The sequence below is a fragment of the Carya illinoinensis genome, chromosome 10 (genome assembly GCF_018687715.1).
Source record: "Carya illinoinensis cultivar Pawnee chromosome 10, C.illinoinensisPawnee_v1, whole genome shotgun sequence".
Taxonomy (NCBI): domain Eukaryota; kingdom Viridiplantae; phylum Streptophyta; class Magnoliopsida; order Fagales; family Juglandaceae; genus Carya; species Carya illinoinensis.
Genome location: NC_056761.1, coordinates 12,745,684 through 13,034,041, shown reverse-complemented (window position 1 = coordinate 13,034,041; position 288,358 = coordinate 12,745,684). Strand labels below are relative to the sequence as shown.

Below are 288,358 nucleotides of genomic sequence, written 5' to 3'. Positions count from 1 at the left end.
AGTCTCTTAATAAAATATCGTGATGGTCCGCCAATATAGTTCGTACCTCATCTGGAGTAGCCCCAGCAGGGTGTCTCTCAATAGGGGCAGCAGAAGTAGAAGCTAGATCAGTAGGCGGAGGCTGATCCTGTAGGACTGCACGAGTCTTCGACAAGTAACCCTTGCTCTTACTGAATGTGATCTTGTTAACAGGCCCTATCTGTGGCGACCTCCGCTCAGTCAAAGTCACTGTAACCCCTTAATGGAGTAAGAGGTTAGATATCAAAAGCGCAAATGGTAGACTACCTCCACCCGAATAGCGTGACTCTGTGCGAATGCGGAGGAAGAAATATAATGCCAGATCAATCGGCTCCCCCTGTGCTAACCGTAACAAAAATCTGGCCCACTCGATCCCGAAATCAGTCTTGTGTTTTTTCAGATCAATATTATACCCAACAATCAAATTAAGCATTATGAAAAATCCTATACAGTTGGCCTGTCGGATCACTTTACTGCCATCATATGGAGGAGCCTCAGGGTCTCGCACTAAGTCACGAACCTGATCGTCTGTGAGACTATCATTAGGTACCTCATCACTGCTCTCGCTATCATCCGAGCTAGCATCCAGCTCTGCGGTCTGTACATCCGGCACTGGCGATGAGGATGTGACTATTGTGTCCTCTCCAGATGGTGCAGTCGCTGCTCTCGCTGCTGCTGCTGCAGGATAGACACCGGGCTCTCGCCGCAAATCTAGAAACTCAGCAATAACGCGGGGAGAGAATATAATACTCACTCCCCGGACTACTAAGTTATAGCATAGAGCATCACCAGACTGCTCACCCATGGCACGGTAAAACTCACCAACCATCTCAGGATATGTTGTGCCCCTCTGTCGACAGATCGGAGTCCATCCACGATCGATGATGATTTCATGTATGCTCCGCCCCTCCCAAGTGAGGTCACGGAAGTCACCTAGAATGATCTCCCGCTCAACTAGTATATGCCTGACGGCCGGCTGAGAAGGAGTTGCTGAGGTACTTTCGACTGTCTGGGGTCTGGAACGTTTTCTTCCGCTGCTGCTTGCCATTAGTATACTGTTGATGTATAAAATATATATGTGATCTAATTAAAGTGAATTAGAGGAATGATGATATTGTGCTGTCATGTTTGACAATTGCTTATTCGAATGGCCTTTAATTCCATTCGAATTAAATTATAATCATTTGAATGAAATTTAAATTCATTCGAATGAACATAAAATTAATTCGAATGACCTCAGATAACTCCATTCGAATTAGCCTAAAATCCATTAGAATAAAATTATATTCCATTCAAATGAACCTAAATTTAATTCGAATGGACTTGACTTTAATTCGAATGGAATTTATATTCATTCGAACGGACCTGAGCCAAACAGACATGGCTGAGTCGACTCAGAACCGAATTGACACATTCATTTTTCACAAGGAATCCAATATTTTAATCGGTAGAAATGATTTAGGAGTAAAACCCTATCATTTCTACCGATTATAGTTGTGTCATTTGGCCCCAAAACAACAAAATGGGGCCGAATTGATTCAAAATCTGACCACCCCCCAAAACTAACCAAAAAACTAATAAAAATAAAGCTCATTTAACCCATACCTCTTGTTCTACGAGATTTGAGGAGTTGGTCGGAGTTAGTGGCGGCGTTGTGGCTGCTAACGGTGGAGGAATCGAAGAGTAAGTTCGAATGAGAGGAGGCACGAAATGAATGGAGAAGAAACTGGTTCACGGCTTAAATAACGTAATTTCGTTCGAACGGAAGTATAATCAGTTCAAACTAAAAGGGTATAAGTTCGAATGAATTATATAATACTTCATAAAAATATATATTTAAGTACAAGAGGTAAAACAATACGTTTTATATTAGTAATACTAGTATATAATACTAGTATTAGTACTAATAAAAAATTTCTCACAAGTATATATAATATATATTAGATAACTATATATCGATAGTATAGAGTTTTATACTAGTTACTTAATATATATTGTAAGTAACTAGTATATATATATGTAATAGTATATATATTATGCATTAGATGAGTATAAAATAGTATTGTCTAAAGCATTGCATTATAAAGTAAATATAGTAAGTATATAGTAAAACATTGCATTAATTATATGTATAAAAAACATATTTCTAATATATTTAGTTTGTATATTAATGATAAACCAAGTACTTGGACTATATTATAAAGTATTACAGTATTATTAGTTTTCATATTTTGATGCTATCTATACTTTAATATCACTTAGTATTATACTATTCGTGATACTTAGTATTATACTTATAGTGATACTAACTTATAAGTATAACACTATTAGTGATTGTAAATAAAATATTATACTATTTTAAATACTTAATATTATAGATTGATAAGAAACTTAGTATTATGATATTAGTGACACTTAGTATTATATAGTGTATATAATTTTTACATATACACATAATAATATTGGGTGTATTATATGTATAGTTATATATTTCTCTAATTATCTGTTCGAACTAATATAATGTCAGTTCGAATAGAGATAATTCATATTCGAACGAATTTTTTTTGTTTGGAGGGAAAATTCGCGTCAAGTTATCGGTATATGCTAGAGAATATTCTTTTTTTCTGTTCAAACTGGAAAAATATTAATTCGAACGGGAAAAAATTGTGGGAAAAATTAGTGGTATTTAGATTTTCTCGTTCGAACTTATAAAAATTTAGTTCGAACTGAAATGCACATATTATTAATCCGATCCTTTCACTTCATTTTCACTCAGATTGAAGATTGAGAAAAGGAGAGAGAGCGTGGCAGAGGCTGTGAGAGAGTGTTGTGGAGAGAGAGAGCTTGAAAGCATTGAGAGAGAAGAGATTCTTGAGAGAGAAAGGAGAAGGACAAGAGGTAAGTTGTTTTTTTTTTGTATTTTTCGTTCCGATTTTCGTTTACAAATATCTTAATATATTTTGCATTTATTTGTTGGGATAGAACAACAGTTTAATGTGTTTTATGTATATATAAGTATTGTGGATTGACTGAAATTTGAATTGCTAGTACAAGAGGTAAGTTTTATTAGTTTTCTAAGTTGTTTAATAATCATATTTAGGGATATTCATATAGTTTTTAATGTGTTGTATTGAAATATGGCATCATGAATGTAAAAATTGTGTTTTGTAGTTCAGTTTTGTGCTCTGTTTTGTGACTGGTTTCTGGGTTGATTTAATTCGAACGCTCTGAATACCGTTCGAATTTATTTTTATTTGTTCGAATAGAATATAACTCGACCAGCGTTCCATTCGAACTTATAGAGTGTTTGTTCGAACAATATCAATTAAATACTTATTATTTGCAATGATAATTAAATAGCAGTTAATACTCCAAATATAATAATAAGATAGTTAATTAAAAAATTATAATGAAATATTTGAACATAAGTAAGTACTCAAGTATTAATTATGATGATTAATACATAATGTATAATTAATTATATCTATGATATAGTTTAATTAAATAGCTTAATACTCCAAATATAATAATAAGATATTTAATTAAAAAATTATAATTAAATATTTGAACATAAGTACTCAAGTATTAAATATTTCAAAATCTTTAATGGCCCATCATGTATACTTGTAATGTAATCTTCCCATGTATTTGTGATGTATGCTTGTTATGTTTACTACTGAGTGTTTGGATTTTGTAGTTATTTTACATGCAGTTAAACCTTAGACTCATTCGAGAGTTGTGGCCAAATATTCTCTTAAAGAATATTTGGGTATAACTCTTGAATTGTCCAAAGTGAACAGTTTGGGATTCTATCATCTATATGGCATATATACTTAGTTATAACTCCTGTGTTAGTCAATTTAAATTTTGGTTTAACATTTTCCTACATTCTTCGAGTATGTAGTTCATAAGTTTCTCGACTCATGAATAGGGTCGACGACTTATCGTGACTAGCATACTCAGAGACTTGTAGGGAAATGCTGCCGAAATTTTTAATAACATACGAGTTTTAGATTGAGTATATATGCGATATAGATGATAGTCTCTCGAATGGGATAAGACCAACTATCTTAAAAGTATATGGTAATTAAACACATGTATTGTAATAGTTGAATGATAGTGTTTATCCCATGATTGTGGTTTTCTTTTATAGATGGATAAAAGTTGGATGTTGTTGGGAGATAGACTTGGTCGAGACTATAAGCAATATGCACAAGGGGTGAAGTCTTTCTTAGAATTTGCTTGTGGGAGTGTTGATAGTCGAGGATTTATTAGATGCTCATGTAAGAAGTGCAAAAACCTTAGTTCTTATAATATGACGGCTGTGGAGGATCATTTATTCGTAAATGGAATTGATTCTAAATACTCACATTGGGTTTTACATGGAGAACCATTTCCCCAAGGAGTTAGATTTGGCAGTCATCTCAACCAGATGGATGAATGTAACGAGATCGACACGAAGGACATAAGTGTTGATATTTCTGATGATGGTTATGATAATGGAGAAGATATGACAGAAATGTTAGGAGATCTTGGCACAGGCATATTTGGTGCCAGGGTTAGAGAAGGAACATCTACCCAGTCATTTGAGGGAAATGAAGACTTTGGATCATTGTGGGAGGATGCACAACGAGAATTGTACGAAGGGTGCACCCGTCATAGCAAGTTGTCATTCACTGTCATGTTGTTCTATATAAAGTCTATTTGTCGTATTTCTGCAAAGGCTATCGATATGCTGTTTGAATTATTTAAAGAGGCTCTGCCAGAGGATAACGTAGTACCTCAAAATTTTTATGAAGCGAAGAAATTGAAGCGAAGGTTAGGATTTGATTATAATATCATCCATGCATGTAAGAATGATTGTGTTCTCTTCTGGAAGCAATATGCAGAATGTGAATCATGTCCGGTGTGTCTTGAGTCAAGATGGACATCAGATAAGCGTAATGTACCCCAGAAAGTGCTAAGACATTTTCTGTTTATTCCTCGACTTCAAAGATTATTTACTTCCCAGATGACTACGAAAGATATGACTTGACATCACACAGAAAGAGTTCAAAATGATCAATTTCTCACTCATCCTGCAGATTCCTTACAATGGAAGAAATTTAATGATGAGTATCCATGGTTTGCTGAAGAACCTCGCAATGTACATCTTAGTTTAGCAACTGATGGCTTTAATCCATTTGGCAACATGAGCACTTCTCATAGCACTTGGCCTGTCATAGTAATGCCTTATAATTTGCCACCATGGAAGTGTATGAAAGATCCTTATTTTATGATGACTCTATTGATTCCAGGGCTAAGGTCACCAGGAAATGAAATAGATATATATTTGCAGCCAATGATGGAAGAGTTGAAAGAGTTGTGGGAACAGGGTGTCAATACATATGATGTGGCCGCTTCGCGTGAATTCAAAATGCATGCTACAGTACTTTGGACAATAAATGATTTTTCGGCATACGGGAACTTGTCTGGGTGGAGTACAAAGGGAAAAATGGCTTGTCCTGTTTGTAACAAAGATACACAATCTCAGTGGTTAGCGAATGGCTGGAAATTATGTTTCATGGGACACCGTCAATATCTACCTCATGATCATAGATGGCGAAACAATAGGGGATGGAACGGTTGATCGTAGGTCATCACCGCCAAAGTATTCTGGCAGTGATATTCTCACTCAATTGGCAGATGTCCCAGACAACAGATTTGGAAAGAATGCAAGATGCCGAAAGAGGAAAAGACAAGCAGTGGAATTGAATTGGACCAAAAAAAGTATTTTTTTTGAGTTGCCATACTGGTCTACTTTAACACTGCATCACAATCTAGACGTAATGCACATTGAAAAAAATATGTGAGAATATTTTGGGTACCCTGATGTCAATACAAGGAAAAACAAAAGATACAGTCAACTCTCGTAAAGATTTGAAAGAGTTGGGAATCAGATCAGAGTTGCATTTGCAAGATACTGGGTCATCAGCTTATATGCTCCTTGGATGGTATACACTTTCAAGTGATGAGAGAAAAAAATTCTATGATTGGTCTATGACAATCAAATTACCCGATAGTTATGCTTCGAACATGTCAAGATGTGTCCGACCTCATGATTGGAAGATAACTGGTCTACAAAGTCACGACTGCCAGTTATTTTTACAGTGATTGTTGCCAGTTAGTGTGCGCGGAAAGCTTACTCCAGATGTTCGTACAGCTATCACAGAATTAGGGCGATTTTTCAGAAATATTTGCAGTAGAACGTTGAAAGTTAATGCCTTATTAAAAATGGAATCTGACATTGCATTGATATTGTGTAAATTAGAGAGTTTGTATCCGCCTTCATTCTTTGATGTAATGGTTCATTTGGCTATGCATCTCCCTCGTGAGGCTTTAGTTGCTGGCCCCGTTCAGTATAGATGGATGTATCCTATTGAACGATTTTTGGGAAAACTTAAGCGATCTGTGGGGAATAAGGCTCGTCCGGAAGGATCGATTGCAGAGTCATATATTCATAATGAGTGGCATACATTTTGTTCAATGTATATTTATATATGATATTGATATAAGTAGAATAAAATTTATTTATGTAGGTTGCATCGAAATATAATGAACATTCAGGTGAAATCTCACCAGAAGTATATGCTTTGGCATGTGGTTCGTCTAAGCGAGCTATCCAGTATTCAGGATGTTTGGTGCATGGATATAGATTTCACACAACAAACAAAGAACAATATAGGAAAACTCAAAATTGTGGGGTTGTTGTCGAAGGAAGCCATGGGGATGAAAATATTGATTTTTACGGAATTGTGGAAGATATCATAGCATTAAAGTATGTGGGGGGATATATGGTCTGGTTATTTACATGTAATTGGTGGGATGTCTCAAATCCTAGGTTGGAAGTGCGTAAGGATGAATATTTTGTAAGTGTCAATACATCTCGCAAATGGTATGAGGACGACCCATTTGTTCTCGCATGCCAAGCAAATCAAGTTTTTTATTTAGATGATCCGAAATTCAGAAATCCATGGAGAATAGTCGAGAAATTTGTGCCAAGAAATGTATATGATTATATTGCAGAGGCAGACAAACCACATGAAGAAGTTGATAGTCCAGACCATGAAGAAGCATATCAAGAAAATGAATCAGGCATCAATTTATTTGTTGATCTAAGCCATTATGACATGGTCTCATTGCACAGAGAAGATGTTCAACCCGAAGTAATTGAAGGTGACATGTCGGAAAAACAAGAATCAACTGAAGTGTCTACTGAGGATGAGAGCGATTGGTCCAGCAATACTGATACCGAATGATTTTTAAACAGATATTTGTATAGGTAAAATTCTTATAAAAATATTTCATGTATTTTGTTCAAATAATAATTTATTATAATTTCAAACAGATATGCCTCCTAAACGCAAAAGAACACATGAGCCATCCCCACCACTTAGCGAATCCCCGTGTGCTTCACCTGCCAACAATGGTGGGCCACCGTCACCAGAACCAGAACAAGGTATTTTTTCAATGTATATCTTTCAAATAAGATTAATTTAATTAAAATATATGCTTTAATTTTTGTATATATAGCTGTTGTAAACCAGCGTCGAGTTAGAGGCATTACGAGAGGTGTCTACATAGAAAAAGTAAGGAAAGTGGGTAAAATTAAAGTTGATATATCTGATGATCACACCGTTGGCTCTGGGGATTCGGCAGCTTGGCTTGCTTCTTATGTTGGTACACTTACTCGCACGTATGCACCGATGGCTCCATCATCCTGGGCTAAACTTCCCCAAGACGTGAAAGACCACATCAAAAATTGTTGTCTGGTAATAAGTTACTTTGTATAACATTTTTATTTAAATGCGAATGTTTGAAATTATACTAATTGTTTATAATTCTTTGAGGGACGAGTTTGAACTAAATTTTGGTCGGCGGGAGGATCGACTAACGATTGAAGAACTCATGTCGAATGCATTCTGGAGGTACAAAGGTCGATGCCATGCACACTATCAGAAGTTCAGTACTACGATAGAGGCGCGTCAAAATCCATTCCAAGCAATGTCACCAAACGAATGGGAGAAAGTTTGTGATCTGTTTGAAGATCCTGCTTATCAGGTAATTTCGCTACTATCTTTTTTTTAATAATATATAATAGATGTATTAAATAAAAATTATAATACTTTTTTTTAAAAATGGAGTACAGTGAACAAAACAAATAGATCAAATTTAACGATACACCATCACGCGGGTTCTCGATCTTTTCATCGCTTGTAAAAAAAAAATGGTTAGTTCTTATTGTCTCCATTAAATCTTAATATATACACTTTTTTCATATAAATTATGATATTAATTTTCATTTTGCAGCAAGAAGAAAATCCTACTGATTATGATCTGACCCAATTGTATGCAAAAGCACATAAAAATCGTGATGGTGTTTGGAGCAATCCTGAGGCAGAGGCAAATTATGTAAGTTTAAGTTTATTTAATTTCATTGTCTATATATATTTTTGTTACATATACTAATTTTAATGATGCTTTTTTCCAGGACAAGATGATATCTCTTGAAGACACTGGTGCGGATCCATCTAATGAATCATCTGTCAACGATGCTCAAATCTCTTCTCAAGTTCTTGGATCACGTTCTGGATATTTGAAGGGTTTAGGACGTTGCGTGAAGCCATCCTCAACATCTTCATCATCTTCTAAAGCCAGATCGAATGACGATAAGACTAAAAAATTAGAGGAAGCTGCACTTGAGATAGAACGATTGAGATCGAAGGAAAAAGAGTTGCTGACCCGATTAGATCAAGCAGCAAATTTAGAAGCAAGATTAGAAGAGAGGCTACAATTAAATAACTAAAAAATGTTTGAACAATTTCAATTAATGATGTCCCAAAACCCTATACCACCACTACCACCACAATCATAATTCATTGGGTTTTTTTTAATTGCCTTTAATATTTATGATGTTTGTAAACATTTGAACAATTGATGTATATAGATTACAATTTGATGTATATAGATTACAATTTGTATTAGTATCAATTTCATTTTATTTGATCAATGCCGTTCGAATGGTAAATTACCATTTATGCATACATTCGAACAAAAACATATCCATACGAACCAAAAAATTCTCATTCGAACAAAAATATACCCATTCGAACTTACCGGGAAATACAATCCATGCGTTCGTTCGAACAACTAAATACTCATTCGAATAAATTCATTTCTAAAAGTCCGTTCGAATAGAAGATTTCTGTAAATAGATTATTTGTTTGAACAGTTAATATTTTTCTTCGAACTAAAGTCGCTTACGAACTTTTTTGTTTGAATGGACTTGGTCAGATATGGTTATTGGTTCGAATTATCATTTCCTGTTATTCGAACAAAAATATTTTCGTTCGAACTTGATTCTGAGATGACATTTTTTTGTCTCAGAAAAAATTTTTCGTTCGAAAGGTTTCGACCGGTTCCGCCCAATTTCGTCCCTAAAAATACTTTTCAGATATGAAAATCAATTTTCATCTCCGAAAACTTTCTGAGACAGCCTTTTTGAGACAAAATAGAGATGAAATTTTTTCATCTCCCAAAACTTTTAGGGACGAAATTTTCATTTTTTGAGACAAAATTTTTTGTCTCAAAAAATCATATCTCTTGTAGTGCCCATTACCAGTTGGGCTGTTCCAAAGCGTTTTCCCCTTTTTTCTCTCTCTCTCTTTTTTTTTTTTTTTGCGGCTTGCAGTTTAGATAATGAGAAGAAATGAAATAAATTCAGATAAAAATTAAAAGTTAAATAAAATATTGTTAAAATATTATTGTTAATATTGAAAAATTTTGAATTGTATATTATATTTTATGTGAGAATTTAAAATAATTATAATAATTAGATGAGATGAGTTAATATCACTCTTTTATCCAAACCGCCATAATGTCTTTTTTTTTTTTTTTTTTTTGTAATGTCTTTTTTTTCCCCTGTTTTCAATATGTTTTTTAAATAGAGGGATACCATGAGTAGACTGCAAACCATAAAATCCTAGTACAACGTAATACTGAAACAAAACATTTTGAAATATTGGTGTCCAAGAGTTAGGTGCAGCAAAGAAGTCATTTTACTTGCTCGCACCCACAAAAGGCTAATAAAGGCCTTCTCGGTAGTTATCAAAATCACCCACATAGTCATCGTTGTCGCTGATAGGGCTGGGCAACCGGGCTAGATTTTTTTCTGGCCCGATCCGGAACCTGGATATCCGAATTCCGGTTACGGGCACCGGCTCGGAAAATACTCGGACCGGTACCCGTTTCTAAAACCCGGGTACACCCGGGTTTACCCGGGCTTTTTAAAAACCCAAACCCACTGCCAAAACGATGCCGTGTTGGTACTGGGTTATATGCCTACAGCATCCCGATTCCCCACCCCCAATCTCTCTCTCTCTCTCTCTCTCTCTCTCTCTCTACAAATTTTCTCGAAACCCTAGCTTCATCCTGTCGTCGCCGTCATCCAGTCATCACCGTCATCCTGTCATCGGTTTCATCTGGTCATCCTCAGAAACACTACAAATCAAGTTAGTTTTTGATAAACTCTTCTTCCATTTCGGTTTCTGATTTTGGGTGTGATTTGTTTAGTGGGTGTGATTTGTTTGGTGTAGTTTCTGATTTTGGGTGTGATTTGTTTTGGGTTTCTGATTTGGGTGTGATTTGTTCTTTCACAGTCGATTTATCTATTAGAGACTTAGAGTTGATATTTGGGCATTCTGTAATTACCGTTAAAAATTGGTTATTCTGTAATTGTCTCTGTCTTTCTTTACATTCTGAATTTTACTTTGGGTCTATTTGTTTCATTTTGTGCTTGAAATAGTGCTAGCACATTGGTTCAATGATAAAACTGAGCCCTGTAATACCAAATATGTTTCTTTTTAATATGGGATATAATCTAACTTATTTGCAATTTTTGCTGCTGTTGAGTCAAAGATCAATGTTTGCTAAGAGAAATTCTGTTATTTGTATTTTTCTTTCTATATGTTTGAGGATATAGAATCGACTTCTGAGTTATGGTTGTGTTTTTCCTTTGTGATCCATCAGTTGCATAATTTTACATTTGGATGGACTTTTATGAAGAATCAGTATTTTTTAAAGAAAAAATATTTTAAAAAAGTATGTGAAGAGTGCAATTCTCCTTAATTAACTTTTGTTTTTTTGATAGGTAAAAGTAAGTTTTATTAATAAAAGAGGCATAGCCTGAGTTTTATTACAATACTTTTCCTTCAATACTAAAGGAATTATTTGCATGGGCCTATCCTCAACCCGCACCGTTTCACCCGACATTGAAGTAGCAAGTTTTGCTAGCATATGAACAATATTGTTTGCCTCTCTATAAATAAAACAAATGCTCCAGTTGTGTCTTTCTGCAAGTATATTGTGCACATCCTCAATCATTATACCATAATTTGCATTGATTTCCTCAAGGCTATTAGTTGTTACTACCACCTTTGAGTCACCTTCTAACACAACATTAGGCCATCTCGGTTCTTGATACAGATTTATTGTGCTTCTAAGTGCACATGCTTAAGCTATTACAGATTTTATTGAGTGATTAATATTTTGACACAGAGAGGCCATAAGCTCACCTTCATTATTTTTTATTACAACCTCAACTCCCTCTTTGTTTTTTGTGTTGTCCGCTGCAGCATCCCAATTTGCCTTGTACAATATCTCGGCTGGTTTTTGCAAGTGGTCTGTTATCTCCCTGATTCTCTTGAGTGGATTTCTTCCTTACTGGTTCTTTGTGCTACGATAAATTCTTCTAGACTTCATTTTGTTCACTGAAACAATTGTCTTGGGTGTTCAAATAAGAGGGAAATCCATCTAAACCACATCCTCCCCATTTTATGAGCTACCAATTCAATATCTTTCTCCATTTAGTATGTCATTTAATCTCATCTATAGCTTCAAGAAATTTACCTCCATATTGGACCATTTTTTAACTGGACACTTTGTTTCAGCTCAGACATCATTTTATACAGGGCAACTCCATAGTGCATGAATTGTATATAATGTCTCCCTCTAGCAGACTAGGCACAAATATGTACAATTTAGGAGTGTACAGGAATTGGTGACTCTCTCTCGTTTCATCCCACTCGAAAGTGACTTTGTTTATCCTAACAAATAAATATTATTTGATTATTAATAGTATGGAGAACTACCTGATGGGGTTGTACTCTATCAAAATCCATATGGTTTGATGATCAGATCCTAATATGGGTATGATCCTGTCTGTCATGATTTCATAGAGAGAGAACACAGTAATTGATGCATGCTCATTCCTGCCCTCCTCCTCATCTAATCATCTCTGTGATATGGGGTATTTTTCTAATAGGAATGCCGAGATTAACGGATGAAAATCGACTGAATTGGTTCACAGAAACCAATGACTAGATGAAAATTAATGATCAAACTATTAGTACCAGTGATCCTATGGCATTACTGATCTTGCCCTTTTCCCCATTACAAATATGTTTATTTTATATTACTACTGGAAAGAGCCAAATTCTTCTATTCATCATGGAGTAGATGATCACAACATTGCATCATTAATTTGCCAATACCACGTCAAGCTGCTCAACAAGATTATCTCAATGATCATAGCACAATCACCATCCGTTAACTTTTATTCATATGCTGATATGTGTGACAAAATGTACACTAGTGAACAGTAGAAGTGGGTCTCTCTCAAAAACAGTGTCTCTACCATAATATTTTTTTCCTGAAAAAATTTTAATAATACAGGCTTAAAGAGAGAAAAAAAAAAAAAAACTGGTAGAGGCCGGAACCCAGATTTCCGGGTTGTAAAAACCAAGATCAATCTAGGTTCCAGCCCGGGTCATAACCCGGGTATATCCGGGCTGGATTTCGGCCCGGATTTGGAATCCGGGTTCCGGGCCGAGTATACCCGGATACCCGATCCGGTACCCGATTGCTCAGCCCTAGTCGCTGGAGAATTTGGTACAATGAAGTTTAGCATTGAATACATAGTCATCGGTGGAATCACAGGGAGATCGCAAATCTTTAATCTGCTGGGCACATCTTTCCAAATTTCCAGTTAGAGTGACATTGAAGCATTTCCGTAGGTCATAAATATTGGTGTCCTGCAGACCAGTTGAGCTTATTTTACTGAGATAACAGCCCACCAATAATACAGTGGCACATAGGCATTTTAACCCAATATTCTTGTGGATGCATTGCATCATATTGGAAATCACTTTCCCATTTTGTGACCCCTCTGGTTTTCCTCTCCCAACCTCTGCACGGAAACCCCCCCATCTCAACCCTCTCACAGCCTCACACCGACTCTTATAGGGAACACCCCCTCGCGCAGCTTCACATTGCTGTCTTCGCACAACTTTATCTCCAGTTAACCCTCTAACGACATAGAGGCTAACGCCCTCTCGTACGACTTCATCTCGAGTTGACCCTCTCGCGACATAGTCAACCACTACATCTCCCAAAAACTCTCTCTGTCTTGTGAACTGACATTTGAAGGCTACAATCTCAGTTTTTCATATAAAAAAAAAAAAAAACAACAGTCATCGATTACCCTTTTACGTGCAGAAATACAAAATAAATTACTGAAAGAAAAAAAAAAAAAAAAAAAAAAAGGCAGAAAGAAGAAAAGAAACCTTAAAGAAAATAGAAGAGTCATTGATTTGCTGCATGTTTTGAAATAAAAAATAATATGAGCATATGAATTTGGACTGTATATGAATTTGGACTGTACTCCAACTTCCTTCGTAAAGTGTTTTGGAGTACTCGAAGCATGAATTTGGTTGTTCTTTCGAGACAAAATGCTTCTAGTTCTGGATTATGGAATAAGTTTGGGTTTGAAGTGGGAGAATGGGATTCAGATTCGGATATGGGGCTCTTAGCTTCAATATGAAAAGGTGAAGGCAGATTTGGATTTTGACGAGTAGAGCAAAAGTGGCAGGGTGGGGGGGGGGGGGGGGATATGAGATTCTGTGTAGTAGTCTATTGAGATTACTGTGTATTTACTGATGTGGCAACAGGTGAAAGGAGGACTGTTATTCTTCAATTAATAGCCGGACCATTTAGAAGCGCTTCTCTTTATTTTAATCTAACATAATAATGATGTACATGGAGAGGGAAGAGTAGCATTGCTCTTTCCATGTGTTGTCGATGTGTTTGAATTAGAGGTTTAGGCTGCTTGATGTTAATCTATTGCAATATAGGGAGAAGGCCAGTCAAGTGCATAGCTAAAGCAATGTTTGCGTTTTGAGAAATACAAAATCTCTTATGCAAAAGTACAAAATTATCAGTTATATGGGATGGAAAATATGGAGTCCTTGAGTTCACCTCCACAAGTAATGTATTAGGTTTCTTTGTTAATTATCATCCTATTGTATCAAATCAGTGATAAATAAGTGGAAAATAACATATTCAATTCTGGCCCTATTTGGTTATCTAGGTGAGATAAAAACTCATCTCAAACATTTTCAGACATAAACAGCAATAAACAGTAAAAAGCACACATCTCAAGTGTTCAAATTCCCAAAACACAATTTCTATCTTTCACATTGGCTAGATCAACAATACCACCAGTTTCTTCATGACTACAAACGCATTGTTGCAATTACTTGTATAGCTAGCACAACAATTTAGCAGCAAGAATGCTCCTATTGTCTTGCTAGGAGAGATAGTCTATATAACATTTCACGTCGCTATTAGATTCCATTTTTCTATTGTCTTGCTAAGAGAGATAGTCTATATAACATTTCACGTCGCTATTAGATTCCGTTTTTCTCTTGTGCTCCTGTTTTGCTGCATTTTTTAAAGTTGCGTTTGAATAATGAGGAGATATATTCTATTAATAGTAACAAAAAAGTAAAGAAAATTCTATATGCCATACCACCATACCATTTTCATCCTATTATATAAGATGTGGTATACTTATCACCATTAGATGATCCTTTATTGAAAGATTCTTTATCATTCAATGATAATAAATGTGTCACATTTTAAATAGTGGAATGAAAATAGGATAGTGGCACGGTGTATAGCATTACTCAAAAAGTAATGATATAATATTGAATAACAGTAAATAGTAATAAAAATAGATAAATAATAATAATAAAATAATAAATAGTAGTGAAATTTTCTCAGTCCATATCTTGTAACCTATGGCTGGCACAGTCTTCCTTCACTTGAACAGTGTATACGCTGGCTAAGATGAGATTAGATGATTCTCATATAATTATTACAACTCTTTCAACAAAAAAAAAAAAAAAATCAACTTTTTTATATGTCAAAATAAAAATTATATTAAAAAATTATATTCTAAAAATATTTTATTTAACTTTCAAATTTTATCTCATCTCATTTGTGTCAAATCCTACATACCAAACTATTAACAGGTCTATCTTTTTTTTTATATATTATTAAAGAGCCAAAAGTCACATGTCCAATTGTGACCCTATTACAATTTTATTGATAAGCCATCACTCGTAGCGGAGGAAAATCGTGGTTACAACCGAAAGCCTGGGGATACAAATATAAAAATAAGACCAAAACCAAATAAACTCAACAACAAGACAAAAACCAATAGGAATACAAGACCAAATCACAAAGAAGCAACCTGCAAGAATACAAACCTGCATGAACATAAAGTCAATAAGAACTTAAACCAAGGCAAGAAAGACATACCTGGAGAGAAGCCCCCTACAAGCTCTACGAACTTTTTGAATATAGGGAAGACCCCCTCTGTCAAGCCTTATGTTACCTCTAAAGGAAGCAGGCAACTCAAATAACGAATTCCAGGAGCCAGTTATACCTCTAGCACCCATTTTAGCAAAACCATCAACAACCAAGTTACTTTCTCTATAGCAGTGAACAAAAGAAACATGAAGACCAGCTAGCTGACTTTGTATTTCTTCCCAATAATCTTCCATATACCATAAGCCACATCTCTAAGTTCTCAACCAATTAAGCACTAGCATGGAATCCAATTCAATCTCCAAAAATAAAAGACCCAACTGATCAATGTGTCGAATCCTATGAAGTAAACCTATCACCTCAGCAAAGTTGTTAGAATTATGACCGGTCGCTTCAGCAAACCTACGAACCAAGTCCCCTTTATAATCCCTAATAATTCCAGCCACACTCGAAGGATCGGGATTACCAAGAGAACAACCATCCACATTCAGCTTAACCCACCCTAGCTTAGGATGCTTCCACGTCACCAGAATGACAAGCTCCTTCCTCAGGGAATTTAAATGCAGGTGAAACAATGTAAAATACCTTCATCACACCAAGTGAGAACATTTACATCCTTAAGTTTTAAAACAATCCAAGACACCCAATATTTGATGGAACACCAAACCTATTAAACCGATTCCCTCAAGCCTTCCATCATAGCCTTGCAGCGATGCCCCCATAACCGCCAAGTAATGATAGCCGGGACAAGACCAAATAATTGACCAGGACGATTAGAATTGCTCGTCCACCTATGCCAACAATCCACCCTTTTTCTCCAAGACTACCTTCCACCAAAGGTACACGAAGAACAACCAAGCAAATTCTCCAAATTTTTTCCACAAAATCCCCTCTCGCTAGAACATGATTAAGGTCCTCATCACCATAATTCAAGCAACAATCACAACGGGAAACTATAAGAATACCAATTTTACGGATGTGGTCATCCACCGGAAGACATTCATGAATGGCCTTCCACATTGTAATCGAAATTTTTTTTGGAAGAGTAGGATTCCAGACCCATTTTTCCCAAGGAAATTTTGGACCCCTCAAACAAATGCAATTCCACTTGCTTTTAGTAGAGAATTCCCATCAGCATTTGGGAGCTAAATCAGCACATCTTGCCCATCTTTAATCCTAACCAGTTGCAGAATAATATCCTCGACTTTTTGTTGACCAACCAGTCAAGTAAATAACTCCAGATTCCAACCCAACTTAGTTTTACATTCTTCCAATTTAAGATTCGGCATATCAAAAATCTAAGTACTCTCACATAAAGGAACAGGATCATGCCAAAAATAAAGATTTCCCTCATGCACTTTCCATTTAGAATGAGATTGCACAAGAGGAATACTCTGCAAAATCATCTTTCAAAACAAGGACCCTTTCTTTGGATCCACCATAGAAATATGTCGATCCCCAAAATATTTAGCATGAAAAAAATTAGACCAAAGAGAATTACCTTTCAATAAATTCCAAGCTAACTTCATGTGAAGAGATGATTGCACTTCTCTAAGATTACGGATACCCATACCACCTTCCAAGAACAGCTTACAAATATCCTCCCAAGAATGCCATTTTTTCTTAGCTTTGCCATATTTTACACCCCAGAAAAAAGTATGAATGATTCTTTTTAGTTTCTCAAGAATGGCTTTAAGCGTCCTTAAGATGGAAAGACTATGCAGAGGGATACTTTTGAGAACATGTTTGATAAGAATCAACCGTGCCCCACTAGATAACAATCTGGCTTGCAAACCCTTCAACTTGGCCTGGACTTTTGCAATCAAATCGTCAAAATGAACAATCTTCTGTCTACTGGAGATAATAGGAACTCCCAAATAATTGAAAGGAAAACAGCATTCCATAAAACAAGTGAAATGGAGGAGAGCCCGAAGTCTAGACAAAGAAATCTATGAAGAAAAAAATATATTGGATTTCTTTTGGCTAATGACTTGCCCTGAACATCGTTCATAAGTCTTCAACACCTCAATAATAGCTCTCAAAGAAGCCTTTCCCCATTGCAAAATAGCACCATATCATTAGTGTAAAGCAGGTGATAAATAATAGGGGATCCCCTAAGATGATAAAACGGAATGATTTTGCCCATCCAAATCCGTCAGGACTCGAGATGCTATCTTCCGGAATAGAATAGAGAGCATCATATAGTTCTTGAGCTGAAGGGACATGGGATAGGAAATTATTCTCATTCAGCAAAATAACCGATTGGACTAAATCCTCTAACAAAGGCTCATCACGATGATTGCCAGCCTCCAAGAACTGAGAAAAATAAGATATAGCCTCATCATGGATCTGCTCAAGAGAGGATAGAATAGTACCATCCTTAAGCTTAATCTCTTTAACCTCTTTTTGTTTACGACGACTGACAGCCAAGAAGAACATAGAGTTAGCTTCACCCTACTGAATCCAGCCTTGTTTAACTTGTTGAGATAAACATTTTTCGTCCCTATCTAGCCATACAGAGAGCTCCATCTGGGAGGCAATTAAATCATCCTCCATGTCTTCTGAAAAAGTACATTGCAAACTAACCTCCAAACCCTTAATACGGTCTTCAAGCACAGCAATGTGAGTATCCATCCTCCCAAAAATATGTTTGTTCCAAGATCTCAGCGCAATCTTTAATCTTCTAAGTTTAGTCACAAGCCTATACAAACGTGAGCCTCCAACAGTTTCACCCTTCCAAGAGACCGAAACACAATAAAAAAATGGAGGATAAGAAACCCACATCTGTTGAAATTTAAAAGAAGAAAAGTCATAGGAAACAAACTAATTATCCAGCGAAACCATCATCAGTGCATGGTCAAAAGAAGTGCGCCAAGTATTCCATAGGCGCATTAGGGAAGACATTCAGGGCCGCCGTATTCTAAAAAAAATGGTCAATGTGCACCCATTGTCGCGATCTACTAGAATGAGCATTATACCAAGAAAGATAATTCCCACTAAAATGCATATCAAGCAAACTGCATGAACCCACCCACTCATTAAATTCCTCCTTAGCCAACGCCAATCTTGACCTTGCCCCTCTGCCCTGACTCATTCCTAATAATATTAAAATCACCTATCACCATCCCCGGCAAGTTGTGAACATTTGCATCCCTCAAAGAATCCCAAAGCCTTCTGCGCTCCAAGTAAGAACATTTGGCATAAATAAAAGTAAAAAGGAAAACTTTTAACTTCTTTTTAATCCAAACTGTCAAAAATTGATCCCCCAGACATTAAACAACAAGATCTAATTCCTGAGACCAAAACATCCATAATTTGCCACTGCCATAAACATTAGAACAACAACAATCAAAATGCAATCTATCACGGCACATATCTAAATGGGAGTTACGTATCATCAACTCCGCAATAACAAGAATTTTAGGATGAGACTTGGAAACCAATTTCTTAATACGCTTTCTCGAAGTTCAAACACCCCGAGCCGTCCAAAACAGGTAAGATGTCTTCATAAATTAAGTTGAGAGGGTTTGCTTACAACCCTGGAAGAGCCCCTGATTTTAATTCATTTCCCATTCAAATTCTTTGCTGAGGGAATATCTGAATCTGAAACCACAAGATTTTCTTTAGCAAGATGTTCGAAGACCCTTCCCGACTCAGAGTCCGAATAGACTTGGCCTTCAATATAATCATTCATGCCTTCTACCCCTTCGAAAATCTGATTCCAAGCTTCCTGGGCGATGAGTTCAGCAATATTACAATGCGCTTGATTAGCACTGTTGGCCTCATCAAAATTCACAGCTGCATTCACGTTAACACACGTTGCACCAGTAGTCAATGCCTCCGTGTTAATAAAACCAGGTTGTAATCCATCTCGGTCCATACCCATCGGCAGATTCTCACCTTCGTTTAAAGACGCAGCAACTACCATCAACCCCTCCCTCGGAATAGCTACGTCATTAAAAGCATAGATATATAAAAAATGCCCTATTTTCCCTGGTCAGCGATGGAAAGCGGTTTTGGAGTAGTCTCAGCCTTCTCTGGTTCGGCACCCTCAGTAGACTAATCCATGTCCGTGATCTCCACTTCCTTTAAGTCTGAAGTAAGTCCTATGGAAAGCAATTCGGAAGGATTCTCATCCTGCTCTGTTTCGGCGCCCTCAAAAACATGGATCGTATCTGTGATCAACTGACTCTCTTCCCTCTTACTCGATTCTCCATGCTGAACCATGTTAACTGCAAGAACCATGTTAACTGGAAGCTCCACCATGTTTTCTTTAATAACCCATACTGGATCCAACTTAGCCTCGTCTTTCAGTTCCTTCAGATTCACCTTCCGACTCTTACTTTCCCATTTGCAGGTCTTAACGTTATGGCCTTGGACCGAGCATCTCATGCAATAGATTGGTAAAAGCTTTGAGGATTCCTGGGAGTACGGATCTATAATGCCTTGATAGGGTCTTTAGTAACATCCATCTCAATACAGACCCGTGCACCATCCGTACGAGTAGCACAATGGGTTGGGTTATCCCGTTTGAGAAATCAACCAAGGGGTGCCGTGATACTATGTAGGAACAATTCATGATAAAAGTTGGGTAGTAAATCGGGCAACGTAATCCAAACCGGCACACGAACAAGTTCATGGTCCTTTTGAAAATCTGTAGTCCAATGAAAGACTCTATATGGAACACCAGCAATCTCACAATTCTCACGAGCAAAGGCCTTAACGAAGTCACCTTCCAAGGATAAACGCACGAACACGTTCCATGGCCTCCTTAACGACAATACGATCAGTTGGTTCGTCAAACCCCATCTCGATCTAATGGAATCCAGAGATATACGTTAACGAAGAAATTTCAAAACAAGAGAATATTGAAATGGAATTGCCCAACGATCCATTTCATCTTGGGAGAAAACCACACATACCTCCCCATCCAAGGTTTTATGAGAGCGAAACAGCACCACCACCGTAGGGAGGGGCTGAGGGGATTCTAGAACCATGTCTCAAAATGATCTGAATCGAGGAGCAGACGCCGTAGTGGCCAAAGGGCCATCGGCGGCAGCCATGCATGAAAGCCCTAATCGCACAAGTCTAGAGAGAAAAAAAGGGCAAAAAAGGAAAACTCTGTCTCTCTCTGTCTCTCTCAAACACAAACGCATGAACAGGTCTATCTAGATCCCCTTTTAACATATTTTCAAGAAAATGTTTTGGGTCCGATTATGGGTCTCGATTGTCTTTTTTTTTTTTAATTTAATGATTAAGTAAATGTTTTTTAATGATGTTGTAATTTTCTTTTTTAATTTTTAAGGAGATTAAAAAAATGCATGAAAAAAAAAGTAAAAAAAATAAACACTCAAATGGCCTTATCAACAAGACCGTTTTGTTGATGCGTGTATGGACAAGAGAAGCGACGAATTATGCCAACATTTTTACAAAGATTGTTTAATGGATGAAATTCTCCTTCGGCGTCAGTTTGAATGGAGATCATTTTAGTGTTAAAAAATCTCTCAGAAAATGAAATGAAATTGGTGAAAATGCTTAGCACATCAAATTTATTTTTTCATAGGAAAAAGCCAAGTAAACCGAGCAAAATGATCCACTATTGATAGATAATATTTAAAACCATTTCTAGAGATAACTGGAGTTGGGCCCCAAACATTAGCCCATATAATATCTAATGGTTTAATAGAACAGGTCGAACCCATTGAAAATGGAAGCTACTTGGCTTTAGCTAAGGGGTAGTCCGAACAAGTAAATGAGTGACTGGGGAAATAAGGCAAACACATTGTGTGCAAGATCTTGGAGATTGTTTCAAGAGATGGATGACTGAATAGTCTGTCCAGCAGAGGAGATGAGCCTTTTCACCAAGATTTGCCGAAGGAGAATGGTGCAAGGAGGAAGAAAATTGATATAGACCATCACGAGTTGGTCCAAAGATGAGGAGCTTCTTGGTCCGAGAATCCTTGATAGAGAAGTGCATGGCATGGAATTCAGAAAAGCAAGCATTGTCAATATAAAATTGCAAAACAGAAACAAGATTTTTTGTTATAGAAGGTACATGAAGGAGATTGTTGAGTTTGAAAGAGTAAGAATTAAGAGAGAAAGAAGATTCACCAATGTGTTGGATCGGAAGTCCAGAGCCGTTGCTAACATGCATTTGATCACATCCATGGTAAGGTTCAAATGAAAGGTTCATTTGGGAAAGGTCATGAGTGATATGATGTGTTGCTGCACTATCTGGGTACTAGGTGGACTCGGGAATGGCTAAAGGAGAGGGGTAGTTTCAAAAAAGGATTTAGGAGGTTTGTACTGGTAAGTGTGATCGAATTGATAGTGGCATTGGAGGGCAACATGTTCGGGTTTTCTACAAACTTGACAAGTAGGTCAGGAGGAATTCGGGTGTTGATTTTGGTAATTTTGGGTGGGATTATTGGAAGACCTTCCTCTGTTAGAAGGGGACCTGCCTCACCCACGACCATTAAGGCCACCGCAATAGGAGCCCCTTCCGTGTTGGTCACACTGGTTGTTAGAACTAAAATTAGTTGAGGGCTCAAAGGGAGATAGAGGGTTTGGGTTGTTAGCCTTATGGGTCATGCAGCTTTCTTGGATCGGGAGTAGATGATACAAATCATGGGAGGTGAGGGGCTATGTGCGAGCTGTAACAGAGGTGATAAATGTCTCATAATTTGCTCCTAACCCATTGAGGAGGTAGGTAACAAATTCCTTGTTAGAAAGAGGACTCCCTGTGGTGGCCAGTGTATCAACAACAAGCTTAACCTTGCTGAAATATTTAAAGATCGATTGGTTGTCGCGACTCAGGTTTGTGACTTAACATCTGATTTGGAATTCTTTGGCTTGAGAATGTGAAGTGAACATAGATTCTAGAGAGACCCAGAGATCATGAGAGGTTTTGGAGGAGATAACATGACCAATTATTGTTTCACTGATGGTAGAGAAAAGGATGCTGAGAATGAATTGATCTGTGTGTTGCCATGAAAGAAAGGCAGGGTTGGTTATCTGGGCATTTTTGGTGGTGAGAAATTTAGGTGGAGGAGATTGAGTTCCATCCACAAAAGAGATAAAATCCTGGTCTTGTAGATCGGTTGAAATCTGCACTTTCCAGAGGATATAATTTTCTGAGGTTAATTTGAGAGTGACTAGTTGAGAAAAAGAAGAGGATAGAGAGTTTTAAGATGAAGATTTGTCGGCCATGGTATAGGTTGATCAAGGAAGAGAAAGAAGTAGAAGAAGAAGGATGAATCAAGAGACTGCTAGTCAAGTAGCTTTGATACCATAATAGAATTAAAGATAAATGCAGCAATCAATACTCTCTGAATATACTTGAATTGAATTGTTTCTCAATGAATAGTACAAAGAGTCTCGGCTGCTTTTTATAGGTATATTTACAATGTAAGTATTAAGGATAAAAATGTAAAATAAAATGGAACTTTGTTACAATGAATTTTATATCAGAGAAAAATGTAGAATCTTTTAGGCTTGCTAAGGTGGATCAGAAGGTTTTGGCAGCTTAACACTTTTGCAGATTTTACCTTACTGAGTAAGGTGGATACGGTGTAAGCATGACTTAGGTTGATCCCTTACAAGTTATATGTTCCTTTTTGAGGTTTCAAATATTCCTATATATTTTTTTAATTTGGATTAAGCCATCATGTAAACATTAATACAGGCGCACGTTGATGTCTGTATTTTGGTGACTAGGGCGGGAAATAAACAATATTATTCGGCAATTACCCAAGAGGTTCCACAATTTTAAATGTACAAGATTTTACTATCATTACGTGGAGACCAAGGACTTTAACCACTACCTTATAACCAATTTAAAATCTCTTTGTTGAGGAAAAAATCCAATATAATTTGTTATTCTCTGATTTGAACTTTGAGTAACCAGATGAATGGACTTAGTGAATTAGGGCTTTTATTACTCAATTCAAATGTCTAATGTGAGATTAATTTCCTAATTAGCCGAATCCAACATAGCCCAACTTTGAAAGCCCATTTGAGGTAAAGACCCTCCTAGCCCTTCCAACTTTGCTTTAGAGTTCAAAGTGATAGAAAAGTTAAGTGTCACCAAATATTAATGATTCGATCACCGCAGGGGTGAACTTGGCGTGGACGTTGGAAAATATTCTGAGAATCATTCTATTGTGAGTAATTTGTCAAGCTATTCTTGTGAAAATTCTAAGAATTATGGTGCAAAAAAGGACATGTAGTTGGGGCCGGGCATGCCTGATATCAGATTTTTTGGGATCAATATCTGTCTTATCTACCGAGAGGGCCTATGGGTAAAACTTGGTTTGCAGTGCTAACATGCATATCATGTTTGGCGTGCACCTTGCAATAGATATAGATCTCTTAAAAGAGGAACGCTACACAACTTTCCAACACTCTACATTCTATTTTTTTTAATTTTTTAATTTTTTTTTGAATTTATTTTTTTAAATTAATTTAATTCTTTTATTCATTATGTATATATTAAATATTTGATAAAAAATAAAATAATAAAAATTAAAAAAAAAATGTGAAGTGTAAAATGTTAGGAGGTTGTAAAAATTTTTCCCTCTTAAAATGCTTGAGTAAACCGTCGGACTTGAATGAGTTTAGTAAATGTTCAAGAATATTGAGCATTTAAGATTGTCAGAGAAGTTTATTCGACGGCTATAAATGCCTTTGGGTCCAATCAAGAATTTTAGAAAAATATTAATTTTTTGTACAATGGTCCATTTACTTGAAAGGATATATTTATTTTTTCTCGCATTTTCTATGTAAAACTAAAAGAAGAGAGATTACAGTTTTAAACTTTTAACCTAAATTATAATATAATGGTATGCAAATTTGTTTAAAAATGGTACAATGCTACACCCATCCAGCGAGGGTGTAGCATGATAAAGGTCAAAGAAAACATCGACACATTATCAAATGGGTCTCACACTCTTAGCACATGCCTCTCTACCTCTTTCTTTTTAGGATAACACTTTTGAAACCGCCACCTATCTTATCAATCTTCTTCCACACCCACATTGCAAAATAAATCTCCATACTTTATGATTTATCACAAACATCTTGATTACAAAAAAAAGTGTTTGGGTGTGAATGTTTCCCTAACCTTCGTCCCTACAATCATCATAAGTTACAATTTTGTTCCACCTCGTCTTTTTCTCAAGTATAGTCCCTCTCATAAGGGGTATAAATGTCTTGATAAAAAAAATAATAGACTTTATATTTCTAGGGACGTTACCTTCAATGAAAATCACTAACCTTACAAACACAATCCTAACCCATCACCCTCTCGGCCCAATCCACAACTTACGCCTCTTCCATTATTTCAACTCTCAATTCTTGGACCACCACCTCTACATAGGCTCACTACATCACAGCCCACAGATACCCCCTTATCTTACCCAACTCCCAAACCTTCTCAGTCCACATCTAACCCAACAAAACAGCCTCACTCGACTCCTCTCTCTCAAATTCCTACCGCTCAGCCCAACTCCAATACATCTTCTTCCTTCCCAATTCTGAAAACCCTAACTCCTCACAATCTCTCCCTCCCGCCAACCCAAATCACCACGAGCCGCTACCCTCTCCCTTTGTTCCACCATGCTCTCCCATCATAACCCGCTCGCATACTAACTCTTCCAGACCACGAATTCCAACTGATGGCACTATTCCCTACCCAAATCACAACTGTTATCTCTCCTTTGCAACTGTTCCCAACAATCCCTCATCATATACCACTGCTTCCAAATATCCCGATTGGCAAACTGCCATGACCAAAGAATTTGAAGCCCTAGTTCGCACTAACACATGGACCCTTGTCCCACCTTCCTCTGTCTCTAATATTGTTGGTTGCATGTGGGTATTTCAAACTAAACTGAGAGCAGATGGCTCCATTGAGGAAAGGAAGGCGAGGCTTGTAGCCAAAGGGTTTCATCAACAGCATGGCATTGACTACATCGTAACATTCAGTCCTGTGGTAAAACCCTCGACCATTAGATAGGTACTTTCTCTTGTTTCTAAAGGCTACTCTTTGAGACAAATTGATATGCAAAACACTTTCCTTCATGGAAAAGCTTATTGAAACTATTTTCATGCAACAACCACAAGTATTTATTGATCCTCTAAGCCCTGATTTTGTCTGTAAATTGAATAAGGCCATTTATGGCCTTAAACAAGCTCCATGAGCTTGGTTCTCATAATTAAGTGCTTGGCTTCTTAATTATGGGTTTGTTGCATCTCAAGGAGACCGCTCTCTATTTATTTTACACAAAAGTGATTTCTTTATCTTTGTTTTTGTGTACGTTGATGGCATGGTCATCACATCATTCTCTTATTCTGCTATTAGTTGTTTTCTTGATTCTCTGAGTAAAGCATTTCCTATCATTGACCTTGGTCAATTGTCCTATTTTCTTGGTTTAGAACTTGACTATCTCAACAATGGTCTTCTTATAACCCAAAGGAAGTACATCTCGGATTTACTCAAAAAAACCAATATGCTTGCTGCCAACCCCATATCCTTTCCAATGTTAGCCTCCACTAAACTTTCTAAATTTGATTCACCATCTGCTGAAGATGTCACTCTATTTAGGATTGTTGTTGGCGGCCTTCAGTACTTAATTTTAATAAGGCCATATGTTTCTTTTGCTGTGAATAGAGTCTGTCAATTTATGCATGAATTGAAAGCATCTTACTGGACAGCAGTCAAAAGAATCCTTAGATATCTAAAGTTCACCATTAATCATGGCTTATTTTTTACAAACAAGTCTTGTTCTATTCTTCATGCCTATTCTGATGGTGATTGGGGAGGCTATCCCGATGATAGACGATCAACTAGAGGATATTGTATATTTTTGGGTAATCACTTAATTTCTTGGAGCTCCAAGAAATAGCACATTGTGGCTCATTCCAGCATTAAAGCAGAGTACAAATCTATGGCCAATACAACTACTGAACTCATTTGGTTACATACTTTATTACAAGAACTTGGTTTCTCATTATTTCATTATTTCAGCCTCCTATTTTATGGTGTGATGATTTAAGTGCTACCTATCTCACAGCTAATCTTGTTTATCATTCTCGGACAAAGCATATGGATCTTGATTTTCACTTTGTTAGAGAAAGAGTGGCAGCTAAGATGCTTCAAGTTAAATTCTGCAGTGGCTAGGATCAACTAGCAGACATTTTTACCAAACATTTAATGTCTAATCGATTTTCTACACTAAGGACGAGTTTGACTGTACACATCGACCAACTCGAGGGGGCGTATCAACCTTACTCAGCAAGATAAAATCTGCACACGTGTCAAGCTGCCAAAACCTCTCGATCCGCCTCAGCAAGCCTAGAAGATTCTACCTTTTTCTCTGATATAAAATCTGTTGTAACAAACTTCCATTTCATTTTACATTTTTATCCTTAATATTTACATTGTAAATATGCCCATAAAAGGCAGCCGAGACTCCTTGTACTATTCATTGAGAAACAATTCAATTCAAGTACATTCAGAGAAAATTGATTGCTGCATTTATCTTTAATTATGTTACACCGAGTTGGAGTTGTTACTAGAAGCTTCAAATTGAGATTGGATTAATTACTTATTAATCTAAGTCATATATAAATTACTTACTAATCTTTCGGAAAAAAGTTACAAACCAATTCAGGACATTAATTCTTCAATGGAAATTGGATTTTTTTTAAAGAAATAATAAAATTATTCCCCATATGCATTTATTGAACAGATAGATAGATAGATAGAGCAATAATAACATATATGGAAGCAAATACATATATCCACCAATCCAACTAACTATCGCACACACTTTATACACACATGTCACTGCATGTATTTATTTATGTATTTTACATATCTTTATGCAATTTAAGGAAGAGACATATATGTATCTAAATTCGAACAAAGCTAATTCATACGTTCAGTCTCGCATTGGGACTACTCGTGGCTCACGAAAGGTGGAAGCTGCAAATGCACAAATATAAATATATAAAATCTGATTAATGTAATAGATCATTCACTAATCAAATTATTCAATTTTAATTCTTTTCATACAAAATAAGAAAACAAAATCAACTAACCTCTTCATCTTCAACGTTTATACAACCAAGTACTTTGAACTCTGGTATGTTGGACCAGTCTTCTAAAGTTGAGCACAATGTTTAATCATCAATTTTCCTAATGTTTTCATATGATTAATTCCCTCCAACACAGATGATTACTCATCGCAATCAATGATCACCAATGTTTGAAGTGATTTCAGAGTTGGCAACCACTCTGGTAAGGCTTTGAGATTTCCACACCACTTGATATATAGCTCCTTTAAAGTGTTTGTAGATCCTAGGAGCCATTCCGGTAAAACCTCCACCTTTGGCAACCCTTCTATCTCCAAGATTTTGAGTCTCAAATTGAAATCCTGTGCATCTTCTCCTCCTCCTGTCAAATCCATCTCTTTACAATAATTAATATACAATGACTCTAAGGAAGTTAGGTGTTTGTTAATAGGTGGCAAGGAGATCAAACTTTCACATCCCGCAAAAACCAATATACGAAGGTTGGTGAGGCACCTATCCATTTGTGGAAACAAGCATTCGAGTCTTGGACAATAGGCCACAACTAAACTCCAAAGAGAATTAAAACAACATACTCCACTCTCGAGCAGGCATGTATCTTGTATTGTTATTGTAAGAAGCCTAAGGTTGATCAAGTTCCGTATATCTTTGGACAGTCGTTCAAGGTTGACACATCCACCAAGCATCAATGTTTGCAAATTGTGTAGCTTGCAAATGGAATTAGGAAGCTTCATTAATGATGTATTAGATAGGTCGAGATATCTCAAATGCTTTTGAGTACCAATGGAACTTGGTAAATTCTTAAAATCTGAATTATGTATGTCAAGCACTCGTAAAGACTTGAATTTTTTTATGCATAATTCAACTGAGAATACATGGGGTTTGGTTCGATACATGATGGTCCGCACACTAGTTAACTTATTCAGAGACTTTAAAACTTGTAGACCATTGTATGAAATTTACAAATGACGAACTGTCGGAGTAATTTCTTTGTTGTTAGAGTCTACCTCCAACCACTCTTCATGGGCAATAGAGAGCACAAGGTCATGGACAAGATCATGCATTTTAAAGCAATACAGGCCCAACTCCTTTTCTTCAAAATCTTGAAAGAAACATCTCGACATTAACCCTTTAATATACAAGTCTCCAACATCTTCCAAGTCTTGTGTTTTGTTAACTGGCATTCGGAGAATTAATCCATGTGCCACCCATTGTCCAATTAAACAGATATTAAAAAATTCATGATCCTTTGGAAAATTAACACAATACACAAGACATCGTTTCAGATGAATTGGCATTTGATTATAACTCAATCGCAATGCAGGTAAGATGCCTCCTTCATTTTCTTCTAATTCCCAAATATCGTTATCTCTAACCAAATTTCACTCCCTTTCATTGACTTTCGAATAAAGTAGACCACCTAAACTCTTCACGGCCAATGGAACCCCTTTACACTTTTCCACTATTTTCATCCGCAATTGATAAAAGGTTTGGATGTCATTTGTCTTCGCCTTCCTTGAATGCACATTTCACAAACAAAGACAAACTTTCTATTTTTGATAGACCATCTAAAGAATGTGTGTAAATAGGGTCTAAAATGGAAGAAATCTTGTGACTACGTGTCGTTACAATAATGACACTTCCATGGGACCCTCCATTAAGCAAATATCAATTCAACCCATTTATTTCTATTTACATTCCAAACATCATCCAAGACCAGTAGAAACTTTTTATCTTTTAAAAGTTCTTTCTAACTAGTCTGCAATGTATCTTCAATACTTGAATTCTTATCAACTCTTTTGCAAGCAGATTTAAGGATTTTTTTCCATCAATTCTGTAACTTTAAAATTTGTAGAGATACAAATCCACATTTTTAATTGAAAATGATTAACTACGATTTCATCATTGTAGACCAACTTGGCAAGTGTGGTCTTCCCCAAACCTCCTATTCCAACTATGGAAATGATATTAACATTTCTATTGGCTTTCATCAGAGGCTCTATGATTTTTTTTTTATCCCCTTGCCTACCGATGACCAATGATTCAACACTGGAATGGGTCATTTCCCTCCATACGGGCATGACATGCACGTCTTCATGACGTTCAGTAAAATTAAATTGATCCTTACCAGCATTAATCGCATCTAACCTCTCTCTAATGTCCTTGATTTTGTGAGAGAGTTTTAAACGGGATGAAAGTGTCATGGAGGAAGAAAAGAAATGTCGTACCTTTGAACTAGTGCTTCTGTACGCTCTAATCGCTTGCTTCCTTAAAACTTTGTACTCAATTTCATCTATCACATCCTCTGCATCAGATAAGACAACTTTGAGCCTCCCAAGCCAGTTCCTCAGCATGGGGTTGCTTGCTTGCTTGTATTCAGCATCCAAGAGCTCGTTGATGTTAATGTCGGAAATCGTGCTCTCAAGCTTTTGCAGGTCGCTCTGGACGCCCCATGCCAAGCAGAACTCTTGATAAACTAGAGAGCCAAATTTCTGCAAGAGACTGGCAGCGAGGCTAGAGACAATATCAACCATGTTTTTCTTCAAGAAGGAAGTGGAAAAAGTGAAACCGTATTTCTGGCCTGTTGGTTGATATAGTTGACTCCCAGTAAGCCTATTGGAACATCACGATCGAAGACAGGTTGTATGTCCTACTCGTTTTGCATTGTAGAATGGTACAGACAAGACAAATGACTTGCACCAAAAAAAAAAAAAAAAAAAAGAGTTTATCACTGCTTCAAAATTCATTATAGCCTCTATTACAAAATTATTTTTATGATTTTTTTAAACCTAAAATCGGAAATATGTCCAATTAATAATTCAGTCATGAAGTAAGGAGTTTATTGGTAAATGTGAGAACGGGCATTCAATAAATTTTTAATTATTTGTTTCCTAGAGATGGCCGATATTGGGATCGAGCAGGATAGGTGAAGGGTTTTGGACACGGCTGTAGTTCGCACGTTAGCTTTTAAAATAGGAAAATATTTGCAAAGGTTATTACAAATTGGCTGAAACTGGTTTTATCTCATATTATTGGGGAATGTCAAAGTGCATTTATGCCCGGGCGTCTTATTACTAATAATGTCCTTATCGCTTATGAAGTGATTCAATTTGAGGTTTAAACGAACAGGGAAGAAGGGTTTTATGTCTTTGAAATTGGACATGAGCAAAGCATATGATAGGGTGGAGTGAGGCTTTTTGAAATCTGTTATGGAGGCATTGGGTTTTAGTGAGGGATTTGTGAGGCTGATTATGCAGTGTGTGAGCTCGGTCTATTTCTCGGTGCTTATTAATGGAGAACCTAAGGGTCCTATTTTTCCTTTTAGAGGGTTTCGACAAGGAGATCCTTTGTCCCCTTATCTTTTTCTCTTATGTTTTGAAGGTTTAATGATTGAGCTGAAATATTGTATATTTTAGCTAGTTAAAACCAATGTATTTTAAATTCATCATGACATTATTATTGGTTTTAAATGAAAAAAAATGATTAATAAGGATAAATCAAAGTTGTGATTTTAATTGATTAAAAGCATGAATTTCTGCTTGAATTCTACCAACTATTGATTACTGTGCATTCTAGTCCATAATTTTTCTTACTTTCCATTATCATTTGCGTTTATACCATTGTTTTTCTTGTTCTTCATGTTCATAAAGTTTCTTGAGCTATCTTTCCATCTTTTGGGTTCAATCCATGAACCTCAAAAGATAGAAGCACTTCTTGCCATCTTTGAATGGAAGTTGCTCAAGCTAATTTTTCATTTATGTTATTTTGTTGTTGAGTGTTTTCTTTTTAATCTCTATCTCCATTTTTCGTGCATACCATGGTTCATTATGTTCATGCCTTGTTCATACTTTGTCTTGAGCTTTCCCACCATTCAAACACTCCCAACTCCATCTAACCTCATACACGGCCACACCAATCACCCCACATCATGCTCACTTAAACCATGACCCACCATTTCCCTCCAACAAGCCACCAAACTTCCAAAGCCTAGCCCCCACTTGCCGTCCAACCCATTCCTCATTTTCCTCAAAACTCACGGATCCCCTTTTCACACTCAAATAAATCCACCAACTCATTTCCAACCCACCTAAATTATACATTAATTGGAAGGCTGCTTGTTTGACTTAACTTACATCGGTTGGTGCAGCTAAATTAAGGTGAGGAACATGTGATGGATTGGAAGAAGAAGGCTGCTGCTGTCCACCAACTGCTGTCCACCGAAATGAAGGAAGAAGAAGGCTGCTGCTCTCCACCAAATTTAACATTGAAAAAGTCAGCCTTTGTCCACCGAAATGAAGGAAGATAGAAAGAGAACATGTGATGAATTGAAGATGGATTTCGGCTGAAATGAAATTGATTGGAGGAAGGGTAGCAGCCATCTAAAGATATATATATATATATATATATATATATATATATATATATATATATATATGTGAGAGTGGCTGGACGGCAGAATTGAAAAAAACAAATTGAAGAAAGTGCATGCATTGCCATGTTTGATTTGGTTTGAGTAAGGTTTGAGTGAGAAGTCTAAATAGGTGAGTCGGTGTTGGCTAAAATGTGTAGTCGGTGGTCATGTATTACGTAAAGGGGGATGGAATTAAGGAGTGAATTGGTCATTTGTCAAAAGGCAATCGGTGGGCAATTTCCAGAAATAGAGAGGGAGATGTGTAGGGAGTTGTGTTGTGCTGGAAGGGATTGTGTCGGTGCAGATTATTTAAGTGTGAGTTGAGAGAGAGATGTTGTGCTGAGATGTTGTGCTGGACGTGTAGAGAGAAGCAGTAGGTGGGTGAGTGATGTGTGCTGAAATTGAAAAAAACAGATTGAAGAGAAGAGATAGGAGAAGTCGGCTGGTTAATTTGATTTTGAGGCAAAGAAGAACCGTGTATGAATTTTCAACAAGTTAGGCATGAAGAACCGTGTTGGACTTGGTTGCTTGGTTTAAATTAAGGAAAAGATTGAATGCAATTGAGGTGTGAATGCAATTAAGTGTGAATGAAAGATTGAAGTGTGAAACCAATTGAATGTGAGATGCAACTAGCCAAGATGTTTGGCTATAAAAGGATGCAGTCCGAACTCAACAAGGCAACAACTCAAACTTAGACATCTACAACTTACAACACACAACTACAATTTTCTGCTTTTGTTATTTCTTTGTTATGTACTTGAAAGAATTAGCTCCTTTTTGTTTTCAGCAATTTTGTTTCTCCTTTTAGCTTCAATGTTTTGTTGTTTTATAGTTTTTAAGTGTATTAAGAATTGTTCTAGAATTTTATTTCATTAAGTGTAATACCTTAATTTCAATTAAGTGTGCTAGTTTGTTTCATGCAACGAAAAGAAATTATTTTAGAAGTTTTAATCAAGTGTGCTATTTTGTTTCATGCAATAAAAGAAATTGTTTTAGAAGTTTTAATTAATTGTGTTACCTTAATTTATTGCAAGAAAGGTTTGGTTTTAAGCTTTTGTTTTTGTTTTTGATTTTTCTGAAACATCATACGTGGGAAGTAGAGGAATTGTTCTAGAGTTTTCATTAAAGGTTTAGAGATTAATTTTCAAGAGTGATACGTGAGAAGTTGTTTCCTTTTTGTTTTGAATTTCAATTGAATAGTGAAAGGAAGTTTTCGTTTAGACTTTTCGTTCCCTATTTTATTTAACTTCAGTTTAAAATTTATGGAATACTTTTGAGATTTGTTTAGATTAGAAGTTAGGGTAATTTATTTTCTGTTTACTTATTTCGTGTTATTTATTTTTCTCACTTCCTTAAGTTTTCATTTAATAGTGATTACAATTGTTATGTGTTATTTTGAGAATTTGTGATTTAATTACAAAGATGAATTCTAGAATCTTGGTTTTGGGCATTTTCAATTTTCAGTTCATGTTTTGTCAATTACTTTCTAATTTAGTTTAATTCTTAATTTGGTTTTATTAATTTCTGAGTTTAATTTATTAGTTCTTTATATTCCAATCCAACAATCAAAATCTAAAACATGAATCTAGTCCATGACTAGTAACCTTTTCCATCCATTGCACATACCATCATTTTATTTTCTCTTTGTGAAGTTTTTCACCTTTTTCAACGAGTTTGATTTCTAAGTAACTTTCCCTGAGGAGACGATCTAGGAATTTATTCCTAATTATTACACGACATCCTCCTGCACTTGGGATAGCTTTAGTGCTACTCATTTTTGAGTGAGTCATTTAACATCTTTATTGAAAGAAGCGGGAATGAGGATACAACTTTCAGGCATTAAAATATGTAGAGGGGCCCCAAACATTACTCATTTATTATTTGCTGATGATAGCTTGATTTTTTGTAAGGCTGATTTAGAAGAAAACAGACGGATTCAAGCTATTTTGACAAAGTATGAGGAGGTCTCTGGTCAGCGGATAAACAGAGAAAAAACAACAATGGTTTTAAGTAGAAATGTGTCCAGGAGCACCCAAGAAGATATTAAAAATTTATGGGGTACTTCTGACATTCAGCAGTATGAGCGGTATCCCGGGTTGCCACCTTTAGTCGGAAGATCTAGAGGCCGAGCATTTCAGTCAATTAAACAGAGGGTGTGGCAGAAGCTGCAAATTTGGAAGGAAAAATTGCTTTCTCAAGGGGGTAAGGAAATCTTGATCAAAGCAGTAGCTCTTTCAATTCCATCCTATTCTATGAGCTGTTTTCTTCTTCCTTCTACTTTATGTGATGAATTGGAGGCTATGATGGCTTGTTTTTTGTGGGGTCATAAGGATAATGAAAGGAAAATACATTGGTTAAGCTTGAATAAAATGTGTTCTTCGAAAGCATGGGGCGGTTTGGGTTTTAAAAAGCTGAAATTTCATAACTTAGCTATGTTAGCTAAACAAGGGTGGCGTTTGCTCCAAGACGAGGGTTCTTTACTTCATAGACTTCTAAAGGCTAAATATTTTCCATCTTCAAATTTTTTGACAGCAGGATTGGGTCGCTGTCCTTCTTACTCTTGGAGAGGGATTTGGGAGGCTTTAAAGTGGGTTGTGGATGGGAGTAGATGGCGGATAGGTGATGGCACTAGTGTTAATATTTGGAGTGATAAGTGGATCCCAAGCCATGCCTCTTTGGAGAAGGAGGGTATTGAGATAAGAAGGGGAACTGAACAGGATTGTGTTAATAGTCTTCTCTCTGAAGATTCTGTTTCTTGGGATATAGACAAACTTAGAGCTCTCTTTAATCCAAGTTTAGTTATGGAAATTCTGAAAATGCCATGTGGTGCTGCGAATCAAGGAGATAAAAGGGTGTGGGAGTTTGAAAGAAATGGTGTTTTTAGTGTCAGGAGTTGCTACCGATTCATTATGGATAAACAAGGTTTTCAAGCCACTGAATCTTCTCATGCTACATCTCACAGAATGCTCTGGAAACATTTATGGAAATTGCCGGTTCCAAACAAGATAAAAAATTTTGCATGGCGTGCTTGCAAAGATGGGTTACCAACAAAGTCTAATCTTTTGCTAAAACATGTTCCTATAAATGGGCTTTGCAGTTTCTGTATGGAGCAAGAAGAGGGTGTTTATCATGCATTGGTGGGCTGTAAATTACTGGAAAGAACTTGGCTGAAAGTCCTTCCTTCTATGCATGCATCATCTCATTCAAATATTTTTGATCTTGCTTTCCAGTTTTGTTTGGATAGGAGATGGGAGAGTTTATCTATTTTCTTTACAGTGGCTTGGGGTTTTTGGTATAGACGCAATAAGTTTTATCATGATCAAATTGTTGTTTCTCCATATCATGCTGCTGATCATGCTTTATCTGTGTTGAGAAGTTATAAGTCTGTACAAAAACATAACCGAAGCCAAGTGCAAGCTCTTTACCACTGGCAGGTGCCTCAAGCAGATTTTATGAAGCTTAACGTTGATGGTTCTTTGCATATAGAAGCTGGAACAGCTGGTATTGGAGCTATATTACGAGATCTTAAGGGCAGCACTCTGTTGGCAGCAGCAATACCGGAAGTATGTGTTGATGAAGCGGAGCATATTGAACTTTTAGCTATTTTCCATGGGCTACAGCTTTGTACAGGTATGGGTATTTCTAATGTCCAAGTGGAAAGTTATTGTCTTTTCGTAATTGAAGCTTTAAACAGTGATAGTATGCTCAACTCACAGTATGGAGGGCTGTATTTGGAGATTCAGAAGTTGTCTTCTTTGTTCCGAAATTGCTTGTTTACCCATGTATATAGGGAAGCCAACAAGGCAGCCCATTCTTTAGCTCACAACATGGTAGACATCTTGATAGTATTGTAACTTGGTGGGATTGTATTCCGGCCTTTTTATCTCAAACCTTATGGTTTGATTTATGTCTGTAATCTTCTCTTTGATTTAATGAAGTTGAAAGTTTGAGTATAAAAAAAAAAATAAAGTTATAAATTGATTAGATTTGATATGTTACGTTATATTATAAAATTATTTTTATTATAAAATAAATCTAATGAAAATTTAAAGAATTTCATGAAATTACACTAATTTATAAATTTATTTTTATGTAATTATTTTTGTATACGTATCAATTCTCTATCAAATATGGTTAAATACATTAATCTGACTCTCTGCGTTTTCACTCGGACTTTTTATTCTATATCTCATTGAATGTTTACATGCTGGAGCGGACCCATGTATTGGGTTGAGCCTACCAAAATACCACCGGGCACAGATACATTTTCTTCGAAGAAACAAACCGTGGATTCCATTACTGGATTATATGGTGGCCTGAGTCCATGCATTCTCATTGCGTCTTGTTCATGAAAATCCTAGAGAACATTAAGTTCATTGATAGAGTTGACTCCCGGTCAAAATGTTACAATTGAATGGGTTTTAGACGCATAGAATGCTTGATCACAATGATCGGACTTTTTACGCTAATAATACAGTGCCAATAGGGAAACTAATTATAACTATTTAACTTATTGGTAACTACCTCGTCCCTTTTCCAAAAGTTTTTATCTTATCTCATCTTATCATATCTAATCATTATAATTTTTTCAAATTTTTATATAAAATAAAATAAATAATTCAACCTTTTTACATCTCAATACAATTTTTTCAAAAATCCAATATAAAAATAATATCAAAATAATATATTCTAATAATATTTTATTCAACTTTCAACTGTAATCTCAACTCATCTCTTCTCTAAAAACAGATCAGTTATTAGTTATGGCAATTAAGCTTTTTTCTTGAGACTAAAGAATACTTCAAATATAAATAATAATCATAAAATAATTTATAAATAATAGTAAAATAATAATAAATAATTTATATATAATAATAAAGTAATATAAGAATATTTGAAAATAATTATGTTCTAAAATAGATCCTTAAAGTTGTATTTTATTGCTGAATCAAAATAAACTCATCTCAAATCAATCATTGATAGTATCTAATACTTTTTCAACTTTTTATAAAAGAATTAAATTCATTACAACCTATTTGATACATTTTAACCTAAAAATTTAAATTTATTTCAACTTAAAAAAATTAAATCGATCTCAATAAAATCAACAAAATATTAATATTTATTACTCAACTTAACATATAAACGCAGCCCTTTGTACCTTTTCTCTATTAAAGTTAGGGCTTTAAAACGGTCGGTTTGGATCAAAAAAACCGACAGGACCGATTGGTTTGGTCCGGTCTAGACCGGACTAAGAAACGTGGGGTTCGGTTTTGATCCATGATTCCTAGGACCGAACTAGTTCGGTCCAGTCCACAGTCCATGATTCCTCGGACCGAAGTGGACCGGACCAACCTAATTAAAAAGATATATATTTTTATTTTATATATATTATTTTATATAATAATTATGTAATTTTCATCTAACCTATTCCCATTTATAATATAAAATTTTAAATATGTAATTACAAAATAATATTCTATTAATTAAGTAGTGTATATTGTCAATTAACTTATAACCAATTCATCACTAATTACTAACATCTACATCTATATTTAATTAAAGTTATTAGATAAATTTTTTGTAAAATACCTAAGTTGCAAGTAAATATAAAGCAATTGGTAAATTATAAATTAACTAACCTAATACCAATTCCCCATTATGTATATATGTATATAGTGTATATATATATTATAATTTTTATATAAATATAATTTATAATATGTAATATGTATGTATATATAATTTATAATATGTATCATTGACCATATAAATATTTTTTTTAATGAGTTAGTTATATAATCTACATTAATAATTTACTTAATTTTAATTTAGTAATTTAAATAAAATATTTAATTGATTTATTTAGAATAAAAAAATGTGATCAGACCAAATGGATCGACCGAACGAGACCGAACCGAACGGACCGACTACATGTTCGATCCGGTCCAGTCTGAAAAAAATAATAGACTGAATTGGACCGGACCAAACTGGACTGTTTTCATCCCTAGTTAAAGTTTAATGTTGGAGGGCCAAGTTTGCCAATAATTTCATGATATTAGGCAATGCGTGAAAATGGTTGTTTTTTTAAAATGAGTAATATTATATATAATTGTCAAATTAATAAATTTGCTTTAAAAGATAGTAAAATTTAATATTAAAAAATTAAATTTTTTCTATAAATTTTATATTTATTTATTTATTTATTTTTAGATAATTATGTTACGCTTCTACAATCACATATCATTTCCCTTTGTAAAATTTGTAAAATTTGTAAAATTTGGAGGAGAACGTCCAGTTTAACCTTGATGGCTCATGTCTTGTCTTGGGAAAAAATGGTTGTACGTAAAAGTCAATACTTTGGTTCTTGATATATATTTTTGAGAGCTGGTACCGGTACGCAGCAAAAACGTGCTATGTCATTATTATATAAAATAAAATAAAATAAAAATAAAACGAAAACGATGAGAGAGAGCCCCTTTTCAATAGCCGGCTCTTTATTTCCCGGCCAAAACCCTAGTGCAAAGAGAAAAGATTGGATTTCACCCAAATCCTTTTATTTGCTCTGAGCATCATTTTCTGGTGTTACTTTTTGAAAAACAAGGGTTGCTTACTTTTTCTTGAAATAATCAGTGCTATCGTCTTCCTTTTTCTTGAAGTAATCGGTGCTTTCTTTTCTTTTTCTTGAAGTAATTGGTGCTTTCCATGACTCCATATTTTTGGTGCTCTCTATTTCAGGTGAACCATTTGTTTCATTACTCTATGTATTTCTTTTTTCTATGTTATCAATGAAAAATAATCTAATTTTTTTCAACTATGAACATAAAAAACAATCTAATATTCATGAAAAGATAATATGTAATATTAATTAAGACCATAACCATATTCATGTACATAATACTTTGTAAAATATAATTATCCCCACGAATTTACAGACCATTCCCACAAGCTAGCTCCATTAACAATGATAAAAACCTAGATTAGAAGTAATTAACAGTGACAATATTAAAATCTAACTATTTTCTGTGCTTCCTAATGAAAAAAGCTCAAAATCTATGTTGATGGTATGAATATTTTATATATTTAAAATAGTAAAAGCTGAAATCATTTATAACATATATATATATATATTCTAAGCATTGTTCTTGCCATTGCTAGTCTAGGTGTGCTAAGTTGCTAACAGTTGGGTCAATTGCTAGTTCAATTTTAAATTTGTTGGCATGGAGGCTTCAATTTTTTTTATTTATGCATATTTGATGATTATGTATAGTGAGGCATATGGTATTTATAATATTTTGTTGATTCAAATGATCCCTGCACTGATGATGAGAATCGTGGTGTTAATGTTGGGACGCAAGAAGTGGTTGAAAAACCAAAGGTCGGAATGACCTTAGCCTCGGAAGATGAGGTTAGAGCATATTATATAAAAATATGCAAAAACTCAGGGGTTTGGGGCGTCAAAAAGAAGTTCTAGACTTGGAAATGATGGAAAATTAAGGTACTTCACTCTCGCATGTGTACATCAAGGCAAGGCTAAATCAACCGCTTCTAATGTTCTTAGGGCAAGACCAATTGAGAGATTCAGATATAAGGCAAAGATCAATGCAACTCTTTCTCCCGATGGAAGGTATACACTTTCTACCGTTATACTTGAACACACACATGCATTCAGCTCAAAATTATTGCAAAGAATGCACCGAGTTAAACGGACCCCAAAATCATGCACTGGAGGGATCCAGTTTTCAACAATAAACTCAAGAACACAAAATTGAAGTTATACTTCTCACTTGGAAATCAACTATATACCATAACATTAAATGATTTAAGCTTTAACATTCTCAAAGTACACGATTTAAGCTTTACCAACTTACATTACCAATAAAACCAAGATCATTATCTGTTAGTGATGTGTTACTAAGTGGACAACGGTACAAGTTTTTCTCAACTGCAGCACACTTAAGCTATCACCCTGCAGCACACTTCAGCTATCACCCTGTACAGCAATTTGATCCTCGCATTCATTGCCATGATGGAGCACTATATGATCGTCACTCTCACCAAAGTCATCCCACACATTATCTTGAAGCTCACACAAGTACAAGTCTAACATTCCTCCTGATCTTCTATCCACCACCCTAGAAAGATGCAGTTGATTTACATGTGCTTGAGAACATGCACCCACATACATGCACATCAATGAAAATTAAACCACAAGGTAAAAAGGATGACAAGAAGTACAAGAAAAAATTTATTAGAGAAGAGCTTTCCCACTATTGATTAAAGAACAATAACATATCTCATTTCCCACTATTGATTAAAGAAGAGCTTTCCCACTATTGACAAGAAGTAATTTTGAAATCACATAGATCAAATTTTTCAAAAATCCAAACTTTTGAAATCACACAAAAAATAAAACACAGATCGATCTAGGGTTTTCAGAAAATTTTGAAACTACATAGATCCATCTAAAGTGTTTCAAGAACCCAAAATTTTTTGTAAGGATAAAGAAGAAAAAACATTACCAAGTTCTAGCCGCCACCACGTCCAACTTCTTCACGGGAAAAAAACAAAAAAAAAACAAAAGATGGGAGAAGACTCACTCATGGAAAAAGTTAGAAAAAACTAGAAAGGGGCAGAATGAGAGAGGCCTAGGAAAAGTTAGAAAATACTAAAAATAAATTACCTTTCTCAAGAGGGTGAACTCGCTTGGGAGAGAGGGCCAGAGGAGAGGGGGGCAAAATGGAGTCTGGAGAGAGGCTTTTTTCATTAAGGGGATGTAGAATGAGACAGGGAAGGACAAGAGGGAACTTTTTCAAAGTGATGTTACACTTTTACCCTTAGTAAGAGTTCAAAAACAAAGCTGACAAAGCACTTGTCATGTCAGTACGTAAGCATCTATACATTTTTCATTCGTATATTTAGTATTTCTCAATATAATTTTACGAGTAATTCATAAAAGTCAATACTTTGTTCTTAATATATATTTTTACGAGTAATTCATGTCTTGTCTTGGGAAAAAATGGTTGTAAGTAAAAGTCAATACTTTGGTTCTTGATATATATTTTTATTAATAATTCTACGTATAATTATGAAGTATATAAATATCACGTAATTATTTTAAAAAAGAGTAAAATTTACTATTAAAAATTTAAATTTTTTTATTTAAATTCATATTTTATTCACTTTTTTTCATTATGATTATACGGCGATTGCATAATTTATTTGTACAAATATATTTTCTCTATTTTTATTTTTATTTTTATTCTTATTTTTATTTTTATTTTTATTTTTATTTTTTATTTTTCTTTTTTATTTTTGAAATTTTCTGTACTTTTTGTCTTTATCGTGCATGCTGTGTTGGGAGGTGTCAGTGGTGGCAATATTCATATTAGCAAATGATTTCCAGGGCACACATGACCCTGTACATTTGCATAATTGAGGTGCACTATTGCTAGGTAGGTCAAATACAGGCTGTATGTACTATCGTTTATGCATTGGTGAATGGTGCAGGCAAGACAATCACTCTTGCAGCTTTTTTAAGTCCTTCTACAGTCATCGCTCAAGAAAATGCCATTTACAGTCACTTTAGGAAGCGACGGCGTGGTCGTGGTCCAACATGGCATTAATGAAATGACCCTTTCATGAAATGAAAACGAACCTAGGCATGGCTTAGTCGATTAATGAAACGATGTGTATTTGAAGTGGTATATTCCCACGATTATGAAGAGAAATGCTCACAACCGATACTTCTGCCCAAACACTTCACCCTTTTGTCTCCCCTCATCTTCTCCATCTACCCTTCCCTCTCATCTCTCCTCTGATACTCACAAAGAGCCCTAACCCTAACCCTAACCTTTCGATCCCCATGAAGATTTACTTGATTCCTTACTCTGGGTTGGAATGGTGCTTCCTTCTTGTTTTTTTTTTTTTTTTTTTTCTCATTTCTTTCATAGATCCAAGATTTCAGTTCCTCGGTTTCATTTTGCAAGTCTGGGTTCTCCTTTGGATTTCTTGATTTTTATCTTTCGTAAGTCTAGGTTCTCCTTTAGTTTTGTAGATTTTGCAAGTCTGGATTCCCCTCAATGTGGGTTCTCCCTAGTGTTTTCGATTTCACAAGTTTTGTTAGATTTTTTCCCTTTTCCCTCCTCAGTTTTTGTCTGCAAAAGTATGTTCTCCTTCCTCAAGGAGAAGAGACATTGTTTCATCTATAGATCAGGTTCCTCTTCAAAATCGTTGATCTCGAAACCCTAACTCTGACCCTAACTCGAAGAAACCCTAACCCTAACTCCCGAAACCTTAACCTACACCTAACTCTTGAAACCCAAACCCTAACCCTAAAACCCCAACTTTTAGACTTCAGATTTGGGCACTGGGCAATTGGCCAGAGAACCCACTCAAGCTACGTAAGCTCCCCCTTTGATATGTGGGGAAAGATCTTATTTATTTATTTGCATGATATTAGTGATATTTATTTTGGTGAATTAATATGATTCTTCCGTTGTTTCGTCTGTAGGTTTTTGATTATGCAGCATTGAGAATGAATGCAGTTCAAAGTGTCCAACCGACATTGAGTTTTATTTTTTCTTCTCCTTGGTTCATAAATTTCTTTGTTCTGTTTATAAGCTTACTTGGATAGATTTGAATATGTTTAAATGAGATTGAAGTGATATTATTTCCATGATATTCTCTTTGGTTCATAAATTTATTTGTTCTATTTATAAGCTCACTTGGATAGATTTAAATATGTTTAAATGAGATTGAAGTGATATTATTTGCATGATATTCTCTTTGGTTCATAAATTACTTTGTTCTGTTTATAAGCTCACTTGGATATATTTGAATATGTTTAAATAAGATTGAAGTGATATTATTTGCATGATATTCTCTTTGGTTCATAAATTTTTTTGTTCTGGTTCATGTTAGAATGTCGTCATCACCTTCGTCTTCTTCATCCATTGGTAAACGTATTTCGAGTCAACCATTTTGCTTCTGTGAGGTTGAGGTCACATTGAGATACTCAAATACTTCCAGAAATCCAGGATGGCCCTTCTTAGGCTGTCCAAAGTACAACAATGAGGTAAAACGTTTCAATACCTGTAATCATAGTCCCACATTTATTTGTAAGTAAATCTAACATTTTTTTAAATGTGTAAAATGAGCAGGGTTTACCATATTGCAAGTTCTTCAAGTGGGCGGATGGTACTTTGGACATAGAGCAAGAAATTCAAGAAATAAAAAATGAACTATTAAGGAAGGAGGAAGAGCTGAAAATGGATAAGATTGAGTTCTAAAAGCGAGCGGATCCGATCAAGCAGATGTTAAGCAATATACTCGAGGAGGTTTGGAAACAAGATGCTGAAAATAGGCAGAAATGCACACTACTCAATTTGTATTGGGTTGTTGCCATTGTTGTCTCATGTTACTTTCTGTTGTCTAAGCGATTTCATACTAGTGTCTTAAGTTATTTTGTGTTTGTATTTTAAGTTACTCTAAACTGGGAAGCTATATTTTGTGTGTTTTTGAATTGTTATTTCATGTGTTTTGATGGTGGATATGCTCTAAGTTAGGAAGCTATGTTTGAGACTCATAAATTTCTTTTTATTTTGTGTGTTTTGATGGTGGATGTACTCTGAAATAGAAGTTGTTTCTTTGTTTCATTGTAAATAAATGAGAAATGGTTTTTCATGTTTTGATTACTGATGTAATCTGAGTTGAAGGGCTGAGCCCGTTTTCACTTTGCATTGACCCAAGCTTTTGGATTACAAGATGGGAATCCCATACCCAACCATTATCCCAGAATTATTTGCACAGGAATTATTTGCATTATAGGAATTGGTCACACAACTATCCCATTGTAATCCAAGCTTTCGAATTACAGGAACCAACTCATAAATTTGTGTGCATAGACTGAATGAGTTTCTTCAAAAAAGGATAAGTCTTGTGAACAATTCTAGTATCTTGGTTATCCAAAAATTAGATGATAAATCATACTCTCGCTGAAGAAATAATACTAGATTATTACAAGGCAAGCAAATGTTTGACTATGATAGTGATGTCGTGAACTTAGTGATCTGATTCCAACGCAGCGACAAAGTATTAACTTAGCAACAAAGTATATGACTATGAACTCATTCGGTCTGAGCAAAGCTGGGTAACAGTATATGACTATGACACTAACAACAATAATCAACTTGTAGAGTCTCAAAATTCCAATAGCACATAATCCCAGCTATAACCCATTAATAGATAAATAACATTGTCCTTTACAATTTCAACCTGGAAATTTCCCAAAATTCATGAATATACACAAAATATCTTAGAAAATCATTACAACCCTTCACAACAATTCTAATTTCGTGGAAACCAATCACAGACTTGCAAAACATTCAAAAGAATCTGGAATCTGTCCAATTACATTCAATACACCAAATATTCTACAATTTCTCCAGGAATTACAGCTACTACACAAAAAATATCAGTGTTTAAAAATCAAACAATCTCATTGTTCGATCTGGTTGTGTCCCATCCATACACTCCGGTTGTGATCCATCCCACTCAAATTGCATCTGTAATGAATATGGAACAAATATTAAAAGAAAATGTAGAATCCTATTAAAAGTTGAAAATAGCAACAAATCTTACTGTTTCTTGACTCCCAAATACTGTATCTTAGAACTGGGTTCCACTAATGTCAATAGCTGAGCTATCTGCCACAATCTAGTGAGCATTAAAAAATTAACATTAAGATTAGTCTTTGCTTTCAGTGCCCAAAATAACGTAACATATAAATTCAGGCCACTTTCTTCTCAAATAAAATTTTAATGTAATATACTTGAACATTTCCAACATTGGAGATGGGGGTCTCTGATGGGGTAAATAAATTCCTGCGCGTGCCCATTGCTGCTGTATCTCCTTCATCTAGCTAATAATAAAGTAAAAGGTAAAAATACTCATTTTTCTAAGTGAAACTTTATAAATATTAAAATAATCTTAATTTAGCCAATGTTAAAACATACACCTGTTTGCGCTTTCCTCCCACTTGTGCTTTCTGCTGTTTGCCTTTAACCTTTCTCATGTCTGTCTCCATCCTGGATGCTCTCCTCAAAGACAGGGGTCTTCCTTTCCCTCTGACAACAATTGGACTCTTGACTTGTTGTGAACTACCAATAGAAGTTGTATCCAGTGTTGTAAAACCACCTTCCAAACTTGTTTGGGGCAAAGACAATTATATAGGAAATTATATAATTATAGAAATTGTAATTTCTCTTTCATAGTTATAAAGAACTAATTAAAGAAATATATCAAACAAGTCGTCGCCTTCGAACGAACCTGTTTCGATCAAAGATATGGGGTGTTAGTTCTGATGAAATAATTCAATCATCTCATGTATCCTCTTATTTGAATCTTCAAATTGCTCATTACAATCCACCGCATAATCTATAATCGCATAACACATTCAAAAGAATTGAATACCTATTACCATTTGACCTCAGATCCCCTGCGTCGTAGCTACTTCTGAAAATTGTGTATCTCCTCTTGATGTCCTTTCTCCATCTGTCTAAAATGTAACGGTCTGGCAATGATTTTATGTTGTTAGATTTGAATACCACCAAAATACGCCTACGCAATTTGAAATAACCCACATGAACACTTTGCATTGCAATCATCCACATTAAAATCCAATGAATATGTAACCAATTTTGTGAACTCCTAAATACGAACTTCATCTTCTACCAAATAATTCTTCATTACACCATCAGACGTCAGTAGAGATGGATCCAGATCAAGCACACCAATTACTTGTTGATAAACTTCCTTAAATTTAGCGTTGGTGTATAACTCTTAAAATTTCTTTTCAATTGGAAATCTAGATATGCAAGGAATGGTGATGCTAAATGACTGGAATTCTTCCTGATTTTTATTCTCAATTTTCTTCTTCAGCACACTGTCAAACTGGTTGACAAACTCTTTCAAGTTTGTCTTTGAATGGACATAACCGTAAAAAAAAAGCATTCATACTCTCGCTGTGCTAGGTTGTACTCATTCTAGTCCAAAAGTGCTCTTTTAGGAAAACCGTTACCCAATGATCACACTCTACATATAAACTTTTCAACCACGCATTCTCATGTAAGTTGTATGTGTTAATAAACTCGGCCCAACACTTTTCAAAGTCCTCAATAGTTTGTGTGTCGTACACACATTCATCAGCCCATTTTTCAGCCCACTTTTGTACGCAGCATATGACCTAAGCTTCTCAGAGACTTTCTTCAGTATATGACATAGGCAAAATCCTTGTCGTGTTTCCAAAAAGATAATGATAATTGCATTTTTTATTGCTCTGTCTTGATCAGTAATAATGGCCTTTGGAGCTATACCGTCTATATACTACAACCAAGTTTGGAATAACCATGTAAAAGTTTATGTGTCCTCATTAGAAATCAACCCATCTCCCAAAAGAATCAATTGCCCATGGTGATTTACACCAAAAAATGGTGCAAAGGGCATCCCATATCTATATTCGACACCACATCACCAAAATACTGGTAGGCTGCCCGACTACGTGAATCTGTCCAAAAAACATTCTTTAACTTACCTTTATCATCTAAACCCATCGACGCAAAAACCCGTAATTCTTGAACTGCATCCTCATAAAATAATCTCGAAGTGCTCCAGCACCCCCTGCACCAAATCGTAGATGTCCGTGATTATGTGTATTATAGACTGTTGTCAACCGTATCTTTCCCTCGACTCTTAAGGTATTAATCCTTGCTTTACAGTCCGTCTTTTCCATTGGACGAGAGTTGGCTACATTGGAACTCCTATTCCAGGCCTTTCCTCCCTGTGCACACCCAAGGGTGACATATCTGACACATTGATCTTCTAACCTCTCACTCATTTGGGTCGTCACCCCAAACCCGTATTTTTTAGCATAATACTTATAATAGCTCAATAAATCTTCAAACGAATTAAACTCTATCCCCGACTTGGGCTCCTCAATGATATCATCACCATCCAATGATGGACCTACATGTGGTGTACCAGTAGTGCCATCATCGGTTTCCTGTTCATCTGGTCTATCCAATAGAATTTCTTCATCAACTCTAGATGAACCATATCTTCAGTTTCCATACAATTGGGTCTATCTCCTTTACCAACTTTTGCACTCGTTGCGGAGTTTGTAGTAATAATTGGCCTCGGAAGTCCCATCCCATATTGAAATGGGTAACCAACGTTATGCTTAAAAGTAAAAATGAAAATGTTTAAACTACTTCAAAAATTATGAAATAACTAAACATCCATAACGTAAAGGTTGAAAAACCACCTGAATGTTGCTTGGAATTTGGTTGCCAGCTGGATATGGCAAAAAAGTTGGTGACCATGCAGGCACTGGTCCAAAATAACCATGCATGTAATTTGTAAACTTTACTAAACGAGTTTCAGGGATGTCCTAATATAAAAATAATAATGATAATTAGGATGCTAAACTATGATAGCAATAAGTTTTTTAATTCTGAAATAACATACTGAGGTGAGGAGATTTGAGCTAGATGGTGTTAGCGAATACGGGTGTTCTTTCCCTTTTCTCATGCCATGTAAAAGTTGTTCAATATCCAAGGTTAGTCTTTGATAAGGTTTCAAGAAAATTATTTCTATTGACCAAGAGAGAGAGTGAAGAATAATCTTGTATACACTACTTCTTCTATGAAAAAAAATAAAACAATACTAAATGAGATTTTATTATATACTTTTAAAGAGCATAGAATACAAGATTACTATACTTTTAAAGTGCACCGAATAATAGCACATCAATAAAAATCCAACTTCATTTAAGAGGCAATATTTTCTTTGATATTTCTAAACATTTCATAGCCTACTCTTGGAACAAAAAAACAAGTTTACATCTACTTTAAAAAAAAAAAAAACAACCACAATATTTAACAACAACTAAACCACAATAATTAAACCACTATATGGATCCTAGAAAATTAATATTTTCAGCCAAAAAATTTTTACATATTTTACTATATGCAATGCAAAATTGTTATATTGTTAAGAAAATCAATACATGATTGTTTATCAGTGACCGGTATTTATTTAAGCAGTGACCAAAATCATCATAAACATGTAAATTAGACTCAACAGCTTCACATGTATCCTCTTCATGAGCAACCAAGGCAGCAGCGATTAGTAAACCAACTACAAACATGTCATCCTCTGTTCATCCAACTAGAAACATATATTTAACAACAACTAAACCACAATAATCAAACCACAATCTTTAACTTGAAAATTAATATTTTTAGCCAACAAATTTCTACATATCTAACTGTATGCAATGCAAAATTTTTATATTGTTAAGTAAATCAATACATGCTTGATTGTTTATCAGTGACTGGTATTTATTTAAGCAAATGTAACTATTATTGCAGATTAAAGAATGAGTTGCGTTTCTACGGATTAAACTCACGAAGAAGACCCACGGAGCTGACCCACCCATGGAGCTGACCCACGAAATGGCTAACCCGAAATCTTGGCCCACGAACCTGGCCCAAACCAAGCCCATGACGCTGACCCAAACCAAGCCCACCACACTAACCCAAACCAAGCCCACCACACTGACCCAACCCAATTCATAGGCTTAACCCACACCAACGAACACCCCACCCAGTCCATTTCTGCACCCCACACCAATGAAAGCCCCACTTAGTGATGCCGTGAGCTGGAGCTGCTTGGATCTGCAATAGTCTTGCACCAATGGCTGAAAGCATAACAGAAATGGGAAATATGAAAAGTGAAATGGCTTTCTACGCATTTTGGCCTTTTTTAAAAAAAAAAATAAATAGTAGCTGACATGGCCTGACACCACGTCAGCTGACTGCACCCCGCTTATAGTTGACGACTGTCTATAGAAGTATTACACTACTCGTCCCTCCTCTCGCCCATCTCAATTGAGGTGTCATGACTGTGTTATGCCACATGTTATTATATCAAAATATTAAAAAAATAAGAACAAAAAGTTCAGTCAGCATCTTCGTTTCTTCACTTCTTTTTCCTTTTACCATTACCGGTGGACTGCAACTCCCCTCATCTTCATTCTTGCTCTTCTTTTTCTTCTTTTTATCTGTTTCATTTTGAAGAGCGTTCTGGTCCTCCTGTTGCTCCAGCTCCTAATCCATTCTGCCCTTCTCCTTTTTCTTCTTCTTTTCTGATTTAGAATCCTCTAGAGCTTCACCATTTGAAACAGCAGTTAAATTATCTTTAGCCATAGGCTCACCTTTCTCTGCAGCTGCAGCTTTTGATTTCTTTTTCTTACTTTTCTTTCTTGATGCTTATGTAGGAACTTCTTCAATTTCCATCTCTGCACCTGGAAAAAGTAATCCTATTTAGTCACAAGTAGGGGTGTCAAATCGTGTTAACGAGTCGTGTTCGTGTCGTATCAAAGTATGTATATTATACTATATAGGTCAATCCTAACCCGACTTGTTAAGTTTATCATGTCAAAATCTCAAACCTTAACACAACCCATTAACATAACGTGTCGTACCGTGCAACCCGTTTTGACCCATTAGCGAATATTACTAAATAGGTTAGTGTTGAACCCAAGGTTTGAAGTTTTGTGTAATTATATATCTACACATAGATTTTGATGATAACAAATGAATTCAAAGAATAAAGGAGTCTCAAGCTCAAGTTGTCTATACAATGGAGTTAAGCACATCAAAGAAACAAGTATGAGCAAGAAGGGAACAAGTTCACATTAAAGTGATAGAGTAATGTTGTAAATCTCTTAAAAATTTGAAATTAGGATTAAGACTCAAAATTAATATTTTATCATAAAGCATTAAAATACATTTTCTACATGTGCATGAATATTTTAAAAATTAAATTTGAAAATTTTGAAAGATGATTGATTGTCATCTTTCACATGTGCATACCTTGATTAAAGGGTTGAACTTTGAAAATATTAAAAATGATTGATTGTCATCTTTCACATGTACATGTTTTATTTGAATATTTTCAAAAATGATTGATGCTTTTTTAGACTTATACAAAAGGTAGATGATTTTGTTTGAAAAATTTGAAAAGTAAAGTATGCTCCTTTTGTCATATACAAAAAGTAAAAGATTAGGTTTGAATTTTTTTTTTTTTTTAAAGGAAAGTGTGCTCCTTTTGTCATATGTCAAAAGTAAAAGATTAGATTTAAATTTTTTGAAAAAGTGAATGATGTTGTCTTTGACATGTGAATCGTTTTAAATTTGAATATGAAGCCTCATATGCCTATAAATAGATCATCTGAGAGTTTCACATTTACAACACTAAGAGCATACAACATTCATTCAAAACTTTCATTCTCTCTTCTCTAAGCATTGAGCCTTAATCCTTGTTCATTTTGAGAAATATAGTTTGCGCTGTATTGTTCTTATTTCACTCATTGAGGAGTGTTTTCTGATAACCTATCCACTATCAGCTCTTGTATCAGAAAAAGGGTGTGTATAACCCTTGTGCGTGTAGAAAGTGTTCTACACGGGGAATAGTTGAATCACCATGTGTAAGGTGATTGCAAGTGTAGAGAGTGTTCTACACGGATCTTTTGTAGCGGTGTTGTTCAAAGGTGTAATAGGTTTCTATCTCAACCTGAAAGAGGTTGAATAGTGAATTTGGAGATCCTCAAGGGGTAACTTGAGGCGAGGACGTAGGCGGTAGGGCTGAACCTCGTTAACATACTGAGTTTGCTTCTCTCTTACCCTTACTTTTTATACTTATTACTGTTTCGTATTTTATTTATATTTTATATTGTATATTTGATTTATAATTATTATTTTTTTTAAATCTAACTCAATTCAGCTCCCTCTTGTGTTAGTCATCTGGGCAACAATTGGTGTCAGAACTAAGAGCTCTATTATAAGATTAACTATCTTTTGAGTTAAGACCTTATGACTAACATTGCAGTTTTATTTGGTGAAGGTCAATCTAGCAGTCGGCCTCCACTCTTTTGTAGAGATAATTACTCATTCTGGAAAGTTAAAATGAGAATGTTCCTTCAAGCTCAAGGTCGAGAAATCTGGAAATGTATTATAAATGGACCTTATATTCCAATAAAAGTGGTTGATGGAGTAAAGGTCAAAAAGGAAGAAGAGTTTGATCGTGAAAACGGTAGACTTGATACTTTGAATTTAACTGTTATGAATTTATTATTTAATGCTCTCAATGAAAATGAGTTTAATAGAATAATGACTTGTACTAAGGCAAAAGAAATTTGGGATAATTTGAAAGTTACTTATTAAGAAACTTCGCAAGTCAAGAAATTAAAAATTTATATTCTTACTCATGAATATGAAATGTTTAAGATGAATGATGATGAATCTATTTCTAGTATGCACACTCATTTTACTAACATCATAAACAGCTTGACAGCTCTTAGAAAAGTTTATTCCAAGGTGGAGATAGTAAGAAAAATTCTTAACTCTCTACCAAAACGCGGGGAATCAAAAGTGATAGCAATTCTTGAAGCTAGAGACCTCAAGAAGCTCGAAGTGAATGAACTCATCGGGTCATTTATCACCCATGAGTACACATTAAAAGGAGGAGAAGAAGAAGGAAAGTCAAAGAATAGCTTGGCACTTAAAGCTGTTCCTCATGAAAATGAAAGTGATGAAAATGAGGAAAATGAAGACAAAGATAAAGAAGTTGCGATAATAACAAGAAGAATTCAGAGGTTCTTAAAGAAAAATAAAACTCCTCCAAGGAAATCTTTCAAAAAGTTTTCCAAGAAAGATTCAGGTAAAAATGACACTTTAATTTGTTATAAATACAATAAGCCTGGTCATATCAAACCAAATTGTCCTCTACTAAAGAAAGATCGAAACAAGGGCAAGAAAGCAATGAAAGGTACATGGGATGATGATTCAAGTATTTTAGATAGTGAAGCAAGCAATGGAGAATCGGCAAATCTTTGTCTTATGGCTAAAAATGACATTGAGGTAACAAATCTTGATAATATTGAAAATCATTCATATTAAGAATTGCAAAATGTTTTACAAGAGGTATATGAGGAATTTGAAAAATTGGGTATCAAGTATACTGCTTTGAAAAAGAAAAATTCTTTTTAACAAACGAAATTGATATTTTAAAAAAAGAAAGTATCATTTTGAAAGATGAAAATCTTGAATTGAATAAGAAGAAAACTGATTTAGAAAATATTGTTGAAAACTTTACGAATGGAAAAAGAAATTTTGAACAACTTCTTGGTAGTCAAAAATGTATTTTTGACAAGGCAGGTTTGGAATATATGCCAAAACAAAAATACAAACCTTATAAAAATTTCTTTGATAATCCTTCTACATCAAAGACTAATATTCAAAATTCACATGCTATTTGTAATTTTTGTAATAGAAATGGTCATAATTATTATACTTGTCCTATTAGAAGAAATCATACAATGACTATTAGGACCATATGAGTACCTAAAAATCTTATTTCTTCTAATACTAATAAATAAAGAACCCAAAGAACTTAGGTATCAAGAAAAATCATTTTAATTATTTTTATAGGTATGCATGAAGTCATCCACAAGCAAAAACAAGTGGTTTTTAGATAGTGGATGTTCAAGACACATGACGGGAGACAAGACTAAGTTATTTGATCTTAAATCTAAAGAAGAAGGACACGTGATATTTGGAGACAACTCGAAAGGGAAGATCGTGGGAATAGGTAAAATTGAAACAGGAGGTATAAATAACACGGAAAGTCTCAATCTCAACAAAGAGAATACAATAGAAGAAGTTCAACATGGAACCATCAGGAAAGATCATCAAAATTTACTACAAGATGCAACCAAACAGTGAAAATTTGTGAAAGATCATCCATTGGAACAAATTTTGGGAGAACCTTCACGAAGTGTAAGTACTCGATCATCTCTTAGAAATATTTGCAATTATACTGCTTTTCTATCTCAGATTGAACCCAAAAAAATTGATGACGCACTTCTCGATGAATTTTGGATTCTAGCTATGCAAGAAGAATTGAATCAATTTGAAAGAAATGATATTTGGACACTTGTTCCTAGACCCAAAAATCATACTATTATTGGAACAAAATGGGTTTTTAGAAATAAGAAAGATGAGTCCAGAGTCATTACTAGAAATAAGGCTCGACTTGTAGCCCAAGGTTTTAATCAAGAAGAATGAATCGATTATGATGAGACATATGCACCAGTCGCAAGATTAGAAGCTATTCGAATGCTACTTGCATATGCTTGTTATAAAGATTTCAAACTTTTTCAAATAAATGTTCAAACTTTTTCAAATAAATGTTAAAAGTGCTTTTTTAAATGGTTTTATAAATGAAGAGGTATATGTTGAGCAGCCTCCAGGTTTTGAAAATCATATTTCCCCAAATCATGTTTTCAAACTCACAAAAGCACTATATAGACTCAAACAAGCTCCTAGAGCTTGGTACGAGAGATTCAGTGGTTTCTTGATTGAAAAAGGTTTTTCAAGAGGAAAAATCGAAACAACTATTTTCATTAAATATGAAAATAATGATATTCTTTTAATTCAGATTTATGTTAATGATATGTTAATGATATAATATTCGGTGCTACTAATGAAAATATGTGTCAAGTTTTTGCTAAAACTATGCAGGAAGAATTTGAGATGAGCATGATGGGAGAACTTACATTCTTTCTCAGATTGCAAATTAAGCAAGGAAAAAGTGCGACATTCATCAATCAATCAAAATATATTAAGGAATTACTGAAGAAGTTTGGGATGGAAAGTGCTAAGGAAATTGGAACACCAATGAGCCCATCAACTAAACTTAATAAAGATGAATCCGATAAGCCAGTTGACTCGAAAATATATCGAGGTATGATTGGTAGCTTATTATATTTAACAGCCAGTAGACCAGATATTATGTTTAGTGTGTGCTTATGTGCACGCTTTCAATCATCTCCAAAAGAATCACATTTAATTGCAGTTAAGCGCATTCTTAGATATCTTAGTGATACAATTAACCTAGGGTTATGGTACCCTAAGCACACATCTTTCGATCTAATCAGCTACACAGATGCAGATTATGCTGGCTGTAAAATAGATCAAAAAAGTACTAGTGGAGCATGCCATTTCTTAGGTCATGTACTAGTTTTCTGGTTTAGTAAAAAATAAAATTCTGTTATACTATCTACTGCTGAGGCAGAATATGTTGTTGCGGGTAGTTATTGTGCTCAAGTTCTCTACATGAAACAACAACTTGAAGATTTTAAACTCACTTATAATCACATTCCAATCAAATGTGATAATACAAGTGTTATAAATCTTTCAAAGAACCCAATACAACATTCTAGAACTAAGCATATTGAAATAAGATATCATTTTCTTCGAGATCATGTGCAAAAAGACGATATAGTACTAGGGTTCACAAACACATGATCAATTAGCAGATATTTTCACAAAGTCTTTACCAAAAGATAGATTATGTATGATCAGAAGAGAAATAGGTATGATGCATGCTATGAATATCTCTGAAAAGATAGACCAGAGTCAATAAAAATAGAGATAAATTTTTTAAATACTTTTACATAAACTTGAGATTTTTAGCCTCATGTTTGAGACGCTCATTCTTTTCATACAATATCATGTTATTCTTATCCATTGGAGCCGGCAAGCGGAATGAAGAATCTAATAAAGATTTCAACTGTTTATTCTTCTGCCGAATGATTCATTCCCTTGTGTGAGACTCTTGAACAATTATTTGAAGTATAACAATTTGTTCTTTGAACTTTTCAACTTCATGATTTCTAGCTTGTAGCCTCTGGAAAAAAGCAACAATAGAGGAAGAGTAGCGAGTCCCAAGACTCATCAAGTCATAGATAGCATCAGAATCTGACTTATTAGTTAGATTATTATTTTCTTGCTGCAACATGGCACCAATAGCAGCTGCAGAAATGACAGGAGGTTGAGGTGCAGAATGCCTCATGGATTAATCTAGAGAAATGTTAGAAGAATGAGCCATTGAGAATAGAATAGAAGGCTTAAAACAAGAATGTTGAAAGAATGCAGATGAGTTATAGAGATGAGAATAAAACTTGATGCGGATTGGATGAACTTTAAGACTGATTTTATAGAGATAGCATAAAGAACCAGAAAAGCTATCATCCAAGTCAAAGAGCAATGTGATTTTTTTTCCCGATCGGTGAAAATGACATTTTTTAGAAACTCGGAGTCTTCAATCTCATTTGTGAACAACATCAGGCGATTTTTTCAAATCTCTAGCCACACTTGTCGGGTCACGGACGGATCCAATTTTATTTTTTCAACTATCAACAGTGTCTACTAACAAACTGTTTTCTTCAGTCCATTTACTTGTAGCGAATCATTTTTAATGATGCCAAAAGGGAGAGAAGTGTTAGACTAGAACATTAACATTGTTTGAATTGCTAAACTTGTTATATATACTTGAAATTATATTTATACTTTTGCTTGAAAAACTAACGCACATTCTCAGGGGGAGCTTAAGTATTAATACAGGTTTCAGGTTCTATCAAATATTTGTCATCATCAAAAAGGAGGAGATTGTTGAACCCAAGGTTTCAAGTTTTGTGTAATTATATATCTATACATGGATTTTGATGATAATAAATAAATTCAAAAAATAAAAGAGTCTCAAACTCAAGTTGTCTACATAATGGAGTCAAACACATTAAGGAAACAAGTATGAGCAAAAAGGGAATAAGTTCACATTAAAGTAATAGAGTAATGTTGTAAATCTCTTAAAAATTTGAAATTAGGATTAAGGCTCAAAATTAATATTTTATCATAAAGTATTAAAATACATTTTCCACATGTGTATGAATATTTTAAAAATTTTGAAAGATGATTGATTGTCATCTTTCACATGTGCATACCTTGATTAAAGGGTTGAACTTTGAAAATATTAAAGATGATTGATTGTCATCTTTCACATGTGCATGTTTTATTTGAATATTTTCAAAAGTGATTGATGCTTTTTTAGACTTATACAAAAGGTAGATGATTTTGTTTGAAAAATATGAAAAGTAAAGTGTGCTCCTTTTATCATATACAAAAAGTAAAAGATTAGGTTTGAATTTTTTGAAAAGGAAAGTGTGCTCCTTTTGTCATATGTAAAAAGTAAAAGATTAGGTTTAAATTTTTTTGAAAAGGAAAATGTGCTCCTTTTGTCATATGTCAAAAGTAAAAGATTAGGTTTGAATTTTTTGAAAAAGTGAATGATGTTGTCTTTGACATGTGAATCTTTTTAAATTTGAATATGAAGTTTCATATGCCTATAAATAGATCATTTGAAAGCTTCACATTTACAACACCAAGAGCATACAACATTCATTCAAAACTTTCATTCTCTTTTCTTTAAGCATTGAGCGTTAATCCTTATTCATTTTGAGAAATATAGTTTACGCTGTATTGTTCTTATTTCACTCATTGATGAGTGTTTTCTGATAACCTACCCACTATCAGCTCTTGTATCAGAAAAAGGGTGTGTATAACCCTTGTGCATGTAGAAAGTGTTCTACATGTGGAATAGTTGAATCACCACGTATAAGGTGATTGCAAGTGTAGAGGGTGTTCTACACAGATCCTTTGTAGCGGTGTTGTTCAAAGGTGTAATAGGTTTCTATCTCCACCTGAAGGAGGTTGAATAGTGAATTTGGAGATCCTCAAGGGGTAGCTTGAGGTGAGGACGTAGGCAGTGGGGCCGAACCTCGTTAACATATTAAGTTTGCTTCTCTCTTACCCTTACATTTTATATTTATTACTGTTTCGTATTTTGTTTATATTTTATATTGTATATTTGATTTATAATTGTAATTTTTTTTAAATATAACTCAATTCACCCCCCCTCTTATGTTAGTCATCTGAGCAACACTTAGCACGATAAAATACAACCCGTTTCAAACTGTTTATGTAAATGGGTTGAATAGACCTAAAATTAACCTATTTGACCTGATTAAATTTAGCATAATTTTTTATAAATGTTAAAATCACAATATCTATAAAAATTATAAAACTAACTACAAATCTAAAATTACAATCTAAACAATAAAAATATCGAAATTAAAATTCTAACAATTTTACTTTTGAGTAGAAATGTATAATTGTAACTTTAACTTTCTTAACGTGTCATAACGGGTCAAAACAGATTAACCCGTTATAAACCCGTTAAGTAATTGTATCTTAACGAATCAACCCATTTTGACCTGAACCCGTTAAGACTAAACCCTAATCCACGATTATCGTGTCGTGTTCATATTCGTGTTAGGTTAACAGGTCGTATAACATATTGTCACCCTTAATGTACAATATGTCTTTAATATTTTATTTTTTTAAAATTATTGTCTAGTTTCTACTTTTTTATATAAGTAGTGCTACATCTCGAACCCGAGCGATGTAGCCTGAGAACCCACCGAATAAGTCAAATGAAGTGTTTTATTTTTTATTTTTTTAATTTAATTTTTTATATTCTTAAATATTTATTATAAAAAAAAATTCATAATATCATTAAAAAAATATTTTCTTAATTGCTAAATAAAATAAATAAATAATAAAAAAATCGAGACGCAGCTTCGGGACCCAAATTGGGGTCCCAAATCATTTATGTTTTCGTATTGGCCAAGGCATGCACAGTATGCACTGATACTTCTAAATTTTTATCTTGCGGAGGAATACGTTTGTGGAGAATTGAATAAAGTGGGTGCAAGCTGCTGAAGCTCAATACGGGTCGAAACAAAAGTGGGGAAGGAGGTTTTTGGCTTCTTTTGAAAATGGAGAGACATCAAGAACTTTTTATTCTATATGGCCGTAAGATTCACTTCAAGTTTGACCTCGGCCGTCTAATCGTTCAACCATTTTTAAATGGCATTTGGTGGACCATTCTTCACGTAGGAGTGTTATCACATGGCTAGCTAACTGAAAAATGTATCCGACAACAAATCGAAACATTGAAAATAAAAGAATATAAAAAAGCCAGACGATGAAACTTTAGAGAAAAGGATCCTAAGCCTATAAACTACCATTCATTGGATACCATTTACTTCATAAGAGCACACACCACTTAGCCTGGCATGCATTTACTCCGAAACGAAACAAAAGGAAAACAGAACACAGCTCCGTTTATCCCAAGAATTTTAAAGTAAACATTTATATGAAGAAATTGTTATCATGATATATAGATAGCTATGCTATACGGACCAATGGCTTCATTCCCTATTCCACCTCCAAAGCATAAATTTCAAAAGTACATTTAAGTGATCAATTTTCCGTGTATTACAAATAGATCCCAGCGATTTTCTCTCTCAACGCCAAAAGTTTTAATACACATTCAATGAATTTTCAAAATCTCATTAAATGACTTATCTCTCTTTTTTTTTCTATTCGTGTGAGATTTATCCAGAAAAAGATATTTTTTTATTAAAAAAATTATGCGAATTATACACAAATAAAATTCGTAAATATGCTCTTCTGAAAACTCTTCAAAGTATGTACAGATCCCCTTAAATAATTAGAAATATCTTCTATCTGCGCGCAGAGAGAGAGAGAGAGAGAGAGAGAGAGAGAGAGAGAGAGCTGGTTTCTTGATTCTTGTTTATTAATTCTTATTTGTTTCTTTATTTGGTTTCTTGATATATAGAAAGCTATGCTATACGGACCAATGGTAAAAAAAAAAAAAAAAAAAAAATCAATTTAGTTTAGTTATTAATTTACTGTTTCGCAATAGTCTTTTACTTTTTTTTGTAATTCTCAAAAATTTAAAAATATAAATATGATTTATAACTAGTGATACTTTTATTTCCATAACACTCTTTTATTCATTACACATATCATTATTTATATTTTTTCTTTATGTATAATTTGACTATTTTCTACAAGTTTGATTTTAAATAATTTTTTTTGAGAAGATAATCTATAAATTTTATTTTTAATTTTAATGTGACACCCTCTATCGCTTGAGATAGTTTTTGTATTGCTCATTTTTTATTGAGTCAGTAGCACTACCCATATGTCTATATTTGTATTTGTTAATGTACATATGACCAACATTAAGACATGCTTCTTCATATCCATGAATATGGGTGTATGTAACCAAAATCATGCAGCAAAAAATCCAATATTGGGATACCAATGCATCAATGGGTCGGTCAAAAAACAGTTTTTTTAAAGCCACCATCCACCTTATCCCTAACCCGGGATAACCCAAAACAAATACTCTTAAAAAAGAAAAAAAATAGAAAAAAGAAAAAAAAGGAACCAACCTGATTTAGTTTAGTTTAGTTTAGTTTTTATTCAAACACGATGTGAGCTCAAGTACTTTTTTTCGAATTGAATTTTATGCTTCTGAACATGCAGCTTAAAATTTAATATTCTAGCAAGCTCAAACTTGTTCACCGATCACTTTAATTATTTAGATAAGATAGATAGATAGATAGATAGAGCAATAATAACATATATAGGTATGGAAGCAACATACATATATCCACCAATCCAACTAACTACCGCACACACTTTATACACACACAAGTCACTGCATGTCTTTATTTCTGTATTTTACATATCGTAAATGCAATTTAAGGAAGAGACATATATGTATCTAAATTCGAACCAAGCTACTTCGTACGTTCAGTCTGGCATTGGCTTGGACTTCTCCTTGCTCGTGGAATTAGGCGGAAGCTACAAAATGCACAAATATATAAATATATAAAATCTAATTAATTTATTAGATCATTCACTACTCAGATCATTCAATTTTAATTCATTTCATACCAAATAGGAAGACAAAATCAACGTACTTGTTCTTCAATCTTCTTCATCATCTTTAGCATTTTCAGAAACAAGTACTTCAAGCCCTGGTATGTTAGACCAGTCTTCTGAACGAGTAACAAGTTGAGGACAATCTTCAATCTTCAATTTTCTTAATGCTTTTATATGATGAATTCCCTCCGGTAAAGATGATAGCTCTTTGCAATCAATGATCTCCAATGTCTGAAGTGATTTCAAAGTTGACAACCACTCTGGCAAGGCCTTGAGATTTTCACATGCCTCGATATCTAGGTGCTTTAAAGTGTTTGCAGATCCTAGAAGCCTTTCAGGTAAAACCTCCAACTTTGGCAACCATTTTATACCCAAGATTTGGAGCCTCAAATCGAGATCCTGTGCATCTCCTTCTCCTCCTTCTGTCAAATCTATCTCTTTACAATAAGCAATGTATAATGACTCTAATGCAGTTAGGTGCTTGATAATAGGTGGCAAAGAGGTCAAACTTTCACATTTCAAGAAAACCAACATACGAAGGTTGGTGAGGCACCTGTCCATCTGTGGAAACAAGCATTCGAGATTTGGACAATTGTAAACAATTAAAGTCCGAAGAGAATTAAAGCAATATACTCCATTCTCCAGCAAGCATGTATCTTTTGTTGTTATTGCAAGAAACCTAAGGTTGATCAAGTTACATATATCTTTGGGCAGTCATTCAAGATTATCACATCCAAAAAGCACCAAGGTTTGCAAATTGTGTAGCTTGCAAACAGAATTAGGAAGCTTCTCGATTGATTCATTATTACATAAGTCGAGATATCTCAAATGCTTTTGAGTACCAATAGAACGTGGCAAATTCTCAAATTTTGAATCACTTAAATCTAACAATCGCAAAGACTTGAATCTCGAGATGCATGCTTCAACTGAGGATACGTGCGGTTTGGTTCGGTATATGATGGTCCGCACACTAGTTAGCTTATTCAGAGACTTTGAAACTTGTTGGCCATTGTCTGAAACTGACAAATGACGAACTGTCGGAGCAATTTCTTTGTTGTCAGCATCTATTTCCGACCATTCTTCATGGATAATAGAGAGCACAAGGTCATGGACAAGATCATGCATTTTGAAGGAATAGCAACTAAACATAATTTCTTCAAAATCTTGAAAGAAACATCTCGACATTAACTCCTTAATATACAAGTCTCCAACATCTTCTAACTCTTGTTTTTTGTTAGCAGGCGATTGGAGGATTAATCCAAGTACCGCCCATTGTTGAATTAAAAAGATATTAAAAAATTCATGATCCTTTGGGAAATTAATACAATAGGCAAGGCATCGCTTCAGATGAATTGGCAATTGATTATAACTCAATCACAATGCAAGTAAGATGTCTCCCTCCTTTTCTTCTAATTCCCAAATCTCATTATCTCTAACCAAATTCCACTCCCTTTCATCGACTTTCAAATAAAGCATACCACCTAAACTCTTCACAGCCAATGGAACCCCTTTACACTTTTCCACTATTTCCTCTGCAATTGATAACAAGTTTGGATGTCGTTTTTCTTCTCCTTCCTTGAATGCACATTTCACAAATAAATTTACCACATTTCACAGATATATTTTCTTTCAAGAAACAAATTGTGGATTACAAATATATGTTGCCCTGAGTCCATGCATTCTCACTTGCTGCTTTGATGTTCCTGAAAATCCTCGAGAGCATTCAGTTGGCTCCATCCTGCAATTTCATTGCAATAGGTTGTTCGTTTCTCAGCATACCATGTCACCATAACCATCACATACGCCTTCATCGGTCAGCTATTTTTTTAACCCACTTTACTCTATATTGTAAAGTCTCGGCTGAGCATATGTCAACTCACTACAATGAAGGAGCTGCCATTGTGATTAAATAATGCTTTTTTATTCTTGATTTCTTGGAAAAAATGGCATCTTGTAGGCTATTTTTCATCTAAAGTGTGGTTCACAACAAATAGAAACATTAAAAATTAAAAAAAAAAAAAAGATAATTCTACCAATTAAATGTTAATAATAATTATATTCTAATTAAAATAATATTATAAAGGTATTATTAAATGTTAATAATAATAATTATATTATATTAAATTAATATTATTATATTATAATTAAATTAATATTAAAAAATTTTTATTAAATGTTAATAATAATTATATTCTAATTAAATTAATATTAAAAAAAGTATTATTAAATTTTAATAATAATTATATTATATTATATTAATATTAAAAAAGTATTATTAAATGTTAATAGTAATTATATTCTAATTAAATTAACATTAAAAAAGTATTATTAAATGTTTATAATAATAATTATGTTATATTAAATTAATATTAGAAAAAAGTATTATTAAATGTTAATAGTAATTATATTCTCATTAAATTAACATTAAAAAAAGTATTGTTAAATGTTAATAATAATTATATTATATTCAATTAATATTAAAAAATATTATTAAATGTTAATAATAATTATATTCTAAATGTTATATGTTAATTATATTCTAATTAATTTAATTTATTTGTTTGGAATGATAAATTAATATTTTAATGTTTGATAAATGAATAGTGGTCTTCCATCTTTAGCCAACCACTATAGCAAAAGTTTAAATTATTTTAGATTTGTCCAATCCAATGCGAATGATTTTTAAGTCAAATTATGTAAAATTTGACCCAACATCTCATTTGGCCAAGCCAACAAAAATGCTCTAACTAGTAGCATATATGATTTGGAGACTAACTTATTCCTCGGCCCCTAATTCACACCGTGTTTATTGTTTATCTAGATCCCTTTTTAACATATTTTTAAGGAAAATGCTTTGGATCTGGATCTCGATTGTCTTTTTTTTTTTTTAATTTATTGATTAAGTAAGTGTTTTTTAATGATGTGGTAAATTTTTTTAATGTTTAAGGAGGTTAAAAAAATACATGGAAAAAAAAAATACTCAAATGGCCTTATCGGTAACTTTTCTCGGACTACATCCGCAGTGTACTATTTTCGAACAAATTTGCATACCATTTATATTCAAACTCAAGTTAGAAGTTTAAAACTGTAATCTCTCTTCTTTTAATTTTGCATAGAAAATGCGAGATTTTTTTTTTTTAAAAGAACAAACCCTTTCAAGTAAATTGGCCATTGTACATAAAAATTTATATTTTTCTAAAATTCTTGATTGGACCCAAAGGCATTTATAGCTGTCGAATAAACTTCTCTGACAATATTAAATACTCAATAATCTTGAACATTTATTAAACTCATTTAAGTCCTAAGGTTCACTCAAGCATTTTAAGAGATCTAATTCGCTAAGCCTGTTCATCTTTATCTTGTTACTCAAAGTTCAAATCAGATAATAACAAATTATACCGGATTTTGCCGAATAATATTGTTTATTTCCCGCCCTAGTCACCAATATATAGACATCAACGTGCGCCTGTATTAAAGTTTACATGCTTGCACGTAATTGGAGTTGTTAATCTAAGTCATCTATAAATTACTTATTAATCTTTCTGAAAAAACTTACAAACCAATTCAGGACATTTTAATTCTTCATTGGAAATTGGATTGCTTTTTTAAATAAATAATAAAATTATTCCTCACGTACATTTACCGAACAGATAAATAGATAGATAGAGCAATAATAACATATATAGGTATGGAAGCAAATATATATATCCATCAATCCAACTAACTATCGCACGCACTTTATACACACACATGTCACTGCATGTATTTATTTATGTATTTTACATATCTTAATGCAATTTAAGGAAGAGACATATATGTATCTAAATTCGAACCAAGCTACTTCGTACATTCTGTGATGACCCGCTTTTACGTGTATTTTCACTGAAGGGTTGTTTTTAATTTAATTAATATATTGGTTTATTTATTTTAAATTATTGTGTTTTAAATTGGTTTTTAATTTATTTGATGTTGTGTTTTATTTCTTTTAGTTGTTTTGTAGTTTTAATCTCTTTTCGGCGTGTTTTCCGGAGTGAGGATTGGACCTCATTTCTTTTCACATCTTTTTCCTTTTTCTCTATTTCCTTTTCCTTTTTTCTCTTTTCTTTTTTTCTTCTTCTTTCTTTTTTCCTTTTCTTTTTCTTTCTTTTCTCTTTCTTCTTCCTTTCCTTCCGTCCCGTGCGTCTTCTCTCTTTTTCTCATTCCCGTTGCCGCCACTTTGACCGGCCAGTTCTCCGCCGTCCGGCCACCGTTTGATGCACTGTCACCACCATTCTCTTCCCCTTCCACCATAGATCATCCCCACCAATTTTCAGAGCCATCGGACCAGCCGTTAGCTTTCGAGAGCCGCCGGAAGTCGCTGCACCTGCTCTGTTTTTGCCCCTGTCGCCGGAATCTTCTTCAGCCCAGACCGCCGCCGTCCGGCCACCGTTTGGCTCGCCGCCAGTCTCGTTCGAACCCCCTCCCTCTGGCGCATGACCCCACCAAATATCTCCCCCATCCGGCCAGCCGTTAGCCACCTAGAGACATTTCTTTCCACACGATTTTTCGCTCGATCCGCCGCCGTCGCTCCACCTCCGGCCACCACCTCTTTACCACTTCATCACCGACTCCTTGCCGTCCTAACCCACCCATTTCCGGTCTCCAACGACCACTGGAACAGCTCCTACGAGCTTAGTTTCCGATTTACGTTTTCCGGCGATTTCGCCGCCACCCACGGCCAACCACCACTTCCAATAGCTTCACAATCATCCCTAGACCATTCCCTATCAATTTCGTGTCCTAGTTTGTCCCCGTTCAAAAGTGGGTTTTTCACAACCCACGGCCACAGTGAATTTTCACTGTGACGTTGCTTTTTTTTCCGCCGTTTGCAACGCCGAGTGTTTTCTAAAATTACCGTATAGCGCTGTAAGTATTTTCCAAACCCTATTTTCAGATTTAAATATATATCGCTCATTCTATTTATTTATTGTTGTTGGTTGTTGATTCCGGACTAAGTCCGAGGAGTTTCGGGGGTCGGATGGATGGAGGTCGGAGTTGCCTGTTTATTTGGTTATTGTTGTTGGATTATTTGTTATGGCATTGCATGGTGCATGCACGTGTATTTGTGATTTTGTGTGAAAAGCCTGTGTATTGGCGTAAGTGTATTACGGGTGCGTGTGTATCACGAGCCCAAGCCGGAATGGGTTATTATCTCGGTGGAGCTCCTCTGATCACTCGGGAGCGGAATAAACTGAGTGATGTCCCCTGAGTTGTCGCTAGACGACGGGAGCGGGGGCTAGGGGTTGCTTGGCTACGAACGCGTCGGGCGCGGAACCGGGCATCGCCCTACGCACGACTCCGTGGCCCTTCGCTGGTGAGGGCTAGAGGATGCTTGGCTACGCACGCGCGGGGCGCGGAACTGGGCATCGCTTGTTAGGTGTCACACGTGTGGTGGTACTCTACGGTGTGGCACTGGAGCCAAGGTGTGCGGATGACCCCTAGGGGAGGTCATGGTGCATGCGGTTAAAATTGGATAATGGTTTGAGAGGCCAAATGGGACTTTTGGCGTGGTATTGGGCCAAATGGACTTTTGGCGAGATATTGGGCCAAATGTGACTTTTGGCGTGTTTTTCGGAAAGGATATGTTTTTGGGCCAAATGGGATTTTTGGCGTGCGTGGAAAATTATGTTTTATGGGCTTTGTGCATTGGGCATGTTTCATGCATATTGTTTGAGTTCTATGTGTTTTTATCTGGTAGTGTTTGGGTTTTACTTACCTGCGGAACCATTTTGGTTCCGTAGCTTTTGGTGCAGGTTTGGAGGATGAGAAGGAGGAGGCTGAGCCCGAGGATGCGGCTCTGCCGGGTTGCTGATGTTATGCTTTTCTTTATGGTTTTAAAACTGTATTTGTGTTTTGTAATATTTTATTTAAGTATGTTTTAAACAGCTTATATTATGTTAAGAAAAATTCTGGTACTTAGTTATGACTTTCGTTATCCGCTGCGTGTTTTTTGTGCACATTTGTTGCCTTTGTACACACTTGGCATCCGTCGATGGGATGGTGACCCGAGTTGTCACCATCCGGACGTCTCGATTTTCCCGTGTTCGGGCGTGGGGATTTGGGGGCGTCACAGGTGGTATCAGAGCGGTTTGGCTCTGGGTAAAACCACATGTCCCGTAGGTAGTACCAGAATGTTTTTAAAGTTATGTTTTAAAATTTATTTTAAGTATAGTTTCTATTTGACATGTTTTATTTGTTTTATTGATTTGAGCTTGTTTGCTTGTTTTTATTTATTTAGTTATGTTATTGCATGCTGGTTTCTTTTGTTTCTGGCTATATGGTGTTGGTTTTGGTTTTTGGTTTTATCTGTTTTTGTTTTCTTAAAGGGGGTCAAAGGTGGTGTTGTGGCTGGAAGGTGGTATAATCAAGGATACTATTATTAGGCAGGAACTTTTAGTGTTGTAGGTTTGAATTTTTTGCGATGTGGTTTGCTTGTATGATGTTGAGGTCTGAAGGGAATGTCATAGTTTAGGCAATCTTTGTAAGGTGGGAACTCACGTAGCAATGAGGAGAGGAATTAGCTTTAAGTTGCTTAAGATGATTGAGGTCAAGGTTTTGTAGAATTTATGTAGCGAGGCTATAGGGTAGGAGAGTGTAGGTTCAACGAACTTTAAGGATATGTTTAAGGGAATTTTATTTAAGGTTTGCGACCAGATATATGCAAAATGGTGGTCAGCCACCGGATATTCACCTTTTAGGATTTAGTGGATGTGGCCACTCTTGTGGAGCGAGAGAATAATTTGAGTATGGGCTCCCCTCCAGGACATAAGAGGCGGAGTTTTTCTGGTGAAGGAAGTAGCTCGGGTTCACTTTAGAAGTTTGTTCAGCGGACTGGAACTCGACCGCAAGCGTCCTCAAGTGTTCGTATGGAAGGACGAGTGCCAATTTGCGGAGTTTGTAATAGAGCCCATGTGGGTGAGTGCCCCATTAGAGTTCAAGGAAGCCGTGGAGCTCGTCGCAGTGATAGAACTAACTAGAGGCTTTTAGGTTGGGCTCGAATGTACGTAGTGACTCCTGGTACCGTTGGAGGCGAGGTTACGGAGACTCAGAATGTTGGAGTCATGGCAGGTAGGGGTCTAATCTAATCTTTAGTGATGAACGCCTTGTGTGGTTTGTTTTATTATCGAGGCTTGGAGAGAATGGCATGATCTGGGTGATCTTTTAGGGAAGTAGAATAATTGAGTTCTTTGGTTCCGTGGAGTTTATGAAGTGGTCTATAACGTAGTAGGTTGTAAGTTCAACAAATTTCGATGTTAGATTTTATGAAATTTCAGCAAAGTTTTAAAGTTTGGGGCCTTATAGATTTTAGGAATATAAGTTTATGGTAATTAAGGTGTTAAGTTCGACAAGCTTTGGGGGGGGGAATAATTAAATTTCGAGTGGTAAATTTCGTGATTCGGATGAGTAATTTAGTGGCAATTGGGGCTTTAGATTTTACAAGCTTTTAAGGTGAATGATTTGGATTAAAACCACCAATCTTGAGAATTTCAGAAAATGATTTATTATCTATTAATGTTTTAGAATTTGAAAGATTTGGGAGTCGATTGTTCTATTATGGGATGTAAGTTCCTTGATCTTAGAAGTTCCGGAAGATGATTCTTATTTGATTAAAGGTTTTAGAATTGCAGAGTCGAAGGACTGATTTATAATGAGAATTGAGTTCTTAGTTTTACAGACTTAGTGCTGTAGCTTGATCTACTCTAGTGAGTGATTAGTTTGTAATCATTAAAAATGAGGTTCATTCGAGTTGAGTTGTTGATATGAAAGTTTTTCTAGAGTGGATTCCTTTGAGGATTGGAAGTAATGATCCAATTAGTGTTTTTCTTTGAGGATTGAAGATATCGAGCTAGTTTAGAAAATGATTATTGTTAACTCGAGGTTGTAATAGTAGATTTTAGGAAATGATTTTTATCGGTTCGGAAGAAATAGATCCATCGAGGTTTTGGAAACAATAGTTTAATTGTTGGTATTGAATTTGACTGAAGTTGAGACCTCATGTTCTGGAGACTTTTAGGAACGGATTATTAGTAGGTTTAAGGTCATTTTCAGTATAAAGTTTTAAGCGGTAGCTATTTGCTAATGTTAAGGGTATAAGTTAAGCAAATATAGGAATGATTCATGTTGATTTGCGGATATAAGTCGAGATGATGGAAATAGTGGTAATAGACTATTTGTGTGTTGGAATGACTATTAGTTTCGGCTAAGGACGTATGAGATCGACACGTGATAGTGGTGAATAGATTGGAGTGTTCAGTCGAAACGTGTTACTGAATGGTATGTTGGTTGGCAATAATTGTTATAGCTCGAGGTTATAGTGATAGGTTTTAGGATTGACTCATACCGAGTGAGGATAATAGATGATGCAGGTTTTAGAAAATAAATTTTTGTTTATTTTGAGGATAAGGTACGGATGTTGGAAATGGAAGTGATGGATCACTTATACGTTAGAATGATTATTGATCTTAGCTAAGGGTACATGAGATCCATTTATAGTGGTGGTGAGGGTGTATGGATTTCGGAGAGTATAAATCCTAGTCTCTTTTTGGCTTTGAGTTGTTTGGTAAGTTGAATGGAATGTACAATTGAAGTGGGTTACCAATTGGAGTGATGGTTGGCATTAATGGTTGAGTCTATCTTCAAGAATTAATTGTGACTTGAGGTCACACAGGAATTTAAATTGGTGAGGCTATACTTTTCTTTAGAGATCAAGTATCTAGTTGGGAGAATTGGGGATATGGTTATATAGCTTGAAAGGAGATCGTTAGGTCACCATGTGTGGAGTATGAAGTAATGAATCTTGGAAGATGAAACCTATGCATCAAAGGTGGGTAGCATGATCATATGTATGAAGTAATAAAACATTAGGATTCATGAGTGTTGTTTAATAGTTTTGATGGATTGAAGATTTAAACAGTATGGCCTGTCTTGAGATTTATTTGTGAAGTGCTATTGAAGGAATTAGTTGTGCTAAAACTAAAGTTTTTGAGGGTATAAGTAGGTGGGTGAGTTACCAAGAGCATTTTGATTATGTCTATGTGAAGTCAATGGGAGTTTATAGTGAGTTAGTTATTGCAAGATTAGATGTTATTCAAAATATAGGTTATGAGCTTGAAGTGTGGGATATCGGATAGAGGTTATAGGCGCTCTTGTTGGTTGGTGGGGAAGGACTTGGGCCTTTTGGAGATGTTCCTTATCTTTAGAAGAGACAGGTGTATTTTGGGGATGATGTTATATGTTTTCAAATTGGGGCCTGGAGGTTGATTAGTACTGGTTTTGTCATCAATCAATGGATGTATTTTGCGGAATGTTGGTTTTCGAATTGGGGCAGCAATGGCCAACTGAGGAATGAGTGGAGATTTGAGGTTTTTGGAGGTATATGATTTTCTATGGAAAAGTGATAAAGGTTTTATTATGATTAGGTGTGGCTTGAGCTTATACTTCATGATATTAATTTTGAGGATATAGCCTTTATGTATTTTGGTGAGTTATCAGAGTGTGCGCGAAAGCATGATTTTTGGAGATTCTTAGGAGTTCAAATTTTGTGTTGATTTTGAGGATTTAGTAGTGATTCGAAGTTTTAATGGGAGATTAATCTTTTGGTCGTGCAATTTGGTTTATTGATGGTTAATTTTGGAAGTGGCTATTAGGTTACCAATGTTGGAATAGGATGAAAATTCGGAAGGTAAAGCAGAGGCGTCGTCGATATTAGCAATTTATGGTGTGAAGTTAATAACCATTAGATTTGTTGGGAGTTGTCGATGATATGTATCTCTCAAATATGTTCGGAGTTGTATGTTGTATCTGTTTGGCGATGATGGTTGATCTTGCAAATTTCGAGGACGAAATTTGTTTTAAGGGGGGAAGGATGTGATGACCCGCTTTTACGTGTATTTTCACTGAAGGGTTGTTTTTAATTTAATTAATATATTGGTTTATTTATTTTAAATTATTGTGTTTTAAATTGGTTTTTAATTTATTTGATGTTGTGTTTTATTTCTTTTAATTGTTTTGTGGTTTTAATCTCTTTTCGGCGTGTTTTCCGGAGTGAGGATTGGACCTCATTTCTTTTCACATCTTTTTACTTTTTCTCTATTTCCTTTTCCTTTTTTCTCTTTTCTTTTTTTCTTCTTCTTTCTTTTTTCCTTTTCTTTTTCTTTCTTTTCTCTTTCTTCTTCCTTTCCTTCCGTCCCGTGCGTCTTCTCTCTTTTTCTCATTCCCGTTGCCGCCACTTTGACCGGCCAGTTCACCGCCGTCCGGCCACCGTTTGATGCACCGTCACCACCATTCTCTTCCCCTTTCACCATAGATCATCCCCACCAATTTTCAGAGCCATCGGACCAGCCGTTAGCTTTCGAGAGCCGCCGGAAGTCGCTGCACCTGCTCTGTTTTTGCCCCTATCGCCGGAATCTTCTTCAGCCCAGACCGCCACCGTCCGGCCACCGTTTGGCTCGCCGCCAGTCTCGTTCGAACCCCCTCCCTCTGGCGCACCACCCCACCAAATATCTCCCCCATCCGGCCAGCCGTTAGCCACTTAGAGCCATTTCTTTCCACACGGTTTTTAGCTCGATCCGCCGCCGTCGCTCCACCTCCGGCCACCACCTCTTTACCACTTCATCACCAACTCCTTGCCGTCCTAACCCACCCATTTCCGGCCTCCAACGACCACCGGAACAGCTCCTACGAGCTTAGTTTCCGATTTGCGTTTTCCGGCCATTTCCGGCGATTTCGCCACCACCCACGGCCAACCACCACTTCCAATAGCTTCACAATCATCCCTAGATCATTCCCTATCAATTTCGTGTCCTAGTTTGTCCCCGTTCAAAAGTGAGTTTTTCACAACCCACGGCCACAATGAATTTTCACTGTGACGTTGCTGTTTTTCCGCCGTTTGCAACGCCGGGTGTTTTTTAAAATTACCGTATAGCGCTGTAAGTATTTTCCAAACCCTATTTTCAGATTTAAATATATATCGCTCATTCTATTTATTTATTGTTGTTGGTTGTTGATTCCGGACTAAGTCCGAGGAGTTTCGGGGGTCGGATGGATGGAGGTTGGAGTTGCCTGTTTATTTGGTTATTGTTGTTGGATTATTTGTTATGGCATTGCATGGTGCATGCACGTGTATTTGTGATTTTGTGTGAAAAGCCTGTGTATTGGCGTAAGTGTATTACGGGTGCGTGTGTATCACGAGCCCAAGCCGGGATGGGTTATTATCTCGGTAGAGCTCCTCTGGTCACTCGGGAGCGGAATAAACTGAGTGATGTCCCCTGAGTTGTCGCTAGACGACGGGAGCGGGGGCTAGGGGTTGCTTGGCTACGAACGCGCCGGGCGCGGAACCGGGCATCGCCCTACGCACCGACTCCGTGGCCCTTCGCTGGTGAGGGCTAGAGGATGCTTGGCTACGCACGCGCGGGGCGCGGAACTGGGCATCGCTTGTTAGGTGTCACACGTGTGGTGGTACTCTACGGTGTGGCACTGGAGCCAGGGTGTGCGGATGACCCCTAGGGGAGGTCATGGTGCATGCGGTTAAAATTGGATAATGGTTTGAGAGGCCAAATGGGACTTTTGGCGTGGTATTGGGCCAAATGGACTTTTGGCGAGATATTGGGCCAAATGTGACTTTTGGCGTGTTTTTCGGAAAGGATATGTTTTTGGGCCAAATGGGATTTTTGGCGTGCGTGGAAAATTATGTTTTATGGGCTTTGTGCATTGGGCATGTTTCATGCATATTGTTTGAGTTCTATGTGTTTTTATCTGGTAGTGTTTGGGTTTTACTTACCTGCGGAACCATTTTGGTTCCGTAGCTTTTGGTGCAGGTTTGGAGGATGAGAAGGAGGAGGCTGAGCCCGAGGATGCGGCTCTGCCGGGTTGCTGATGTTATGCTTTTCTTTATGGTTTTAAAACTGTATTTGTGTTTTGTAATATTTTATTTAAGTATGTTTTAAACAGCTTATATTATGTTAAGAAAAATTCTGGTACTTAGTTATGACTTTCGTTATCCGCTGCGTGTTTCTTGTGCACATTTGTTGCCTTTGTACACACTTGGCATCCGTCGATGGGATGGTGACCCGGGTTGTCACCATCCGGACGTCTCGATTTCCCCGTGTTCGGGCGTGGGGATTTGGGGGCGTCACACATTCAGTCTGGCATTGGCTTGGACTACTCCTCGCTCGTGGAATTAGGCAAAAGCTGCAAATGCACAAATATAAATATATAAAATATGATTAATTTATTAGATCATTCACTAATCAAATCATTCCATTTTAATTCCTTTCATACCAAATAAGAAGACAAAAGCAACTTACCTGTTCTTCTTCTTCATCATCTTTAGCATTTTTAGAAATAAGTACTTTGAGCCCTGGTATATTGGACCAGTCTTCTAAACGAGTAACGAGTTTATGACATTTTTCAATCTTCAAATATCTTAATGTTTTCATATGATAAATTCCCTCTTGTAAAGATGATAGCTCTTTGCAATGAATGATCACCAATGTCTGAAGTAATTTTAGAGTCGGCAACCACTCCGGCAAGGCCTTGAGATTTCCACACTTCTCGATATGTAGACTCCTTAAAGTGTTTGCAGATCCTAAGAGCCATCCGGGTAAAACCTCCAACTTTGGCAGCTGAACTATATACAAGATCTGGAGTCTCAAATTGAGATATTGTACATCTCCTCCTCCTCCTCCCATCAAATCCATCTTTTCACAGTTAATAATATACAATGACTTTAATGCAGTTAGGTGTTTGATAATAAGTAGCAAAGAGGTCAAATTTTTACATTCCACAAAAACCAACATACGAAGGTTGGTGAGGCACCTGTTCATCTGCAGAAACAAGCATTCGAGTCTTGGACAATCAACAACCATTAAAATCCGAAGTGAATTAAAGCAACATACTCCATTCTTGAGCAAGCATGTATCTTTTGTTGTTATTGCAAGAAACCTAAGGTTGATCAAGTTCCGTATATCCTTGGGCAATCGTTCAAGATTACAATCATCAGCTATCAAGGTTTGCAAATTGTATAACTTGCAAATTGAATTAGGAAGCTTCTTGATTGATTCATTATTAGATAAGTCGAGATATCTCAAATGCTTTTAAGTACCTATGGAACTTGGCAAATTCTCTAATTTTGAATCATTTAAATCAAGCACCCGCAAAGACTTGAATCTTGATATGCATGCTTCAACTGAGGATACATGGGGTTCGGTCCGGTAAATGATGGTCCGCACACTAGTTAACTTATTTGGAAACTTTGAATCTTGTAGGGCGCCATTGTATGAAATTGACAAATGACGAACTGTCGGAGCAATTTATTTGTTCTCAGAGTCCACTTCCAACCACTCTCCTTGTGCAATAGAGAGCACAAGATCATGAACAAGATCGTGCATTATGAAGAAATACCCATCATGCGAATATATTTCAAAATCTTGAAAGAAACATATGGACGTTAACTCCTTAATATACAAGTTTCCAACATCTTTCCAATCTTGTTTTTTGTTAGCAGGCATTCAGAGGATCATTCCATGTGCCACCCATTGTTCAATTAAAAATAGATTACTGAATTCATGATCCTTTGGGAAATTAACGCAATAGGCAAAGCATCGCTTCAAATGAATTGGCATTTGATTATAACTCAATCGCAATGCAGGTAAGATGCTTCCCTCATTTTCTTCAAATTCCCAGATCTCGTTATCTCTAATTGAATTCGACTCACTTTCATCAACTTTTGAATAAAGTAGACCACCTAAACTCTTCACGGCCAATGGAACCCCTTTACACTTTTCCACTATTTCATTTGCAATTGGTAACAAGTTTGGATGTCGTTTGTCTTCACCTTCCTTGAATGCACATTTCACAAACAAAGACAAACATTCTTCTTTTGATAGACCATTTAAAGAATGTGCGTAAATAGGATCTAAAATGGAAGAAACCTTGTGACTACGTGTCGTTACAACAACGACACTTCCATGAGACCCTCCATTAAGCAAATCTATCAATTCAACCCATTTATTTCTATTTTCATTCCAAACATCATCCAAGATCAATAAAAACCTTTTATCCTTTAAAAGCTCTCTCAAACTAGTCTGCAATGTATCTTCAGTACTTGATTTCTTATCAACTTTACGGCCAGCAGATTTAAGAATTTTTTCCATCAATTTTGTAACTCTAAAATCTGTAGAGACGCAAACCCACATTTTCAATTGAAAACAATTAATTACAGTTTCATCATTAATGTAAACTGACTTGGCAAGTGTGGTCTTCCCCAAACCTCCTAATCCAACTATGGAAATTACATTAACATTTCTGTTGGCATTCATAAGAGGCTCTATGATTTTTCTTTGTCCCAATGCCTACCGATGATTGATGATTCAACATCGGAATGGGTCATTTCTCTCCGCAGGGGCATGACATGTACCTCTTCACGCCGTTCAGTGAGATTAAATTGATCCTTACCGGCATTAATCTTATCTAACCTCTCTCTAATATCCTTGATTTTGTGAGCCAGTTTTAAACGGGATGAAAGTGCCATGGAGGAAGAAAAGAAATGTCGTACCTTTGAACTAGTGGTTCCGTATGCTCTAATCGCTTGCTTCCTTGAAGCTTTATACTGAATTTCATCTATCACATCCTCTGCATCAGATAAGATAACTTTGAGCTTCCCAAGCCAGTTCCTCTGCATGGGGTTGCTTGCTTGCTTTGTATTCAGCATCCAAGAGCTCGTTGATGTTAATGTCGGAAATCGTGCTCTCAAGCTTTTGCAGGTCGCTCTGGACGCCCCATGCCAAGAAGAGCTCTTCATAAACTAGAGAGCCTAATTTCTGCAAGAGACTAGCAGCGAGGCCAGAGGCAAGATCAGCCATGACGTTCTTCTTCAGGAAGGAAGTGGATAAACTGAGACCGTATTTCTGGCCTCAACCTAAAGAGAAACTCGCAGGGAACATTGTATATATATAGTTGACTCCCGGTAAGGCAGAGTAGGTAGGAATTATTTTAAGCGGAAAATGATAAAAAAAAAAAAAATTGACAACTATGCTACAGTTTAATTGCAACTGGGCCACACGTACGGGTCCTCCAAATATATTGAATCAACTAAGTTTACTGTAGCGAAAAAGCTTGGATGAATTTATCTGCCTAATCCTTATTCATTTTAGATTGATCTATTTGGTTGTTGAATTATGTTTAATTTATTTTAAATTAATTATTGATAGTATCTACAATATTTTGAACTTTTTATAAAAAAATATAAATTTATTTCAACCTATTTGATATATTTTAAGCTAAAAAATTAGACTTATTTTAATTTAAAAAATTTAAATTTATTTTAATAAAATTAATAAAATATTACTATTTACAACTCAACTATAAACATAGTCCGTATACTTTTTCTCTATTAAAGTCTAATGTTGGCGGGCCAAGTTTGCCAATAATTTCTCGATATTAGGCAATTCGTGAAAATGATTATTTTTTATAACGATAAAGTATGAAAATAGAGAATAACTTCTCATCGGATTATCCTATAAGGCCTTTTTATCGGAAACTAATAGATGAAAGCCACGTAAGGGCTACATATGCAAACATCCCTCCTACGCTACACTGGATCCACTTTGTCGAGATTCCCCCCTCTCTCTCTCTCTCTCTCTCTCTCTCTCTCTCTCTCTCACGCAACACAAAAAACACCCCTGATGTTGCTCTCTGTCTTTCCTTCGAAGTTCATCCAAGCAAAACAGATCCTTCTCTTGCATTTGATTCTCTGCACAGAGAGGTGCTTCTTCTGTTCGATTCTCTGCATGCAGTCTCTCTCCTCGCTATCTCCCTCCCAAGCAACTCCATGAAACCGAAACTTCCAAAGTGAAGCATAAGATTTCTTTAATAAAAAGATATTACCCAATCCATAAACATAGACATCAGTAAAGCGTAAACATTTTCTTCACAATTTGCAATAAACCATCTATCTGCGTAACTAAACTTATTTTTATTCTTTTTTTTACTATTTTCCATAAGTCATTTTCAAACCAAAGATATAGATAATAGAGAGAAGAAAAAACTCCCAAGAAAGAAATTCACGTTTTACCAATATAAATCCAATCACAGAATCACACATATAGATAAAAACTTCATCATAATTTTCGCCGTTTGGTTCCTGAGAAGATGCCCATAAATCACGACAAAGGCTTCAAACTTCAACCCCCGCCCCCCCACCCCAAAACAACAAAAAGGAAAAAAAATGCTTGGAAGATCAAAACACCCATAAAACAAAAGGTTAAAAAACTTACGGTGATTTTCCAATTTAGATTTTGCTGGTCACGCCAGGATTCATGAAGGAGAGGGAAGGAGAGAAAGGTTTTCGGTTCGATCGAGAGAGAGAGAGAGAGAGAGAGAGAGAGAGAGAGAGAGAGAGAGAGAGAGGGGTGGCTTGGGGGGTCTTGACTTGGTTCCCCTGTAGCGCGGCGCACTGGTTTCAAAGAGGTATCCCTTACGTGGCAGCACTCCATTGGTCTCCGTTGTTCATACTTATAAGATAAATCGGTCTGAAGCGTTTATCATGAAAATAATATGCAATTATTTAAATAAAATATAAAATAAAATCTATTATTAAAAAATTTATTTATTTTATAGAAATTTTATATATATTTTTTTAATATTATTTACGCTGGTACTATCACAACTATAGATATAATTTCCGCCGTAATATTTGGAGGAGAACGTCCAGTTTAACCTCGATGGTCCATGCCTTGTCGAGGGAAAAAATGGTTGTACGTAAAAGTCAATTACTTTGGTTCTTGTGATATATTTTTAGGTTGGAAAACACTGAGGTCATCGTTGATAGTTTCTACTGAGACCATCGTTGGCCTAATTTTTTTTTTTTAATTTTTCTCTTTTCTTTAATGATTAAAATTTTTTTTTTAATATTATTATAAATTTTTTATATTTTTTTAAAATATTTAAAATTATTAAAAAATAATTTGAAAAAAAAATAAAAAAACAAAATTTTTTTTTTTTTTACCTAACGGTGCCTGTAGCACCATCCAGTCAGTTTTTGATTTTCTATACTTTTTGTCTTTATCGTGTTCGCTGCGTTGGGAGGTGTCGGTGGTTGCAATATTCATATTCATATCCGCAAATGATTTCCAGGGCAGACATGACCCGGTACGTTTGGATAATTGAGGTGCACTATTGCTGGGTAGGTCAAATACAGGCTGTATGTCCTATTGTTTAGGCATCGGTGGATGGTACAGACATGACTATCACTCTTGCAGCTTTTACAACTAATTACCTTCAATGGTCCCTGTGCAAATATGTAGACACTAGAGTAATCACTTTATTGGGTTCGAGCATGATAGGTGGAGGGCTTTTGGCAGGGCAGGGCAGACTGTAGTTCACAGTTAGTGCTGCCTGATCACGTGAAATTCTTATTTTAAATATAAAATTATTATTTTATAATTATAATTTTTTTAAATTTATATATACAATATAATAAATAATTTAATTTTTTCTTAATTTTTTCAAATTTTAATACAATAATAATATTATATTTTAATATTTAATTTTAAAATTTAAAATTCTCATTTAAAAAATATAAGTGCCAAGCAGAACTTATTCCCTTCCTAACACTACTCCTTTGTTTTGGCTTAATTTCAAATTATATATTCCTTGGGCTTTTCACTTGAACTTTTTATTGGTCGTAAGATTCACTTCAAGTTTGATCTCGGCCGTCTAACGGTTCAACCATTTTTAAATGATATCTTGTGGGCCATTCATCACATAGGAGTTTTTTCACATGGCCAGCTAACCGAAAAATGTATCCAACAACAATAAACTACCATTCATCGGATACCATTTACTTCATATGAGCATGTACTCGAAAACAAAACAAAAGGAAAATAGAGCACAACTCCGTTTATCCAAAGAATTTCAAACCAAATATTTATACGAAGAAATTGTTAATATGATATGTAGATAGCTATGCTATACGGACCAATGGCTTGATTCCCTATTCTACCTCCAAAGCATAAATTCCAAAAGTACATTAAAGTGATTAATTTTCCCGGTATTACGTGGGAACATAGCACGACCATTTTCTCTCTCAACGCTAAAAGCTTCGATACACTCAATGAGATTACAAAATCTTATTCAATAAGATCTCTTCCTTTTTTTTTTTTTTTTTTTATATTCAAGCCACTTATTGTCTCAATATAATGAAAAATAACATGCATTTATATTGTATGACACGAAAAATCTTAATTACAAACATTCGCTCAAGCGGCATGTCGAGCGAACAATCTGTTAAGTGTTCATTCAAACTAAATGTCAAGTAAACAATTTGCTTAAGATTTTCTCAAGTGGCTGTCGAGCAAATGTCGAGTGAACAATATGTTTGGAATTTGTTTGAGTGAAGTGTCGAGCCACAGTCGTACCACAGTTGAGCTAGAATAGAGCCAAGGTCGAACCACAATTAAGCCGACTCTATGAAATGGCATTTTCAACAAGAAATCAAGTCTCCATTCAAACATTCCTTATGATGCTCTTTTTCTTTTATGTGTTCGAGTCCACTTGTTTTATTTCTTCTTGGTGATAGACTTCTAGTGGACTAGACCCAATTTATTTTATCCTTCCCAATTATAATCCCTGAACCTAACATTGATACAAGAAAAAGCACTCTCAAGAAATGCTAGCATCGATACAACAGTTAACATCAATACAACAAAAGCAATGTCAGAAAATGCCGAAAGGTAAGCAGCATATGCTGAGCGTCTCATTTGATGACATGCACATGTAGTCATGGACAACAATATTAAACTACTTCGGGATTCAACGTGATGATACATATAAATAACCACCATGTCAGCTGTTTTGGCCATTGTCACATATCATATGTGAGAAAATTTATTTGGTATTCAACGTGATCCATGATAATGAGAAGCTAGAAAGCTGTAGTTCACACATTACCTTTTAAAATTAGGTTAAATACATTAACCTTAGTTCCTCGAGAGCATTCAGTTGGCTCCATCCTGCAATTTCATTGCAATAGGTTGTTCGTTTCTGAGCATACCATGTCACCATAACCATCACATATGCCTTCATCGGTCAGCTATTTTTTTAATCCACTTTAGTCTATATTGTAAAGTCTCGGCTGAGCATACGTCAACTCACTATAATGAAGGAGCTGCTATTGTGATTAAATATTACTTTTTTATTCGGCCATTGATTTCTTTGAAAAAATGATTTAAAAATAATTCTTAAATCATTAAAAGATTATCGGAAGAAATAGTTATGCGCGATTTCAAGCATTTCTTGGTGTACGCATGTAGCTAGTGCGCTACTAGCATTACTCCACCAACAGGGAAGCAAACAATCCTGCAATCCATCTGGTAGCGCTCTAGCTGGCTACAGGCCTACACCTATTTGGCCCTTTTAATCATTTGTTACTGCCGTTACTGCTTCATCATTTTATTTTTACAAATTTTATATATTTAAAATCAAAATTTTTTAATTATTTTATTATATAATTATTAATTTTAAATAAAAATAATAATTAAAAAAATATAAATCTGAATTTTTATTTAAATTAATTAATAACATAATTTATGTTTAATTTTATAACTTAGAATTCAATTAAATAATATCTTTTACGTTTAATTAAATAATATCTTTTACGTGTATAATATATTTTTAATATTTTATTATTTTTTTTTTCTAATTTATAATTTTTGGTATAGCCCAAGACATGAACTGAGAGTATTCATATTAGATTTTTCATAAAATTTTTTATAATTTAGTTAAAAATAATATTCTTTAAAAGCTTTGCTTAAATTTTACTCATCTTTAAAAAATCTTTTACATCTTACTCTCTATACTTTTTTTATTTTATCAAAATAATATTTTTTTTATTATTTTTTATTACTTTTTACTCACTTTTATTTACAAACTTAATTGTTTAATATTTTTTTTTTGTTATGTTTTGAACTATTACTCTAATACATATTTTAAACAAAAATTTAAATTATTTTTTTATATTTTCGTAATTATTTAAATTATTTTTAAAATTATTATTTAAAATTATAACAAATATGAGTATGATAGAAAGTATAGATAATTGAAAGAATAATTTATTTTATGTATTAAAATAAAATATTGATAAAAAATAATTTGAGGAATAAATAATAATTTCTTAACTAGGAAGAATTACTGTTATTTTTTAAACATTTTTTTAAAAATTAAAATTTAGATGTAAGAAATATTTTAATCAAATCTTTATAATAAATTCTAAATTATAAGAAATATCATGCACCGAATGTGAATGCGATACTTGACACAAAAGTGGGGAAGGAGGCTTTCGGCTTATTTGATTTTGTAACGCTCACCTATCTGTCATTCAATCATGCACTCAACTTTTGCTTTTGATTTTATTACTTTTCCTTTTGTAAAGTTTGGTTAGTGGGTGTTTGTTGGTGCTCTCTTTGTTAGCTGTCATCTCTCATTTATCAATCTTTAGTTTTGAATTTTTTGGGCGTCAATTTGGTCTATGGGTGTATATTAATGTCCCTTGTTTTGCTTGATTGGAGACTAACATTCCTCGGCCCCTAAATCATGCCATGTTTATTGTTATTTTTTAAAATAAAAACTTTATGTCCAGTTATCTTTTAGTATTTTTTATACACTTAATTAATATAATTAATTGTATTATTTTTTTAAAATATAAAATAACTACTTTAACTAATCATATTAATGAAATATATAAAGAATACGTAAAAGTGACTGTATGTAACAATTCTCATTCTTTGTCATCTCATATTATGAATTTTAAGCATATATGTATACATATGCATTTAGAGCAATGCATTTATTTTACGACAATGCTCTCTCATCATATTCCATCATTACAATATTTGTATATTTTTACATAAAATATAATAAATAATTCAACTTTTTTAAATCTCAAAATAATAATAATATTAAAAAATAATATTTTATTCAACTTCTATCTAATCTCAACTTATTATTCAAATAACATCTTAATGTATTTTTTTTTTTTTCCTTCCAAATCATGGATTAAAATGAATTATGATCGCATTACATTAATCAAGTTGGAACTGGAAACTTTACCTATTTTGGTTTTTTTATTCACCACAAATGACAGAAAATGTTTGATACCCTGAAAAACTCACATTGGCATATGAATCAAGCTCATGAGACATTTGTATTAACATGATTACAAATATTTAGTTGGTAGTAAAAAAAGTTAAAAGAGATTAGACATATACATATATACATGCTGCACTTTCTACTATTGTGTTGGTAGAGTTGAAGATTAGAGTCATTAGATTATGATAGATCCATCTTAAAAGAGCAATTCTGGAATTGGTGTCTGATCCTGCATACCAAACTATTAATGGGTTTATCTAGATCTCCTTTTAACTTATTTTCAAGGAAAATGCTTTGGGTCTGATAATGGGCCTCCATTGTCTGTTTTTTTTTTTTTAACTTAATGATTAAGTAAACATTTTTTAATGATGTTGAGAATTTTTTTTTTAATGTTTAAGTAAGCATTTTTTAATGATGTTGAGAATTTTTTTTTATTGTTTAAGAAGATTAAAAAAATGCATGAAAAAAAGAAGTAAAAAAAGAACACTCAAATGGCCTTATTGGTGACTTTTATCGTACTACACTCTCGGTGGGTGTAGCAGTGTTCTATTTAAAACAAATTGCATACCACTATATTCAAACTTAGGTTAGAGGTTTAAAACTTTAATCTCTCTTCTTTTTTTCTTTTTAAGAAAAAACTATTTGTATTATCTCATAACTGGATCATTACAATGTTTATCCTGTAAAACAAAGGAATTAATGCCTGCAGGCCCCCCTTCCATCCAGATTACCTCATTTTTTACATATAATCCCATTTTAGCTAAGGTATGAGCTACTCTGTTATTCTTTCTATTTATATATTGTATTGACCAATGCCTTCTATTGAGTAAAATCAGTTGTATATCTTCCATTATTTGTCCATGCCATTCCCAGCAGCAACTTTCGCTATTAACAGCCAGTATAATTTCCAGTGCATCACCTTCAAATGTAACATTTGTCCAATTTACATCAGCACATAGTTGAAGAGTCCTCCATAGCACTTGTGCCTCAGCTGCAGCTGGAGTACAAATACCTGCAACAAAATTACAAAGTGTAACAACAACTCCCTATTCTCATCCCTCACCACAATCCCCACTCCCATTCTTTTCATCTTAGAACTTAGGCTAGCATCCCAATCACCTTAACAAAGCTAGTCCCTTTCCTCCATATCCCTAATTCCCTTGGAATACTACCTCCCTGGTTTCTTTTCCTTTCTCATCTTTAGCTTCTGCAAACAGAGAAAGACAATCTTGAACTTGTTGAAACAACATAAAAGGTCCTCTCAAGTAATCTCTCTTCTTTTAATTTTACATAAAACAATGCGAGAAAATAAAAAAATTAAAAAAAAAAAAAAAAAGAATAGACCCTTTCAAGTAAATTGGCCATTGTACCTAAAAATTTATATTTTTCTAAAATTCTTGATTGGACCCAAGGTCATTTATAGCTTAATAAAGTTCTCGGGCAATCTTAAATGCTCAATATTCCTGAACATTTATCAGACTCATCTTTTATACATGTGTGTGTGTGTGAATCTCTCTTATTCTAGTCCTAAGGATCACTCAAGAATTTTAAGAGATTTATATCTATTGTCCTAAATGACTGGATTTTAAGAACAAATTGTTAGTTAAAACTTGCAAGGTGCACCCCAAACATGACATGCATGTTAGCACTGCAAACCAAGGTTTACCCATGGGCTCTCTCGGTAGATAAGGTAGATATTGATTCCAAAACATCTGATATCAGGCATGCCCGGCCCCAAGTACATGTCCTTTTTCGGACCATAATTCTAAGAATTTTGACAAGAATAGGTAGATAAATTACCCACAATAGCATGATTCTCAGAATATTTTCCAAAGTCAACGCCATGTTCACCCCACCTGTGATTGAATCGTTAAAATATGGTGACACTTATTTTTCTATCACTTTGAACTCTAAAGCAAATTTGGAAGGGCTAGGAGGGTCTTTACTCCAAATGGGCTTTCAAAGTCAGGCTATGTTGGATTGGGCTAATTAGAAAATTGAACCATTGAATCTCACATTAGACATTTGAATTGAGTAAAAAAAGCCCTAATTCACTAAGCCTATTCATCTTCATCTTGTTACTCAAAGTTCAAATTAGATAATAACAAATTATACTGAGTTTTTTCCTCAACAAAGAAATTGTAAATTGGTTATAAGGTAGTGTTTGGTGTCCTTGGTCTCCACGTAATGATAGTAAAATCTTGTATATTTAAAATTGTGAAACCTCTTGGATAATGCTGTAAAATCAATTTGATTCGGTTCGATTTTAAATTTGTTGAGGTCAAATCGGATTAAATGATTTTGTTATAGTCAAAACCAAAGTCAGGCTATCAATGACAAACTGATACGAAGTTGATGATAGGAAAAATAATCATGAATCCCATCTCCTTAATATCACATTCATAGATATTTCTAGTTATGATATCATGTCTTCCATATCATCTAATAGTAACAAAACATCCTTGACAATGTCTAAAATTACTAGCAAATAAAGTATTATAAAAAAAAAAAATTATATTGGTCTAAGGTATATACAAGAGTTATTTTATTTTATTTTTAATTTTTGTTTCACTTTTATCTTAACTTTAAACTTTAAAGTTTATTTTGTCAAATGAATAAGGGAAGTAGATGACGTATTATAAGGGAGGGGAGGAGTCGTAGATTGGAATGCACGGCCGAATATTGGTCCCATTAATTCATCCTCTGACCAAACCAAACCAAACGCATAATAATGGTTTTGACTTTGGGAGATGCTCCCTCCTTCTCGTTATTCCAACTTCCACGCCCCAACTATAAGCATTAATGAAAGTAGTCAAGTCAAGGCGACAATTTCAAACAAATCCAACTCTCTCCCTCCCCATTCTTCGATCTACGCCTTCTAGACTGCAATGACCTTTCATGGAGTCATTGTTCAACCACTCAATAATCTTCCCATACTGCCTCTTTAGGTAATATATAGCCCTCCTCCACTATATGGGTTTCTTTATCTCTGTGCGCCCGAGTATGCGTCGGTTTGATATATTTCGAAACAGTGACGCATTGGTAATCCCAAGTGAGAAAAAGAGTAAGAGGAATGTGGGATTGTTTTCAGCAGCCTGCTTCTGGATCTTCTTATCAGGAGTTCCTCAAGGTTCTCGAGGCTGATATTCAGCGCGCTAATGTGCTGTGAGCTCTATATCTCTCTCTCGATGTTTTATTTTAATCAGCTGTTTAAGTTTAATGATGAAATTGTGGTTTTTTGACGTGCGAATGTAATTGTGTTTCTGCAAAATTTAGTAATGGGCTTCTGGTAGCAATGTGCCTTTCAACCGAATTGATTGTGGTTCTTGATGGGAATTTTTTTGTTTGCCTCCTTTTTGTATTTCAGTCTTAGTTTGCATGTTTAAGAATTAACCAAGTCGGTTTTACTTTTAATGGCAGTAATTGGAAATGCCTTTTAGAAAGACTACAACTCGGACTGATTATTTAACGTGAAACTATTGGATTGGCTGTGATTTTATTATTGGTTTAGGTGGCTTGAATTGAGTGGTGTGTGGTACTTAAAAATTCTCTCTTATCTTGCTATGTTTTGGAGTAGACATTTTAGGGAGATGTTGTCAAGCTTGATGAAGTTTAAATCAATTTGAAGTTGTGATGACAAAGTTGAAAGACTTTAAGGGTGTAGATTTGTTGAATGCTGACTCAAATTCATATTTGGATGAGAATCCTACTCGAGTATCCATAAAGGAATGGATTTCAACACTCGAATAATTGGATATACCTTGCAAGCATTAAAGACAAACAATTTGACATTCCGTGCCCTATTAGGAGTTTGGATTCTATGAGTAAGTATTTAGAGACTTGGTAGCTTTAGTTCATGCCCTAAGTGGCTTCAGCCCAAGATGGTGACTCTCACTATTCTAGCCTCACCAAAAGCATTACAGTGAAGATTCTCTTTTGTGAGAATGTGAGGCACTGGGTTCTGAGTGATTTCAACCAGTTGTTTATACTCCAACCTTTTTTATTGAATTTGATCATGATCATTTCTATTACTGGTTGTAATCTTTCAAAGAGAACCATCTTGAGTCTTGGTGGTTTGGAGGATTGTATTATTTCTTTGAATACTTCATTGTGGTCCTTAAGAAATTAAGACTGTACTGCTGAAAGTTGGAACAAATTTTTTGTTTGGATTCATCTACTAATTGACCCTAGTATGGAAGGAATATGAATTGAAAACTTGAGTCTTAGCCTCGTTTGTTTTCGCAGATTAGATGAGTTGAGATAAAAGTTGAAAATTGAATAAAATATTATTAGAATATATTTTTTTTAATATTATGTTTGTTTTAGGATTAGAAAAAGTTGAATTGTTTATTTTATTTGGTGTGGGAATTTGGAAAAGTTGTAATGATTAGATGAAATAAAATGAGATGAGAATGGTTGTGAAAACAAATGAGACTCCTCATGCCCAACAATGAATAAAAATTTGAAGTCTAAGTAAAACAATCCGGGGTTTGCATGAAATATGAAATGTCAGTTATGATTGTCTGTTAGACCACACCCACGTCAAATTTAAGTTTATACCATAAATTTATAGATGCATGGTTTGCCTTCATCAGGATAAAGTTATCTTAGTTTATTACAACTGAGGCTCTGAGCTAGGGAGGACTAGCAGGGTCATCCAATTGGTGGACCAAGATATATATATATATATATATAAATAAATAAGAGGATATTTTTTATCAGTCTGAATTAAAATGTATGCAGGGCTGCTTCAGTCCCAAGACGCAAGGGTGGCGATTGTTTTCATCTGAAATTGGCTTACGATCACTTGGCGCCCATTTTTCTGTTTCTGCTTCAATGGATTGATTGCTCATATAAATGTATACTTTCAAGTTATTTAAACCTTTGTCACATAGTTGTATATAAGGTTAGTTTCTACTTGTGTACTTATGAGATACAATGCAAGTCTGAATATGAGATGGTTCCCATTTTTTTGAAGTTTGGTATGTTTGTTAATTGCTTTCTTATTTAGGTGTGCACAGATGGGAAGCCAGATCTCTCTTCATTTGGAAGGAAAGCTACAATTGGAGAATTCTATTGTATGTAAACAATGTTAAAATTCATCGAAAGGATATAATTAGACCATGAGTATAACTAGCTTACTATGATTATAATTTGCTTCACCGAAAGGGTTTTTCAAAAGGGAAATACTCTACCTACAAATGAATTACAAAAAAGTAATCCTACAAATTGATATAACATGATGTGGTTTGTCAAATTGTAAAGTTATTTTTAATATAAAGTAGATCTAACGGATTACATGAAGCCACGTCAGTTTGTGGGATTACTTTTGTGTAACTTTTTGTGGTTGTAGCAGTACTCTTTTAAAATTTTAAAAAATAGAAATATTTGAGTAAAATGATATAATATTCATGTGTTGTGCTGATTCTTCACTTACTGATTATACTCGTTACTGCAGCTGTTATATTACCATCTCTCCAACGTCTGCACAATGACTCATTAGACTTGAAAACTCCTGGAGGTGAATTTCATGGCTTGGGGATGGCAGTCAGAAAGAAATCAGAGGATAGGTGGAAGAAGCTCTCAGATGTAGATTTGGAGCGAGAAGATGAGTGTGGGATCTGTTTGGAGCCATGCACCAAAATAGTTTTGCCAAATTGCTGTCATGCCATGTGCATCAATTGCTACCATGACTGGTATTCCCCCATCTCATTTTCCTCCTTTGCTTGCCATTATTCTGTCAATTTGTAATGATGGTGAGTAGCTGTGATTCTTAAGTTACAGTCTTCGTTTGCTTTTGTATGTCAAAGGAACACAAGGTCAGAATCTTGCCCATTTTGCCGAGGAGCTTTAAAGAGAGTGAATTCGGGAGACTTATGGGTTCTGACATGCAGTAATGATGTAGTAGACACTCACACCGTATTGAAGGAGGATATACTACGGTTCTATCTCTTCATAAACAGCCTGCCTATGGATATCCCAGATGCTCTGTTTTTAATGTATTACGAGTTTTTATTTTAATTTAACAGACAAGAATGATGTACAGAGAGAGGGAGAAGGTCGCATGCATGGCTAAAGCAATGTTTGCGCTCTGAGAAATACAAATCATTGATAAATGTGGAAAATAACAGACATTTTATTTTTATCATTCGATGTTATTTCGTGTTAAGTAAGGGATGATGAAACGATGAAGAATAAATATATAGCATATCTCTTCCTTTAAATGATGTTTAGTTCGAAGGTGATGGTTATGCCAATGCATCTCTGATAAGCTCAATGACGATGGGAACCTTGCTATTTACTGTTCAGTATAGCAAAAGTGATAATTTAGCTACTACTTAATTAGGAGTCCAAGATATATTTTTCCCTGGGCATGATAAATGCAACCAAATGTCCTGATCATGTTGCAAAAGCTGCATTACTCTAGAGTTGCTACGGTTCACTGAAAAAAAAAAAAACAAGAAAAAAAGAAGAGCAAATTAAGGACTCGTTGCATTATACTGAAACATGACAGAAATCTAGCATCCCTCATCAATAATCATCATCGTTTCTTATTTAATTTCTTATTTTCTGTAGAAAGGACCTTTTTCTTTGATTTTTGGAAGCATATTTAATTTCTTATTTAAATTGTCCCTCAGGCTGAAGTATCTAAAAGAAAGCAAGTCAATTTTAATCTAAAATGAAGCATGTGCCACAACTATAATTATAATGGTTTCCCCAGAGGGCTAGATTGGATACACAAAACCAAACCATCTCATCTCATCTCATATAATCATTACAACTTTCTCAAACTCTCACACAAGATATAATAAACAATTCAACCTTTTTAAATCTTAAAACAAAAATAATATTATAACAATATTTTATTCAACTTTTTAATAAAACATCTCATCTCATCTCATCTGAACTGCATAACCAAATGAGTCTACCATATGAAACCAGCCAACTTGTTACCTAATTACCTCTTCCAAAGGTTAGCAACAGTTAATGCAAGCCAAAGCATAAAGCATATGAGTGTAAAATTCACAGAACACAATTTCTATCTTTCTCATTAGCTAGATCAACAAGTCCCACCAGTTTCTTCATGACTATAACGTAAAGTAGCAATTACTTGTCATCGCTAACACAACATTTTAGTAGCAAGAATGCTCCTATTGTCTTGCCTAGAGAGGTAGCCTATAGATAACATTTTAGCTTTAAACTGCCTTCCGTTCTCTGATGACCTCTTCACCCACTGATTTCACATCGCTGTCAGGTTCCATTTTTTTCTGGTGCTCCTGTTCTGCTGCATTCTTTAAATTCTATATCCAGCAGTCCACATCCTGCAACCTATGGTTGGGGTAGTGTTCCTTCACTTGAACAGTGTATGCACACTAAGATTTTTGCATATCCCATGCAGAACCAGTGAATGAGCCCCAGTGTGCCAATCATTTTCCTTAAATAATTCCACCTCGTTTAATTGTCTTTCTTAAGCATTCAATACTCCTTTCGTACCACTAATTGAATCTAGTGAATTTTGAGGCATGGAAGCTCACAGAAAACGGTTTTGCTACTGACCGTTGGCGTATAACATCAGCAGAAGCAGTTTTGCTTGCAGAGCTCCTTATGAGAACTCCCATTTCTTATGCCAAAACCATCACCAGCAGTCACATGCTCCTTTAATTGATGTAAAGGAATATCGAGGAAGAGAGTTTTCCTGCTAAACGTACCACTGGGTATAAAGAATGTTTCTTCGAGACCAGATTACTTCTCTGCCCAAGTTCAGACCAGCTATCACTTAATGCCTCAGTATCTACATTTGAGGAACTCCTTAAAATTATCTACACCTGAGGCAACTTAAACTAGCCAAACTGGTGTGTTTCCAAACCACATTTAAGATAGCCAAGGAGACTCTTAATCTCACCAATCTTTAAACAGTATTGCTGATTCAATGGGCATGATATGATATGCATGAACATGCTCTACTTCAAATCATTTCAAGTATTATAAAGCCCCTCAACACAATTCCACAGAAGTGCATCCTATAAATAAATGACCAGAACTACCAATAATCCCCACAAGAGCAAAGACCATCCCTGAAGTGATGAAAACGGCTGGAATCTCTTACAACGATCTCCCGCCCAACAATCTTAGCTATGAGCTTAATGGCAGAATGGCAGTCACCACACACGCGAAGATTCTTCATTACTATTATTGTACTCCCCTCTACAGTACTAATCAACCCAAATCCAATGGCTAGCCTTTCGCTATGGTAAGACAGCATCTCTTCCTTTTGTTCAACCTCAACATCATGCAAAGCAAACTGTTGATCGGGAACATAACCAAATTCCTTCATCTTTCCTCCCAACCAGTCAAGCTTTTCATATATTTTTTGGCTGAGTGGGTGGGACGTTTCTCCAGAAAGAAATTTATGCCTCAGTCCCCTAAGAATAACCCAACTGGATCCTGGTTCTTTTATGATCCCACTATGTTTCATCTTCCCCCGTATCCTGGAGACATCACCCCATCTATTTGCAGATGCATATAAATTAGATAATAACACATATGCAGCACTACAATTTGGTTCTAAATCAAAAAGGCATTTTGCAGCTCTTTCAGCCGCATTCAAGTTAGAATGCATCCTACAAGCACTAAGCAAAGCTAGCCATACCATGGAATTTGCCTTCATAGGCATGCGTCTTATTAACTCCTCTGCTTCTTCCAACTCACCACATCGACCTAGGACATCAACCATACATGCATAGTGTTCAAGCTTCATCTCAATATGTTTACCTTCACTGAAATATTTGAAAACACATCTCCCTTTCTGTAACATCCTGGAATGGCTACATGCAGAAAGCAAACCTGTGAATGTGATTTCATCCGGGTCCACCCCCATACGTATCATTTGGCTAAAGAGAGTCAGAGCCCAGAAGCCACACCCATGCTGTGCACAACCAACAATAATTGAGTTCCATGAGACAATATTCTTGTTACGAATTCTTTTGAATACAGCTAAGCCATCAATTATATTTCCACATTTAGTATACATGACAATGTTAGAATTACCCACGAAGACTTCAGTCTCTAAACCTAGCTTAATAGCTACTGCATGGACCTCTTTGCCCCTATCAAGAGCCTCTAATCCACAACATGAATTCAAAGCACTGGTGAAAGAAGATTGATTAGGAAGGACACCCATCTTTATCATGTCCCCAAAAACTGTCAATGCATCCTGATACTTACCATTTGAACCATATCCGGTTACAAGAGCTGTCCATACAACTACATTTTTATGCATTACCTCATCGAAAGCCTTACCAGCATTCTCTGTTTGCTTGCAATTTGCATAAAATGTTATAAGTGAAGCAGATATAAATTCATCAAAGCAGTACCCTAACTTAATATTCTGTCCATGAATCTGAACACCTAGATGGAGAGCTGGTATATTTGCACAAGCTGTTAACACACAAACCAACGTGGTCACAGTGGGCTCAACACCAGAATCTACCATCTGCCTAAAAAGACACAAAGCTTCAATGCCCTTCCCATTCTGATCAAGCCCACTAATCATCGAAGTCCATGATATCACATTACGAAAAGGCATCTTGTCAAACAATCTCATAGCATCGTCAACTCTACCACTACCACAATACCCATAAAGCATTGAATTCCACGCTGCCACATCCCTCACCGGCATCTCCCAAAAAAAGCGCTCAGCCATCTCAACTCTCCCGAACTGAAAGAACCCATTCACCATCGTGGTCCAAGAAACAACATTCCTTTCAGGCATTTCACCAAAAAGCTTCACGGCCATACTCAAGTCCCCACAATCCAAACACCCTTTAACAATCGAATTCCAACAAACAACGTCTGTATCCGGGATTTCGTAAAACAGCTCCAAGGCATCGCGGAGTCTATCATTTCTGGCATAACCGTTGATCATCATGGTGCATAGAGTCGCATCGAGAACGGGGATGTTATCGAGGAGCGCTCGAGCTGCGTCTAATCTGTGGTTCTTTAGGTGACCAGACAGCAATGATTTGTGAGAGGGAGTGCTTGATTTGGCGTAATCGACCATGCCCAGGAAGCATCCGGAGAAATTAGAGCGTGAAAGAGAGGACGAAAAGGAAGCGAGCGGAATTATAAAATTACGAAAAGTGGTGCGAAATATTAGCATCGTCTTCGCTTGTGTAACGGTCAGATCCGGCAGATCATTGTAATAAAGCGGCGGGAAGTGTTATCTCCAAAGTCCAGACTCGAAACGCAAAGTAAAAAATTTAAGTAATTAATTAAACTCTGGCCAGTTATAAATAATAATATTTTATAAGTTTTATTAATATAAATTTAATTTTTTTAAAATTGATGAGTTTAAGTTTTTAATTTAAAACATAAGAAATAGTGAAAAAAAAAAAAGCCTAAACCAATAAATGAGACTCCAAAATTATCAAATTTAAATTTTAAATAGGTTAAGAAAAAAGTCTAAATTTGACTCTGATATGATAGTTGGAATCAAAGTCAAAGTCGGATTAAAAGCTATGCAAGTCGGAGTTGAAATGAATTTAACTTTTTAAATTAAAATGTATGAAATAGATTGATATGAATATAAGTTTTGTTTATAAAAAGTTTAAAAATAATAAATCTTATCAATAATTTAGATAAGTTGAATTTCATTCATTCAAACACAATGTTAGGATATATAATTAGTGATAGAGTTTTATTATATATAAATAAAATTACGTATTAATCTATAGATAAATACTGATTTATTTATATTTAAAATTTAAATTAATAATATTATTAATAAAATTTATTTTTTAATTAATTATATTAAATTAATATACAACTATACTTATAATTAAATTTTTTTCATTATAATGATACCCATCAATCACTGATTGATTAACACGGCGTATTCATAGTCTGATATCACGTGTTAGCCAATCGAGAACTGACATGTGTTATTCCCATTTGCAGCGAGGAAGCCGAGAGTTCTCCAACAAAAGGTGTTAAGTGAAGCAGGTGGAGTACAAAAGCTCCATTAGAATAATTATGTTGTTCGGAGGGAGATGGGGTAAAACAAAAAAGATAAAAAAAAACAATGAACATAGGTTCGAGCCCATATTCTTAGCTTAGCTAAGAGAGGACCGCATAAAGTGGTTTGAAATGATCTATCAACTAGTCGTGGCATTAAAATTTCAGTAATTCTATACGCAACAATTAGTAAAAAGACACCACTTTTTGTCCCGGCTTTAGAGTTGAAAAAAAATCTGAAAATTTGAATCCGACTTCAATTCCGTTCTGGCTCTGCTAAAAATAATGATGTACTAACCCTAACTCTAATTCCACCTCCGACTCTAATATTATACATATTTTATAAAAATATATGTATTTTTTATATATTAATCATATATGTACTATATAACTATAACTTATATAGTTAGTTAAATTTAATAATATACTAGTATGAGTAAATTATTATAAAATAATATATTTATACTATAATATAAATAGACTAAATTGACTTATAATAATTTAGTACATGTAAATACCATACTATTAACTATTACTATCACGTAACACTAATGTATAATAACAACTAATTATATAATAACAAATGTATAATAATATTTAATAACAATGTATCATGTATAAACACAAATATATAAATTCATAACAACATGTAATACTAATGTATATACATTAATATATAATAACACATAATACTAATCTATAATAACATTAAGCAATTCTCCTTTCGAAACCCTTTCTTTCACTTATAAAAAAAAAAAAAAACTAATGAATTGATTTTCGCGCCTCCTTCCTCTCCTTCCCTCATTTCTCATCCTTTTCTCCCTCTCCTTTCCTTATTTCTTAATTTATTTTTCTTTTTTTAAGGATGAAAAAGTCAGATTTACAGTTTTTTGACAACTCTCGAAAGACACGAGAAGCATAAGAAGACTCTCTTGCCGTAAATAGTTTGGAGGATAGTGGTTGTTTTGCAGATTTCACCGCGAGTGGTCCTTACGCACCTCTCACAACTGCTTGTGGTCCTCACACGCCACCCTTTTCTGGCCACATGCATCAGATCACCCGAAACGCCACAATCAAATCTTTCAAACCTGACTTTCGTGGCTGAAAAGAGACAAACTTATTGCCTTTACGCGCTATCAAAGTCTATCGGAGTTGATCCAAACTGTAATCCATCATTTCTCATTCTTGTTTTTCTTATTGTATAGTAAAAATAAAAAAAGAGTTCATCTCTTTGATAATTGTGTTTGTAGAGATTGAGTCTTCCATTTCTATGAAGGGTGAGGTTGAGTCTCTCTTTAGGTAGAGTGCTGTCTTTTGGACGTTTATCTATAAAGAGTATCAGCAGCAGTTTAGTCTAAATCAGTCCAGTAATGTACTGATGGAGCTCCAAATGGTTGATATGTGGATATTCCCGCATAAGATGGTCATGAATTTAAGTTTCTCTTGATAAATAAATGAATGATGATATTTTCCTTAAAAAAACATGAATTTGTACAATGATTTATTTTTTTTCAATTTTGGTTATGTTTTAATAAAATTGAAATTTGAAAAAAATATTTTCTTAAAAAAAAATGAAATTTGAAAGTCCAATCTGATTAGTGAGAGCTCAAAATTGTCAAATTGAAGTTCCAAATGAGCTAAGAAAAAAAGTCTAAATCCGACTCCGACTCCGAGAGTGTCGTAGTCGGAGTTGGATCGAAAGCTATGCAAATTGGAGTCGGAGTAGGAGGTCGAATTCAACCTCCGACAAAGTAGGAGTCGGAGTTGAAGGTAGGCCACTCCGACTCCGATATTGTCAGTGCTCAGCCCTTACCAGCCCTATCTTATGTGGACGAGTAGCCCCACCCGGCTAGACTAACTGAAAAATTGACCAACAAGTCGTTCGGCCACTCAAGATGGAGACGGAGACCTAGAGTGACTGAGAGCGAGACAGAGATGGAGTTCCAAACTACTAACCCAAATTCAACAAAACACTGCACTAATCTAACAATGACAAATCATCCAACAAATATCAAACCAAACGAAAGCAACATATAAATCAACCAGCAAAAATTGAATGAAAATCCAACAAAAAATTGAACAAAAATCAATTTGATACCAAATAATGTTGTTAGGTCACGAGTCTCTAGTTTGCAACCACGTTGTGTGGTCGTGGATACCTAGTTGGTCAGAAAAAGAAGAAGATGGGGTGAGAACTGAGAAGTGGCCAGACAACTACGGTTAGAAACATAAATTAGGGTTTATATATATATATATATATATATAGGTGGCACGGGTGGACAGGTGGATATCGTACTCGATGCCTCGTTTGGTTCAAAAAAAATTTCCTACCATGTTCGCTTGCCCGGTAGACCAGGTGAATTATTTGCCCGCTACCACACGAGCCAGGAGGGATGCACGATGTGTCCAGGATGAACCCCCATTGCCCAAGCCTAACTACAATCGACTATTCTAGTGCATTTTGTATGAGAGTTTTACTTACATTGCCTCCATGATCTAATTAAAAAAAAACAAGAATACAATGGAATATCCATAGACAGAAAACCAGTATTGTCGATGATAATACCAAATGAGGTTCGGCCATTGTAGTTGCACTACGGCCTATGCGTTGACATGAATGCGGTTTGGTTGGGCGCATTTTGAAAATTTGAGGCCAATAAATCCACTGATGCCATGCCACACGTGTAATAGTCTGGATTTCGAAGCAACGACGGCTCGAAGGGCTTATGTTCAGCATGGGCGGTGCATGTACAGATTTGGTAGCCAAAAAAACAATAGATTAGTTATTTTCAAACCCAATAGAGAAAAAAGTGCAAAAAATAAAAAATACTATAGACATTAACTGAAGAACAGGAGAGGAGGGAGGAAGTCCTCACTCCCCTAAACACGAGAGCTTTTGAGTATTTAGAAAGGTGGAGATCGAAAAGGTTATTTTAGAGAGAGAGGGAGCCTTTTGATACAAGATCAAGTTGTTTATAACTTTTGACATAAAGTTTGTCTTTGGATATTAAGTTAAGTTGAGATAAAAATTAAAAATTAAATAAAATATTGTTAGAATATTATTTTTTAATATTATTATTATTTTAAAATTTAAAAAAATTGAATTATTTATTATATTTTGTGTTAAAATTTAAAAAAATTGTAATAATTAGATGAGATGAATTTAAATAAGTTTGGAAACCAAACTAAATCAAACGTTTTATAGGTGTCATTGTATTACCTAATCAATCCAAGAAACTTGGAATCAAAATATTCATTTGCTTCCACTCTTCAATATTCCCCTCCTTTAATTTATGCTGCTATAATAACTCTAATGTTGGGACCATTCCTCTACTCCACAATTATAAAAGGGATTTGTTAACACGTGGTGCCCTTTTGGCTAAAAACCGGAAAACATGACCCTTTGATTTGGAATTGGAAGGACCATAACATCTGTGCATAGTTCTTTTTCATAAATGAGAAATGCTATATGTACAAATCTTGAATGTATAAATTTTGCACAAATTCTTTATAAAAAAGTGGATTTTACTATAGAAAAGTGTGAAAAAGACTCATTTTTTTTTTAGCTCATATTTTTACAAAATACTTGTACAAGGTTTGTACATTTGAGACTTAAACCTAATATTACTCATTGAATAATGCTAATATGTCCTCCATTTTGACCGCTCATATATTTAATTTTCTTTTTACTTACTAATTAAGAAAGTGATTATTAATGTATTGATATCTTTTTTATTTTTTAAAAATATTTAAACATGTTTAAAAAATTCTTGAAATAAAAAAGTAAAAAAAAAAAAATACAATTTACACTAAGGGCACACCAAATATACAAATTGAGAAGATAGAGTAACACTACCTAATACTATTTAAAATATTTATATAAATAATAATAAATATTATAAAGTCTAGTTTATCTGTCTTCTTTCTCCCTTAAGAAATTTCCCACTGCGTCTTGTTGTATTGCAAACATTCTTTTTGGACAAGGTTGGGACAGTTAATGAAGTGAATGTGACCAATCCATCATCATAATGAGTCTACATAATTCCTTTGAATAATATTTGCAAACATTATCAATCCCTATTCCATGGCACAAATAATACAAACAACTAAGTTGGCAAATTCCACGCCACTCAAACTTCCCCTAACCTATCTCATATCCCTTTCCTCTCATTCGAAAATGAATAATGTTACATACAGTATAGATTACGTAGATATCGCATAATTATTTTAAAAAAGAATAAGGTTTATTATTAATTAATTAATTAATTTTTTTATGTGAATTTCTTATTTACTTACTTTTTTCAAATAAATTTCGTAGCATTTACACACTTTATGATTACAAATATCATTTTTCTATTAAAAAAAAAGAAGAAAGAAATGGTTATTGTCTTATATTTTTGCAATTCGATATTTCAATTTTTAATTGAGAAAAATTGAAACCTAATTTCAAAAAACTTGTAATCAAGTACTCCTGTCAAATTCTAGATAAAAACTTAATAGGAGAATTATCATGTATTAGCCTTGGATTGGCTGAATTAGATATTGATGTCACATTTCATACAATCAAAAATTGACACATTACCTCTTGTTAGTTTTTTAACAAGTGATTACCAGAACTACTTATAATCATAATTTTCTTGAATTTTATGTAAGAATTTTACAAAGAAGGCCTTTAGTTAAACGTAAAAATCTAAATAATGTTGTTAAATGAAAAATATTTAAGATGCGATGGTGAAAAACTGCAGTTCTGACATTTGTTCAGCAGACCAGCAGTCTTTAATTATTCCCTCGAGAGAGAATCTACGCATCCTCCATTCCACGTACGACGTATCAAGTTTTCAACATTTTGCTTCGGAATTCCCAATAATCATCGTCTGTTTCAGACCTTCCTACTCCGCTAGTGGCCCTGTTTATTTACGGTAGAAAGTAAAGAGAGAGAGAGAGAGTGTGTGTGTGGGGGGCACTCAGGTACGCGAGAACAGAAGACAAGCCTGAAACCACTTTCTGTAAGAACCCAAGTGTAGGATTCACCCACGAGAGCAGCCCCCCCCCCCCCCCCAAAATCCAATCATGCCATCCGGTCCCAAGAAGAGAAAGGCTGCAAAGAAAAAGAAAGATAAGGAAATCCACAACAGCACCAACCCCTCAACCGAAAACCCTCAAGGTACAGACTTTTGCCCTCCTCTTGCTTTTTCGAATCAGCCCCATCGGACTCATCCACGCTCACCTATCTGTCATTCAATCATGCACTCAACTTTTTCAACTTTTGCTTTTGATTTATTACTTTGCCAACTTTGGGTCACTGGGTCTTTGATAATGTTTTCTGTTTCGCTTGATTTCAACTCTATCAGACCAGTCTACACTCGCCCATCTGTCGTTCAGTTGTATACTTCCCTATATTTCAGTCTGTTTTTTCCTTTTCCTTTTGTCGAGTTTGGTTAGTGGGTGTTTGTTGGTGCTCTCTCTTTTGCTTGATCTCAATCCTACCGGACCAAATAAAACTTTTTTCAGCTGTCATCTCTCATTTATCAATCTTTCGTTTTGAATTTTTTTTTTTTTTTTTTTTTTGGGTCATCAATTTGGCCTATGGGTGTATATTAATGGCCCATGTTTTGCTTGATTCTGAACTCCTATGATTGGAGACTAACTTATTCCTCGGCCCCTAAATCATGCCATGTTTGTTGTTATTTTTTAAAATTTAGGTTGAATTGAATAAATAGATGTTTGCTAAACAGTTGTTTTACTTGAAATTTTTTATTGTATTGATTGGGATTGAATCAACTACCCTCTGTAACTCAATCATAATTTATTTATTTACTTTTATGTTCATTTATGGTCGCGTTGGCTTAAAAGGTATATGTTAAGGTGACTCGTTGAGATTGATTTTGATTGTAACTTATCTGATTGAATCAAACTATGGTAGGAAATGACGATTTGAAATCTCAAGATGGGAAGGAAAGTGATGATGGTGAGGTTAGTAGCCCTGTATCTCGGGACCAGGATAGTGATCAGAATCCATTTAATGAGGGGAGTGAGGCATTGGGGGAGAGAGATTCATCATCCATTCGATCATTTGTTGCTGAGGAAAAGTCTATGTTGGGAGTCCGTAGTGATGTAGAGGATGCCCAGAAAATAGGCTTAGAGGATGATGGTGGTGTTGTAATCAAAAGGGAACTGAAATCTGAGGAGAATTCACAGAGCAAAAATGTTAGCGTAGAGCATGTTGAGTCTGCCAAGGAATCACATGATGGGGATGAGCGGAGCTTTAGCAGTAGTGGTCCAGGTGATAAGTCCCAAATCACTGAGGAAAAACCAAAGGAGGTTGCTTACAATTCAGGTTTGGAAGCAAGATCATATGATGATTTGGATAAGCCGGTTGACTCATCCCAGGTGGAAGTGACGTGGGTTGCTGACGATGCACTGACTGGGGAGACTTCTAATTCAATTCCAGAAAGTGCTACTTTTGTTGATTCTGTACAGTCAGTGGTGCCTGTGTCCCAAGAGACAATTGAAATGGCCCTTAGTGCTCCAGTTGAGAATCCAGTGATTATGAACGTGGTTGAAGTAAGTGAGGAAAAATTGTTTCCTAAATCAAGGGAGGGTCCAGCAGCTGTGACGGATTTTTCATTGAAGAAAAGTGAGGAAGTATTTCCTTTATCTCATGAAAATGTACACGCATCTTCGAAAACAGTGGAATCTGTTTCAAATGGATTTGAGGGTAAAATATTGGCGTCATCAAGTGCTCCTGTTGCTGCAACTGGTAATGATGCAGCACATGTCATGATTCCTGAATGCTCTGAGAGCCAGGTATTGCCCCCATACTTTTCTTGATTGCAATTTGATTTTGTATTCATGGTATAATGCATTGAAGATAAATCTGGTTATATTTTTCTGAGTTGATATTTAGGCTATAGAAGCGCCAGCCCCAAAAGTGGTGCAAAGAACCTCCTGGTCGAGTTGCTGTGGATTATTTGAGGTGCTAGCAGGATTCGGGAGATAAGTTCAGGTTGGGATTTTTTTTTTTTGATAAGTTCAGGTTGGGATTATTTAACCCAGTTTATATATATTAGTTAGATTTGCTCAAATTTTTCTTTCTCTGTGCATTTCTTCCTTCCCCCTCCCCCCCTCCCCTCCTCTCTTCCCCGCCGGGGTGCAGCAAGGTTGGTTGTTATTAGGATGTTGTCACTGTTTATGGGAGACTTTGGAGGTATAGGCTATTGATTGATTATGTCAGACTATTCTGATGGATGACAACTTTTACATAGCCAATCTTATATGGCAAACATTAGGATTAAAACATAGTTCTTATTGCTGTAGAGACCAGTCTTATGTCAGCCAAATGTAGTTTGCCTATCTAGTATGTGTATGGAAGGAATAGAATATGTTGCCATGGAATTTCTTTCTGTCATTTGCCTTTTAATTCATTTGTCCATTCTTCTTTAGCAAGAATTGGACTAAGGTCGCCATGGTATATATCAATTGCTTGATGATGTAAATTTCACATTTTATGCATATGGTCTGTGAGATATAAATGGGGTTACATGCTATCTTAGAAGTTTGGACAAGTGTTGAAGAATCAAAGGGTAGGCAAGATACGTTGGTGAAAATTCAATTTTAAGGAAATTAGGATATAATTTTCAAAAATTAAGAATTGTGATGATTGATGGGCACAAGATGCCTTAGTTGCTACGTTCTTGCAAAGGGATATTATATTTGTTGTTATGTAGCCTGCATAATAAAAAAGTTGGTGCATTCTCTCATCGATTTACTTGTGCCAGAAACCCAAATAGATGGCTTCAAGGACAGCCACATTATGAAGAAAAAGAAGTGTTGGGTGGTCAAGAACAAGCATTTCTGCTTTTTGGATTTCATTGTTAATGGATATATTCCTGAGGAGTTTGAGGTTACTACTAAGTTGGGATGCTAGGGTAATGAAGTGAAACAGAGGTAAATAGATTAGAAATGGATACACAATCTTGTGTAATACTGAATTGAGATGATAACTTGAACCATACTTGTTTAATATGAAGTTTCTATGAAGACATGGGAAGGGCAGAAAAGACTCGAGAATTCTGATAAAAGGATGAAAGGAAAGAAAAAAAGTTGAGATGCCATGGTGATCAAGCAATGTCTAAGGCCTCATTTGGTTACACAGATGAGATGAGAAATATGTGAATAATAGTGAGACAATTTATGAATAGTAGTAAAATAGTTTGAGTTAAGATTTTTATGGGATCTTGGGAAAGGAGAGAGAAAAGGTTGAATAAAAAAAGTATAAGGTTAGAAGAGGGTTAGAATATAATTTTTTAATATTATTTTTGTTTTAGGATTTGAAAATTTTGAATTTTTTGTGTGTTTTATTTGGAAGTTTAGGAAAGTTGTAATAATTAGGTAATGATTAGATGAAAAAGTACTTATAAAAAAAAATGGTTAGATGAAAAATTTGAAAATTTGAATTTGAAAAATGTTTGTGTTTGAATGGTATTTGGATGTTGAGATGAGATGGAATGAGATGGTTTGAAAGGTTTGTGAAACCAAACCAAGCCTAAACCTTTTAAGTTGAATTGAAGGCTCGGAAAGGATGGACTAGGTAAGAGCACTCCCAATGGATTTTTTATCCTATCCTTTAAAATACATCACCAAAATTCACTTTTTCTATTTTACATAATGACTTTTACAATATACCATACATCAGCTTATCTATTTTTTTCTTCATATCATTTAAATATTCTTGTTTATTTATTTTAAATATTTTCTCAATCTTCTCATATCTTTTAATATTTACTTATCTCCCCATCTTCAATATCTTCATCACTTGAAAACTGAGATGAATAAAAAAATCATTATTGGTATGGACTCTGAAAATAGTTTTAGTAAAAAGCACACTTGTCGTATTTTTTTCTCCACCCAAGTAAGTGAAATTTTTCAAGACTTTCTTAGCAATTGAATAAAGCCTAAATTTTATTTCTCCACAAAATCCCAAGGCCCAGATGTCCTAAAATTTTCCCAATGTTTCAAGGCTTCTGGCCAAGAAAGAACACCAAATAAAAACCGTAAAGGGAGCTTTTCGTCTGAATTGACGCAGCCCAAATCAAGGAACAACAAAGATAAATGATGAACTTTGCTCTGCAGGCGGCGCAAAAGAAAAGCTTGAGCCAAACAAACAACAGGGGCTAAACGAAATTATTCTAAAGTTCAACAGCGGGGAAACAAGCATTCACAGGAGGGAGAAACAAATTAAAAATGTTTTACAGTGTAAACAGTGTCCTCTAGATGTAGCGGGATCACTGTAGTAAAATGGAAAATGAAGATAAAATACAACATCCATTGGAGGTCTTTTTTGAACAAATTTCTTCAAATTTTACAGATAATTGTATTTTACAACATCCATTGGGAGTGCTCTAAGTGTTAACTTGTTTCTTTAACCCTTAGGGGTTGGCTCAAGTGGTGAAGGCCTTAGGCTTGGGGTTATGCTTCCCCCAGGTCTAAGGTTCAAGTCCCACTGGGTGCAAACAATCTCTGGGAGCCATTGGACTAGGGGATTTTTCTCTTGAATTACCCAAGGTGCACTTGCGGGAAATTCATTGCCGAGGGCCTGTGCACCCCTAGGATTAGTCTAGACACTGTTTATGGACACCCGGTGCCAAGAAAAAAAAGAAGTATTAGAATTGTGAGATAAGATGATGGTTTCCCTGCAACTTGTTCTTTTGGTCTTGATGAAGTGAAATGAGAAAGTCGGATGTATGGTTTTTTATTTAAAAGGTGGCTTCTGAAAAAAGCAAAATTAGGTGGCACATTTAGCTAGTTGCATATTCAATGGCAATTTTTTTTTTTTTTTTTTTCAGTTTTTTTCTCCTATATTTTAGAAAATATAAAGATTTTCTGCCATATGTCAACTAACCTTGCTTTCAGTTTTAGTTTTTTTTTTTTTTTTGGTGAAATCGATTCATGAAACTGGCAGCTTTTTATGATTGCATTGTGTTCTGTATACTGAATAACATTGTCTAGGCATGCTTTCTATAATGCATACAGCAACCTGCATCAGTCATTCTTCATAGCTATTTATTTGTCTTTTGTCTCTCATAGTTATAACGTAGTGTAGTTTTATCCTTTATTGACCCCCCCCCCCTCTCTCTCTCTCTCACACACACACACATGCGCACACACAATTCAAATTAAGGATGATAAATTATTCATTTCAAGTTGCTTTTTCCTCTTTTATTTTTGGTTCTTTTTTCTCTCTCTCTCTTGAGATTGTTCTTTTGACAGACGAATTTATTAATAGTTTGTCGAAATTTTATGTTTCTCTATTATGATGAAATCAGCTTAGTTTGAATAAACTACTGAGGCACTCGTATAGGAGCAAAAGTTTCCCACGAAGGGAGAGCAAAAGTGATTTTCATTTAGGGTCGAAATATGTTATGCTGTGTGAAATCCTGATAAGATCATCGGGCCCACGTTCTTGTTTCTTTTAGTCTCTAACCTCAAATCTGATATATTCCTTGGACTTTCCTACTACAATTGACTGGAGAGACTTTTGAGTCACACCCAACAAAGCTCCAACATTCCACCAGCTTCTTAGTAGGTCCCAGGTTTTCACAGTAAGCTATGTTTTTTGGCAAGCAATTTGTGGAGCAGATGTCTTAACAAGTCTGATAATATTGAACAAGTAATGCACATTTGAGATAGAGACTTCAATTGGTATTGGAAAAATCATTGCAGAAGGTCTTGGATTTTGCAATGTCTGTTTCATTTTCAGCTTGTACACCATTTTCATCCCTGTTGAAGGTCCCAGTGAGCCCCACATCACCTTCTGACTGTGTCCTAAACCTTTTGTTTCTTTTCTCTTAAGCCTTTTGTATTATGCCTCATGCAGCTTTTGCCTTCAAAGACCTTAAGTTGTGCATGTGACACAAGCAGTAAGTCCCCGTTCACATTCCTCTTCTTTTCTTATATTTTTTTGAACTTATGATGTTTCTTGTGCCTCTGATATTCTGCATCATGTGATGCTTTAACCTTTAAAGGACCTTGGGGATTTGATTTTGGAGAATGGATATAGTAGCCTCTAATTCCTCGCAAATTTGTTTTTGGGTTATATTTTCCTGGCTAATTGAGTTGCTCAATGGTGTGATCTGAAACATCAAAAGAGGCAGTCTTTTCCTGCTTGATTGGATCAAAATTACCTGCAGAACTTGCTCTTAGGCCTTGTGATTTGAACAGCTCTTTTATGGCTCTTCAAATTTTTCTTCCTTTTCATTTTTCCTTAGATTTAAGACCCTGTATTGCTTAATAGTTGTACAATTGTTTGATTTTCTAAATATTTGGTGCATTTATCTCATGCCTTGGACTTGCCAAGAAAGTAACAAGATTGACATAATCTTTCCCCTCCTTCCAAATGAAATTGTAATTGAGGATTGCCATGGTTTCCTTTTGATGCAGAAACAGAGCATGTATGGGCCGTGGTTTCCTTTTGATGCATACACAGGGCACACATGGGCTTCAGTCAACTGGTGAAGCTTGTGAAACTTAGAACGGATTTGATCTAGAGAAATTTTGTTATTTCCTACTAGAATTGTTCTTGGTTTTTCCCAATAAATATCAGGCAAGAGGCTTGATCAGATAAACAGCCTGAGGTTTGTGGTTATAGTATCAATATTTGTTGGCGGTTGGCGGCTTAGTGTCCCTAGCTATCAGTACATATCTTGTTAATTTTGTAGTATTTTTTTAATATTCTAGATGGTGTGTTGTACCTAGTTGCTTTGCGTTGGTATGGAGGTGGTGTGATGTTGATTTGCAATTTCGTCTTTGATATTAATATTTCCTTGATTACTTTCATGGTGTTTTCTAGCGGATATGAACTCACTCTTTTTTCAAGAAATTTATTTTTTGCTTTTACGGCACATGGGTTTCTATTAATGATACAACCATTCTTTTTATTTCATACTTGCTGGCTTCTTTGTATTGATGCTGTGTTTTTATGAAGGGATTTGCCCTTTCTAAATGTTATAAGAGAACCATTGAACAAGGTCTGGTGTGGTTTCTTTTGACATGTATCTAAACGATCCAGTGATTCTTTTAACCAGATAAAATCAATTTTCTGATCTGTACCCTTAAGTACTGATTTTAACTGTTTCAGATGTGTTGGACGTATAGTTGTCAATGCAATGAACAATTAGCTTTTCCAGCTGCTTATGACTGAGACAGCTATGCATTCATCAGAAATTATTTAGAATAATGGCTACCTCCAAATTGGGTTAGAGGAAGTCTATAAATTTGTAAGTGTCTATTAAACAAGTGAGAAACACATGATTTTTTAATATCATTTAAAAACCATGTGCTTCTCACATTGCTCAAGGGATACGTGCCAATATCTTTTAAATATTTGTTATTTATTGTGTTTTTCATATGCTCAATGGATACTTGTCAAATCTTTAAAGTAGGTTGAAGTAAAACTCCGCCCAATTAAGTACTTGTGCTTAACTCGATCAGGATGCATTGCAAGGCATTATTTGTGTATCTTTCACATTAAGTAGGACCTTTTCTGTTTGTCAAGCTTCAGTATAATGAGATTGCGCTGCTGTTTCACTTGAAGAAAATCACTCAAGTTGGTGGGGGCATTGATGTACAGAAATATAGCATTTTTTTCCAAACCATTTCTTACTGTTTTTCCATACAAATCACAACAACTGCTAATCACACCAATCACACCAATCACACAATAGCCTGCCAATTCCTTGCCTAGGTTATTACACAGTTAAGTGGTAAAAAAAGGGAACGAAAAAGAAAATGAACACAAGCCACGAGAAAACCCATTTCTCTGTACTTTTCAAATTCGTATTAATGCTGCGCCATGAATGGCAGCAATGTATAGAAGTTGTGTCGCTGAAAGGATGATTAGGAATGACTCCATCGTTCTCTGCAAGAAAACATCACTTAGTTTATTGTCTGATAAAATGGTTTTCAGACGTAATATTGAAAGTGCAGGTGATTGTATACTGTTGTTTTCAGAAAAATGAAAAGGGAAAACTGGTTTCTGGTCCCTTACCAGACGAGCATTTCTGATGCGGAGCTCAATCTCTTTGCAGGCAAACCTGCACAAATGTTTAACAGATTAGGATCAACAACAAAAGTACTTTTATGATGCTTTTTGTCATTGCTGTTTCGAGATAAGTAATAGCTTACCCCATGGCAAGGACAGTAAGAGTCCAAGCAATAAGAGCTGCTGTTGCAGCAGATGGCAAGCTTTCAGCATTCCAACTACGAAGATGGTTTAATCCAGATAATGCTGATGCGGCACCAACAACTCCAGCTAGCAAAGCAAACATGACGAAGAATCCGGTGGCAGCATTTCCCATTGGGAAATATATGGGGGAAAAATGCGCCGGAAGATCGAATCCAGGACCAATGATGAAGCCATGATCAATTGCTCTATTCATAGCCCAACTGCCGATGCCCAGAATTATGATATACATGCATAAATTGAGGACCAAAAGGAGCCCGGCGACGTTTTTCATTTGCTGACCAGCCATCCTTGAACAATACGGTTGAGGTCTAGGATGAAAAGCTGTTGAAAGAGGACAAAACTAGGAGTTTTCAACCAGTACACTTGATACATGTGTTTCATGCAAGATGGGGTCTTATACATACCATGGCATAAAGGGTTTTTGGTTCTTTTCTTGCTGAAGTTGTTGGCTACAAAAAGTTCTGTGGAGGTGTAAAGAGGATGCTTGGTATTCACGGCAAGCCAAATCCTAATGGATTCTTGCTTGTCTTACATTCCTTTCTAAGGTACATTCTTATTCAGGCTTTGTGCTTATGGTTGTTCTAACTTCTAGGGAAGAAAGTGATATTCTTTGCCAATCTCAAAGGATCAGCTTTAAGTGTCCAACTCATATGCTTTGCCAGTCCCAGAAAACAAACCTAATTGATCTTGTTAAGGATTTAGGTTGAAACTTTCTAACTGAACAAGATTATTCTCTTTGCATATGTTGCATGTCATGGCAATCTTTTTTTTTTTTTTTTTTTTTTAATTAAAAAAAGGGGTTATTGTCTGTATCCCGTAATTTTATTAATAATCCTCACTTATGACAAAAGAGATAGAAATTCACTAAAATTCTTGGACGAACTCGAAGACCTAAAGTGAGAGAATACATCAATTTATGTGTTCTCCAACACTAGTGTCCAACAAGAAGGATAAAAAAAAACAAAAAATAAATAGAGAAAAGAGACTCCCCTATAAATTCCCTTTAGCAAATGATCCAAGAACAACCAAATTTAAAAGGATACATATGCTATTCTGTAAATACACATTAAAAAAATGACAAAAAGTTCAACTATCAAAGCTCCATGATTATAAAAACTTAAAGATGAAAAGGGAAAAAAAATATGAGTCACAGTGATAGGCTAACAAATAATTGATAGAAAACTTTTAAATATAATAATATTTTTTAGTACATTTAAATACATTAAATTAAAATTAAAAATCAAAATAAAATTTAAAATATATTATTTTATTAAATAATTGTATACAATTTGTCATTTAATATCAACTTTATCATTTTTTCAATAGATATAGGAGTCATGTCAATTTCTCCCAACTCGTAAATGTTGTTGCACGATAATTTGTCTTAATTTAATATCTATTTATCATTGATTTTATTATTTTAAAAAATGAGAGTGGACCTAATGGTTGATAAGCAATATCAAATCAACACGAAGTGAGATGAGAGTGAGTATGCTATATAACATAAGGGCATTGCTACGTCCACATAGGATTCTCACCCATCAGCTAATTTTTATTTTTCAAATATTTTTTAAACTATTTATACATTTTTAAAAAATAAAAAAAATCACATATTCATTTAAAAATACTTATTTAATTATTAAGTTTAAAAAAATTCGGTAATAGTGTTTTCCATAACGTAATTAAAAAAATATGGATATCAATAAGACTATTATAAAATAGAACATGTCGTATGATATTATTATTAACCCCTGAATTTGTTAATTTTAAAAATAATAATTAACCTATTTTTTTACAAATAATGTTGCAGTAGCATAGTACAATAAGAATCAGATAAAAATATAATATATATATAGCAAAACTCAAATAAAATTTGTAATTACTCAAGACAAGAAATGAGAAAATACACCTTGGAATTAAGCATACTCAACTGTTATTCAATTGAAGAGAACTTCCAAATCAATAATCACCCTCCTATTCTCCTCACCCAAAACACTTCCTTGACCAAGTTCTTGCAAACACTGGCATTTAGTGCTAAAAATGTGGCATATGGTTGAGAAAAGATGCAGCAATTTTTTTTTTTTTTTTAAATGAAAGTTTGAGTTAGGGGTGGGCTCCGACTCCAACTCTAAATGCCCACTTCCGACCTCCAACTTCGACTAGAGTTGAAAGTCAAAATGTCTTCCTACTCTGATCAAAGTTTGGACCTCTGAGTCAAAACTTTGATCTGAGTTGAAGTGGGCTTTGCTCTACTCAAATTGGGCCTAGGCCCATAACCCAATATCAAAGGCCCAATTTAAAGTTCAGATTGGCCTATCCCTATTTAAAAATCTTAAAAAAATGAAATCAAGTAAAATTTTAATTAAAAAAATTAAAAATACTGTAAAAAAATTAAAAAGCTAAAATTTAAATACAACGAAGAAGTCATGTACAATACAAAATAAATGATTTAATGTTTGCAAATGATAAATTTAAACTTACAACTACAAATTCACAATAAAGTTAAATTTATAGTACCAAAATATAAATAATAATATGGATTTAATTTAAATAGTCACAATCCCATATCAGTCTTGACAATCCATACATTTGAGTCGATGACTCGATAGTGATTTGCTGCTTGAAGTTTTACTGATTAAATGCACTATCTTTTCTTTAGTCATTTAACTTTAGACTTCTAAACCACCAATCAAGTGATACACAACATAAATAGAACACATTTACATTATGAACTCACATTTACCTCTAACTTTGACGAGTTTTGCATTATGGTATTGAGTTTCTCGCCAATAAATGGGTCAAGGGGTTCTCCATCCAACAATGCTTTAGTCTCAGTCATCCATAATTAGTCTGAAGTTCACAGCTAGGTTTACAAAATTATATAAATTATAAATTAAATAATGAAAGCATTAAATAATAATTTAAAATTATAACATTACCCAATTCAAACCTATAGCTCTCGGCATCAACGTATCTACTCCAACGAGCATTCAACTTAACCAGTTCTGTATACAAACGAGGGCGTCGACAGTGGTCGGAGACAATTAAATGAAAATACCAAATCATACACATTTCACAAATTTCAAACCACAATGTGACAATTAAAGGATTTTGAAACCCTAAAATTCTGAAAAGAACTAAGTGAGTAAGTGAGTGACTAACAAATAAAAGATGGTTTGATGAACTTCGGAGGTGGCTCGTTGTGACCTTAGGTAATGGCAAACGGCAGGGAGGTGAAGCAAAGTAAGAATTGCAAAAGTGAGAGGGGAAGAAGGAGTCCTGCATTTTGGACCTCCTTCTTCACGAAACGACGTCATTCCACTTTCAGTAGGGGGCAATGTTTTGAATATCATACTTGATGCCGTACCGGTCAAGGTACTGGAACAAAATATTTCGATACCGGTACCGTTTCGAGATAGTCGATATATGAATAAATTATATGTATAAATATATATTAATTATATTTCAAAATAATAATCTATACATGAATAAATTATACATAAATACATATATATATATAAATTATAAATAGCCTGGTTTGAATTGGAAGTCAAAAAATGAGCTTGTAGTTTGAAGAAATGAAAAAAAAAAAGTAAAGGCCGGTACAGGCCGAAATATCGGCCGGTATTTAGACCGATACGAAACATGTACAATTTCTATACTGGACCAGTGACCGGTACGGCATATACTGGCCGGTACGATATGAAATTTGAAACACTAATAGGAGGTCCTGCATTTTGGACCCCTTATGAACGAAATGACGTCTTCAGTAGGGTCCTGCATTTTGGACCCATTCAGAATGAAACAACGTTGTTAACGTGGAAAGAAGTCGTTTTGATTATGTCGATTTAAAAAAAAAAAAAAAAAAAAAAAATCTGTCAGAGTTTGGAGTCAACATGGGCTCCGGACTCTGCGTCAGAGTCACTCCAACTCTTATTTCCAAAAACTCTATCGAAGTCAGAATGCTGTCGGAGCTCGGACGGAGTGGAAGTGATCAAAGCTTTTGCTCACCCCTAGTTTGAGTAGTCTTTTAAATAAAAATACAAACTGAAAAATGATCTAGATGTTCTCACATAAAGATGGCAAAGAAAATATTAGAATTATATTTAAAAATAGAATTGTAAAATAGTTGTACATAATGGTTGTTCTTTATTACTACTTTTCATACAATATTTTTATAAATTTTCTACAACAAACCAATATAATAGTTTTAGTTTATTAAAAATATTTAAATTTCAAATTTTACATTATATTTCTCTGTTTAATGAAAAAGTTATTATTAAACTAGATCCTTAATATAATTTATTAATTTCTTCATTTCAAGAAAACTAGGATCGAAGTGGGTGCCTCCTCAATCTCCTCATCCACTTTTTTTCCCAAAATGCCCCTACTCTAGCCGTTTTAAATCGATCTCTCCTGATTGGCGCCAAACCCATGCCGTTCTCCCATCCTTATACTCTCTCTCTCTCTCTAGCAAGAAAACAAGAAGGTCCAAAACTAACAGATTTTGTGAGCGTTTCTTTCTCACCTTGAACTCCAATTATACACTTTCATCTTCTTCTTTACAAATTTTAGGCCCTGGGCAATCTTTCTTCTGGGTGTGTGATCTGTTTTCTTTGTAGTTATACACTTCTTCTTCTTCTTCTTAACAGGAAAGTCTATGGGGATGGGGAGTCGGGAATCCCCTGCTCAGACAGAAGGGGATGGAACAAAAAAACAAGATCATAATGGACTTCATGATCTTGAAGATGTTGAGGATATCTCAGAACTGAACCAGAGCAACGAAGGCCAAACGGCAATGGGTTCATGGGTTCTTCTTGTAGATGAAAAGGATGAACAAACAAACGTGACGGGTGAGGATGTGATTATCTCGAAAGAAGAACTAGTTGGCTACGAAGAAATTGAGGATGGATATGTTTTAGTAAAAATTGATCAAGGGATCGAGAAGGAAGAAGAAAAGAAGAATGGGATATTGATCGCAGGAAGTGAAGGGCCCAATAATGAAGATTTTGATTTAAAACCGTACAAAGGTTTTATAGTAAAACTGTATGAAGATTATTTTGGGGCCAGATGTCTTGGATCGGTGCAGAAAGAAGAAAATATTGAAAAAGAAAATGAGAATGAAGTTTCTGTTGGGGAGATCATTGAAGGGTTCAAGAAGGAAGAAGTTGAGGAGAAAGAAAAGACAAATCAGTTCGATAAAGGAGTACTCTACGAAATGGAATCCACATCTTTGTTTGGAAATGGTAGAAATGATCCCCTTGAAGAGTGTCGTCGATACTATGAAGAAAGAATGTTTCTTGAGAGTCGAGTAGCTCTACTCAAACAAGAGGTTTCCCTTTTGGAGAAGAAGACATCAAGGAGGACAGTGTCAAAAAAACCAATGGAAATTAGGCATCAGTTGATGCAAGATTACATTAAATTCCTGATTAAGTGCTGTCGTGGGAGTATCAAGATGATTATGGAACTACTGAAAAATTATGCTCCGATTGAACAGATAGAGAGACAAATTCGCCAATTGGAGAGACAAGTGGAACATGTAAGATCAACAACAGATCCTGAGCTTTGGGGCAACATGAAGTGAAGCTGAGAGAGGGAAGCAGTGACAGAACCAGTCTGTATTCTGGCATAGCCAGCCTTCCTTCAAATATGTGGTTAGTTTGTTCTTAAAGATTTTGGCTTATCAATAATAGATACAGAATTACACAGTAACTGTAGTAGAAACAAGGACCAACTTTTGAGATCATTGGTTTTGCCTCACTAAGTTTGTAGAGAAATAAGGATGATGCAATGTCAGCACTACTCTTGAAAATAAATGTTCATAGTTGTGCAATCATTTGGCTTACTGTTTGGAATGTGGAAATAGTGCCATTAATCTCAGGAATAACTTTCCCAGAAGAACTCCTGGCCATAGCTGTGCAGTTAATAACTTAATGTGCTTTGGCTAAGAGTTTCATACCAGAACCATATATAATTGACTGACCAATCTTTAGTCTAAGCACTCACTACTTGCTTACAACTTTTCAAGCCACATGCGTTATGCCCAGCTATGCTTCTGAATAGTGTGCCCTTGGATTAATGATACATTATCTTTTTCCTCCATCCTCCATCCTCCACCCTCCCCACTCTCCTACTTGATCTGGGAGCCTCTTGGTGTCACCTCGATCATTCAATTTCTTTAGTAACTTTATTAGATTTTGGTATGTGACTGAAGGGGAAGGTGAATCAATGTGCTTCATTTCATTATCTTGACTGAGACCATCTCTATAGGTGAAGAAGAATTTATTCATATATTGGGAGTGCGTACGATCGATTCACATTCAATAAGACCTAAGCATAGAGGCTCTAGTTTGAACACCATTAGTGGAATCCATTAACAGAGGGAAATTGGAGATTCTCAACGACTGTTTCTACTCTCTTGAGCAAGTTGGTACTTAGCAGTGCGTCTCTCCATGACTTCTAGTCCTTCAGTGATTGAAGATCCTTTAACTGGATTGTTGTAAAAACCACCTCTCCAACCGTATTTTTTCTTCAACCCTTTGGACAAGAAAACATGGAGTGCAGCCAAAATACGTTTTTTCTCGACTGTTTCCCTTTTTCTTCCTTCATAATTTCTATGTTGGTGTTTGCGACTTTGTGGATCTTAAAAATTCTATACATCACACTATTAATAAAATATCATCTAATAATAATAAATATGACCATCTTATAAATGGGGATGGAAGAAGACTGGCACCCATCTTATAAAGACATAGATACTTCAATGCCAAAGATACAAGAGACTTTGGAGACTCTTATATGGTGAGTCCCGTGAGTAAACATGTGATGGGTATAAAAAAGTTATAGATCCATAAAAATATTTTGAGTTAAGATGACATTAATGATTTAAAAATTGGATATTTGAATATTAGACTCAATTTAAAATTAGACCAACCTCAATTCAATCTAAATTCCAAACGGACCTAAAATCAGAAGAATTTCATTTATTTAAGTAGGGAACTTTAATCGTTGCTGGATTGTTGTAAAAACCACCTCTCCAAACGGTATTTTTCTTCAATCTTTTGGACAACAAAACATGGAGTCCTGCAAAAATAAGTTTTTCTCAACTTTTTCCGTTTTTCTTCCTTTATTATTTCTATGTTGGTGTTTGTGGCCCTAAAATTCTATACTCTACACTACTTAGCTCATCCAATAATAATAAATATAACACATCTTACATACTGGATGAGAAGAGAGCAGCACCCATACCCTAAACGATACTTCATTGTCTAAGTAAGTAGTCATCTTTCTTATAAAAAGAAATTCTGTAGCATATGCCAAAGTCATAAGATACATGAGTCTAAAATTGGAAGAATTTCATTTATTTAAGTAGGGTACTGTAATCGTTGCTGGATTGAAGAGCGCTTATACAGTTATACGGAAGCAAAGTTTTTTTGTTAACTGGTAATTTCATGGATGAACATTTCTAAACATGACTCCTTACAAGTGTGAAAAACAACGATAGAAAACGGAAGAAAATGATGCTATATATTTTCACGAAGACATAACTTGGAGACCCTACGCAAAAATTTCATTATTTAAGCAAGGTTTTAAAACAACAAAGCAACAAAGATAGAATAGATTGGGAAAAATCTTGTCAGTATGAAACACAAATGAATAAGTCAGCTAGCATGGATTGAACAAGAAGTATCGACCCACTTGAGGCTCATAATGAAAACCATGTCTAAATACAGACTATTAAGGATCACTACAAACACAAAAGGGTTTCAAACTCATTCATCTTCCTGGCTGCGCAACCTAGCAAGCTTGTTGGTCACAACAACATCAAGTTGGGCGGCTCTCTCCACAATTTCTTTCCTCTTCCTTGTGGAGACATTGTGTGCAATCTCAGCACAATACGTCCTGAAGAAGTGTAAAAACACAAAAAATAAGCACAAACTCACAAAAACTGAGCAAGTTGCAGTGAGGGCTGCAGCTTTCACCTACCTGTTGTGCATCATCAGCAGCTCTAGCTCCTTGACATTGTGCACAACAAATTTCTTGAAGCCATTGGGTAGATAATGACGAGTCTTCTTGTCTGAACCATAGCCGACATTGGGCATCAGCGTGCATCCTTTAAACTTTCTTCTCACACGAGAATCAATACCCTTTGGCCTGCGCCAGTTTGTCTGTCAAAGATGCATTCCACCAAAATCATTGATAGAAAGAAGTTTGAATCAAAACCGAATGGAGCTCTACTTTCTTTTTAATAATATCAAAGAAAAAATGTAAACAGGGAATTAGTAACAGGAAGCCAATGAGAAATTTCCCGGGCTCACTGTGTCGCAAGACCTGTAAGCAATTCAATCTATGCCCTTGAAACGAAATGACCAGCCACAACAATGTATAAAGTCTGGACATCAGATACCATGGGCAAAATAACAATTGGTTTACCATGGAACAATCAATTTACCAGATTTATAATAAAATAACAATAAAGCTTGGGATTATTAACAAAAAAAACTGCAATCTCAGCCGAAAGATGGTGATTATTTTACATGATCATCACATATAAGTCAGAAATGATGAACATTTTGCATCATTGATTGCAGAAATACATTCGCAGAACCAGAACAAAAATATTTAGAAAAAAAATCAATTCAATACTACACATTAACAAGTATTCGATTGAAGAAATAAATGCATCCAAAATATGCAATAGAGATCAGATGGTAGTGCATGTTGTTATTCATCATAAAACTGCAGAAATGATGGTTAGGCATCATCATATCTCGTTGCATAAATTAGACCTTTATTCCAAAGAAGTTTCAAATAAGGATTAACAACATATGTAAACAGAACCGATGAAAAAAACAAAAACATATGTAAATAGAGGGATCAGATTATATAATTTAAATCACCAGCCTGCACCAATGGATGCAAGTAAGACTGGGTGTCAAAAGGTAGCATCATATCCCTTGAGCTTTTCAAGGCCCGTGAGAAGGCTTGAATCTATTAATTTTTTTTATAAGCGTGAACTTTTTAAACGCCAAACTCTAATAATATATGAAAAACAGTATCGTAACATAAAGATAAACACAATGGGGTCCTTGAGTTGAAAATGGTTTCATCACATACCATAAAAATAAAGCATGGAACACTAGTGTCAACACTCATCACCCTATTCCGGTGATTCTATTTAAAAAAAAAAAAAAAAAAAAAAAAAAAAAAAAAAAAGACAACAGCAGGGAAGAAAAAAATAAAAGGTTTGTTTGAGATGTAAGGAAAAAAAAAAAAAAAAGGATACTTATGCATATAGTGCAGAAAAGATGACATTAATTATAAAAGTTACTAGAATCAGATAAAATGTCCATCACCATCTTGCATCATGAGATGCAAGTAAGACTGGGGCGACAAAAACTATCATCATTTTCACCAAATACAACATTAATCAAAGAAAAAAGCTAGTATGCAAATCAAATATATGTACCAAATCAGTCTAAAAATACAAAACTTCAAAGGGAATAAGTTTAAAATGACTGAACAAACAAAAAAGCTATAAAGAAGTGACTCTGATATGAGTATTTCTTACATACCTTGACAGAGATCTTGCGGTCGCTCTGGGGCCTCTTAAACTTCTTGACCCGCTTCTTCACGATCTTCTTTGTAAGCAACGGCACCGCCATTTTCTCCTACTTTCTGAAACAAGTATCCCGAAGAAAAAACATTTGTTAGCTTGGACTTGAATAAATCGTAATAAATCTGAAACCCTAAACACAAAGAATATCGAAAGCCTTAGACGCCAAATAATCGAAACAGCTTAACGTATACAAATGCCGAAGAACTAATAGAGAATGGGAGAGAGGCTTACAGAGAATAGGCTTTGCTTAGCGGCCGAGCTTGGCGTACTGGTGCATTTCTCCAGTATATATAAGCGATGAGGCTGTCGAATTAGGGTTTTAGAATTGGCGTAAGACTTTAGGTGCCTGTTTGGGAATCAGGATAACGGGTTGAACCGGCACTAGTTGCAGTTTGGAGCTTATTCTTGCTACGTGGTCTTATAATCCACTTTCCATATCAGACGGGTCCAGTGCAGGAGTGTCAAATCGTGTTAACGAGTCGTGTTCGTATCGTGTCAAATCGTGTTAACGGGTCATATAGGTCAACCCTAACCCGACCTGTTAAGCTTATCGTGTCAAAATCTCAAACCCTAACACGACACATTAACATAACGGGTCGTGTCGTGTCAACCCGTTTTGACCCATTAATAAATATTACGAAATATGTTTTTTTATAAGTAAACAAATAAATTAAGAAAATATTACGAAATAGGTTAATACGACACAATACAACTCATTTTAAACTATTTATGTAAATGTGTTGAATAGGCCCGAAATTAACCTTTTTAACCTGATTAAATTTAGCATAATTTTATATAAATGTTAAAATTACAATATCTATAAAAATTATAAAACTAATTATAAGTCCAAAACTACAATCCAAATAATAAAAATATCGGAATTGAAATTCTAATAATTTTATTTTTAGATATAAGGATATAATTGTAACTTTAACTTTCTTAACGTGTCATAACGGGTCAAAACGGGTTAACCCGTTATCAACCCGTTAAGCAATCGTGTCTTAACGGGTCAACCCGTTTTGACCCAAACTCATTAAGGCTAAACCCTAACCCGCTATTATCGTGTCGTGTTCGTGTTGGGTTAACGGGTCGTGTGACATATTGCCACCCCTAGTCCAGTGGGCCTCAACTTCAGATGTCTACATCTAGAGGAACTGTTCATCCATGTAAAATATTTTTAATTCATTTCTCTCTTTTAATTTAATTTTTTCCATTTCTTTCCAAAGTATTTTATGTTCATTCCAGACCCTCAGACCCTCCACCTCGTTCCCATGCTACTGTTACTACTCGAGAGGCCCTTCGAGACTTGAGAAACAAGGGATTGGGTGTTTGTGAATTTTGGTCTTGATAAAGAGGTGATTTTGGGAATAAATATAGAGCAATTTAATGTGACCAGAATATTTTCATTATATAATATCTTCTTTTTATTTTTTAAATTAATCTATATTTTGATTTAGTTTATAAATTTGGGTTAATTTAAAATAGAACATAATTATATAATATTGTATATGGGGAGATATTGTAAATATCAAAAGATATGAGGATATTATTGGTAGTTAGAGAAAATATTTAAAATAAATAAAAAATATTAAAACGTATAATATTTAAATTATATAAAGAAAAAATAGATAAACTGATATATGGTATATTATAAAATTTAGTACGTAAAAAAAAATAAAAAATTAAGTTTTGGTGATGTATTTTAAATGATAGATTGAAGAATCCATCAAGAGAGCTCTTAGGTATAGTAACTTTTATATACTTTTTGCGCATTCCATTAATATGATTGGTCAAAACAATTTTTTATATGAGGAATACTACATACAGTCGTGGAGTGCACAAGTGTTATGCAGTAACTTTAAAAAGGAATGGGTTCACTATTAAAAAATTAACTTCTTTTTATATGGTTCCTATATTTATTCATTTTTTTTTTCAAAATAATTGTATGGTGTTTGTGCACTCATGACTCCAATTATCATTTTTCTTTTTTTAAATAAATAAACACTTCATACTATGTGTTATTTTGTACTGAATTCTTCCATCACATATTCTGTCTATTGATTAATCGATTGCTGACTTTATTTGTAATGCGTCAAGGAATTACGCATTCATCGCAAGTCTACCTTTCCAAAAGCACTCACTGTTGGTTTAAAACTTGCAACCCACATGCTTTGTGCCCATATATGCTTCTCAATAGTGTGCCTTTGAGTTCCTAATAATTTCATAGTTTTCCTCTCTTCTCCACCCTCTTCACTCTCCTACTTGATTTGGGAGCTTTTCCTTTTGTTTTACCTTTGTCGTTCCATTACTTCAGCACCTTTATAGATTTTGCTAAATGACTGAAAAGAAATGTGAATCAGTGTGCTTCATTCTGTTGTCATAGCCACATACCATCTATGTAGGTAAGAAATAATTGCATTCATGTATTGGAACTATATGATTCACATTTACTATAGTTCAAGAGTAATGTTATTTGTAACATCCTCAATGTAGCCCCCACATAACATTTATGATGTGGTAGACACATACTGAGGTTATAGTTAAGGCCTCGTTCGGATAGTGAGATGAGATGAGATGATCTATGAATAGTAATAAAAATAGTTTGTAAATAATAGTAAAATGGTTTGAGTTAATATATTTTATGAGATTTTGGGACATGAAAGGAAAAAAACTTGAATAAAATTATTTTAAAGTTAAAATATTATTTTTGTTTTAATATTTGAAAATATTGATTTATTTTTTTTGTTTTATTTAAAAGTTTGAAAAAACTGTAATGATTAGGTAAATGATTAGATAAAAAAATTGAAAATTTTAAATTAAAAAAAGCTTATATTTGTGTAATTTGGATATTGAAATGAGATGAATGAATTTTGCTATCCAAACTAGGTCTAAATCTTTTCCTTATTTCAATATTTTCAAATCAATGCATATCTACCACATTAGCACTATTACGATAGTGTTAGCCAGTGGTGTTACAAGTTGGGAGTAGCGTTATTCTAATTTCTTATGCAAACCCAAATTGATTTGGGGTATCTAGATTCAAAATCTATATTGATTGCATTAAAGTAAAAAAATAAATATATAAAAATATGGAAGGGAAATCTTAATATCTTTCTTTGACTAAGGGCAATATTAGTTATTTTCCCTCAAATCATAAATTTATGCTCGTTTTTGCCTTATTAGTAAATATTTGGTTTCATATTTTGGAAATGGTTTTGATTTCGATTTTGGCCAAATTTTTTATAGGATTCTTGTTTATTTATGTATTTATTTCTCATACAATAATTTAGATTTTTCCATTGAAAAAATCATCATTATTTTGAGTTTTGGATCTATTTAAGTCTGGCTTGTGGGCTTCATAAAATAATTTCAAATTTTACTGTTAATCAATATTATTAAGAGTTTTCTCTATATTTTGGAAGAATCTCTTATCTTCTCTGTGTTGATTATCTATTGGAACTAACCGTTAGAATTAATCTAAATTTTTTCTAGCATTAGTTGGTATCTAGATATAGATTATATGTTGATTGCATTGAAATACTACCTTATGAAGATAAATCTGCAAAAATGTGGAAGGAAAACCTAAATATCTTCCTTGGACTAAGGGCAATATTAGTTATTTTCCCTCAAATCATATATTTATGCTCATTTTTGCCTTATTAGTAAATATTTGGTTTCAAGTTTTGGAAGTGATTCTATTTCGATTTTGGTCAAATTTTTTGTAGGATTCTTGTTTATTTATGTATTTATTTCCCATACAATAATTTAGATTTTTCAAATAGAAAAATCATCATAATTTCAAATTTTGCAGCTATTTAAATTCAGGTTGTGGGTTTCATAAAATAATTTTAAATTTTACTATTAATTAATATTATTCAGAGTTTTCTCTATGTTTTAGGAGAATATCTTATCTTCTATGTGTTAATCATCTGTTGAAATTAGTCATCAGAATTAATTTAAATTTTGTCCAGCATCAATTTCACTGCCAAATTTCCATAAAACAATTATGTAAGATGGAAGATCTAAAATATCTCTCTTTAGGGAAAAGCTTGGGGCTAGATGGGTATAAAATCAATTTTCGCACCAGCCAATGCTAATGTACCACATAGGCACTTTAGAAAAACACAATATGAACCTGCATCCACCCAATCCCCCTCTGTTTCCTTCAAATCTCTCTCCCTCCCCTATCATTTGCACTCAAGTCTAAAAGAGAAAACCATCTTTCTCTCCATCTCTCGCCTGATCCCAAGACGACGAACAAAAGGAACACCGTCCCTGCTCCCATGATGACTCATGCTGGATGCGAGTAAACTTAGGTATTTTCTTCTCTGCATTTTCTTGAGATTAAGGTTTTCTTTTCTACATTTTCTTCCCATTGTAGTAGATTCTTGAAAATGACGACATTTAGGGTGTAAGTCATGATCATGCCTCTAGAATCTAAGTTAGTGCATAACCTTTGAAGCCTCATTCCGTTCGAGCTCTCTTTATAAAAGATCACGATATCCACCCCTGCTTGAAGGCCAGTGAAAGTAGTTTCACCTTGTTGAAAAAATATGCTCGGATTGAACATTTAATTATCAAATATGTACTTGGGCCATGTTAACTTTTATATTATGAATAAAATCTTTTACTTATAAAAAAAAGTTTTAGGGTTGTATATTCAGTTTGTAAGTAGTGTAGAAAATATCAAATATGAAATTGATAGATTTATTTCATATTTTAAATACTTGGGTAATTCTTCAAAAGAATTTGTACGCGCTCATTTTCTCTCCCTTTTGCCATAACCTTGGGGGAAGGAGGTGTTAGAAATGAGTGAAAGTGGGGAGTTGCTTTACATTGGTTGGTATTCAATTATAACTATTACTTGATGTAGGAGACTATAATAAGTCTTGCTATTCTTCACTGTGTTGTAATAAGGAAATGGTATGGAAATGGAAAATGATTGCTACGATGAGTAAACAGAATGCACACAAGATGTTTCATGAAATGAGAAAGAGAATCACAAAAAGAAAGAAGATGAAAATAGTTAATTCGGCACTGCCAACTAAGGCCATGGTCCAATTCTAACTAACATCATCTAGGCCCATGGGCCACTAAACCACATTTATTTATTAGGCCCGGCCCACTTAATGGGATTTATAATAGAGACAAATCCTATATGAATAGTTTAGTGTTTATCTCTTTATATATTTTTATTCTTTTGGCACTATATTGCATTTGGTGATCATATTGAGTGCCTCAGGATGCAACCATTAGTGGATGAAAGTGGTTTTTTTTTCCTCTTTTTTTTTTTTTTTTTGCAACAATATGAAAAGTAGTGGAGGAGACACCATATCTAGCTTACAGTCTATGAGGATAGGAGATGATGTGATATCAAGACAAAAATCGATATGTTATTGCGGCATTCCTTCCAAAATACGGACGTCGGGCAATCCAAAAAGTTTTGGTCGGCAGTTTTTCAATTATCCATTTTATAAAAATAAAAAATAGTGTGACCTTTTCAAATGGGTTAATATTGAAATGGAACAACCGGATTGTTGTAAACGAACCTTGAAATTAACACATTGAAGAAATGAAATTATAGCAGCTAAACATGCAAGAATTGAACACATAAAATTCCAATCGATGAAGAAGAAGTACAAATGTGTCTTGATTGCATTTTTTATTCTATTTATTGCGTTATTTCTTACTCTGAAATTTTATAAGCCTTCATGTCCTGTAAATCGTTTAATGCTACATTAAGATGTACTTAACTTATCAAGACAAGTTGTATTTGTTTTTTTTACGGCATGAGTAAAATGTGGACTATTTTATTGATCCCTAAACAAAGAAGAATGTTGAATATTTTATTGTTTCAAAAATCTCTAATCCTAACTACACTGCACTCTGTGGAGTATGTGAAAAATCTACAAAGTATTATTCCCAATGGTTCAATCTATCAGTTGAGTTCATTGTGGTTGAGCCACATTGTAGATAAAAACAACTATATGAATTTAAGTAGCAGATATAAAGACTAAACATATTAGAGAGATGGTCTTCTGATGTTTTTTTACTACAAAAAAAAAAAAAAAACTAATACAAATCTTCAGCTAAATTAGTTAGAAACCTTGCACAAAAACCTAAGAATCATTTTGTAGTGATTCTACAAAACCTGAGAGCCAACTTACAACCAATTTACAGCCAACTAAATTCTCCACTATAGCCAACTTACAACTAACCAGATTCATCATTACAACCAATAAAAGTATCATGGCTACAAAATAATATGGCTACAAAAGTATAATGGCTATAAAATATCATGTCTACAAAAAATATTGAATGAGGAAATAGCTGATCTAAAGAAAGTCCACTCCATCAGCTGCCCATTAATTAATTCTCTTCTAAAAAGTGAAAATTCTGTGATGCTCCATACTCTTTATCTTGTGACATAATAGTTGGGTCTGGAGGTAATATAGTTGAACTTGGTTCGCCCATACCACTAAAAAAAATATTTCATCAAGTTAAAAGCTTTATATAAGGAACATAAAACATAATTAGAAACATAATGAAATCATTGCAAGTACCTATGTGATGGACATTTCGTTCTAGTATGCCTTTTTTGTTTACAAATGCTGCATTGTCGCTTCTTTGTTGGCAGATTTTCCTTTGGATTCTTTTGTTGTAAAGTTTTGAGCCTACTTTTAGAAACAATGATTGTGGGATCTTACAATAAAAAGTTTGAGACTATTTGGCTCTGAAGCATATGTCCCTCTGTGTTACCACCATCATCATCAACATCAACATCACTCATCAAGAGAAGCTCTTGATGACTAGTCTTTACTCCCAGTAAAACATGCTCATATTTCTCAATAGATAGTGACCTCATCTCAGCAACTATATAAAACTGTCTCATCAAACAATGTTTCTTTTTAAATACAGTTGAGATTGTCTCCAATGGCCCATCATTGACACATATCCTATTTACTATGCGACTTTTTGCATTGATTGTCCACCTCTCTAACATATATGATTATAGTACAAAGTCCAAATAATTTTTTCTTGTCAAAATGTGTAGGATGTGCTTGCATACAGAGCCAATAAATTCAAACTTAAGACATGTGCAAGACAACATTTTTATTGTTCTTAAGTGTTACTTCAAATGTCGACTTTTCTCTCTCAGGAATAGCCACCAAATAAATTTTCCTTCCATCTTCCTCACATGTTTTGTGTGACTTGAATTGTAGGCTACTAAACAACTCTTTTTGAAAGATCAAAAATGATTTCTTGTATAGAGTTTGGACATTTCCTCTTTAATACTGTAAGAAGTTTTCATAATTGACCTCGATATTTTTGTCTTCACATCATTCTTTTTCTCACTTAGATAATGGGCATTCAAAACCTCTTTATATTGATAGATGAATTCACTTACCATCATACTTGAACTAACATAGTCTTTACAAAACTTGTTCATACTCTTACTTCGTTGAGTTGTAGATATTCCAGCGCAAAATATAGATCTCAAGTAAGCAAACACCCACTTTTTTCTCTTTACGTAAATAGTTTGCAACCAACTATTTTCTTCAAACTTGCACTTCAAAAACATTTTAGTCCACTCCAACTCAAACTCCTCAATAGTCAGTGTCTCATGAATACAGTTGTTAAAATCATATTTAAATTGTGGATATTTGTTGTAAACATGAGTTAGATGTTCATGAACTTTTTGTATAAGATGCCATAAGCACAATTTGTGAGTTATATTAGACAATACCTTCACGATTGCTTTAGCCATTAACTTGTCATCATCAGTTATTATTGTAGAGTGAGCAGGACCAAGCATCGCTTCTAGTTAGGGCTATAAAATAAACAAGCTACTCGACAGGCAGCTCGAATTCGACTCGAATAAACTCGAAATCGGCTCGAATCAAATATTAAATGGGCCGTTCGTAAACACAGAAATAAACTCGATTATTAAACGATACAAACTCGTATAAAACTCGACCGACTCGATTAATGTTCGTGAATATACTCGTATAAAGCTCGACTCGACTCGTGAGCTCGACTCGTATATATTTATACATATATAGTAAAATATAAAATATATATATAATAATCAATAATTATATATGTATTATTAATTATGTATATAGAATTATAGTGACTTATAGTTAAATATTTTCTTCTACATATACTATAAGTTTATATATTTAATTTATAATATTAATATATGATATTGATATATTTATCTTATTCTTATCAAATAGTGAAATGTCATATAAGAAGTTATGCTTATAGGATAATAAGGCTCTAGGCTATAGTCTATAAGCTATAGTCATAACTTATTGCCCTATAACATATCACTCATAAATTATAATTATATCATTCTATTTACAATATTTTTATAACATAATTATTAAATACTTATCACCTATGATTCTTAGATTATATCATTATATATTCTATGAATTTGCAACACTACTTGCTAGTTTTAAAAATTAATTTATATAACAATTAACATGCATTATAATTTATAACTTATAATATTTTCTAAAATAGAATACTCTTTTTGGTTAATATACGGTATTAGCCTATAGTATTATTATATTATACTAATTAATATAACTATAAATTTATATTATGAGTACCAATTAGGAGAATGTTTGATAAAATATAATGTTAGACAATTTTATAGTATAATTAATTATTATAAATAAATATAGTTTTTTTTACAACACTACAGTCACTACTTGCTAATTATAAAAATTATAATATAAAAAAATTAACATGTATTATAATTTATAATGCATAGACTATAGTATTTTTTTTAATAGAATAATATTTAAATATGCTTTTTTATGCTAGTATAAATTTAATTAAAGAGCCGAATCCAATTAAACCCTAGATTGATTTGAACCGTTGGATATGTGGTTACTTTTTCTTGGGACTTTGGAGCCGTTGGATTTTAATGGAGGCACATTTACCCTAGGGTTACAACTTACAATGCTTCCCGAGTCTTCATCTAGTTCTACTGCTGCGCCGTTTCACGTTTCACTTTCACCAAGTCACCTTTCACTCTCTCGGCCTTGCCGCTTCACTTTCTCTCCTCTCACAATCTGTTCCCATCGAGAAACCCTAGCTTCTTCTCCTATTATCCATTCTCTGAATCTCTTATGCTTACACGGTTACACCGATTACTATTTACTAGTTACCTCCTATATGCCATCTTAATCTATCATTCGATTTGTGTGGTGCATTTGGGCAGCATTTGTTCTCGAGGGGTCTCGGGCCGTCGAGTGAAAATGGCTGCTTCTACAGTCTGCTAGAAACCCTAGCAGATGCAGTCGGCTGCCGTTTTAGAGGGGAACCCTGGCTGTAATCTCAGCCTCTGAGAAAGCAGCCGGTCCTCGACAAATGGGTCATTAAATGCATGCATTTATGACTCCCAACCACTGCTTCCCTGATTTTGTGGCTTGTGGTTCTCTGGTTCGTCGATTCGTCCATCTACGAGTCGATTACCCAATTTAGTTTCCTTTTTCTACGCATTTGGTTGGGAATGTTGGCAGATTTGATTGATTTATCTAGTTATAGTTTTATGTAGCTATTTTCAATGCCCATTTCTGGTTCTATCCTAACTCTTTTTCATATTGTGATTTGTGGTATTGTGGGCACAATAGATCTACATGAAATCATTATAGTACACTGTCATTCATGAATCGTGATCATGAAGCAGTCGTATATGCTAATTTTGGTAACTGTGAGACACTGAGACTATGACTGTTTTGGTTGTCCATCACTTTGATTGTTAAGTTTATGTTTTAATTTTAATTTTTTCTTTTGATTTGTAATAGTTGAATATGCCCAATATTTGGTTATTTTGCTATTTCTTACAATTTTAGAACTTGGCGTCTAACTTGAGCTTTCTGCTTTTATATCTGTCTTTGCTGCTTGGCTAATCATCTTGCCTACTGAGTTGTGCTCAAAGAAAAATTTATAGTCGCAAGTGAGTTCCCTCAGCCTCTCAAGTTAATTGTTATTTAATGATGCTTTATGTTCTTGCTTGAACTATTTAATAATGCTTTATTGTTCATGTTTGGGTTGATTAATCTGATCCTATGGTGATTTTGGCCTTAAGTAGTGGTGCATGTTTTAATGTTGCATGTATTGGTTGTATTAAATTTACAATCTGTCTTGTAGTTGTGTAACTGTGTTTATGTTCTAATTTCAAGTATTTAAATATACTTTTTGAATCTGTTTTGGTTGCTTATAAAGGATCATATATGGTGATTGCTTCAAGTATTAAATTTACAATCTGTCTTGTAGTTGTGTAACTGTGTTTATGTTCTAATTTCAAGTATTTCAATATACTTTTTTGAATTTGTTTTGGTTGATTATAAAGGATCATATATGGTGATTGCTTCAAGTATTTAATGTTGTTATCTTTACCATGTGTTACTTGATTCATCTTGATTCTTATCCAATCTGTTTTTTGTTTATGTTCTAATTTCAAGTACTTAAATATGCATATGTAGAATCTGTTTTGAACAATGTATAAATGTTTATACATTGTTCTTGAGAAAGTATTTAATTATGCCATAAAATTGTGTTGCTTGATTAATCTGTTCCAATCTGTTTTGTGTTTCTGTTCTAATTTCAAGTACTTAAATATGCATATGTAGAATCTGTTTTACTTGATTATAAATGTTTATACATTGTTCTTGCTTCAAGTATTGAATTATGCCATAAAATTGTGTTGCTTGATTAATCTGTTCCAATCTGTTTTGTGTTTCTGTTCTAATTACAAGTATGAAATGGCATTTGTGTTTTTCATGGTGATTGCTTCAAGTTTTATTTAGTTTCTTCTATGTTTATGTTGTTAAGGTGCCTTGCTTCTGGAGGCACATCGAGCCACTAAGGCAAGATTGAATACTAAAACTGTTCAAGTCAAATTAGTTTGACTTTAACATCTGTTTTAGTTGAATTAAATCAACTATATCAGCCTTGCCTTTTGGAGGCACATTGAGCCATCAAGGCAGGGCTGTATAACAAAACTGTTATTGTGAAATTGTTTCGACTTTAACATCTTTTAGTATTCTTGCCTTCTGGTGGCACCTTGAGCCACCAAGTTGAAAGGTTGTTTTGATTTCTGGTCTGTGATCCCATGCTTATTGGATGTTTCTAGTTTTGTGTTTACAAAATATTAGATCCCTCCAAATGGGTGATCCAGTTAATGATGTTGATCCGGTAGAGGAGTATGAAAATGAAAACTCTGTTGGGATTAGCTTAGTAGAGGCCATATCTGATAATGATAGAGACACTGCCCAAAATTCTCAGGCCCCTAATATTGTGTCTACTGAGGGCCCTTCCACAGAAGTTCAAACAGTAGCCTATGAAAGAAAAAAAAGAAAGAGGACTTCTGATGTATGGAAGGATTTTGTTGAAGTTGATAGCAATGGGGTTAAACAGCCTCAATGTAAGTGGTGTAAAACTATATTTAAAGCTTCTCGCTCAAGTTCTACCACTACATTATGTAGGCACCTGCTGACTTGTTTGCCATACATGGGGTCTAAGAAAAAACAAAAAGTCTTAGCAGTTGAGTCTAAGGAGGCAGATGGTGCCTTCACTGTCTCAAACTTTACCTATGATCGTAATAGGGTCCGAGAGCTTGCCTCTCATATGATACTTTACCATGAATATCCATTCTCTTTAATGAAACATGTGGTATTTAATAGATTCATGAGTGCAAACACTCCATATTGGGAAAAAATGTCTCGGGCTGCTGCAAAGAAAGAATGCATGAGAACTAATGAGAATGAAAAGACAAAGTTAAGGGCTTTGCTTAAACATGTGAATAAGGTTCATATCACAACTGACATGTGGACTTCTTGTCAAAAACTTTCATATATGGTAGTGACATGTCATTTTATAGACTCTGATTGGCACCTTCAGAGGCGTGTCTTGAACTTTTGTAATGTGCCACCTCCACATACTGGCCTTCTTATTGCTGATGCTTTAGAAAAGTGTTTCCAAAGTTTGGGGATTGAGAATAAAATTAGTTCAATTACTGTTGACAATGCTAGTTCTAATGATGTTGCCATTCTGATCTTGAAAGATGATTTTAGATTGAAGAAAACACTGTCTGTAAGTGGCTAACTGTTTCATGTACGTTGTTGTGCACATATAACAAATTTACTTGTACAGTATGGACTTGGGGAGATTAGGGATATTGTTGATTGTGTTAGAGATGGTATAAAATATCTGGTAGCATCGGAGAGTAGGCTAAAACAGTTTAGTGAAATTGCAAAACAGTTACAATTGCCCTCAAAGAAACTGATTTTAGATGTGCCTACAAGATGGAACAGCACTTATTTAATGTTGGATGTTGCAATTCAGTTCAAAGAAGTTTTTCCTAGATATGGTGATAGAGATAGATGTTTTGAATGGATTCCAACTGTTGAAGAGTGGGGGCAAGTTGAAAATGTTTGTCAACTATTAGCTATTTTCAATGAAGTCACCAATATTGTATCTGGAAGTGATTACCCAACAGCAAACTTATTTCTTTCTGAAGTTTGGAGAATGAAGGACATCTTAGGTAAGAAGAGTAGAGATGAGAATGAGTACATGAAATCAATGGTAAGAAAAATGAGTGCTAAGTTTGACAAATATTGGGGGGATTGTAATCTATTGATGTCAATTGCTGTGGTGTTAGATCCTAGATTCAAAATGGTTCTGATCCAGTTTTGTTTTCCTTTAATTTATCACGGGCCGGAGGCTGTTAAGAATATTGATCATGTGTCTGCTGTGTTGCTTGAGTTATATAATGAGTATGTTCATGAATACAATTCAACTCTTAAGGCACAAAGAGAGCAAGATAATGCTCGAATGAATGTATCTGGTTCTTCCTCAAGTGTTGGGACTGGGAGAAGCATGCAGAGTGGCCAGTCATTATTTAAATCTTTTGTTAGAAGTGTTGATACCGTGCAACTTAGTAAATCAGAACTGGACAATTATTTAAAGGAGAGCATTTATATTTGTGAAGAGGGTTCAGATGCAAGTTTTGATGCCTTGGAATGGTGGAAAACAAATAGTCTCAAGTTTCGAACTTTGTCCAAACTGGCCCGAGATATTTTGGCTACTCCAATTACCACAGTTAGCTCAGAATCAACATTCAGCGCAGGAGGCAGAGTCATTGATCCTCATAGAGCTTCATTGAAGATTGAAACTGTCCAGATGTTGTTATGTGGGTCTGACTGGGTTAGAGCACTATATGGGCTTAAAAGATCATCCACAAATTCTGTAAGTGTATTTTATTTATTTTAATTGCCTATTGCTATTATACTATTTTATACTTACTATTATTAATTTATTCACAAAAATACTAACTACTGTTTTTCTCTTGTCAATAGATGGATGTTCCATCAGAAACTCATATTCTCTTGCCACAGCAATAGGCCCATACAAACTTACATTCTGTTTTTTGAGCATGTTGAAAAAATGGAGCATTTGGGCAGTTTTCTAGTTTTATCTGATTTTTTTTGTTTAGTCTATATTATTTGCTATATGATATTTGGACAGTTTACTTTGTAATATTTGGACAGTTTGGTTGTTCTATTTGATTTTGTTTGGGATGATATGAGTCATGATAGTTCAGGTAATTTCTAAGTTCTAACTCCTCACCATCCAGATTTCCTTAATTTACTTTAAATGACAAATTAAATTTTGCATTGCAAACATGCCTTGACAATATTACTAAGTTAAAAGTACTTGAGTAATTTTGCAAGGGAATAAAAATTATATTAATGTTTTTTTACTGGATCAGTGTGTGCAGGTTGTCATGGTGATTTTGTTCAAGTTTGGGAACTTGTTGACTTCTGACATGGTGAACTCCGATTTTGTATAAGTTTGGTAACTTCCTGTCATTGTGAATTTCCTAAATTTTGGTAACTGCAGTCTGCAGTTAGAAGAATGAGATTAATTTCAAACTTTGGTAACTTGTTGTGAACATCTGTTTTGGACACTGCAGTTGGCCATCTATATGTTTGTCTGGCTGATTTTGTTGAACTTTGGTAACTTGTTATGAACTTGTAACTTCTTTGGTAACTTATTTGGTAACTGCCAATGGTATGAGAATGAGAGTATTGTGGGCCTGTGGCTGGTAACTGTCTCAAACTGCATTTTGTATCTACTTTGTATTGATATTTTGTGGCTGGTATGAGAGTATTCAGTTTTGAGTATTTTCTATGTGTGTGCCCATTGAAGTTGTCAACTTGTCTACCTCACAGTTTGTTGTCTGGCTGATATGAGTCATGCCTATTGGCTATTGCCTATTGCTGGGTCGTTGTTTTGGATCTGTTCTGTGGTAACTGCATAATGCATTTGGTAACTTGGCTGAATCACTGATGCACATATTTCTATCAGATTTTGGGAACTTGCTGACTTATGTGACTGTCACGGTGATATCAGATTTCAAAACTTGTCTAAATCCCTAATGCACATATTTATTTATGATATTGCCTGTATAATTGTATTGTGTAACTTGTTAGATATATGATATTGATTTTTCACGGCAAATTAAGTTTTGCATTTTCTGTGGAATATCCCTTGACAGTATTGCTAAGTTGGTACTTGAGCAAGGGATTAAAAATAACACCAATTTTTTTAGTGTATTAGTGTATGCAGGGCAACAATGTCAAGATTTCTGGCTGGCTCCATGCATGATTCCATGAAGACTGAGGACTTTGTCATTTGACAGCCCATTTTTTGTTTTGAAATATAATGTATATTATTTCATAATTTATTGTTGTAATTAATTTTTTTATTCACTTGTTCCGTTAAGATGTAAAGCTTCGTCTAATATTGTACCATAAGTCCATAACCATAATACTCTTAATGTAAATTTGTATTTAATTTGTTATCTGTATTGATGCATTTATTTTAATTTTATAATTTTATATGTTTATATAAATAATTTAATTAGTGGGATTTTGACATAAACGAGCCGAGCTCGAGTCGAGCTTGGGCTTGGCTCGTTAACATAATCGAGCTGGAGCCGAGCTCGAGTTCATTTACCTACTATACGAGCCAAGCTCGAACTCGCTCCTAGGCTCGGCTGATAAACGAGCTGAGCCCAAGCTCGACTCGAGTAGTGAACGAGCCGAGCTCGCACACCCCAGGCTCGCTCGAACTCGGCTCGTTTACAGCCCTACTTCTAGTGAAGTTTTCAATAACCATGTGTAAGACTAGACTGTCTCATTTATCAATAACACACATCTGAATATCACAGATTGATGATGATGGTTAACTCCAATAAATGGGGCAAAGGGCATCTTGTACCGATTTGTTAGGTACATAGCGCCAAACGTACAACAATCCCAAAATATTAATATGCAGCTCGTGATCTATCATCTGCCCAAAAGCAATTTCCCATCGGCCCATCGGCCCATCTGCATTAACCTAGATCAAATATACAAAGTTTGGATTATTACGTTCGCATTCCAAAATGTATTTATATAACTATTGTGTGTCTCCCTCTTCAAGAAGTTGTTTCCTTAAATTGCCCAAATAATTAATAATTCTGAATGTCCTTAGGAATGCAACCAATATTATAATCACTACTGTGCTTCTTACTCAAAACGAACATTACTTTTCGTGTTGGTATCCCCAACTCATTTAACATGTCTATTAAATTTTTTTGAGCCGGTTCGTTAGGTACGTAGCGCCAAACGTACAACAACCCCAAAATATTAATATGCAGCTCGTGATCTATCATTTGCCCAAAAACAATTTCCCATCAGTCAATCTGCATTAACTTAGATCAAGTATACAAAGCCTGGATTATTACGTTCGCTTTCCAAAAAGTACTTATATAACTTTTGTGTGTCTCCCTCTTCAAGAAGTTACTTTCTTAAATTGACCAAATAATTCCAAATGTCCTTAAGAATGCAACTAATATTATAATCACTACTGTGCTTCTTACTCAAAACAAACATTACTTTTCATGTTGGTATCCCTAACTCATTTAACGTGTCTATTAAATTTTTTTGAGCCAGTGTCACATGTCTATGCCTATAAAGCAAACTTGTACTCTGAGGTGTCAACAACTTATGATTATGCTAGAGTACAAACTTGGTCAAAACCTATTTGCCTCCATTCTTCTTTATTGTCATCATTGCCTTACACCCACACTTTATTTCTAGAGCCTCAGGTCTTACTTTCTCTTTAAGTTTAAGATTATACTGACGGAACTCTTCTCTTGAACATACATACTCTATACCAATTAATAATTTGTCTATGCCTAATAACTGAGTATGATTTGTTTGAATGCTAAAATCAATTCGTCTGGAGAAGGCGTCATAACAACTAAGTGCATCCTTTACGTCGTCAAACTCTAGCCCTACATACGGCTCCACATATGAAGATGGCATTGTATGGCCTTCTTCAGGCATGTTCCTATCAAGTTCAACTCATCATCCTCTTCAATTATTTCAACTTCATCAGGGCTAGAATTAGAATTGTCCAAAATCTCAACATGATCTCTTGATGTCCTCATCATTCACGCAACTTGATATCGTTTACAAGATAGACTTGGTGAGTATATCTTCTTGTATAAAGAACAGTGAAATTAAAATACAAAACAGAAATGCTCAAGTTCCTAACTTGAAAGATACAACACAGGTAATATTATCACGTAGATATTCATGTGCACATCGTGATCTCCTATAGAGAGCTTGAAAGGAATGGGGCTTCAAAGGGTATGTACGAACATCACAAGCTTGTGTTTTAAAGTTGCCATCTTAATGAATTGGTGATGTGAGTGTTGTGTGTAACAAAATTTTTACGAAAATTTAAGATACATCACCTCAGACTATGATGTTGTTGCTATAATTTATGAAGATCATAAATACGTAAAATCTCTTGATAATACAGTTGCTAATGTCATTAAAGTAGGTCAGGTTTTCGTGTAAATAGTGTGATTAGATTATAAGAAAAACAAATGCACAATGGGTATGCATTTGAAATTTGACGCTTGTTCATGATCGTTGTGCCATTATCAAATTCTAGAGGCATGATCATGACTTACAACCCCAAATATCGTCATTTTCAAGAATCCACTACAATGGGTATGCATTTGAAATACCTAAGTTTGTCGATGCCATTTTCAAATTTATTATCCAGTCAAAAAAAACTTAATCTCAAGAAAATGCAAAGAAGAAAATACCTAAGTTTGCCGGCATCCAACATGAGTCATCATGGGAGCAGGGACAACATTCCTTTTGTTCTTCGTCGACGTTCCTTTTGTTCATCGTCGACGTTCCTTTTGTTCGTAGTGTGGGATCAAGCAGAAAGTGGAGAGAGGGTTTTCTCTTTTGGATTTGAGTGCAGATGATGGGGGAGGGAGAGAGATTCGAAGGAAATAGAGGGATGGGAGAGGGAGAGAGATTCGGAGGAAACATAACGGGATCAGGTGGATGTGGGTTCATACTGTGTTTTTCTAGATTGCCTACTTGGCACATTAGCATTGGCTAGTGTGAAAATTGATTTTATACCCTTCTGACCCCAATCTTTTTTCCTCTTTAAGTGTGTTTGGGGTTGCTACTCGTTCGGCCAAAGCAAACCAACGGGCAGGCTTTTCTTAAAAAGTAAGAAACGGGTGCAAGAGGCAGGTAGGACTACCTACCTGCCTTGGTTTCATTCGCTTACCCTGCATAAGGGCCAATATATATGGAAAAAATATTATTTTTTCATTTTGTCCATTATCTCTTCTCTCTCAATCCCTCTCGCTATCCAACTCTCAATCCCTTTCATCGCTGACCCTAACCGCAGCATGTCTTCTTCTCCTCCTCATCCACTTTTTCTTTTTCAAAGTAATATGTCTAAGCAAAAAACCACGACCATGAATGCCCATAAATTTGCAAAGAGATCCACAACCGAGTTGAAAAAATCTGTGTCATTCTTTATATGAGTTTGGAGAAAATTGTCCTTTACTTTCCATATGTGCAATAGCTTTTGTACTTCTAAGAGCATTCCCAATGGATGATGTAAAATACTGATATCTGTAAAATATGAAGAAACTTGTTAAAAAATGAGCTGGATGTCATATTTCATCTTCATTTTTCATTTTTCATTTTACTACAATGATCCCGCTTCAACTAAAGGACATTGTTCACACATGTTATATTTTTAATTCATTTTTTATTTCATGTGAATGCTTATTTCCTCACTACTGAACTTTAGCATAATTTCATCTACTCCCCCGTTGTTTATATGGTGCCAGCTTTTCCTTTGTGTTGCCTTTGTGCCTGCATAGCAAAGTTCATTATCAATCTTTGTTGGTCCTCGATTTAGGCTGTTTCAATTTAGACGAAAAGCTCTTTACGGTTCCTATTTGTTGTTCTTTCTTGACCAGAAATCTTAAAAATTTGAGAAAAGTTTAGGACGTCAGGGCCTCAGGATTTCATAAAGAAATAAAATTTGAGTTTGCTATTATTGGGTGTTAAATATGCGTGCTTTAGTTTTCTCCTCTTTTTTCTTTTTTTTTTCCTAGGTTCTAAGATTAAAATAAATTGATATATATTTGCTTTGCTAGTCTTACTTAGACTTTGTTTGGTTCCTGATAAATTCTTGGAAAATTTATCTTGGGTGGAGAAAAAAAAAAAAAGATGACAAATATTGTTTACTAAAACTATTTTCAGAGTCTATCACCATTAATGATTTTTTGTTTGACATCACTTTTTAGGTGATGAAGATATTGAAGATGGAGAGATATTTGGTAAAACTAGGCTTGACAGAAAGAAAATTGAAAGAAAAGTCAGGAATGAGAAGAACTTTGTGTCATTTTCATTCAAAAAAATGAATCAAATTGAATGTTACAGAAAGCAAAGGACCGCTATATGTAATGCTCTGTACAATGCATCATCACGATCAAAAGGAATATTCACACTTTGCCAATAACTAACCCAGCAAATAAAAACTATACACCTCAGCAAAAGACAAAATAAGCTAACTAAATGTAAAATTATAAAAGCTTCAACTAGCCCTTATCATGCAAACTGGGTCAAGGACGATTCTGTAAAACAGCTTCATTAGTGGACACCGGCTTATGATAATGGAGAGGAAGATCATCACCATCATTTTTCAATAGCCCTTGCAAGATGGAGAATAGAGATTTACCATTCCCATCTTGGAAAGAAGAGTATTGAGCACTATAGAAGAGAGTGCCTTAATAAAAATATTAGCCAATCGAGAATGAGTGGGAACATATGCAGTGACAATGCTCCCTTCTTGGATTTTGTTTCTAATAAGGTGGCAATCGACTTCGATATGCTTAGTACACTTATGGAAAATCGGGTTTGCAGCAATGTGTAGGGCTACTTGACTGTCACAGTGAAGAATGGCAGCCTTAGAATGTGAGATGTGGAGATCAGCAAGAAGTTGTTTGATTCAAGTAAACTCACAACATGTTGCTGCCATGGCTCGATACTCAACCTCTGCTGATGAACGAGAGACAACCGTTAGCTTTTTAGACTTCCAAGAGATAAGTGAATTTCTAAGAAAGATGCAGAAACCTGTAATTGATCTTCTTGTATTTGGGCATGAAGCCTAATCTAAATCACAGTACCCTTGCAACTGCATAAGAGAAGAAGATGAAAGCAATAGCCCTTGACCTGGATTGCCTTTCAAATATTTTAAAACCTTATTTGTAGAATGCAGATGAACATCAGTAGGTTGAGACATGAATTGACTTAATACTTGCACTGAAAAACTGATATTAGGCCTAATAATGGTTAAATGCAAGAGTCTTCCAATAAGTCTCTTATAAATGCTTGGATCATGAAGAGGGGAACTTGAGTCCTTGCTAAGCTTTAGGTTTTGGTCCACGAGAAGTTTTGTAGGTTTGGATCCAAGAGTGCTCGAGTTTGATAAAATGTCAAGGGCATATTTCCTTTGACATAAATGGATCCCTTGAGTAGATCTAGCCGCTTCAATCCCAAGAAAATAATGAAGTGAACCAAGATCATTAATCTTGAATTGACTATTCAAGAAATTCTTGAGAGAACTAATGCAATCAAGAGAATTGCTAGCAACCACTATATTATCTACATAAACTAATAAAGCTGTGAAAACATCTCCATCAAACATTGTGAAGAGACTATAATTTGATTTGGATTGTTAAAAACCATATTGAAAGTGGGAATTTGAAAACTTAGCATGCCATTATCGAGATGCTTATTTGAGGCCATATAAACTCTTGAGGAGTTTGCAAACCTGCCCACGTTTTCTTTTGGCATAGCCAGGTGGTTTACACATGTATATTTCTTCCTCTAACTCTCCATGAAGAAAGGCATTATTCACATCAAATTGCTACAAATGCCAATCATTCATGGCTGCAAAAGCCAATAGACAACGAACTATGACCATCTTGGCCACAGGAGAAAATGTCTCATGATAGTCAATTCCCTACTGCTGTGTATAGCTTTCGGCCACTAGTTTGGCCTTTAATCTTTCTACTGTACCATCTAAATTAAACTTAGTTTTGTAGACATACTTACAATCAATTGATTATTTTCTAGGTGGCAAATCAGTCATTGTCTATGTCTGATTCAGTTCAAGAGCATCCAACTCAACCTGCATAGCCTCACACCATCTCGAGTCCTTGACAACTTGTTCATAGGTTTCAGGATCAAATTGAGATGAGATAGAACAAAAAAAGCAGCAAAAGTAGGGCATAAACGATGATAAGACGGAGAGTTCTTTAAGGGAAAAACAGTTTCTAAAAAGAGGGAGGATTGCTTGGCCAAAGATTGGCTTAAAGATGAAGTGAGCCTGTTGACAGTGAAAATCTAGCAAGTACTAAGGTGCGTTTTTAACCCTGGTTGACTTGTAGATGGGAGAAGGAATGAGAGCAAGATCTTCTATAATAGGTGCAAATTCAGAGTAGGAGGAAGGTGAATAGAACTTAAGAATACAAACAGGATCTGGAGTGGTAGTGGAGGTGATGGACAGGTCAGATTTATTTGAGTTGGGAGATTGAGAAGGAGATGAAGGACTAATGACAGGTTGAACAATATGGGATAGTGGTGAATCTGGAAATGGACTACAACCATCAGTGGTGAAGAATTCTTAGATTGAGTTAGAAGATTGGATTTTAAGAAAATGAAATTTGGTTTAATGAAAAACTACATCTCTCGAGATAAATACAGTTTTAGAATCAAGGTCAAACAACTTGTAGCACTTCACACCAAAAGGATAACTAAGAAAAGCATATTTTCTGGCTTGAGTCAAATTTGGTGCGGCCATGTGAAATTGTTGATACAAAACATAAGCATCCAAAGACTTTCATATGTGCATAGTTGGGTTGGTTGTTGAAAAGCAACTCATAAAGGGTTCTGTTTTGTAGCAAGGGAGAAGGTAATCCTATTGATAATATATGCAATAGTTAGGACCCATTCATTCCAATATCTCAAAGGAAGACTAGCTTGAAACCTGAGGGCTCTTGCAATATTTAAGAGATGTTGATGCTTTCATTCTACAATGGCATTCTGTTGTGAAGTTTCAATGCAACTTGTTTGATGAATAATGCCTTTCTTATTAAAAAATTCCTTCATATCAAATTCTACACCATTGTCACTTCTTAGGGTCTTAATCTGAACATTAAACTGAGTTTTAACAAGATTGCAAAAATATTCTATGCAAAGACGAGTTTGAGATTTTGTTTTCGAGAAGATAGATCCAAGTACTTCGAGAAAAGTGATCAACAATGGTGAGGAAGTACTTGGATCCATCATGTGCAGCAACAAAATAGGGTTCCCATATGTCACACATAATAATTTCAAAAATTCTAGAGCTTGTATATGTGCTGACAGGGAATGGAAGACAATGTTGTTTGGCCATTGGATAGATGCAACAAGGCAATTCATTCATATTAGAAATTTCAGTACTAACAATAGAATCCTTAATCAAAGATATCCTAGAAAATGTATGGCTAAGTCTATAATGCCAAAGATTTGGTAGAGAAGTGTTGCTAAACATAGAAGCTGAAACAGAGATATTTGTATTTGAAAATTTGGCAAGGTGGTCAACAAGAGCTGTTGGAGGCACTTCAGTTTGCTGCAAATGTTAAAATCCACGCCTCACTTCACCCTTCCCAAACATTGCCTAAGACAAAAGATCCTGAAGGAAACAAGATTCAGAGAAGAAAACTAGACAGCAAAAAAGTGAGGTTGCAATTCTCTTGACTAAAATTAAGTTGAATGTGAAGTATGGTACACATAGGACATTTTTCAAAAGAATGTGATTTCCAAGCTCGACTGTGCCTATGTGTGTGACAGGTGTCTCATCACTATTTGTCATTTTAATAGAGTAAGAAACCTTATTAGTGATGCTTGTTAAAAAGGAAATGCTACAGACCATATAGTTTGTAACACCTGTATAGATTATCCAAAGGGTTTCAATAGATATTAAGGTTTTTGGAAGGAAAATTGAACATTGTGTGGGATTACCAAACATTGTTGGTGCTTTTGCTGCATTAGCAAAGGGATGAAAATCTGTCTTAGTTGAGTTGGTGGAGGATGAAGGCATCATTGGAGTCCCTTGTGGTTGTAATAGATGGAGCAATTGCTAATACTACTTCGTCAAACCAACTCTTGAACTCAAGTCTTCGACTTGACTAGCAGTAGCAGAGTTGGCGAATGAGGTAGATAATTTTCCTTTACTGAAAAGCTTGTGCCCAGGGGGGTAACCATGAAACTTGTAGCATTTTTTTTTGCTACATGGCCACTCATGTGGCAATGTGTACAAGTAGGTGTCTCAGCATTTCCTGCCTTGAAACAGGTTTCTAAGGAATGGCCTGGTTGGTGACAATGGGTACAGTAGGGTCTATTTTTAAGGGATTGACCAAATTTGACATTTGGTTTGAAAGTGGAATGGAGCTTCTTTATTGCAAAAGCCATTGAGTCAGGAGAGCGACAACTACTCAGCATGAGATGTTGCCTCTCCTGTTGCTAGATCATGGAGAAAACTTTTCCAACAGAAGGTAAGGGATCGAGCAACATGATTTGGTCTCTTGAGTTGGTGTATGAATCACTAAGGCCCATCAAAAATTATATGACACAGTCCCTATGATACCTATCCGAAAGGATCTTCAACTTGCCACAACTACAGTCTGGTAATGGATCAAACACATTGAGTTTATCCCAAAGAGTTTTCAATTTCCCATAATAAACACTTACCAAATCCTGCTCTTGTTGCAATCCTGCCAATGCCTTCTTTAGTTGAAATATGTGTACACCATTTTGTTGAGTTAAACGTTCTTGCAGCTCAGTCCAGACCACAGAAGCATCATCCACAAGAGCACTACTAGACTTGATGGAGGGAGAAATGGAGTTCTATAATCACGAAGTTACAAGATCATTGTCGCGTTCCTAGGCTTAAAGTAAAGGATCACCTAGGTTAGTGGGTTTGGAAATCTCACCATTGATAAACCCCAACTTGTTTTTGGCTCGAAGAGCTCTCTACACAGCTCGAGACCAAGTTGTGTAATTATCAACATTGAGACGTTCAGAAACAAGAGAAACAAAAGCATTGTCCCCATGGTCAAGTCGATAAGGATTTGTGACATCATTGACGTTGACAAAACGATTTTTTTTTTTTAGGGGCTGGAGAATTGTCTGTAGTCATGGTTGATACGAATCACTGCTCTGGTACCATGTAAGAATTGGTATAACCAGGCTTGACAGAAAGAAAATTGAAAGAAAAGTTAGGAATGAGAAGAACTTTGTGTCGTCTTCATTTAGAAAAATAAATCAAATCGAATGTAACAGAAAGCAAAAGATTGCTATTTGTAATGCTCTATATAAGGCATGGCTCATGATCAAAAGGAATATTCACACTCTGCCAATAACTAACCAAGCCAATAAAAACTATATACCATAAGCTAACTAATTGTAAAATCACATAAAAACTTTAACTAGCCCTTATCATGCAAACTGGGTCGAGAACCAATCTATAAAACAGCTTCATAAGTGGACACCAGCTTATGATCATGGAGAGGATGACCATCACCACCATTTTCCAATATATTGTAAATATTAAAATATATGAGAACATTGTAAATTGGTTAGAGAAAATATTTAAAATAAATAAAAAATAATAAAAAAAAGAATATTTAAATGATATGGATGAAAAATAGATAAGGTGATTGTATGATATATGGTAAAAATCAATATGTAAAATAGAAATAATAAATTTTGATGATGTATTTTAAAATATAAAATTAAGAAACCATTACCCATGCTCGTCCCCTAATGATCGCAATGTAAGACTTGTTTGTTACATTCTATTTATTGAATTCTTGTAATGAGTAACCCTTATCAACGTACCTTTGACACTATTTTTTGTTTTGTTTTGTTTTTCTTATTATTTTAGTGTCTGTTCGTAGAAGTCCACCGCACGCCACCCTTACTGTTTGTTCCATGATCGGTTATCAAAGTACATAGTTATCTCGCCATAAAACATTTTTAGTTCAAAAATAAAATTACCATACATCCTCAACATTTTCCTACTGTAGTTGGTAATTTCTATTCAATCTTAATTTCATGGAGGAAAATTTGAGTTCCGACACGACAAAACTTAAGGCAACAATGCTCGAAACGCGGAAACATATAAACTAGTAGTTTCAAACAAAACAAAGCACCAAAAGCAGAATAGATTACGTAAAAATCTCGTTAGTATCGAAACGAAAGTGTCCGCTAGCATGACATGAACTAGAAAGTATCCACCCACAGTAGGCCCATGATGAAAACATGTCTAACTTTTTTTTTTTGACAAGTAAAAAGATACGTAACACCCATAATGATAACTTTTTTTTTTAAAACCATGTCTAACTTCTAAGTACATACTGCTAAAAGCTCACTACAAAAACATATCAAGCAAGACATCAAGGGTTTCAAAATCATTCATCTTCCTGGCTGCGCAGCCTGGCAAGTTTGTTGGTCACAACCACATCAAGTTGGGCGGCTCTTTCCACAATATCTTTCCTCTTCCTTGTGGAGACATTGTGTGCAATCTCAGCACAATACGTCCTGAAGAAGCATAAAAACACAAAAAATAAGCACAAACTCACAAAAACTGAGCAAGTTGCAGTGAGGGCTGCAGCTTTCATCTACCTGTTGTGCATCATGAGCAGCTCTAGCTCCTTGACATTGTGCACAACAAATTTCTTGAAGCCATTGGGTAGATAATGACGAGTCTTCTTGTCTGAACCATAGCCGACATTGGGCATCAGCGTGCATCCTTTAAACTTTCTTCTCACACGAGAATCAATACCCTTTGGCCTGCGCCAGTTTGTCTGTCAAAGATGCATGCCACCAAAATCATTGATAGAAAGAAGTTTGAATCAAAACCGAATGGAGCTCTACTTTCGTTTTAATAATATCAAAGCTAAAATGTAAACAGGGAAACAGTAACAGGAAGCCAATGAGAAATTTCTCAGGCTCACTGTGTCGCAAGACCTGTAAGTAATTCAATCTATGCCCCTTTAAACGAAATGACCAGCCACAACAATGTATAAAGTCTGGACATCAGATACCATGGGCAAAATAACAATTGCTTTACTTTGGAACAATCAATTTACCAGATTTATAATAAAATAACAATAAACCTTAGGATTATTAATAAATAAAACTGCAATCTCAGCCGAAAGATGGTGATATTTTACATGATCATCACAGATAAGTCAGAAACAATGAACATTTTGCATCATTGATTGCAGAAATACATTTACAGAAACAGAACAAAAACATTTTGAAAAAAATCAATTCAATACTACACAGTTAACAAATATTCCATTGTAGAAATAAATGCATCCATAATATGCAATAGAGCTCAGATGGTAGTGCACGTTGTTATTCATCATAAAACTACAGAAATGATGGTTAGGCATCATCATATCTCGTTGCATAAATTAGACCTTTATTCCAAAGAAGTTTCAAATAAGGATTAATAAACATATGTAAACAGAACAGATAAAAAAAAAAACATACGTAAACAGAGGGATATTATGTAATTTAAATCACCAGCCTGCACCAATGGATGCAATTAAGACTGGGTGTCAAAAGGTTGCATCATATCCCTTGAGCTTTTCAAGGCCCGTGAGAAGGCTTAACTCTAATAATTTTTTTGATAAGTGTGAACTTTTTTAAACGCCAGACTAATAATATATTAAAAACAGTATCATAACATAAACATAAACACAAACACAATGGGGTCGGTGAGTTGAAAACGAATTGACCACACAGCATAAAAATAAAGAATGGAACACTGGTGTCAAAACTCAGCACTGAATCCCAGTGATTCCATTTAAAAAAACAATAGCAGGGAAGAAAAGATAAAAGGTTTGTTGGAGATATAAGAAATAAAAAACGATGAACATTTTGCATCATTGGTTGCAGAAATACATTCACAGAACCAGAACAAAAATATTTAAAAAAAAAATCAATTCAATACTTCACAATTAACAAATATTTGATTGAAGAAACAATGCATCCAAAATATGCAATAGAGATCAGATGGTAGTGCATGTTGTTATTCATCATAAAACTGCAGAAATGATGGTTAGGCATCATCATATCTCGTTGCATAAATTAGACCTTTATTCCAAAGAAGTTTCCAATGAGGATTAACAACATATGTAAACAGAACCGATAAAAAAAATAACAAAAACATATGTAAACAGAGGGATCAGATTATATAATTTAAATCACCAGCCCGCACCAATGGATGCAAGTAAGACTGGGTGTCAAAAGGTAGCATCATATCCCTTGAGCTTTTCAAGGCCTGTGAGAAGGCTTGACTCTAATAATTTTTTTGATAAGCGTGAACTTTAAACGCCAAACTCTAATAATATTTGAAAAACAGTATCATAATATAAACATAAACAGCATGGGGTCCGTGAGTTGAAAACGGATTCACCGCATAGCATAAAAATAAAGCATGGAACACTGGTGTCAAAACTCATCACCGAATCCCGGTGATTCCATTCTAAAAAAAAATAGCAGGGAAGAAAAAAATAAAAGGTTTGTTTGAGATGTAAGGAAAAAAGAGGATACTTGTGCATATAGTGCAGACAAGATAACATTAATTAAAAAAGGGTTACTAGAATCAGATAAAATGTCCATCACCATCCTGCATCATGAGATGCAAGTAAGACTGGGGCGACAAAACTTATCATCATTTTCACCCAATACACCCCTAATCAAATAGTTATACGTACTCAATCTAAAGAAGGAAAAACTCCCCAGGCATAATTTGGACATGACCCATCAAAAACAATAGCAATAAAGAAGGGACTTTGATCTGAGTGTTTCGCACGTACCTTGACAGAGATCTTGCGGTCGCTCTGGGGCCTCTTAAACTTCTTGACCCGCTTCTTCACGATCTTCTTCGTCAGCAACGGCACCGCCATTTTCTCTTACCTTCTGAGACAATTATGAACACGAAAAAATATTTGTTAGCTCGGAATTGAACAAATTGGAATAGATCCGAAACTCCAAACACAAAAATTAAAAAAAATCTTAGACGCTGAAGAACCGAAACAGGTTAATGTAAACAGATGCTGTAATAATATACTAAGAGAGGGTGGGAAAGGGGATTACAGAGAAGCAGGGTTTACTTGGCCGCCGAGCTTACGGCACTGAAGCTTTTCTCCAGTATATATAAGCGACGGGCTAACGGATTAGGGTTTTTGGAGCTGGCGAATTTGGCATCAGATTTTACGGGTCTGTTTGGGAATCAGGATAGCCAGCTCTAGACGTAGTTTGGAGCTTATTCGTGCTTCGTATTTGGGACCGCATAAAGAAGTAGTCCACTTTCCAAATTGAGACCAGACTGGGCCTCAACTTTTTTTTTTTAATTAATTAATTAATTTATTTATAATAGACTGGGCCTGGGCCTCAATTTTTGACAATGAATTTTCTAAAGAATTACTTCTTCTTCTCTAGACAGCGTTTGGATGTTGAGTCGAGTTGAGATGAGTTGAGTTCTTTATCCATAATAATGAATTGATATGGTGAAATGATTTTTATGGGACCCACTTAAGATATGTTTTCATATTAAGATGAATTTAAATTTATTTATGGGAAATTAAAAAAGATCGTGGGTCTCACGTATAAAGATGTGTTAAGTTGAAAAAAATTATAAACCCACGTGTAAGAAAGTTTTGAATTTAGATAAGTTGTAAATCTTGACAAGGAAAGCCAACAACTCTTTTCTTCTATTTTCTTTTTCGATTATATATTTTATAGGTGGGAAAATTAGTATCTTTTCTATTCCTTAAAAAGGAATTTCCACATTTTAAATGAAATGCTATAATTACTCATCTAATTCGTCAACTTAAATTACTTGTATACAGAGTGTTTGGCTTACATCCAGTTAAAAAACATAAAACCATAGCATAATTTACTTTCAATGTTGTGTGTCCAGATTGAGATTAGGAGTTCTAATGTTCTCTTCTTCTTTTTTCCCCATTACCCTGTTTTGGGTTCTAACTTCTTAGTCGAGGACATTACTAATTTGAACATCAATCTTTCAGGAAAATGGTGAACATTTACCCCAAGAATGATGGAAAAGCGACAAGATTTACCACATTTCCTCGCTACCGATATCTAAAACCAAAACATGTTTAACTCAATTGTTTTGCCAAAGATATCAGAGTTTGTATTTGCGTTTGTTAATGGAAGTGATAAAGTTTGTACATGTAATTGATAAGTTACTCTGTGACCTCCATTACACAAACCTTGTCAAAAGAACAGGCATTTAGGGAACCGTAAATTGAAGAGCAAAGCTCATATGAGTTAGGAGATGAGGGGACAACATCAACCCACTCTTTGTCAACCTTCTCAACATGTGAATTTGGCTTTGGTATTGCAAAGAACTGGAGCTTATCAATCCGTCTTGTTAACTTCTCCATAAAGTTGACCGAGAAAATCATGTCAAAACTCTCCTCAAAATCTTCTACATCTCTTGGTATTTGGATCCCAAGATCTGCTCCACGTGTAGTAAGAAACCCAAGGAGAAGCGTGTTCACGCCAAGGTTTCTTTGATTGGTGCTGCATACCTGCAGAAACATAAAGCATCGAGAAATAAATTGATGGAACGAACATGTGGTTAAGGGAAGGGAAGACTAAGAATGTAGCCTAATGTAGACATGTGCGTTCACACCACGTTGACGAAACATTGTATGGTATGCATCTCCACCACGAATTCAGATTAGTGAATTGAAATCCCCACGGCACAAAGTTCCACATTAATTTCCGGTTCACAATGCCAGAGTCACCAGCCAACATGACCAAAGTTATAGATTTGACAAGGAAAAAGCCAACTATTTCATCAGAATGACAAGATTGTTTTCTCAACTGTTCAAATATTTCCTAATTAGATGAACAATAATGTGCACAGCAGTTTCAAACAACCACATGGGTTTATCGTGGATCACACTCATGCCTATGTCATTATAAAGCGAGACATAATTTCAAATGGTGCATATTCTTCTCAAGAATCATTTCTTTTAACATTAGTGACCTATAAAGCCCTACACTTCACTGCAACTCAAAAGCAAAGTTAGAGGCATATGTGACTTTTTAAATCTAAATTATTTCTACATATGTTTCAGCAACCGAAGGGGAAAGGACAGGAAAGAAAAAAGGTTACTCCACAAAAAGCAACAGGTAGAAACTACGTGTCACTCTATGATAACTACCCTCTTCAGCTCTCAAATGAAGGTGGGAATTAGTCTTAGAGCCCCTCAAGCACAATCCCCTAGAGACCTTAACAACAGACTAGGCTTGGACCTTCACCACTTTCAGATTGATCACAACTTAAATTCTGAACAATATAACAAATGTCTGACCTCGATGTATTCAACACCAATTTTGCTAAGATTATCTGGAATGTTGTGTGATGAAAGCAAGCTAATAACACCACCAGAACCAACAGGTGATTGGAGTATTTCCCATGGAGATTTCATCAATATCTTACGCCTGTTCTGTTCTTCCAGTGAACTGCTAACAATTGGTAGCTTCTCTTCTTCCAGATACCAGACCTATGAGGAGGATTAAAATATATGAGAGAAAAGTAAGCAGTACAAAGATAATGATGGGAACTGCTGATATCCTGCCAGTACAAAAATGATACTTCTGCAATTGAGTTCATTCCTAACCAGTACATCTCAAATTATAATGAAGAGGTATTCTTAATGTAATGGTAAATGCTGACCTTTTGGGGTTCAAAGCCAAAATAATCATTATCTGAGAACAGCCTTCTTAAAGATTCAATTCCGCGGGCTGAGGAAATAAAAATCACAGGCACAAATGCACGTTCTTCTGTCTGCAAAGGACACCAATCATCAGTGCCAGGAATCGGCTTTATTTGCAGATTAGCCCATTTAAAATAGCTTTTGCCACCCATCACCACCCCCCCCCCCCCCCCCCCCCAAAAAATAAAAAATAAAAAAATACTAACAGCCTTCCAATTATTTAATCGATATGGTGAAAATTGCACCTCTTATTCAGAAGCATAAGGTTAAAATTTTAAACTGGAGAATGAAAGCAAACCATCTACACATCGTAACACAAGTCTCACATTACATGCAATAAAGAACAAAACAGATAGGACCTAAAGTGATCATGAATTGGTAGCAAACTCTATAATGAGAAGTATCACATGCAAGGATTATAAGTTTGGAGGGGCCACATACTTTGAGGTCTAGAATAAATAGTTGAACTGAAAATTCTTAGGAACACATTTAACCAATTGATAAAAAAAACCAAGTAAAAAGTAAGAAAAATAAATAAATTTTTAACTTGCTTTCTTCCATGAATACCAGTAATTTTATATCTAAGCTTTTCATATGTTGCAAATTAGAGAAGATGTTGAATTATGGAAACGATCTATACAAGAATTATAAAAAAGTTTTTGTATATATGTAAACCATAAACTAAGTTTTGTATTTTACTGAATAATTTATAGCAGTAGCATCATATATTTAAAAGTTTTTTAAGTGGCACAATTCTATACTACATAGCCAGCTATCTAATGAATGTGGGGTTTTTTGTTAAATATGTTTCACCCAGATAATTACAAACTTTAAAAGAGAAATAATCTAAAGTGAATATTATATTCTAATTTAATTTCTTGAAATAAAACAGGAAAAAAATGTAGTTACCACCAAATTTAAAATGAGACCAAATTGTAATTTGATGATACATAAGAAAGATCTATTAAAAAATTATTGACAATTTGCAAGGCACCCCTTTAAAACTGGCCATTTAAGAGCATTGGCCAGTGCCAATTATGAATTGTGGACGAGAACAAAAAATAAAAGTATCAAAAACTAAGGGAGATATACAAATTAGACAAGATTATAATATATATGCATTTTTTTTATTAATTTTCTATTCACAAAAAAAAAAATGTATTTTTTGGTCCAAGCCTTTTGTGTGGGGGGGGAAGGGCCCCCCCTTGGCCTCATCCCTGATCACATGAATCATAGATTTTTCATTAAAGACCACATTAATTATAGATTATTCAATTTGCAAAATTTGATTAAGAATAACTCTAACAAGTGAAATCTAAAATGAGTATCACCTCTACAAATCTCTGGTCATCACAAAGAAATTTCTGGAGAAGGGAACATGGTGAAGTCTCGTTGCTTTGAGAGTCAACAAGATCATGGTCACTGCCGCATGCTTGCTCCTCACTTTCATTCACAACTAAAACAATGGCCAATTTCCCTTTAGACATGAGATGGAGGCCCCTTTCTTGAAAAGCCCAATTCACACCCAGCTTCTCTTTACTTGCAGAAGAAGTGAGGCACTCCTCTGATATTTTCAGAGTACGTGTTTTCTCGGTTTCTGAGGATCTGACCAACTCCGCTACATTCCATCTGGTTCAAAAAGCCAGGTAAAAGTAATAGGTTCAACACTACTGGCGAAGTCAGACAAAGGACACTCCTGGTCCCACAAATTGTAATGAACAAGCAGAAATATATACAATTTTCAAATAAGAATACATAAACAACAGAATCAACCACGTGTACAAAACAGAGGATGAATGTAATGCCCCAAGGGAAAGGCCCAAGCCACATCTAGGTCATACACCAAAAGGAATAGTCAATGCAAAGCCACATCTAGGTCATACTCCAAAAGGACTAGTCAATGATACCATTGGAGGCCCATTGGATTCATTATAAAGAGCAGGAACTTCTCCCTCCCAATCAATGTGGGATCACCACCTACACTCATCACTCAATATGGGGTACAACAATGAACTAGCAGAAATATGTACAATTTTCAAATAAGAATACATAAACGACAGAATCAACCATTACAAAAGAGAGTATGAATGTGCATTACCCAAAGGGATGGTCTAAGCTATATCTAGGCCATGCTCCAAAAGGACTAGTCAATGGTACAACTTGAGCCCCATTGGAATCATTATAACGAGCAATAACTACTCCCTCCCAAATAATGTGGGATCCTATACACCACCTAGATTCATCACTCAGTATGGCGTATCAAAATGAGCTAGCATAAACATGTATTATTTTCAAATAAGAAAACATAAATGACAGAATCAACCATGTGTACGAAAGAGAGGGTAGACTAGCAGAAATATGTATACTTCTCAAATAAGAATACAGAAACGACATAATCAATCATGTATACAAAAGAGAGGATGAACTAGCAGATATATGTGATATTTTCAAGTAAGATACAGAAACAACTAAATCAACCATGTGTACAAGAAAGGATAACTGGCTCTATTCAATCAAAAGCATCACATTGGTAACAGATTATCAACCAGACCCATAAAAACATTACCCAGTTTGAGAACGATTACTATGATGTCAGTGCCTCATACAATAACCTAATTCCTATAAATTCCCAAAATGTATCAAATTTGAAAGATAAAATTCTATGTTCTTCAAAAATCCTAAAAAAATCTAATGATCTAGTAACAAATTGTAGTTAGTTCCTATTAACTTCACCTCTTGGAGGGTATCTCAATATTTTTCAATGCATATTGAAGCAACTTGGAATTCACACCAACAATTTGATCAGCAAGCAACCTCCCTTGGGCTTTCTCCCCAAATCTAAAGCCATGAAATACATGTTGTTGCTCCATTTCACATAGTTTCTTTTTTGCTGCTATGAGGCGCTTTTGGAACTTTTTCCTCTCCTTCCATTCCTGAATTGCATCAGAACATGAGTATCCTTAACTCTAAGAACACAATATGTGCAAATATGAGGAAAAAAAAAAATATATATATATATATATATTAATTATCAAAAAAAAATATATATATATAATAGTCTAAATTAAATAGCAATATAGATACCTCCATTGTAAAAATTCTAGAAGGCAAATGTATAGTTCCCATTTTTTTATGAGATTTTTATTAATGAGTATCAACTAACTACTTTAATTAACAAGTAGTATTGTAAAAATGAGTATGCCTCACAAGCTGCCGCCTTTCTTTCTTCGACCTCTCATCAAAGCGCAAATTTAATTCAAGGAGTCCCTTAGGAGGCGTAATCTGGATTTCTCTTCTATTCATATCAACATGTGGAACAATTGCTTCAACAAATGGTACCCACACAAGGTGATCAGAAACCACCGTTTCTGTTGGCCTTGGCTTTCCGGTTTTATCCAGTATATTTAATGACGAATCAAGCTTGACATGTAAAAGATCACTTGCCCCATAGTTGTAAACATTAGCAACAGTTCCCACAAATTCACCAGTTTCCTGAAAGGAGAAGTATAATGGATGCTTGAAAAAATCAATAGCTTCCCAAAAGATATGACCAAAAAAAGGTAAGATTCACCAACATACAAGAGAAAAAAAGGGAACTGAAGCATAGAAGACTAAACAATATAGAAAAAAATAGAACCACCAGACTACAAACAAAGTTCTTGACCCAGAGGAATCTATCATTATATCATCATAATAATCACAAACCTTAAGGATAACTCTGACACCAACAAGATCACGAGTATAATATTCGCCTTCATCCAACTCCGGCCTATCATGTTCCCTCACCAGTAAAGTTGACCCAACAAGCTGCTTAGCCTGAACACATTCCAATTGTTTTTTAAAAAGAAGAAAGGAACAATAGGTGTGCTTTTTATATGATAAAACATGTGATTACTACCGAACAAACATTCTAATTTTCCGCCAGAAACGGAAGAGCTAGCTATGTTATCATGGCTCACCTTTCTGATGGTATGGCTCAACTAAAGAACAATACAAAAGTTAATGATTGAAAAGAATTCAGTAATTCTGAGAATTCACTAATAATTGAAGTAGCTTTTTCTTTTTCCTTTTTCTCTTTTCACAATTACCCGTCATAGATTTATCATTCCTCAAAGCAAACAAGTTGGTTGATGAAGAAATGCATAAAGGGAAGACTACAAAGAAAACTCAACCATCTAGCATGTTCTGGGAAGAATGCTCAAACTTGTATTCCTTCTCCTTCCCAAACAGACGACAAAATTTCATCAAGAGACATCCATGAAAAAGACACAAGCAACATTTAAAAAGGTCTTCCAGATAATTTTTATACATACTCAATAAAAAAAAAAAGAAGCAGATGCACTGAGAGAGTAATCTGAAGGATAAATTAAGACACAAGTAACATTTAAAAAAAGATACTATGGTAAAGCTCACTTGATCAACTGTGTCAATCCCACTGAATCTAAGTATCCAACTCTTCTGACCAGGGTGTCCTCTTCCCTCTACCAGTTCCACTTCTTGAACTGTTTCTCGGCCCAAAATTTGTTGCTTCAACCATCTTATACCAGGCTAAGATTAAAACAATAATTAGTCCCTACATAGTAAAGAGTCCTCAACGAATGGTGTTAACATCAAAAAGTTTCTGAAGCATTTTAAAAAGTATTGTTTGTTTTACCTCAGAAAATCGCAATTCTGGAAAATCAGTGCTTGTTTTTACACGAATCTCTCCTTGAAGCCCATGAACGCTGGATATGTATCCAATCTCAACAAATCCTGATCCAGTCTTAGAAGTTTCAACTGCCTCTTGAGTAGCTGAAGGGGCAAACAGAAAATAAAAAAGAACCCGTTATACGATGAATATCAAAACACATCAGGGAATTATAATGTTGATCAAACAAGTTTTTAGCATTTCAAGCCTATTTTTTTTTATCTGATAGGTAATCAATTATTCTTCTTCATAAGAAGAGAAGGCATAGCCCAAGTACAGCATTTCAAGCCTAATTGCACATAATAACGTGATCGCCTCTTGAGTAGCTGAAAGGGCAAACAGAAAATAAAAAAGAATCCATTATACAATGAATATCAAATACATGGAAATTATAATGTTGATCAAACAAGTTTTTAGCATTTCAAGCCTACTTCTTTATCTGATAGGTAATCAATAAGTCTTCTTCATAAGAAGAGAAGGCATGGCCCAAGTACATCATTTCAAGCCTAATTGCACATAATAACATGATCGCGCTAAAATTACATTAGAAAAAAATGGCTCAATGATATTTTTAAAAAGGTTACATATGCAAGATGACCACATTATACATCAAATTTACTCATTTGAACAATCCCTTGAGAGTCGAGATGCTCAAGTGAAGCACACCGAATTCACAAAATCAACACATACAAAATTGGGTAGAACTATTCTTCTCTGCCGTCTACACAGTCATGCAATTAGCAAAAATCATAAAAAAAATTTAAATTTAATAATTCTAGAAATCCATGACATGGATAACAGTACATAAAACATATGTTTTGAATTTGACAGAATCGTGAACAATCCGGGGACAAACTACTTGTTCAACTAAACTCAAGCCAGAGCCAATGCACAAAAAATTATGCGTGCCATCATATACAAAACTATTTAGTCCAAAAAAAATACAGTAAAAAAATGGGTACGGAATTAGTATAAAACTTCGACAATTTTCTAATTAAGCTCACTATTCACCAATCTCCCGAGTTTCCAGGCAACAAAAACGAGACAAAGACAAAAACCCACCGCACAAAAGACAACAACAAAACAAAAAGAAAAGACAAATTGTTCAAAAGAATTTGAATTTACCGGTGCTATGAAGAGTAGGGAGAGCAAGTCTCAAATTTTGCAGACGGTTCAAGGGAAATCGAAACGAGTAGGAAGCTGTAGACGTTGTGGTGGTTCGGTTACGAATTGGTGCTCCGATTAGATGACGGCTCGGAAGAGTGGTGGGAAACGAAGGAAGTGAGTTTGATGCACAGAGAGGTGCAGCTCTCTGCATCATTTTGCTTGGCTCACTGATATTCAGTGGTCATCACGAGGGAAGGGTAGCGGCTATATTTGTTGGAAAACTCTACTCAGCCCCCGGTTTTCCAAACGCACTCCACACTCCTGACGTGGCCGAACCCGGTCCGAGCCACATCACGGGTTAGTGAAATTGAAACCCTCGCTGCTTCATTCTCCCGCTTCTCCCTCAGATCTCTGCTCCTCCCTCAGACCTCTCACTCGAAGCTTCATTCTCCTTCTTCGGCACGGCATTTTGTCCCCAAAGGCCAAAAGGACTTACTGCAACATAACCCTTCCTCTTGCGTCCTTCGCTGCTCTCTCTTGCTCACACATATCGACGTTTCGACGGTACGAGCCTTTGAAACCCTATTTCTACGTTCCCTCTTTTCTCTCTCTATCTCTTTCAATCTCGTCGGCAGTGTAAGGCTTTATATTGGTATTCCTACTAGGGTTCGCGGATTGCTGCTTAATCTACTAGGTTTAATTCAAAGTTTACTTTTTCCGATTCATCAGAATAAAACAAATCTTATCCAATCTGAAAGCAGAAGTGGTTTCAAATTCCGGAGTCCGTTGTCGATAAGTTCTTAAGGTTGATTTACTAAAATTTTCAATTTTCCAATTACGTATCAACCTTTGCTGTATAATAATAGTTTGCAAAGATGGAATAATGGGCCTTTGGGTACCTGGTTATTGACGGACGCATTGCATTCTTTGTTTGATCTGGTTTCTTTTTCTATTTCAGTTTCGGAACGGAAACATCAAAGGAAAGGACAAGGGCATGAATTCATGAGGCAAAGGAATGGAAAATTGAGTATTTATTTTCTTACAAATTTAGGACATTGAGTATTTATTCGTGCTGCAGCTTTTTTTTTTTTTTTTTTTTATCATCACTGGCGAGGAATTAGTTTCTTCTTTGGAAATTGAATGAATTATTAAACAATAATTGAGGTAGTAATTTGCTTGAATTTTGAGTACATGGATGCTTGCTTATTCTTTTTCCTTGCACTAGTGTTCTTACCTTGGTGTTTTTTCCTCCTGTATATCTTGAGTGACCATTCTCTAATATTGGTGATGTAGACTTCATTAGAGTAGAGTGATTTCTTCTTTACTTCTTCTAAAATGCCTTATTATATAAATAATATGTTTTCCTTCTTTACTGTAAAATTCTACTGGAATTGATGTCACTTTTGTCTCTATAGGATCCTCTGTCTTTGGTCAGAAGGCTTCTTTTGGAGGGTTTGGATCCACTTCTACTCCAGCAAGTCCCTTTGGAAGCACAAATCAACAATCACAACCAGCATTTGGGAGTAGCATATTTGGTTCCTCCTCACCATTTGGTGCAACAAGTCAGTCTGCGTTTAGTGCAAGTAGCGCCCCTGCTTTTGGTGCTACAAGCACTCCTGCATTTGGTGCTATGAGCGCCCCTGCCTTTGGTGCTACAAGCACGCCTGCTTTTGGTGCTATGATTACCCCAGCCTTTGGTACAAAGAGAAACAAAATGTCAATTCTTCATTTGGATAGATATACTTCAATCAGTAGTATTTGAGAAAATCTTGACAAAGAGAATGAAGTTCGGAAGAGGGAAGATGTTGTATTGTTGCATGAGTATGAAACTCAAAAAGAAAAGGACAAATTAATAGAGACAGAATATGCTTCACAAGCAAGAGGTCGAACTTCGAAGAATGATAATAGATAATAGGATTGTACGTATATTGTTGTGTCTATATTGGGTTGTATCTCTTGTAATAGTTTTTGGTTGGTTTTGAATGTAGATGTATCATGTTAGTTTTAAATGTAAATAGAATGATCGGATCCTAACATGTATAATATATTATCTATGAATTATATTATGACAACTTATTATGGATATTAGGTTCACTTTTCTGCATGTGTAGTTGGCATCTTACATTTTGAATCATAATACTTTGCTATTAGGTCTCCATCCGTGAAATATCTTCACATACAGTTGATGAATCATCACATACGTCAAGTGCGTTCCCATTATCAACTTTTCTTTCTTCAATTTTTATTTTTTTAATCTTTTTCCTTTTACATTTTTTAAAATTAAGTGGTCTAGCTTTAGAAGCCAGCATCACTAACTCGCCCAAATTCATTTGGGATTCTATGAAACCAAATTGAAGCATCATACATCCAGTCAATCTGAATCATATTGGTATTTAAATGCTCTAACTAATAGACTATAATAATGTAGTTAAAAATAGTGAAAATATAAGCCATATTACACATTATCTAAATGCTTATTGAACCCATGCCATCACCCTCCAGGCCATACATCCAGACCATTTGTTAGAAAGTCCCCAACACACAGGACATAATCAATGGGTGACTTCATGCCTTTAACCTGTAATATCATAGACATGGAACATTCATGAAAGAACCTGCCTTATATATTTTCATTTGCGAGCAATACAACCTTAATTAAAGCACTACAAAAAAACTCTCAAAGTATTATCCACTTCATATACAAATTTATTTACAAATTTCTCAATTGGATTGTATCTATGGTTACTTCAAAATTCATCAGTTATACAAATTCTTTACCACCAATCAAAATAAATCAAGTGGTTATACATTCCTGTCAACTTCTAATACATAACAATCTCGCTAATGCCCACTTTGTATGCTCTACCATAAGCTCCAACATCGACATCCAAAAGTTAAGACACATTCCAGAGAGTTGATCGGGATCAAAAAGCACCCATTTGCTTCTGCATGATGATCAAGAAGATAGTAAATGCAAATAGAAACACGTTTCAATTCCTACACATATATAATAAAATTTCATAGATATTTAGACTTTCACAAATATAAAAAGCACAGTGGATGAGAACGCAAGCTTCTAAATCCCAAAAAATAAAAGATCTGTTTCATTGGCATGTTATATTTGACTTTATATGGGTCCGACTCCGAGATAAAATTCTCTACTCTCCACAATTCAACAACATGTAAATGAATTCACAAAGCTATCTTACTTCAAATTTCAATGCAAGACACATATCAATAAGAACTAGGTTAGTGATCTCTAGAGAGCAGGGAATCTTGATTTCAATGGAAACAGAAGGGGCCTTCATTTAAAACAAGACGCAGCAACAATCATCATGTGATAAAGGTTGTGATCAATGATGCAAAAGGCTACAACTGCTCAAAAATATAAGAAAATACCATGCAATGATGCAAAAGGCTAGACCTGTTCAAAAAAAAAAAAATATCCAAATCTCATGATTTCCTTTCTCATTTATCAATGAGGCCAACGTGTATCATACTTTTATAAGCATTTATATATATATATATATATATATATAATAATATATGCATCATACAAAAGGCCCAACCATGAGAATAAATTAGACTGCTTCCACTAGTAATGTACTCAATATTTAAATTCTTTGCTTCAAATGCATTAAGTAAAACATTGTGATGATCAGTTAGAAGCTTAAAATATTCCTACCTCAAACTAATTAAAAGCAACGCATATATTTCTTTACCATTGATCAATCACACAAGCACAAATTAATGCCCCTAACGTTGCAAGCTTGCAGGTGCAGGGATGTCAAATATAGCATTTTTATTTTTTACTTGCAACAAGCTCAACAAGCTCAATACAATACCAGCTGCCTTTAGGGAAAAGAAAAAGCACTTATTTGAATGCTGGGACAAACTCGTTACTCCAGGAAAAAAAGAGGTGAAAAAAAAATTATCTCTGTTAATTTGTTGCCAAAGACACCAAGGCTTCCAGTTTTAGGAGTTCTTTCCTTAAGCTTTCGTATACGGATATGGCTTGCCTCCAGTTACATTTTTAAAAATCAGGATATGTAACTTCAGTCAAATTCAAACGCCAACAATGAATGTAACTTCAACCTTTGTGTTGATCAGTCAAAAGTTTTAGCTTTTGTGTAATAGTAATTAATGTAAAAGCAGTCAAATATTTCTTTTTTTCCCAAAATTTCCGACTCTTACGTCCTACGTCCATCTCTCCCAGTGTTTCTTTTTCTCATAAACTTGGTTTCTACGCGCCACGACGACAACACCTAAAACAGTAACAAGAAGAAGCAGCGTAGCTACCAGTGGGAAGGAAGGATTATATCCAACCAAAAAGTTGAGACTTGCTGGGTTATCAAATCAAAAGCAACCAACTTTAATATTCTCAAGCAACAATACTGTAAATTGCAGACCCATCAACGAAAAAAATACAGAAATGACATTCAGCTAATGGAGAGCTGAAACCATAACAGAAAATTAAAAACCCTAGCCCTTACTTTCTTACCCTTGCAATACGACAGCCGGTGGGTCTGGGAAGCTAGGATACCACCGGAGGATTGTGCAGCGAAAATAACTGGGGAAGTTTTTTTGGTCGTACGGACATAAACGCGCCAAGACAGGAAGCGAACCCAGCCGGAGTTATGAAGCCAAACGGGCCGGAGTGATGAAGTCAAACGGTCCGAACTAATGCACCCACACGGGCCGGAGAGAAGGTCAGGCCGGTGAAGGAAACCAGACAAATTCGTGGAGCAGAGCACGCGGGGAAGCTTTCTTGCGTCAGAACTCAGAAGTGAAGAAGAACGCGGGCGGGGGGGGGGAATTGAAATGATGCAGAGGACCAAACGCCGACGTTTTAAAAAAAAAAAAAAAAGCCACGTTGGCTGGAGTGAGGGGGTTGCGTGAATAGTAAGTGGTTGTGTAGTATAACTCATATTTGTTTCTAATTTCTAAAGAAAAAAATATATATTTTTTCTATTTATCAGATTGATATCCGGAGATTTAAAAAAATAATAATTTTTTAAATTTTAGATGGACAGAAAAAATATTTATCCAAAATATTTCTATTATTACCGGTGAAATATATATATATATGTATATATATATATATGTATATATATATATATCTATTGGATTCCTTTATCTACGAAAATGTCTTACGAAATGAAGTTTAAAAATTGCATATTTAGATTTATTTTACTATAAATAAATGAAAACTGTCATAATCACAAGAAAATCTAATAAAAATAAACTAACAAATTAATAATATTTTGTATGATATGTTATATCTATCTTATAATAAAAATAATTTTATAATTTAACGTATTACATCAAATTACGATAATTTATAGATTTATTTTTATGTAATTTTTTTATAACTAAAATATTTTTTAAAATAAATTTTAAAATTTAAATGTATCATATTAAGTTACGTCAAGTTTATAATTTAATTTTTTTTAAATCTCATTATTGACCAAATATTTCCCAATTTGATATTAATATTCACGTTGCCCAAGTACGATACAAATACTATAATTGATGAATTGTCAAGATTACTCTTTGGGAAATTAGCTATTTTCTAAGTTAATAATAAATATTTTATAAGAAATTTTTTATTCAACATCTTCTCTTAATAGTCGTCTCTTTCTTCGCATCAGATGATTTCATCATTAGTAATAAATAAAAATAATTTTTTAATCATTTAATGTGTCATTAAATGAGGATAATAAAAATAATAAACAATAACACTGCTTAGTTGATAATAATATTTCAACTCAAGAAGAGGGTCTGCTGAGAATTTGAGATTGGCTGTATATCATCGATGCAATTTGGTAATAAAATCAGAGGCAAATTGCATATACTTTAAATAAAAATTATATTCTTTGTTTTAGATTTTATCATTTTATATATACTAATTGCCTCTATCTTAAATCACTTGGACCTCTACTTCCACGTTATCTCCTTTCTTTCCAACCATTGTTGTACCACATCTAGAGCATTTTTGTGTTCTTTAATCCTTAAGTAGAGAGGGTCATTGTTTTGCAATTTCGGAAGTTGTGTTCTTGAGTTATGTATATTTTTCCTGATTTTTCCAAAACTGCTCATGTTCCATACTTCTAATTTCTCATTATATCTTTGAATTTTCCCATCAAAATGCTTAAATCTTTGTTTCCTGAAATCCTCTGTCAGGACTCATTGATGACTCTTTTACAACCTATTGACTCCACCTACATGGCCCCGAATCTAAAAAGTCTTATACCTCTTCCTTGATAACTATCACCATGCAGACTCAAAGCCCTTCGGCTCAAAGAAGAAGACCTAAACACAAGGCCTTTTCACAATAAAGCTTCTCAAAGAAAAATGAAAATCTTGATAAAAGGGATAAGAGATGGAGAAGGAAATTGCAAAGCAGAGAAGTAGAGGAAGATAGAGACAATGTGATCTTGGATTTTTTCAGAAAGCTCTTCACTGCTTTAGATCAAATAGGGAACATGAATTTCTTTAAGGGCCTCACTGGAAGAATTACTGCAAATATGAATGAGACTCTTACGCATGTGTTCATAGGAGAAGAAGTCTATGTAGCATTGCAACAAATAAACCCTACAAAATCAACTGGACCTGATGAGATGGCGGCATGGTGCCAATTTTCTTCCAAAAATATTGGGACATTATTGGCAAAGATATAACCTTAACAATGTTGAATGCTTTAAACAATGGTAAGTTCTCAAATGCCATTAATCATACTTTTATTACTTTGATTCCCAAGAAGAAAAAGTTTGAGTTAGTTGTTGATTATAGACCCATAAGTCTCTATAATGTTATCTATAGGTTGCTTTCCAAGGTTCTAGCAAATAGACTTAAAGTTATTAGTTATCCTCCCTAAAGTTATTTCTTATTCACCAAGTACTTGTTTTCCCAGAAGACTCATCATTGATAATATTCTTATAGCTTATGAGTTAATATAATTTTTAAGATAGACAAGAGTTGATAAATCTAGCTATATGTCTTTGAAACTTGACAGGAGCAAAGCATATGTTAGAGTATAATGAAGCTTTATAGAACAAGTAATGCACAAGTTAGGCTTTCATGATAACTAGGTGAAGTTGATCATGTTATGTGTTAACACTGTCTCTTTTTCATACTGATTAATAGTGAACCAAAAAGCCCAATAAAACCATCTAGAGGCTTGAAACAAGAGGATCCATTATCCCCTTACCTATTCTTGTTGTGTATTGAAGGTTTGATAACTCATTTACGACAGGCAAAGGTTGATAAATCAATGGAAGGGATTAAAATTTGCATAGAGGCCCCAAAAATTAATCACCTACCATTTTTAGATGATAGTGTTTTATTTTGTAAGGCAAACTTGGAAGAGAACTTGAGAATTCAATAGTTATTAGAGACTTATGAATGAGCATCTAGTCCAAAGGTCAATAGAGAGAAAACTTCTATGGTTTTCAACAAGAATGTTAGCACTATTCAACAAGAGGAAATCATGAATTTTTTTGGTGTTCAGAATTTTCAATAGTATGATAAATATTTGGGTTTACCTCCTGTGGTCGAGCAAAAAACCATGCTTTTTCTGATTTGAAACACAAAGTATGGAAAAAACTTCAAAATTGTAAGGAAATGCTACTATCACAAGGAGGACGGAAATTCTTATCAACGCAGTAGATATGTCAATACCAACATACACTATGAGTTGTTTCAGGTTACCTAGAAATGTTTGCTTTGATCTCGAAAATATGATGACAAAGTTTTGGTGGGGACAAAGACAAAATGAAAACAAATTTCGTTGGGTTAGCTCAAAAAATATGTGTGATCCTAAAGCAGAATGGGGTATAGGGTCTGAAGACCTTAAAACTTTTAGCATGACATTGCTGACAAAACAAGGGTGGAGAATTATGAATGAAGAGTCAACTTTGTTGCACAAAGTATTCAAAGCTAAGTATTTTCCTAGGACTAGTTTTTTTTTTTTAATTCCAAGCAGCGTATATTACCATCCTATACCTGGATAGGAATTTGGGAGGCAAAACAAAGTTTATTTCTATTAATATATGGACATACTATTGAATACGAGGAAATAAAATTATCCCACAAAGTATGAATGAACACAGAGATCATGATAAGGAGGCAAAAATGGCAAGCCTTATTTTTGCCTCCTTATTGATTAAACTACTTCATGGTGAATCTAGAGAAAGTTAGATGTCTTCTTCCACCAAGAGCAACAACAGAAGTTTTGAACATCATTCTAGCCCCAGAAGATCGAGAAGATAGACTTATATAGGAACATGAAAAGAATAGTCAATATAGTGTAAGAAGTAGATACAGATTGTTTCATGCACTAGGAAAATCCTTACAAGAAGGAGAGTGCTCTAATGCATAAAACTAGAAAAGTATATGAAAGAGACTTTGGAAGCTACAACTACCAAGTAAAATGTAAGTATTTGCATGGAAAGTTTGTAAAAATGGATTGCCAACCTTGCATAACTTAAAAACCAGAAAGATGTTTATGGAGAAAGGTTGTAAATTCTGTGGGAGGATGTGGAGGATGTTGGCCCTACTCTTTATTACTGCCCATCAATTAGGGAATACTGGACAAAACAGTTAAGTTGTCTACCAACATTTGAAATACAAAGAAGATTTTGTGAATGTAGCTAGGAAAGTCATGAGTAAGGGCACCAAAGAGGGTCTAGAAAAATTCTTTCTCATTGCATGGAGGCTATGGTTTAAACATAATAATGATTCTATAATGCAGAATTAAACACTTAATAAGAATCAAAACTGAAATACACAAGAAATCGTACATCCAGCCATTGATGCTTACTCACACTTTCTCACTGTTTCTGTTTCGTTTTGGTATTTCTAAACTCTACTCACTCTATTTAGATGGTATAAGACTGAATGTGATTGAGTTTAGTGAGTTTGGAGACCAAACCATACTATTTATAGCCAAAGCTTCCATCAAGCTTTGGTGGCTACATGTTCCACGTGTTCAGTTTATCATGGGGCAGTTCCAACGTTCTATAAATGTGATAAAGACTCGAAGTGGACCACTTCAAGAGCTCCTAAAATCAAGGGGAGCTGGAGACTCGTTCCTACGAACGGTCTCCACGAGAAATGGTCAACATTCTCCCACTTGATTCATACTTCTAATCTAATATCTCATCTTAAACCCATCGATAATCTATATATTAAGTAATAAGTACATGAATCATGGTGATAAGTCCTCTAATGACGAGTATTACCTTCCATGTATTACTAGGTATTTATTTCTTAAATATTATAATTTATGTGGCAACAATTTCTTAATGAATAAACCCTTATGTTTATTCTTGGTCCAACACAGATGAATTCTCTTAAAAGTAAATTAAGGTGCACATCAATATGAGAAAAATATCAGAATAATTAAGAATTTCATTAAAATAACATTGTTCATACAATGAAAAAATATGTAATGGAACCAAGTTCCATATTCACTACAAGATCCTTGAATTTCAACGGTGGCATGCCCTTAGTCAAAGGATCGGCTATCATTAACTTAGTGCTTACGTGTTCAATGACCGCTTTATTTTCTTTAACACATTCCCTTATAACTAAATACTTAATGATTTTTACCCCATTACAAGATCCCAGACTCCGTTACTCTTCATAGAATTCATCTATTCATTCATGGCATTGTACCATAATTCTGATTCTTTGCAACTCATGGCTTTCGAAAAGGACTCGGGATCATTTTTGGCTCCAGTGTTGTAGTCAGATTCTTGAAGATACACAACATAATCATCATGAATTGCTGATCTCTTTGGTCTAATAGATCTTCTTAATGTTGTACCATTATATTCCTGAGAAGTATGTGGTTCAACTCGTTGTTCAAAAGTTCTTGGCAACTCTTGAACTACTTGATCAACTGAAATGTCGTCAGCAGCTTATGGAACTTCAATGATTGGTTGTTCAACACCAGTTTGTACTTGACGGGTGCTGTAAACAATAACCAATCTATCACTTGAGGTGGAAGGTTGAGATTCTGAATGATCATTCTCAAAAACTATGTTCCTGGTTTGATCGCTTCCACTAATCAAGTCATTTTCAATAAACTTTGCAATTCTTGATTCCATAATCCTAGTGCTATGAGGTGGACAATAAAATCTGAAACCTTTAGACCTTTCAGCATATCTAATGAAATACCTACTAATGGTCCTTAGGTCCAGCTTCTTTTTTTGTGGATTATAAATTCTCACTTCAGACGGGCATTCCCAAACCCGCATATGTCGCAAACTCAGTTTCCAACCTTTCCACAGTTCAAATAGCGTTTTAGGAACAGTCTTGGTTGGAACTTGGTTTAATATATACACTGTCGTCTTAAGTGTTTCAGCCCACGAGGATTTAGAAAGATTGGAGTTGCCTAAGCATACCACGTACATGTATATTAATGTTCTGTTTCTTCTTTCCGCTACACCATTCTGGTCCGGTGAACCAGGCATAGTGTATTGGCAATAATTCCATGCTCTTGAAGAAACTTTACGAATGGCCCAGGTGCTTGTCCATTATCTGTGTATCACTGTATCTACCATAATATTCTCCACCTCTATCTGGTCTCACGATCTTAATTTGCTTACCACATTATTTTTTTACTTCAACCTTAAAAATCTTAAAGGCATTTAATGTTTCGTTCTTGTTATAAAGCACGTAGAGATACATATATCGTGAGTAATCATTTAAAAAGAGATGGAGTATTTCTTACAATGTGAGTCAATGTTTGGACTACATATATCAGTATGTATGATCTCTAATGTGTCTGAACTCCTATTGGCACCTTTCTTTGACTTGTTGGTCTGGTTTCCCTTTATACAGTCCACATAAGTCTCAAAATCAGTAAAATCCAGAGTATTTAGTACCTCTTCATTTACTAATCTTTTAATTCTTTCTATAGAGATATAACCTAATCTTCGATGTCATAATTTAGAGGAATCCTCATTAATAACACATCGTTTAGTGCCAGTATGAGCATGCATTGAATCATAAGTGGTATTGTTTTGTAAATTATCGTAGTGAAGACCATCAAACAAAGTTTCACTTCCAACACAATCAGATTTATAAAATAAACTGAAAGATGAATTTGAAAAATTAAAGAAATATTCAAAAGGTACAACCCTTGAAACTAAAATTACGTTTCTAGAAAAACTTGGAACATAAAATGTCTTTTCTAACTTTAAAATAAAACCACCATTTAAAATTAAATAGCAAATTCATATGGCTTTCACATGCGAGCCCAACTTTTTTCCTAATAAGATGCTTTGCTCACTTCCCACTGGCTTCCTTAAGTTTTGCAAACCTTGCAAGGAATTTGAAATGTGAATTATTGATCCATAATCAATCTACCATGTGTTAATATTGACATTAACCATATTAGATTCATAACAAACAAACGAGGTTGGATTACCTTTGTTCGCAAGCCATTTTTAAATTTAGCGCATTCCTTCTTCATGTGTCATTTTTTTTTACAGAAGAAACACTTGGAATTTTTCTTGATACCAGCTTGAGGAGGTATTTTACCTTTCACTTTCTGATTGCCTTGAGATTTGTCATTTCCACACGTTGCCAGCATTACACTTTCTCCCAGTTCCATCACCAATCTCCCTTCCTTTTGAACACACATGGTCATAAGTTCATTAATTGACCAATTATCCTTATGCGTGTTGTATGTGATTTTGAATGGTGCATATGGGTATGGAAGAGTGTTCAGGATGTAGTGCATTAGGAGGATTCCGGCATTTCAACCTCAATTTTATTCAATTGAGTCACATTGTCCCTTATTTACATGATGTGCTCGCACACACCTTTTACACTGGTGAGCCTTAAGAATGAGAACTTCATGATTAGGGTGCTTGCTAGTGGCTTGTCTAAAGTGACAAATTGATCATCAATGGCTTTCAGCAAGTTTTAGACATTTTCATGCTGATCAATAGAACCACGAATACGAGCAGAAATTCTAGTCTTAATAAACATCATGTTGAGGCGATTAGATCGCTCCCATCGTTCATAAGGCGTGATGTCCACTGCAGTGCTAGTATCAATGAGTGCTAGTGGTTCATCTTTCCTAGTAGCATAGTCTATGTCCATTCACCCTAAATGAAGAAGAACTCATTTCTTCCAAACCTTATAGTTATCTCCCTTAAATTCAGAAACATCATAATAAATATCAGAGAAATTTGTAGGTTGTACAACTGCATAAAATTATAAATTACATGCTTATGTTAAAACTGAGGCCTAAATAAAATTTCACGGTTTACCAATATAAATCATGCTTAAAAATTGAATCTAATGACATAAAAATTGCCTGTGAGCTAAATTTTTAATCCAAGCATATTCAATTATTTTTTATGATAGAATTTATCAAATTATTTACTTAATACATAATTCCAGTGGGTAAGTTATGAATAATTTGATATTTTACCTTAATTAATCATATAAATATAATAAAAATTCCCGTGGGATAAAATTTATTATATTAAGTATGAAAATATTATTTATGTGATCCTAATAAATCATAATATACAATTTTTAATTAATTAAAAATGATGTGGCTATTCTCTAATTAATTAAAAATCATATTGATCACTAGACACTATACCTTTTATGCATAATGATTAACTAAATATGAGGATAATTATAAATTGCATAATTTTAACTAAAATTAACATGTTATTATTATGCATAGAATATTCTCACAATTTAAGCATAAACATTACATAATTATAACTATAATATTATGCATAACATTTAATTTCATGCTTTTAACTATATATATATATATACTCATCCAAAAATTGCATGTATTAATTTAGATCAGAAATAATCAATTCATGCAAACTAAATATGAGCATAATTATCAAATTTGCACAACAATTATCTAAATCGCACATAATTAAATCAAATAAAAATTATATACAAAAATTGAGTAAAACTTATAACATGGCCAAACCGAACCAAATAAACATGTTAGACATATTATAAGCACAATAATATGGCACAACAGCTATTAGCACAAAGGGCGTGGGCCCAAACACCCAATTTGTAGACCATCTACAAAAGTGAAAACTAAATGTCTTTTTTTTTTTAATCTCTTTTTTTTTTTTTTAAAAATCTGACCTAAATAAATAACATGTCGTTTTTCCAAAAAGTGATTTCTCCTTTAAAAAACCGACCCAGTTAAACGACATGATGTTTTTTCCTAAGCCGAAAACGACGTGTCGTTTTTCTTCTATACTTAATGAAAGTCCGCCCAACTAAACGACATGTCGTTTTCATCAAAACTGAAAACGACATGTAGTTTATCTTTGTACGAAATGAGAGGCAGCCAACTAAACGACATGTCATTTTGGCTAAAAGTAAAACTACATGTCGTTTTGGTCGTCTTCAACCTCCAGACTAGGTGTGGTTCACCACTCAAAAATGATGTTTTTGACGTAAAAAATTATGATTTTAATCATAGAAGACTTAGAAAAACAGTTTCCACATGATTTCAATGTTGTTTTGAATCAAAATCGGCCAAAAAATAAAACTTAATTTTCAACAAATTTTTGGCCAAAATAGAGACAAATAGAATATCTATATAAACCTCAAGACAGAGATAAAATCGGGCTCTGATACCAAATATAAGTATAATAATGATTCTATAATGCGGAATTAAACACTTAATAAGAATCAAAACTGAAATACACAAGAAATTGTATCTCCGACCATTGATGCTTACTTATACTTTCTCACTGTTTCTGTCTCGTTTTGGCACTACCAAACTCTACTCACTCTATTTAGATTGTGTAAGACTGAATGAAATTAAGTTTAGTGAGTTTGAGGACCAAACCGTACTATTTATAGCCAAAGCTTTCATCAAGCTTTGGTGGCTACGTATCTCACATGTTCAGCTTATCATGGGGCAGTTTCAATGTTCTACAAAGGTGATAAAGACTCAAAGTGGACTACTTCAAGAGCTCCTAAAATCAAGGGGAGCTGGAGACTCGTTTCTACGAACGGTCTCCGTGAGAAATGGTCAACATATGGTATAGATGCAATCAGAAAATTCATGAAGAGAAAGTCTTATAACAAGATCAAGTGATGGATCATGCCTTATCTCTGCAAAATGAATATAATAAGGCTCAAGGAAAACTAAAGAAGCTGAATCAAATGTAGTGCTGTTGGAATCCTCCTTCTCTAGGAGTAATGAAACTGAATGTAAATAGGACAATTTTTCATGATCAGCACAAAGTAGGTGTGGGTATTATTCTTCGAGATGCTAAAAATGATGTCCTCATGTCTGCGAGTAAAAGGAAAAACGAAGTCAATGGCCCTATAGAGATTGAACTTTTAACAATTTTTAGAGGATTGTAACCATGTATTCCTTTGGGCCTACATGAACTAATAATAAAAAGTGATTCTTTGCTAAAGATGAAGGAGTTACAAGCTGAAGGGAAAACTTTGTCTTTATTGGGCAACCTCATACAAGAAATTAAAGGGTTGATGAAGAAGATCCAAATCTGCACAGTGCAACATACAGGGACATTAGGGAATGAAGCAACACATTGACTAGCAAAACATACTTGGAATGTAGATGAAATTATAGTATGGTAGAATTTATTTCCCCGATAGTTTTCCACAAGTAATTTAGGTTGATAAAGACTTCTAATGTTTCTTTGTTCTGAATGAAATGACTTTGCTATAAAAAAAAAAAAAAAAAAAAATCACTTGGACATCTCCCCAAATTAATGATTTTTTAAAAAAGAATATTTTGAGGAAAACACAAAATATTTTAAAAAAGATGTAAATAGATTTGTAAAACTTCAAAGTCCTGCCTCTAGGCTAGAGAACCACATCAGGGCACACCCTTTGGATGTGAGATGGTCTTATTTCATCTTATGTGTTGATACATGCCACTCTAACATAAATATTTTTCAATTTTAAATATTCAACTTTTTCATCTAAATATGACCTAATCGTTATAATTTTTTCAAACTTTCAAATAAAACACAAAAAATAATTCAACTTTTTCAAATTTCAAATAAAAAATTATATTAAAAAACTAGCAATGTTAGGGGGCCGCCAACTGCCGAGCATGTACCGCTGGGTGCGCCCTCTAGTGCGTTTCATTTTTTTTTTCAAATATTTTTTTAACATTTTTAACTATTGAGAAAAAAGTATACAATTTTACTAATAGTCACTTCCTTAATCATTAAGAAAAAAAATTAAAATTCTAGAGCGGTAACTTTGAGCAGGTCAAGTATTAATTTTCTAAAAAATTATATTATAACAATATTTTTTAACTTTATAATATTTTTATTCAACTTTTTTTCTTACATTTTTCAAAATCTTATAAAGCATCTTAACTCAAATCATTTCATTATTATTAATAAATTATTTTATTACTATTTACATATTTTTCATATCATATTAATACATTGGAGACAAACTAAAACCATTAAAGTTTTCTAACTACCAAAGGATAGCAGCATTTACTAACATATTTATATTCAAAAAGGTTGATCCAACTTTTTTGTAGTTTGGTAAGATTAGATTATTAAATATGATCGACTGGGGCACAATAGTAGTTGAGTCCTCAATCATTGTGCAGTAAAGCTTTTAGAAAAATAATGTACAGAATGATTATGAAAAAATAAAGATTGATTCAGTCAAATGATTTCGTGACCCGCTGGTTATGAAAAAGGGTTGCATGAATTTAACTGAAATCAATTCAATTTAATTTAATTTTAAAGTGAGTTTAATATCTAAATACCTAACTCTCAAATTATTAAATTCATCTTAACTCAAAATCTATTTATATATAGGATCCATAACTTTTTTGAACTCAACACCTCTTCATAGATAAGATCTACAACTTTTTTCAACTTTTCATAAATATCTTTAAATATATATCTTAACATTCAAACACATCTAAATTCATCTTAAATGTGTCTCACAAAACTTACTCGTCCAGATTGACATATAAGTTTATTATGTGGTTTGAGTATTTGTTTAGGTTATCCTGATTATAATTCGGACATGTAACCAATCATATCCTGATTATCTGAATCGTAATTAAATTTGCTAAAAATTCATTTTTTAAAATAAAATTTATCAAAACGAGGTTATTTTATCTATGTCAATTCCTATTATACAACCCACATCATAGTAGGGCCGTAGGGGCAACTATGAAATTCGAATATCCGTCCATATGAACCCAATTTTCCAAATAAATGTCCACAGCCTTAACATTGATGACTGATAAATTGCTTTGAGTCATGCACTGCTGTTAGGAAGAAACTTGGTTGCCACAAGGAAAGTTTGCACTGAATTGCGGTTTGAAAAAGAAATAATATTTATTGATATAACCTTTCATATCTTTTTAAACTTAAAATGATTTAATTAATCCGTGATCTTAAGACTGACGCCTGATAAAAGAAGCAAAACTCTTGCCTTGAAAAGTATATACATTATAGATTGTTATAAACGACAGTATATGCTAATGTAATACTTAGTCCTATTTGCATGTTAAGTTGAGTTGAGTTATTTATGAATAGTAGTGAGTTGAGATTGTGAAACGAGTTTTGTAAGGTCTACTTAAAATGAGTTTAGATGTGTTTGGATGTTAAAATTAGTTTAAATGTATTTATAGTAAGTTGAAAAAGGTTGTACGTTCCGCATGTAAAGAAGTGTTGAGTTAAAAAAAGTTATGAGTCTCACGTATAAAGATGTTTTGAGTTGAAATGAGTTTAATGATTTGAAAATTTGGTATTTGAGTCTAAATTTCAAACGAAGCCTTAATCGTGAAAATACTTCAAAAAATGGTAAGAAATCTTGTTCCTTTATTCAGCTAATCATTTTTATTGAATTCCAAAGTCTGATATTGCCCTAGTGTTGGCTAATTCGGAAACCATGAAAGCAAGCTCACACAAAAAATGAGTGCTCTGAACAACCCTCTTTGAATTGATTACGTACCTGTTCTTATCTTAGATACCACATGTGTGTTCTTTTTGGCCTTTGGTTTTCATGTTGAAATCATGCAGACGTCGACCCGTAATTGCATTATTAAACTATTTTCATCATTTTTCTACACTTCGCTTGATTTTACCAGGAGGAGGCAGTAACCATTTCTCCAAAACAAGCACCTTCAATTCAAGAGGAATAACCAGAATGCAAAGAATCTCTACAAGTGAAATGAGCAGATTTTCACCTGGCTTTTACAAGAAAATTGGGTTTTCTTAATCATTTGGAAATGTTAAAATGAAAGACTCAGATGTCATATTCAAATGATTAAAATGGCTGTGTTTTCTAGCAATCAAAAGCTTCCATGAAAAAGAAATGGAATCTGTTCAGCAATAGACAAGAGCTGATGTAAGGAGGCATCAGGAACAAGAAGGAACAAGTTTAGCTCTCCAATTCAAAAAGGAATTACCCAAAAGTCAAAAAGGTGGGGAAATGATCTCAAACTGCAATAGCCACTTTACCCTGGCATAATAAGTGATATCCAGATTCATACTTGCTGACTCTGCAGCAGCCGCATTTCCACAACCCATTCCACCATGGTTTGATACCTTAGGTGCAGATTTCTTATTCCAAAAGAAAGAATTCAAAAGGAAATGGAGCAACAAACTTTCTGAAAAAATGCTCAGCAGAATTAGTGGAAAGATTTCCAGATAATGAGTGCTTTCGAATTCGAATATCTTCACCTTCCTTCAAAATCACAGAAAATGGTAGTTGAAATTTGCCTTTTGTTGTTACAATTGAAAGCTATGGCGATATGGGGATAACTTCAGATTGAGGCTGAGATATGAAAGAACCTTGACTTTTAAACTTGGTTTGTTTGAAAATAGATATAAAATTTTCAAATTGATTATTACAATTTTTTTAAATTAATCATTATAACTTTTCCAAACCTGCAAACAAAAAATAAAAAACAATTAAACTTTTTCAAATCTTTAAAGAAAAATAATATTATAAAACTATATTCTAATAATATTTTAACTTTATAATATTTTTTATTATATTTTTTCTCTCTCAATTCTCAAAATATATTTTTTCTTTCTCATTTTCTAAAATCTAAAAAATACTCAACTCAAATTATCTTATTATTATTTACAAAATTTTCATCTTATCTTACTCTCCAAACGGGGTAGAAAGCCCACACTACCAATCTCTAAACCAAACACTCACTTTACGAGCTCTAATTTTCCAGCAAAACTCAGAAACTATAACAGGGAGCAAGTGTACAATGAACTTCCATGGCAGAATGGTACTCTTTATTAATTGGACAAGAAAATCTGACATATTATGAAGAAAGATACTTTTGGTGTATAAACTCTGTCCAAGGGGATTGAATAGATAAAAGTAACCATGCTAAATTTAGAGGTAAAACTTTGAGAACATATATTTATATTTGAAATAAATGGATGTATCATCATGTCAAATGATATCAGGCAATAGATTTTGTTTAATATATGTTATATATAATATATATATATACATATTTGTACATGATATCTCATACTTACATATTGGTGTGTAAGTATACTACTTATTATGTGACCCGTTACAAAGAAAAAATAGGTTTGTTACACACAAGCCGGTACATTAATTAACACATTACTTATTGTGATATCCATTACAATTTAAAAAAAAAAAAAACCCAAAACACGAGTCATTTTTTAACATAGCTAATATGAAAAAATTCCACATCAACAATGTGTTGCGTGCATTAAAAAGGAAGCTTGTAATTTTTATAGGATTTTTGACTGATCACATTAGTAGAATATATAAAAAGTACGTAAAAATGACTGTATATAGCAGAATTCATTTGTAAATAAAAATCAAAGGAATTGAATTTTACTAGGCATTCTAAAATTAACAACTTAGTATTAAAAGTTAATAATTTCAGCAATATGAATTTTCTAATAAATTCATAATTCCTTGCCTACTTTAAACAAGTAGATCATGGGAAGGATATTCCTTTTTTCATGAGAATGAATGGAATATTCTTAGCATGGATAATAAAAAAAAAAAAAAAAAAGGCTTCCACTTCACCTTTGAATAATTATTAATAACATTATTATTCTAAGCATCTTTGAAAATTAATTGAACCCCCATACTACCCTTCAAAAAAAAAAAAAAAAAAAAAAAAACAAAAAGAGACCGCCTATTACATCGTACCGTCTTTGCCGTAAATATAGGGACCAACAACATCATAGGACGTCATCCATGACATCAGTTTTTCCAACTTCCCAAGTGTTTACAGAAGCAACTAGGAAGGTATTTCGCATTTCCATATAATTGAGCTTTGACTTTAGTGGTTGCTATACGTGCTTTTACCCTCTCTTTTTTATTTATTTATTCTAATCTCATTTTAAATTAATGTTATTTAAGTAATTGATAGAATGAATCTATCATCCTGTATCATTGAAGACGACAGAATTTAAAATAAAGAATAATATTTCTCTTAATTTATAATTTAAAATAAATTCTTATTAATTTATAATTTATTTTTATGAAATTTTTTGTAATTATAATTTTTTTTAATTAAAATTAAATAATTTAATTCGTGACCAACAAATATAATATGTATATTTCAAATCAAATCATGTCATATAAATGATGCATAGTGGTGATAGATTTAGAGATCGTTTAAATAGTAAGATAAAATGAAATGATTTTAAATAAAAATTAAAAGTTAAATAAAATATTATTAAAATAATATTTTTTATTATTTTAAATTTAAAAAAATAAATTATAATTTTAAAAAATAAATTATTTATTATATTTTATATAAAATTTTAAAAAAATTATAATAATAAAATGAGATGAATTAAAATTATTATTCAACTCAAACCGTACTTTAACAGAAATATTATTATGTTTTTTCTGTTTTTGTTTTATTTAAATTGGAGGTAGATTTAAAAACACGACAAAAATCGTGTTTTATTTTATTAAGCTACGAAACCACGTTTCTGTTGCGTATAAACGGAGGATGTGTCATGTATGAGTGTTCTGTAAAATTCTTAAAAGAAATACCCCTCGTTTTAGCTGACGTGGCTAATCACTATCGCCTTTTTTAGCTGGTTCCATAACTAAATTCTCATCGTTTAGGATGAAATTACCAGATAAATATAGGCAAAACGTGGTTGTTTATATCAAAATCAGGGACATAATTGGGGTTTGCGTTTATCCAAAATTAGGAACAAAAACAATATTGGTAAGTTTCCAAATATTCAGAAAATATAATTTTATTTTATAAAATTTTGGACACCAAAAACATATTAAATAGAGTTCAATCGCCCATCACATTTTCAGAAACCAATCTCTCTCTCTCTCTTCTCTCTCTCTCTCAATCATTCTCTGCTGCTTTTCACTCCTCTCGTCTAATCATCGTCACCCTCCGTCTCCCTCTCTCTCTATAAAATATCCAGTTGGGCTGGCTAGAGAGAGAAACCAGCAGTAGTGCTTACAATTGCAAAGAGTAGCATCTCTCTGGGATTGGGAAGAGGTTTTTTTTTTTTAGACGTCTTTCTCTTCTGTTAAGCTCTAGGGTTCGTTGACTTGGTATATCTTTGTGGTAATTACATCCCCTATTTATTTTTGTTTTTTTGTTTTTGGGTTTTGGTTAATCTTAAATTTTAGTGCTTTGAATGGTTATGTGGTTTGATCGAATTGGATTGTGAGGTGTTCTTTATTTGTTTTTTTTTTTCAAAATATGTTTTTGTTTTTCTTTTCCTGAATTATTGTGAGGATAGCGATTTTGCCCAGATTTGTTTGGGGTTCTGCTTTAACTTTGTGTTCGAATTGAAAGTTGGGGTATTGCGTTTGTTGGGTAGTTTCCTGAGAACTTACTGTGCTATAGCTGTAGTTTGTAAAACTGTTAACTTTGGTGCTTCTCTCTCTCTCCGTTGCCTTGCGATGATTTGGTACATGATTCCTACTGCACTTATATGCAGACCCACCGAGGTATACGCGCATAGTCTTGGCAAATATTTATTTCTTTCCTGTGTTTGTTTTCCGTATGTTGGTAAGTATTTTTAACCTTTTCTGTTTAGAGTAGAGTACTTATTTAATTTGACAAGTAAACAAACGGTTAAATTGTATTTATTATGCATAAGTTAATGTTATTTGAGTGAATCTGGATTAGACATGGCTGCATCTTTTTAGATGCACACCCAGCTCCTGAACTAGTTACTTGTATGCATTTAATGCTTGAATTTGATACATTGTTTGTATTTGGAACAACATGCTTATTTGCCATTTGACTATGTGAAATGTTACTTCCTGATTGCTTTAAATAGATAAGACTTGGAGTGTTACATTAACCCTGAGGGGTAGCTCAATTGGTCAAGCATTGGGTTTGCTCTCTAATGGTCACCAGTTTGAGTCCCTTCAGGGCCACTGAGTCCCTTCAGGGCCACTGGAGGTTTACCTGGCCGTTAACTTCAGGGTCCTGTGGGATTGGTCGAGGTGCGCTCAAGCTGGCCCGGACACCCACGGATATAAAAAAAAAAAAAAAAAAGACTTGGAGTGTTACATTATTGTTATAGACCCTGATCAATGAAATTAACTCTCCAGTGGAGACAAAATATTTTGTATTGGAGATAGAATCCTTAATTCAGTTTGATACACTGCATATAAGTAATTTGGTTCACCAGGTTTTCAAGAAAAAGTTGGAAGTTATAAAAAGTTTGAAAGTCTTGTTTGGATTCATAATAAAGTGACTTTACTTTGTACTGTGCAGCATGGACGTGTCTTTGGGATCCTTTAAGATAGAGAACCATTTTCACACACTTTCAGTTGCGGCAATTTTGATTATTAGGGTTTAGAACGTGCATGATGATCCTTTTTTTGGGGAAAGTGCTAGGTATAGAATGAAATTATTTAACCAACTGATCCCCTGATAATTTTACAAAATCCATAAATTATCTATGATCCCCATGATATTATTAACTTATTTTTATCATTATAATTTTTCTGGTAAAAAAAAAAAAGTATAAACTTATTCTTTGTATTTGGTCGTAATCCATAGCATATTTGCCAAGTTTTCTGGTTCTTCAAGTTTGTTGCTAATTATAATTTTGCTCAAGCACACCAAGAGTTCATCATACATGTGGCTGCTTCTTGTACTATTATTTTCATTTCGCTAGGAATTTATGATCTTGTCTTCTATCCAGTTTCAGTGATAGTTTAGTCATCGGTTTTAAGTTCTGAGGATTATTTGTTTATCTCAAACATTTCAGATGTTGATGCACACTTGACTTTTTACTTAAGTGGAAAGGTGATGCAATGAAGCAGTTTTCAAACCATATATGTTCAGGTAACTTTCTAAAATTTTCCATTCTGTTATGTGGAGAGTAGATGGAATACAATTTCTGAGTACAGGTCTTCTGAATTATTTTTGATAGGTACTACTTGGATACCGACTATAAATATTCCAAAAGAGGCAGGAGGTGATGCCTGGGGGATCTTGTCTGGATCCAACACTTACTATGGCTCAAGTGATGCTAGCCTTTTTTCAAGCTCATTGCCCGTTCTTCCTCACGAAAAATGTAGGTGTTGGCGAGTGGTTACAGATTTTATATGCTGTTTTATTATGTGAATTCTTACTCGATTTTTCCGACATGCAGTTAATTTGAATGAATCAGAACGTGGTTTTCAATCTGTGGAATACGGCCCGTCTGACCTAGAGAAACTACAACAAGATGTGGAGGGTATTGATTCACTTGAAGATCTTCAAACTCATGCAATTGGAAGCTTGCTTCCTGATGATGAGGAGGAGCTTTTAGCTGGCATAATGGAAGACTTTGACCTAAATGGGCTGCCTGGTTCACTGGAGGACTTGGAGTTGGAAGAGTATGATATTTTTGACAGTGGAGGAGGTATGGAATTGGAAACTGATCCACAAGAGAGCTTGAGCATGGGTATGTCAAAGCTTTTATCTGATGGTGTTGTCGGCAATGGGATGCCCCACTATGCTATTCCGAATGGCGTGGGAACTGTTGCTGGAGAACACCCGTATGGTGAACATCCTTCCAGAACATTATTTGTTCGAAATATTAACAGTAATGTTGAGGATTCAGAGCTAAGTGCCCTCTTTGAGGTAATTTAAATTAGGATCTGCTCCTTTTTTGTTTTTTTAATGATTTGAGATAGTTTCTTTCTTTCTTTCTATCTTCTTCTTCTTTTTCGTTAAAAAAAAAAAAGTAATCAAAGAATTTTTTAGGAATTGCAAAAGGCATAGTGCAAGTACCCACAAAGTATACTTGTTTCTTTCTTTGATTTACAGCAGCAACTTCACAGTTGGATATGCTTTACAAATAAAATTCAATGTTTTGATTGAAACATTACTGATTTCGTTACTGTGCCAATTTTGCATGGTTTCATTGCTTGAAGCTGTTTTGTATGATTTCTTTTGGCATCTACAGTTCTTAAGGTTTGATCTGTTTTCAACATGAGCTACTTCATCTACCCTACCCCTGCGCCTTCTCCAATTATGAAGTAAAATTCAGTTTGTTCTGTCATCAAATATATTTAGTGTTTTAGCTTTTTTTATTTATTTGTTTTTAATTTCTGTGTGTTCCTACTGATCTAATTATTCATTTGCTTCACTTATATCCATGTTTCACATCAGTTTCCTGTGATTTTGTTGAAGTGGAAGATGCACATTCTGCTTTTGTAATGCAAAAGAGTTCAATGTGTCATTATTTTTTATAACATGAAGTAAACATTCATCTCTGGCTTATAGCATACATTCTTACGAATAAAGTACTAGCTGGGCTCTTGATATGCCAGGGACTTGGGTAAGGTTGTATGGTGCGGATATTGATAACTTTAAGAATTGCTTGCTTTTTAAAATATTTTGACTATTTAAAGTTCTCAGTTCTAATACCCTTATGTCTTGTGTTGACATGGTTTCATGTCATTAGGTGTTAGTTTTCCTGCTCTATCACACATGGCCATCAATATTACTGGTAACTTCCCTTTATGGGGCATATGGCTCCTATCTACCTCTTATCTCCACTGTGCATGTCATGCTTTTGGAAAGCATTTAGGACATACGTGGACCATGACACATTTGCAGTGGTACTAGACCTTGCTTTTGGTTGCCTTGTTTGAGATGTCGTTTATATGGAATTCAGCTTGATCCAGCTTGATCGGCTGCATCACCTCTGAAACAAAGGGAAAAAAAGCACATTTGTTGGACTAGCAGTAATCTAATTCAAAGTTTTGGCTTTTTAACTTTATCATTGGCTGATCAAAGACTATATTCTTCATTACTTGTTAACATTTAAATTTACAAGGGGTTTTATCAAATTGTTAGACCCTTTCATAAAATTTATTAGCTGTATTATTGAGTTCAGAAGTAGCTGGCCAGGCCTGAGTGTCTATTAAAGTCATTTTTATTCTTCATTAGCTCAATTCTAATATTTTTATATTTGGCTAGTTAAATTATGGTACTAAATCATGTTGCTTTTATTTCTTACTTCTTACGATCATTGTTTTATTTTATTTTATTTTGTAGCAATATGGTGATATCAGAACTCTGTATACTGCATGTAAACATAGGGGTTTTGTAATGATATCGTATTATGATATCCGTGCTGCTCGAACTGCTATGCGTGCGTTACAAAACAAGCCGCTAAGACGGAGGAAACTTGACATTCACTTCTCAATTCCAAAGGTTGTAGCCCTATTTCCGTTTGATAATTAATTGGACTCTATGTATACACTGTGTATTGATGCATCACCCCTTTTAATCATTAATGAAACCCATATCTTACTCGTCAGAAAAAAATATTCTGAATGTTGTAAGAAAATTTCCAAGTCCTAATCGTATACTTCCCTATTATTGATAGTTTTCCGACGTCCTATTGTTCTTTGTTTTTTTGTTCGGTGTGTCACACCAGGATAATCCATCAGACAAGGATATTAATCAAGGAACCTTGGTAGTTTTTAATTTGGATCCTTCTGTTTCAAATGAAGATCTCCGTCAAATATTTGGAGCTTACGGCGAGGTCAAAGAGGTTGATATATCTTTTTAAATCATTCCTTTCCCTGTTTTCCATCAGGCATTTTTTCGCATATATGATTAACATCTGTTTACTTGTACAAAGCAGATAAGGGAAACACCACACAAGAGGCATCATAAATTTATTGAATTTTATGATGTCAGAGCTGCAGAAGCAGCACTTAAGTCATTAAATAGGAGTGACATAGCTGGTAAACGCATAAAGCTTGAACCTAGTCGTCCTGGCGGAGCTCGTAGAAAGTGCGTATTCTGATATGCTTGACTTTACATTTTAAATGTTGTACCTGTAAAAATTTATAATGATCATATTATTCTAATTTTTCTTTACTTTCTGTAAATAAGAATAATATGATCAGGGACTTTTTCTTTCATTCTTGGTTACTTTGGGCTTCGGCTATTGTATTGAATGGGATTTGTTTTAGGGGAGGTTTGGATAGTGAGTTGAGATAAGATGAAAGTTGAAAATTAAATAAAATATTGTTAGAATATTATTTTTAATATTATTTTTGTTTTGGGATTTGAAAAAATTGAATTGTTTATTATATTGTGTGGGAGTTTGAAAAAATTGTAATAATTAGATGAGATGAGATGAATTGAGATGCTCTCTCAATCCAAACAAGTCCTTAGTGATTTTTATGCTGTTTTTCACAGCGCTTAGCTTGTGAGTAGGTTCATCTTTTTTTTTTTTTGAGAGAATTTTTTTTACTTATTCATCTCTTGTTTTATAAAGTTTTTCATCTCTTGTATACTTATTCATCTCTTGAATAAACTTTTTACTCATCAAAAAAAATAATCTCTTGTATACTTCTTGAAAAAATTTCTAAAAAGAACTTCCTTTTTCTGTAACAATTTTCTATGTAAAAAAATAATGCTTTTTTTTGCCATCAAACACTGGTATGACGCCAATCTTATTTGATGGGGGCCGAAGAGATAACATATGCAGTTATGTTCCTTCTCTTTATGCATAGTGAGAGTCTTCCATCAAGCTCTATATTCGACTTGCAGCTACTCTTATTTTTTTACAAGATAACTCGTGCAGTATTTGGTTTTTTGTTTGTTGTTTTTGTATGTAAGAATTCACTCCTTGTTTGCATTAAACGTACCTTTAAAAAAATGAGTAAATAGACTATTGAACAAAAAGACAAATAGTAACTGTAGACTGTTGGAAATGTGAGGAGGTTTATAGCTTTGTTATTATTGAAACCATGTTGATGATTAATATTAGCATTTGGTGTATTTTAGCTTGATGTTGCAACTGAATCAAGAGCTTGAACAAGACGAATCTCGAAGTTTTAGACCTCCAGTGGGTTCACCAATTGCCAACTCTCCACCAGGTCAGGTCCAGACTGTGATGTTCTTTTAAGATAAGAGTATTCTTATGCATAAATGGTTTTTAAGTTATTGACTTCTCAATCCCTTTTCTTTTATAACTGCTGTTTCCCTAACAAGCTAATGGTCGTGACAGGTAACTGGGGGCAGTTTAATGGCTCTATGGAACATAATTCTATGCAAACAGCCAGTAAATCCCCTGTTTATAGGAACCTGAGCCCAACAACAGGCAATCATTTGCCTGGATTGGCTTCAATTCTGCACCCACAACTATCAACCTCTCTGAAGGTTGCTCCCATTGGCAAGGACCAAGGAAGGAGTAGCCATGTCGAACACATACTAAGCAGTACAAATTCAGCTTATGGGGCTACTATGCCACAGTCACATTCATTTCCAGAGCCCAAGTCGACCCAGTACCATCAAACAATGTCCTCTTTTGGCCCTTCAACTTCAAATGGATCTGGCATTGAAACATTATCTGGGCAGCAGTTTCTTTGGGGAAGTCCGAATCCATACTCAGAGCACACCAGTTCTTTAGCTTGGTCAAGACCGTCTATGGGACTTCCTTTTACATCTACTGGAAAGGGCCCTGCCTTTCAATACTCAGGTCGGCATTCCTCTTTGCTTGGCTCATCCCATCCACATCACCATCATCACGTTGGTTCTGCTCCATCTGGTGCTCCTTTTGAGAGGCATTTTGGTTTCTTCCCAGAGTCACCTGAAACATCATTAATGAGTCCTGTTGCTTATGGAGGTGTGGGTTTGGGCCCTAGTGATGGAAATTTTATGGTGAATATGGGTGCTCGTGCTGCAATTAACCCTGGCATTAATATACCTGGGAGCATGTCTGAAAATGGCTCGTCAAGTTTCAGGATTCGGTCCTCCCAAAGGCTTAGCCCTGTGTTCTTAGGTAATGGCCCATACCCAGGAATGCCACCTTCCAGCATGGATAGTTTGGCTGAGCGTGGGCGGGGCAGAAGGGTTGAGAACCAGGTTGATAGCAAGAAACAATTTCAGCTTGACTTAGATAAGATTAAAAGTGGGGAAGATGCTCGAACAACTTTAATGATAAAAAATATCCCAAATAAGTAAGAGTTACCTCTATGATTGTCATTTGTGAATAGACAACCATATTTTTACATCGTTGGATGCCTATTTATGATGACTTTATTATTGTCCTTCAGATACACCTCGAAAATGTTGCTAGCTGCTATTGATGAAAATCACAGGGGTACTTATGATTTCCTCTATCTGCCGATTGATTTCAAGGTAATTAAATTGTGTGCTTCCGAAGGAGTAGTTTCAACAGGTCTTTTAGTTTACATTTTGTATTTATACACATTAATGCTTCTTAAATTGGAACTGATTGCAATTCCTTTTTTTGGTGCAGAATAAATGTAACGTGGGCTATGCATTTATCAATATGCTATCTCCTTCTCACATAATTCCGTTCTATGAGGTTTTATATTTTATCCTCTTTTAAGGGTTTTTGGATTAGTTTCTTCTGTTTAAATTCCCTGCTATTTCAAGTCAAGTCCTTTTCTTTTACCTCATAAATCTTAGTTTGGCTTAGCAATTGATGTGATCCTTGGGTGGTATAATATAGAGAGGACTTTTTGGAAAATGTACTGAGAAAAGTTGTAGATCTTTTTTAATGTTTCTAGTTTTATGCAGGCATTTAATGGAAAGAAGTGGGAGAAGTTTAATAGTGAGAAAGTTGCTTCCTTGGCATATGCTCGAATCCAGGGAAAGGCGGCCCTTGTGACTCACTTCCAGAATTCAAGCTTGATGAATGAAGATAAGCGGTGCCGACCAATTCTCTTTCACTCAGAGGGTTCAGATGTTGGTGATCAGGTAATAAAATGATTAACTACATAAAAGGCAATTGAACTATGCTTAATTATAGTGATATTATTCTCAGTGATGGACTCTTGAAGTTATAAAGTTTTGCAGCATGCTGGAATTTCCTTTAATGAGCATTGGCTGTGTAGTGTAATTGTTCAATGTAGTTCATGGCTTTTGCTGATCCGTCGTCCATATTTTACGATGCAGATCATCCAGGAACATCTTCCCTCCAACAGTTTGAACATCCAGGTCCCCAAACCAAATGATTCCCACTTGAGCAATTCTTCAGGAAGCCCGACGAAGGATGGCTCCGGTGAGGAGCCAGAAAGTTGTTGACGGTTTCCTGTGCAGATTGCACTTGGCCACACTGATGGTGGCTGTGAATGCTAACTTTTGCGTATATAATGAAGTGTATAAAGTTCTAGGAAGAAAGGAATCCCAGACAAGAAGAAAAAGAAAAGAGGCAAGGAGGTTTTGTATGGCAGTACTTCCCTAATTTTGGTAGAGAGCTTTGGAAGAAGCTGTAGCCTGTAGGAGCATTTTGGTGATGTGCGATGCAGATCACTGGCTTGATATACAAGGGAGGAGCAAAGGGGAAGCATGAGCGAACTCAAGTCTCTGAGCTGGCAAATGCAAGTACCATTTTGTACCATGATGATATCTCCTAAGACCTCTGCTCTTTTCATTTTGTTGACATTTGTTGCCGGATAACTTATTCATCTGCAAATATGATGTTTATATGGGTAAATGTGCAGGAGCTTTTTTTTTTTTGGCCTAATGATCGGCAATTTAGCATGGGCCACAAAATTGTATAGTTGGGGAGGGAGTTCAATCTTTATGTATTTGGTATTTCTTAAAGTGGAAATCCGGATGTTGTATGTGAAACATGACATTGTACAGACTGTTGCTTCTCTCTCTCTCTCTCTCTCTCTCTCTCTCCCTGGTTGTAGTTGTGTACAGGGATGTGTGCTTATATAATTGTAAAAATATAAACAAAAGAAAGCCGAAATGATCCTTCAAATTCTTGATGGTCTCTAAAACATAGTGGACTGCATTCCCCGGTCATAGAAATAATTGAAGTTATCTTGATTTGAATCTTTTAATTAGACATAATTGGCTTTGAAGTTGTAAAAAGTCTGTACAAGTTTCTGTAGGTCTACCATTATTCAAATTTTATTTCGTATTTTTGGTTACCGGAAAGAATACCTTAGAGGGTGCTAGTCAAAAGAAGATGGGATTTGGGGGGATGTGAATCCAATTGTGCATGATTTGTTGTCATCTTTTTCTTCTTTTTCTTTGGGAATTGTATGAAAATAATTTGTAAACCGTTCCAACACTATCCTACACGTTATTACCAACCCAAAGCCAACCATTCCAGACAGACAAATGAAGAGCTCTTGGGTATTGGCTTTTAAGCTGATTGACAGGTAAAATAGTCCTTAAGTGGTGCAGTGCAGCTGTAGAAAGCAATTCCTTTATTTTATCATCCGGTACTTCTGCTCTTAAATGGAAAGGCTGTAAAGTTCTACAGTAAATCCTAAATCATGAAAGTTAAACAGCCATTTATGCTACACTCAGGATAGTAGGGTTAAGACGTTCCTTCCAGTAAATATATTTATACAGGTGAAGCATACATATACACATATATCTACACAAATTGGCAGCATACAATTAATAGTGGCAGGGTATAGGCTTGGAAGTAAAAAATAATCTCTGGGAACGAGTAACTTTTGATAAACCATTAAGGGTTTACCAGAATTTTCATGACATAACATAACCATAATTCAGGTGCCCCTACAGACAATCTCCCCGATCCCCTTTTATAACAACAGTGATTCTTGACAGTTAAAGTCATCCGGCTTTTATCTGCCTGTGGCCCCTCTTTCCCTTAATTCCCTGTTTTAAGTTCAAGGTCAATGAGGAAATAGCATTTCTTATGCTCTCTAACATAGTGGACTTGACCATTCATCCTGCTAAGAAGTTTCCGAGACAGGTTGAGCCCCAAGCCTTCCTGTGTTGTCCACTGGTTTCCTTCTTCAAACATATCTTGGATAAGAGCAGAAGGAATTCCTTCACCAGGGTGTGTCATTCTACATGTAGAAGAAATGGATTTGTTTAGTCTGCACGTATCTGATTTCTTTCCACATGATTATGATCGATATCTAATAGGGAACAAGGAGATGGAGAAGCACAAATACAAGGTTATCTACATGAAATGGTCTAAAAGATAATGAGTTATGGATTGTAATGTTAGGAAGGTTTTTTATTGCTTTCCTGCTCAGAGAAAAATTGTGTCATCTACAGGATAGATTTCAGTTTGAAGCTTTAGCAAAGAGAGAAGGTGCGCTTCTAAGTTTTAAACTGGAACTTGAGATATCAGAAGACTGGTGAAAGCAAAACAAGTAAAAAATTATGTCCAAGGCCTCAAAGCAGATCCAAAACTGAATGAATAGAACTGACCTGAACAGAACAACAAAGAGGACAGCCAAGTTTAAAAGAGAAAAAAACCAAAGAGCACAAGCTAAATAAGGACAAACTAAACCCACGAAAGAAATTAAAAGTTTGGAGCTGATCATAATTGGAAAAGGCAAGGTAATGGAAACACAACCTAATGCAAAACAAAGTACACGTTCGAGTATATTTTGGTGCCCATGCACTGTTCTAATATACAAATAAGTAACAACTTAAAAGTGGGGTTATTGCAGTGGAATTGGCGCTGAAGATTAATCAAAAGGGTGTTTTCAATACATGTTATTTGGTAATTATGGCCCTTGATGACATTCAGTTATTGCATGACAATCATGCAGCTTTTCTACGAGGTGAAAAACCCTTTTTGTTTGATTTCACACACCTCCATTCAATCTGTATTACGTATCCAAAATATTTTTTACTTACCCTAAAATAAGAAGAAAAGAAAACCCCCTTTTGACTTTGTTGGATTTTCTTGCATCACTATAATGTCCTTTACTTTTCAATATGACAGCAACATTCTAGGTTTCCAATTAATTCAAGCAAATACTGAATGTGTTTATGCAATCCTGGATTTCATGGAGTTTCTCAACATGGCACACTGAGCTGAAAGACACTGATGCCATGCCACAACAACTAAGTGATAACAATTCTCACGGGTAACCACAGTCAATGCCGCAACAGCTAGAAGGGACTCTAGGACAAACAAACTCAAGGCCCCCAAAGGATAGGATTAATCATAAATTAAATGAGTGTTATAATCCCTGATCTGTGTAGATGGGAATCACAAGACTTTCATTCCGAGAATGGTAAGATACAAACTTTTTTGGAGGGAGATATCTAGAAATATGTGCGTCACACCTCCACTCCCTTCCTGTTCTTACAACAAAAAACTTTAACGAAGAAATACAAATAAAGATTTAAAAATGGAGAAATTGGATAATGGGATGAGAGGTGAAACTCCTTCAAAGGTCATATATTAATTCAAAAAGTGATTGTTATGTAATGAACATAGCAATCATAGGAAAATACGGGATTTTTAGTATAGTATGTGAATATTAATAAATGAAATAAGTCATGCTTTGGGTACCTGAATTGTATGCGGATAAATTCACAGCCATCCTGTATCAGCTTCGGACCAGGTGAAACTTTGATTTCCACCCAGCCAGCTGGATATGGTGCATGGTGCACCACATTAAGCAAGAAATCTGACAAGATCAGCTGAAGTCGAATTTGATCCCCATACAGAGATAGTGTTTTTATTTCTTCTGGAATCTCATGAAAAAGCTTCAAGTTTCTTTCTTTCAGCAAGATCATGACTTGACTGACAACGGCATCCAAAACATTTCCCAATAGAAATTCTTCCATTTTTAGCTGCAGGCCACTGCTGTAACCAGGATTAGATATTAGAAACTAGGGATGTTTTGCTGCATAGGTTCATTTTCGGTTCAAAGAATGACTAATGTGAGATGTCTATGGAGAGATGTATAGATGTATGATTACTATGATAATACTTTGAGGGGAAAAAAATAAGTGAATATAATCTACAAATAATAAGGTGAATGACCTTTCTTTACCTATATAAAAAAAAAAAGGTGAATGGCCTTTCTTTGCACATAAAAAATAATAATAAGGTGAATGACCATCATTTATCATTTATAATCGAAGGAGAAAGAACATATTGCCAAAGATAACACTAGTAGAAAAAAAAAAATAGCAATATGCATCACAAAAGAAATTATAGTTAACGATAAGACAATCTCAACCTCAAAGGACACGTATATGAAGAAAGAACGAATTCGATTATATATCCAGTAGGATTTATTCAAGGCATGTGAGCCTCAAACGAGATGAGTCAAATCTGGTCCCAAGGGGGCTGAAGAAGCAGAATAATAATTTAATCTCCCTGACCTTCCATCAGGGTTCTTTTTTTCTATTCCTTCTTTTTTTTTTTTTTTGGGGGGGGGGGGGGGGGGGGGGGGTGTTTGATTCATGAAAGTCGAGTTTTAAATTCAAGTATGTGTTTCTCTAACTTATTGACCGAACATGTGCACATTCCCCAAGAACCATTGAAACATTTTATTTGCTTTTTCACTGGGTATGCTGCACTTAAGAAGCAAAGTCACTCTTGCAATAAAACTTCAAAAGCATAAAGAGCATGTGTGGCGTGCCTAAGCATATGTACCATGCCTAAGTGAGAGGTCCTTCTATACGATCTAAGGTTTCATTCTACTGTAACTAATCAACATTGAAACAAAATATTCAGTTAATTTTTATAGCTTATGGGTTGCAGATGAACTCAAACATCCTGTTAAATAAAGAATATAAAACTTAAATTTATGCATTTCTTGGGCCTACAACAAAGACTCACCCTTCCTGTATCCTCCTGAAATCCATATCCTCGATGATTGTCATGATCTGTCTTTCACATGCATCACTAGTGTCGAGAAATTGCTTCTGACGTTCTGAAACAGCTGTATTTTTTAGAAGTCTATGGGTAAAGCGAATACCATTCAGAGGATTTTTCATTCCTTGTCGTACATAAGCCAACTCCTTCAATTTTGAAAAGTATTCTCTATCCTCTTTCCCGCTCCCTTCTAAAGCCTGCGGCAGGTCAGGTATAACAATCTGCAGGAAGAAGAAACAACCAATTACGTTCCCAGCTGCATCACTCCTCTTGTTTGTTGTTAAGAATACCTCCACAATTTTCCCATTTTTATCAAAAAACCCAAAAGGTGACTTCTCGGTATCTTGACCAGTAATTCCTTGGTACAATAAAATCATAAATTTAGTTAGTGTATCTTGACCTTTCAGCCGACAGAATCCTCCAAAGATCTCCCCAGGAAGCATTTTACCCATGACTTCATCTCTCATCCAACCAGTTAGCTTTTCCATGGCTGCATTCCATTCAGAGCAGCAGGCATTCTCATCAGAAGCAAATATGGGAGGAATCAATGGATTAAGACTTTGTAAGATGGCTTTATAATCCCCTTGTAAGCGGATGAATTTATCGGTAACAACTTTCTCACGTGTAACATCCTGACCCACAAAGCACACCCCAACAAGGTTGTTTGCACAATCCCTACTTGTGCAGGCACTGGCCACAATATATACAACTGACTTTTGCTCATGAAGCCCAAAGTTTCTCAACTTTAACTCAATGTTTCTGTCCTCCTCACCTGGATGATTTTGAAGGGACTGAAAATTATACCATTTGAGAAAAGCAAAGAAAGAAGAATAAGCTGAAGGCTAGGTATACGGCAATGGGTATAGAAATAAGATGCACTACCCATATCTTTGCAAATTTTGCAAATTTTGAATCAAGCCCCTATGTTAGAAATCCCATTCACCCTAATTAATACAAAGCACATGGCAAGTCCAAATTCTGAAACAACACAATGTGGAAAAGATTATTTTTTCAATTAAAAAAATGAAAATACAAAAACAAAATTATAATAATATATTTTTCAACAAAGAAATAAATTGGTGGGGTTGGAAGGTTTCCTCTCCTTGCAATTATTCAAGTCTAGCGTGGGCAGTGTTACTAATGGCCAAGTTTTTTTGTTTTTTTTTTCCCCTGTTTTTATAATTTTTTTAAAAGATAAACTATTGTACTTTTATTTTTGTACTTTAATTTGTTTTTTTATAAGTTTTTTTGTACTATAATTTGTTTTTTAAATATTTTTTTATAGGTAATCAAGAAATTTTATTCATAAAATGAGACAAAGCCCAAGTACAATTTGTTTTTAAAATATAAGAAAATAGAATTTTCCACATGGCAGTATTAATGTTTTCCATGTGTTTTCGTTAACTAGGATGGACAAGATTTCTTATGAAGGGGCTTGATTCAAAATTTGTCATAGCACGGATGGCTATTCCTAAAAAGCAAGCGAGAGAAATCTCAATGAGGCAAAGTATAGGGGATTCCTGACCAAATTTTTCTTTATGCATATTCATGAGAAAAAAAAATGTTTCTTTCGTGCCCCAAAGCATTCAATTATATCAAAGAATGGACCAAATGATTCATGCAACCACACCATCTAAGGACAAAACTCTGTGGAAATCAATTATATTATTTAGATTTTGAATTTACCAAATGCCAATATATGTCTTAGCAGTTACATCTTCAGAAAGCTCTTTGAATCATACAAAAGTTATGAATAAGATGTTTACTATAGTGTTGGAGTAATGTGGTAATTAAAGAGGTCAGCTTTTATCAATGCTAAAAGATTTATACCTAGCAAAGCTCTGCATAGAATATTTTCAACAGTTCCACGTGAGTCCTCATGAACAACTTCATTGACCAGGGACTTCCCTGTAGCTTCGCTAGCCTCTAAGCCTGTCAATTCAGCAATTTTCGCATTCCATCCATTGATGAGACCATCTGAATCAACGCCAAAAATTGGAACTGTAGCTGTTTCAATCAATCTAACCATTTCACAAGCCACTGAACTGAGTTCATCTATCCACTGGATCTCAGTATCATTCTGCTGAATGTTATTCAATGATGTAGAACCACTTTCCTCCATAGCCTCGAATGAGTCTCTCAGAATAAGTTGCAAAGAATGAATAGCATTAATTTCTGAAACCTCCCAAGGCATACTTCTACTTTTTACTACTTCAAGAAAAGCTTTAAATGACGATCTAGGGTGCATTTTACTGCCATCATCTTTATCCTCTGGATGATGCTTGGCTCCTCCCCATTTTACTTCCTTCGCAGTGTGAGACCTAAACCAGAACAAGAAATCCCTTGAAGTGATTCTTGCAGTAGCCATGCCGCAAACTTCATCACCCAACAGAGCAGCACCAGGGTAACCGGCAGCAGCTAAACTATCTGTACTCAGTCCTGTGGAATCTCCATGATTATTGAGCAGCCACTCCACAATATCTTTCATCTGCAACTCAGTTGGAGTTACACCCACTTGCCAACATTTCCCAGCATAATACAATGCAGCCCCATCACACTTAACAAGATCCATGATACTAGGAAATTGAGTGATGATCCCAGATGGGGCATCCCGGAGGAGCATGTCACATAGTAAGGTTTGTGTCCTAAGAATGTTCTTCTCTGCCAATTGTGATGCCTGTTGAAGCTCCATGTATAGCTGAACTCCAAATGCCTGCGCAAGGAACTCACATGCGTAGCGAAGGGGGAAAGAGACATAGCGGGAGGAAGTGTGGTGGCACACTACCAACCCCCAGAGCTTTGACGAATTCTTATCATTGACAATAACTGCCATCACCAATGAGGCAATGGAGCCCATATTGGCCATGTACTGTGCGTGGCAGCCATGTGGTGAGCGAAGCGTTGAGTTGACCAAACAAAGAGGCTGCTTTAGTTCTTCACTTTGAATGACACTTACAGGAGTTGCATGGCAATCACAAATCATTCGCACTCGATTCTGCTTGAATAAGAAGCGAGCAGCTTGAGGGATATCCGTGGCAGGATAATGTAAGCCCAAATAGGGTTCTAAGTCTGACCTTCTGATTTCAGACACAACTTCACCATGATCATCATCATGGAACTTATAAACCATAACCCTGTCATACCCAGTGAGCTTCTGAACATCCTCCACAACTGTATCACATAACACCCCAATATCTCCCCCAGGGAGTGACTGCAGCCTAGAAATCGCCCGAACAGCCAGTTTCTGGGAATGCACTGCCCCCGCCAGGGAAAATGCAGGATCACCTGACCCTGCGGGCTCCAAATCAATCACAATTCCCACATCAATTCGATGTAGTATAGCGTAAAATGGCTTCTGGATACTCCTAGAGTAGACCCAAACGGGATTTAGCAGCGAAATCTCCCTAGAAGAGGCAGCTTTCGCCAATGAAGCCCCCGAAGAAGGCGTAAACAAGGTTCTAGCATCCATTCCAATCAGACCCTGAAACTCTTTGGACTCAAATTCCCCGTCTAAACCCAACAATTCCAAGCAATTCTCACTATGACCGATAATTCTGAAAGTGGGTTCCTCGATTGCAAGCATACAACCAAAAGGCTGAACTAGACCACCCCTTTGGATTCTAGACAGATACGCATTCATTTTTTCTTCAGGCACAGATTGTCGATCATCCAATACTGATCTTGAGTAGTCAAAGGACTTACCCGAAACACCAGACTGCTCAAACTCAGCCATGAGCCTAGCATCAGCATTGTACTGAACAATTGCTTTGCCCCTTGTGTCGTTTATGTTGGTGGTGCTGGCGTTGTTGTTGGGCTTCATGATGTTGCTTGCCGCTGAAGATGATAAGACTGTGCCTCCTTCTCTGCTTCCCGGCCCCATTTTGAGGGCTCCGGTTGATGGGTTTTTCTCACGAACTCAGGTGGGCATGGGAGGAGGTGTGAGAGTAGCTGGGTCCTTATCATCGCTGTAACAGCTGCTTCTATCGTCCGTACGCACTTGTTCTTGTTGCTTCCCCTCCACACGTCGTCTTTTTAACTTTGCGGTTTGGCTTTTTATCTTCTTCCGAAACTGCTTTAACTGATTGCTAATCCTCCGGTCTTTATCGTACACACTTTGTTTTCATGCAATTTTTTCTTTGTTTTTAATTTTTTTTTTTTGATAAAAAAACATAACTTTATATAAGTTGTAGACGAATAGGATTATAAAAAATTATTTTATGTATATTATATTTTAATTTATATTTATTATAAAATAAATATAATATAAGGCATCATCTAGTTAGTTAGATTTTTTTAAGGATAAAGGATAATTTTATATAATATAAAAAAGATATTGAGTTAGAACTCCAATTCTATATTTTAATTTATTAATTAAATATTTCACGTGTTGAATAATTAATAATAAAGAGTATGTCTGGCCACACATAAAAGAGTATTAAGATAGAAATAATTAAATTTATATCTTTTCATTTGTTTAAACTTTTAAAATAAACCGTTAGTTCAGATAAATTATTTATATGGTTTATTTATATACTTTTAGAAAGAAAAATTGTATTTATAAGTTGGTATGAATAATTGATTTATTTATATACTTTGTAAAATATTTATATAATTTAATTTAATTTTTTTTTTTAAAAATTTAAATCTCATAAATTACACTTGCATAAAAATAGAATAAATATTTTTTTAAAAAAAATTAGGTTGTGTTCATTGATGAGATTCATTATTTTTTTAATTTTTTTTATAAAGAAATTAAACTCATCTTAATCTGTTTCATATATTTTAATCTAAAAAATTAAACTTATATCAATTTAAAAAATTAAATCTATCTTAAAAGAATCTACAAAATTCAATTATTTACCATTTGACTTAAATCCTCTGTTTTTTTTTTTTTTTTTTGATAGAAAATCCTCTTGTTAATTCAACTAAAGTTGTAACTTGTTCTAAGCATTACCTGCGGAGATTCTAGGATGAGAGGGTGAACATCATTTGTGGGGAAACATGTTAAACTGGAGTTCCAGACGACACGATTGATTTGACAGGTTTTGTGGCCCCTAAATTATTTTGATTCTTTAAAACATCCATACAAACCTTTTTTTAAAAACAAAATAGATGCATGGTTCTAAATTTTCGGATTTATTTTTCCTTTGAGAATTATAGCTGTATATGGTCGACATGCTGCCGTCGATCGACGGAATCATGAATTTGTGGCCACTTACCATGCCCACCTACATTTTTGCTTTTTCCTCTCTCTTTTTTTTTTTTTTTTTTTTTTTAAAAATTTTTGTATGAGATTTTTTTCAACTTTAATATTAAAAAAATAGGTTAATTATGTAATGAAATTATCTATTAATTAATTATAAAGAGAAATATTTTAGCTACAAAAAATTTCTACAAAAATAAATTTATAAACTGACATAATTTGATGCGGTTCGTTAGGTTATAAAACTATTTTTATTGTAACGTACGTATTGTATGATACCAAGTCAGTTTATAAATTTATTTTTATAAAATCTCTTTATAATTGTAAGACTTCTCTTAAATAAAATAAAATAAAAAATTTGAACTTTTCTTAAAAATTTCTGGGAAATTTCTTGTTTTAGGAGCATGAATATTGATCACAAAACTTCAAGATTCGAAACTGAATTGGCTCAACCATTTGATCTTTAGGATCACATTTCATCCCAATCCGACATATATATATATACGATATATACCGTTTTCGATCTATCAACTTCACGTCGTTGTTGTTGTGTCCAAATTCTGCTTTTACTTTGGTGTGTTTGTTTGGATCTCCTCCTTCCCTGTTTGTAGTCTTAACTCTAATTAATTTGATCTTGTCCATAGAAAAGCATAGATCATTTTCTACTGCCTTATAAGTAAATAAAAAAAAAGGCCAAAGAAAATGACTTGTGACAAAAGAGTTAAAACTCTTCTAAATAATAAAAACTAAGATATTGAACCTTCATGAGCAGGTTTAGAAGATACATCTCAACTCAAAATTCTTATCATTACAATTTTTTTAAAATTTTCACACAAAATATAATAAACAATTCAATTTTTCAAATTTCAATTTAATTTTTTCAAATCCCAAACAATAATAATACTCAAAAATAATATTTTACACTTTCATTTCAATTCAAAATTCTCATCTTACTTGTCAAACCTGCCCAGCTAGCTTTGTTTGGTTTCAAAGATAATCTCAACTAATTTCATTTTATTTTATCTCATCTCAACATCCACAATGCATAATACACATGCTAGGAACAAAAATATAAGTGCAAAAATGGAAAAGGTCTTTGCAAGCTCATGCATGCTGCGAGAGTGCACAACTATATATGTTCATAGATCATTAGGTAATTTAAGGGGTTATTTAAGCCTTGTGAAGTTGAAATTGTTCAAACCTTTTAATTCCCTCAAGACATGAGAACATGCATGAAATTGCATCAAAATGAAATTCAAGTAATCGATAAACATAAACTCTCATTTATTAGAATTATGTTGAATCCCGCACGGAATTGTAATTGTCTCTTAGGTCTCGTTTAGTTACACAGATATTATACATAATCTCTAATTCTTATATATTTTCTAGATATAAAATTACATGTACCGTAAACAACTCTATGTGTATTGTGGAATTAATGATTTTCAACCTTTAGAATGAGCCTTTTTTTCTTTGTTATAAGATCATAGTGTTATCCAATAAAAGGATAAAACCCAATTAGAATGAATAAAATGTGAAATAATTTTAGGGAAAAATTATCTTCATAGTGACATGAATATACTAATTAATTGTGAGAACTGCATCCAAACATTGGTAGGAATCCCGCTCGTAGTAGCAACTTAATCATATTGCTCTTAATTTGTAATCTTGGACGTAAGGGAAAGCCTTACCAACATGTGAGCAAAGACATAGGCAAACATTGCTCTAGACAAAGTGTCCTCCCAAATATTCGGAACACGTTCCCCGCCCTACTTTGAATCCTAGCTAAAGCTTGGAGTTCATTTCTGCGCTGTGAGGCTAGTTCAAGCAAGTGCTTGGAATCTATTTCCCTACCCCTTGGTAAAGGTTCAAACAAGTGCTTGGAAGTAATTTGGGAGTGCTCAGAAGTGACTCTTTCGACCAAGTGTCCTCACGAAATCCTTAATCCGTCAATACGACTTTATGCCATACCATGAGAGACTTTATTAACACGTGTACAACATTCAGGATCAACCGCTTGGAGGACCAACCTTGCTTGAGGAGCTTGCCCCTCATTGGCCGAGCTTTTGGGACGCCATAGAACACATCATTGCAATCTCTACGTACCACCCTCTCAATTCGGTGTACACCTAGATAGCTGGATACTCGCCGATCATTGAATCAATGCTGTGGCGAGTGACAGGGGACCTATGGCACCACTTTCTTTCACTCTCTACTACCGAAGCTCTCTCTAGCTACTACTCAAGCTCCCTCTGTTTCTCTGCCTTCCTCTCTTTTCACTCTCTTATCTCTCTTAACTTGTTTGTTCTAACTTCCCCTCCAAAAAAGAAAACCATGCTCTTTAAAGTTTAAGCTCACACACACTTGGACGCCTAAGGTCGCCATCGGACTACTTGAAGCCAACTAACCAATGACCAAACTCAGTGAATATCACTACTCGAGGTAAGTGTCTTCCTTGACAATATTTACAATGCGTTCTTGATGATCATGGGTTATGCTATCGTACGCTCACATTAAGATTCAGTTTGGCCACTGAGAATTTTAAGATGAGAATTTTAAATTTTAAGATAAAATATTAAATTAAATATTATATTTTAATATTATTCTTGTTTTGAGATTTGAAAAAGTTAAGAAAAAGTTGAATTATTTATTATATTTTGTATGGAGATTTGAAAAAGTTGTAATGATAAGATGAGAATTTTGACTTTGAGATGAGAAATTCTAATGCTAAACTGAACCTAAGTTTATAGTTCTCGTATTGTTAAGAGAAACTGAGTAATGGGATATCATCTTGACCTTACTCTCTCATTGTTTGCCTTGCAAGCTGTCCAGCGGTTTTTATTGCTCGTATAAAGATTATTCATGTGATTTCATGACTTTACCTCATATTTTGTCTTGGAAGATTCTTTTCATATATTGTACGTAGATTTTGTAAACCTTAACAAAATTATATTTCGGCTTTAAGATAATATTTTAAGGGGATGTTGGTTGTTTTTTTTTTTTTTTTTTTTTTTTTTTAATGAAAGGGAGTGTGTGTCTCACAACCTCAAGCCATGATATAATATTATCTCGATGGAACTCCTCTAATCATCACTTAGGAGTGTGTAACAATAGAGTGACATCTCCTAGGTTAATGTTAGGCTATTAACGAGCTCGGGCGAGATGGTAACGTTTGCGAATTTAGTTGTTGTCTCTCGGCTAACGAAGACTAGAGAATGCTTATGGCGAAGTGATTCTTGAGATGATGTCACATGCGTGATTGTTACATGTGGTGTGGTGAAGAGAGCTAGGATGTGTGTGTGGCCGTTTGAGGGGAAACCATAGTGCACACATTAAAAATGGAGAAAAGGTCTAAGTTGTTTTTAAGGAATGGTAGGACTTGTGGTTCTCGGTTGATTTATGGTTATTGGGTTCTCGAATGATGCTCTTTGTATTTGATGTTGAGCATTAGATGCTCAAAAAGGAAATATTTATTTTCATGATTGGGATGTTGCAGTTTTAAGTTTATAGATATTATTTACGTTGCTCATGATTTTCATGGCTTGGTTTGAAAGAAATGGGCAACTACAGTGGGCATCTATAGTGGGCACCCTTTGCTATTCATATGCCATTTATGCTTGGCACATTATATGTGCATTATGGTTGGGCATTTAAGCTCAACCGTGGGTTACAATATGGAGGGGTTATAAGCCCTTCCCATTTGGATGAAAAACGTGTGTGTAGCAAAAGTAGAAAATCTCTCTCTCAAGTGTTTTCTCTAGTGTTGACATTTAGGCTGTGGACTATGTGAGTGTTGCTCTGGTCTTATCATATAGCACACTTTATCATCGATACATGAAGATTGTACGAACAACGATGACGAAGAATCCTGTAAGAACCGCACTAGATCCAAGATATTTTCAACGAAATAATATCGCTTCTGCTATGTACTTTGATCTTGTATTTCTAATAATAGTGTAAGAGCCATTGATCGGTTGTTCCCGATTTGTGTTTCATGTGCATATTGTGATTTCACTTCATTGAAAATCTTTTTTCTGTGACAGGAATTTTTTTTTTTCTCGGTAACATGATCTGCTTGAGAGGTGGGTGTGCACCTTAGTGTATCTCACTAGCTGCAGAGCTGCTCCACCAGTAGGGGCTGCAACCACCTGCATAGTGCAAACCATAAGTGATGGGAGCACTTCGGTGCTGCATGCACACCAGATGACAGCTGTGTGCACATGAGGTGTTGATGCCGGAAACTAAATGGGTTGGTACACCTCACTACGGCGGTGCATCACACCCATGAGCAGTTAACGACACCTCGCAACGTGCTCTGCTTCACGTAGAGCTGTGTGCACCATGGTGGTGTAACGAATAAAGCAATACGCACCAACAGGGTGCCACCACCCACAGAAAACACGAAGGGCCGCATTAAGAGACGACTTCGACGAATTTGACACTGGGTGCGAAGCGCCTGGAGGTGCGAGAAGCACCTAGGAGTAGCATGGCCGCCTTTGCTACATGCAGAGTTGCGCGCACCTCGAAGGAGGCATTGTCCTCTGCTGCGTGCAGAGTAGCACACACCATGGTGATGCTACGAGTTCTGCTGCGCACAGAGGAGCATGGAGGCACCCAAGGGCACCATGTGCCCAAATGGATATAGTGGGCACCCCACAACTACTGAACGTAGTGCCTTGTGTGCCCAACATGACGTTGTGCGACAAGCATCATAGCATGAGGTGTTGCGTGACAAGCATCACTATTCCACCACAGTGTTGCGCGTCAGGCACAACACTGCACGCTGTTCCACTAGCGTGACAAGCAGCGCTGCATGTAGAGCTTCCTTGAAGCAGTGTACATTGGAGCAATTTCCAGCGGAGACGTCGTCCTCTACTTCGCATAGAGCAGACACCATGGTGATGCTGCGAACTCTGCTGCGCACAGAGGAGCATGGTAGCTCCTTGGCTGTCCAACATGGAGAGGCAGCACCACCATGGTCTTTTGGTTCCTCTAGGAGCTGCAGCAGAAATATTTCTGGGTAGAGAAATGGTCTTCATAACCGTTGGGTACTGGAGGAAGAAAATGGAGAGGGTGGTGGTGGCTGGAAAAAATTTTCTGTGTTTGAGCAGTTGCCCTAACGTGTGAGGAAGATGAATAGTTTTTTTTTTTTTTTTTTTTGTTAATGAATTTGGGTTGTGGCTTCAAAACCGATTTGGACAATTTGTTGGGTCGTTTGTTTTTAAGTGTATTAACCCCAGCCATATCTTTTCAAAATCAAAATTTTTTTTGAAAAGAGGCCTTCAGGCGAAATGGGCCGTGAGCCCCATAGGTAGAGACAGAGACCCAAACAGCAGCTGAGCACCCATGAGGGTGCAATCCACTATTTGTGGTCGGGCCCAGTGGCGCTGGAGGAAGCTCAAACTTATTTATTTTGTGAGCTCAACCATTGGGCTAGAGCTTATTGTTAGTGATTTTGCTAATTATTTATTAATTTAAGCATGTCATGTATACCACAGGAATATTATTTTTCTAAAATATTCTTGCATGTGATTATGGTTATTTAATTCATGCATGTCATGATATTATGAGATAATTTTTGTTACATTTGTTAGTCATTTTATTTTATGTTATAAATTATCTAGATTATTATTTTTTTAGTGAATAATAATTTTTTGGAAGAAATGTGATGAATTTTAGTACATGTAATTGTACGAGCTTATTTTATCACTAGTATTTGCTAGGCTAATTTTGGAAATTAGTCTTTAAAATCTGTTTTAGATTTGATAAAATAAAGGATTAAGTAGCCCAAGTTTGATTAGTCCATGCTTATACTTGGCTCAACTTGATTTCTTCGATCTAGAAAGAAATTATTTCTACATGTGACTAACTCAATAGATTGCTTATCCTAGTGGGAGTATAGTTGGGATTGATTTGGAATTAATCTCCTATACATATAAATTTGTGCAAAAGTTAAGCTAGAAATTAATATTTGGTTATTGTGGTGTAAGAGATGATTAGGAAGTATAGCGAATTTTCAATCTTGTGATGTGTATAAATTATTTTTGTTCTAACTTAGATTAATGTGGTAAATCTCTTAGATGCGAATAGGTTAGTAACTTTGAGATAACAGAAAAGAAAGCCTAGAGATAATTTATGTGATTGTCTCATTAACCTCCTCCATGAGCAATAGTTGAAAACAAATGAAGATTATTATGAGTGTCAAATAGTCTTAGACCATCATTATTATATAAACCTCTGAAAGATCTAGAGTAAAATTGGAAGTGCGCGTGAAACGCATGCATTACAATTTTCATAGAAGTTGAAGGGATTAACTACTAGATAGAGCTAAACTACTATTTTGCCTTTGAGAACTTGTGGGTAATAATAGAAGTTATGTGTTATTTTTGTAATACAAAGATTAATTGCTCCTATATTTGAGGTTAAATATTATAATCTTGAAGCAATTTAGATTAACTCAAAGATAAGTACATACTTTATAAAACTTGCTAGAATGCCTAGCAAGTAAGGATATTAAAATCTGAGTGTACAAGAGTGTTGAGGACTTTCTTAATTGGCACATTCATTTTAAAAGTTTTATCAGTGCACCTCTCTATGGTATTAACACTGGTAATTTTGCTCAAATTTTATTTCTCTCTAGGAGCACCCCTTGAAAGTCATACCAAGTACCTTAGAGGTTTGCATGATAATTGTGGCAAAAAGTCTGAATAATTAGGTACAACTTAATTAAACCTAAAAATCTTGTTCGTGATTGCATTGATGTAAGATAGATTTTAGGTTAAGATAATTTCTCGCAAAGTCTTTCTTTTCTCTCTTATAGTGGATTGAAGAATATGAAAAATATTGAGTAAGCAAGAAATTGGGATATATCGCTAGTTAGTAGCTAAAACGTTACATACTGCATTTGTTGCAAAAAATTATATTTTTATTAGCACTTTTAATGTATATTAGGGAAGTATATACCTAATTTGATTTAATATTTATTGAAAACAGTAGTGTTAGTGAGAATTCTTAAAGGTTTAGAAGTTGGATGGTCATTCATTGACTCAGTAATATTATTTCTTGGGTGGAGAGATGATATACTAAAATGTGCCATGGAGGCAGAGGATGATAGATGTGAAACTTGAAAGATTGAAGGTTTCCTCGCTAATGAGATCCCTCTCCTTTATTTAGACGAGTCAAAGAGAAAAGACAAATATGAGCATTTTCTGTATAAAAGTTCCTACACATGCACAATAAGAACATGAAATAATTAAAGTATTGTTTCATTATATAAATGCGATTCCAATTTTTTTTTTTTTTAAAGAAAAATATGCTTTTTAGTTAAAATATTTTTTTTCAAAATCGCAATCGTATGAGTTATATGATGAGAACAATTATCTCGTAGTTTAATAACTTGCTGAGAAAGGAGTTATAAATGAATTATGGTGCAAAAGCAATTGTTACATCATACTTGGATTGATGTAATATAAGGTTGCGGCCTTAATTCTGACTTGTTGTCTTTAGATCAAGTTCATTCGCCATTGAGAAAGCTGGCTGGCTGACTGACTATTTGTGCAAATGTGAATTCTATTAAAAACCTAGAGAGTCTAAGTTTGATAATTTTTTGTTGAGTCAAGAAAATTACTTGTTTCAGCAAGGGTGGGGTATTGTGAATTTTTGTAACATTTTTTTTTTTTGGAAAAAAACGTTTCATTATGTTTTATTCCACATTACCTTAATATTAATATTTTCAAATTTTTATTTTTATTTTTATAAAGGATCGCTGAAAATAATGGGATTAATTCAACAACTACTGTGAGTATACCTTTGAGTGATGGTATACCATTAGTGATAGTGATTCTTAAACTTCATAAAAAATAAAGATCCTCATAAATAGCGTGTAAAAAATATATCAATATTATATATTCTTTTAGAGACTAGAAGAGAATATTTATAATATGACTCTGCTAATGGTACTGAGTTCACATAGTATGAATCCTAATCTAGAATTTAAGATTTACTTCACTTATATGATTCAACCTAGGGTTATTGATTTGATTGATAAAGGAAAAGTGGAGTTGATAGAGGTATAGATCCATCTCTTAGCATTAATTGAGTTGCCTTTAGATAGCCATTGATCCCACATCTATTGGAACTTTTCGTGAAAGAGTTAAATAGTTAATTCTAGTAGGAAAATTAGATGGTTAGCTTTTATGATGTTTAGGCATGAAGTACTTTGAGCGCATGATTATTACTTGTACTATTTTGATATAAAAAATAAATGAATGCTGCCTCTACTGTTTTTCGTTCGGCCTAAACCAACCATCTATTTAAACATACCCAATGTACCTAGTCTTTTTTTTTTTTTTTGAATTAACAACTTTTTGAATAAAATGAGATTCTTTGAAAGTTGTTGATAATCTTAAAAAAGTATCATCTTAAGAGATATGCCGATCTAGTTGCCTTAGATTATTAATTGTCGCCTAATGAGTGGTTTTCCATACAAATTGGTAGTGGACATGGGTTTGTGAAAAGTAGCTAAGATTCATGTCTTGTGAGACTCTGTATGAGAAACATAGTTTCTAGGAGCTCTTATTCAAAATCTATAGACAATTAATGAGATAGAAAATATCAAAAAATCTAGTTTTGCTTTATATACTATTTGGTGTTTCCATTATGGTTTGTTCATGGGAGTTAGAGGTTGGAATTTTGTTAGGGGATAAATATGGATTATTTGATTAAGTGAGTTTGTGATGCGATTGGACAAGTCGTTAAAAGTAATGACTAAACTATTGTGATTATCTTTATGGGCAAAAGTCCTAATCGCTTTACCCTTAATGAAAAATGAAGGATTATAACACCCCGATCCTGGAGGTCCAGAGAGTTAGCTCTTAATACTTAATATCAACTCCAATATCACAAACTATATAATTCCGAAAACTCCATAAAATATTAATTCATTTGCTTAACCCAAATATCCATGTTCCTTCATGAGGACAACAAAGAAATTCTCAATAAAATAAATTAAAAACTCCTCAAAAACTTGAAAATATCCTTAACTTAACATATTAAAATTACCAAAAATAAACAATACATTGACTATGACTCTCAAATAAGTACTTGTACCATTGGGCACTTATTCCTTTACGACTGCCTATTCTTGTTCTCCAGCTGAACCATTAAAATTATCTAAAAAATATTATGGAAATAAGAGGTGAATTATCAACAAGTCAGTAAGTAGACGACATATACTAGTATGTAAATATGAACATTTACAGATATTATAATATAGAACTGAATATTTTTCTTTTTATTTTCAGAGTGTGGAAGCAAAAACATGTTATCAAAAATTAGAGTGAAGTTTCATAAATGTTCATATTCAAAAGTACTTTGGCACAACATTTCCGATTCATCATTATCATCAATCAAAACATCATATCAAATAAGAGGCCATGTTTAATCCCCATGGTTGGGTTTCGCATCTGAGGATACCTAAACAGGTGCATATCAGAACTGAAACAGATTACCATTATTCTTTCCCGTGGCAGGACCATATCACATCACACAAACAAATACCATGTACATCCCTGGTGGTAAGGTCCCTTAACTAAAGAAAGTAGAGACATAATCAGATATAGAACCAGATAGTCATGCCAAAGATTTTTCAGATACCACATCTTATCAAAACAGAGTACTAACTAGAATCATATCATCTTCATATTAAAAAAATATTTTTATGCAAAATTTTTTGGCAAAGCATCATTGATTACCATTATACCAGAACATCATATCACATCAGAGGCCATGTTTAACCCCCATGGTAGGGTTGTGCATATCACAGTAGCTAACCTAGTAGAAACAAAATGTGAATATCCCGGCTATTTATTCTCGAATGCCAAAAGTTTTTAGAAATCACATTATATCATATTAGAGTACATAATATTTTTGAAAAAAAAAAAAGAATCAGATCACAAAAACATAATTTATGTACAAAATTTCTTATTCACTCTCTTTAGCACAGTTCTATAAACTGAATGCTAGAAAAATAAGCTCATGATGTCTATACCAATCATGATAAAAATACTTTCTCTTTCATACAGAGTTCATGAGTAATGCTAAAATGAACAATTGATGCTGTTTTTCATATTTCTATTCAAAAACCAAAAGATGCATATTTTAAAAGTCAACCTCGTTTCATTTTCCTTTTCTGCAAAGTCTAGCATAGGAACCCTGCTTACCTGAACTTCTTATCTTTTCATAAATTTTTCACAACAATGCGTGAACGAATATTAATCGTCACCTATAAAATAGTCGCGTAACTTCCCTAAATTTTCAATCGACTATGTATTCCAATACTTAAAACTGAAATACTAAATTTAATTCCTCAACACCTAAAATTCTCTTAACTCTAAATTACCAGAATTTTCTAAATTCATTAAAACCCACTTTTTAAATATTCTGTTAGAAACCTCAATATACCAACTTAACAATCAAATCCCAAATGCTACATGTCCAAAGAAAAACCTGCAGCTCACGACAAACACCAACTACCTTCAAAATATCAAGTCCAAGAATAATATCAAACACCTTGAGAAAATTCGGTCCAACCCAATTTAATAACATAAAGATTTCCTAGGGTTGACCCTATGGGCAAAACCGTAAATTAAAAACCATGCAACCTAAAACTAAAAGCAGCTCAACGTAAAACATAACTCTTAAAAACTAAGGAGTTGAGTGGTAGCATCACCTACCCATGAAAGAACAAAAAGACAGCGGCACCGTAAAAGGGTGTGACAACTGTTGGGATGTAGTGATGGTGCGGCAAAAATGCCGCCGATTAGAGTGGCTAGGCTATAGAGGAGAGAGTGAGTGAGAGATGAGAATGAGCGAGAGAGAAATGAAGAGTGAGAAAGTGGGGGGAAGGGAAATCCAGTATGGCTTACTGAGAGCAGAGCAGCGGCTTGGAGTGGCGGGTAGTGCCATACGGCACCCTCTGCAGAGGTGACGACAGCGTCACTCAGTTGGGTTGCATCGAATGGCAAGCAGAAAAGAAAAACTTCTTTTCTTTCGAGGAGTAAAACATAGGTACCTTCGGTGTTTGCTTGACCATGGAGGAGGCAGGGTGGCTACGCACGGCTGGTTCATGTTTGGTGGTGGAGGAGGGAAGTTGCGACGTGGTGTGGCTGTAAGCTATGGCAGCCAGGAAAACTTTTGGAAAGAACAAAGAAACTGAAGTTAACAAGGAGGGAGCCCTTAACAAAGCTGTGCGGTGATGGCTTTGGTGAGGCAACGCTGTGTTTTGATGGTGGTGGTGGGTGCAGGGACAACGACGAGAGATGTTTGGCTTTGGACGAGGCTGGCGGCAGAAACACTATACTCATAAGAGATGTGTATGTGCATCTATATATTGAGGTCAAATGGCTGAAACCCTAGAGGAGAAAAAAGAAAGAAAGAACGTGCATGCGAAGGACACGGACACGTGAAGCCGTGTATGAAAAGGGACCAACATGACGGGGACTCTAGAAGTTGGTTCATAAGGGAATTGGGTTTTGGTGAAAGGTTTAGGCCTTCGGGTGATCAGGTATGACCAATTTTAAAAATTTGGGCCTACAATTTAGGTAGTGTAAGAAAAATTTATAAAAGGGTTATTCCTTGAATTTTTGGATCTCAAATAAAAAAAAAAAATCCAACTTGTTCAAAATTTATCTCTGCCCATAAAAGATTTTTAACTTAAATATCAAACTCAAAGAAAAATCATAATCCGCCAAAACAGAGATTTTAAGCCCACAATATCCCATAAAATATATATATATTCGAAAACTCAAATGGGTTTTTCGCACATATAAAAATCTAAAAAATTCTTTAAAACAGCCTAGCACTAGACCTGGGTGTTACAATGAAGGTTATCTCACATGTTGTTGTTAAATATAAGAGATTCATATGAAACACTGAAGTTGCAAATTAAGTTTGTTGAATGACATTTGAGGTCACCTTGTAGATTCTTAAAAGTTACACTAGGACTGGCTAACTAGAATCTAAGGTTTATATTGTGAATTTGACCATAAATGAGATTCGCGATGAATCATCATTAACTTCATAGTTTTGCAAATGACTTTTATATATAAAAGTAGATTCGCTTGGTAGGCGCATCTTTTGAAAAGTTACTATACATAAAAATGCGCATGAAGAGAAATGGTCATAAAACTTCACTTGAGAGTTGTGATTTGATTATTTTTAGTTGACCATGTGATTTCCCTTCGTCATGGTATAGCTTGTCTGTCACATGATCATAGACACGACACTGATATGTTCTATGATCATGTGGCGTCGCTGGAAGCATTTTTTGGTAAGCACGCACATTCACTATAAATTTGGCAGTTATGGTGAAAAGGGTATGTCAATAGGCTTAGATCGGCCCACTCACACGAGTGATTACCTTTGACGCTATAAAGAGGTAGAGAGCAAATATGAGACAATGTGTCACTCGATACTTGTCCAGAGAGGGATAAATTGTAAGATACAAAAGATATGTCATCTTAGTGGGAGTTAAGATGAAGTCCATCATATTTAAATGGATCATGTATGGTTACCCATAATTCATGTAACCTGAAGTTTAACCAGATGCAAGATTCTCTTTGACGCTTCGAATAGTGAGCAAATGAAGTGATTCAGGCTAGACGTTGAAATAGCGACTAGACTAAGATCTATACGGTGTATTAAGATTAGATATATTCTCTTTCTTTTTTGGAGAGAACTCTACTTTAATATATATTTTATACAAGATGTACTTTTGCGACCAACAGTAGATGTGAGTGAATGGATCCCTACTTTGTCACTGTGTGAGTTCTTTAAGTCATAATTGAAGACCTTAATTTATTTATGCCCTTAAGAGACATTTGACTATGATACAAGGTTGATGTTTTAGTGTCTGCTACTTGGCATGTTATCTATGATCATGAATGATACGGTCTAAAGTGGCATTGCTAGGAAAGTGACTGAAATGAAACTAAATAGCATGAGGGCGAAGGGAAGACTATTTGGTAATACATCGATAATGTTGTACACTCACCGGCAAATTATGTTGCTTCTTGGGATTTGCGACAGCTATGAGTACATCATGTTTTATGGAGATTGAGCATTACTCTGAGTTATTCACACTTAAGAGGGATTAGGGATGCTTAGTATGATGTGACTAAATGAGTCGGAGCATAACGAGACACTTTTAGGGATGTTACTATGTTCGTCTTCTCTTAGAGAGATTTGGTATAGTGCTTCTATTTTTCTTTTACAACTGTACTTAATGGTTGCACAACCTATTTGTCAGTATAATCAGGATTGAAATCATATTGAGAGATGTAGACCTGAATTTTTGCCCACTATATACGAGTGAGAGATGTAAGAGTAGGGCACCCATTGTGGGCATCCCTTGCTATTCATATGCCTAGTAGTTATGCTTGGCACATTATATGTGCATTATGGCTGGACATTTAAGCCCGGCCAAAAATATGGAGTTTATGTGATGCCCCCAACTCCCACATATGGAAATACGAGAGTTGAGCTGTCTGGGATGATGACAACACAGGTCACATCCCATCGCCACGTATTAGTGTGTACATACAACACGTGTACAACAAAGCACACAGTAGAATAATTAAGGTCAGTCGATTAAGTGGCATAATTATTTAAATACAAGTTCGCTTACACATAAGTGTACCAAAAATATATAAATATAATACGAATAAAATAATAATAATCAAAAGCAAAAAATTAATCCCAACCCACGAGTGATCCCTGATCACTCATCTGGTGGAGCCGCATCCTCGAGCTCAACCTCTTTGTTAAAATCTACGATACTGCAGGTAAATAATATTCCAAACAAACTACAAGATAAAAATACATTAACGCAATAACAATATGCATGAACATGATGCCATATGCATGAGACCCGAAAATCACAATTTCCCAAAATAACTAATTTTTCCACGCATGCCAAAAATTTCATTTGGCCCAAAACATTTACAGTCCATTAAAACAACCACAATTTTTCTAGAAAATGGCCCAATAACCAACTATCAAAGTACTGTAGGCGGGAATTACATGCGAGACTCTACCACTATCTCTGCTTACCACCATCCTTACGTGTGCACCGTAGGTTAAAATCACAGGCGGAACTCTACCATTGTCTCTGCTTATCACCATCCCTACAACTCCATCTATAGGCAGGAATTGCAGGCGGAACTCTATCACCATCACTGCTTACCGTCATCTCTACAGCGACTCTCTATCAAACCGTTTAATTAGTTCATTTAAAACACATCCAAAATCCTTTCTTATATAAAAACCCAGTTTTCAAATATGCACATGAACATGCATGCCATTACACGAAAACCTAATTTTCCTTTTCAAACATGAACATGCATGCACTATGCAATGCATACGACAAGATACCAAAAATATCCAACATTAACAATTTTCAACATCAATCAATAACATCAAACAATCATATACACAATTTCTTCCTCCAATCCAACCAACCCCCATACTCCTCGGACTCAGTTCGGCACAACCAACTAATCACAAGTATTGTTAATGCAAAAATATATTTAAATCTTAAAAGTCATTTGGAAAAGACTTATTGTGCTATAAAATAACTTCCGAATGATCAATGAGCTGCAAAAGGAGGCAGAAAGGCAACGTCATAGTGCAAAATGCATTGTGGTCGTGGGTCATAAAATACCCAAATATGAACGGGATCGAACGAAGGCTAGGGAAGGTTAGGGTAGACTTAGGGGTGTTGGTGAAGCTAATGGAAGTGATGGTTGGCCGTGGGTGGTGGCATAAAAGGCGGTTGAAGGCCAAAAATTCCAAAATAGAAAGTGGGTTGATTGAACTTCACCGGTGACGGATCAGAGTTGGGATGGGTGGTTTAGGTAGCTGGGAGGTGATTGAGCTGAAATATTACATATTTTTATACATTTAGACCCAATATATTTTAATTCTTCATTATATTATTATTGGTTTTAGATGAAAAATGATTAAGATATATAAATCCAAGTTGTGATTTAAATTGATAAATAGCATGATTTTTTGTTAATATTATAACTTGTGATTTAATTAAACAATATGTCATTACATGCATGACATATTTTTAATATTCTATTCTTTATTTTTATTTTATTTTATTTCTAATTTTTATTTTTATTTTTATTTTTTTATATAGGCTAAGAAATACAAATAACTTAAAAGGAGAATTCACTCTTTACTTTTGACTTAGAGACTTTTTAACTCATGCACCAACTTTTGACTTGGAATTAAAAATGACTTGGGAGTGCAAGACTTATACGGCATCATTTATTTTTGACCCAATGCAGGGCATCATATTTTTTTGGACTCAAGCCGCACAACTCTATTTTGGACTACAGGGCAATATTGAGATTTTTAAACGGCACGTATACTTTTTCTTTTGAGAGCATTAGAAGCCGCATGAGCTGAGGGTTTTTTCTTTTTAGCCAATTGATGTTCAGCACAGCAGACGGAAGTCTCTCAAGCATTCATTAAGCTGCAGCACATATATTTTCTGGAAAATTTTTCAGTGCCGAAGAGCTTTTTAAGGAGTTTAATTGTTACTACAGTTTAGTTTTCTTCATTGCTTTCAATCTCCATTTCCGTTAATTTGACTTGATCTTTTCACTCCATACTTTTTATTTAATTTCAATTTGAAGTTTATGATGTATTCTTGATATTTTTTTGGATTAAAAGTTTGGACATTTTATTTGCTATTTATTTTATTTTATATCAGTTATTTTTCTTGTTTCTTTAAACTTCTATTAAATATGCATTACAATTATATTTTAAATTTATTTCAATTTATTATTTAATTTTTAGATTAATTCAAATTATTTAGCATAATTGAATCTTTAATTGTTAATTTCAATTTGTTAGTCTTTAATGTTCCATTTCGACACTAAAAAAAATCCAAAAGTATGAATCTAGTTTATGACTAGTGTCATTTTTATTTCCATTGCACTTTTCCATTCATTGTACATACCACCACTTTTGTTTGTGAAACTTTTCACATTTTATACGAGTTTGGATTTAAGCAACTTTTTTCAAGGAGACGATCTAGAAATTTTATTTCTAATTATTATACGACAATGCGACATCCTCCTACACTTGGGATAGCCTTTGTGCTACTCATTTTTTAGTGAGTCAACTAATTATTACACGACGATGGCAATAGGAGGCGCAGCAACCCACAACCCGAATGGATTTCACATGGCCAACGGGGAGGAGAAAGAGAGCATGGGGAAGGGAGGTAGGGGTGGGGGAGGTCGCCGGAGAGTAGAGAAGATGGTGGGCTGGCCGGACGACGGTACACGATAGCGCTGGGTGGGAGAGAAAGAACTGGCGGAAGAGAGGAGAAGCAAGGAGGCTCGCATGTGGGGAGGAAAAAGCAGGGGAAGAAAGAAGAAAAAAAAAATAAGAAAAAGAGAAAAGAAAAAAAAAAGAGGAGAAAAAGAAAAATAAAAAAGAAAAAGGAAGAGAAAGAAATGAGGTCCAACCCTCACCACTTGGGTCACTAAACTTATCCAACGAAAATTATTTTCAAAATAACAAGTTAAATAAAATAATTCAAACGCAGTGATTAAATAAAATAAAATGATAAAATCTAAAAACAGAATAATTTTAAAGCCCAAAAATAAACTAATTTAAATTTAAAAGCAATTTAAATACAAAATAATAATAAATAACAAGAAAAAATATTAAAATAATTTCACAACTTAAAAATCATAAAATAATACTACGAAAATTACAATTAATTTAAAACAAGGAAACCACTAATTATAATAATTTTTAAAAATTATTTAATAAAAATACACGTAAAAATGAGATATCACAATTTATATATAACCTCTCCCCATTTGGATGAAAAACGTGTGTAGCAAAAATAGAAAATCTCTCTCCCAAAGAGAGTTCTCTATAGTCTTAACATTTAGACTGTGGAATATGTGGGTGTTGCTCTGGTCTTATATCGTGGCATACTTCACCATTGATATGTGAAGATTGGATAAATAAAGATGATGGAGAATCTTTAGAACAATTGTACTAGATCCAATATATTTCCAACGAGATAATGTCATTTCTGCTGTGTATTTTGGTATAGTATTTCTAACATGGGTTATATACCGATATTTGGGTTTTTAATTGTATAAAGGGTTTAGGTTATGAATATCTATTGCTCATTTACCTTTCTGTTTTGATTATAAATACCATTATATTCATAATGCTTGGGGGTACATTCCCGTGGAGAAAATTATTGTTTGCTCGGGTTCCTTATGTTTCATACTTGTATTATTTATTGAACATATTGTCGTGGTATCAAACTTACTGAGATTTTTCGAATCTCACCGTGGCAACCCTATTATGATTTTGCTCATCGAAATCGGATACTTTGATACAATATGGGTGATGAGAGCGAGTATGTGGCTTATCGATGACACTTATGATGTCATATTTGGAGATTTTAATATTGTTTCTGATATTTATATATGTAGTCATAATACACATCTTTATCATTTTTTTATTGCAAATTTTTATACACACGTATATGAACACGTAAAATGATCATAATCGTTAAAGGTGTCACCATTGCAGTGCACATCTCGATGCTACGGCTAGGATTGCATTTTTTATAATAAATGAGTGTTATCTTACTAAAGACATAAAATCTAAACTAAAAGGAAAAATAATTTTAGAGACAATTCTGTTTTTTAATGCCTCGTTTATTTTTATAACTTATTTTATTTATCTTATTTAATCATTATAATTTTTTTAAATTATTATATAAAATAAAATAAATAATTCAATTATTTTAAATATTAAAATAAAAATAATATTTAAAAAATATCTTTTAATAATATTTTATTTTATTTCGAATTTCATATTCATATGCCAAAAGAAAGAGTCAAAAACACTTTTCAAACACCGTCCAAAGCCAAAGTTGCATGCCCCACTTGAAGTGCACGACCGGAGTTCCTCCTCCATTCTCTTTCCCCGAAACTGCACGTGTCAACGCGTTACGCTGAGCTGGTTACCAACCATACGTGGCTCATTTTCACTGGTCCAACAAGTCTGTGAAGGTCGCATCCCAGCCGTTCGCGTGATCCAGCAGAAGCCGACATCACCTGTGTCTCTGACCATTCGTGGAAGTTAAGGACTCGAGACTTCAACAAAGAGGAGCGAGAGGGAGGGGGAGCGATCGAGAGGGAGTCTCAGCTGCTTTCGGGTATGCGTATATTCAATTCCGCTATTTATTGTAATTTTTTCCCTTGTTTGGGTTCGGCTAATTGAATCTTCATTCACTGTTGGTTGAATCTTGTTTTTGGCGATTTTTCAATTTTTTCTTCTTCAACGTTGTGTTTGCTTCTACCTTAACTGTATAACTGTCATTTGAGCTTGGTCTTTCTAGGGTTTAAGTTAATGATCTGGTTTCAATTGTAGGCTCTTCTTTCTTTCATCAATCTGTTTCCTTTTTCTTGCTGTTGATTATTCAACTTTGAGTTTGGTTTTGTAAATTGCTTCGTTGACTTCGATTTCGTGTGGTATTCGCTTCAGAATTGTGGTGTTTTGGACCTGGATTCCTGGACTCTCCCCTTGTGAATACGTTGGTTCTCTGTTTCTTGGCATAAAAAACATCACAGTTTTTCCTTTTGGTTTCCGGATTTACAATTAGATAGCACAACTTAGTTTTATTATTCTTTTATATAAGCAGGCTTGGTGCTGCAGTTACTCATTAATAGTGCATCTTAATTATACGTTTAAATTTGAATGCGGGGGATGAATTCTGTTATCTACTATCTCTTGATATAGTCGAGCTCAAAGGGAGAGTCGATTGACGTGAATTTTGAAGTTGAAGGCCCTTTTGGGTTCTTTTTGGGTGTTCTTTTCTGAATGAAAGCAATTTAATGATCTTTTCTTCTGTGGAACAGTCATGTGTTACTCTTGTCTTAATATAAAGTGTCGTTTTTTTTTTTTTTTTTTTTTAAACCCCGAGGGGTTGGCCCAAGTGGTGAAGGCCTTGGTCTTGGGGTCTCATTCCCTTCAAGGTCCAAGGTTCAACGCCTCATGGGTCCACAACCCTTGGTGAAAAGTCAGCAATTTAACCAGTTCTGTGTAAGGAAACTTCCGAGGGTGGGGTGCACGGGACCGGGGTTTATTCTGCAGGGGTGGGTCCAAAGGGCCTTGCCTTTGGAGAGGTTCCCCGACATTAAAAAAAAAAAAAAAAAGTGTCGTTTTTGGTCAACTCAGTCAAAATGCCAGTCTGGGATGCATAGAATCAGCAGAATACATTCACTGGAGTTGTGATCTGAATGATGGTGGTCGTAGCAGTAGTTGTTTTGATGGTGGCGGTGGGTGGAGGTGATTTGGTATTTTAATGTTAGCTTACGGCCTGGAATCATTCCTTTATATTAGGAAAGGTCATTGAAGTGGCGTTATTGGCAAAACCCATCTTTCACATAAAATGAGTTTGAAAGAAAAAAGTGTCATTTTCAAAATATAGGAGGTTGTCGCCTATTCTCATAATTTTTAATACCAAGTACATTAAACCCAAATCTTAACCTTGTCATGAATTTTGCCTTTTGCATGGCAAGTTGTGGTGCGTCTTATCTCTGCCGTCCATGTGCATAAATCCTTTTTGTTGGGAGTGGGGAGGACTACCTTGGGAGAGCATGGGTCTTGTATGCATGGTGTTTAGTTCTAGCATTATGTTAACCAAAAGGTTACCTTAAAAGCTTAAGCTATAGAGAAAATTTAATGTTAGTTATTCAAATGTTCCGAAAATAACATCCACAATTGACTTTTAGTGCTTTTTTTTCTCCTTGCAAATATACAGAAAAAGGAGAAAGCAGATCTCATTTGGTTTATCTTGATTATTTGTGGTGAATCATGTGGTCAATTACATGGTGACAGAAAAAATGATGACGTGATTGCTCTTTTCTTTTCTTTTTATGTTTTTTGTTGTTCTCTCAGGAGAGAGTATTTAGCAAAATTTTCCTCAATAAGGTGTTTATCTTTGCATTGGTGGAAGCCTCGGAACACGTGCTTACCACAGATAACTAAGCAAAAGGACAAGCCCTGTGTACTTGGGCTATGCCTATTTACTTGGAATAAAATTCTCTTATTAACTATAAAAAAAAAAAAAAAAAAAAAAACACTAAGCAAAAGGAAAAGCAATACTGATTGATTGGATATGGTGGTAAATGGTTTGGAGAAATGATTGATCACTTGCTATGACATTGTTTGGTGGCTTAGTGCATTTCAACATTGGTCTTCTCCTTCTTTGTGGGGCGTAATGGGCCATGCCAAACGCAGTTATTGCAATTTTTGCAGCTTAAAGAGGCATTGTTGGAAGTGGGAGATTTGTTATAATTTTTTTTTTTTTTTTTTTTTTTATAGGTATGCTGGGCAGGTATTGACAATGATCCTTCTGCAGGATCAATTTTTTTTATATAGTTTTTTTATTTGTTATAGTTAGAGAGTAACAACCCCTTGTCTAATTTGGTTTAATATTGAAGCTAACTATAAAAAAAAAAAACAAATTGTTTAATATTGTAGCTAGAAATAATAGGACATTTGAAGGCATGGGGTCACTACACCTGAGTGCAACCATCTTTTCAGGCAATCTGGCTGGATAACCTGTACTTTGACTTGGTTAGTGATGGGTTTGGCTATGATATTTATGGTGACGAAATTATGGTTTGGGGGATAAACTTTTTGGATGCTTTACCTTGCCCTAAACTTTCTAATTTATTAGTGAATAAGTTCTTGTAGATTATTGGTCTGCAAGTTAATTGCTTATATATTGTTGACTGAAGTTCATATTAGAAACACTTAATTCTTCATATCAATCGTTTCTTTTTGCCCTGTACTTATCTTTTTGTTTACATGATACAGTCCCTGCTGCTGGTTTGATTGTTTTGAGGGTTTTGTCTCCCACTGATATTCCTGAATCAAGTTTGTGGTACATGCTTGAAGCACAGATCAAATGCCCTCATTGAAAATGAAGAACAAATTGAGCATGAGTTATTTCAAAGAAAAAAATGGTCTTCATGTATCTCAAATGTCGAGTAAAATTTCCAAAAACTCTTGCCCACAATTCAGGATTTCTGAACAAGCATCAGAATTCGACACATTTATTCACAAATGCCAGGATGGTAAGCAACTATACTTAAATCTCAGATTATATTTTATGTATTTAGTATTAAGTTTTCAAGTTATCTTGTGTTGCCTATCCATATCTTGATACTTGGTATGAGTTTCAGTTTGACTAATTTTCTAAGACATTACACTACATTGCCAAGTGCAGACCACACCTTTCTAATAATGGTCTTACATTTGCATATTTTTATTTTACGCATATATTCATATCTTTATATATTTTTTCAATTTCAAGAAGTTTATGTACAGTTGTTCTGCCTTGAATTTAAAAGATATATATATATATATATATATATATACACACATATCTGAATGCGAACTTCAAGTGAGACTTAGAGAGAAATAGCCTTTTTAGAAGGACAGGAAGCTTATCTTTGCACTTGGGGCAATGACGCAGCTAATGAGGTTCTAACCGAGCCACACCTATTGCTGGTTGAAAACTATTTCCAAAACCCCTCTTCGGCCTGGGTTCAACCTTGGCTGTCGAGAACTTTGGAAGGGCTCTCCTCAGGGTAAAGCACTAAAGCTCTACTTTAAAAAAAAAAAAAAAGGACAAGAAGCTTCATAAAAGCACTAAATTTTCAAGAGAAAAAATTTGGCTTTTGAATCTGCTAATTTCCACTATATTCTAATCATTTTCTTTGCAAAAAATATTTATATAATCTTGAGCAAACATTTGAATTTTTTTAGTTGTAATTGATTGTATGATGTCTTGGTGTTTCTTTCTGTATTGTGTTCCTCAGAATGTAACAATGGTCTGATTTGTACAAACAATGAGAAGTATTTGTGGTATATGTACTAATAAAAAATGTATTACTCAAATATACGATACTCCTCACCATTCTTATTTTTTATGCACCTTGTCATTCTTATAGTTTCTTTGAGCACACAAGCGTCCATGAAGAACATTGAAAGTGACGAATCCATTGACTCTGAAGAATTACTGGATGAAGAAATACATCAACTCCAGCAGCAGCCAACATTTTTTGTTTGTTCTGCAAGCATTGGGAGAACGGTAAAATGATTTATCTTTTTGACAGATGGTATTTCTTGAGTTTGTCATTTTGGGATACCCTGACAGTAGTTACTGAATTGGATCCAGATAATTTAATTCTTTCAAGTATGATTTTTCCTTTTTTTGCCTTCTTTTCAAACATTGGCATGGAATTAGTGCATGTCAAGTGGGCAAGATGCAAGTTCATGTACAAGTTTCTCTCTCAGCTATTTGTTATGTGTGTTTGAGCACGTGCGTGTGTTTTCAATACTGTTCCTCTTTTTAGGGCATCTACTGTCAGGATAGGGTGTAAAACTATTTTTACACCTCTAACGGGTGCTTGACACATCAATGGCTTATTGATTCATAAAACATATGGAATGCACTTGATTATTTCTAATAAACTATTTGAAGATCCAAAAAAATAAAAAATCTGCCACCAACACTGCAGAACCACACTGCAGAACCACCTCAAATGGGGTGGGCAGACGGCCTGGACCGCCCTTGAATGGGGAGGAGCCACCCAACCTTTTTTTATTTACGTTTCTTTTGTTTTTTATGTTTTCAAGAATTTGATTCACTATGGGTGTACTTTTTTTACTAACTTGTTTGGATAGTAAGATGAGATGAGATGATCTGTGAATAGTAGTAAAATGCTTTTGAGTTGAGATGTTTTATGGGGTTTTGAAGAAGGAGAGAGAAATGTTAAATAAAAATATTATCAAGTTAAAATATTGTTGGAATATAATTTTTTAATTTTATCTTTATCTTGGGATTTGAAAAAATTGAATTGTTTTTTGTGTTTTGTTTGGAAGTTTAGTTGTAATGATTAGGTGAAAAAGTTGAAGATTTAAAATTGAAAAATATTTGTCTTTGTAGTGTTTGGATATTGAGATTAGATGGGATGAGATGAGATGAGATGGGAGACTTTGCTATCCAAACCAGACCTTGGGCCTTGTTTGGTTTCATAGATGGTCTCAACCCATCTCATCTCATCTCAACATCCAAACACAAACACTTTTCAATTTCAAATTTTTACCTAATCGTTACCTAATCATTACAATTTTTTCAAATTTCCAAAAAAAATACAAAAAATAAATTCAACATTTTCAAATCCCAAAATAAAAATTATATTCTAACAATATTTTAACTTTATAATGTTTTTATTTTAACTTTTTTTCTCTCCTTTCTCAAAACCTCATAAAACATCTTAACTCAAACTATTTCACTACTATTCACAAACTATCTCACTACTATTCACATATTTATAATCTCATCTCATCTCATCCCTAATTTTTTTGCACCCATAGAAATCATTGGCTGAAATTGGATTTCATGGGAAGCCGGCCTGTATTTCTCAACTCTCTGTGGACCTCCTTGTGCTAGTGGGTGATGGAGATTTTCCTTGTTATAACTAACTTCTGTTGCTAGGAAAAAAGTACCTTCTGTTCTTAAACAAATTAAAAAGTAAACCTAAATTAGTTATAAATATCTTCCTGAATGTTCTTCCTCTCTCTCATGATCTTATTTTGTCTCATTTCTTTTTTTGGTAAGGTAACATTAGCGGTTCATTAATTTTCAGGAATCAACCCACAGTTCAGACCTAGGGACGATTTTCTCTCCCACTTTGGAGCAAAGCCATACCGAACAAAAAGCTGATGATGATGCAGGTTTGACTTCATTCTATTGGCTGAACACATAGTAACTATCTAATATATTTCCCCTCCATAAGTGGGATGGTCATGACATTCTTCTAAGTTTTCCCCAACCAACGTTGAGCCATAGTTTGTTTCTTTTCTTTTTTTTAATAATTAGGCCATAGTTCTTTTTCACTTGACACTAGTATTTTTTTTCTGCATAAACAATGTAACTCTAAAAATATGAATAGTAGTATACAATGGATGTATTTCTGAGTGCAGGCACCATTTGAAAAAGAAAAAGAAAGAAACAGATGTGAATCTTGTTTTGACTGCCTGTATTACCATATATTTGGTTATGCATGCAGAACATTTTCTACCAATTCTGGTCACTGAAAGGGTAGATTTGTGCTTCAGTTTTTGTTGTTTTTAACTACTTTTGATTGATAGTAGAAAAAAAATATTGGTATATTTTTCCAATGTGTAAACAAAATTCTGGCAGTATACATGCCTTTTCTGGAATATATGCCCCAATTTGCCCTTGAAAAGAAATAGTAAAGAGGATGTTTTTAGTTCCTCATTACATCCTTTGAATATGTCAAGTTAGCAACTTTTACATGTTATTTTGAAGAGATTATGTCTAATACCCAACCTATTTTGTACTTTGCTCTAGGGAACATCAAAGATCCTGACATGCCAGGGTTGGGAGCTGATGACAGTGATGATAATAGAAGCTCATCTGACTACCAAACTTGTGATGTATCAGATTTCTACATATCTGACATGATTGTTGCTAGCTTTCCCTTCAGTGGGAATACATTTGATGATGATATTAATGTGGTCAACTGCTTTCCTGATTACAACTATGCTGAGCAGAGTCTGTTGTTTGATGTCTCTGAACAATACATGACGCTGCCTTTCCTTGAGGATACAGTCAAAACCAGTGACATGAATGATGCCCAATCACATGAAGAAGCCATGATGGTTTCAGATTATAGTAGCTCATATGTAGCAATTGGTCAAAGGAGATCATGCAACTCGGAAATTGACGTTAACACTGACTCAGACCCACAGATGTTTATAAAAAATTTACCGGAACTCTCAGACGTGGCATCGAACTTCCAGCCTACTATACTGCCGAAGGATACTCAGAACAGGAAACCTGTAACACTAGTACTTGACTTGGATGGTAATTCATTTATACTTATCTGTTGCTCCTTACAGTTATGTTATCCCACCTTTAACATGATATTTCACCAGTGGATGTGGTATGAACTTGGATTTATTTGGGATCTGTTCTCCCAATTCATATAGTACCCTCCTTGTTAATATCATTTTGCATGTCAGATATTATGAAACTTATTTATACTATTATAGGATTCTTCCTTGAGATGGCCATTAATGATTATCAAAATATGAATAACTACTGCAAAAGCAAATGAAAGTGAATGTAGTGAAAAGTCAGCAGATTTATCTGCTGCCAAATTTGGCTTAAAAAGTCATTTTTCTTGGAGTCACGGTCTCAGTTACAAAATCTGGTATGGTACCATTGTTGAGATCTAGCTTTGGTGTCTCATATGCTGTGCACAAGTCACATTGCCTTTCTGCACGAGGAAAACATCAGAAACCTCTCAAGATGACACTGTTCAGTGAAATGTGCTTATTCAACTGAATTTTCATTTGCTGGAAACGAAAATTTAGTTTACTGCTGGGCTCAATAAGTTTAAATGTCTGAGTTTATGTAGATTTTTTGGACTTATTGGGTAAATTGTAGAAAGCTGTCCTGAAGTCATGTACATTGTGTATGTGTATGTGTATATATGAATTTGTGAATGTATATATTTTTATTTTTATTTTTAATGTCTCTCTCTGTGGCCCCCCCCCCCCCCCCCCCCCCCCCCCCCCCGGGCGCGCGCGCGCCTTCCTTTTCTCCTTTTCTTGTTTTCTTGGTTGAAGACTTTATGAATGAGGGACATTTTGGAAAGTTCTTGATATTCCCAAATGAGTCATGTTAGGAGAACTGTATGGTGTGGGCCTCTGTTCCAACAGAGCTTTTAATTTGGGCTTCAACTTGGGATATGAGAGTGGCCTTGACTTTGAAATTGTTTAGCATAGTGAGATTGTCATTTCTTTCATTTTTTGCGTAAGTGAATGTTACTGATGCTTGGTCAACCCGCTTTCTTGCTTTCTTTTATGCAGAAACACTTGTCCACTCCACATTGGAACACCGTGATGATGCAGACTTCACATTCACAGTTTTCTTCGACATGAAGGAGCACACTGTATATGTGAAACAGAGGCCTTATCTCCATACATTCTTGGAGAGAGTTGCAGAGATGTTTGAAGTTGTTATTTTTACTGCAAGCCAAAGCATCTATGCAGAACAACTTCTTGATATAGTGGACCAAGATGGAAAGCTTATATCTCGCAGAGTTTTCCGTGAATCATGCATTTTCTCAGATGGTGGTTACACTAAAGATTTGACAGTTTTAGGTGTTGATCTTGCAAAAGTTGCGATAGTTGATAATTCTCCTCAGGTATGTCACCTGGCCAGTTTCTCATGATGGTTTGACCCTTTACTAGCTCCGATGGTGGAGCTAGGATTTGATCTCTCTCTTTCTTATTCGGGCGGGGGTCAGACCTCATATTCTAATGGTAACTTTTTTGCATTGTGTACATTTTTATGTATAACAATGCAAAAAAGAGCACTATAAACATAGTTGAAGATGCCAAGAAAAAAGCTATCAACATGTATATCAACTTGAATAGGATTAACATGCGTCATGGTAGTAACAGATCAAGAGGTTAAGATTTTCTCTTAATTGGAGAACTCGTTGTTTCCATTTGAAATTATGGTTTTGGAATAGAACACGAAAGGGTTGAAAGGACTAAGATATAAAGTGAAATTATATGTTTTGGGCTTTAGAAAAATACATTTTTGATCTTCAGAAACTTTTTGGAGTCAAACTCTTCAATATATATATATATAATATTAAAAACTTGGACCAAATTTTTAGTTTTAGAAAAACTCTAGGCATATTTTTGTCAGTTTTTGGAGGGACTGGGATGTTTCAGATTTTAGGGTTTGGGGGTTATTTTAGATTTCAGGGTGCTAAAGCTTTTTTTGTTTTTATTAGGATAGAGGAGGTTTTTTGTTAGATTCTTGGGTGTTAAGGTTTATTTCAAGATTTTTTTTTTTTGGTTGAACTTTTTAAGGGCTAGGGGAGGGGTTTTTTTCATTTAGGTTTTGTTTGTGTTTTCGGGGTTGAATGGTTGTTTTAAAAGTATTTTGGTTGTCAATATTTCTTTTGGTAATATTGTAGGGCAGGCATGGGGTTTTTTTGTGGGTTGGGGGGGAGGGGGGGTTGTTTGAGGGAGGGAAGGGTGGTGGCCACCTCTCGCCCCTGCCTCTGCCATTGCCTAGTATGTAAATTTTATAGGTTATATTAGGTTGATGGACTTTTGATGTCAGTTAATATTGGGCTACTGACTTAGATTTAGTTGGACTGGGTCTACCCTTACCTACGAAGTTGGTAGTTTCCTTAGGGATAGCTGGGAAAAGGGAGAGTTGCGTTGCTGTTTTAGAACTGATTGAAATCTGTGGATCTGATTCACCAGTTAATATTTGACAAGGTTTTCTCATCATCAAAAGCATATTTTTGCAGTTCAGCCCGGCGTTTATAAGAACTGAAGTAAATACATGAATTTCGATCTATTGGAAATGCATATATCTAGGCATACCAAAACCTGGCAGTATGTTAGATTGAAATCTAGGATGGAAAAGTTTCTGTGCTAGCTAGTTTAGGCTGATTCAAGATAACTCCAAAGGGAAGGACAGACTGAATAAGGTCCTTTGAACTCTGTTAATACTGAAAATTCAGTGTCTATAATTATATGCCTATTATTGCATGAGATAATTATGTCTATATTATCCAAAAAAAAGTGCTGGAAGGGGAAAAACAAAAATAAAAGAAGTCATCTCTATCGAATGGAAGTGTGATTGTTCAAGCCTTGTTCTCATTATGATTATTTCAGGTTTTCCGGTTGCAAGTCAATAATGGGATTCCTATAAGGAGTTGGTTTGACGATCCATCAGACTGCGCACTAATTTCCTTACTTCCGTTCTTAGAGACTCTGGTTGATGCTGATGATGTACGTCCAATCATTGCTGCGAGATTCAGTAACAAGGAATAAGAGCCCCTTATATATCTCAATAGCTTGAATATAGCAGCTCCTTCTCCCTCTCAACCATTTGAATGAAAAAATTGGCTTCTAGTTTAGATGCTCAATACCATTCCTCTCTGATCTCGAGGTAATTAGCTATACAATGAACTGTTGATTGCATAATTATTGGTTCAGCTCTTGGTGCTTGTCCATTCCTTTTCTATTCTCAGCCGACAACTCTATGGAGTGCTTTGTCTAATGTTTCTGAGAAGGTAGTAAGAGGATTTCCTCTTATATATTTATAATGTACAGTTCAAGTTGCTATTTTATTCATAAGGAGGTGTATAGAAATTGTTATCATTGCAGACTGCTGCATGCTTTCCATCTTATTGCTTGATTTTGTGCTTATAACAACTATCCATTTGGCAATTTCACATTGTTATCTGGGAAAATATTATAGATATGTTGAAATTTGAACCATAATCGACAAAAAGAACAAAAGAGGATTAAAGCCAGCATAAGTGAAAACGAGAGACCAGGATATTTCAATGATTGTGTCTTCATGATTCAAGACCATTAAAATTTCTTTCCAGGCATGTGGAAATGGATGTTCTACTTTCATATAGTTTTGTGATGTTGTAAACGTCAATTACTTGGAACAAGCTTTTCTTGGGTTCCTTTCCTGTGCTTCTTAAAAAAATCTCTCATCACACAAAAAAACAAAAAAAAAAAGAAAAAAAAAGAAAAAGAAAAAAAAAACAACAAAAAAAACAAAAAAAAAAGAAGCAAAAAACAAAACAAAAAGAAAGAGAGAGATAAGGTTTTGGAAGCCTGCTTTGATATGATTCACCCTCCTATTTCTAGAAGTGGATTCACTAATTCCTATATTTTTCTTGTTCAACTGTTATCCTCTCTTTTGGGTGCTCTGTGCATGAATTTGTAATTCTTTGTCTCTTTATTGTAATAAACTCTGTTATTTTTGGTTTCCTCTTATATCTTCAAAAAAAATTGTCCATAGCTTTCAGTCTGAATTTCCTCCCCTTGCTAGTATTACTCCAATTCTCTTTAGCTTGCAGTTGGACATGTATGTTCATGAATGATGTAAATGCAGAGTGATTCTGAACTGATGAATATCTGGAGAGTTGGTAGGTACGGTGCACAGAGAGGGATCTTTACAGGAAAATTAGGCTGGTTGTGACCAGAACATTATATACGCATTGAACCTGTTTCATCTGCAGTGATTTTGCAGCATAAAGAGCAAGTCAGTAATTCAATGTGCCAATTCCTTAATGATAATATGCAGGACAATATGTAGACGAATCAGGTCTACTCTTAGTGTTATTATAGGCAGATGAAGATGTATTTTATTTCAGTAATTAAACTGAACACTTGGAGTTGAGTTGAAAAGATCCAAGTAGGCAATAAGTTAAACACTGCCTGCATATGGTGTACTTGAACCCCCAGGGGTTGGCTCAAGTGGTAAAGACCTTGGGCTTGGGGGTGTACTCCCCCCAAGTCTAAGGTTCAAATCTCCTTGGGTGCAAACAGTCTCTAGGGGCCATCGGACTGGGGGATTTTCTCTTTGAATTACACGAGGTGCACTTGCGGAAAACTCCTTGCCAAGGGCCTGTGCACCCCTGAGATTAGTCTAGATGCTGTTCCTGGACAGCCGGTGCCAATAAAAAAAAAAAAAAATGGTGTATTTGGGTGGGAAAGTAACATCAGAAATTGAAGACTGAACAGATATTGGAGGAGCTCAAAGCTTTATTTTTCAGTACTCTCTTCCTTTGGACAGCCTCTATAGACTCTAGTGGGCTAACTTTTCAGGATGTTTTCATATACAGATAAGTGATTCTATACATCATGTGTACTTGGGTGTGCTTTTTAATGATTATAACTTATAAAAAGAAGTCAAACATTGAGAGGAACCATGTTTATCTGAGAAGGTACTTCTTTGAGATGCATTATACTCGAAGATTTTGAATTTATGCCCCCCTGTTACGTTGCTGAACTGACTGACCTAGCATTCTCAACAACTCAATTATCAGTGAAAATTCTCATGAGGCTCCCTACCAAGTTATAATTTTGTCATTGGACCACGGGGAAAATTGCTCTGTTTTGATAAAAAAGACTTTTGAGATTATATATGGTCAAAAGGATGATAGAGGTATAGTGCCATTTTTGAATTGAAGGATAATTGGGGGTAGTGCTATAGATACGAGGCTATGTTCGAATTGATGGATCAGGAATCCTCTAACTGGGAGTAGCCTGTTGAATAGGTGGATTTTGTTGATGGTCAAGTGAAGAGAAAATTGGTCCAAAATGCTCATCAACTAAACTGGAGATAAGGAGAGACAGATGATGAATTAGGGGGTGCATAAATTATCTTATTATCACTCCTTGCCATGATCTTCTGCTGAATACTGCTGAATCTAATAGTGGACTATTACACTTTCACCATTCTGTATACCTTTTCTGCAGGTCTTTGAAGAACACTAATAGAATATCTGCTAATGGCAAAACTAGTAGGTACGTGAAGTTTTATTATGATTTATCTTCATCAGATGTTTGTAGGTATAGAAATTTAATGAACTATGCATTTTCTGACAATTATTATCTGAAGCGTCATCGAGAAAGGTACCTTTATAATCTCATTGGTAGATATAGCTTTTGTATAGATTTTTCTTCTGGTAACTTCATGCTTCTTACTAACCAAATGCTTTATTATGTAATATGACGCATCCAGCAAGGAGTGTTTTATCTTCTAGAACACCTAATAGAGGTTAAGATAGTGGTTTGATTGTATGATAAGATACACGCTGTATTGACTTGATGTTGCCATTACCTTTATCACTCAAATCATGGTTTTACCCTGTTGAAAATTTGGGAGCTAGTTGGCTTTGTATGTATCTGCGCTTTTAATTGCACAGATTTCTCTCCGTCAAGGCTGAAAATCATTTGTAGCAATCAAGCTTTTACCCTGTTTAATCTAAAAGTGGATGATTGCTTACCAATCTGTAAGCCATGGTTGTAATTCTCAATGGGATTGGGATTTCCTGAGGGCAGGATGTGAGAATGAATCTGATAGTATATGGGTATTATTAAGTGTGAAATAATTTTCTGTAATCCTGTTTGTATGTTTCTTTAAGTTTTTAATTTATAGGCAAGTCGAAGTCTTCATATTAAGTAAAAAAGGATGATTGATCCATGCAATGCATAGCAACCTTATTTCACCTTTATATATAGAACTAAAGAGACAAATATGACAATCATAGAAGTAAGTATTAAAGGCTGTTTTCCCAATACAAGAAATAGGTATGAATAAGAAGCAAGGATACCGTCGCAGAAGGTCAGTTGACCTTTTTGCAAAGCTTGCAGTAGAAAGATGAGAATAAGGTAGGGTGATCGTTGTAAAACAAAGAAAGATCAGTCATGAAAGTTGAATGTGAATTTATTTATTTATTGGAGGGTGACATTGACTCATGCAAGGTGTTGAGATTTGGGTTGTCATTTTTTCATAAGAACAGCAAACACGACATGTAATAATTGAGTTAAGGTTAAGATAATTTGATTCGGGTCGTGTCGGGTTAACTTGCAAGTTAATAAGTGGACCCGAGTGATTTGATTAGCAAAAATAGAAAATGATATGTTACAAGCACAAATGAAAGTATAAGTTTAGTATGAAACAGCAGCTCCCCTAACAGTTTAGTGCAAAACAAAATATAGACATAACAAGAGATAAACATGATACTCGTTTACAACCTGTATGCAAGAGGACTTAACATGTCTTGAAGGAGGGAGGGGGCTGCCAAGTTACTGGAAAATGCCTTTTAACTTTGACTTGAAGATGATTAATACCCAGAATTCGTAAATAAATATGAGCACTAAATTGAAGAGTTCGAGAAGGCTTAACAAAAGCATTATAGAATTACTTTTACTCACTAGGACTCTTGGCGAAGTTGCCGATTTCCCCTAACAACTCCATGCAGCCTTGTGATTCATTAGAAACCCTACACAAACACATATTATCATTATAGATGATTACAAGTAACTATCCATAACAGGATTATTTGGATCATTCGGGTCTACTCGTGACCCTATAGACCCATTACATTTTTTTTTTAATAAAAAATCAAATTATTAAGTTGAAAAATATAGCACTTATTTTCAATCTTTTCATATAATCTTCATGTATGGCCTTTGTCTTGTTATATAATAGTAGGAAAGATCAATATATATGAGCATTTTTAAAATTCTCTCTTTCTTTCTTTTTTTATTTTTATTTTTATTTTTATTTTTTTTAAATAGGTAAATGGGTTAGGTCGAGTCAACCCATAAAATAATCGTACTAAGTTCAAATCAAGATGTTTAACCCGATTGATTATTCATATATATTAGTTAGGATCATCCTCTTACTTTTAAAGATGCACCCCAAAAAGCTTTGTTAATAATTTCGGGATTCATTCATTCTTAAATAGGTGTCAAATCCATCCTAACTTATATCAAATCAATCATTGATGGGATCTATTATTTTTTTTAACTTCTAATGAAAAGTTAAATATATTTTAACTTACTTTATACATTCAAACATATATCTCAACTTATTTTATACTTTTAAAAACATTTTAATGGGATTCACAAAATATTATTATTTACATATCAATTCAAATCATATGAGACATTCTCAACACTCAAACACAGCGTTACATACAAAAAAAAAAAAAAAAAAGAAGGAACTTTTTTGCCGGGCAATTTTATTTTTCCCTAGTTCTTGCTACGTGTTGGGCCAAATCGGTGCTATACTGAATGAGCGTCGAACGGAAATAATAGGCACACCAAACACAATTAGAGGATTAAGTGCTTGACTTAAGCGCTTGACGTCCTAAAACTTCAAGGCCTTAAACTTCTACTCACCCAAATCCTCAAAACCAAGGGTCCAAGAGCTTCATCTTTGGTAAAAAGCAAACTAATTAAGTTTTTTGTTCACATGCAAATTAAGCCACTCTTCGTGTACCTACTACTGCAGCAACTTTGGTGATGGTTCAAGGTGACATAAATGCAATGGCGCCATTAAAAAAAAATGCAGTAATGCATGCAGATTACAGATGTGATCATTGACGGCTATTTGATGGGGTTAGAGTTGTATCAGGCAAACAAATTGGAAAGGGCTGTTGATATCATTTCAAATTGGAGCATTATCCGGTGGAACACATGCAAATTAAATATCAGAAAGAAAGTTGAGGGCTGTAGTATAACCTCACCGTTTTTATGTTCTTGTTCTGCTATCCAGTTTCTAATTCATAAAGATATACACTTCATTTTCGATTCCCTTGTTCTAAATTGGATTATTTAATTCAAAGAGGAAGGAATACACATTGTGTAGAATTTACAACATAAGATTTTTGAGGTTTTTGGACCCACATAAACATTTGATGTTTGATATTTTTCAGTTCTATATGGCTCATCCAATTTGGACAGTGTTAATAAATGCATATGATCAATGCGAACCCAGGGAATGTAGTATTGCAAGAGCTTTTCGAAGAACCCAGAATAGGACACATGCAGACACTGCTTTGCCAGTGCTATTGCCAAAGCACATGAGAGTTTTGTGACTTTTGTCGAGCATGCATGCATTGCAGCAATGCCAACGAGTTCCATTTTCAGCCAAAGTCTGTTCTGGCTGCTTCTATATATAAGTCCATAAACTTAACCCTCCATATGTAATCTTCGATCTTCTTTTTCCTCTCTCTCTCTCTCTCTCTCTCTCACCCTTTAAACCCAACACTACTACACAGCCGTTTACTATTTTCTTCTCCTTCTTCTATCTTGCTTGATTGCTATCTGGTAATTAGACGTTCTGTGTTCTGAGGGAAAGTTTTATGGTTTCATTTTATTTTTCAATTGAAATTTTTGAGTAAGAAATCAAAAAAGCGCTGAGTTCAGTGCATTTTCCTCCTTCCCAAACAGACTTTGTAAACTCAGTGCTTTTACATTCCTTCTAGATCTTGTTCTCAACTCTGAATAATTGAACTTGAAATATTGGTGTTGTCAACTCCCATTTTGTTTTGTTCGGTGTTACGTTAATGCCGGGACATAACTCCAACGGACCAGACCACAAGGTTACAACTCCCAAAAGGTTCTGAACAAGCCTTTGATTCTTCCATCCTCATAACAAAGCCAAGCTCAAGGCAAGATATATATATATATATATATATATATCAAGCTCAAGGCAAGATATATATATATATATATATTCCGTCTTTTAAGTCCCTAAATTATGCATGATTTGGTTTTTACTATATCTAGTACAGTCGTTAAAGGCTCAAGTCTATGAGTTTTATTTTTTTTAAAAACAAAAAATAGATTTAATGTTTGAATTACTGAAATTCCTTTAGCCTTCTCTGTTAACGTTTGATGTGAGATGGGTTGTTTTGGGTGATTGAGTTCAAAATCAATTTCAAAAGAAATTTCTCTCTATATGTTTACATGCTTCAATTTATTAAGCGATGTGACTCTAAACATCCCACATGAAAAGATAAATTGGATTAAATATTATTAAGTAAAATCCCAAAATACTTTTTGTTGTTGTTGTTGGAGTGCTTCTTGCGTGGATATGTGTTGCCATTTATCAACCATCAAGATCCTAAACCATCCACTAATTGATTAATTATTTGCACTAAAAAATCTTTGGATTACTAGGATTGGAGTAATCAACTTGATGATTTGCTGCATGCATCAAGAAACAGTGAAGCAGGAGGTCTCAAATTTTCTTGATTATTTTTTTTTTTTTGAGAAGAAAACAAAGTATATTAATTAAAAGAATATGCAAAACTATGTTCAGTACCAAGAATGCTTTAACTACGTAAGAGTAATAGATAAAGAAAATGATGGAAATCTTGACCATTAAAGTTAACGACAATGGACCAACAAAGTGTTCTAAAAAAGAAAGTTTTTAGTTCCTCCATTGATCTCTCTTTGTTCTCGAATGTCCATTCATTAAGCTCTTGCTACACACATCACATGATGCAAATAAAGATCATCTTCCATACAATCTTAATATGTTGATTGCTTCTTAGATCTGTCCAACTAGCCAGGACCGCCACTACTGTCTCAGGCATAACCCAACCCAAGTCTAGTCTATTAAAAACCTCGTTCCGTAACCCTCGAGCTACCTCACAAGGTAGTAGAAGATGGTTCACAGATTCACCCCCATTTCTAGACATGCAACACCAGTTTACGATGATCACTATTCTTTTCCTCAAATTATCTGTTGTGATGATTTTACCCAAGGAAGTGGTCCACACAAAAAACGTTGCTTTGAGAGGCGCCTTATGTCTCCAAAGCCTTTTTTAGGGAAACTGAATAGGAGGCTCTTGTGACAGAAACTTATAAAATGAGCGAACCAAGAACAAGTCTTTACCTGTAGGAATTTACCACAATATATCAACGTGCTGGTTGCTCGGTTTGAGTGAGTACAAAAGGCTGAAAAAGGTTGCAAAACTGTCCATTTCCCAATTGTGTGCCGCCCGGCTAAAATTAATATTCTACTGGATTTGTTCCCCCGCTATCACCATTACTTCTGCCATTAAAACATCTTTGGTACTTGCAACCCTAAAGAGTGTAGAAAATTGATCCTTTAGAGCACAATTACCACAACAAGTATTATACCAAAATTTGATCTTGACCCCATCTCCTAGAAGAAATCTTGTGTGACGAGAGAAGACCCCCAAACCTCTTCTTATATGTTTCCACAACCCCACTACATAAGCCCCTCTTACCTCATTGGTACACCATCCCCCCATAAGCCACTATATTTACTCTCAATCACCAACTTCCATAGGGCTTCTAGTTCTTTATGGTATCTCCACAATCATTTTCCTAATAACGCCCGATTAAAGATTCTCAAGTTTTTAATACCCACACCACCATTAGAGAGAGGACTACAAACCTTCTCCCATTTGACTAGGTGGTATTTGAACTCCTCACTTATTTCACCCCACAAGAAGTCCCATTGAGTGTCATCTCCAAACAATAAATGAGAAATATTAATAAGTCCCTCACCCGGTGATCCAATCGAGTAATAAGTCACACACCCATTGTTAACCAGGACTGAAATCATTTTGCTCAAAGTCTCCATCATAATAACAAAGAGTAGTAGGGATAGCGGATCTCCTTGTCTTAGACCACTGTGCTATTGAAAAATCTAGTTGGGCTTCCATTTATCAGAAATGAAAATTTAATTGGAGATATACACCAACGGATCCATAATCACCATCTTTCACCAAAACCACACCTCTTAAGAAGGTCAAGCAGGAAATCTCAGTTAACACGGTCATATGCATTCTCCATGTCTAATTTGCATATGATCCCTACATTGTCAACTTTCAGTCTGCTGTCTAGACATTCATTTGTAATAAGAACCGCATCTAAAATTTGTCTATCTTTTACAAAAACATTTTGGGGCTTTGAGATTATCTTTTCCACAACTTCACCAAGGCGATTCTCACGTACCTTGGAAAGAATCTTGTAAACTTCATTTACTAGGTTAATGAGTCGGAACTCCCTAATCTCCACAGCCTTAACTTTCTTCGATATCAAAGTAAGAAAATTAGTGTTTAGACTTTTCTCAAATTTTTCAGCCGAATAAAACTCCTGGAACACCTTTATGAGATCATCCTTTAATACATCTCAGCATGTTTGAAAGAAACCCATAGAACACCCATCAAAACTTGGAGTCTTATCTTTAGCCATTTTCCTCACCACTTCAAAAATCTTGACCTCCTCAAAAGGCCTTTCCAAATGGCTACCATCCATAGGCTCAACGGAGTAAAAAACCAGTCCATCAGGCTTAGGCCGCCAACCCACCTACTCAGAAAGTAGTTGTTCAAAAAAACCAACTACATGATTGTTAATTCTTTGCTCATTCTTACAATCTATCCTATCAATGTTTAGCATCTCAATATTGTTGTATCTCCTGTGAGAATTGGCTACTCTATGGAAAAACTTAGTGCTTCAATCTCCTTCCTTAAAAAATAACTGTATAGACTTTTGCTGCCATGAAGTCTCGTCTAATAGGATGATCCTCTCGAGGTTTGCGACCAGCACTAGCTTTTGGGCTAATTCCTTCTGAGTTAAAGTCCTAGACTCTTGTAATCTTTCTAGCTCATGGATCTCTCTTAACTTGTTGTTCTTGTGTTCCCCAAAGTCACCAAAAGACTGCCTATTCCAAAGCTTTAAGTCTTGTTTTAGAGCTTTCAGTTTTCCTGCAAATGTGAAACTAGGAGTACCCTGTATTTAGTAAGATGACTACCATTGTCTGACCCTATCTACGAAACCTTCTGGTTTCAACCGCATGTTTTCGAACTTGAAATATCGACACCTTCTTTGAATCTCACCACAATCCAACATGATGGGCCAATGGTCCGAACACAGCCAAGGCAATTTCTTTTGCCAAACGGTAATGCATTTTCCACTCTTGGGAAATTAAAAATCTATCAAATCAAGACCACGTCTAAATTCAATTCAAAGATGCATTTCGAAAAATCTAACATTGATGGACGCATTCTTCTATTGCCAAAGTACTCACTTGGAAATTTTGTTACATTAAAATCTCCGCTAATGCGCCATGGGAGATCCCACCAACTGTGTACTCTAGCTAGTTCATCCCGCAATAACCTATAGTCGTTGTCTGAATTAGGACCATAAACACCTGCAAAGGCCGACAAAAAAACCATCTAACACACACTTAAAAGGGCATGTTGTTGTATATAATCCTATAAACTCCTCCCTTTTCTCCACCACTCTTTGATCCCACATCACCAACGTGTCTCCTAAGACCCCATTAGCTGCCAAATATACCCAATCCACGTGTACACAACTCCATATGTTTCGTACAATTTTTGTAGTAATTACTTTCAACTTCATATCCCGTAGACAAACGATGTCCGCCTTTCACCCTCGCAGAAAGTTTCGTGTTTGAAGATGCTTACTAGCCTCATTAAGTCCGTGAACATTCCATGAGACAATTTTTTGTTTGATTTGAGATAGACTAGCCCATTCCCTTTAGACCTATCCCTGCTGGAGCTACCTTTAGAGTTCATGGACCAAGTGAGTCTCCTGATTTCACGTTATTTCTTAGAGCCAACTTTTCTTTGTTGTTGATGACTCGCTCCAATAACAGTGAGTAGCGTCATGAACTGTTCCTCATACCCCACACTTCAATCCCACCAATTCCTGGATGTCTTTCACCGTGTTAAACACCCAATCTGAGACACTTGATTGGTTTGGAAATAGGCAATTCAAAGGGATAGGGTTTTGCATTCTAAAATCCAGTTTTTCCTTCATGTTTTGTTCCCTGAGCACAAATCCAACTTCCCCTGCATGCACTAGATACTTGATAGAGTCGCTGAGAGTTTTCCTTGTCGAACAGAAATAGATCACTGGCGGAGTCCTTTAATCCTGCTATATCGCTGTCTCCTAACAAAACAGTGTCATTGTCACTGCTAGGGTACTCGCAAGACCATCAACTCCCCCCCCCCCCTCGTCAGCATTTTCTGTTCACTCCCTAGAGGGAGAATGGCACTCAGTGGTGGTGGAAGATCCACCGCCAACTCTGCCAGCATATTTTATTACTCTTGTAGATTCAACCCACCCTCTGATAGCATCGCTACCTTCATTGGCGTCTTCTGTTTACCGGTCGTCGGGTCCACCACCCTCTAGTGGCATTGCGACAAAGACTTCAATAGAGAAGGCCTCCTTCCTGCTCCTGCGGATCTTGCCTGAGCCCTCCATTCCTGTTGGGCTATCTTATGAAAGTTGGGCTGAGGCCTAGGCCTATCAGTTCGGCCCTTGGGTTGAAAGCCTTTGGATGAGGGCCTTTGGGTAGGCCCGTTGCGTTGTCCCTGCCCATTAGAAGTCACACATACTCGGCTCGTTACTTGAAGCCCTTGAACGCCCCATATCCTTTCCCCCTGCAAAGACCCCGTATCCTTTCCTCTCCCAAAACGCCCTGTATCCTCCCTCTCCTTGTTAGTCCCGACACACCTTAATATTTTGAGGAATGCTACACAACCTCCCAACACTCTACACTCCATTTTTTTTTTAATTTTTTAATATTTTTTAATATTTCTTTTGAATTTATTCTTTTTAAATTAATTTAATTCTTTTATTCATTATTTATATATTAAATATTTGATAAAAGATAAAATAATAAAAAAAAAATGTAGAGTGTGGAGTATTGAGAGGTTGTGAAGATTTTTTCTAATATTTTGGCCACCTCCCCCTACAAATTTACCCAGTTGAGCCTGCCCTCAACATGCAGTACACCTCTGCCAAGCTCTCTCTCCCGAGCGAGACCACGAGGGGCTCGATGCACATCAGCATCGCGGTAGCCCTTACCAAACCTTCCTCCGCCGTGCTCAGTTCTCTGCACACCGTGTGCCCTTACCGGAGTGAGACCTTCTTTATACGATTTACGGTAAACCTCTTCCCCCCACGGCCTCCTCTGCGCATCTCCAACAGACCCAACTCTGTTTCTCTCCACCTGCATAGCCTCCCTCAAGACCTCCCCCATTCTTCTCCATCCCCTACCCCCCTCTTCTTCTGGGATAAGAATGAAGCTTCGGCGGCCCCCTTCACCGTAAACTGCCACCTCCAAGAATCTGCCACGGGTGTTCGAGCAACGTTGAACAATAAAACTCCTGTAACCCTCCCTCATTGACGTATACTAATCCTTGCTTTTACCTATCGCACAATCCTCCAAGGCTCTCCCGAGCCATTGCGCAGTGCCTAGTCCCAGCAATAACTCATGTTTGAACCTCCTACCACTCTCAGTGATACGGATCAAACCGCCTTCTCTCACGACAGAAAAGAGCTTTGCTTCAATCACTAATTCCCTTGCAAAGCCCATCTTAAATCACCACCGGCATAACAAAGAACACTAACTAATCATGCGTCTTAACATTACAGCAACATATATATTTTTTGCACGAAATATATGTCGCAGGATGGATAAAACTCTTTTTTTCCTGATTTCTGGTATTGACATACTCAACTTGATAGTTTACTGCATCCAGCAAACAACAGAGAAATAAAAGGTGATGCAAGACTACTCTACTCTATTTTTTTTAATCAAATAGATGATTTAATACTGGCTGTTTTAATATCTTTTGTGTTTTTCTGTTTTATCGTTCTTCTGAAAGTTTAGTAAATGTTTCAGATTTTGTTATTCAACATTAGAAAAACATTCTGCTTGTGTTGTTTTCATTTTCAAGACATCTACTTATGCGTTATTTTCATGTAGAATCTAGAGGATGATCTATTAAGATTTTTTGTCTCAGAGCTTATAGATTGGTGCAAAGAATGTGAAATAGTATGCCAAAGCTATTATTTAAAGAAAACTTTTAGATGCAATCTTACACAATACATTATAAAGTAGCTGACGAATGAACAAATTGCCAATATTGTAAAGGGAAATCATAAAAATGAACTAAAACATCTTTGAAAGAGTAAAACAATCAGCTATAGACATGCATAATGAATTCATTAAAATCAAGGGGTACTTATCATGACAAATACTCAGTTATTATTTTTTGCTTTAATTTTACTCTTTTGTTATCTTGTGACACCTTATTTATGAAGGGTTTAAGGATTTCAAGCAAACTAAATGATTAAATATGGAGTTCTTGTAAAAGAAATAGGTAAACATTATATGTAGGGTAGTTGTGGTCATGGAAGTTATTGTGTTTGTCTTTAAACTTAAGTATCTAGTAAATGTATATAGAATATGATACATTTGCGAACTTCTCATTATATTAAAAGTTATTGTAGTTGTTTTTTTGGATGTTTAAGATTAAAGATACCAACAATAGCTTCCGCGGCTGAAATTGCCCAACACATTTATATCGAATCCTACTAGCGAAACTTCATGTTAACTATTAACTTTCTTTTCTTAAAATCTCTTAATCAAAGTCCTTCATAAATACACTATCACAATATAACAAAAAAAGAAAAGAAGTAAGAAATTGGCCACATCAGTATTTGTTATGATATATAAATTCATTGTACTTGCCTCTTCGATTCTAATGAATTTATATTGTAGGTATATATAGAACTGAATACATGTGGTTTTAATACTCTTAAAAAAAATTCTACTTTCTTTTTATTAATCACTTTTACCATACCGGTGATGTAATGATCATTCTCCTATATAATTCAATTGTATAGAACTCATTCAAGAGCTTTCTTAAAATGATTGTCATAACAAATTGGTTTATGTTCATTGCAGCGATCAATAGGCTCAGAAAAATAAGTCCTAGTTGATTTTCTTTTTGGATTTAAGCTTGAATATAGCTGCAATAGCTTCCATAGTTACAATTAAGTACTTATGTGCAAACTATATATAAAAAACCAGAAAAAACCAATTATAAACCAAAACAAAATATTAAACTAAAACTTTGATCTTTGCTGAATATTAAAAAACAAGTTGTGAGTTATTAAATTATGTTCTTTTTATTTTGACCTTATAATGTTGGGCATGTCGATTCCAGTAATAGAAAAAATAAAATACAGAGAATGGGAGCCTGTTAAACTGAAATGGGTTTGAAATTATTTTGTAGTGTCTCGAACTCTTTCTAAGCATGTTTGATAGCGACCTGCTTTTTATAGCCCTAAGCACTGTTGTTCATAGACATAAATAGTAAAGATAATTATGTCTGTCTTTAAACTTAAGCATTTAATAATAGATATACATAAAAAGTTTTGGTATATCTGTTTCTAAGTTTAAAGAAGTCAACCAATAGCTTCTGAAGCTATGCATATTTATCCATTCATTCTTTTTCTTAGAAAACTAAGTCCTTTCATGGTTATACTTTCACAAGATAACAAAAGAAGAAAATAAGTTAGAAACTGATAACATGGGGATTTGTAATAGTATATAAATTCGTTGTACTTGCCTCTTTTATTGTAATGAATCTATAATGTAGGCATATCAAACTGACTATATGTGTACTTGCATCATCTATCACTCTTCTTTTGACTGGCTTTAGCAAATCTAGTTCATGAGCATGTCAATTCCAGCAATCAATTGCCAAAACAATACAATACAGAGAATGCAAGAGATAGATCAGTTTGAATTTATTTTGCAGTGTTCTTATACTCTTTATGTCATGATGGGTGATGGATGGTGGTTACAAAATCAGTTGGCATCGATCATGGCTGATCAGAAACCCTACATCGAAAGCACTTGGCCGCCCCGCCGATGGTGGTTGTCACACAACCATTAAAGATTACAACCCGTCCATCTATGTGGGTTGTGGTACTACATATATATGATCACATAGCTTTTATTATTTGTAATGAAATATATGTAACTATTAATGATAATGTTATGGGTGATGAGTTGTGTAATAATTGTAACAATTTAATTTTTTTTTAAAAATGATATATTTGATAAATTTATAAAAAGTGTGTTAAACACGCTAAAAAGTTGAAAACTGATCTAAATTGAGGTATCTAATAAAAGCATTTATGGATATTATGCAAGACATTGAAAAGCATTTTATACATATTAGGCGGGTTGTGACCAGAACATTATATATGCATTGAACCTGTTCCATCTGCAGTGGATCTGCAGCATAAGGAGCAAGTCAGTAGTTCGATGTGCCAATTCCTTAATGATAATAAGCATGACAATATGTAGACAAATCAGGTCTGCTCTGAGTGTTATTATAGGCAGATGAAGATGTATTTTATTTCAGTAATTAAACCGAACACTTGGAGTTGAGTTGAAAAGATCAAAGTAGGCAGTAAGTTAAACACTGCCTGCATATGTTGTATTTGGGTGGGAAAGGAACATCAGAAATTGAAAACTGAATATACATTGGAGGAGCTCAAAGCTTTAGTTTTCAGTACTCTCTTCCTTTGGACAGCTTCTATAGACTCTAGTGGGCTAGCTTTTCACGATGTTTTCATATATAGATAAGTGATTCTTTACATCATGTGTACTTGGGTGTGCTTTTTATCTGAGAAGGTACTTGTTTGAGATGCATTATGCTCGACTGACTGACCTAGCATTCTCAACAACTCAATTATCTGTGAAAATTCTCATGAGGCTCCCTACCAAGTTATAATTTTGTCATTGGATTGCGGGGAAAATTGCTCTGTTTTGATAAAAAAATCTTTTGAGATTAATAGAATATCTTTTACCATTCTGTATACCTTTTCTGCAGGTCTTTGAAGAACACTAATAGAACATCTGCTAACTAGTAGGTACGTGAAGTTTTATTATGATTTATCTTCATCTGATGTTTGTAGGTATAGGTATTTAATGAACGATGCATTTTCTTACAATTATTGAGTATCTGAAGCATTATCGAGAAAGGTACCTGTGTAATCTCATTGGTAGATAATCTAATTGGTACATCTACTTATAAACCATCAAAAAGATTAAAAAAGAACTTACATAAAATATAGTGACTTTCTATTAATTTATTTCATACAGATTTAATTGGCATTTTAGCAGAAAATACTAAATCATAATTTGTTTGATTACAAAATACATCTGAAATCTGGCATAGTCTATATGTTACTTTTTTGTTTGTCTTTTGACTAGCTGTAGTAAATCAAGTTGAGCATGTCAATTCTAGCAATAGAAAAATTAATACAATAAAAAGAATGCATATATATTATGCCACCAACAACAGTGAATTAACCCATTTATTTTACACATGATCTTTTCTGATTTGAATTGAAAAATGTGTTATAATTATCTACTAATGCTATGTAAATCGTGTGTAATCTATTCTCTATAGAAAAAGATTGTTTCAGTACGAAAATATCCCTCGCTTGATTACACACGATTTATTCTTAACTAGTAATTCTATAAACGATGTGTCTGTAATGATCCAATGAATACAACAGTTTGAAAGATATTTTAAGAATGTATTCAATAAAGTTTATTAATTATCAAAAAAGATATTTTAGGAATGTTTGTGGATGTGATGCCACAAGACTGCAGCAACCAGATATATGCATGGCTCTGGTTTGTGGTCAATTCTAACCCACATCATGACTGTTTACGCAGCCATAAGATATTTCTCCTTTGTGGTCCATTCCAACCCATGTACATGACCATCATATCTCTAAAGAAAAATCTCCTACACTCATAATTCAAGAAGTTTCGTCTCTGAGTTTGGACAGCATGAATGATACATCTGTTGCACTAAATTACAAGTATGCAGAGATGTTAAAGTTTCTATTATTTTATCTGTGAGTTCAAATAATATTCAAATATCTGGTGAGTGTAATCTGAAGGATACACTTGTTGCACCTGCATTGGTTGGAAATTGTAAAATTGAAACCAAGGACTGGTGGATTAGAGAGTGCCATGAGTCACTAAGAGATCTTGAACGACTAATGGGGTTGAAGATTTGGATATTAGAAGAAGACGCCTAGCTCAAAACCTACTATATATATGGTATTAAAGTACGATTCATTTCCACCACCAGAAGTTCAAGAACAAACCTTTCTTTCTCATTCAACAATGGCCTCCTCAACCATGGCTCTCTCCTCCCCAGCTTTCGCTGGCAAGGTAGTGCAGCTTGATCCATCAACCCCCGAGCTCGGTGTTGGTCGTGTTAGCATGAGGAAACCGCCACAAAGACTGTTTCCTCTGGAAGCCCATGGTACGGTCTAGACCGTGTCAAGTATTTGGGTCCATTCTCTAGGGAGCCCCTGTCTTACCTTATTGGGGAATTTCCAGGTGACTATGGTTGGGACAGTGCTGGGTTGTCAGCTGACCTAGAAACTTTTGCCAAAAACTGTGAGCTCGAAGTCATCCGCTCTAGGTGGGCAATGCTTGGAGCTCTTGGATATGTCTTCCTCGAACTCTTGGCTCGCAATGGAGTCAAATTTGGCAAGGTTGTCTGGTTCAAGGTTGGAGCACAGATCTTCAGTGAGGGTGGACTTGACTACTTGGGCAACCCAAGCTTGGTCCATGCACAAAGCATCCTGGCCATCTGGGCTGCACAGGTTATCTTGATGGGTGCCGTCGAGGGATATGTCTTCCCTGAGGATGCGAAGACCAGTTCAATAAACTAATCACCGCGATCGAGGCAAGCCACGTGCTTGAAACCAAAAGTTTCAAGAAAAACAGGGAGTTACAGCGTCTTTCTTGGTCAATTAACTACGACACTAAGGGAGGTAGCTCAGTTAGAGGGAACTCTAAAGGGAGGGCAATGTGAAGACGGGAAACACAAGGGGTTGGGCTTGGGCTTGGGTATTAGTGTAATTAGGGGCTTGGCTTGGGGTTCAGTGTAATTTTTTGGGTATTTTGGGTAGTTTTGGGATTAGTGTATTTTGGGTTGTTTTTTCACGGGCTTGTTTGGGTCATTAGGGGTGCTTTATTTTGGGCTAGGTGTTTTCTTGTATACGTTCAGTGTACTTGGTTACTCCTTTTGATATATAAAATATTTTTACTTAAAAAAAAAAATGTCTTCCCTGAACTCCCTCCCTTAGTAGCCAACTGAGATGACCAAGGAGTTGTAGTCGAGGGAGAAGAAGTCCCTGTTATAGACCTTGACGATGAGAGAGAAGGATAGGTCGAGGGTGAGTCCAGGCGACGAGTTGACTCGGACGCTATTGAGGCGGATTAGAGCAAGTTGGTTGGCCGGGTCGGATGGGTAGAGGAGAAAGATGGGTAGGTAGAGAAGGATAGTGGCGGTGGCGTAGACAAGTGTAACACCCCGTTCCCGTAGGATAGAGATGTCACTAACGTACATAATATAATGCCCAGTAAAGAGATTCATATTTTGAAATACCGCATTTATTAAAACATTAATTAAACTGAACATAACTGTTTTTGAAAAACTTAAAACTGAAAATGTAAAATAAAAACATAAACTAACCCTACATGTGACTTTTTATCCAAAAAAAAAAAAAACATAAAAGAACTAAGTCCTTGCACTAGATCTTCTCCTGGTCCTCCAACTTTACGTCCTTACAACCATCATTTGTGACATTTAAACATAGAGGAGAACAAAGAAACAAAGAAATAAATAAAAATGAGTCGAATACTTAGTAAATAGTATATCATACCGTAAAATATAACTTAACAAGAATTAATTTTTGAAAGACTCTTCAAACATGCATATACCATTCACATTCTCATAGCATGTCTATTCATCATCAACATGAGCTGAAACATATATAATCATGGCGAACATATAAACGTAAATGCATAATTTACTTGTTTATCTTGACTTTCGCTTATTATATGGTGAACCACGCTTGAGTCCGTGGCACCCCATAACTTGTCTTAACATGGAGTGAAACACACTTGAGTCCGTGTTTCATTTAACATAAGGTGAACCATGCTTGAGTCCGTGGCACCGCATAACATAACTTGTGGTGAACATGCTTAGGTCCGTGTCACCCTTAACATAACATGTGATGAACACGCTTAGGTCCATGTCATCCTTAACATAGCTTGTGATGAACACGCTTAGATCCGTGTCATCCTTAACATAACTTGTGATGAACACGCTTAGATCCGTGTCATCCTTAATGTAACTTGAAGTGAAACATGCTTAGGTCCGTGTTTCACCTAACATATGGTGAACCACGCTTAGGTCCATGGCACCATCTTAACATAGCTTGTGGTGAACACGCTTAGGTCCATGTCACCCTTAAACATCTTATCTTTCTTAATGTACGAGAACTTATTTAATATCATGAACTTTTCTAGCATGGCATATACTTGTAAATGGCATAGCATAAAATGGCATATCCTTATACATGGCATAGCATAACATGGCATATTCTTGTACATGGCACAATATGATCTAAACATAAACATTCCATGGCATACGTGATCTAGGTACCATATGAGCATGGCATAAATAATCTAGCTACTTTATTACATGGCATACTTGACTTAATGAACATCTCATGGCTTCCATATGATTTTAGAATTATTTACTCCATCAAACAACAATTCATTCATACAAGCATAATGTCATAATTCATCACAGGTCATGAAGGGAATCTAACCTTGACTTAGCTCATAGCGTAGCATAGACAAACATCATATTTTCATATACCATTAGAGTACAGTACACATGCAATTATATGATCATACTAATTACCTCTTAGCGCTGCTTTCACAATCTCACGTCGTAGCTCTTGACCTATACGAGGCACTAATCGTTACTAATATTTCTAGAAAACGTGTCGTAACATTCTAAATACTTAAAATCCTACCATAGAGATAATTTAATAAATATTCAAATATACAAAGATTACATAAAATAATATTATTCCAAAACTCATATCATAATACTTAATATCCTTTGTAAACATATAACTTAATAATTTTATAGAAATCTAGTTAAAGGTCAATTGGAATATTAACTAAGATAATAAGCTGAAACAATATAAAAGGATACTTTAAAAAATGCTTAAAAGCCCATTAATATTTTCTATAAAAACAAGTCTATGACTAATATATTTATTTAAGTAAAACAGCCCACTCAAATACACTAAAACAGTTTCGTGTAAAACACCATCAACTCACATTAAACAGTATGCTAATTTATAAAATCAACCTACTTAAAATAATGAATATTTTCTGAAAATAGTAAAACAAGCCCACCCAAATTAAACAAGTCCAGTTAAAAACTAAGTCTAATAGGTTTATTAAAAAAACTAGGCCCAACACCCTTAAAAGGAAACCACTTGGTCAAATGGCTAAAAGCCTAAAGGCCATTGTAATAAAAAGAATTTGGTTCAGGAGGGTATAGGCTAAGGGTCAAAGGGCATACATGTGATTATGGAAGCATTGAAGGGGCTTTTTGGGAAGTTTGAAACAAAACAATTAAAACGAAGGAAAAAGCTTACGGGAGTGGCTCACATCGCGTACGGTATCAACTAAACAAGGAAAAAGAAAAAACAACCAAATGGTTGTGCGATGCTTACCGAGAGGAAACTGAAGCGACGATGGCTCTGGGGTGGCTGGGAGTGACCGGCGACGCCATTGGCCTTCTCGGAATGGTGGTGCAATACGAGAGAGAGAGAGAGAGAGAGAGAGAGAGAGAGAGAGAGAGAGAGTATCTGTCAAGCCGACAGGCAAAAGAGGGAGGGGAGGGTGGCGGATGGCAGTGGGCTTGCCGGAAGGGAGTGGGTTCGCCGGAGTTGGGCTGGCCGGCGATTTCGGTGGTTGTTTCCGGTGAGTTAAGTGCCTTAGTTGGCTGAGAGTGTTTTTTCTTAATTTGCAGAGGCTGTTACGTTGGGATGGTATGTAAAATATTTTTCCCTTTTAGCTGAGGGTCTTGTGGGTTTTATAGAGAGGAAAACGATGAAGTACACGAGTGATATGGAGATAGGATAAAATTTGAATTTGAAGTGTTGGTTCTAATCTAGGAATCTATTCAAACTGGAAATTAAAGATAACTAAAGTGATAAGGAGACTTCCAAATGAAATACAACTCCGCTAAATCTGATCCACTGCTAAAATACGGAAGTAATAAAAAAAATGAAATAAATCAAAATAATGAAAATAAATAAATAAATAAATAAAGAAATAAACCATTCTTTTAGGATTGGATGTTACAACGAGATAGTGGCGAATATGATGTTCATTGGTAGGCATGTGAACAAAGAAAAAATCATAGAGCATAAGATGAATATCAGTAGAAATGTTAATGTAATTTCCATAGTGGGATTAGGAGGTTTGGGGAAGACCACACTTGCTAAGTTAGTCTACAATGATGAAACTGTAGTGAATCATTTTCAATGGAAAATGTGGGTTTGTGTCTCTATAGATTTTAAGGTTACAAGATTGATGGAAGAAATCCTTAAATCTATTGTCCGTGGGGTTTATAAGAATTCATGTAATGTAGAGATGATGCAAAAAAACTTGTGGGAACTTCTAAAGGATAAAAAGTATCTACTGGTTTTGGACGATGTTTGGAATGAAAATAGAAATAAATGGATTGAACTGACAGATTTGCTTAATGGAGGGTCCCATGGAAGTGTAATTGGCATAATGACACATAGTCACATGGTTTCTTCCATTTTAGGCCCTATTTACACACATTCTTTAGAAGGTTTATCAAAAGAAGAATGTTTTTGTTTGTGAAATGTGCGTTCAAGGATGGAGAAGACAAAAAACATCCAAACCTCTTACCAATTGTGGATGAAATAGTGAAAAAGTGTAAAGGATTGGCCGTAAAGAGTATAGGTGGTCTACTTTATTCGAAAGTGGATGAAAGAGAGTGAAATTTGGTTAGAGATAACTAGATCTAGAAATTGGAAGAAAATGAGGGAGGCATTTTACCTGCATTTTGATTGAGTTATGATCAAATGCCAATTCATTTGAAGTGATACCTTGCCTATTGCGTTAGTTTTCCAAAGAATCATAAATTTGTTAATATCTTTTTAATTGAACAATGGATGGCACATGGATTAATCCTCCAAATGCCAGTTAACAAAACACAAAAGTTGAAAGATGTTGGAGACTTGTATATTAAGGAGTTAATGTCGAGATGTTTATTCCAAGATTTTGAATAAGAGAACTTTCGCTTTTATTTATGCATGATCTCGTCCATGACCTTATGCTCTCTATTGCATAAGAAGAGTGGTTGGAAGTAGATTCTAACAACAAATAAATTGCTCCAACAGTTTGTCATTTGTCAATTTCATATAATGACCAACAAGTTTCAAAGTACTTAAACAAGTTAACTAGTGTGTGGACCATCATGTACCGAACTAAACCCGACGTATCCTCAGTTGAAACATGCATCTCAAGATTCAAATTTTTACGGGTGCTAGATATACAAGAATCAAATTTTGAAAGTTTGTCAAGTTCTATTGGTACTCAAAATCATTTGCAATATCTCGACCTATCTGGTAATGAATCAATCAAGAAGCTTCCTAATTCCATTTGCAAGCTACACATTTTGTGAACTTTGCTGCTTTTTGGATGTGTTAACCTTGAACGACTACCCAAAGATATAAGGAGCATGATCAACCTTAAGTCTTCTTATGATAACAACAAAAGATACATGCTTGTTCGAGAATGAACTATTTTGCTTTAATTCTTTTTGGACTTTAGCTGTGATCAATTGTCCAAGACTTAAATGCTTGTTTCCACAAACTTTCGTATTTTGTTTTTTGGGGGATGTGAAAGTCTGACCTCTTTGTCACCTATTATCAAGCACCTAATTGCCTTAGAGTCATTGTACATTATTAAATGTGAAGAGATGGATTTGATGGGAGGAGGAGGAGATGCACAAGATCTCAATTTGAGACTCCAAATATTGCATATAGAAGAGTTACCAACGTTGGAGGTTTTACTTGAATGGCTCCTAGGATCTACAAACACTTTAAAGCATCTATGCATCCAGTATTGTATAAGTTTCAAGGTCTTGCCAGAGTGGTTGCCAACTCTGAAATCACTTCAGACATTAGAGATCACTAATTGCGATGAGTTATCATCTCTACTGGAGGGGATTCATCATATGAAAACATTAAGAAAATTGAAGATTAAATATTGTCCAAAATTTTATAATCACATATTATGTTAGGTTTTATTACTCTCCCCTTAAATTTTATATATCTATACGCATGGATTTGCAACTTCCGCCTTAATTCCACGAGCCACGAGTTCAAGCCAATGCCAGCTTGAACGCACGTAGCATCAGTACATATATATATATATAATAACACACACACACACACACACACACACATATATATATATATATAATGTTATTTGCTTCGGTACCTATATCTATTTCCAAGATTTGGAGTCTCAAATTGAGATCTTGTGCATCTCCTCCTCTTGAAAAATCCATCTCTTCACATTTAATAACATACAATGACTCTAAGGCAGTTAGGTGCTTGATAATAGGTGGCAAAGAGATCAAACTATCACATCCCAAAAGACCTAATGTACGAAGGTGGGTGAGGCACCTGTCCATCTGTGGAAACAAGTATTCGAGTTTTGGACATAGGATTATAAATAAAGTCTGAAGAGAATTAAAGTAATATATTCCATTCTTGAGCAAGCATGTTTCATTTGTTGTTATCATAAGAAGCCTAAGGTTGATCAAGTTCTTCATATCTTTGGGCAGTCGTTCAAGATGGCATCCATCAAGCAGCAAGGTTTGCAAATTGTGTAGCTTGCAAATGGAATTAAGAAGTTTCTTTATTGATTTATTATTAGATAGGTCGAGATATCTCAAATGCTTTTGAGTACCAATGGAACTTGGCAAATTCTCAAAATTTGAATTACTTAAATCAAGCACCTGCAAAGACTTGAATCTTGAGATGCATGCTTCAACTAAGGATATGTTGGGTTCGGTTCGGTACATAATGGTCCACACACTAGTTAATTTGTTTAAGTACTTTGAAACTTGTTGGCCATTATATGAAATTGATAAATGAAGAACTGTCAGAGCAATTTCTTGTTGTCAGAATCTACTTCCAACTTGTGCAATAGAGAGCACAAGGTTATGGATGAGATCATGTATTTTTTTAAAGAAATAAAAGCAAAAGTTTTCTTATTCAAAATCTTGGAAGAAGCATCTCGACATTAACTCCTTAATATACAAGTCTCCAACATCTTCCAACTCTTGTGTTTTGTTAATTGGCATTTGGAGGATTAATCCATGTGCCACCCATTGTTCAATTAAAAAGATATTAACAAATTCATGATCCTTTGGGAAATTAATGCAATAGGCAAGACATCACTTCAAATGAATTGGCATTTGATCATAACTCAATCGTAATGCAAGTAAGATGCCTCTCTCATTTTCTTCCAATTTCTAGATCTCGTAATCTCTAACCAAATTCCACTTTTGAATAAAGTAGACCATCTAAACTCTTTACGGTCAATCCTTTATACTTTTTCACTATTTCATCCATAATTGGTAAGAGGTTTGGATGTTTTTTGTCTTCTCCATCCTTGAACTCAGATGTCACAAACAAAGACAAACCTTCTTCTTTTGATAAACCTTTTACATAATGTGTATAAACAGGGCCTAAAATGGAAGAAACCATGTGACTACGTGTCATTATGACAATTACACTTCTATGGGACCCTCAATTAAGCAAATCTGTCAGTTTAGTCAATTTATTTCTATTTTCATTCCAAACATCATCCTAGACCAGTAAAAACCTTTTATCCTTTAGAAGTTCCCACCAGTTCTTTTGTATCATATTTACATTACTTGAATTCTTATAAACTCCACAAACAACAGATTTAATGATTTCTTCCATCAATTTTGTAACCTTAAAATCTATAGAGACACAAACCCACATTTAAATAATTCACTACAGTTTTATCATTGTAGACTAACTTGGCAATTGTGGTCTTCCCCAAACCTCCTAATCCCACCATGGAAATTACATTAACATTTCTACCGACACTCATCATATGCTCTATGATTTTTTCTTTGTCCTCATGCCTACCAATGACCAATGATTCAACACTCCATTGAGGCATGGAATGCTCTTCTTCATCTCGAACGTTGATGTTAATGAGATTAAACTGATTCTTATTAGCATTAATTTCATCTAACCTCTCTCTAGTATGCTTGATTTTGTGAGCCTGTTTTAAACGGGATGGAAGTGCCATGGAGGAAGAAAAGAAATGTCGTACCTTTGAACTAGTGCTTCCATATGCTGTAATAGCTTGCTTCCTTAAAGCTTTGCACTCAATTTCATCTATGACATCCTCTGCATCATATAAGATATTTTTGACCTGCCATAGCCAGTCCCTCAACTTGGGGTTGCTTTCTTGCTTGTCTTCAGCATCCAAGAGCATGATTTTAATGGTGGAAATAGTGCACTCAAACTTTTGCAGGTCACTTTGGAGGCCCATTTACAATAGAAAAAATACAATACAAAGAATGCATATATATTATGCCACCATCAACAGTGAATTAACCTATTTATTTTACTAGTATTTTCTGATTTGAATTGAAAAATGTGTTATTATTATCTACTAATGCTATGTAAATTGATCTTGTGTAATCTATTCTCTATAGAAAAAGATTGTTTCTTAGCACTTGGATGGACGGTCTCAAATTTTCCTGATTTCTGGTACTGACTTAACTTGATAGTTAATTACTGCATCCAGTAAACAACAGAGAAATAATAGGTGATGAATAAATAATTCATTGAACTCAAAGGGAAAATGTAACCATTCCATAATGATCGTAAAAATACTGAATTTTATATTCTTTACTATTTGTTCTTTAGTTATCATTAGACACATTATTTATGAAGGTTTTATGTTTTCTAAGACAAATTAATGGTTAGACGTGGAGTTTTTATGGTAGAAAAAGTAAATATATGTAGGGCTATTGTGGTTGCAGAAGTGTTACTTACGTCTGTCTTTAAACTAATGCATTTAATAAGTTTAAAGAAGTCAACCAATAGCTTCTGAAGCTAATAAGGTCCAACATATGTTTATCCAATTCTACTAACAAAACTGCATATTTATCCATTCATTCTTTTTCTTAGAAAAGCAAGTCCTTTCATGATTATAATTTCACAAGATAACAAAAGAAGGAAATAAGTAAGAAACTGATAACATGGGGATTTGTTATAGTATATAAATTCGTTGTACTTGCCTCTTTTATTGTAATGAATCTATAATGTAGGCATATCAAACCGACTATATGTGTACTTGCATCATCAATCACTCTTCTTTTGACTGGCTTTAGCAAATCTATTTCATGAGCATGTCAATTCCAGCAATCAATTGCCAAAACAATACAATACAGAGAATGCAAGAGATCGATCCGTTTGAATTTATTTTGCAGTGTTCTTAAACTCTTTATATCATGATGGGTGATGGATGGTGGTTACAAAATCAGTTGGCATTGATCATGACTGATCAGAAACCCTACATTGAAAGCACTTGGCTGCCCTGCTGATGGTGGTTGTCACACAACCATTATAGATTACAACCCGTCCATCTATGTGGTTTGTGGTACTACATATATATGATCATATAGCCAAATAATGAAATATATGTAACTATTAAATGATAATGTTATGGGTGATGAGTTGTGTAATAACTGTAACAATTTAATAATTGTAATACATATTAGGCTGGTTGTGACCAGAACATTATATATGCATTGAACCTGTTCCATCTGCAGTGAATCTGCAGCATAAGGAACTAGTCAGTAATTCAATGTGCCAATTCCTTAATGATAATATGCTTGACAATATGTAGATGAATAAGGTCTTTTCTTAGTGTTATTATAGGCAGATGAAGATGTATTTTATTTCAGTAATTAAACTGAACACTTGGAGTTGAGTTGAAAAGATCAAAGTAGGCAATAAGTTAAAAACTGCCTGCATATGGTGTATTTGGGTGGGAAAGGAACATCAGATATTGAAAACTGAACAGACATTGGAGGAGCTCAATGCTTTATTTTTGAGTACTCTCTTCCTTTAGACAGCCTGTATAGACTCTAGTGGGCTAACCTTTCAGGATTTTTTCATATATAGATAAGTGATTCTATACAACATGTGTACTTGGGTGTGCTTTTTTAATGATTATAACTTATAAAAAGAAGTCAAATATTGAGAGGAACCCATTTTTATCTGAGAAGGTACTTCTTTGAGATGCATTATGCTTGAAGATTTTGAATTTATGCCCCCTCAGTTACATTGCTCAACTGACTGACCTAGCATTCTCAACAACTCAATTATCAGTGAAAATTCTCAAGAGGCTCCCTACCAAGTTATAATTTTGTCATTGGACCACGGGGAAAATTGATCTGTTTTGATAAAAAAAACTTTATTTTTTATATTTTATTTTTTTATTTTGATGTCGGGAAACCTTTCTAAGGCAGGGCCATTTGGACCCACCCCTGTAGAGTAAACTCCGATTCCGTGTACCGCACCCTCAGAAGATTCCCTACACAGATGAAAGAGGTATAGTGCTATATTTGAATTGAAGGATAATTGGGGGTACAGCTATAGATACGAGGCTATGTTCGAATTGATGGATCAGGATTCCTCTTAACTGGGAGTAGCCTGTTGAATAGGTGGATTTTGTTGATAGTCAAGTGAAGAGAAAATTGGTCCAAAATGCTCATCAACTAAATTGAAGAATAGGAGAGACAGATGATGAATTAGGGGGTGTATAAATTATCTTATTATCATTCCTTGCCATGATCTTCTGCTGAATGCTGAATCTAATAGTGGGCTATTACACTTTCACCATTCTGTATACCTCTTCTGCAGATCTTTGAAGAACACTAACAGAATATCTGCCAATGGCAAAACTAGTAGGTACGTGAAGTTTTATTATGATTTATCTTCATCAGATGTTCGTAGGTATAGATATTTAATGAACGATGCATTTTCTTGCAATTATTGAATATCTGAAGCATCATTGAGAAAGGTACCTGTGTAATCTCATTGGTAGATATAACTTTTGTATAAATTTTTCTTCTGGTAACTTCATGTTTCTTACTAACCAAATGCTTTATTATGTAATATGACGCATCCAGCAAGGAGTGTTTTATCTTCTAGAACACCTAGTAGAGGTTAAGATAGTGATTTGATTGTATGATAATCTCTAGATCCATGCTGTATTTTGACTTGATGTTGGCATTACCTTTGTCACTCAAATCATGGTTTTACCCTGTTGAAAATTTGGGAGCTAGTTGGTTTTGTGTGTAGCTGCGCTTCTAATTGCACAGATTTCTGTTCATCAAGGCTGAAAATCATTTGTAGCAATCTAGTTTTTACCCTGTTTAATCTGAAAGTGGATGGTTGCTTCCCAATCTGTAAGCGATGGTTGTAATTCTCAATGGGATTGGGATTTCCTGAGGGCAGGATGTGAGAATGAATCTGATAGTATATGGGTATTATTAAGTGTGAAATACTTTTTGGAAAGCTGAGAATAAGGTAGGTTTGATCGTTATAAAGCAAAGAAAGATCAGTCATGAAAGTTGAATGTGACTTTTTTTATTTATTTATTGGAGGGTGACATTGTACTCATGCAAGGTGTTGAGATTAGGGTTGTCAATTTTTTATAAGAACAGCAAGCCCGACACGGAATAATTGAGTTAAGGTTAAGATAATCAGGTCGTGTCGGGTCAAGAGTTAATAGGTGGACCTAAGTGATTTGATTAGCAAAAATAGAAAATGATATGTTACAAGCACAAATAAACGCACAAGTAAAGTTTAGAACGAAACAATAGCTCCCCTACCAGTTTAGTGCAAAACAAAATATAGGCATAACAAGAGACAAACATGATACTCATTAACAACTTGTGTGCAAGAGATAAAGAATGATGGCTGAATCAGTTTCGGTTTCAAATATTACACAAGTGAAATCTAGCTGCAAAGCAAAATAAGAGGCTTTGTTTTAGAGCCAACAACTCAGCCAAAGTATTAGTTCCATGTCCCAAATGGAGTGAAAAGGCAAATACAAATTGGCCAGTTGCATTTCTCAAGATACCTCCAGATCCTGCCATACCAGGATTTCCAAATGAGGAGCCATCAATAACATGCCCTGAGTAGGAGGCTGCCAAGTTACTGGAAATGGCTTTTTAACTTTGGCTCAAAGTGGATTAATACCCAGAATTCGTAGAGAAATATGAGCACTAAATTCAAGAGTTTGAGAAGGCTTAACAAAAGCATTATATTCAAGTAGCCAATATTTGATCTTATTGATAACTGCTGTAACCATAGGTTCCTTACCTTTGGGAAGATGATCATGTCTAGCTACCCATATCTCCCATTGAATGAACATAAGAGTAATGGAAGTAAGAATTGAGGCTTGATCATCTCTTCTGGAAAGTTGCTACCATTTCACCAACCTATCTTTCAATTGAAACGACAGTAAATTTGAGAAACTATACACTGCAGCAAAATCCTCCCATATATCACAGAAGCTAACTCTCCTTATTAAACAAATGATCTACAGCAATGACATTTAGAAACTAATAGGATGTCACATCTTCTAGTTGCCGAATCAATAGGTAATGCTCAAAAGCTAGTTTCCAACCAAACACTGGTATTTTAGTAGGAATCAAAGAGTTCCACATCACTTGGCTATCTGAAAATCAGGGTATGTTCTTCTCAATTCTGCCAAGCAGATTTAATTGTAAATTCCCCTACTTTTTTGTATGTTTCCAAACTCTTTAGTCTACTCCATTCCTCAGGGCAATGGGAAGAACTACTTTTATTCATTAGGACTCTTGGCTAAGTTGACGATTGCTCCTAACAACTCCACGCAGCCATGTGATTCATTAGCAACCGTAACTATCCATAACATGATTATTTGGATCATTCGGGTCAACTCGTGACCCGATTATATATTTTTTATTTATAAAAAGTCAAATTATTAAGTTGAAAAATATAGCACTTATTTCAATCTTTTCATAGAATCTTCATGTATAGCCTTTGTCCTGTTATATAATGGTAGGAATGATCAATATTTATGAGTATTTTTTAAATTTCCCTTTTTATTTATTTTAATTAGGCAAATAGGCCGTGTTGAGTTGGCTCAATCAATAATTGACATGTTTAAATAAACTGGTCAAATGAGTAATGTTGAGTCAATCCATAAAATAAACATACCAAGTTTATTGAGTTAAGATCAAGATATTTGACCCGTTTAATTATTTGTGTTGAGTCCGGTTACTTTAAAAATGAACCAAATCCAACTGACCCTACACAAACCTGACATGAAAAACATACTACCTAATTGATCGCCCTACTTGTTAATAACTCGAGATTCATTCATTCTTAAATATTTATGTTTGGGTGTTAAAAGCGATTTTAACCTATCTCAAACCGATCATTGATGGGATCCACTACTTTTTTAACTTCTCACAAAAAGTTAAACATATCTCAATCTATTCCATACATTCAAACACATATCTCAACTAACTTTATACATTCAAACAAATATCTAAACCAACTTTATATTCAAATGTCAACGAGAATATTAGGCACCGTATTAGTTGAATTATGGAGGAATGTTAGGCACCGTTTGTTGTATATAGTTGACTTTCCATGTATAGTATTCGGTGATATAGTTTATATAATAAAGAGAAAACTCAAGGCTAGGGTATTCGGACCAAGAAACTGTCATGGTATCAGAGCTTTCTTAAAATTTTTCTTGTGTTTCGATCTATCTTAGTAGTGTGATCCTACAGAAATTTTTTTCTTACAGAAATTTTTGACCAAGCTGCTCTGTTCTGTTCCCGGTTCTGTTCTGTGTCTTTCGGCACTCTGTGAGTTGTCTTTCGGCAGGTTCTTGGCACCATCATCTTGTTGGCTTCGTGTTTTGCAGGTTCTGCAGGTTCTCGGCAAACCACACGAGAACAGCTTCTCTCCTCTCCTCTCGGCAGGTTCTGCAGGTTCCTCTCGGTTTCATTTCTCTTCCAGTTCTGTTTACCAGTTCTCTCGTTCTGTTTACCAGTTCTATACAAACTAAAATCTGGTGCTAAAATACCGTAGAAAATTGTTTTTGACTTGATCTATCCTAACCCTTCACAAGCTAAAAATACATTAAGGTGTTGTCTTCCCGTGTATTTTTTTTCTTTCTTTTCCCCTCTCGGTTTCATATGTTGGCACCTTCTGGAGAATTCTAAGCAATCCAACGTGAAATTCTGGATTAGATTTGAGATTCTGTGTGGTATTTTCGAGCACACAGTCCGTGGGTCAGTCTTCGGTGCACTCTGTTACTTTCTTCAGTCCATTTTTTTTCGGGCATTTATCTCTTGACAGTTTCGGTATCCTCTCGGCAGTTTTATTAGCTTCCTAATTTTTTTGTGATTTTGCTTCTTGGCATCTTTAGTGCTATTTTTTTGTCTCAGCAATTTTTTTTCCGATGGATTCTGCACCTGTGTGTGTTAAATTTACGGGTACAAATTATTCTACTTGGGCATTTCAGTTTGAATTTTTTCTCAAGGGCAAAGACCTTTGGGGTCATATTGATGGCACGGATGTCGCCAAACCCTCCGCTTCTACACAATCTCAGGATGTCGGGTCTTCTCCGTCATGGGCCGTGCTTGATGCACGCATCATGTCTTGGCTTCTTGGTTCCGTGGAGCCCCATATTGTCATCAACTTGCGACCCCATCGCTCCGCTCAATCTATGTGGGCTTACTTGAAGAGGGTTTATCATCAGGATAATGATGCTCGTCGCTTTCAGTTAGAACATGCGATTGCCATGTTTCAACAGGGTAGTCTTTCTATCCAGGACTACTACTCGGCTTTTCTGACCCTTTGGCATGAATATGCTGATTTGGTTACAGTGGATGTTCCCGATGCCGCTCTTTGCACTATTCAGACTCTTCATGCGACTACCCGCCGTGATCAGTTTCTTATGAAGCTACGTTCGGAATATGAATCTGTTCGCTCCTCTTTACTGAACAGATCTCCTGCTCCCTCTCTTGATATTTGTTTTGGAGAGTTACTTCGTGAAGAACAACGTCTTAGTACTCAAGCTATTCTGGAGCAATCTCATGGTAGTTCTGGGATGTCAACTGTAGCTTATGTTGCACACAGACGAGGACCCTCTATCAATTCTAAAAACTTGCAATGTTTCTGCTGCAAGGAATATGGGCATATTGCTGTCAATTATTCTAAGAAATTCTGCTCTTATTGCAAGAAGAAGGGTCACATTATCACAGAGTGTCGTACTCGCCCTCAGCATCGTCAGGCCCAAGCATTTCAGACTTCGGTTACTGTTTTGCCCGCAGCACCTTCTGCAGCAAATGACTCTCCTGCACCTCCTGCATTTAATTATTGCACCCCCGACATGGTGCAACAGATGCTCATTTCGACATTATCAGCAATGGGGTTCCAAGGTAACAATTCTACTAAACTCTGGTACGTGGACTCGGGGGCCTCCAATCACATGACTAATAATCCCATTGCTTTATGCCATGTCCGGCCCTACGCTGGTAAATCTGCTATTCAGACTGCCAATGGCAGCTCTTTGCCCATAGCTGCTGTCGGAGATGTTTCTTCGAAGCTCACTGATGTGTTTCTTGCTCCTCAGCTTTCTACGAATCTTATTTCTTTCGGCCAATTAGTTGATAATAATTGTGCTGTTAGTTTTTCTGGTGATGGTTGTGTTGTGCAGGACCAGGTAACGGGGGAGCCGATCGCGAAGGGACCTAAAGTGGGGTGCTTGTTTCCACTATTTTTGTCTGTTCCCAATTTTTCTCCAGTTTCTTCTATTAAGTCTTTTGCTTTAATAATGTTTCAGATCTTAGTATGGTATGGCATCGTCGTTTAGGTCATCCCCATACTCAAATCTTATCTCATGTATTGAACTCTAGTTTACTTGGTAATAAAAATCGTTCTTCTTTATCTCTTGAATGTGATTCTTGCAAACTTGGTAAAAGCAAAACTCTTCCCTTTCCTTTGCATGCTAGTAGAGCATCTCACTGCTTTGATCTTATCCATAGTGATGTTTGGGGACCTTCTCCTGTTTCTTCACATGAAAAGTTTAAATACTATGTGACTTTTATTGATGATCATAGCAGATTTACTTGGGTTTACTTCCTTCACTCTAAATCTGAGGTCTTTCGTATTTTTACTGAATTTTTAGCGTATGTTGACAATCAATTTTCTGCTTCTATTAAAACATTACGCACAGATTCCGGTGGTGAATATTTGTCTACTGAGTTTCAAACATTCTTGGCTTCTAAGGGTATTATTCATCAACGTTCATGTCCCTCTACTCCTCAACAAAATGGAGTAGCCGAACGCAAAAATCGTTATCTCCTTGATGTGGTACGTACTCTCTTGTTAGAATCTTCTGTTCCATCCATGTTTTGGGTCGAGGCTCTGAAAACAGCTACTTATTTGATTAATCGTTTGCCTTCTCAAGTCTTAAATATGGAGTCTCCCTATTTCCGCTTATTTGCTACGCAACCTAGTTATGATAACTTTCGTACATTTGGTTGTGTATGTTTTGTGCATTTAACTCCTCATGAGCGACATAAATTATCTGTTCAATCTGTCCGTTGTGCTTTCTTGGGATATAATGTGTGTCAAAAGGGATTTGTGTGTTATGATCATACTTTACATCGTACACGGATTTCTAGAAATGTTATTTCTACTCGTCTTGCTGTTTATAGCGATGTTGATTGGGTTGGTTGTGCGGATACAGGTCGCTCCATCACTGGTTGGTGTGTGTTCTTAGGTAATGCATTGATCTCTTGGAAGAGTAAGAAGCAAGACAGTTTCTAAGTCATCTACGGAATCTGAATACCGGGCGATGTCTTTAGCTTGTTCTGAAATTATTTGGCTTCGAGGTATGCTTGCTGAGCTAGATTTTTTAGAGACTGATCCCACACCTCTACATGCCGATAATACAAGTGCTATTCAGATCACAGCCAATCCTGTCTATCATGAGCGCACGAAGCATATTGAAGTCGATTGTCACTCTATCCGTGAAGCATTTGAAGCTCGTGTTATCACTCTTCCACATATTTCTACTGAACTACAAATTGCTGATATCTTCACCAAGGCTCTCACTCGTCATCGATATTACTTGCTAAGTAACAAATTGATGCTTGTTGATTTACGGGCATCAATTTGAGGGGGGCTGTCAACGAGAATATTAGGCACCGTATTAGTTGAATTATGGAGGAATGTTAGGCACCGTTTGTTGTATATAGTTGACTTTCCATGTATAGTATTCGGTGATATGGTTTATATAATAAAGAGAAAACTCAAGGCCAGGGTATTCGGACCAAGAAACTGTCATAAAAAACATCTCAATGAGATTTACAAAACACTACTATTCAATGATAAACTCAAATCATCTGCGATCACCTCAGCACTCAAACTTAACGTTGAATCACATAAAAGAAAAAGGGAACTACATTTTTTGTTTGCTAGGAAATTTTATTTTTCCCAAGTTCTTTTTACACGTTGGGACAAATCCGTGGTATAATGATAAAAGAGTGTCGAACAGAAATAATAGGTACACCAAACACAATTAGAGGATTAAGTGCTTGACTAAGTTGACCTGAAGGAGTTCATGCTTCAAGGCCTTAAACTACTACACACCCAAATCCTCAAAACCACGAGCTTCATCTCTGGTAAAAATCAAACTAATTCAGTTTTTTGTTCACATGCAAATTAAGCCACTCTTAGTGGACCTACTGACAATTTCTTGGTCCAAATACTCTGGCCTTGAGATTTCTCTTTATTATATAAACTATGCCACCGAATACTATACATGGAAAGTCAATTATATACAACAAACGGTGCCTAACATTCCTCCATAATTCTCTTAATACGGTGCCTAATATTATTCCTCGTTGACAGCCCCCCTCAAATTGATGCCCGTAAATCAACAAGCATCAATTTGTTACTTAAGAGGCAATGTCGATGACGAGTGAGAGCCTTGGTGAAGATATCAGCGATTTGAAGTTCAGTAGAAATATGTGGAAGAGTGATAAAACGATCGTCAAATGCTTCACGGATAGAGTGACAATCGACTTCAATATGCTTCGTGCGCTCATGATAGACAGGATTGGCTGTGATCTGAATAGCACTCGTATTATCGGCATGTAGAGGTGTGGGATCGGTCTCTGAAAAATCTAGTTCAGCAAGCATACCTCGAAGCCAAATAATTTCAGAACAAGCTAAAGACATCGCCCGGTATTCAGATTCTGTAGATGACTTAGAAACTCTGTCTTGCTTCTTACTCTTCCAAGAGATCAATGCATTACCTAAGAACACACACCAACCAGTGATGGAGCGATGTGTATCCGCACAACCAGCCCAATCAGCATCGCTATAAGCAGCAAGATGAGTAGAGTTGCTAGCCGGGAAGAATAAACCACGGGCAGAAGTGCCCTGAACATAGCGTATGATCCTATGAACAGCAGCCAAATGAAGATGACGAGGAGTCTGAAGAAATTGACTGACTTGCTGTACAGCAAAAGAAATGTCTGGTCTAGTAATGGTGAGATAAACAAGACTACCCACCAACTTTCGATATAAACTAGGATCAACAAGTAAGTCACCCTCCTCTTTGCGAAGCTTGACATTTAATTCCATAGGTGTATCAACAGAAGTAGCCTCCTGTAGGCCAGCTGTAGCCACCAAGTCACTAGCATACTTATGTTGATTGAGTGAAATACCAGAGGGACTACGATGCACCTCAAGACCAAGAAAATATGTGAGAGATCCAAGATCTTTCATATAAAAGGACTCTAAGAGATGGGTCTTGAGCTGGTCAAGTAAAACAGAATCGGAACCAGTGATCACAATATCATCAACATAAACTAAAAGAACAACAATACCCTTGTCTGATTTTCGAAGAAATAATGAAGTATCATACTTGCTTTGCTTGAATGAAAATTGTAATAAAGTTGTGTGGAATTTATCAAACCAGGCCCTCGGAGCTTGTTTGAGACCATAAAGAGAGCGACGAAGCTTACACACATGTGAAGTTGGAGAAGTGAACAATTCCGGGGGTGGCTTCATATAAATACACTCTTTAAGATCCCCGTGAAGGAAAGCATTCTTAACATCCATCTGATGTAGTGGTCAATCACTAGAAGCAGCAAGAGCTAGAATCGTACGAACAGTAGTCATCTTAGCCACAGGAGCAAAGGTCTCTTCATAATTGACATCATATTCTTAATTATTCCCAAGTGCAACAAGTCGAGCTTTGTAACGTTCCAAACGTCCATCAGATTGGACTTTGACTGAATAAACCCATTTGCAACCTAGAGGAACAATGGTAGGAGGACATGGCTCAATGTCCCAGGTGTGATTGGCCTCTAAAGCAGCAATTTCTTCTTGCATAGCTTGTCGCCAACAATCTCGCTTGACAGCATGTGAGTAGCATGTGGGAATATCAAAATTGGATAATGTAGCAGTAAGAGCAGAAGCAAACCATCCATACCTATCCGGAGGTACTGACACTCGAGAAGAGCGACGTGCCAAGTGCTCTGAGGGTGTTGCAACTGATTGGTCCTGGAGCATGGTAGGAGTAGATATCGGTGGAGCCACCGGAAGAGACTGTGGACGGGAGCGTCTCGTATACACAAAACCTGGTCTAAAGCGAGAACTGACGGGATGATGATCTGAGAATGGCTGTTCAAAGGAGGGGAGAATCACAGTAGAAGAGGATGACACAGAAGACACAGGAAAGAAATGTTGATTTTCAAAGAAAATAACATTTCTAGAAATCCGTGTACGATGTAAAGTATGATCATAACACACAAATCCCTTTTGACACACATTATATCCCAAGAAAGCACAACGGACAGATTGAGTAGATAATTTATGTCGCTCATGAGGAGTTAAATGCACAAAACATACACAACCAAATGTACGAAGGTTATCATAACTAGGTTGCGTAGCAAATAAGCGGAAATAGGGAGACTCCATATTTAAGACTTGAGAAGGCAAACGATTAATCAAATAAGTAGCTGTTTTCAGAGCCTCGACCCAAAACATGGATGGAACAGAAGATTCTAACAAGAGAGTACGTACCACATCAAGGAGATGACGATTTTTGCGTTCGGCTACTCCATTTTGTTGAGGAGTAGAGGGACATGAACGTTGATGAATAATACCCTTAGAAGCCAAGAATGTTTGAAACTCAGTAGACAAATATTCACCACCGGAATCTGTGCGTAATGTTTTAATAGAAGCAGAAAATTGATTGTCAACATACGCTAAAAATTCAGTAAAAATACAAAAGACCTCAGATTTAGAGCGAAGAAAGTAAACCCAAGTAAATCTGCTATGATCATCAATAAAAGTCACATAGTATTTAAACTTTTCATGTGAAGAAATAGGAGAAGGTCCCCAAACATCACTATGGATAAGATCAAAGCAGTGAGATGCTCTACTAGCATGCAAAGGGAAGGGAAGAGTTTTGCTTTTACCAAGTTTGCAAGAATCACATTCAAGAGATAAAGAAGAACGATTTTTATTACCAAGTAAACTAGAGTTCAATACATGAGATAAGATTTGAGTATGAGGATGACCTAAACGACGATGCCATACCATACTAAGATCTGAAACATTATTACAAGCAAAAGACTTAATAGAAGAAACTGGAGAAAAATTGGGAACAGACAAAAATAGTGGAAACAAGCGCCCCACTTTAGGTCCCTTCGCGATCGGCTCCCCCGTTACCTGGTCCTGCACAACACAATCATCACCAGAAAAATTAACAGCACAATTATTATCAACTAATTGGCCAACAGAAATAAGATTCGTAGAAAGCTGAGGAGCAAGAAACACATCAGTGAGCTTCGAAGAAACATCTCCGACAGCAGATATGGGCAAAGAGCTGCCATTGGCAGTCTGAATAGCAGATTTACCAGCGTAGGGCCGGACATGGCATAAAGCAATGGGATTATTAGTCATGTGATTGGAGGCCCCCGAGTCCACGTACCAGAGTTTAGTAGAATTGTTACCTTGAAACCCCATTGCTAATAATGCCGAAATGAGCATCTGTTGCACCATGTCGGGGGTGCAGTAATTCAATGTAGGAGGTGCAGGAGAGCCATTTGCTGCAGAAGGCGCTGCAGGCAAAACAGTAACCGAAGTCTGAAATGCTTGGGCCTGACGATGCTGAGGGCGAGTACGACACTCTGTGATAATGTGACCCTTCTTCTTGCAATAAGAGCAGAATTTCTTAGAACAATTGGCAGCAATATGCCCATATTCCTTGCAGCAGAAACATTGCAAGTTTTTAGAATTGATAGAGGGTCCTCGTCTGTGTGCAACATAAGCTACAGTTGACATCCCCGAACTGCCATGAGATTGCTCCAGAATAGCTTGAGTACTAAGACGTTGTTCTTCACGAAGTAACTCTCCAAAACAAATATCAAGAGAAGGAACAGGAGATCTGTTCAGTAAAGAGGAGCGAACAGATTCATATTCCGAACGTAGTTTCATAAGAAACTGATCACGGCGGCTAGTCGCATGAAGAGTCTGAATAGTGCAAAGAGCGGCATCGGGAACATCCGCTATAACCAAATCAGCATATTCATGCCAAAGGGTCAGAAAAGCCGAGTAGTAGTCCTGGATAGAAAGGCTACCCTGTTGAAACATGGCAATCACATGTTCTAACTGAAAGCGACGAGCATTATTATCCTGATGATAAACCCTCTTCAAGTAAGCCCACATAGATTGAGCGGAGCGATGGGGTCGCAAGTTGGTGACAATATGGGGCTCCACGGAACCAAGAAGCCAAGACATGATGCGTGCATCAAGTACGGCCCATGACGGAGAAGACCCGACATCCTGAGATTGTGTAGAAGCAGAGGGTTTGGCGACATCCGTGCCATCAATATGACCCCAAAGGTCTTTGCCTTTGAGAAAAAATTCAAACTGAAATGCCCAGGTAGAATAATTTGTGCCCATAAATTTAACACACACAGGGGCAGAATCCATTGGAAAACAAATTGCCAAGACAAAAATAGCACTAAAGATGCCAGGAAGCAAAATCACAAAAAAATTAGGAAGCTAATAAAACTGCCGAGAGGATACCGAAACTGTCAAAAGATAAATGACCCACGGACTGTGTGCTCGAAATACCACACAGAATTTCAAGAAGAATTTGTTCTGTGGATTGTCATCAGCCTCAAGAAGAACAAAAAAGGACCTGAACCCATATATATCGGGTTTGAAAATAACGGATGCTGTGTTTGAATAATTGACCGAGGCTGGGAAAAGAGGAATAATTGACCGAGGCTAGGAAAAGAAAAAAAAAATACACGGGAAGAGAGAAGCTGCAGAACCTGCCGAGAGAAGAACCTGCAGAAGCTGTTCTCGTGTGGTTTGCCGAGAACCTGCCGAGAGGAGGGGAAATGAGACCGAGAGGAGAGAAGAGAGACCGAGTGGATGATGATTCTGCAGAACCGAGTGGATCCAACACAAAGAGGAGAGAAGAGAGAAACCGAGAGGAGAGGGACCTGCAGAACACGAAGCCAAGAACAGAGTGCCAAGAAACTGCAGAACACGAGATGATGGTGCCAAGAACCTGCCGAAAGACAACTCACAGACTGCCGAAAGACACAGAACAGAATAGCTTGGTTGAAAATTTCTGTAAGAAAAAATTTCTGTAGGATCACACTACTAAGATAGACCGAAACACAAGAAAATTTTAAGAAAGCTCTGATACCATGACAATTTCTTGGTCCGAATACTCTGGCCTTGAGATTTCTCTTTATTATATAAACTATGCCACCGAATACTATACATGGAAAGTCAATTATATACAACAAACGGTGCCTAACATTCCTCCATAATTCTCTTAATACGGTGCCTAATATTATTCCTCGTTGACACCTACTGCTGCAGCAATTTTGGTGATGGTTCAAGGTCGTTTAAATGCAATGGCGCCATTAAAAAAAAAATGCAGTAATGCAGATTGCAGATGTGATCATTGACGGCTATTTGATGGCAAACAAATTGGAAAGGGCTGTTGATATCAGTTCAAATTGGAGCATTATCCGGTAGAACTCATGCAAATTAAAAATCAGAATGAAAGTTGAGGGTTGTAGTATAACTTCACCGTTTTTATGTTCTTGGTTGTGCTTTCCAGTTTCTAATTCATAAAGATATACACTTCATTTTCGATTCCCTTGTTCTAAATTGGATTATTTTTGCAATTGATACGAAATTTTTGAGTTTTTTTTTTATTTTTTCAGTTCCATATGGATTATCCAATTTGGACAGAGTGTTAATAAATGCATATGTTCAATGCGAACTTAGGGAATGTAGTGTTGCAAGAGCTTTGGAAGAACCCAGAATAAGACAAGTGAACAACAATATCAGAAACTTGGGATTCTCATAGAGTATAAAAGAAGGTTACTTCAGTGTAAAAAACAGGAGGAAAGTCACGCAGCAAGCATGATCACCTCTGCCACGCCCAGCAGCTGCAGAAAATCAAATACTTCAGAGAATCAAATCAAAGGATCCCAGCAAACAATCAAACGGACACATGCAGACACTGCTTTGCCAGTACTACTGCCAAAGCACATGAGAGTTTTGTGACTTTTGTCGAGCATGCATGCATTGCAGCAATGCCAGCGAGTTTCATTTTCATTTTCAGTCAAAGTCTGTTCTGGCTGCTTCTATATATAAGTCCATAAACTCAACCCTTCATGTATAAGCTTCGATCTTCTTTTTCCTCTGTGTCTCTTTATCACCCTTTAAACCCAACACTACTACACAGCCGTTTACTATTTTCTTCTCCTTCTTCTATCTTGCTTGATTGCTATCGGGTAATTAGACGTTCTGTGTTCTGAGGGAAAGCTTTATGGTTTCATTTTATTTTTCACTAGAAAATTTTAAGTAAGAAATCGAAAAAATGCTGAGTTCAGTGCATTTTCCTCCTTCCCAAACAGACTTTGTAAACTCAGAGCTTTTACATTCTTTCTAGATCTTGAAATATTGGTATTGTCAACTAAATCCCATTTTGTTTTGTTCGGTGTTACGTTACTGCTGGGACATAACTCGATCGAACCAGACCACAAGGTTACAACTCCCATAAGGTTCTGAACAAGGCCTTTGATTCTTCCATCCTCACAACAAAGCCAAGCTCAAGGCAAGATATATATTCCTTTTTTTGAGTCCCTAAATTTTGCTCGATTTGGTTTTTTCTATATCTAGGAAAGTCGTTAATGTTTGAATTGCTGAAATGCCTTTAGCCTGCTCTGTTAATGCGTGATATGAGATGGGCTGTTTAAAGTTCAAAATCAATTTCAAAAGAAATTTCTCTCTATATGTTTACATGCTTCAATTTATTAAGCTGTGTGTGACTCCAAACATCCCATATGAAAAGATAAATTGGATTAAAGATTATTAAGTCAAGTCTATATAGGATCTTGATAAAACAATTTAGAAAAAAAAAAAAAGAAAAAAAAACTTCTTTCCATCCCAAAATACTTTTTTTTTTTGTTGTTGTTGTTGTTGAAGTGCTTGTTGCATGCATATGTGTAACCATTTATCAACCGTCAAGATTCTAAACCATACACTAATTAAGATGATTAATTATTTGCACTAAAAAGTCTTTGGATTACTAGGATTGGAGTAATCAACTTGATGGTTTGCTACATGCATCAAGAAACAGAGAAGCAGGAGGTCTCAAATTTTCCTGATTTCTGGTATTGACATACTCAACTTGATAGTTTACTGCATCCAGCAAACAACAGAGAAATAATAGGTGATGCAAGACTACTCTACTCTATTCTCCTTTTTTTTTTTTAATCAAATAAATGATTTAATACTAGCATGTTTTGATGTAGTATTGTTTTCTTGATTTATTATTATTATTTTTTGTAGATTGCCTATATATTAATAGCTAATCGTGATCATTGAAGCTTTACATTTGTCAATAGACTTGAGAATCTAGAAGATAATCCATCAAGATTTTTTGTCTATGAGTTTATTGATCGCTGCAAAGAATGTGAAATGGTATGCTACAGCTATTATTTTAAGAAAACTTTTAGATGCAATCTTACACAATAGATTATAAAGGAGGATGAACAAATTGCCAATATTGTAAAGGTAAATCAACTAAAACATCTTTGAAAGAGTAAAACAATCAGCTATAGACATTCATAATGAATTCATTAAAATCAAGGGGTACTTATCATAACAAATACTCAGTTATTATTTTTTACTTTTATTTTACTCTTTTGTTATCTTGTGACACCTTATTTGTGAAGGGATTAAGGATTTCAAGAAAAACTAAATGGTTAAATATTGAGTTCTTATAAGAGAAATACGTAAACATTATATGTTGGGTAGTTGTGGTCATGGAAGTTATTGTGTTTGTCTTTAAACTGAAATATTAGTAAATGTATACAGAATATGATACATTTGCGGACTTTTCATTATATTAAAAGTTATTGTAGTTTTTGTTTTGGATGTTTAAGATTAAAGATACTATCAGTAGCTTCTGCGGCTACAATTGCCAAACACATGTTTATGCAATCCTACTAGTGAAACTTCATGTTTACCATTAACTTTCTTTTCTTAAAATCTCTTAATCAAAGTCCTTCATAAATACACTATCACAATATAACAAAAAAAAATAAGTAAGAAATTGGCCACATCAGTATTTGTTATGATATATAAATTCATTGTACTTGCCTCTTCGATTCTAATGAATTTATATTGTAGAGATATATAGAACTGAATACATGTGGTTTTTATATTCTTCAAAAAAATTCTACTTTCTTTTTATTAATCACTTCTACCATACCGGTGATATAATGATGATCATTCTCCTATATAATTCAATTGTATAGAACTCATTCAAGAGCTTTCTTGAAATGATTGTCATAACAAATTGTTTTATGTTTATTGCAGCGACAATAGGCTCAGAAAAATAAGTCCTAGTTGATTTTCTTTTTGGATTTAAGCTTGAATATAGCTGCAATAGCTTCCATAGTCACAACTAAGTACTTATGTGCAAGCTATATATAAAAAACCAGAAAAAACAATTATAAACCAAAACAAAATATGATGGATTTCTTAAAAATCGTTGTTGAGTTATTAAATTATGTTCTTTTTAGTTTGACCTTATAATGTTGAGTATGTCAATTCCAGTAATAGCTAGAAAAAATACGGTACAGAGAACGGGAGCCTGTTGAACTGAAATGGGTTTGAATTTATTTTGTAGTGTGTTAGGTACTGGTCGGAGACAGAGATGAAACTAAATGAAAGGAGAGACAAAATTTAACGTGGTTCGGCAATTGCCTACGTCCACAGCTGCTGTGATTTCACTACAAAATGATTTTTACAACAAATTCTCTCTCTCTGTAAACCTCTCTTCTCACCCACTTGCATTCACTCTTCTTTCTTCCGCACACACACTTCTCTACACTCTGTCATCTGCACAATTAAGCTCTCCTATTTATAGGAGAGCAATCCGTAATTGGTGCAGCAATTTGCTGCATCAATTACGGAAGTGGGTTGATAATAAACTAGAGGATAATGGTGGGTGGGTTGCATAATCCACTAATCCACTAATTGTTGTCTCCACTAACCCACTCATTATTGTTGTCTCCACTCATTATTGTCTCCACTCATAACAGTAGTGTTCTTGAACTGTATCTGTAGTAGCAAGTTAAGTTTCTCATTCTAAAACTTGAATCTCTTTCTAAGCATATTTGTTAGTGATATGCTTTTTATTGCCCTAAGCATTGTTGTTCATAGTCAAAGCAACCTATCAAGAAAGCTGGGAATGCCATGGGTGATGGATATATATGCATGGATGGTGGTTATGAAAAGTATCAAGAAAAGATTACGAGATACATAAGCTAGGAAGGGGTGTGAAACCTAACAAACACCTAATGCAGCTCAAAAAGACAAATAAAAAGGGATATGAGATCATTCAAAAGATGTCATTTCCAGAAGTCGTGGCGTGCTAGCTGCATCGTCTTGTTTTGAGTTGATTAATGAAGAACTTCACTTCCTTGGCTATGTGGGGTTGCATGAAATAGAAGTTATTTCTGATCTGTAATGTAATGTTATATGAGTGAGTTTGTGTGTAATAATTGAAAACAATGGACTTTTTTAATTGATCGTTTGAGATTTTGGAGCAGTTTGGGTTCACATAAGTATCTAATGTTAGCTAGCTTGATAATTTATGTATTCGAATTTGATACTCCAATTTGGACAAGAAGAATTAGAGAGAGAGAGAGAGAGAGAGAGAGAGAGAGAGAGAGAGAGAGAGAGAGAGAGAGAGAGAGAGATCAGTCTCGCATAGCATTCTCATTGTGCATTAGCCAAAGTATATATGATATAAATTAAAGAGTATAAATGTGACAACGGGGATCGATCGAACATTCATATTGCAAAAACTTAATTTATTAAAGGACATGCAAGTGAAAACAGCATCATCAATGACATGGGATTCTCGCAGATCACTAAAAAAGAAGGTGACTTTAGTGAAAAAATCAAGAGGTGAATCACACAGCAAGCATGAGCTCTGCCAAGCCCAGCTGCAGAAAATCAAATTCTTCAGACAATCAAATCATACGATCATCTGAGCGATTGATTTCCCGCCAGCCGCGAGAGTTTTGAACAACATATATCCATGGCAGCAATAAATGATCTGTCCTGCAGGCTGCATGCATGGCTGCGTCTATAGGTAAATTACCCACATCATATAGGTAAATCATAAAAAATGAAGTGAACTAAACATTTAGAAATTTAGATCAGTAAAACATCACGTACGTGTAGCCTATGTGATAGACGTGCATAAAGAACTCATTAAAATCAAAGGGTAATTGTAACCAATCCATAATGATCATAAAAATACTGATCAATTTTGTATTCTTTACGTATTTATTCTTTTGTTATCCTTAGACACATTATTTATAAAGGTTTTATGGTTTCTAATACAAAATGATTAATTTAAATTGTAAATTAAAGGAGGTCTTTGAAGAACACTAATAGAATATATGCTAATGGCAAAACTAGTAGGTACGTGAAGTTTTATTATGATTTATCTTCATCAGATGTTTGTAAGTATAGGTATTTAATGAACGATGCATTTTCTTACAATAATTGAGTATCCGAAGCGTCATCGAGAAAGGTACCTGTGTAATCTCATTGATAGATATAAATTTTGTATAGATTTTTCTTCTGGTAACTTCATGTTTCTTACTAACCAAATGCTTTATTACGTGATATGACCCATCCAGCAAGGAGTGTTTTATCTTCTAGATCACCTAGTAGAGGTTAAGAGAGTGATTTGATTGTATGATAATCTCTAGATCCATGCTGTATTGACTTGATGTTGCCATTACCTTTTATTACTCAAATCATGGTTGTACCCTGTTGAAAAATTGGGAACTAGTTGGCTTTGTGTGTATCTGCGCTTTTAATTGCACAGATTTCTCTCCATCAAGTTGTAGTAATCAAGTTTTTACCCTGTTTAATCTAAAAGTGGATGGTTGTAATGCTCAATGGTTGTAATCTAGATCCATGCTGTATTAGCGCCAGTTGCATTTCTCAAAGATACCTCCACATCCTGCCAAACCAGAATTTCCAAATAACTTAACATGTCCTGAGGAGGAGGCTGCCAAGTTACTGGAAATGGCTTTTTAACTCTGCCTCAAAGAGGATATATACCCAGAATTAGTAAAGAAATATGAGCACTAGATTGAAGAGTTCGAGAAGGCTTAACAAAAGCATTATATTCAAGTAGCCAATATTTTATCTTATTGATAACTGTTGAAACCACAGGTTCCTTACCTTTGTGAAGATGATCATTTCTAGCTGCCCGTATCTCCCATAGAATGAACATAGGAGCAATGGAAGCAAGAGTTGAGGCTTGATCATCTCTTCTGGAAAGTTGAGGCTTGATCATTTCACCAACCTATCTTTCAATTGAAACGACAATAAATTTGAGAAACCATACAATGACATTTAGAAACTAATGGGATTCCACATCTTCTAATTGCTGAAACAACTGGTAATGCATCAAAAGCTAGTTTCCAACCAAATACTGATATTTTAGTAGGAATCAAAGTGAAGTTTCACATCACCTTGGCTAGCTGAAAATCAGGGTATGTTCTTCTCAAATTCTGCCAAGCAGATTTAATTGTAAATTCCCCCTTCTTTTGTATGTTTCCAGACTCTCTAGTCGACTCCATTCCTCTGGACAATGGGAAGAATTACTTTTATTCACTAGGACCTTGGCCAAGTTGACGGTATGTCCTAACAACTCCATGCAGCCACGTGATTCATTAGCAACCCTACACCAACACATATTATCATTATAGATGATTACAAGTAACTATCCATGACAGGATTATTTGGATCATTCGGTTCAACTCGTGATCCGATTGACCCATTACATTTTTTTTTTTTAAATATAAAAAATCAAATTAATAAGTTAAAAAATATAGCACTTAATTCAATCTTTTCATATAATTTTCATGGACGGCTTGTTTAAATAACTAGGTCAAATGGGTTATGTCGAGTCAACCCATAAAATTAGCGTGCCGAATTCATATCAAAATGTTTGACGCGTTTAATTATTGGTGTTGGGTCGGGTTACTTAAAAAATGAACTAAATCCAACTGACCCTACACAAACCCAACACAACAAACGTATTACCTAATGAGTAATGCTACATACAGTCACTTTTGCGTACTCCCTGCGCACTCAACTGATATGATTGGCTGGATTAATTTTTTTTTAATACACAACCAATCATATCACTAGAGTGCACAAAAGTGACTGCACATAGAATTTTTGTTACCTAATATCAGTTGATTGTGATGTACTATCAAATGAACTAGCAAGGACCATCCTCTCACTTTTTAAAGATACACCCCATAAAGCTTTGTTAATAACTCCGGGATTCATTCATTCATTCTTAAATATTCATTCTTAAATTAGCTATGTTTGGATGTCAAATATGTCTCAACCTATCTCAAACCAATTATTATTGTGACTCACTATTTTTTTAATTTCTCATATAAAAAATTAAATATATCTCAACTTATTTTATACATTTAAACACATATTTCAACCTATTTCATATAACAAAATCATTTGAGATCACCTTAGCACCCAAACACATCTCAAGATGAAATTGAATTACATACAAAAAATAAAAAATAAAAGAATAAGGAACTACATTTTGTTTTTGCTAGGCAATTTTATATTTCCCAAGTTCTTTCTACTTGTTGGGCCAAATAGGTGGTATACTGATAAAGAGTGTCGAACATAAATAACAGGTAGACCAAACACAATTAGAGGATTAACTCCACGTTTGGTTTTATAGACCATTTCATCCAATCTCATTTCATTTTAATATCTAAACACAAATACATTTTCATTTTCAACTTTTCAATTTTTTTTTTATCTTATTATTGTCTAATCATTATAACTTTCCAAAACTTCCAAACAAAACATAAAAATCATTTCACTTTTGGAAAATCTCAAAACAAAAATAATATTAAAAAAATAATATTTTAACAATATTTAACTTTTAATATTTTTATTTAATTTTTTATCTCTTCTTTCCTAAAACTCCATAAAACATTTTAACTAAAACTATTTCACTACTATACACAAATTATCTCACTACTATTTATATATTTTTCTTTTTATTTCATCTCATGTCATCTGTATAACCGAACGAGGCCAAGTGCTTGACTAAGTTGACCTGGAGGAGTTCATGCTTCAAGGCCTTAAACTACTACACACCCAAATCCTCAAAACCACGAGCTTCATCTTTGGTAAAAAGCAAACTAATTAAGTTTGTTGGTCACATGCATGCAGATTACAGATGTGATCATTGACGGCTATTTGATGGGGTTAGAGTTGTATCAGGCAAACAAATTGGAAAGGGCTGTTGAGATCAGTTCAAATTGGAGCAATATCCGGTGGAATACATGCAAATTAAAGATCAGAATGAAAGTTGAGGGTTGTAGTATAACTTCACCGGTTTTTTGTTCTTGGTTGTACTTTCCAGTTTCTAATTTATAGAGATATATACGTCATTTTTGATTCACTTATTCAAAATTGAATTATTTAATTCAAAGAGAGGAAGGAATTATTTAAATACGTCATTTTATGTTTCAGTTCCATATGGATCATCCAATCTGGACAGAGAGTTAATAAATGAATGTGATCAATGCGAACTTAGGGAATGTAGCATTGCAAGAGCTTTTGAAGAACACAGAATAGGACAAGTGAACAACAATATCAGTAGCTTGGGATTCTCATAGAGTCTAAAAGAAGGTTACTTCAGTGCAAAAAACAAGAGGAGAGTCACGCAGCAAGCACGATCACCTCTGCCACGCCCAGCTGCTGCAGAAAATCAAATACTTCAGAGAATCAAATCAAAGGATTCCAGCAAACAATGAAACGGACACATGCAGACACTGCTTTGCCAGTACTACTGCCAAAGCACATGAGAGTTTTGTGACTTTCGTCGAGTATGCATGCATTACAGCAATGCCAACGAGTTTCATTTTCAGCCAAAGTCTGTTCTGGCTGCTTCTATATATAAGTCCCTTCGATCTTCTTTTTCCTCTGTGTCTCTTTATCACCGTTTAAACCCAACACTACTACACAGCCATTTACTATTTTCTTCTCCTTCTTCTATCTTGCTTGATTTCTATCGGGTAATTAGACGTTCTGCGTTTCTGAGGGAAAGCTTTGTGGTTTCATTTTATTTTTCACTAGAAAATTTTGAGTAAGAAATCGAAAAAACGCTGAGTTCAGTGCATTTTCCTCCTTCCCAAACAGACTTGTAAACTCAGTGCTTTTACATTCTTTCTAGATCTTGAAATATTGGTATTGTCAACTAAATCCCATGTTGTTTTGTTCAGTGTTACGTTAATGCTGGGACATAACTCGAACGAACCAGACCACAAGGTTACGACTCCCGTAAGGTTCTGAACAAGGCCTTTGATTCTTCCATCCTCACAACAAAGCCAAGCTCAAGGCAAGATATATATATATATATATATATATATTCCTTTTTTTGAGTCCCTAAATTTTGCGTGATTTGGTTTTTTCTATATCTAGTACAGTCGATAATGTTTGAATTGCTGAAATGCCTTTAGCCTGCTCTGTTAATGTGTGATATGAGATGGGCTGTTTATAGTTCAAAATCAATTTCAAAAGAAATTTCTCTCTATATGTTTACATGCTTCAATTTTTTAAGCTATGTGACTCCAAACATCCCATATGAAAAGATAAATTGGATTAAAGATTATTAAGTCAAGTCTATATAGGATCTTGATAAATAATTTAGGAAAAAAAGTGGGAAAAAAAAAAAAAACAACTCTCCGTCCCAAAATACCTTTTTTGTTGTTGTTGTTGTTGTTGTTGTTGTTGTTGTTGATTAATTATTTGCACTAAAAAGTCATTGGATTACTAGGATCGGAGTAATCAACTTGATGGTTTGCTACATGCGTCAAGAAACAGAGAAGCAGGAGGTCTCAAATTTTCCGGATTTCTGGTATTGACATACTCAACTTGATAGTTTACTGCATCCAGCAAACAACAGAGAAATAATAGGTGATGCAAGACTACTCTACTCTGTTCTTTTTTTTTATATATTTTTTTTTATATATCAAGTAGATGATTTAATACTAGCATGTTTTGATGTAGGATTGTTTTCTCGATTTATTATTATTATTTATTGTAGACTGCCTATATATTAATAGCTAATCGTGATCATTGAAGCTTTTACATTTGTCTTCAGACTTGAGAATCTAGAAGTTGATCTATTAAGATTTTTTGTCTGAGTTTATTGATTGCTGCAACGAATGTGAAATAGTATGCTACAGCTATTATTTTAAGAAAACTTTTAGATGCAATCTTACACAATAGATTATAAAGGAGAATGAACAAATTGCCAATATTGTAAAGGTAAATCATAAAAATGAACTAAGACATCTTTGAAAGAGTAAAACAATCAGCTATAGACATGCATAATGAATTCATTAAAATCAAGGGGTACTTATCATAACAAATACTCAGTTATTATTTTTTACTTTTATTTTATTCTTTTGTTATCTTGTGACACCTTATTTGTGAAGGGTTTAAGGATTTCAAGACAAACTAATGGTTAAATATGGAGTACTTATAAGAGAAATAGTAAACATTATATGTTGGGTAGTTGTGGTCATGGAAGTTATTGTGTTTGTCTTTAAACTGAACTATCTAGTAAATGTATACAGAATATGATACATTTGCGAACTTTTCATTATATATATTAAAAGTTATTTTAGTTTTTTTTTTTGGATGTTTAAGATTAAAGATACTATCAATAGCTTCTGCGGCTACAATTGCCCAACACATGTTTATCCAGTCCTACTAGGGAAACTTCATGTTTACCATTAACTTTCTTTTCTTAAAATCTCTTAATCAAAGTCCTTCATAAATACACTATCACAAGATAACAAAAAAGGAAGAAGAAAAGAAGTAAGAAATTGGACACATCAGTATTTGTTATGATATATAAACATTGTACTTGCCTCTTCGATTCTAATGAATTTATATTGTAGCCTTGTAGGTATATATAGAACTGAATACATGTGATTTTTATACTCTTCAAAAAAACTTGTTCTTTCTTTTTATTAATCACTTTTACCATACCGGTGATGTAATGATCATTCTCCTATATATATAATTCAATTGGATAGAATTCATTCAAGAGCTTTCTTGAAATGATTGTCATAACAAATTGTTTTATGTTTGTTGCAGCGACAATAGGCTCAGAAAAATAAGTCCTAGTTGATTTTCTTTTTGGATTTAAGCTTGAATATAGCTGCAATAGCTTCCATAGTCAGAATTAAGTATTTATGAGAAAACTATACATATAAAACCAGAAAAAACAACTATAAACCAAAACAAAATATGATGGATTTCTTAAAAATCTTTGTCGAGTTATTAAATTATGTTCTTTTTATTTTGATCTTGTAATGTTGGGTATGTCAATTCCAGTAATAGCTATAAAAAATTCAATACAGAGAACGGGAGCCTGTTGAACTGAAATGGGTTTGAATTTATTTTGTAGTGTTCTTGAACTGTATCTGTAGTAGCAAGTTAAGTTTCTCATTCTAAAACTTGAATCTCTTTCTAAGCATATTTGTTAGTGATATGCTTTTTATTGCCCTAAGCATTGTTGTTCATAGTCAAAGCAACCTATCAAGAAAGCTGGGAATGCCATGGGTGATGGATATATATGCATGGATGGTGGTTATGAAAAGTATCAAGAAAAGGTTACGAGGTACATAAGCTAGGAAGGGGTGTGAAACCTAACAGACACCTAATGCAGCTCAAAAAGACAAATAAAAAGGGATATGAGATCATTTGTTTGAGTTGGTTAATGAAGAATTTCACTTCCTTGGCTATGAGGGGCTGTGGTACTACTTGTATAGAACACAACACTAATTTCTGATCTGTAATGAAATAGAAGTTATTTCTTATCTGTAATGTAATGTTATACGAGTGAGTTTGTGTGTAATAATTGAAAAAAGTGGACATTTTTTATTGATCGTTTGAGATTTTGGAGCAGTTTGGACTCACATAAGTATCTAATGTTAGCTAGTTTGATAATTTTTGATAGTCTGGACAAGAAGAATTAAAGAGAGAGAGATGAAGATCAGTCTTTCTCATTGTGCATATATAGCCAAAGTATGATATAAACGAGTATGAATGTGACAATGGGCATCGAACATATATATATATATATATATATTGCAATAGCTTAATTTATTGAAGGACATGCAAGTGAAACAGCATCATCAATGACATGGAATTCTCGCAGATCACTAAAAAAGACTGTAACTTCAGAGGTAAAAAAACAAGAGGTGAATCACGCAGCAAGCATGAGCTCTGCCAACCCCTGCTGCAGAAAATTAAATTCTTCAGAGAATCAAATCATACGATCATCTGAGCTATTGATTCCCCGCCAGCAGTACTGTCAAAGCACGCGAGAGTTTTGACCAACATATATCCATGGCAGCAATAATTAGTCTGTCCTGCACGCATGGCTGCGTCTATAAATAAGTTCATCGAATCATTAACCTAAACCCTTCATAGCTTTGATCATCTTTTAATCCAACTCTACTACGCAGCCGTTTCCTATGTTCTTTGACTGTTACATAAATCAGGTAAGAGTTGTGTATTCTGAGGAAGAGTTTTCTGGTTGCATTTTGTTTTTTGTTTTCGCTTGAAAACTTTCTCAACGGTAGGCTTATAGAAAAGAGCAGTACTTCAAAACTGACTTTAGTGCATTTTTTCTCCTACCCAGTCAAACAGACTCTAGAGGTTAGTGCATTTTTTCTCCCACCCATGCAAAGAATGTAACTTCAATTCTTTTACGTTTTTCTTGATCTTGAAATATAAGGGAGAACGGATAAATTACCAGCATGATATAGGTAAATCATAGAAAATGAAGTAGATTAAACATCTAGAAATTAGATCAGTAGAACAATCACATGTAGCCTATGTGATAGACGTGCAAAAAGAATTCATTAAAATCAAAGGGTAAGTGTAACCAATCCATGATGATCATAAAAATACTGAATTTTTTATTCTCTACTTATTTATTCTTTTGTTATGATTAGACACACTATTTATGAATGTCTTATGGTTTCTGAGACAAAATGGTTAAATGTGGAGCTTTTATGGTAGAAAAGGTAAATTTATGTTGGGTAATTGTGGTCGCAGAAGCTATTGCGTTTGTCTTTAAACTTAAAGTTTGATAAATCTATTTCTAAGTTTAAAGAAGCCAACAATAGCTTATGAAGCTACTATTGCCCAATGTATATTTCTCCAATTCTACTAACAAAACTGCATATTTATCTGTTCGTTCTTTTTCTTTGAAAACTAAGTCCTTTTATAATTATACTTTTCACAATATAAAACAAGAAGAAGAAAATAAGTAAGAAACTGATAACATGGGGATTTGTTATGGTGATCATCCAAACCCTACATCGAAAGCACTTGGCTATCGGAGCATGCAGTGGGCTTATGTATCTGTCCTACTTTTGTTTTTCTGCTTGTAAATAGCTATATAACCAAAAAAGAATGAACAACCAAAAGAATATATTGTTACACCAAATACATGAAATAGAGGAGTAATATCTTAAGGAATTTGGAGGCTGTTGAAAATGACTCAATATTGTAAGCATTGCTGCTTGTAAGTGGTGATCTCGAGTACTTTGCATGGCACAATCTTTCTCCTAGCTTATCTATTAACCATGCGTACAAGGATCGAGGTCAATCAAGTGGCTCATTGGTTGGCCAAACAAGGTGGCGAGAGGATCCTGTTTATATGTCAAATTTTCCATGATTTGCACGTATAGCTTAAAGAAGTTACATGCATGAACAATAAATGAGGCTAGACATGAAGACAATTAGACAAAGCAAGTTTGCCAAATATACGTTATAATTGATTTTTATGTTTACTTTCCAGATATAGAGATGCATAGATCGGACGTGCGTTTTAGATTTTTGCTCCTAATTAGTTTCCAGATATTCTTCCGTTATAAGAGAAGGCTTTTCATAAAACTACGAGATCCGTCTTCTTTGAAAACTAAAAACCTTTGAAGTTAAAGCTTTGATGTCTTAGTATTCATGTAAAGATAAAACCCAAATCCTCAAAATCACGAGCTTGATGTTTGGTGAAACTTAAAAGCAAATTCCTGTTCTTAGTGGATCGACCTTATGCAAAGATTTTGGTATACATGGTTGAAGGTCAGATAAATGCAATGCTGTAAAAAATGCAGCAATGCAGATCATGATGTGATTATAACAGCTTCTGGCTATGATGTTTGGGGTTAGAGTTGTATCAGGCAAACAATAAACAGACCCAATTCCCCTTACAAAAAATAAAAATAAAAATAAATAAAAAAAATCCGAATGAGATCAGTGTCATGTAACAAGCATGAACATCTCTGCCACGCAGAGTATCTGCAGAGAATCAAGTATTTCAGAGAATCAAATCATACGATCCCAGAAAACAAATGCATGCCGTGAATCAACCCATTTTCCCATTACGGAATCCATCGGACGACCAAATATCAGTCTTAGGTCTCCCAGAATGCATCCGAGCGGTTCATTCCATGCACGCCACTGCCGAAGTATGTGAGAGCTTTGACCGGCATTCATGGCAGAAACGGATGGAAAATAGTTCGACCAGAAACAGAAAAAATGCCAACAAGTTTGAAATTTCATTCTGAGCAAAAGTCTGTCCTGGCTGGGTCTATAAATAAGTTCATAAACCATAACCCTACACAGCTCCTGCTTTACCTCTCTCTTTCTCTTCCTTTTAATCCAACAATACTACACAGCCATTTTCTTTGTTCTCTCATTTCTTGATCAATCTTCTCTGACCGCTATATATCAGGTATGAGTACTTCTGTATTCTGAGGAAGAGTTTTCTCTGATTTCATTTTTTCTTTTTCGCTTGAAAACTTTGAGAAAGAAAATGAAAAAAATAAAAATAAAAATGCATGGTTTATAGAAAAGAGCAGTACTTTAAAGCTGAGTTTAGTGCATTTTTTTTCTCCTTCCCGAACAGACTTTGTAACTTTACATTCTTTCTTGATCATCTTGAGCTATGAATTATTGATCTTGAAATATTGGTGTCAACTTGATACTTTAGTACATCCAGCAAAAAACAGATAAATCGTTGATGCAAGACTTTTACTCTGTTTTTTTGACAGACGGTTGATTACATATTTTCTATATGTTGTTTAGAAAATCATGTGAAAAAATCAAAAGGTTTCTAAGACAAAATAAATGGTTAGACTGAAGATTTTACAGTGGAAGAAAGTAAATGTATGCAGGGCTATCGTGGTCGCGGAAGCTATTACATCTGTTTTTAAACCTAAGCATTTAATAGATATATATTTTGCAAACTTTTCATTATATAAAAAGTTTTGGTATATCTATTTCTAAGTTTAAAAATGCCAATAATAGCTTCCGCTGCAACTATAGCCCAGCATATGTTTATCCATTCACACCGACAAAACTCCATGTTTATCCATTCATTTGTTTTCTTAAAAACCTAAGTCTTTTCATAATTATACTATCCCACCATATCAAAATAAAATGAAAAGGAAGTAAGAAATTTATAATATCAGGATTTGTTATAGTATATAAAGTCATTGTACTTGCCTCTTCTATTGTTAAGAATTTATATTTATAATGAAGGTATATCAAACTGACTATATGTGGTTTGTTTACTCTTTAAAAAAGTCTTAAAAATCCCTTCTAATAAAATAAAATGTTATTCTTTGTTGAATATTAAAATCAAGTTGGGAGTTGTTAAATCTTATTTTGACCCTATGTTGAGTTCTTAAATTACTAATATAAGTTTTCAGAAAATCAATGAATAAAGAAAATAAGTGAGTAAATTACAATCTTCTTAGGACTCATTACATAAATAGATACATCTACTTATAAACCATTAAAAAGATTAGAAAAGAAGAAGTTACATAAAATATGGTGACTTAGATTTAAATAGCATTTTAGCTTAAAATACTAAATCATAATTTGTTTGATTACAAAATATAGCTGAAATCTGGCTTAGTCTATGACTCTATACATTACTTTTTTGTTTGTCTTTTGACAAGCTGTAGTAAATCAAGTTGAGCCTGTCAATTCCAGCAATAGAAAAAATACAGTACAAAGAATGCATATATATTATGCCACCATCAACAGTGAATTAACCCTTTTATTTTACTCATATTTTCTGATTTGAATTGAAAAATGTGTTATTATTATCTACTAATGCTATGTAAATTGATCGTGTAATCTATTCTCTATAGAAAAAGATTGTTTCTTAGCACTTGGATGGACGGTGTCATATTTTCCTGATTTCTGGTATTGACTTACTTAACTTGATAGTTAATTACTGCATCCAGTAAACAACAGAGAAAAAATAGGTGATGCATAAAGAATTCATTAAACTCAAAGGGAAAGTGTAACTATTCCATAATGATCGGAAAAATACTGAATTTTATATTCTTTACTTATTTATTCTTTAGTTATCATTAGACACATTATTTATGAAGGTTTTATGGTTTCTAAGACAGATTAATGGTTAAACGTGGAGTTTTTATGGTAGAAAAAGTGAATATATATATATATATATATAGGGCTATTGTGGTCGCAGAAGTGTTACTTACGTCTGTCCTTAAACTTAAGAATTTAATAATAGATATACATAAAAAGTTTTGGTATATCTATTTCTAAGTTTAAAGAAGTCTAGCTTCTGAAGCTATGCATATTTATCCATTCATTCTTTTTCTTAGAAAACTAAGTCCTTTCATGGTTATACTTTCACAAGATAACAAAAGCAGAAAATAAGTTGGCAACTGATAACATGGGGATTTGTTATAGTACATAAATTCGTTGTACTTGCCTCTTTTATTGTAACGAATCTATAATGTAGGCATATCAAACCGACCATATGTGTACTTGCATCATCTATCACTCTTCTTTTGACTGGCTTTAGCAAATCTAGTTCATGAGCATGTCAATTCCCAGCAATCAATTGCCAAAACAATACAATACAGAGAATGCAAGAGATAGATCAGTTTGAATTTATTTTGCAGTGTTCTTAAACTCTTTATATCATGATGGGTGATGGATGGTGGTTATGAAATCAGTTGGCATCGATCATGGCTGATCAGAAACCCTACATCGAAAGCACTTGGCCGCCCCTCGATGGTGGTTGTCACACAACCATTAAAGATTACAACCCGTCCATCTATGTGGATTGTGGTACTGCATATATATGATCACATAGCTTTTCTGGTTTGTAATGAAATATATGTAACTATTAATGATAATGTTATGGGTGATGAGTTGTGTAATAATTGTAACAATTTAAAATTTTTTAAAAAATGATATATTTGATAAATTTAATAAAAGTGTGTTAAAAACATGCTAAAAAGTTGAAAATTGATCTAAATTGAGGTATTTAATAAAAAGCATTTACGGATATTATGCAAGACATTGAACAGCAATTTTATACATATTAGGCTGGTTGTGACCAGAACATTATATATGCATTGAACCTGTTCCATCTGCAGTGAATCTGCAGCATAAGGAGCAAGTCAGTAATTCAAAGTGCCAATTCCTTAATGATAATAAGCATATGACAATATAAAAGACAAACCAGGTCTGCTCTGAGTGTTATTATAGGCAGATGAAGATGTATTTTATTTCAGTAATTAAACTGAACACTTAGAGTTGAGTTGAAAAGATCAAAGTAGGCAATAAGTTAAACACTGGCTGCATATGCTGTATTTGGGTGGGAAAGGAACATCAGAAATTGAAAACTGAAGACATTGGAGGAGATCAAAGCTTTATTTTTCAGTACTGTATTCCTTGGGACATCTTCTATAGACTCTAGTTGGCTAACTTTTCATGATGTTTCCATATATAGGTAAGTGATTCTATACATCATGTGTACTTGGGTGTGCTTTTTATCTGAGAAGGTACTTCTTTGAGATGCATTATGCTCGACTGACTGACCTAGCATTCTCAACAACTCAATTATCAGTGAAAATTCTCAAGAGGCTCCCTACCAAATTATAATTTTGTCATTGGATCACGGGGAAAATTGCTCTGTTTTGATAAAAAAAAAAAAACTTTTGAGATTAATAGAATATCTTTCACCATTCTTTGTACCTTTTCTGCAGGTCTTTGAAGAAAACTAATAGAATATATGCTAATGGAAAAACTAGTAGGTACGTGAAGTTTTATTACGATTTATCTTCGTCAGATGTTTGTAGGTATAGGTATTTAACGAATGATGCATTTTCTTACAATTATTGTGTATCTGAAGCGTCATCGAGAAAGGTACCTGTGTAATGTCATTGGTAGATATAACTTGGATGGACGGTCTCAGATTTTCCTGATTTCTGGTATTGACTACTCAACTTAATTGTAACTAGCAAACAACAGAGAATTCATTACTATCAAAGGGAAAGTGTAACCATTAATCCATAATTGATCATAAAAATACTGAATTTTTTATTATTTACTTCATTAGACACATTTTTCGTGTGTAATCTAATATTCTCTATAGAAAAAGGTTGTTTCAGTACGAAAATATGCCTCGCTTGATTACACACGATTTATTCTTAACTAGTAATTCTATAAACGATGTGTCTGTAATAATCCAATGAATACAACAGTTTGAAAGATATTTTAGGAATGTATGTGGATGTGATGCCAAAAGAGTGCAGCCACCAGATATATGCATGGCTCTGCTTTGTGGTTAATTCTAACCCACATCATAACTGTCCATCATGTCCCACAATACTGCAGCCATAAGATATTTCTCTTTTGTGGTCCATTCCAACCCACATGACCATCATATCTCTAAAGAAAAATCTCCTACATTCATAATTCATGAAGTTTCGTCTTTGAGTTTGGACATCATGAATGATACATCCGTTGCACTAACTTACAAGTATGCAGAGATGTTAAGTTTCTATTATTTTATCTGTGAGTTCAAATAATATTCAAATATCTGGTGAGTGTATTCTGAAGGATACACTTGTTGCACCTGCATTGGTTGGAAATTGCAAAATTGAAACCAAAGACTGGTGGATTAGAGAGTGCCATGTATCACAAAGAGATCTTGAACGACCAATGAGGTTGAAAATTTAGATATTAGAAGAAGAAGCCTAGCTCCAAACCTACTATATATATGGTATTAAAGTACGATTCATTTCCACCACCAGAAGTTCAAGAACAAAGCTTTCTTTCTCATTCAACAATGGCCGCCTCAACCATGGCTCTCTCCTCCCCATCTTTCGCTGGCAAGGCAGTGCAGCTTGCTCCATCAAACCCCGAGCTCGGTGTTGGTCGTGTCAGCATGAGGAAAACCGCTAGCAAGTCTGTTTCCTCTGGAAGCCCATGGTACGGTCCAGACCGTGTCAAGTATTTGGGTCCATTCTCTGGCGAGCCCCCGTCTTACCTTACCGGAGAATTTCCAGGTGACTATGGTTGGGACACTGCTGGGTTGTCAGCTGACCCAGAAACTTTTGCCAAGAACCGTGAGCTCGAAGTCATCCACTCCAGGTGGGCAATGCTTGGAGCCCTTGGATGTGTCTTCCCTGAACTCTTGGCTCGAAATGGAGTCAAATTCGGCGAGGCTGTCTGGTTCAAGGCTGGAGCACAGATCTTCAGTGAGGGTGGACTTGACTACTTGGGCAACCCAAGCTTGGTCCATGCACAAAGCATCCTGGCCATCTGGGCTACACAGGTTATCTTGATGGGTGCCGTCGAGGGATATCGTATTGCCGGTGGGCCACTAGGTGAGGTAACCGATCCAATTTACCCAGGTGGAAGCTTTGACCCACTTGGTCTTGCTGATGACCCAGAGGCTTTTGCTGAGTTGAAGGTGAAGGAACTCAAGAACGGTAGATTGGCTATGTTCTCCATGTTTGGATTCTTTGTGCAAGCCATTGTGACAGGGAAGGGACCCTTGGAGAACCTGGCTGACCACCTTGCAGACCCCGTGAACAATAATGCCTGGGCATATGCCACAAACTTTGTCCCTGGAAAGTGAGCTTTGTAAAAGAAATGTCAAATTTTCCTCTTAGACTGATGTTGGCGATGCAATTATTTGTTTGTTTGAAAAAATCAATGGAGAGCTTGATCTGAGTTTTGTGTTCTAGTAGTACCTATGATCATAAAAGTTGGTGACATCTTTCCATATAAACTACTAATTGTCCAGATTCTCAAGATCAGAACCATGAAAAATCATGATTTCGAGTTGTTACTTTATCCATGGAAACTTGGTTTCTTGAATCTTGATCCCAGTATCTATGATGTTCTGGGTTAGCTCACCTCTGGTGAACATTATTAACATAAATTCTGATGTGTAATCGCCATGCCCCAAGTAGCCTAAAATCGACCAAGTCCATAGTCTTTGGACACAGATACTTGGGGAGATTTTCTTTAATTAATATAGCTCTCTACCTGCTTATTCTCACAGTGATCTGAAAGTTGTTTTTCCTGATGTTGAGAAGTTTCAACTTTGAAGCAAAATCTGTGCAACAACGCCTCAAGGATGCGACTAAACTTTTAAATTGAAGTGATCAAGGATGCAGGAAAATGCTATATACTCTCATCCTACTCATTTTTCTATTTTGCTGACTTGTAATTTGTATAAACCTTAGATCATCTTCTTGCTTTCTAAGAAAAGATTCTAAAGATTAATAAAAACACTCCACTTACGTAATGATAAGATAAAAGTGAAATAAGAATATAGTATATAGTATAACTTCGTGCTAATAACTTGATCATAGTGCGAAGATATGTTATGTATAGAGAATTACCAATGGCTCTTAACCAATAATTTTAGCAAAATGTTAGAAAAATGTTGGATTTCGATTTGTATACATTGTTAAATACTCTTGCAATCACTAAACAAAAAATAATTATAGAACTTTTTTTTTTTGTGTATATTCGCACTTATTTGTTTGTGATTATCTTGATCATGACGTGATAAGTACAATTTCGATAGGACTGACAGTTCTAATATGAAAATGCTAACTGTTCAAAAATCTTAATTCTACACGTGTCACCTATTGATATGTTGAAATTTATGAAATTAATGAAATGAGTCTTGTACATAAAATTTTAAGTAAAATTGTAATTACATGTAGTACTACTCATTTTAATATATGGATATTAATGAGAACTGTGGTAAAACTTTTTTTTAATACCAAAGACCAATTCAAAAATTTTTCAATCCCATTCTAGTAATTTTCTCTTAAGTTTTTATTGTACTAATTCCACTTTGATAAGCTATGAAAGGAAATGAGAGTCTTCAAATAATTTATTTTAAGTCACACATTTGATGGGGAATTATTTTCTTTTTGAGTTAATTATTTATACCATGGATAATGTATTTAAGTATTATTGAAAAATCAATTTTCTTAAAGTTCTCTTAAGGTCGATCATCTTTTAGAGAATAATGGACAAAGAATTCTCAAATAGAATAAAGGCAAAAACAAAAAAACAAAAGGAGAGACAAACCCGCGACGGTTATGAAGGGAAAATTAAGGACGCTTTACCACAAAACACGGGTAACGGGACCCACAGCACGATGGACACCCCGAACGTAACTAGACCATCAAGAATGACTCTAGAGAATGGGTGGCTCAGCTCACCTCTACCAGTTTGCACCGATTTTTGTTAAGATGATAGCCAAGTATATAAAATCAATCCAAAGGTCAATACATTAAGAGCATTCACATTAGTTTCATCAAAGTCATTTTTAAAATTTAATAAAAAGTACAAGTTTTCCATAATTCTAAAATCTTCCTATCCATAATCCCACATTGGATTAGCCATTAGATTCATCAAAATAATAATATAATATTATTTTTTTAATAATATTTTTTTTTCCATATTTTGCAATTAAACCTACTATATGTACATTAATAATTTAATTTGATATTTAAATTATTGATTTCCAACTAATTTTTTTCCTCAACCTAATTACCTACAAACACATTTTGTCAACCCTTCTTCTACCTAACAATCAAATATATAATAATTTAAGGAATAACAAACACATATACAATTTGTTCATCCAAGATAAAATATTATGTTTGAAACTAACTACATAAACCACAATAGAACACATAGTAGCACATTTGAAGTTAAATAAACCACAATAGAACACATCAACCATACTACCACACAAACATAACATTCCAACTCTACAGCTTTGAAGCAGCATCCAGCCTCAATAGCAATAAGGAGAGCTCTAAATTGTTCCTCAAATCCATCGCAAGAGATTCCCACACAATCTGTTGCCCAGATGACTAACACAAGAGGGGGGTGAATTGAGTTGTATTAAAAAAATAACAATTATAAATCAAATATATAATATAAAATATAAACAAAATATGAAATAACAATAAATATAAAGAGTAAGGGTAAGAGAGAAGCAAACTCAGTATGTTAACGAGGTTCGGCCCCACTGCCTACGTCCTCACCTCAAGCTACCCCTTGAGGATTCCCAAATTCACTATTCAACCTCCTTCAGGTGGAGATAGAAACCTATTACACCTTTGAACAACACCGCTACAAAAGATCCGTGTAGAACACCCTCTACACTTGCAATCACCTTACACGTGGTGATTCAACTATTTCCCGTGTAGAATACTTTCTACATGCACAAGGGTTATACACACCCTTTTTCTGATACAAAAGCTGATAGTGGGTAGGTTATCAGAAAAACACTCCTCAATGAGTGAAATAAGAATAATACAGCGCAAACTATATCTCTCAAAATGAACAATGATTAATGCTCAATGCTTAGAGAAGAGAGAATGAAAGCTTTGAATGAATGTTGTATGCTTTTGGTGTTGTGAATGTGAAGCTCTCAAATGATCTATTTATAGGCATATGAGACTTCATATTCAAATTTAAAAAGATTCACATGTCAAAGACAACATCATTCACTTTTTCAAAAAATTCAAATAAAAGGTTTTTATTTTTCAATTGTCAAAGACAACATCATTCACTTTTTCAAAAAAATCAAACCTAATCTTTTACTTTTGGCATATGACAAAATGAGCACACTTTCCTTTTCAAAAAATTCAAACCTAATCTTTTACTTTTTGCATATGACAAAATGAGCACACTTTACTTTTCAAATTTTTCAAACAAAATCATCTACCTTTTGTATAAGTCTAAAAAAGCATCAATCACTTTTGAAAATATTCAAATAAAACATGCACATGTGAAAGATGACAATCAATCATCTTTAATATTTTCAAAGTTCAACCCTTTAATCAAGGCATGCACATGCAAAAGATGACAATCAATCATCTTTCAAAATTTTCAAATTTAATTTTCAAAAATATTCATGCACATGTGGAAAATGTATTTTAATGCTTTATGATAAAATATTAATTTTGAGCATTAATCCTAATTTCGAATTTTAAGAGATTTACAACATTACTTTATAACTTTAATGTGAACTTGTTTCCTTCTTGCTCATGTTTGGTTCTTTGATGTGCTTGATTCCATTGTGTGAACAACTTGAGCTTGAAACTCCTTTATTCTTTAAATTCATTTGTTATCATCAAAATCCATATGTAGATTTATAATCACATGAAACTTGAAGCCTTGGGTTCAACACAATCCTTAATTTCATCCACCATCCTCAACACCCAATAAGATGATTTATTATTCCATTCAATTCCTGGAGGAATAGAACACAGCAGATCAGAAGTAAAATCCTCATCTGATTCAATCAACTCACCAGATTCACTAGTCTCAAAAGCATATTTAGAAGCATGATAGCTGAAGAGTTTGAAAATATGCTCATACAAACTTCAATGATCTGAGAGATACGTCTTTTTGATAGTTAATCTGAGAGATAAGTCTGGCCATGGATGCATTTTTAATTTTAAAATAAACATGATTCTATGTTGTCAGCCAAAAGAACGAACTGTCTCAAAATACTAAAATAACTATAGTTTAATTTTCATAGACTTATCTTAGTTAAACAACAGGAAAAAAATCTGCACCCCCACAAGAAAAAAGGTTCAAATATTCGAAGATGCGGAAAACCCATGTCCTTGGGAAGATGAAAGGGAAGTCTTACTGGTTCAACATAAAAAAATGCAACAATAAGCTATACCAATCAATCAGATTTCGCACGAGCACAATATGCTAAGTATGATTCAAAAAACAAAATTTGAGTGAATAATACATGCATACTTATTATTTAAATCTAAGTTAACAAAGATTAGTATGAAGGAATTGCAACAACCTGGTTGAATTCATCAAGATGCTTAACAGCTTTAACAATTTCTTCCTGGTTCTTTTCATCCCACTTTTTCTTTCTTTCTTTCTGTCAATGGGGGAAAAGAAAGGGGGTGCAACTCATGGTCAGGCTTGAGATAAAAAAGAGAAATTCACTCAATCCACTTGATGGATCTTAACAGGTAATTCTTACCTTCAATCGAGAGGTCAAGGTTTTTGTAAATAGCTCATACACCAACTTACAACCCACATGCCATTCACCAGAAGGATTTTTCCATGAAGGATTGACAACCAGAGTGGTCCCTGTACCGAATATATTGTTCAAACCAGAACATGATAATTTCAGGAACAGAACCTGGCTCAAAATCTACATAGGGATGTTTCACTCACAATTTCTAAGGGACAACATAATTAGCGGAGAAAGATACTTTGCAAAGGAGAAAAATATCAATGTCCTTGCAATCCCTTCTACCAAGTGGTGCTGCCATTAGTCTTAGACCAACACTTTCACATAAATTTTTCTTCTTTTAGATTTATGAATCTCATTCGGATGCAGATCTGATCATTCATAATGATGGTTAGATGTTATTTATGCATGCAGGTAGAAAACATTATACAGTGAACATGAAAAAACAACACACGCAAGTCGGATCATAAGGCAAGATATACAACAATTTCCATGAACAGTATAACAATAATTCTCGATAACCAGGAAACAGCAGAGAAAAATAATAGATGCCTATTTCAATAAAAGTAACAAAAACGATATTAGAAGCAAAAACCGACAGATAAATATTTTTTCCGGTCCCAGAAATAATGAATTCCAAAGAATCAGGAGCTGGGTTTCAATAATAAACTGGGTTTCACTAATAAACAAAAAGTTGCTAATTTGGTACCCAACGGAAGTTGCTACGGCTTGTACTGATTGAATGCCTCTCTTCGTCAAGCTCGAGCCTTGGAACCTAAAAGAAAAACTCTGCCTGGTCTGGAGGACCATGGGGCAAATGGGTCTTGCAAGAATGGAAGCATGAGAACCAACACCTAACAGCTTGACCTCCATTAAAATGGAAGATAGAGCTTAGAGGGAAAAACCAACAAAACAGAGAAGCGTTACAACCCAAGACGAAAACAAGCGAAATTAACGGGAAGTTTGGCTGACAAAAAAGAAGGAATAAATAAATAAAAAGGAAGAAATAAAAGGAAGAGAGAAAATGGAGAGGAAAAATCGAAAGAGAGAAATGAAACTTTTTTTCAGATTCAGGGGCGAAAGAAACATCTGGGAGAGAAGAAAGACAGACAAAGAGAAAGGGTGAGAAAGAGAGAAACAGAATCACGAGCGAAAAAGGAAAGAGCAGTTGAAAAAAGTGATTTTGTAATAAAATAATGGGATAGACGGTAAACAATGAATCTTTAAAGATGAAGATAAAACTAAATTTACTGTAACTCAAAGCTTGACTTATACTGCTTGGCCTTAAGGAATTTTTATCTCAAACATAAAATTCTCATCTCATCATTACAACTTTCTCAAATCTTCGTATAAAATATAATAAATAATTTAACTTTTTCTTAACTTTTTCAAATCTCAATACAATAATAATATTAAAATATAATATTTTAATATTTAATCTTAAAATTCAAAATTCTCATCTAAAAATTCTCAGTGACCAAACAGAACCGTTTGATGAATCCAATGCCAGTATTTTAACCTCCAAATCATTCAAATTTTGAAGTTTTCTTCATTCTACCGAGACCAATGCCAGTGCTCTTACATCAATCATCAATCTAAAAGTCCAACCCGATTTAACCGATCCGAAGTGAAAAACATGGAAGCAGAACAATTCTGTTTTGGTTTTAGATTAGTTGGGATCTGTTTTGTTAATAGCTGATAATTGATTATAAAGACCCAATGCATTTGAAACGGCGCCGTTTACCAATTTATTCTAATACATTCGCAAATTTCAATCGTTATATAAGCAATAAATCAAGAGCCAGAAGGCAAGAATGAAAAACTTTCTCAATATCAAAACACGCATTCGCGGCCAAGGACTTATATAGACCAATTGGCAACACATTGGTTTCTTACTAAGAGAATCCAATGAATTCCCTGCTCCCCCATATATATATATATAAACGCGTTCACCCCTTATTGATTTATGTAAGCTCTCACTTCCAAAACTGTAAGAATAAGCAAGAACCCACACAACTAATTGCAAGAAAACACCAATTCACATGATGACACTGAACAAGATTCTATTGGTAAATCTTGTAAAGAATTTTTTAGGAATTCTTAACCTCCAAGAACATAACTTCCAAGAATCATCAACAACCTTCAAAGTTCCCTCCTCCTACTTATAAAGCCGCAGAATACTACAATTCCTCCAAAATGCAACGCTTAGTACTAAACGCACTCAACCAAAAGTAAAATGCAACGCACGCTTATTACAACCTAAATACCATATCATTAAAATAAAAGAGTAATTCTACTCTTAAGCCTCTATTTCGCCCACATCACACACCAGCTGAGCTGGATTTATCTTTTTGTTTTTTTTTTTTTCAAAACGTGCGTTTTGAACAACATGGTTTTACCCAGCCCCCTTCCCCCAAAAATAGATCCTGCAGCACAGAATACGTATTCAAAAATTTTCCAAATCCCCTTCCCCTCCCACATTCTCCCTCCTCTGCTCACCTTCACCTTAGCTTTTAGCCGCCGACGACTCCAAGGTTCTCTCTCTCTCTCTCTCTCTCTCTCTCTCTCTCTCTCTCTCTCTCTCTCTCTCTCTCTCTCTCTCTCTCTCTCTCTCTCGTATTGTATATGGCTGGGTTATTTTTACACTTATTTTACAGTTCTCTTTTGTAGCCCTCACTCCCATCTCTCACCCTCAAGGCCGCACTTTCTCTCCTCCCTTTCCTCACTTCTGTAGCCCTCTTACCCACACTTCTCTCCCACTTCCCTCCCGTAGCCCTCTCTCTCTAACCCCAATCTGTGACTCGAAGACATGTACAACGAGTAATGCGTCCAGATTTTGCTCAACGTATGTAAGAAACTGACTGTTCGTATGGTTTATACACTTTTGCTTTGTATTTTCCTTGCTTCCTATTTTGCATCTATTTGTTCTTGTTCATAATACTTCCTGGGTTTTTTTATAGGATTTGTTTTAATTTTTACTCTTTAAGATATATCAGAGCATTAAATTGTTCAACTCAGTTGAAACTAATTCGAATCGGTGCTATATCTTAATCAATTAATCAGTACTGTCACCTGTTGTATGTACAACAAAATAGAACTTCACTGCGAAGTAAAAGAAACATGATACAAAAATGGAATGACTTTTTAAAATCATGAATAAATCACTACAGGAACATTCGCTACACTTCGATTACTCCATCGTTTAGTGGCTCTAGTGCCATAAATTACAGGAACATTGCTTTAATTGGTTTGTCCTTGTGCTCCAATTATTTCCAATTATCCACAATAAGGATTCCCTAAAGAGTAATTCTACTCCTAGGCCCTCGTCTCTCCAACATGACCACACACTGGTGAGGTGGATTTTTTTTTTTTTTTTCAAAACATTGTGTTTTACCCCCTTGCCCCTTCAAAATTTCTTGAGAATTTTAAGTTTTTGTGTAAGGGTTAGTTTTTATCATGAATTTGGGATCTTATGATCACATTATATATAGTGTCAAATTTTCAAATCAACCATTTTTTTGTTATCTCTGGTCTAATTGTCCTCAATGGAGCCCAACATGCATACCAACTTAATAGTCATTTTCAATCCATTCCACTTTTAAAAAGGGGGAAGAATTCAGGAAAACAAAGAGCTCGTGGTGTGCGGGAGACAGAATAATTAATAGAAAAGGGAAGCAAAAGGGGAGGAGTTATGAGGCACCTATGAATTCACATGAAAGTAGAGAAGACAGAGTCATAGACAATGATCATGTATAATTCGTGTTTCTGCATCTGAATCAAATCATGGATCAAGAGGATGAAATTTCAAGGTGCAACTATATCTTGTCTCAGATAAAATCATCTTTCCTATTAATTGGGCTCATGCCTATTCTTATAATCAATAAGATTTTATTTATTGAAAAAAAAAAAGATCGTCTTGCCTATGTACTTCCTTTCAATTTGTTGGTTAGTTAATTTTGTTCTTGGTGAATATTCAATGCAGTGCAAGGTGTGCATGTAGACAATTATGTGCACCACTATGGAGGTGAAGTGCAGGGAGCATGCGGAAGGAAAGCACCCCAAATCTGATGTTTATACTTGCTTCTCTCATCTCAAAAAATGAATGAATGTGGAGATGGATTGAGAATAAACTAGACTTGTAACGAATGTAAACTGGACTTATGGCTCTGGGGCTTAGTGGCTACTTTGTTGAGGTTGTAAAAAATGTGATGGACTCATGTTTTGATTATCTATCAGATTTTTTGTTGTGGCTATAAAGAATATGATAGACTTGTGTTTTGATTACCTATCAGATTTTTTTGATTCCCTATCATATATTTTGTTCTAGTTGTAAAGAAGGTGAAGCACTTATGTTTGATTACTTATCAGATTTTTTTTATTACCTCTCAGATTTTTTGTTGTGGTTGATGTTTATTGAAATATAAAGATTTTCCTTTTCTTGCATGGTGGTGGGTATGGTTGTGATTGTGCAAGAGATGATAGGGAGAGAATGTGTCAAACATGTGGTGTTAGAGGTCTTTTTTAGAGGGATGGTGCATGTCATAGACAGGAATATAAACCATCACTATAGTCCATGATCAATGCATTCGCGTTTCGTTAATTTTCTTACTTAATTTTAATTTGTATCTTTCCCTACTCAGTTTTCCCTTTCCAAGCAACTCATAAGAACTTTCCAACTAAATTTCCATTTGCAAGCAACTAATGAGTACTCTAGTCCAATTCGCACAAAAACTAACCTAAGCACATGTACACATTCGGTATCATTTAACATCCATATCCAACTCAAATCTTACCAAGCACACATTTACAAAATAGTCATAGTGCATTTTACAATTACAATTGCGGTCAAATGATCCAGCTACAATTAATAGTAACACGATACATCTATCATCCGAACCAACCAAAAATAATTACAATAGATAACACCAAGTATAAACACAATAATATATGTGCACATCTATTCTCTACTATTTGCCTTTGAACTTTGTCCTCTTGCTTGTGCAGATCATTCATTCTCTCTTTGTATTAGTTTTTTTTTTTCCCTCTAAACCTCATACTCGCGCAACAATAAATCATCCTCCCTCTGTCGGAGTGCATTCTCTCTTGTCAGAATTTTCTCCTCTACCAGTTGAAGCATATTTGCCCATACGAAGAATTGATATCTTGCTTCTCCCTGCATACAATTCAAGAATTTCAAACATTAAATATGAAAAAAATACAATCAAACCCCACAAGGAGTTATACTTAAACAGTTGATGCATCAAAGAGTTATACTTTTTGGAGTAAATTACTTGATTTCCAAAGCTTTTTTTGGGTTAGTAATCAATGTTGTTGCTACAAAATATATACTGCAATATAGAATATAATATTTACTTATAAACTTTGGATGCATCCATCTATCTCACTGTGACAAAGACATATTTATTATACAAAAGGATATTAACCACAGACATATTTGTTGCTTTCCCATGTCATTCGTGATTTATTTTGTCGTCTAAATTTCATGTAAGACAGAGAGCGAGACCCAAAAAAAAATATTTGGTATCAAGGGAGAAATCAAATTCATGCATGAAGCCACTATGAAAATAAAGTATATTAACCATAGACACATTTGTCGCTTTCCCATGTCGTTAGTGTTTGATTTTGTTGTCCAAATTTCATGTAAGACGGAGAAAGAGAGACCTAAAAATAATATTTGGTATCAAGGGAGAAATCAAATTCAAATATATATTATCACTGTGCCATTGTAGTGAATCAGATTCAAGGATGGTGGGTATGGTGTGTGTCTCTCTCTCTTGTTTTGGGGCCTATTAATTGTGAATGATTATTCTTTTAAGCCAAATGTCATTGTGTTAGTATATGCAATAAAGATTCAAGACAAATAGACTGGTTTTTCTGCTGAGTAGTGACCACATTATAATCTTGTGCTTCCCACACTCATAAACCTCTCTCTCTCTCTCCCGCCCATACAGAATGTGAATGCCACCTTTTTTAGCTGCTTATCGCTGTATATCAGTATATACAAGACAGAAAAAATTTTGAGAGAAATGGACTCTGTTTGTTGCGGAGTGGTAACCATATAACAACCGCAACAAGGACACACAATATATGACACACATGGGTGGGCACAAACAAGGACACACAAGGTCCATTTCAATCAGTAACTCCTTTGAACAGCTTATGGGCACAACCAAAAAATTCCAAACATATAACTGACGATTAAGAGAAAACAACTTCCATACAAAAAAATTAAACAAAAAAACAAAGTTATACCAGAAATGTCTCTTCTCTACTCAGTGTGTACTAGAAAACACACATACATTGATCATTGTACTGGGGAACCAAATAGAAAGGTTCAGCTGAAAACTTACCATACCTAATGTTGGGGATGAGCTGGAAATGCAAACACGTATGTCTTTTTCCTCACAGATCTGGACAGTTGTTTCCTCTAATATGGCATCGACTCATAGATTGGGGTTAGAGAAAGAGGGCTACGGGAGGGAAGTGAGGGAGAGAGTCTTGGGGGTACTTAGACGAGAGGGGAAGACAATAAGAGACGGGAGGGGAAGACAATGAGAGAGGCCTTTCTGCGTTTAGGAGAAGTGAGGGAGAGAGCACTAAGACAGCGATTTGAGGGAAGTGAGATTCGGGAAGGTAAGAGCAGCGAGAGAGGGATCTGTTTGAAGTAAGATTCGGGAGGCTTCTGAGGGAGAAAGCAGTGAGAGCAGAATGGGTAGAAGAGCCATGACGTGGCGATTAGACCGGATTCGCCACGTCATGGTGTGTGGTGTTGGAGTTTTGGACCGGCCTATGAGTAGAATTATTCAAAATAAAAACCCAACTTTAAAACGCATGATACAACACAGAAAACACACACTTACCTTATCTACAAAAACGAATCGTTTCAGTAACTCTCTAATTACTTCTTCTTCTCCTTCTACCGTTAATAATAAATATCTTTGAAGCTTCCCTTAATAGCAGACCTCCACCACTTCAAGGCCTTGCCCACAAGGCACCCGGGACAATTTAATTCTCTGATCAGTTTAGTCTCATCCCCAAAACCAACAGATCAATCTCATGGGCTCGCAGAGTCGCAACTCATTCACTCTCTTTGTGTTGCTCTCTCTCCCGCTGTCTCAGTCTCTTTCTCTCACCTAAAGGTATGGATGATCTGGTTGCAGAACTATTAGGGTTCTTGGGTTTGGCTCGATTTTGGTTGTTGAACTTTTGGGTATTATAGTTTTCTATTTTCAATGCTAAATGCTTGGCTGAAAATCTATGCAAATCGGTGTGTTTGTTTGGATGGAGGTTTTGTGCAAATCTGTGCATTTGTTTGGTTGGAGGAATGGTGTACATTTGAAACAATTGGCCTGACATGAATAATTTTCATATTAATTAGTTGCAATATTCACTTTGATGATTTTTTCCCATAA

The 288,358-nt window shown here is 34.9% G+C and overlaps 15 protein-coding genes, 3 long non-coding RNA genes, 10 other non-coding genes and 1 pseudogene across 38 annotated transcripts; 10 read left to right on the top strand and 19 right to left on the bottom strand.

Moving 5' to 3' along the window:
- Window positions 1-27,481: 27,481 nt before the first annotated feature.
- On the bottom strand, window positions 27,482-30,370 carry LOC122279829 (disease resistance protein RGA2-like). The gene is made up of 2 exons (XM_043090701.1): window positions 30,048-30,370; window positions 27,482-27,712 (listed from the first exon to the last, which is right to left on the bottom strand). The coding sequence occupies exons 1-2, from the start codon at window positions 30,351-30,353 to the stop codon at window positions 27,686-27,688; spliced, it is 333 nt and encodes a 110-aa protein (XP_042946635.1). The 5' UTR covers window positions 30,354-30,370; the 3' UTR covers window positions 27,482-27,685.
- A 29,345-nt stretch (window positions 30,371-59,715) lies between these two features.
- Window positions 59,716-61,606, bottom strand: LOC122279627. The gene is made up of 2 exons (XR_006229644.1): window positions 60,051-61,606; window positions 59,716-59,931 (listed from the first exon to the last, which is right to left on the bottom strand). It is a non-coding gene; the product is annotated as an uncharacterized LOC122279627 (long non-coding RNA).
- A 10,493-nt stretch (window positions 61,607-72,099) lies between these two features.
- On the bottom strand, window positions 72,100-75,004 carry LOC122279738 (disease resistance protein RGA2-like). Its single transcript, XM_043090538.1, has 3 exons — window positions 74,606-75,004; window positions 72,357-72,875; window positions 72,100-72,240 (listed from the first exon to the last, which is right to left on the bottom strand). The coding sequence occupies exons 1-3, from the start codon at window positions 74,849-74,851 to the stop codon at window positions 72,211-72,213; spliced, it is 795 nt and encodes a 264-aa protein (XP_042946472.1). The 5' UTR covers window positions 74,852-75,004; the 3' UTR covers window positions 72,100-72,210.
- Window positions 75,005-75,501: 497 nt separating this feature from the next.
- Window positions 75,502-76,450, bottom strand: LOC122278812. The gene is made up of 2 exons (XR_006229350.1): window positions 76,326-76,450; window positions 75,502-75,892 (listed from the first exon to the last, which is right to left on the bottom strand). It is a non-coding gene; the product is annotated as an uncharacterized LOC122278812 (long non-coding RNA).
- Window positions 76,451-83,870: 7,420 nt separating this feature from the next.
- LOC122278749 (E3 ubiquitin-protein ligase AIRP2-like) lies at window positions 83,871-87,419 on the top strand. The gene is made up of 5 exons (XM_043088940.1): window positions 83,871-84,360; window positions 85,939-86,101; window positions 86,207-86,273; window positions 86,654-86,891; window positions 87,006-87,419. Exons 1-5 carry the CDS (start codon window positions 84,269-84,271, stop codon window positions 87,214-87,216), a joined length of 771 nt encoding a protein of 256 aa, XP_042944874.1. The 5' UTR covers window positions 83,871-84,268; the 3' UTR covers window positions 87,217-87,419.
- Window positions 87,420-88,217: 798 nt separating this feature from the next.
- On the bottom strand, window positions 88,218-91,425 carry LOC122278318 (pentatricopeptide repeat-containing protein At5g46460, mitochondrial). The gene has a single exon (XM_043088507.1). It carries the CDS (start codon window positions 91,352-91,354, stop codon window positions 89,237-89,239), a length of 2,118 nt encoding a protein of 705 aa, XP_042944441.1. The 5' UTR covers window positions 91,355-91,425; the 3' UTR covers window positions 88,218-89,236.
- A 5,551-nt stretch (window positions 91,426-96,976) lies between these two features.
- LOC122279160 lies at window positions 96,977-104,103 on the top strand. Of its 2 annotated transcripts, XM_043089544.1 has the most exons (5): window positions 96,977-97,372; window positions 98,132-99,015; window positions 99,116-99,214; window positions 103,085-103,127; window positions 103,648-104,103. In XM_043089544.1, the coding sequence occupies exons 1-3, from the start codon at window positions 97,279-97,281 to the stop codon at window positions 99,206-99,208; spliced, it is 1,071 nt and encodes a 356-aa protein (XP_042945478.1). In that variant the 5' UTR covers window positions 96,977-97,278; the 3' UTR covers window positions 99,209-99,214; window positions 103,085-103,127; window positions 103,648-104,103. The 2 variants fall into 2 exon arrangements, with proteins under 2 accessions (XP_042945478.1, XP_042945477.1); XM_043089543.1 differs by lacking the exon at window positions 103,085-103,127 and having other exon boundaries at window positions 96,978-97,372.
- A 728-nt stretch (window positions 104,104-104,831) lies between these two features.
- On the bottom strand, window positions 104,832-105,853 carry LOC122279161 (membrane protein PM19L-like). Its single transcript, XM_043089545.1, has 3 exons — window positions 105,391-105,853; window positions 105,254-105,299; window positions 104,832-105,124 (listed from the first exon to the last, which is right to left on the bottom strand). Exons 1-3 carry the CDS (start codon window positions 105,735-105,737, stop codon window positions 105,035-105,037), a joined length of 483 nt encoding a protein of 160 aa, XP_042945479.1. The 5' UTR covers window positions 105,738-105,853; the 3' UTR covers window positions 104,832-105,034.
- Window positions 105,854-112,999: 7,146 nt separating this feature from the next.
- On the bottom strand, window positions 113,000-115,441 carry LOC122280120 (60S ribosomal protein L32-1-like). The gene is made up of 4 exons (XM_043091096.1): window positions 115,302-115,441; window positions 115,027-115,129; window positions 113,438-113,619; window positions 113,000-113,353 (listed from the first exon to the last, which is right to left on the bottom strand). Exons 2-4 carry the CDS (start codon window positions 115,114-115,116, stop codon window positions 113,224-113,226), a joined length of 402 nt encoding a protein of 133 aa, XP_042947030.1. The 5' UTR covers window positions 115,117-115,129; window positions 115,302-115,441; the 3' UTR covers window positions 113,000-113,223.
- On the bottom strand, window positions 113,955-114,041 carry LOC122280244. The gene has a single exon (XR_006229829.1). It is a non-coding gene; the product is annotated as a small nucleolar RNA Z196/R39/R59 family (small nucleolar RNA).
- On the bottom strand, window positions 114,150-114,226 carry LOC122280241. The gene has a single exon (XR_006229826.1). It is a non-coding gene; the product is annotated as a small nucleolar RNA Z195/SNORD33/SNORD32 family (small nucleolar RNA).
- On the bottom strand, window positions 114,326-114,407 carry LOC122280260. The gene has a single exon (XR_006229842.1). It is a non-coding gene; the product is annotated as a small nucleolar RNA U31b (small nucleolar RNA).
- On the bottom strand, window positions 114,785-114,864 carry LOC122280258. Its single transcript, XR_006229840.1, has one exon. It is a non-coding gene; the product is annotated as a small nucleolar RNA U31b (small nucleolar RNA).
- Window positions 115,442-126,257: 10,816 nt separating the features above from the next.
- Window positions 126,258-128,494, top strand: LOC122278438 (zinc finger BED domain-containing protein RICESLEEPER 2-like). The gene is made up of 3 exons (XM_043088626.1): window positions 126,258-127,184; window positions 127,245-128,339; window positions 128,450-128,494. The coding sequence occupies exons 1-3, from the start codon at window positions 126,258-126,260 to the stop codon at window positions 128,492-128,494; spliced, it is 2,067 nt and encodes a 688-aa protein (XP_042944560.1).
- Window positions 128,495-139,728: 11,234 nt separating this feature from the next.
- Window positions 139,729-142,845, bottom strand: LOC122279858 (60S ribosomal protein L32-1-like). 2 transcript variants are annotated; one of them, XM_043090738.1, is made up of 4 exons: window positions 142,694-142,845; window positions 142,414-142,516; window positions 140,207-140,388; window positions 139,729-140,122 (listed from the first exon to the last, which is right to left on the bottom strand). In XM_043090738.1, exons 2-4 carry the CDS (start codon window positions 142,501-142,503, stop codon window positions 139,993-139,995), a joined length of 402 nt encoding a protein of 133 aa, XP_042946672.1. In that variant the 5' UTR covers window positions 142,504-142,516; window positions 142,694-142,845; the 3' UTR covers window positions 139,729-139,992. The 2 variants fall into 2 exon arrangements, with proteins under 2 accessions (XP_042946672.1, XP_042946673.1); XM_043090739.1 differs by lacking the exon at window positions 142,694-142,845 and having other exon boundaries at window positions 142,414-142,525.
- LOC122280243 lies at window positions 140,725-140,810 on the bottom strand. Its single transcript, XR_006229828.1, has one exon. It is a non-coding gene; the product is annotated as a small nucleolar RNA Z196/R39/R59 family (small nucleolar RNA).
- On the bottom strand, window positions 140,919-140,995 carry LOC122280242. The gene has a single exon (XR_006229827.1). It is a non-coding gene; the product is annotated as a small nucleolar RNA Z195/SNORD33/SNORD32 family (small nucleolar RNA).
- On the bottom strand, window positions 141,598-141,674 carry LOC122280240. Its single transcript, XR_006229825.1, has one exon. It is a non-coding gene; the product is annotated as a small nucleolar RNA Z195/SNORD33/SNORD32 family (small nucleolar RNA).
- On the bottom strand, window positions 141,777-141,858 carry LOC122280262. Its single transcript, XR_006229843.1, has one exon. It is a non-coding gene; the product is annotated as a small nucleolar RNA U31b (small nucleolar RNA).
- Window positions 142,197-142,276, bottom strand: LOC122280259. The gene has a single exon (XR_006229841.1). It is a non-coding gene; the product is annotated as a small nucleolar RNA U31b (small nucleolar RNA).
- An 857-nt stretch (window positions 142,846-143,702) lies between the features above and the next one.
- LOC122279328 lies at window positions 143,703-151,358 on the bottom strand. Its single transcript, XM_043089901.1, has 10 exons — window positions 151,163-151,358; window positions 150,005-150,141; window positions 149,764-149,898; window positions 149,056-149,166; window positions 148,558-148,842; window positions 148,084-148,283; window positions 146,682-146,979; window positions 145,311-145,421; window positions 144,946-145,137; window positions 143,703-144,153 (listed from the first exon to the last, which is right to left on the bottom strand). Exons 1-10 carry the CDS (start codon window positions 151,356-151,358, stop codon window positions 143,806-143,808), a joined length of 2,013 nt encoding a protein of 670 aa, XP_042945835.1. The 3' UTR covers window positions 143,703-143,805.
- Window positions 151,359-151,567: 209 nt separating this feature from the next.
- On the top strand, window positions 151,568-153,248 carry LOC122279329 (nuclear pore complex protein NUP98A-like). 2 transcript variants are annotated; one of them, XM_043089902.1, is made up of 3 exons: window positions 151,568-151,708; window positions 152,103-152,171; window positions 152,560-153,248. In XM_043089902.1, exons 2-3 carry the CDS (start codon window positions 152,147-152,149, stop codon window positions 152,904-152,906), a joined length of 372 nt encoding a protein of 123 aa, XP_042945836.1. In that variant the 5' UTR covers window positions 151,568-151,708; window positions 152,103-152,146; the 3' UTR covers window positions 152,907-153,248. The 2 variants fall into 2 exon arrangements, 1 of the variants encoding a protein (XP_042945836.1); XR_006229562.1 differs by adding an exon at window positions 151,874-151,949 and having other exon boundaries at window positions 151,570-151,708; window positions 152,103-153,248.
- An 18,228-nt stretch (window positions 153,249-171,476) lies between these two features.
- LOC122279285 (protein MEI2-like 5) lies at window positions 171,477-180,279 on the top strand. Of its 5 annotated transcripts, XM_043089815.1 has the most exons (14): window positions 171,479-171,737; window positions 172,117-172,187; window positions 173,404-173,480; window positions 173,569-173,712; window positions 173,791-174,263; window positions 175,686-175,844; window positions 176,071-176,187; window positions 176,281-176,432; window positions 177,435-177,526; window positions 177,658-178,609; window positions 178,706-178,790; window positions 178,912-178,980; window positions 179,196-179,375; window positions 179,574-180,279. In XM_043089815.1, the coding sequence occupies exons 3-14, from the start codon at window positions 173,450-173,452 to the stop codon at window positions 179,700-179,702; spliced, it is 2,583 nt and encodes an 860-aa protein (XP_042945749.1). In that variant the 5' UTR covers window positions 171,479-171,737; window positions 172,117-172,187; window positions 173,404-173,449; the 3' UTR covers window positions 179,703-180,279. The 5 variants fall into 5 exon arrangements, with proteins under 5 accessions (XP_042945752.1, XP_042945749.1, XP_042945750.1 ...); XM_043089816.1 differs by lacking the exon at window positions 172,117-172,187 and having other exon boundaries at window positions 171,479-171,668; XM_043089814.1 differs by lacking the exon at window positions 172,117-172,187.
- A 667-nt stretch (window positions 180,280-180,946) lies between these two features.
- Window positions 180,947-188,297, bottom strand: LOC122279284 (phytochrome E-like). Of its 3 annotated transcripts, none has more exons than XM_043089811.1 (4): window positions 186,073-188,295; window positions 184,207-185,014; window positions 182,926-183,222; window positions 180,947-181,456 (listed from the first exon to the last, which is right to left on the bottom strand). In XM_043089811.1, exons 1-4 carry the CDS (start codon window positions 188,120-188,122, stop codon window positions 181,255-181,257), a joined length of 3,357 nt encoding a protein of 1,118 aa, XP_042945745.1. In that variant the 5' UTR covers window positions 188,123-188,295; the 3' UTR covers window positions 180,947-181,254. The 3 variants fall into 3 exon arrangements, with proteins under 3 accessions (XP_042945745.1, XP_042945746.1, XP_042945747.1); XM_043089812.1 differs by having other exon boundaries at window positions 182,926-183,219; XM_043089813.1 differs by lacking the exon at window positions 182,926-183,222 and having other exon boundaries at window positions 186,073-188,297.
- A 19,263-nt stretch (window positions 188,298-207,560) lies between these two features.
- On the top strand, window positions 207,561-220,462 carry LOC122279015 (CTD small phosphatase-like protein 2-A). Its single transcript, XM_043089261.1, has 7 exons — window positions 207,561-207,713; window positions 210,383-210,642; window positions 211,522-211,661; window positions 213,223-213,310; window positions 213,951-214,466; window positions 215,477-215,814; window positions 217,313-220,462. The coding sequence occupies exons 2-7, from the start codon at window positions 210,474-210,476 to the stop codon at window positions 217,469-217,471; spliced, it is 1,410 nt and encodes a 469-aa protein (XP_042945195.1). The 5' UTR covers window positions 207,561-207,713; window positions 210,383-210,473; the 3' UTR covers window positions 217,472-220,462.
- On the top strand, window positions 211,017-211,174 carry LOC122280268. Its single transcript, XR_006229849.1, has one exon. It is a non-coding gene; the product is annotated as a U4 spliceosomal RNA (small nuclear RNA).
- A 12,242-nt stretch (window positions 220,463-232,704) lies between the features above and the next one.
- On the top strand, window positions 232,705-234,538 carry LOC122278437 (annotated as a pseudogene).
- A 41,128-nt stretch (window positions 234,539-275,666) lies between these two features.
- LOC122279539 (chlorophyll a-b binding protein of LHCII type 1-like) lies at window positions 275,667-276,623 on the top strand. The gene has a single exon (XM_043090225.1). The coding sequence runs from the start codon at window positions 275,721-275,723 to the stop codon at window positions 276,513-276,515; it is 795 nt and encodes a 264-aa protein (XP_042946159.1). The 5' UTR covers window positions 275,667-275,720; the 3' UTR covers window positions 276,516-276,623.
- A 7,001-nt stretch (window positions 276,624-283,624) lies between these two features.
- LOC122279543 lies at window positions 283,625-285,059 on the top strand. Of its 2 annotated transcripts, none has more exons than XR_006229622.1 (3): window positions 283,625-283,774; window positions 284,579-284,734; window positions 284,908-285,059. It is a non-coding gene; the product is annotated as an uncharacterized LOC122279543 (long non-coding RNA). The 2 variants fall into 2 exon arrangements; XR_006229621.1 differs by having other exon boundaries at window positions 283,626-283,770.
- The last annotated feature ends 3,299 nt before the right edge of the window (window positions 285,060-288,358 follow it).

Excerpts from the sequence above, each read along its gene's own strand:
- LOC122279829 (XM_043090701.1), bottom strand. The coding sequence starts at position 30,353 with ATGGTTGATATTGTCTCTAGCCTCGCTGCCAGTCTCTTGCAGAAATTT. Across the intron at positions 27,713-30,047 it reads ACAGAAGCACTAGTTCAAAG|CTTCCACCTTTCGTGAGCCA; the intron begins GTACGACATTTC and ends GTGCATTTGCAG.
- LOC122279738 (XM_043090538.1), bottom strand. The coding sequence starts at position 74,851 with ATGAAGAGCTCTTCTTGGCATGGGGCGTCCAGAGCGACCTGCAAAAGC. Across the intron at positions 72,876-74,605 it reads ACGGAACCACTAGTTCAAAG|ATGAACAGGTGCCTCACCAA; the intron begins GTACGACATTTC and ends TTGTTTCTGCAG. Across the intron at positions 72,241-72,356 it reads ATGATGAAGAAGAAGAACAG|CTTTTGCCTAATTCCACGAG; the intron begins GTAAGTTGCTTT and ends GTGCATTTGCAG.
- LOC122278749 (XM_043088940.1), top strand. The coding sequence starts at position 84,269 with ATGTGGGATTGTTTTCAGCAGCCTGCTTCTGGATCTTCTTATCAGGAG. Across the intron at positions 86,102-86,206 it reads GTCACATAGTTGTATATAAG|GTGTGCACAGATGGGAAGCC; the intron begins GTTAGTTTCTAC and ends TTTCTTATTTAG. Across the intron at positions 86,892-87,005 it reads ATCAATTGCTACCATGACTG|GAACACAAGGTCAGAATCTT; the intron begins GTATTCCCCCAT and ends TGTATGTCAAAG.
- LOC122278318 (XM_043088507.1), bottom strand. The coding sequence starts at position 91,354 with ATGCTAATATTTCGCACCACTTTTCGTAATTTTATAATTCCGCTCGCT.
- LOC122279160 (XM_043089544.1), top strand. The coding sequence starts at position 97,279 with ATGCCATCCGGTCCCAAGAAGAGAAAGGCTGCAAAGAAAAAGAAAGAT. Across the intron at positions 97,373-98,131 it reads CTCAACCGAAAACCCTCAAG|GAAATGACGATTTGAAATCT; the intron begins GTACAGACTTTT and ends AAACTATGGTAG. Across the intron at positions 99,016-99,115 it reads CTGAATGCTCTGAGAGCCAG|GCTATAGAAGCGCCAGCCCC; the intron begins GTATTGCCCCCA and ends GTTGATATTTAG.
- LOC122279161 (XM_043089545.1), bottom strand. The coding sequence starts at position 105,737 with ATGGCTGGTCAGCAAATGAAAAACGTCGCCGGGCTCCTTTTGGTCCTC. Across the intron at positions 105,300-105,390 it reads CTTACTGTCCTTGCCATGGG|GTTTGCCTGCAAAGAGATTG; the intron begins GTAAGCTATTAC and ends ACATTTGTGCAG. Across the intron at positions 105,125-105,253 it reads GCATCAGAAATGCTCGTCTG|AGAACGATGGAGTCATTCCT; the intron begins GTAAGGGACCAG and ends GTTTTCTTGCAG.
- LOC122280120 (XM_043091096.1), bottom strand. The coding sequence starts at position 115,116 with ATGGCGGTGCCGTTGCTTACAAAGAAGATCGTGAAGAAGCGGGTCAAG. Across the intron at positions 113,620-115,026 it reads ACCGCAAGATCTCTGTCAAG|ACAAACTGGCGCAGGCCAAA; the intron begins GTATGTAAGAAA and ends CATCTTTGACAG. Across the intron at positions 113,354-113,437 it reads CTGCTGATGATGCACAACAG|GACGTATTGTGCTGAGATTG; the intron begins GTAGGTGAAAGC and ends ACACTTCTTCAG.
- LOC122278438 (XM_043088626.1), top strand. The coding sequence starts at position 126,258 with ATGGGTGATCCAGTTAATGATGTTGATCCGGTAGAGGAGTATGAAAAT. Across the intron at positions 127,185-127,244 it reads GATTGAAGAAAACACTGTCT|TATGGACTTGGGGAGATTAG; the intron begins GTAAGTGGCTAA and ends TTACTTGTACAG. Across the intron at positions 128,340-128,449 it reads AAAGATCATCCACAAATTCT|ATGGATGTTCCATCAGAAAC; the intron begins GTAAGTGTATTT and ends TCTTGTCAATAG.
- LOC122279858 (XM_043090738.1), bottom strand. The coding sequence starts at position 142,503 with ATGGCGGTGCCGTTGCTGACGAAGAAGATCGTGAAGAAGCGGGTCAAG. Across the intron at positions 140,389-142,413 it reads ACCGCAAGATCTCTGTCAAG|ACAAACTGGCGCAGGCCAAA; the intron begins GTACGTGCGAAA and ends CATCTTTGACAG. Across the intron at positions 140,123-140,206 it reads CTGCTCATGATGCACAACAG|GACGTATTGTGCTGAGATTG; the intron begins GTAGATGAAAGC and ends ATGCTTCTTCAG.
- LOC122279328 (XM_043089901.1), bottom strand. The coding sequence starts at position 151,358 with ATGATGCAGAGAGCTGCACCTCTCTGTGCATCAAACTCACTTCCTTCG. Across the intron at positions 146,980-148,083 it reads ATTGAGATACCCTCCAAGAG|ATGGAATGTAGCGGAGTTGG; the intron begins GTGAAGTTAATA and ends TTTTTGAACCAG. Across the intron at positions 145,138-145,310 it reads TTGGCTTTGAACCCCAAAAG|GTCTGGTATCTGGAAGAAGA; the intron begins GTCAGCATTTAC and ends TCCTCCTCATAG.
- LOC122279329 (XM_043089902.1), top strand. The coding sequence starts at position 152,147 with ATGAGGCAAAGGAATGGAAAATTGA. Across the intron at positions 152,172-152,559 it reads GCAAAGGAATGGAAAATTGA|GATCCTCTGTCTTTGGTCAG; the intron begins GTATTTATTTTC and ends TTGTCTCTATAG.
- LOC122279285 (XM_043089816.1), top strand. The coding sequence starts at position 173,450 with ATGAAGCAGTTTTCAAACCATATATGTTCAG. Across the intron at positions 176,188-176,280 it reads CTTACGGCGAGGTCAAAGAG|ATAAGGGAAACACCACACAA; the intron begins GTTGATATATCT and ends TGTACAAAGCAG. Across the intron at positions 177,527-177,657 it reads AATTGCCAACTCTCCACCAG|GTAACTGGGGGCAGTTTAAT; the intron begins GTCAGGTCCAGA and ends TGGTCGTGACAG.
- LOC122279284 (XM_043089811.1), bottom strand. The coding sequence starts at position 188,122 with ATGGGGCCGGGAAGCAGAGAAGGAGGCACAGTCTTATCATCTTCAGCG. Across the intron at positions 183,223-184,206 it reads TTCAGGAGGATACAGGAAGG|CAGTGGCCTGCAGCTAAAAA; the intron begins GTGAGTCTTTGT and ends TCCTGGTTACAG. Across the intron at positions 181,457-182,925 it reads TTTATCCGCATACAATTCAG|AATGACACACCCTGGTGAAG; the intron begins GTACCCAAAGCA and ends TTCTACATGTAG.
- LOC122279015 (XM_043089261.1), top strand. The coding sequence starts at position 210,474 with ATGCCCTCATTGAAAATGAAGAACAAATTGAGCATGAGTTATTTCAAA. Across the intron at positions 214,467-215,476 it reads ACTAGTACTTGACTTGGATG|AAACACTTGTCCACTCCACA; the intron begins GTAATTCATTTA and ends TCTTTTATGCAG. Across the intron at positions 215,815-217,312 it reads TAGTTGATAATTCTCCTCAG|GTTTTCCGGTTGCAAGTCAA; the intron begins GTATGTCACCTG and ends TGATTATTTCAG.
- LOC122279539 (XM_043090225.1), top strand. The coding sequence starts at position 275,721 with ATGGCCGCCTCAACCATGGCTCTCTCCTCCCCATCTTTCGCTGGCAAG.